This window comes from Calliphora vicina, chromosome 4, assembly GCF_958450345.1.
Source record: "Calliphora vicina chromosome 4, idCalVici1.1, whole genome shotgun sequence".
Lineage (NCBI taxonomy): Eukaryota > Metazoa > Arthropoda > Insecta > Diptera > Calliphoridae > Calliphora > Calliphora vicina.
In genome coordinates, this window is record NC_088783.1 from 1,229,201 (window position 1) to 1,469,902 (window position 240,702).

At 28.7% G+C, this 240,702-nt stretch overlaps 4 protein-coding genes across 5 annotated transcripts; 1 reads left to right on the forward strand and 3 right to left on the reverse strand.

Moving 5' to 3' along the window:
• The first annotated feature begins 17,136 nt into the window (after positions 1 to 17,136).
• LOC135958212 (uncharacterized) lies at positions 17,137 to 38,674 on the forward strand. The gene is made up of 6 exons (XM_065509095.1): positions 17,137 to 17,274; positions 17,338 to 17,616; positions 18,309 to 18,621; positions 18,706 to 18,856; positions 26,294 to 26,410; positions 38,423 to 38,674. Exons 1-6 carry the CDS (start codon positions 17,200 to 17,202, stop codon positions 38,538 to 38,540), a joined length of 1,053 nt encoding a protein of 350 aa, XP_065365167.1. The 5' UTR covers positions 17,137 to 17,199; the 3' UTR covers positions 38,541 to 38,674.
• LOC135957894 (uncharacterized) lies at positions 24,074 to 26,129 on the reverse strand. The gene is made up of 2 exons (XM_065508727.1): positions 25,946 to 26,129; positions 24,074 to 25,863 (listed from the first exon to the last, which is right to left on the reverse strand). Exons 1-2 carry the CDS (start codon positions 26,037 to 26,039, stop codon positions 24,194 to 24,196), a joined length of 1,764 nt encoding a protein of 587 aa, XP_065364799.1. The 5' UTR covers positions 26,040 to 26,129; the 3' UTR covers positions 24,074 to 24,193.
• Positions 38,675 to 38,692: 18 nt separating the features above from the next.
• LOC135958211 (uncharacterized) lies at positions 38,693 to 40,143 on the reverse strand. The gene has a single exon (XM_065509094.1). It carries the CDS (start codon positions 39,981 to 39,983, stop codon positions 38,811 to 38,813), a length of 1,173 nt encoding a protein of 390 aa, XP_065365166.1. The 5' UTR covers positions 39,984 to 40,143; the 3' UTR covers positions 38,693 to 38,810.
• A 395-nt stretch (positions 40,144 to 40,538) lies between these two features.
• On the reverse strand, positions 40,539 to 154,167 carry MICAL-like. Of its 2 annotated transcripts, XM_065508518.1 has the most exons (9): positions 154,034 to 154,167; positions 115,700 to 116,022; positions 111,097 to 111,281; positions 94,896 to 94,981; positions 47,873 to 49,914; positions 41,795 to 43,138; positions 41,471 to 41,678; positions 41,220 to 41,369; positions 40,539 to 41,143 (listed from the first exon to the last, which is right to left on the reverse strand). In XM_065508518.1, the coding sequence occupies exons 2-9, from the start codon at positions 115,849 to 115,851 to the stop codon at positions 41,072 to 41,074; spliced, it is 4,239 nt and encodes a 1,412-aa protein (XP_065364590.1). In that variant the 5' UTR covers positions 115,852 to 116,022; positions 154,034 to 154,167; the 3' UTR covers positions 40,539 to 41,071. The 2 variants fall into 2 exon arrangements, with proteins under 2 accessions (XP_065364590.1, XP_065364591.1); XM_065508519.1 differs by lacking the exons at positions 94,896 to 94,981; positions 111,097 to 111,281; positions 115,700 to 116,022; positions 154,034 to 154,167 and adding an exon at positions 51,710 to 52,328.
• Between the last annotated feature and the right edge of the window lie 86,535 nt (positions 154,168 to 240,702).

Genomic DNA, 240,702 nt, shown 5'->3' on the forward strand with positions numbered 1-240,702 from the left:
GATACACACAACTGCTAAAAAAAATACAATTCGATTCTCATAACTGAATCTATCAGTTCTGGTAACTAATATAAAAAATATTTGTATATGAAATAATTAAAGACTAATAATATAAATGTTTTCCAATTTTTTTTTTCCAAAATAGTTTTTATTTACGAAAGAAAAAATAAAATCCCTGTGTATTGTTGTTGTTTTGTCAAAACTTTAATATTTTAAACGGCAACTTGACTGATATTGATATCTCCATTTCTCCATGCTGGTGTCGTAAGAACTAGTAACGTATGATTGTTGTTATGAAACCTGAAAATGTATTTTAATATATTGATAACACATATATGTATATGTATTAGGGATGCCAATCCCGAAATCCCCTAAATCTCGGGATTTTTCAGGATCGGGATTTAACGGGATTAACAAATCCCGGAAAATTACGAGATTTTTAATATTTTAGGAAGATTTTTGAAGCTCCCAAAACACCTAGAAAGCTTAAATTCAAATGGAGCCAGCAGGTCTCCCTTGCATAGACAGACTTATACACAAGTTTATAGAGGACTGTTGGTAGAAGGATTTATTTTCATATGCAACTTGTTTATTCCCTAATGCCAAAATTTTTACAAAAATTTAAAAAATTGCATTTTTCCCCTTGTAAATAAACCTCAAAACTTCAACATCGTTACGGCACCAGTTAACGTTATCCTATCATCCTAATGTTTTACACAACGAGTTTCTACAATACATAAAACCATTCTAGAGGGGGGACGGCCTGTACCTAGAAAATTAGTTTCGTCCATACCATCTTGGAGCACTCTAATGTGCATACAATGTACATTACGGCAATAACCAAATTTGGGCCCAAGTACCACGCGATGGCAAATGTTGTGTTATTTAAGATAACATTTTTTTCGGGTCATTTTGTAATAAAAACTTCACCCAAAAAAACGATTTTTTGGGTAATACAAATCAAATTTGTATTACTTTTTGATTATTTATAGTAAAACATCGGATTTCCACTTACCACTTAAATATAGAATCGAGACCGGTTGATATATTTATAAAAAAAAAAAACTATTTGCGATTTTTGGAAAAAATTTATCTCCAAACTTTACCGTTTGGATTATGACAACCGCGAAAAAGTAATACCATTTTTTTAAATAACATTCAATGGTCTATTTGAATATGCTAGGGCCATTTTGATACATATTTGCAAAAAATGTAAAATTTAAAAAAGAAAAAAAGTATAGACTTACCCTTATATGTATATTAGGGATATAACTAATTTTGGCGAAATTTTTGGCATACCACCAATAATAATTTGTTTAGGTCATTTGGAATCAAAAACATCACGCACCAACACCAATTTCTAAAATAAACCAAATTTTTTTTTTTTCTCTGAAAAATTTTATAAATAATTTCATATTTTTTTTTTGCAAGTGTGAGGGATTCTTCCCATATTTGAAAATTATATTTGAAGTATGTCCGCAGCTATTATTAAAATAAAATATATTGTATTTCATAATTAATTGAAAATATTTAATTAATAACTTCATTGCTTTTGGTGCGTGAACTTTTTTAACAACCGCGAAAAAATAATACCGTGGTTTTTCATATTTTTTAATGCTCTATTCGACTATGCTATTCCAATTTGCATATTTGCAAAAAATGTCAATAGTTATTTCCCTAATGTATGTATATGTCCACCAGGTAATGTTAATTTTTAATTTTAAAATTTAGTCGAATTTACTTATTTTTTTCTTGGTTTTTAACTTATTTTATTGAAACATTTTGTTATACGCACTTATGCAAATATCAGATAAATTGTAGCCGGTTCAGAATTTAATTCGGTCATTGCGGACGTATTAATACTATAATTTTAAGTAAATGTATATTCGGTTAAGTATAATAACTAACTTTAGTATTGTCAGAGCCTTAATACGATTGAATTTATGTTTTTATAATACCTACATACATATATTATAAAAATAATTACACTTAAATATCGGTTGATATTATTAAATATTTTAAATGGGAACTGATTTCCAATCGATCTCTTATTTGTGTGTAGAAATATCTTATAGGAGACTTATTTTGAACTTAATGAGAATTAATCTATATATATAAAAGATTAACGTGACTGACTGACTGACTGACTGACTGATTCATTTAACTAATAAACCTAGAAATAATGTGAATAATGCGAATTGCATTATTATTGGTCCTGCCTAAACGTCGGGATAATTAAATAATGCAATAGTGTTTTAGACCAAAATAAATGAAAGCCATCATTGTTCGAATATAGATACGATTGTACCTCTTCTATTCCCGAGTAGACAATATATACAAACAAAATTGTATTACATTTAGAAATTTATGAAAATCACAGAAAACACGTTTGCCTCCGAAATTTTGTGGTTTGGTGATGGATATAAAAGATTCTGCACAGCCGATTATAACATCTTTGGATGTTAATTTTATTTTCCATTCTACAATTATAATTATATAAATAATTGTGGTTCAAATTCACTAGTATTTATTTCAATATAAAATTGTCTTTTATATTATACATCTATCTGATTTTCACTGTAAGTTCTCGTAGTTTAGATAAAAGAACAGCAATTTCTTAACATTGAACTTAAAATATTATTTATTCACACTATCGTAAGATGCGTAAGATAAAGTAACCAAACGAGATTTTTCCTTAAAACTCTAACGGAAAAACAACATTACTTAACACCAACTCAACAGCCAACTACTACAAATCACTAGACTCACCTCATCTTAAGGCAATTGTGAGCGAATAATCTGGGTAAAAAAAAATATGTTAACTGTGTAGCATTTAAAAGCATACTGGATTTTACTTACATTTTAATATTGTAATACAAACTTACTACTATAGTTATAAAAAAAAAAAACAAAATACTTCAATTAAACATTAATCTAAATATGTATGTATGTATGTACGTACGTATAATTCTTGAGTGAAAATAAAAGCCCAGTCAAAAAAGGAGTTTACCTCGGAATGAACGACTGCTTAAAATTGACATAAACAGATAGTTAAAAGTCCCCAAAATTATATGTACGCTACGCAAGATTGACTTGTGAGACAATAATATTACAACAGTATTTTGTACTGTTCTGCAAATTTAGTGATATTCAAAAACGAAAAATTAACAAATTGATGTTCTGCAAATCGCAAGTTTGTTTATTTCGATTTAAACACCAAAATTACTCGCATTCCGTTTTATCAAAGTTTCCCAAATTTAGAAATTTCTCATCTAATTGGCAATGATTAACATGAGTCATATGTTTCAAATAAATTATTCTTTTGTCAGATAAAATAATGATGTTTTTGTTTCAAACAATTGGTTGTATTACAAAAATTTAACAAAAAAATTAAATAGCGATAGGATTAATTTATACACAATGACTTATTTATTACTCGACTGATATCCACAACGGATATAATTTTTACGTTTTCACACGATTGTCAACAAATAAAAGATTGATTTAAGAATTACTTTCTCTCACCCACCCCATATTAATAATAAAATAAAAATGAAAGCAAATTCTTTTTTAACTACATCCAACACTTGCAAATTTATATAAACTAATTAAGTGCATTAATTGTCGCTGTCCTAAAACGTCGATTGCAAATCGAATGTACTGAACTGAAACTATTTGTTTCAGTATTTGTTTCTTTTTGAATTGATTTAATTTTGTGTGAACGCGTATATTAATTTGTGTTGTCTTCCAAATACGAGTTAAAACAAAAACAATGATATCGTCTTTAGAAAACAAAATTTGTATCAGTAATTCACGACTTGTTTCTTTATTTCTCACCTTGAGTATCGATTTAGTGTCATGTATTGAAAGGTAGTGATTTAAATTGAGTGTATTGAGCGCCCAAAAGTCATGTATTGAATTTATTACACTTAACGCAAACACTCGTTGTAGGGTGATTTTTATGACTAGATTTTAATGTCGATTTTGCACATCTTTAAAAAATAAATAAATTAGACAATTACTTTCATTTAAATAAAAAGACTGACTTGACTACCTACATAGACAAATTAATTCTTTGAAAGTATTTACAAAAAGTAATTGATTTTAATGTTCATTACTGTATTTAGGTAAATGTGTATTTAATTAATTGTGAATATGACAACTGCATGACAATTAAATGTACACATCATGAATTAAATCTTTGGTTATTAATATGTACATAACTATTGGAAAATTGTCCCACTTTTCTACAATAATATGTTGTCATTGGGGTTCTTACTTTTTTAATAAAAAAAAATAAATAAAAAACAAAACCAAAACCAAAAAATACAATTCATATAGATTTTTTGTAATTTCAGATTTTCGTTTATTTCAATAAATGGACCGACCGATCATATATCATAATTAGCCAAAAAAAAAATCTCGACTTAAAAAAACACGAGTTAGGGCCTTTTTATATTAAGGCATAGATATGTAAAAACATTTGTTGAATAAAGAAGTAGTACTAGCAGAACTAAGACAATTATTTAAATACTACCGTGACTCTGTCATTGATTTCGAATTTCCTTAAATCTTTACGTAAATATTACAAACATACATATATACATTAGGGTGGCCCCGTAAGATGTCAAAAAAGATTTCAATGTTCTCAACTAAAATGCATGTTTGGTTTTTTTGTGGATACCTTTTCTCAAATTTTTTGTCCTGGCGTCAGTATTTGGATAAAAATATCCTTTTTATACCCTTCACCATGAGTGGCAAGGGTATATATAAGTTTGACATTCCGTTTGTAATAGCCATGTCCGTCTGTGTGTTGAAATCAACTTTCCGAAGCTCCCAAATAACATACATACACGATTCATACATAAATCTCCGAAATTCTTCCGGTTCGGTTGCTATTTATCGAGAAAATCGGTCCACAAATGGCTGAGATATAAGGAAAAAATCAGGACAACCTCGATTTTTGACCTAGTTTTGATCTATATCTGTATTACTAAGTCATTAATATAGACAATATGGATATCTAATGATAGATATTTCAAAGACCTTTGCATCGACGTATATAAAACCATAGTAAGTTTGACCTACAATGGGTCAAAATTGGAAAAAATCTTTTTTATCCCGAATTTTTTTTTTCACCAAAAATTTTTTTTCACTAAATTTAAAAAAAAAGAATTTAAAAACTAATTTTTTTTTTCAATTTTAAAACTAAAAACAGTTTTGAAAAAAAACAACTGGAAAAAAATAAATTTTGTTTACCTAAAAATGTTTAAAACTTTATTTTGGTGAAGGGTATATAAGATTCGGCACAGCCGAATATAGCTCTCTTACTTGTTTTAAGTTTTTTTGATTTTTTCATATTTCTCGCTAAACTAAACTAATTATTTTAATAATTATATGTACAAATTTAAATAAAAAAGTTGTTGGACTTACATGAACATTTTTGGATTTGACATGTCATTGAAACCGCTTTTCAAATACCTTTCACATGATATGAAAAAAATCATAATAACCATAAAAAAAGGTCAGAACAAATAATTTTGAGAATTAGAATTTAGTTGCGAAGATTTTTGCAACTTTTGGGGCCACCCTAATATACATACATATACATATGCTCATACATACATACATATGAATATGAAATACAGATTAACATACTTCGATGTCTATTAAATTGTCTTGTTAAACCGATTTGTCATTTTATTGAATGAATGTTGGTGTTACATATTAATATCCATATGAAATAATAGAATAGATTAGATATAAAAACAAACAAACAAACAATTATTTATAGAACTCACAGTATGAAATCAGAATAACACTTTGTATTAAATACTTGTTCTCTAATAATAATATGATAATTTTATATGATTATATGAAAAATAAAATAGTAAATAATTTGTTTTTAAAATCGTCCAAGCTGTGAATGACTTAATATTTAATTATGTCGTGACTTGTGGGTTTCAATAAAAGGAATACTTATAATTTTATAGAATATTAATACATGTATGTATATTGTATGTATAATGGTGTCTTTTTTGGCGGTGACACATTAATTTTAAACGAAAAACAATGCCATATTCACAATACCACTATTCGGGATTTTAAAAATCGCTGGATTTATCAGGATTAAATTATTTTGTATAATAATGAAAATTAAGTTCCATTGAAAAACGCGCATGGAAGAGTTTTGTGTCGCTTTGTAAAAATGTTCTTGGAAATAAAAGAAGCCATGAGTGCCTATGGTGATATGCAACATGTCTATAAAAATTCATTTCCTGAATTCGCACTTTGGACCAAGAAATGGTCACAATAGAAAGACGTTTCGAGGGAAAAAACATAAGGAAACTACTTTCCGAATATTGCTGGTCACTTTTACGGCAAACTGACAAATTGCCTAGAAATGATATTTTTTCAAAAATTTTGTTTTATTTATTTAATTTTTATTTATTTAATATATTAATTTCAATCAGAAGCCAAAAAGGCCTAGCGATTGATAGATAGAAAAAAATTACAATGGCAAAGGAAAAGGAAAAAAAATATATTATATTTATAATTATATGAATAGATTAAATATATATAACTGCATAACACAAAGAAATTGGAATTTTAAAAATATATAGTTTAATAAAAATAATACAAAATATTTAAATCTTAGCGAAAACAGCGAATGTTTTAGTACAATCTTTAATAACTTTGTCAATTTCCAATGGATTTTCAAAAGCAATATTGAGTTTTACGCATAAATAAACTTATTTTTTAAATCAATGCATAAATAGTACGCTACTTTATAAAATACTATGTAAAATCTTCTTCAAAGTTGGAAAATGGTGAAAAAATAAAAACAAATATATGTTTGCTGAAGAAATGCACACAAATTTTGTCAAAATACTTAAATAATATATACTATATACCATTGGAGAGGCCACAGTTTCTTATTTTTAAATCCGTTTAAACAATTTAAATCGGTTGAGATTCAGCTTAGTTAATGGCTTATAAGTGCTTAAAGGTATGAAAAACCGATTTTTTACCCTAGCTCAAGATTTTGGAGGTGTTTTGCAAATTTTAAAAACATATTCTTATTGTACTCGATAAAGCCTATCAGAAAAATAGTATTACTTTCCATAGTATAGTATTACTTTAGTTTTTTTTGTCTCATAGTGTTATTTATAATACAGCAATGGATATATACTAGGGATGCCAAACGGGACTGGGTCTTACAAATCCTGGGATTCGGAATTTTTCGGTACTTCGGGATTTTCGTTAATATATTTAAGTAAAAATATAAAAAAATTTTACTTTGCATTGAATTTAAATAAATTTGACACAAAATATATTTCTGATATTCTGAACTTTAAAACAATGAGAAATCCATAACAAAACTGAAAATTTTATAAGTTTTGTATTGATTTTTAGGAAAGCGTACAGTACCATTATCTAAAATTATCCACAAATACTGTTGATAAGGTATTTTTGGTATTGAAAATGGTCCAAGATTTCTCTTAGCTGCATACAAAAATCTGGCTCCGTTTGGATTTGAGGCGAGATTATTATAAGTATGCAGAAATTTAGCTTTCAAGTAGAGTGGTTTTCGAATTATTCGAAAAATTGTTTTTTTTAAACCGGTTTTTACAAAAGGACGGTTTTCGAGTTATTCGACAAACCGGTTTTTTTGTCTCGAATTATTCGACAAAATCGAATACTTTTTTATATTTATTTTAAGATTCTTCGATTAATTTTAATAATTAGCGATTACTTTAAACAACACTTTTCTTCTTTCATGTTAAATTCACCACTGCCATTGTCACTACTGATTTTAATAACAAGGTTTAATTGTTCCAGCTTCCTATACGTAGATATAGGTTTAGAATATATTGAATGTGACTCGGAAAATTTAGAAGCTCAGCTCAGTTTAACAGTTTAACAGTTTAACACAAAAAAACTAGTATTGCAACAACTAGCTATTTAAAACCAGATTTTGATTACTTGGACAAATTTTCAAAAAGTTAAAATAAAGTAAATCTTTTATACAATGCAATTTCAACTATAAATGAACGTGTTATTTCTGTTACTTTTTTAATCAAAAATAAATTGAGTAATCGTGTGTTCTCAAATCATTTAAATTGTATTCTCTTTTTGAAATATTATTTTAAACAAGTAAGAGTGCTATATTCGGCTGTGCCGAATCTTATATACCCTTCACCAAATTATACTTCAAAATTTTAAATATTTTTAGGTAAACAAAATTTAATTTATTTTCCAGTTGTTTTTTTCGATTATTTTAAATTTTTTATTTTTTCTTTTTAAATTTTTTTTTTTTAAAAAAATTTAGAAATTACAAACGGAATGACAAACTTATATATACCCTTCTCACGAAGGTGAAGGGTATAAAAATACAACTAACTATTAGTATGTGTTAATATTATCTTTATATATATAATTCTTCTGTATGTGTGTTAGTAACTGAACTCCTCCTTAAAGGCTGGGTCGATTTCGATGAAATTTTTTGCGTGTGTTTGAGTGGGTCCCAGGATGGGCATGGCAGCTCCCATACAAAGTAAAAATTTATTATTGCATATCTGGAGTACTATTATAGTGGGAGTCTTCAAGCTATGGCAGAACAACGTTTGTCGGGACAGCTAGTATTAATATTTCTTTCATTTCTTTTGATTTAAAATATTAAACAAATTTAAACTTGTGTTAAATAAATTTAATTTAAATAAATTTTTAAATGACTGAATGATTTTTTAATTAGTTTTAATAAAAAAAATATTTAAGCTTAATTTATACCTCAATTCATAAATTGACAAAAAATTTAAAAACCGGTTATTCGAACCGGTTTTTGATTGAAAAAACCGAAAACCGGTTTATAAAAATTACGCTTTTTCGAATTATTCGAAATTAAATGAATCATATATTAAATGAATGTAATGAGTAACGAATAAATTATTTAGATTTAATTTCACACTTAATCAATTTAATTAATTTCGTTGTTTGGATTGCTTCTTAATCTTGTATAATAATAGAGAAGTACATAATTCGAAATCCGATGTAGGAATTATTCACACTTTCATAAGATAAAGTCTCCTGCCAACCTTACTGTATATTGAAAAAAACCTAAGTATATAATTCGAATTATTTATTAATCTCTGACAGTCATTTAAACCATTTAATTTAATATGTAATTACTTTTATAAAGATCTGAAATCAAATATAAATTGAAGCTATTTGTTTGTAGAAATTTCATAATAATAAAAATATTTGTCACTAGCTATTTTCTACTTAATTTAACTTTTTCGAAATACCGTACTTAATTTATTTTCTATTTAATAAATATACATATTAAAACATTTATAGTGATTTAGAAAGGAAAATGATAATCATCTTATCAAGATGTAATAAATTAACACCATTTAATTTATCATATTAATAACTAATTATAAAATTAATCTAAAAAACAAGGAAATTGGTTATACTGAAGAAGAATGTTGTAGAATCATCATAAATCGGGAATATTTATACGGTGGAACAAAAACAATATGTAACAATACTTTTTATACTCGGTATTTATAACAAACTTGAGTAATGTTTTGCTTTTTTTTCACGCACAGCAGATTGGCTTCTACCACCTTGAATATTTAGCTCAATATTTACGGATTAAATAATGTATCTGTATTTAAATTTATATTTATACGAGCATTTAATCACATTATTTACACGTATTTCTTTTATTGAGAGGACATTCACTTTTAACAAAGGGACACCACAAACACATAATCATGCATTCACACTTGCCAATATACAGATTCAGATACATACATACATATGAATATGTATACATATATTAATAATATTCATGTATTTTAACTACCCAACAGTTCTAGGAGACAGTCCCGAACTAGTGATTTTACCCATCATTTAGGGTGGGAACTAGTTACTTCAATAGCCACATGACTAGTTATTTTAACACGTGCAGAGGATCAATTGACCCTTTTTGATTCCAATGAGACTGTGTGATAGCTGGTCGAAAGTAGTAAATGCATTGGATTCACATACTGGTTACATAGCTTCAGTTACCTTACTAGCTACCAAACTGGTTACTTGATCAGCTATATAACTAGTTATTGCAACATGTATGGTAGCTAATTGACCTCAAATAGTAATAGTAAAGACATATCATAGACAGTCCATTAAACGATTGCTTGTAAACAAACCTTTCTCCGACAACTCTCCAATAGATTGCTTCTGGTGGCTAAAATAAAGTGCAGTACAAAAAAAAGTTTGAAGTGACTTCACCATAGGTTACTAAGCGACACTAAAGAGACTATTGACTTCATGCTATGCTACATGAGATATCAGTATACTTAAGTAAAAATAAAAATAAACTGAGAATTATATCAACAGAATTTGTATTAAACCAGTTTGTACGAATTACTCACAAAACGTTTAAAGTGACTACACTACAGATTACTTAGAGACACTTAAGTGTCAATTGTCAAATGACCAAAATATATAAATTGGAGTCAGCCAAGTGATAAGACATTTGTGGCAATTACTGTGTTTAAGGGATACATTGACTACTTGCTTAACTGCTGGGTACATACATACATACATGTGTATGTAAAAATATTAAATAAACGTTTTAATTGTCAACAAAAAAATAAACATTATTTCACATTTTTTAATCGAAAAACAATGTGATTATTCTTTATCGATTAAATATAGCAAATAAGCACTTACTAATATAATTATACATATTCTGAAGTACATTCAACTTATTTCAATTAATAAGTATAATAATTATATTTATCCATAATGTGTTATTTTTACTTTAAAACTTTTAAAAATGCAAAATGAAGAGCCCTCCCTCTCTTACTTATTCTTAAAATACGCTAATTTTCAACAAGAGGATCATAACTCAAAATTTGCGCTTTTTAAAATGAATTCTACAAAACATTCTTCCTCTTACAAAACTGATTTAGATAATTCAATTTTCGTCACGAAACGAATGAATATTTGTCAACGAATGAATGTTTGTCAAAAAATTCTTTGCACAAAAAAAAAATAAAATTACAAAATTTCAAAGAAAACTTTGATTACTAATATATGTAAATAATCAACTTCTTTATTATTTTCAACACAGTTTTTATTTTTTTTTTTATAAACATATGTTTATTAATAGAATAGATAACAAAAAAAAATCAATTTCAATAAAACCATTCATATTTATAATAAAAAAGGACAAAAAAATCAATTTTTATACTGTCAAATAAATGTTTGCACATTCGATAAAATATTAAGTTTATGATACATATCCAGGGTTTTAGCTGCTAATACATATATTGTGTGTATATTGTGTGTCCAACTTGAGCATCAATTACGGCTGCCCATTGAGTTAATTAGCTTAGGGATATCATATTCCAAGGGTATTTTGTCCTACTCTTCTTTAATTTATTCGTTTTGATTCTTTGGCGATATTTTTCCCAATTTTTTCTTTAAATATACCCACAAATTTTCGATATGATTAATATCAGGACTTCGGGCAGCGGTATCAATAACTTTTGTACAGTTATATAGTAACCACGACCAAATAAATAATATTAAAACTTGTTTGAATTTACCGGGTCAACAAAACCGAATTTCAGAATGATAGCGGTTAAATCGGTTTTTAAAACATCAAGATAAACTTATTTCGTCAATATATTATCCAAAGGTTTTCGCCAAACTTTTTGGATTCCATCATGACAGTACAACCTTATTTTTGTCTCATCAGAAAAAATTTAGTCGTCCCAGATTTAGAGCAGGGGTTTTTTCCTTACCATTCCTGAAGAATATTTGTGTTTCAGTAGCACATTTCGGAGTGTTTCATGTAATACTCTTAGCCCATAATCATTTTCCACTTGCAGATTTTCCTTTATAATAATTAAAATACAAAAAGTATAATCTTTTTCGAAATGCGATTTCCTGCCATTATTTTTATTTAAATATAAAGTCACTTGTAGAACTTAAAAAAAATATTTTTTAACTAAACGCTATGCAACCTCTTTCAAATGCGATAACATTCATTTGCACAAAATTCGAGTATATTTAACCAATTTTTTATTTTCTTCACTCAGTATGCAAAGATTTTTTTGACACCATTCATATTGAAAAAACATATATTTTTGTTGTTGGTGTTGTAACGCGTTTGTCAATTTCAAATATGTTGGTGAAGTCAGATAGTCGTAAGAGGTCCAATAAAAAAACAAAAAATATTCTAGGAATTCTTAAATGAGAATAAAATTTTAAAAATTTGTTTACTCTGCAAAGATATTTTTGACAAACTGTACATACATATGTATTTATGTAGTGGTTGAAAAATAGGTTTCAAATCAAGGCATATTAACAAGGTGAGTGCGTACCGGCAACAAATACAACAATACAAAAACAACAGGCAATTTGTTTTTGTTAAAATGTACGGTAAATGTCAAAATCAAGGCGAATTAAAATATTACTATGTTATTTACAATAACAAATGTAAACATAAACAAAGTTTGACATATAGTGTACATAAAACCACAGCGAATTATGAAACAGCTGATTTTATGCACTCACCTTGTTAATACGCCTTGTTTCAAATCAATTGAAAAACATTCAAATTCCATTTTATGTTTTTCCAAGTTTCTTATTTAAAGAATCATAAAAACTTAAATATCCAAAGCATCGAGATTACGTTTTTTGTGTTATGACGCTCTTTTTGCAAATGAACGATATGTGTAGTATATATTTTATTTTATTTCCACTTAAACGAAGATATTTAAATCTCACGCATTATTTGAGGTAGGTCAATAATACCAGTTTTAAAAGTACATAATTCCAATTAAAATGAACATTAATGAAACTGGTTTGATCAATTGATAAAAATGTTGCAAATTCGCCTGCAATGATAACAAGCTGCAAATGTGTAAAAACATGTGCATGCCCCATTAAGTATTACATTACTTAAATCGTGATTATTAGCAAGAATATTAAATGTGATTGATTGATACCTTCATTCTTCCTTAAAATGTAACCAGTCAAGTTCATTGTTTTTAAAACTAAGATACAATTATTGAAGCCACATTCAACGATTATTCAATAATTTGTTACAAAATAATTTTTTTTTTTAAATGGTGTGTCAAAACGTTGTTGCGCCTCATGTGTAGTTGTGAAATATTTTGTTTGCCACAATCTGAAATCCTTATTCCAGTTACTTCTTTAATTATTTCTTAAATCTGTGGTCATAAGCAATAACCACCTAAGTCGACTTAAGAAAGATTTGAGTTATATATGCTACATTATTATGTTAATAGAACTGTATGTATACGTGAAATCCCTACCTTCCTAACTTTCTTATTTAAAAAGTTATTATGTAATTAGAAACATATTGGCTTAAGTCCTAAGGAAGACTATTGCATTTACAATAATACTTAAGAAAACATTCAATTATATTTTATTTTGTTTAAATAACTTATAATGACTTTAGTTGTTATTGTATATTTTTCACGAAATAAATTTTCATAAATAAGTGTGCTGTTATAAAAGCCAAACTAAAGATATGCGATTATTGCAAATTGGCTTAATTACTTGACATGTAAATTTTTGAATATGTAATAACAGCTTAACTCAACATATGTCAAGCAACAATCAAAAAACTTATTTTCAACAAACGCCTAATCCGACATTAATATTTTCAATTTAGTATTTCTGAGTTGCATTAAGCGTTGATATTTGTTTTTATTAAATATTTCTCTAATAAATAAAACTTTTATCATAATTTTTCATTTTAGCATTATGGGAGTAAGAATCTTTGATTCGGCATTATGTTTTTTTCTAATGCATTCTTTTATTTTTTTCATAATAAATATAAATTGCTTTTTCTCAAAAACAAGTTTTTTGAATTAGGCGGTTACTGCTTGTGACCACAGAAATATAACCATTGGTTCCAAAGTTGTCAAAGAAATAACGCAGGCTTAAAGCTTACAGTGTTTTATAGGAAAGCAAACACATAATTTTTATTTGCCTTTCAGAAAAGTATCGTAAGTACACTGCTGCACGTTCAATATATATTGTGATATTTGGATCGCGATCCATTGTAATGGATCAATCAATACTGCATGCTACACGTTCAATAAATATCGCGAAACTGGATCGCGGTCAATATATATTGAACGTGTAGCAGCAGTGCCCTAAGGCAAATCCTTATATTTATAGAAAGTGTATATAGATATAGAAGTCTGTTACGCATTTCATTCAAAATGGTTTATATTTCATTGTTATTATTCCGATCGATTGATTCCCAAAAGTTTAGTAATTCAGTTTTTTATGATTTTAATTTAGCACAACAAAATTAAAGTATTTAAAAAACATTGATTAATAAATTGGGATGAACATAGAATTAAAAACAAATATCAATTCCATAAAGAAGCAAAATACGGAATTAATTGCACTTTCGAACGGAACAGAATTCGGTGACAGAAACATACGATTTTTAACTTTGTAGATAAGCATGCTCTTTTAACTATACCTAATAATGCAATGTTAATATAGAATTTTATAAGCTTTGATGTTATCCTTTTAAACCCTACGTGTGTTTATGAATGTCTTTAGGTACATTGTATTGCATATTTATATATAGAATGTATATAAATTGTATATGAAATTACTTGTATATAAACACAAAACCAACCAATCTGGTGACTTTGGCTCTCATCCAATTTGGCATATGCATATTTGCATGACATTAACTTAGTTAGCAAAATTTTTATTCATCAGTTAGTTTTATTTATTTATTTATTTTTTTGATTTGTCAACATACTGGCAGGAACATATTTTAAATTTAACCCATTATTGATTTGATGAACTTGTAGTTAGTCATTTTAATTATTTTGCAGTTAGAACATAAAAGTTTAGAAAATATATTTGGTCAATTCACAGGGTCTCCTATCATGTCATAATGTCCTATTATTACACAATGGTTTAAAAATGTTGTTGTTGCCTTTCTATTGTGTTATCATAACCAACCAGCATACACCTCATCCGAACGCCTCAGAGTCGGTTAAGCCGATCCGCCGATTCGTGAAATATTAGGATATTATGACAATATGACATGATAGGAGGCCTTGTGAATTGACTAATTGGTTTTTAATATGTATGTAGTATATTAAATCACATGGCAAAAAAATACGGATGACGTCTACAAATAATATCCGAATTGTATGTTTTGAATTAAAAAAAGGGAAATTTATTTTTAAAAATTCTTTTGAAATATATAATCTGTATATAAATATACTTATTTATTTGTTTTATTTTTTAATTTATAATAATAGCAAAATTTTATTTTATTTTTAATCTAAAATTATATAAGACAAAATTTAAAAAAAAAATTATGGTTTTTATTTGTTTTTTTAGTAAAAATAATAATAGATATTTGTAAAAATTTAATTACTTAGTAAAAAAATTAGTATAAAATAAAGAATCAAAGATACTAAATAGGCTCATGGTGCCGCACTCTCACGTTCGACAGTAGAAACAATAAATTACGGGTATATGCAACAATGAGTTGATGACGCGTGATCGTTGTTTACTTGATTATCGTCCTTGTGTTTGTTTTGTTGAAAATTAAAATAAGTGCAGTGCATTAAACTAAATAGTTAATTTCCATACATACAGTTGTATCAAAATACTCTATAAATATTTTTATTGTTGTTGCCACTGGTAAAACTCCATAACTTTTTGTTGACTTGAAACGAATTTAGAGATTTATGGGAATTACAGTAATTAGTTATGGACCGATCCCCACAAAATGTTACATTTTATTTTCTACTTGTCGTTGTAGCATTATTTGCTTTTTCGTTAGCCTAGTATGCCAACGTGTCAAGTTCATTTTTATAAATTTTAAAGGAGACACATACAACCCATCTACCTGAAAATAGTTAAGCTCTCATAAATATCTTAATTATACAGATATCCAAATCAGCACAAATAAGTTGTATATAAGCTGAACACGCACTATCAAATTTAGTATCGATTGGCGTTTACTTTTCCATAGCTCCCATATAAGGACCGCTCTCGAAAATTGCATTAATGAGCATCAAGCTCTGAAATATGTTAGTATCAAAATAAAATTCAACACAAATAAGTATATACGACAATCATGTCACCAAATTTTGTGACGATCGGTTCAAACATTTTAAAAGAAAACTGTTTAAATGATAGGGTATTATATGGCTATACTTTTTTTACTTATGCCAACGTTATGTATTCACTTTTCATAAAAAAGTGGATTTAGCACATTTACTCACTAAGTTAACCCTTTGACGACCACGTGAACACCGGTGTCCCAACACAAAAATATTGAATAACTAAATAACGTAAAATTTTATGGGTGGCATTTTAATTTTAATTAGTTCGTAAACGTGCCACTTATTAATGTATTTAGATTAGGGATGCCAATCCCGAAATCCCGATCCCGAAAATCCCGGGATTTGTGAAAAACAATCCCGGGATTTTTTAATATTTTAGGATGAAACCTAGAAAGCTAAATTTCAGCATACTTATAATACTAATATAAAACAAGTAAGAGTATTATATTCATCTTTTATACACACCATCAATATGTAGTTTTGGTCTTCTATGGGGACTTGAATCAGTATTTATAAATGAATTAAATTTATGTTAATATCATTATATATAAATTATTTATTGACAATAAACTATTTTCTGATATAGAGGTTATATTATTATGGACTGGTCCCCACAAGAGTTGGTAGAAAGATTAATTTTCATATACAACTTGTTTATTCAATTTTATCACTATATTAATTATTATAAGACAATTATGAATATTTAAGTCATTTTCTGAAGGGAACCATGTATGGGGACTAGGGACAAATGTAGCCCGGTTTCCTCAATACTTTATATATATTTTAATTCAATCCATTAGTTTTTGCTTTGTTATATTTCTACTTAGTGTATTAACGAAATAAATAACGAAATAAATAACAGCTGGCTCTAGGTCAATAATTTTTAGAAATGGTGTTATAATATAACTGGAGAAAACTTCAATTTTAGTTGAGAACACCGTTAAGTTTTTTATCTTCATTAGGGCTAACATAATGTATAAACAATTTACATGTCCTGTTACTTTGAAATGTATACACTTGTGTCAAAGATCATTTAATGTTTTTCAATTTTTGCAGATCTATTTTCCTTTTAAGAAAATCACCTACAATGTCGGATTTACTACTTATATTGGTATGTACAATAGGCGAATAATTTTGATCGATATTAAATAAATATTGATACTTGTTATTTCAGAGTGTGTTGTGCAGTCTTTTACTTTCACCTTTGGTATCTGGTCATGGGCGTTTAATGGATCCACCTGCTCGCAATGCAATGTGGCGTTTTGGTTATCCGAATCCTGTAAATTATAATGATAACGAATTATTTTGTGGAGGTTATGCAGTGCAATGGGAAAAGAATCAAGGAAAATGTGGTGTTTGTGGTGATGCATTTCACTTGAGAACTCCGCGACCACATGAAGCTGGTGGAGAATATGCCAAAGGAATCATATCAAGATATTATACATCTGGCCAGGTAAGACTTATTTACATTCGTACTAATCCATATTGAATATGAGTAGTAGATAAAATACAATTCTATCTCTTTTTCTCGGAATTTTAAAACTATTACTAAAGGTATTTATAGACGGCAGTACTAAGTATTAACACTTTTCAAATTTAAAATATGTATTATTGAAATCATTCGGTATTTCAAGAAATCGTTTCGAAAGAACATTTATTGTTTACACGAAGTATTACAAATATTTTATTTCTTTGTTGATTGATGTTTTTCAGCAAACTTTATTTTTATTTTGTATTTTCTTGACATTTTTGTTTCCTTATTTGTCTTTATAAATACCCGATATACATATATGAAAATAAAAAGTTTTTAAATTGTTTTAAACAAATTTTGAATCAAAAAAATTATTCGAATTTTTTGAAAATCTAATACAAATTTTGTTTAGACGATGAAATTGTATTATGATACTTGAGTTTTTGACAAATATTAATACTCAGTATTGCCGTCTATAAATACCTTAATATCTGATACACTAACATAATCATATATTTGTTGAAATTACTAGCATTAATTAACCTTATGTTTAATCTAATAGATTTTCATATGTATGATTCGAAGACAATAGTGCAAATCTGCGTTGTTCTGAAGAACAACTAGATCTGTGCTGTTTTTAATGTTTTTACAAATTTCCGCTAAATTTCGTTTAGGAAATTGATGTTGAAGTTGAGTTGACTGCAAATCATTATGGTCGTTTTGAAATGTACTTATGTCCGAATAACAATCCTCGCAAAGAAGCAAATCAGGAGTGCTTCGATCGTTATCCTCTTTATATATCGGGTAGTCGAGAACATCGCTTCCTTATACCGCGTGATACCAAAAAGAAGGACATTTTCCGTTATCGAGTACGTCTGCCATCCTACATCACATGCACGCAATGTGTTTTACAATGGACTTATTATACCGCTAATATGTGGGGCACATGTTCCAACGGTACAGAAGCTGTAGGTTGTGGTAAAGCAGGTAAGCATCTTTATTTAGATAGTTACTTTATCTATACTTATTGCAAATTACAATTGACGTGAACAATAATTACTTTACTTAAAGAAACTTTCCGTAACTGTGCGGATATAGCAATAGTTTCCAATACCGGCGGTGGTCTCCCTCCTCTATTCGTCAACAATAGAAATCCATATTTATTGTACTATAGAGATTATAGAGCCCCAGAGGACAAAAATGTCTTCCCTTTAATTGTGAGGTAAGTGCACAGAGAGTATTATTTTGGACTCCTTAAATGTACATACTACTTATATATGTACATATTTGTAAATACTTTTTTAACCTTTATCGCGGTTGGCGTGGACCCTGTTTCTTTAATCTAGTACGAAACTGTAGATGGCGTTTTACGCCGAAACTACGCCTACCGTGATAAGGGTGATTATAAATAATCAATCAAATCATTTGCTTTTTTTGCTTTTTATAGAAATTCTTCAAGGCACTAATAAATGTACATACTTATACAAATATGCACTCATCATATTATGTAGTTACTTTTAAAATAAGATACATTTCGTTGAAAAAGCTTTGTATATTATAAAAATTGGCTAATATTAAGATTTAAAATGTAACAGGTGCTGATTCACACAAAAATACACTCACCGCCACCCACATATTTCTACATATACATAACTACTAAACGCACTGCTTTTCTAAATTTAACTTACACTGCACAATTACATATATTACACACTACAATTACATATCGACCCCTCTGCGCGAAATTATCGTACATATGTTATAAAAAACAAATTTTACAGGAGAGCATTATTTTACCAAATATACCCAATTTTAAATGGATACAATAACCGATGTAGTAATATAAATTTCACATACATACTTTTAAATTAACTTAGTAATATTTCCATAAATATAGCGAATATCGGTATAATATTTTACTATGTAAAAATGTAACATACGCAAAGGGGTCGATATTAGTATGTATGTACATTACAGCAGCTCTTGAAAAAAATTAGCTTTGGATGGGTCTTTTTTGTTCTTTTGAATGTTGTAAAATTGGGTAAACAATGACACTTTTTTTATTTATTTTTTCTATTTTTTTAATTTAATTGATATATGGGCATATCCTGGGGTCACGAACGAACGTTCGTACGCTTTTGCTGTCAAAAAAATATAGAAAACAAAACATTTCCTAGCTGTTTTGGCGATTCGATAGCATTTTGGTAGCCCTATGGATTTCATCGAGTTTAAGTTTTCATAATGATAGTTATAAACATGTGGTAACGAACGTCAATTTGGGCTGACAGTAGTAAAATGTAAAAATCTGCAAAATGGAACGGAATATTTAAAAGCGATTAATTTATTTTAAAAGTGTATTAATGTAGGTCTCTATCTGGTATTTACACAATAAAATATCTCTATCGGTTTTTGTTTAATTGGCTTAAGTACTGGTCGCGAACGTACGATTTTTCCATATGTTTTTTTGTTATTACCACCATGCATTTGCCCATTATCTTCAAATTTCCTTAACAAACAAGTAAGAAAGTAAACCACTATTTTCTACACTGAAATACGGGTAAAATATTAGAAAATTATTAGTTATTTAATACAACGAGTGTAACTTTGCTTTTTTCCATTCGAAATTAATAATAATATAAGATAAGATTTATTTCAAACGTTTAAAAAGTAGTATTTAAATAGCAATATTTTTGAAGAAATCAGAAAAGGTACAATGCCATAACTTTCAATCGATATCTGGCGGCTGTTAGTTTAAGCTGCTAAGAAGACCAAAATAAGACCCATCCAAAGCAAATCACTTTTCTAAGTGCAGGTCTTATGTACAAACATGCATACAAACACAAAAAACACATTAACAAAAGATATTAGTTAAAATAACAATCAAAAATATACATACATACATATGTATGTTTAACATAAATTAAATATTAAGTGTATTTGAGTGTAATTATTTCTTTATTACAAATAAGATTTGAAACGTTAATTTAAAAATGAACTAATACACATGTAAACATTAGACTGCTCCAAAAAAACTGACAGTAACTGAAAATTTTACAACTTTTGTATGGAAATTGTTATTAAAATCATTTTTTTATAATTTTTTTATTGTCATAAAGTTTGTCAGAACCACTTAACAATTTAACAATTTTTACAAATCTTTTATTTGATTGTTGATTGATATTTTTCTGATAACTTTATTTTTATTTTATATTTTCTTCACAGTTTTGTTTTCCTTATTTTATTTATAAATGCATACCCGACAGAGCTGTAAATGAATCATTAATTTTTGAATTAATTCGCGAATCATTCACACAAAAATATGAATTGTATGAAATTTGAATTAATTCAAATGAATTTGGTAAAAATGAATTGCAATTCGTTTCCAATTAATTTGAATTGAATTGATTTTGAATTAATTCAAAAGAATTAGCAATTCATTTCCAATTCATTTGAATTGAATTGATTTTGATTTAATTCAAATGAATTAGAAACAAGTAAGAGAGCTATATTCGGCTGTGCCGAATCTTATATACCCTTCACCAAATTATACTTAAAAATATTTTTTTTTTAATATTTTTATTTAAACAAAATCAAAATTTTTTTTTAATGTTTTAAAATTTTTTTTTTTTCTAAATTTTTTTTTTAAATTTCTTAAATTAATTTTTTTGGAAAAAGAATTTATGACAAAAAAAAATGTTTGATGAAAAAAAAATTCGGGTTAAAAAATATTTTTTTCCGATTTTGACCCATTGTATGTCCAACTTACTATGGTCGTTGCAAAGGTTTTTGAAATATCTATCATTGGATATCCATATTGTCTATATTAATGACTTAGTAATCCAGATATAGGTCAAAAATAGGTCAAAAATCGAGGTTGTCCTAGTTTTTTCCTTATATCTCATCCATTTGTGGACCGATTTTCTTGATTTTAAGCCGGAAGAATTTCGGAGATATTGATGTATGAATTGTGAATGTAAGTTATTTAGGTGCTTCGGAAAGTTGATTTCAACACACAGACGGACATGGCTATATCGATTCCGCATGAATTGCAACTCATTTTAACAAATTCATTTGAATTGGAAATGAATTGAAATTCATTTCTGCCTAATTGAATTGATTCAAATTTCATTCAATTCATTTTTTCAATTCAAAATTTAGCTAATTCATAATGAATAAAAATCAAAAAAGAATGATTCATTTACAGTTCTGATACCCGATACATATGAAAATAAAAAGTTTTTGAATTGTTTTAAACAAATTATGAATATCGACCGTAAATCAAAAAAATCATCTGTATGTTTTGGAAATCTGATACAAATTTTATTTAGACGGTGAAATTATATTATGATGCTTGAGTTTTTGAAAAATATTCAGTCTTATCATGTAAGGCGTAGTCGTTTTACGACAACGACAGTTTCGTATTAGATTAAAGAAATTATTCAAACTGTTTCATTAATTTAGTACGAAACTGTCGTTGTCGTAAAACGACTACGCCTTACATGATAAGGCTGATTAATACTCAGTATTGTCATCTATAAATACCTTTAGGAGGATCGAATTTTTATTTTACCTCACATTTTTTGGAGCAATCTATTATCAACTATTACACATACTCGTACATATCGCACTCGTTCAACAATACTGTATTAACTCAAAATTTGAAAATTTTCAGTAGAGGGAACAAACTGTTTGTGGTTACATTTTAAGAGAATTTGAAAATCCGAATACATCATAGTAAGCAAATTCCATTTGAAAATATATTTACATTGTTTTTGTTTAAATATTTTTGCAATTATTGCAAAGTAAATCTATTTTTTGAGTTAATACCATTTTTCTGAAACTTCTCGATATTTTTTTTTGTATTATTTTATCAACAAAACAGTATTAACTCAAAATACAACCAAATTTAAATAAAAGATTTGATTATTTTTAACTTGGATAAAGGCTCAATTCAAAATAATATTTTTTTTTATGAAAATATACGATGTATTTCTATTTAATTTTTTGTATTAACTCAAAATAATACATTTTTGTTGATACAAAGGTAGTCACTAATTATCACGAAAATGGTCTCAAATGTGGTTTTCGAGATGAATTTTTACAGTAGTTAGAGATAGATATTGATGTTGTTAGTTGATTTTTTGCAAAAAGTGAAATTTCAAAAATTTTGAGTTAATACAGTATTGATGAACGAGTGCGATATGTATTTACACTGTAAATTTTATGGCATATTTTAATTTTTATTATTTTGGATTGGTTTAAAAACTTATATCATAGAGAAATATACATATGTAGATCGAAACTCTCCCGTCAAAGACCTAACAGTTGTCAAAAACCTATGTGTTGATAATGTATTAGTAAAAAAAAAACTGTGTGAAAACATAAACAACACTATGTATGATTATTTTGAGTATTTTTTTATTGAGCTTTTTTCTAGCTTCCGCTCTATCTGTATTTCTCTATGGCTTAAATTTGTATTGTATATTAAGTAAAATTAATATTAAAAGTTATTTTAAATAAATACGAATTATTACTTTTGTATTAAACTAGATGTGAAGTGTTTTACTCAATAGTAGATATATTTATAATCGGTGTTGTATAGTTGTAATTAATTGATTAAACATAGCTTCTTATATTGTACGACTTGTACACTTATATGATTCTAAAACAAAAACTTATATTGTATTGTAAAATGTCTAAGCATACTGTAAAATCTGTGCCCTCAAAAAAACTTTTCTGTTCAAGAAGAAAAACAAGTTTACTGGAGTCTACAAAATATGAGCCAAAACATTCTCTAAAATTAAAAAAAAGGATATTAATTTGAATGTAAAGTTAATTAAAAAAAACAAAAATCTGTAAATTAAAAGGAAATTAATAGTACATTTGAGAAGTTTAATTTTGTTTTGGATTAGGCCGAATATTAGGATCGGTTCGGTTTCGGCCTAGAAAAATCCGCTTTCGGTTGGAAAATTCTGTGTTTAATCAAGGCACACACGTCTTCGCAAATTTTTAGCTTAATAATGATTTTATTGAAGAAAGAAAATCGCATTTGTAACCACAACACTTTAAATTTTATTGTTTTTTGTCTCTCCTGTAAAATTTAAAAAAAAGTGTTGATAGGCCCTTTTGCATTTTAGATAACGATATTACATACATAAACATAACGGTAATGGTATTTTGTAAAATTAATTTTATAATTTTTATCGAATTATATAAGTAAGCAAAACTATTTTTCAGAATTGATAGATAAATATGTGTGATTATTTTTAGTAATTTTTTTGTTTTAGTATTTAAATGTTGTCGAATCAAGTCTTTGACTCATTTATTAACACTAATAATTTAAACAAAATTTATAAAATTACAGTTAAATAAATATATCTAACAATGTATTTAACACAAAGAAAGATATTACTGAAGCTAAATTATTTATTATCATGCAGTCCGAAAAATTTAACTTCTGTAATTTCTTTTTTGGTCAATATAATATTGATCCATAATGAAGTTCAATCGTAGATAAATTAAAATAGTCATATTACATATTATTGGAATGATCTGTTTTTTAACACCTGACATCGGGATACGTTAGAGCCATTATGAATATTATGAATACCGACATTTGTACAATACCCACTAAAATTGTTTTGAACAATGCAGTTTTTGGATTATAGCAGCTACTGAATGGCATGGGGGTCAAACAACGTCGTATTCGTCGGCGTTGTTTGCCTCGAATGACAGGTTCCACAATAGTCGGTGTTCCAAATATTTGAATGATACCGTCGCCACCATCACAAAGGGATTGTTTGATTGACAGCTGGTTTTCTACGCACTGATCATCATTGCTGGTAGACAAATTATAGGGAATGTTCGAAAGCTTTAGAGTCTTATGGAATACATTGTTAAAAAATATTGGATCTTGTTCTAGTACATTAAAGGCAATTTTAGAATTTCTTGGCTTTACATGACGCAGTAATTCGCTTGGGGTTTCCTTAAGTTGTTTAAAACAAGTTCTTATCAATTGATCGCCTTCAGAATTACTTGGAATATAGAATGGACGGTTCGACTCGCGCTTTAGTTCAGCGATTGTTTTTTGAGCCATGTAAAATTCGTTTACTATTCCGATATGATGACTAATGCCAATTAGCTGTACAGTCACCTCTACATTGTATTCAGCAGTTAAAACATAAACTTCATGTTTTAGTTTATACATTACAGGAAGATTTTTATTTTCACCTATTAACAACGGTTTTGTGGTTGAGCTAATCGATCTATGTGACGCAGAATCGTCACGTCTGCTCCTATGACATGTTGTACTTCGTAGTGTTGCTTCTAACTTTTCACCCAGTGCTCTAAGAATTTCAATTTCTTTATCTAAAGATGGAACATTTTTAAATATAACATCGACTTCGAATTTTTGAGTTTCTTTATTGTGACCCGAGTAACTCACAATTTTATTTATGGGTTTGGTTGATTCGATTTCAAGGCTTTGTTGTAAACTGGCCGAAGGTTCTAAACTGTCTAAAGCTTTTTTAATAGCAAATTCGTGTTTTAAAACGTTTTGCAACTGTGTCTTCAAAATATCCTTAAAGAGTTTGGGATTTTTGTCCAAATTTCTATATCTACTATCGGATTTAACAACATCTTTTACGAGTTCAATATCCTCCATGGGCATTGCATTGTCCTTGTGTCGCAAAAATTCTCGAACATGGCGTAGTATTCGCATACTGCTCATAGACTCGTGCCCAGAGTTCATTAACGGAGCCAATTTATATTCTTCATTGGATTCTTCGGAAGACTCATTAACTTGAAGGTCATTGGAACATATATATTCTGTAGATGTATTCGATAATTTACGGAAAGCCGATTTGCCGCCTGATGAAGATTTGGATTCATCACTAAAACTGCGAGCAGTTAGTATGTCGTTGACGGGCATGATATGTAAAACATCTTCCTTTTTAATATCTGAGACAACAGTTGGCTTCTGTAAAGATAATCTTTTAGGTACGTTAGAACGCTTGTTAATAGAACTGGCTGTTGGTGATAATGGCTTTCGTAACAGTTGTACTGACGGATTAAATGGCTTCACAACGTTTGATTGAAAATGTTGTGAAGTTTTAGTGGTAAGACTAGGGCGTGATCTATTTACTCCCACAACATTCTCAGTGCTGGGTGCTTTTTTCACTTTACTCAAACGATCCCATACAGTCTCTTTTTTGTTGACCAAATGTTTATCTAAAAGTTGATGAGATATATACATATATGTACATATGACGATTTAAATTTAGAACATATTTTTTCATTGCAGAGTTCAAACCTGTGGTCAAGTATTTTATCTTTTTCCGTAACTCGAAATTTTCATTTTCTTTCTCGACTTTTATTGACTGGCGCGCTTTGGATTTGTTATACATGATGCTTTATTGTTGTTTTTTTTTTAATTCGCTTTTATAAATTTGAATGCAATATTTTAAGTTATGTATGCTTCTATAATTCGCATTTTTTCTAAATTTAGCTTTTTATTTTTATTAATAAAAATTCTATCAATTTGACAAAATTTATTTTTAAAACAATAGAAGGCGCAAAAAAACTTATGGATTGTTTACTTGGCTGTTGTACACAATCTTGTAGGTAAAGGTTAAGATATTTATTTTTTTCCGATTTACAGGGATCAAAAGTGTATTGCCTCAAATGCCTTCCGTACTCTACCTGGAATGGATCAGTGGTGTGAAACGAACTGCCTGCGTTATCCACCGAATTGTCCACAAACAGCATGTCATTGTCCGTAAGTATCAAATCAAATTTATAATATACATAATTAATTTTGGAATCAATCCAGTTTATGGGGAGCATCGGAAAAAAATAATAAAATAAGTTTCTTTCAATTTGTTCGGCTGCCTATAGTTCCACCAGACATAGAGACGAGACAATCCGATTTGTTAAACAAAAATACAACAAATCATAAATCTGATACAACAACAAAATACATTGACTAGCACGTATTTTTTTTTTTTTTGCAAGAGTTAGTTAACCTATGGTTCCTGAGTTATAGGCTATTGAAAGAAAAACTTAAATTGTTATTTTTTAAATGCCTTTCCAATACTATTAGAATAAGATACAAATTATGTAACTAAATCATTAAATGTCTGACTATTTGACCTACTATTTTAATCTTATAAAATTAAATATCCCAAATTATAAGTCGTATAACTCATAAACTATGGATCGACCAAGTTTTTTATACTTAATTACTAATAAATATTGCTCCAAATAGTTTTCTTTAGCGGAATTCCTAGTATTTTTCTTGTTTTATAGTATTTTTTTTACTAATTTTATTGATAAAAAATTCAAAAAGGGGGTAATAGCTTAGTATATACGAAAACCATTGCTAGAAGTATTTGAAGCATATTGATGATAATTATATCTGTGGCAGTTGTTGAGGTAGCAACAGAAGTAGTCAACAAATAAAATCGCCAGTGTTGGAAGTTTATAAAAAAAATCGTTTTTATTCGACACAGGCGTTAGCATAATAGAAAAATAGAAGGTAGTTTCATTCTCTCTTTATTTATTAAAATTCTACGTCTGACATGCATAAGGATTTTGACATTTTCGTTAAAATAGTAATGCCATATCAATTTCAAATTTTCCCTTTGGGAATACATAATTTTCATTCATTTGAAAATTATTAAAAAAAAATAGAAAAAATATTTACCCAACAACAACAACATTTTATGGATATATGTAAAACTTGCGAAGAAGATTTGCCAAAACAGCCAATGTTGTGCTCCGACCATTTAGTTAAAAGTAATATTTCAGTTAAAACAAAGCGTGTGAGATTGGATATGAATGCTGTCCCAATGAACACAAGGTAACTTCAAAATACTATTTATTATGTAAACATATTTTGGGATATATATCACCGATTATTACCGATCATAATCCATTAAGAGCTAGTTTCTTACTTGTCAGTTAAACTCAGCTTAACACGCTGTTATATTAATCCTGAAACATATTTTGCCGGAATTTAACCAATGATTGTGTTTCTCACTAGTGGATTAATTTTGTTAGCATTGCCATACTTTTCAGTCAAATCACATGTTTATTCTTCAAATTTTTTCATATAAATATGGCAATACTATACATTTTATAAGAAAAAGCAACCGCGTTACATAACTTTTTTTGTAAATTTTAACTTTCTAAAAGAAAAAGTGACATTAAAGTATATAAAATGTATATTAAAAATTATATTGATGTTAATAAAGCAAATAAAAACAAAGAGCTGCTGTGCTGAATTGTTTATTTTATTTTCCATCTGTTTGTGCTTTGGCATTTTATACTTAGGTTTAACTCACCAATGATGCTCAGTTAAACCTAGATTATATAGCATATAAACAATAAGTGAGAAACACAATTTTTAGTTTAATTTAGGTTTAAGCGAAGAATGTAGATTATCTCTATCCCAGAAACTAGCTCTAACTATGCACACTGGAGTAGAATCGAAATTATTTGAAAATAAATCTCGTATTTCTAAACGGCGTACCCAAGGAATATTCGAGTTTAAGATTTGAAAATGAACCCCACAAATACTTCAATGGCGGCGCTATGGGACCCAAAGTAGGGCACCTTCGACATGTAAATTTGTTAAACGCGTGCGATTTTTTTTCCATCCGATTTCAAAGACTTTTTATATTTTCTGAGAGTGCTCGGCTAGATCTTGAAACTACATTCTTCCGTGTGCTACTTGTCTCTTATAATTAAACCTCCATTTAAAAGATATAAAATATTTACATAGTAATAAAAAAAATGAAGAAAATGCATATGGGGCATTTCATGTCAAGTGAACCAACTTTTGAAATCGATGTCTTCCGATCGGGATGAAATTTGCACCAAGGTTAGCTCTATTGGATAGTAACTCAGACACAATTTTTCAACAACATCGGTCGAGAACTCTCTGAGTTATAGGGGGTAAAATTTTGACAATTTGGTCAAACAGGGGTTTTTTCTTATCCATGTAACTTATTACCTATTGTTCTTAGCAAAATGTGTCCCAAATAGTATAGATAGCTATTTCTTCGATCTTTCGAAAAAAAATATTTAAAAAAAAAAATAAAAAATTTTTAATATTTTTTTTCCGAAATCAAAAACTTTTTTGACTTTTTTTTAAAATACGGACTTTTTTTTTTTTTTTTTTTTCTTAAAATAAAGTTTAGATATTTTCCTTGAACACCTACTTGGTCGCTTAGTGGGATGCGAGTGGGATATCTATCAAAATAAATATTTTGTAACTCAAAACATCAAATTTTTGACTTTTTTTGCAAAATCAAAAACTTTGTTGACTTTTTTTTTTCAAAATGGACCCTTTTTTAATCTTTTTTTTTAGGTCAAACAAAAGCTTAGATATTATCCTTGAAGACCCTTTTGGTCGCTTAGTGGGATGCGAGTGGGATATCTATCAAAATAAATATTTTTTAACTCAAGACTTACAATTTTTGACTTTTTTTTTTGCAAATACGATTTTTTTTCCAAATGGGCCCTTTTTTTAAAATTTTTTTTGTAGTCAAAAGAAAGCTTAGGTCCATTCCTTTAAGATATTTTTAGTCCCTTAGTGGGATGCGAGTGGGATATCTATCAAAATAAATATTTTGTAACGCAAGACATAAAATTTTTTAATTTTTTTTTGCAAAATCAAAATTTTTTTCCAATATGGGCCCTTTTTTAATTTTTTTTTTTTGCTCAAAAGAAAGCCTAGGTCCATTCCTTTAAGATATTTTTAGTCCCTTAGTGGGATGCGAGTGGGATATCTATCAAAATAAATGTTTTAACACAAAAATTTTATGTCTTGAGTTACAAAACATTTATTTTGATATATATCCCACTCGCATCCCACTAAGCGATCAAAACCATCTTAAAGGAATAGGCCTAAGCTTTCTTTATAGCAAAAAAAAAAATTACAAAAAGGGCCCATTTTAAAAAAAAGTCAAAAAAGTTTTTGATTTTGCCAAAAAATCAAAAATTGTATATCTTGAGTTACAAAATATTTATTTTGATAGATATCCCACTCGTATCCCACTAAGGGACCTAAAATATCTTAAAGGAATGGACCTAAGCTTTCTTTTGACTAAAAAAAAATTTTTAAAAAAGGGCCCATTTTGAAAAAAAAATTCGAATTTGCAAAAAAAAAGTCAATAATTGAATGTCTTGAGTTACAACATTTTTATTTTAATAGATATCCTACTCACATCTTCCTAAGTGACAAAATAGGTCTTAAAGGAAAAGACCTAAGCTTTCTTTTGAGCAAAAAAAAATTTTTAAAAAAAAGTCCCATTTTGGAAAAAAATTTCGATTTTGCAAAAAAAAATTAAAAAATTGTTACAAAATATTTATTTTGATAGATATCCCACTCGCATCCCACTAAGCGACCAAAAGGGTCTTCAAGGATAATATCTAAGCTTTTGTTTGACCTAAAAAAAAAGATTAAAAAAGGGTCCATTCTGAAAAAAAAAGTCAACAATGTTTTTGATTTTGCAAAAAAAGTCAAAAATTTGATGTTTTGAGTTACAAAATATTTATTTTGATAGATATCCCACTCGCATCCCACTAAGCGACCAAGTAGGTGTTCAAGGAAAATATCTAAACTTTATTTTAAGAAAAAAAAAAAAAAAAAAAAGGACGTATTTTAAAAAAAAGTCAAAAAAGTTTTTGATTTCGGAAAAAAAATATTAAAAATTTTTTATTTTTTTTTTTAAATATTTTTTTTCGAAAGATCGAAGAAATAGCTATCTATACTATTTGGGACACATTTTGCTAAGAACAATAGGTAATAAGTTACATGGATAAGAAAAAATCCCTGTTTGACCAAATTGTCAAAATTTTACCCCCTATAACTCAGAGAGTTCTCGACCGATGTTGTTGAATTGTGTCTGAGTTACTATCCAATAGAGCTAACCTTGGTGCAAATTTCATCCCGATCGGAAGACATCGATTTCAAAAGTTGGTTCACTTGACAATGCCCCATATATATAAAAATAGTCAACGTGTTTTAATAAGTAATCGAACGTTATGCTGGGTATACACGATACTATTTTTCGTACTAATCGTAGTATGAGTTGAAGTACGATTTTGTGATAGACGTTACTACAAATCGTACTATTTCCTTTGAAAAAAATGACAAGTAATAAAAATATCACAAAAATCAAAAATTTTTGATTTTCATACTTCGTTAGTACGACAACATGATACACGTTACTAATTTCATACTTATACGATTTATCGTACGACTTATCGTAACGTGTATACCTAGCATTAGGAATTGAATCAATAACTCCCAACACAACATAATACATTTTTATTTAAATAATAAATTAAATTACACATTTTTTGTAAAAAAATTCTCGAAAATCATAATCATTTTTTGGAGTGTGGCAACGCTTTTTATAATGCTCGCAAAAAAAGGAAACTTCAAAAAACCTTATTTTAAAAAAAAAATTTTGATTGAAACTACCTTCTATATTTTTATCATGCTAATGATTATGCTACTTAAAAAGTTTTTTTTATTTTTGAAGGTAGCCATTAGGGTATTCAATCGATTAACCGTTAATCGGTTAACCGATTAATTTTGGACGGTTAACTGTTCGAATAATTTAAAATTTCCAATTTTCAAATAACAAATAAACCGATTAATTTGTGTCGATTAACCGAAATCCCTTTTCTTGCACTTTAATATATTTTTTGGTGTTTATTTTTCCGTTGCAATTCAAATTCAAATTTCAAAATAAAATTAGATATTTTTTGGTGAGTATTTACATGTATAGACGAAATGAGTCTTTTATCGGAACTAAAGGAAATTATTAAAAGTATTCAAAATCTAAAACAATCCAAAAAGGAATTAGTTATACCATACTAAGGATTTCATATGCTTAGAAAAATAAAAAAAAAAAAACTGAGATATTGTATATTCTTTGTCATGCTTTGGATTTCTCCAACATATACAATCAGCAAGAGTTTTTTCAAGAAAAGTTTTATTAAATCTAAAGAAAAAAATCGTTTAAAAGGAAAACATTTAAATTATATTCTTTTTTAATAAAAAACTCGCATATCGCTCATTTGCTGCAACAACGTCATAATTCAAAAAAAGGCGTTTCGAGAAAAACGTCTTTGAATGTTTTATAACATTTTACTATTTCTTAAATAAATTTTCAACAAATCATGCGATTTCAGCAATATAAATAGTTGATGTTAATATCTTGCTAATCTGTATTTAACCCAAATTTTTACTTGTCAAATATACGAGAAAACATGAATTTTATTTATGATGTTTACTACAAAAAAAAAAACTCTCACACAAAAAATAATTGACTTTTATGAAAACTGATAAAACTACATACAGTTTGTCAAAAATATCTTTGCACAGTAAACTAATTTTTAAAATTTTTTCACACATTCCGTTATTGGACCTCTTACGACTATCTGACTCCACCAACACATTTAAAATTGACAAACGCGTTACAGCACCAACAACAAAATTATATGTTTTTTCAATATGAATGGTGTCAAAAAAATCTTGCATACTGAGTGAAGAAAACAAAAAATTGGTTAAATATACTCGAATTTTGTGCAAATAGGCCTTTTTATGAATGTTATCGCATTTGAAAGAGGTTGCATAGCGTTTAGTTAAAAAATATTTTTTTTAAGTTCTACAAGTGACTTTATATTTAAATAAAAATAATGGCAGGAATTCGCATTTCGAAAAAGATAATACTTTTTGTATTTTAATTATTATAAAGGAAAATCTGAAACACTCCGAAATGTGCTACTAAAACACAAATATTCCTCAGGAATGGCTAGGAAAAAACCCCTGCTCTAAATCAAAAATATTGAGAAACGATTAAGATTTTCTATAGAGCACATTTCACTCCCTCCAGAGTGCTGGGGCGACTAAATTTTTTCTGATGAGACAAAAATAATGTTGTACTGTCATGATGGAATCCAAAAAGTTTGGCGAAAATCTCTGACAGCTCTAGAAAACAAAAATTTAATTCCTACAGTTAAGTTTGGAAATCTTTCAGTTATGCTATCGGGTTGTATATCCAGTAAGGGAGTAGGGGTAATCAGGATTTTGGATAAAATATTGACGAAATAAGTTTATCTTGATGTTTTAAAAACCGATTTAACCGCTATCATTCTGAAATTCGGTTTTGTTGACCCGGTAAATTCAAACAAGTTTTAATACAAATATTACCAAGACAATGATCCCAAACATAACTCTTATTTATTTGGTCATGGTTACTATATAACTGCACAAAAGTTATTGATACCCCTGCCCGAAGTCCTGATATTAAACCATATTTAAAGAAGAGTGGGACAAAATACCCTTGGAATATGATATCCCTAAGCTAATTAACTCCGTAATTGATGCTCAATCCCTAAATGGGCAGCCGTAATTGATGCTCAACTTGGACACACAATATATTAGCAGCTAAAACCCTGGAAATGTATCACAAACTTAATATTTTATCGAATGTGCAAACATTTATTTGACAGTATAAAAATGGATTTGTTTGTCCCTTTTTATTATAAATATGAATGGTTTTATTGAAATTGATTTTTTTTTGTTATCTATTATATTAATAAACATATGTTTATAAAAAGTGTGTTGAAAATAATAAAGAAGTTGATTATTTACATATATTAGTAATCAATGTTTTCTTTGAAATTTTGTTATTTTTTCTCTATGTGCAAAGAATTTTTTGACAAACTGTATATCGTCACCTAAAATGCAAAACAAATTCGAAATTGATTTTATTATTGATTACGATTCACTACATCATATTACATATGTATGTGTACAAAATTTTAAACTTTTACTATCAAAAATAACCAAGTTATAACCAAAATTGAAACTAAAGTATCATCAAGTACCTATATGATTTTCTTGAAGAAAATAACGTATATGCTTTGAGTAATTAATTAATAAATAGTTTTTACCTTATTTTAGGTAGCATTATAATTTTTTTTAATAATTTTGTTGCAATTGAATATTTTTTGCAGTCTTAATGAAAATTGAATGAAGAAACTTTTTTAGTTAAAAAAAGTAGTCGTTAGTAATTAAAATAAAAAAACATAATAAAATTTAAAAAGCATATATAAATTGCTTTTATTTAAAATAAAAAAAAATATTTTTATTTAAGTTTTTATTTTTTCATAAAAATTTATATTGATACGTTTTTTTGTTTCAGAAAATAACAATTCAAAAAAACGTAAGCCACATATCTTAAAGTGTGCTTTGAAAAAATTATTTTTTTTTCAGAAAATATATTTCTAGAGTCACAGGATGTACATCATGCTACAGTCATTGTAATTCAAATTTGAAAATTTTGTTGCAATATCTCAAGTAGTTTTCAACTTATGAAAAGTGATGCTACGTTATTTTGCATTTTGGTGACGATATGAATACCACGGATTTTGAGTTTCGACGTTGTTGCAGCAAATGAGCGATTTGTATACAAAAATGATCTAAATATATAATGTGTGTGAAGATAAATTTAAATTTATTTAGCACAGACCTAAACCACATATTTTAGCTCAGCCCATTTTGCAGTTAACAGAGCACTGTTAATCACTTAACAGTGATAATACTTGAATTATAATAAACAAATTTATACCTACATAATCTGAAATAATTTCAGAATAAGAAAAAAATGGAAAAAATTAAAAAAAAACTATCCATCTGAAATAATGGATGGATATTTGAACCCATCGTAATATCAGGATTCCAATAAATTTGACTTTTTTGAAAAAATAAATCTGGAGAGGATTTTTGGCCATTATGGAAATTAGGAAAAGGGCTCGGATATGACACTATATAGAAACGGTAGTCCTAGGGTCACTGAATGGAACTGTGGTAGTGGGATATCTGAAATAATTTTGGGATTCCAATAAATTTAAGTTTTGTGAAAAAATAAATCTGGAGAGGATTTTTGGCCATTATGGAAATTAGGAAAAGGGCTCGGATATGACACTATATAGAAATGGTAGTCCTAGAGTCACTGAATGGAACTGTGGTAGTGGGATATCTGAAATAATTTTGGGATTCCAATAAATTTGACTTTTTTGAAAAAATAAATCTGGAGAGGATTTTTGGCCATTATGGAAATTAGGAAAAGGGCACGGATATGACACTATATAGAAATGGTAGTCCTAGGGTCACTGAATGGAACTGTGGTAGTGGGATATCTGAAATAATTTTGGGATTCCAATAAATTTGACTTTTTTGAAAAAATAAATCTGGAGAGGATTTTTGGCCATTATGGAAATTAGGAAAAGGGCTCGGATATGACACTATATAGAAATGGTAGTCCTAGGGTCACTGAATGGAACTGTGGTAGTGGGATATCTGAAATAATTTTGGGATTCCAATAAATTTGACTTTTTTGAAAAAATAAATCTGGAGAGGATTTTTGGCCATTATGGAAATTAGGAAAAGGGCTCGGATATGACACTATATAGAAATGGTAGTCCTAGGGTCACTGAATGGAACTGTGGTAGTGGGATATCTGAAATAATTTTGGGATTCCAATAAATTTAAGTTTTGTGAAAAAATAAATCTGGAGAGGATTTTTGGCCATTATGAAAATTAGGAAAAGGGCTCGGATATGACACTATATAGAAATGATAGTCCTAGGGTCACTGAATGGAGCTGTGGTAGTGGGATATCTGAAATAATTTTGGGATTCCAATAAATTTGACTTTTTTGAAAAAATAAATCTGGAGAGGATTTTTGGCCATTATGGAAATTAGGAAAAGGGCTCGGATATGACACTATATAGAAATGGTAGTCCTAGGGTCACTGAATGGAACTGTGGTAGTGGGATATCTGAAATAATTTTGGGATTCCAATAAATTTGACTTTTTTGAAAAAATAAATCTGGAGAGGATTTTTGGCCATTATGGAAATTAGGAAAAGGGCACGGATATGACACTATATAGAAATGGTAGTCCTAGGGTCACTGAATGGAACTGTGGTAGTGGGATATCTGAAATAATTTTGGGATTCCAATAAATTTGACTTTTTTGAAAAAATAAATCTGGAGAGGATTTTTGGCCATTATGGAAATTAGGAAAAGGGCTCGGATATGACACTATATAGAAATGGTAGTCCTAGGGTCACTGAATGGAACTGTGGTAGTGGGATATCTGAAATAATTTTGGGATTCCAATAAATTTAAGTTTTGTGAAAAAATAAATCTGGAGAGGATTTTTGGCCATTATGAAAATTAGGAAAAGGGCTCGGATATGACACTATATAGAAATGATAGTCCTAGGGTCACTGAATGGAGCTGTGGTAGTGGGATATCTGAAATAATTTTGGGATTCCAATAAATTTGACTTTTTTGAAAAAATAAATCTGGAGAGGATTTTTGGCCATTATGGAAATTAGGAAAAGGGCTCGGATATGACACTATATAGAAATGGTAGTCCTAGGGTCACTGAATGGAACTGTGGTAGTGGGATATCTGAAATAATTTTGGGATTCCAATAAATTTGACTTTTTTGAAAAAATAAATCTGGAGAGGATTTTTGGCCATTATGGAAATTAGGAAAAGGGCTCGGATATGACACTATATAGAAATGGTAGTCCTAGGGTCACTGAATGGAACTGTGGTAGTGGGATATCTGAAATAATTTTGGGATTCCAATAAATTTAAGTTTTGTGAAAAAATAAATCTGGAGAGGATTTTTGGCCATTATGAAAATTAGGAAAAGGGCTCGGATATGACACTATATAGAAATGATAGTCCTAGGGTCACTGAATGGAGCTGTGGTAGTGGGATATCTGAAATAATTTTGGGATTCCAATAAATTTGACTTTTTTGAAAAAATAAATCTGGAGAGGATTTTTGGCCATTATGGAAATTAGGAAAAGGGCTCGGATATGACACTATATAGAAATGGTAGTCCTAGGGTCACTGAATGGAACTGTGGTAGTGGGATATCTGAAATAATTTTGGGATTCCAATAAATTTGACTTTTTTGAAAAAATAAATCTGGAGAGGATTTTTGGCCATTATGGAAATTAGGAAAAGGGCTCGGATATGACACTATATAGAAATGGTAGTCCTAGGGTCACTGAATGGAACTGTGGTAGTGGGATATCTGAAATAATTTTGGGATTCCAATAAATTTAAGTTTTGTGAAAAAATAAATCTGGAGAGGATTTTTGGCCATTATGAAAATTAGGAAAAGGGCTCGGATATGACACTATATAGAAATGATAGTCCTAGGGTCACTGAATGGAGCTGTGGTAGTGGGATATCTGAAATAATTTTGGGATTCCAATAAATTTGACTTTTTTGAAAAAATAAATCTGGAGAGGATTTTTGGCCATTATGGAAATTAGGAAAAGGGCTCGGATATGACACTATATAGAAACGGTAGTCCTAGGGTCACTGAATGGAACTGTGGTAGTGGGATATCTGAAATAATTTTGGGATTCCAATAAATTTAAGTTTTGTGAAAAAATAAATCTGGAGAGGATTTTTGGCCATTATGGAAATTAGGAAAAGGGCTCGGATATGACACTATATAGAAATGGTAGTCCTAGGGTCACTGAATGGAACTGTGGTAGTGGGATATCTGAAATAATTTTGGGATTCCAATAAATTTGACTTTTTTGAAAAAATAAATCTGGAGAGGATTTTTGGCCATTATGGAAATTAGGAAAAGGGCTCGGATATGACACTATATAGAAACGGTAGTCCTAGGGTCACTGAATGGAACTGTGGTAGTGGGATATCTGAAATAATTTTGGGATTCCAATAAATTTAAGTTTTGTGAAAAAATAAATCTGGAGAGGATTTTTGGCCATTATGGAAATTAGGAAAAGGGCTCGGATATGACACTATATAGAAATGGTAGTCCTAGGGTCACTGAATGGAACTGTGGTAGTGGGATATCTGAAATAATTTTGGGATTTCTATATAGTGTCATATCCGAGCCTTTTTCCTAATTTCCATAATGGCCAAAAATCCTCTCCAGATTTATTTTTTCAAAAAAGTCAAATTTATTGGAATCCCAAAATTATTTCAGATATCCCACTACCACAGTTCCATTCAGTGACCCTAGGACTACCATTTCTATATAGTGTCATATCCGAGCCCTTTTCCTAATTTCCATAATGGCCAATAATCCTCTCCAGATTTATTTTTTCAAAAAAGTCAAATTTATTGGAATCCCAAAATTATTTCAGATATCCCACTACCACAGTTCCATTCAGTGACCCTAGGACTACCATTTCTATATAGTGTCATATCCGAGCCCTTTTCCTAATTTCCATAATGGCCAAAAATCCTCTCCAGATTTATTTTTTCAAAAAAGTCAAATTTATTGGAATCCTGATATTACGATGGGTTCAAATATCCATCCATTATTTCAGATGGATAGTTTTTTTTTAATTTTTTCCATTTTTTTCTTATTCTGAAATTATTTCAGATTATGTAGGTATAAATTTGTTTATTATAATTCAAGTATTATCACTGTTAAGTGATTAACAGTGCTCTGTTAACTGCAAAATGGGCTGAGCTAAAATATGTGGTTTGGGTCTGTGCTAAATAAATTTAAATTTATCTTCACACACATAAATATATATGACCCAAAAATTTTAAAAATATGAATATAGACATATAGTCTAGTTTTTCTTCTAATTTCCAATTTTGTAGGTTCAGGAGTGTAGCCTATAATCTAGAGTTTAGTTTTATATTGCTATATAAATTTTTAAACATTTTACATATTTTTTTTACAGAAATGAATGTGTTGCCATTGGTGAGCTAGAAGGAAAAGAAGGAGCTGATACATATTGTATGGATGCATGCCTTAATTATGGATCGGAATGCCCAATTGATAAATGTCGTTGCTTTTAAATCTACTAGAAAACATGTACTTTTTATAAAATTTTTTAAAACAAATTAACAGTATCTATAAATACATAACAAATTACAGCTGTGCTTGGAACTCTGTGCCCGCTAAAATTAAATAAATGAATTAAAGAAAATAACCCACTGTAGAATCATGTTTTCCTGATAACTTTTGCGACACCAAAGGATTATGTGTTTAATAAAATAATATAAAGAAAAGGACGAATAACAGCAAAAACCAATTTTAAAAAAAATGTGAAAATATACAAATAAATGTTATTCATTGTGATGTTCGAAAAAACGACGCAACTTTCCAACACTAAATTTTGAATCATCTTTTTTCTCTGCAAGTCCATTGTAATAATAATCTTCAGGTGATATAGTGGGCTTTAAAAACGTACTCTTTTGCGATAAAATTGGCATTGTGTAGTCATCATCCAAAGATTTGAATGGTTTCGCTTCAAATAAGTATTCATTACTTTTTAATCGTCGATTGTTTAATTCGTCTACATTTGTTGCTTTGTAGTTGGTTTGGTCACAAACTTTACTTGACCGATGCACTCCAAAATGGATCCTTATAAATGTAGCTAATTTTTGCCAATTCTTTACTGCTCTGGTTGAATTAGTATGCCTGCTTGTATTACAGGATAGCATGAGTTGGATACTCTCATTATCTATTAATATTGCTTCATGCATTTTATCACATGTTTCTAAATCTATAAGATGAACATTTTCACTTAATGTTAAAACCGAAGAAGCCTTAGCATCACTGTTTCCATCTACTTGAAAATTTATGCAGTCGTTTGTATTAACAAACTTGCCGTGTATCGGTGATACTTTTTTAATTTTCTTGCTGTTTTCAGATATGTTGGGATTGTAACAAATTTCATGCTGTAATTTCACATTTCTGTCAATACAGAACGTTTTTTCACTGTTCGTGTCGTTCTTAATATAGGAATTTAATTTATTTGAGTGTCCTATACAATGCGCTTGAAACTCTTTTTGGATATTTCGCCTGTTCCAATCAGATATTTCATTGCCGTACTTTATACGTTTTAATGCAGCTGATTCTAACTGTTTCTCTTCTAGTTTGTGCTTTTTTCGCAACAATCTTTTTGCTTCAAGTTCAGCGTCTCTCAAATTGCGTTGTGAAAAATATTGACCCAATTTTTTAGCTTTTTTCAAATTTTCTAAACGTTCAGCTTCTTTGGTTTTAGACTTTTCTGTCAGATCTAATCGATGACTTCTTTTTAAGTTACATTTTCTTATGTGTTCAATTTCCTTGAACAATCTTTTTAATCGGACTTCACGCATTTTCATGTCAATGTTAAGCTCATCGAAGACGTTCATACGTTCATACTCTTTCTTTAGCATCTGTAACTGACCATTGTGTTTGCTCTTCGTTAGCATACGTTGGAAATATGGCGTTGATTTTATTTGATAAGACATTTATTTGGTTAAACGAATCCACAATTACAATCTAATAAGTATTCAACGGTCTAAATATGTCATACACGTTAATAATTTTGATTTCTAAACTCCCACGGCTTTATTAATTTACCAAAAATTATAAATTTTTCAAATAGTTTTTTTTATATGTATGTATGTATTTGTGTTTTGAAATTATTTGAAATTAAAAGTCCTGCTTGTCAAAAGTTAATTCAAATCAGAGTTGGAAAAAAGAAATCGTTATTTATTCGTACTGTACATTTAAAGAACACATCCTTCCTAGGAATTTTTTAATAAAATTTTAAAAAAATACATATATGTAAAATATCGTGGTGTAGCAGATCCCAAAATATTTTTGATTTTGGAGAAAAGAAAGCAATTTATCTGTTATGTACTTATAATTAAAAAAATGTTTGTTTTTTCAAAGGAAAAAACGCAATAAATTACAGTGTGAACGCTCATGTTTAAAAACTTGATGTTTTTTTAAATAGCCGGCCTATAATACGTATGTGTGAACAAGTTGTAACAATAAATAATTATTTTAAACAATTGATATTATTTTTAACAAATTTTATTTATTTTTATATTATTGTAATAATATAAAAATATTTATTTGAATGCATATTTCTTAATGCAAATTGATGAATAAATAGATATTAAATACACAAAATAAGGATTATAAAATGAAAAATATACTTTAACATTAAACAATTGTTAAAGTGATAAGAACTAATAGAAATAAACATGAGATTGTTAACAAAAAGTTAATTATTAAATTATTAAAGCTAAAAAGATTATAGAAAATACTTAAGAAAAAGTAAATGCTATTTATTGATGTTTCCTTTTCTTTGCTTCGATTTTACTTTTATATCGAGAAATTTTGAGTTTCTACTAACGAAATGGAAATTAATCTTAAATAGAGCAATCCTCAACTAAAATGTAAATTAAATGAACAAATTATTTTTTATGATGGAATCAAAACTAAAACGATAGATATTATTTGTTAAATATTTAAGTTGGCCGGTTTTATCACACACGAGAACATTTATTTATTAGCAAAACTCAAAAGGACTTCATTTTCGAGAATATTAGAAGATTAATAATTTCTTTTTCTTTTTAGATTTTTGTTTGTCTTCATTTAATTCAGTTTCATCAGCATCCTATTTGATAAAAACAAAAAGAGTATGATTATTTGAATTAATTAATTCACCAGTTGCTTTTCAAATATGAACACACCTTGTCAGCATCTAATTTTTTGCTTTTACTGAGCTTTTTTGCTTCCTTCTGTTTCTTTTTCTCTTTCTTAGATAGTTTTGTTAAGGTTTTTCTAGAATTTGAGTCATCCTCTCTTTTTGCTATATGGGACTCCAAACGTTGTTTGATGCTCTGAAATTACATAAATACCGACGAATGGTGATTGTTAATAAGAAATATAATATAAAAAATAAAAAAATAAATAATTGTGTAAGCATTTTGGAATTACTCACTTGATCTTCCTCCGCTTCACGAAGGCGATCCATTTCCAGGCATTCCACCACTTCATTACGTAATTGCACAACTTCTACCAAGCGTTCTATTAGTGCTTCTTCTCTAGCTTTATCTGAATCGGTTTTATTACGTTCAGGCTGAGCCATTAAAATGCGAATTTCATATTCCAAATCAGCTTGTTCTTGCTCTAGCCGATGTTGTCGTCGTCTGTACGAATTAGAAATGAAATTTGCAATCAATACACATTCATATACATAAGTATAGTCGCGACTGTAAACATTATTTTAGGGTGAAAACTACAAGACTAGATTTTAGAAACTTACAAGTACATGAGCTCCGCTTGACGACGAAACAATTCGTTTTTCTCATTTACCAATTCGAAGAGTTGTAATATTAAATTTTCAACTTCTTTGGAATTTTCCACAGTCGATGAGCCAGACGCAGAATCTCCGCATTCACCAGGTAATCCGTTGGTATTTAATGGTTCACCATTCTCTCCCTCGCATCGATCTCGTATCATTTTCTCCAAGATAACACCCTGTTTTTCTAAACCCTGTTGTTGAACCTCTATTATTTCCAATTCATGCTTAATTTCTTGGAGTGGTAACATTTGTAGAACCTTACGCGGAGGTATTGGTAAGGCCGGTGCAGGTCCCTTGCGACGCTTCCACTTCCCATGCGCCGATTTGTTGAATAGTGGATCGTTGTCATCGGCACCTGATGAGGTAACTGATATTTGAGACTGTCGATTTCGATTGTTGGCTTCCTTATTGTCTTTTAGCTTCTCCAACTGCCTTTCTCCAAGAGAGGGAGATTCACTTAGGTGCTCTATGAGCGGGTTGTGCTCATGCGTTGGAGTTTCCAAATTCTGTGGTATTAAAAGACGACGATACACCACACTCGGTTCTTCCTCCTGCACAGCAGAGGATTTTAGTTGATTTTGTTGTTTCAAATCATCACACTGACTAATGCTCCCCTCTACGTACTGCAGCGAACCATGTTCTTCTAACAGTTCTTTGTCCAGTGGTATCATTCGCTTGGAGCTTCTCCTACTTTGCGTTGATAGTGTTAAATCTGAATCATTACATTGCAGCGAATGCAAAGTCTTACCCTCCAACAAAGCTTTCTCTTCGTCGGATAATTTCGAGTCCAATTCACTCTGCAGAGGGTAACTATTCAAGTTTTTTGACTGTGTATTTATGATATCAACGTGTATTTGGGGAACTTGTGATGGCTCAAGTCTTGCGGGTTTGGGTGGAGCCGGTGCAACTCTCTTTTTACGAGCTGATTTCGGAGTACCAACCGTACTCGAGCTGGGAGTGGATGTTTTTGAACTGCTGTTAATAGTCTCATTTGATGGGAACAATTCCTTGACGGGAGCCGGGGGCAAGGGAGCTCTACGTGATTTCCGGGATCTAATTGTACCACCGGCCGATAAGTTGAGAGAATTATTTGATGATCTAACGTCAGAATTTCGTAAAAGATTATATGGAGTTGTTGCATTATTGCTATGCAATGAATTGACACTGCCGTAGAAGTCACTGGAATTTTGTAAAATTGGTAGGGATGAGTTATTGGGTGTTGCCGAGGCAGATGAGCTGATGGTCGTATTAATTTTTGTGCTCAATCGTGGTGTTGGTTCCGGTGTAGGATTCTGTGATAGCGATCTAAGTTTATGTGGAGGAATATATTTGTATTTTAGCATTTTGAAATTTATTTGTTAATGTACGATGTAGGTAGGTAGGATTGATTGAATGTGATTTTGATGATGGATATTGTTGATTAAGACATATTTCGGTTTGATTTCTTTCCAAATAGATGAGCATATACAACTTGAAACAACACTTGAACAACTAAATCTAGTAAATTAAAATGCCTTCTAATGTTTGTTAAACTAAAGTTCGTTGACCAATGTCAGTCACTGTGTTTTATTAATATCAAAACAAATGTACGAATTAATATACATACGTACATAAATAGTATGTACGAATGTAGTAATTTTTATATACAATATATGTATTTGAAGACAAAACCCAAACGCACAGTGTACAACATAAAAGAAATTTATATGTCTATTAAGTTTTTTTGTTTTTTTTATTTAAAACGGAACTACAACCGTTATTACAAAAAATTGTGCAGACCCAGCCAGCGAACACTTTGTCAACTCTGAGTGCCAAGAAAAAATGTACGCATGCGTAAACACAATAGATTGAAATAAAATTACTGCCTTTTTTGCTTGTCCACCACTTCACGGCAATGTAGTTAGTTAGTGGCTGAATTGTATTCTAAGTAGTGCTGGTTGGTGGTTGGTGGTACATACATATGTATTTGAATTATTATTTTTATTATTAATTTTTTTATATGAAGTCATATGACACCTACTTAAAATGTCTTCAATTAATTGCAAACACTATTTTGTAATTGTGTCTTTTATCTTTTGTTCTTATAATAAATATTGTTATTTGTTTTGGTAAACACATTTAAGAATGTATTAAATTTAATATTTTTCTTTGGCGTATGCGTTTAGAGTTGTTGCTTTGTACAGAGCCAAATTAAAACTGACGAAGTTTTTTGAAAAGTTATCTGTGAAAACCTGGATTAAACATAAGCGTAGTTGTGATTAACAACTGAAGAGGTGTGTAAAGCACACGTGTGTGTTTCATTGTGATCTTTACATTGTTTACATACCGTACTTGAAACACAAATTATGATCTTGCTCAATAAATCGATAATAAATGTTCGAACGTACAATTTTTGTATCTCAATTAACGAGATTGTGAGCGAAATTAAAGAAGCGTCGTAGCTTTTCCAAATATCGCACAGTGTAATTAAATAATTTAAATCAAATAACTAAAAAAGGTTTTTAGTTTTGTTTGTTTTTGTTTTGTTTTAGTTTTGTTTTGTTAAGACACAAAAATGTTTAGTTGCATTTTATACTTATGTATTTATATATTGTTTATGGAAAATCATCCATATAGAGAACGTGTTCAAATTTTATATACATAGATTTTCAAATGCCTTATTTTACACTCGTTAGAAAACATTTCAAATATTTACCATTTTTATTTGACCAAATTTTTGTTTAAACAATTTATACAATTCTACTGAAAAATCTGTGTCACTGTCAAACAAAAAAAAAAACGACTTTTTGAAAAACGTAAGCAACATCAAATAAAACAACAATAAAACATAGAAGAGAAGAACAACCAACAACTTGTGTCTAATAAAGGTGAAAAACCGGAAGTTGTTTCTTGAATTCTAAAAGTTATTAACAGACTACTGTAATTTAGAATAAACTTATTTTTACTTCATATTTGTTGAGCATATTTTTAGTACCTTTTTTTATCATTTATTACAATAACCACCAAAATGACACCTTGGTTTGTTTAGGTTAATAAGTTTGACACGACTTTGTACTATTTTCTATTATTATGAGAAATTATTGTATAGTTTAAGAACCCGCATCATTCTGAGCTAGTTACTTAGCACACATATGTATTTGTACATCAAAAGTTCGAGTTAAAAAATTAAATAACTCAATACAATATAACATATACAAATTTATTTTATAAAATAATTACCACAGCAGTATTTAAATTGAATTGAAAATTAATTACTACACACGATCAGAAGGAATTTTTGTCAAATAGATTCATTTAAAAAATATGTCTTAACTCAAAATTCACGATTTTTGAAAAGACGACAACAGTCTGTCTTCTGCCTAAGTTGTTATAATTTATTTATTTACTAAACGGTGTGGGAATAATATCTAAAGATAAAGAAATTTTTGTCTGCTACATGGTTAACATATCAAACATATTTATGTTGTTATATTCTTCGCAAAACAACAATTCTGAGATATGACAATGTGTTTGCAAATGTTGGATCAATTATTCACACAAGCTTTTTTAGAAATGTTCCTTATTTGGCTATAACAACAATGATTTTTGTCGATTAATTACAAATCAAACTACATACATAGATATTTATACAAAAATTTAATAATAACTATAATAAAAAGAAGGTCAAAATGTGAAGGGCAGCAAACATTATCACAACTATTAAGAGAGTATTCGGAAAATATTTGTTAAAATATATGTATATTCTATGTAATCTCAATAAAACGTCAATACATTATCTATTTATTTCTATTAAATAATAACTAGGATCGCCTGGTGGTCAAAATTCGACCACTAATAACAAAATTATACAGTTACTTTGAGTATACGCAAAAATATTTTTCACGTTTGTGTACAAATACACGTGTATTTAGATATGCATAAACATGTTGTTGTTGTTGTTTTTCAAGCAAATTTAAAACGCTTTTTAACACTTTTATGGAAAGAATTTTTAAACAAAATTTATATTGTGCACATCTAGAGAAAATAATCTTTTAAACCATATAGGTTTCATCAATATTGGTGGACAATAACATACTTAAAAGTGTACCACAAAAAAAAGTGTGGCCTATTTATATATAAGATTATCCCTACATGAATGCAACAAAATTTTAAAATAAAATAATTATCTGCTGCTATATAAAGTAAATAGTGGTGAATTTTTATATTTGGTAGCGACTAAAAGTATGCAATTCATTTTTATAAAAAAATAAATTATTTACAATTCGTTGATGTAAATAAAAAATTAATTCACTAATAATTCAGTATCTATTATTTTCTATTATGTAACATAGTGGGGGTAGTGCACTAAATGTTGATTGAAATCTGCATTGCACTATCACTCACTAAAATTGCAAAAAATTTAGTTTGCACTATTTGTTATCAGCTTTAGTGATAATGCTTATTTCTTAACTAGCACTAAAAAAAAATAGTGATAGTGATAATTTTTTAACTATCACTAAACGAAGATTTAGAAGATTAGTGCAAAATTTTAAACTATCACTAAATTTTCAAAAATGAGTAGTCATGAAATTGTTGAATCCAAATTCGAAAAATAAAAATTTTAAATATTTTTTGTTATTTTTAATGAAATATTAGTCTTAAGTTTTAAATTAGTGTACAGGAATAAACTTAAACCATTTTGAACTTAAAAATTTAGTGCACAATTTGAAGTTGCACTCTAATTAGTGCATACAAAAAAGTTGAAATAAACTGATGATTGCATTTTTTTAAATCAACTAATTTAATTTTGAGTGCAAAATTTATTAACTCACTATCACTAATGTTTAGTGAGGCTGCTAATTTTCAACTCAGCACTAAATATGAACAAAATGATTGCACTAATTTTACACTATCACTAAGTATTAGTGCAAACTGCAAAATTAGTGCACTACCCCCATCTATGCTATGTAGATAGTGTTTAGCACAAAAAATACCCACCCATGGTAGGTGGTAGTAGAACTTTGTTAGGCAATTTTAAACTTATTTTACAATATACAGTGACGGACATTACAATAGAATCACTACCAATATTTCATTTAAAACCAGGAGCAATCATAAGGATTGGTGTGGGCCAGAAAATATAAAAAAGTAGCAAAATGTGTTGTGGACGGACGAAACGACCATTAATTTAATTGGTAGTGATGATAAGACATGGGTTAGACGTCCAAAAAAATGGCAAAAACATGGTTGGGGAAATATTATTATATGGGGATGCTTTTCTTGGTATTACGTTGGTCCAATTTTGAAGAATGTTATAAAGCCACATGCAGAATGGAATATGCCCTTAAAATGGCTCTTCCAGCAAGATAATGACCCAAAGCACACGTCAGGTCTTGCCAAAAAATGGTTTTATATAACAAAATTCATGTTATGGAATGGCCGTCTCAATAACCAGACTTAAATCCTATGGAAAATAGTAAAAGACAAACTCGGACCTGAAAAATTGAAAAACAAGGAAGAACTTTGGCAGAAAATTCAGGAAATATGGTATGCAATTTCCCGATCTACATGCGAAAGTTTGTTAAATTCAATCCCCAAAAGATTTGATGCTGTTATTAGAAATAATTGATATGCAACAAAATATTAAGAAAACAACGAATTCTTTTGATGATTTTTTATTTTTAATCATTTTAAGACTGATTGATTCTATTTGAATGTCGCATATTTTATTTAGTCTTTTAGATTTGACATCGTTTTTAACATAAGAATGTGTTTTTTTTTTATTTTTTTTTCTATTTATTGTTTACGTTATGACCATTAATATATAATGAACAAATTTTAAATTTTGAAATCAAATTTTGTAGTTTTACCGCTTTAATCGAATTCATATGTAGTGATTCTATTGTATTGTCCGTCACTGTATATTCATTCTTATTCAAATGTGTATTTTTTTGGACTTAGCTCATCTATTTTAAAGAAAATTCATATTTACTTCATAGTAGGAAGTGATAAGTGAGTGTTAAATGTGACGAAATGGCAAAAATCATGAATGGTACTTACATATTTGAACGTGGAGTTGGTACTGGAGTTCTTTTGCTTTGGGATCCTGTTAGACTGGAACGCCTGTTGAAATTTTGAGTTGTGTTATCGTCCTCATCTTCACTACCGAATGGGTTTTTGGATATACGTGGTGGTGGTGGCCTCGGTGGAGGAACTTTAGGTGTTGAACTACTTGATGTTTTATTATTTTGTGTTTTATCTAACTCAACTTCGTCATCTGATGAATCAAAAGGATTCAAATTATCTTTTTTCGTAGATCCAATAGATGTTCTTAGTAGGACGTTTTCTTTGTTATCATCTAATAGTACTTCGTCTTCTTCATCTGAATTAAATGGATTTAAATCTTCTGGATATTCTTCAATAGCCATTTTACTAATATTCGGTTGTGATGTTTGGATGTCATTTATATTATCCTTAGAGTTATTTTCTTTTAAATGTTCTTCTTCATCGACTATATTACATTCTAACACTTCATTGTCTTTTGTTTCCATTGTTAAAGGCACTTTATCATCAATTAATGTAGATTTAAGATTTTCTGATTCTGTTTCCGTATCGATTTGAATATTCTTAATTTGAGTTGTAGCCTGATTTTCACAAAATTCAGCATTAACAGGCTCATTGTCTTCTTTATTAGATAGAATTCCGTAATCAATTAAATTATCCTGTGGTTGAGAAGGAATTTCTTCTTCATTCTCATTATTTGTAATTACTTCAAATTGTTGCAGACGGGCACGTACCACACTAAGCCTTTCGGTTGTTTCATTATCCTCCAATTGAAGAGAAATATCTGGATTTTCATCTTCGGATTTTGTGCGTAATTCAACGACATCCTCTTCAATTGCGGTATTATCTGTTATTGGTTTAATTTCTAATGGTTGCGTCGTTAACTTAATATCTGTATCAGTATCTGTAGTTGTAGCTTTTGTGTCCATTATCTGCTGTACATTATCGGCTATTTCTTCCGTGGTAAACACGTCTGCTGATTTTTCTTTGGTAATACAATCATTATCATTAGTTTCACTAAATTCTAAATTATTTTCTAGTTTGTTTGGGTGTGATTGAACAGTTTCATCTTCTGTTTTTTGTTCTGCCATGACATCGATTTCGACAGATGGAGCTGGTATATTGTGTTCTTCATCATTTGTATTGTTATTATTAGTCTGATCAATTCTTATGCCCGACGACAGATTAATTTGTAATTCGGTTGTTTGATTTTCCTTTACAGGCTCCATTACAATGTTTTGTTGTTCATCAGTATTTTCTGTAGCAGTTTCAATTTCGTTGGTTGACGAGCCCAATACTAGTTGGGCTGAAACTGAAAAACGTTTCTTTTCTTCAGTTTTCTCCTCAACATTGAACTCGTCTAATGGTGGCAAACTTTTAGGTAGTTCTGGTGGTAACGAAACATTTGTTAAATCATCTGTATCATCTTCCGAATCAGAAGTTTCCATTTTAGAATTTTGTATAGACGACGACGGTTCGCTTAGGTCTTCTCCGTCGTCGACAGTATTATTTAGAAAGGTTGATAGTGCCACATTAGGCTTATATGTGGCTACAACAGTCGCCGAAGGACTTTCCATTCTTTGTAAACTTTTACATTTTTCCTCATCACTTAAACTTTTTTGCAAAAGTTTGGTATCTGTACCGTCCTCATCCTCTTTTTGATTCTCAAAGAATGCCAATCGGTCCTTTATGGAACTGCGTACAGATTTAGCTGAGGATGGTACAACATTTATGTCGCTTTCAGTTCTATTTCTTAGTTCTACATCAGAGCAGTCTGTTGCTGTCACCCCACTACCCGTAGGTATTTGTTCAGTATTATTTTCGATTACTTCTTCATCAGGGCATGTTTCACAGCAGTACTGTTCGTCGGTCTCAGTTTCATAAAAACTACCGGGTGTCAATTGATAACCACAACGAGCACATTTGAGGCAGGTGCGATGGTAGACTTTTTTGCCTACCAACAAGCGCTCCGCCAAAAACACAGGTAATTGACATTTTCGGCAGGGGTCGCGTTTGGGAACGCCAACCACATGGGCCATCTAAAAAAGTAAAAAGAGAATGTGATTTTTTTTAATAAAAATAATTATTATTAATTATTAAGGGAAAATGTCGGATTTTTAGTAGGGAAGTAAACTATTTAATTTCTGGTACTCTTTATCGTATGTATTTAAAACGATTTACTGAATTTTGACCAAAATAGAGTTTGTCTGATTAGGAAATACATATATACTGTATACTAGGGTGGGTCGATTTTTTTCCCCCAAAAAATCATTGTGGGGATTCTACGAAAAATTCTAAGCAACTTGGCCTTGAAACTATGGGTCTAAAATGGATTTTTGACCTTGCGGAAATTCATAAATAGGTTGTAACTAAGTGCTACATCAGTTTGAATAAGAGTTTTATTGATTTTTATTTTCAGTTACACAAAGTTTTCAATTATAAATGATTATATATTGAATAGAACATATATACATTAGGGATATAACTATTGACAATTTTTGCAAATATGCAAATGGCATAGCATAGTCGAATAGAGCATTAAAAAATATGAAAAACCAAGGTATTATTTTTTCGCGGTTGATAAAAAAGTTCACGCACCAAATGCAATAAAGTTTTTCATTAAATATTTTCAATTATTTTGAAATACAATACATTATAATCCTTCGTTAAGTAGTTTTTATGATTAATAATATCTGCGGGCATACTTCGAAAGATAATTTTAAATAAGGGAAGTATTCCTCACACTTGCAAAAAAAATTGCAATTATTTATATAATTTTTCAAAGAAGTTTATACATATTTTAAAGAAGGATTTCTAACAGTAACACGTACCCCTGTTTTGACTTTAGAAACTTTTCAATTAGAACGAATATGTAAATCACTGTTTGTTTACAAAATTTACAAAATGGATTCGGAATTAAATCATGTATAGAACATTTGCTCGGAACTCATTTAAAACTTATTTTAAAAACTTGAAAAAAAAATTTGGTTTATTTTAGAAATGTTGGTGCGTGATGTTTTTGATTCCAAATGACCTAAAAAATGATTTTCATTACTTATACAACATTGGCCATCACGTGGTGGTATGCCAAAAATTTCGCCAAAATTATTTATATCCCTAATATACATATAAACTGATTAAAATACTGCATTCAGTAAAAAAACAATGCTAGCGATGAAACTAGTACATACATATATTCATAAATCCGTTTTAACCTTTCGCAAACTTCCTTGAATTTATGGTCAAAATAGTTTTCTGCTAATAAATATCAAATTGCAAAATACGTATACGAACTTATTTATGAAAAATAAATAATTGAAACCACAGATGTAGCCGTTAATAACAATACATTTTATATGTCGATCACTTTGAGAGTGAACTTATAATTAACAGTGATTGGTTTTGTAATACATAGTACAAGTACATAGTACAAACAAGGCGAATTAAGTATAAGGTGTAGGCAATTCTACAACAAGTACAGCATTTTGGTTTAGCGTTTGTTATAGTATTCATCGCAACAAACACTAGTGAATTTGACAGCTTCAACATCCAACAACAACAATAACCAACTGATCGGTTGAACACACCTGATAAATCAATTCGCTTTGGTAGTACATATTAAAAACATTAAATAAAAAAGCATTTAAAAAGCACATACAATGAAGCAATCGAATACAATAGTTTCAATATAAGAGAACAAACAGAAAGGTAAAGATATATTTATAGAGAGAGAGCGTAATGAACGACCAAAGGTATTTGGGTTAGTCTACGATTAGTTTTTAATGTCAGAACCAACTAAAAAGTCTACAAAAAAAAAACTTAAACTTAACTTACCTGCTTCTGTTAGACAAAAAATAGATCCAAGAATTGTAGAACTACAACAAAAGTTATGACGAAGATGGCGGTGATGTATGTACGATGTATGTAAAAGCTGCGATACAAACGCAAAGGAAACGTATTCAAAGACAATATCAATATAAAATATAATAAATATCTACTAGAGATTCTCTTAAAACATATAAAACAAAAATTGTTTTTTGGTTTTTTTTTTTTTTGATTTAACAAAAATTAACAAACGAAAAACTATAAACCGTAATTGTAACTTATGTTAAATATTCTTAATTATAATATTTTTGTATCTTTAATCAAATATGAATAATAATATTTGTTGTAAAGTGATGTGTGATGAGATACTTGTTATTGCTTTTATATTTATTTTTATGATATATTTTTCTGTTGTTCTTTTTCCTAATAATGGGATGTTCAAGAGACTGTGTTGGCTTTAATTTGTTCTTTTCTTTTCTTATATTAGATTATTTTTGTTCTGCATTTGGATCATTCCATATTATTTTTGTTCTTTTTCATTTCATGTACAAAACAATACATGTTATGTTGTGTTTGTTGACTTTATAATAAACATGATTAGCATCAATGTTTTCTAGATTTATTTTTAACAAAATATTTCTGGTTTATATTGGCCGATTATGTCCAGGCTTTTTTCATCCTATTTGGAGAAGGAATATAAAAGAAAGAAGAAAAAAACATACAATACATATAAAGAGATCATAGAGCTGAATAAAGTTTGTTAGGTTAGTTAGTTCCGTTGTTGATTTGGTTAGTGATTGATTGATTGTTGTTGTTAATTAAGGAATTAAACCATAAGGGAAACATTTTATTTAGAAACATAAGTATTTATTTATTTATTTATTTATCTTTACAAAATGTTTGTTAGTAAAGTTTTAAGCGAGCAAGCAATGAAATTTAAACTATTATAAATAAAAAAAGGCTAATAAAATAATGTAAATACATAAAATCTTCAATATCATAAAAATATTTTACAAAGACTTCATTAGTAGATAAAACAAACTACTGCAATATTTATGTGCAATCGGATAAATATAACCCGTGACGGAAATCGATTGTAAAATTGGGTAAATAATGGTACTTTTTTCGATATCTTAAAAAAATTCGCTATTTAAATAACATTTGAAATAAATCTAATCTTTGAAAAAAAAATTGTAAAAAATTCATTAGAAGATTAGATTTATTAGAATTTTTAAGAATCCAAACATATGTGGTGTCCTTCACGTTTAGATTTCGAGGTACATGTCAATTATTATTTTTACTACCCTCACTTTTGGGTGAAAAGAAACAGCTGGCAAGTAAGTATGAGCTGATCTCAAAGTTATAACTATTTTTCTCGGATTACAGGGTAGATTTACTAAATACTGTTGATTTATTTGTATAAAACAATTTTGCAGTTTGCACTAATACTTAGTGATAGTGCAAAATTAGTGCAATCATTTTGTTCATATTTAGTGCTGAGTTGAAAATTAGCTGCCTCACAAAACATTAGTGATAGTGAGTTAAAAATTTTTGCACTCAAAATTAAATTCGTTGATTTAAAAAAATGCAATCAGTTTATTGCAACTTTTTTGTATGCAATAATTTGAATGCAACTTCAAATTGTGCACTAAATTTTTAAGTTCAAAATGGTTAAGTTTATTTCTGTACACTAATTTAAAACTTAAGACTAATATTTCATTAAAAATAACAAAAGATATTTAAAATTTTTATTTTTCGAATTTGGATTCAACAATTTCATGACTAATCATTTTTGAAAATTTAGTGATAGTATGTTTAATGCAGCTTTTTTTGATTGCAGGTTAAAATTTTGCACTAATTAATTGTAGTGCAGTTTTATGCACTAAATCTTCGTTTAGTGATAGTTAAAAAATTATCACTATCACTATTTTTTTTAGTGCTAGTTAAGAAATAAGCATTATCACTAAAGCTGATAACAAATAGTGCAAACTAAATTTTTTGCAATTTTAGTGAGTGATAGTCTAATGCTGATTTCAATCAACATTTAGTGCACTACCCCCAACTATGGTATGTGGGACATTCGAGCCACATAAAAGCACTATACTACAAAAGTATGGCCAGAAAGGTAAGAGCTTGTTTGCGGAAAATCGAATGTTGAAACATGTACCATTCTAAAAATTTCATTTTAACACGACTCCACATAAAACTAGGTTTGATGAAAATTTTTTTCAAGGCTATGAATAAAAAGAGAGATTTAATAGACAGTGGCCCATAATCATAGTCAAACACTAAAGTCGGTTCTTTTTAGAAACATCTTTAAAATAAAAACCTGCTTTTAATTATTTTGCAACTATAGTAAATATTAAAGTGTGTTTTTAAATTGAACCGACTTTACAAAAAAAGGTTTTCATACAATATACAAAAAAAATATAGACAAGTGGCACCGCTGAACAAGCTGACATAGAAAATTTAAAAAAAAAGTAAACAATAAAAGTAACAGCAAAATCTAAAGAAAAAAATGCAAATTGTGGTGGAAAAATGGAAAAAATAAGATTAGTAGGATATTTTGGTTCTAATTTTATTGATAACTGTTCAATAATTGCAAAATCTCTGCCATCTTGTAACTATAAATATTTTTGTTTTTTGTCGAGTTTTTGCTAATGCAACTCTGTTTTTCAATATTTTTCTAGCAACGCTGGTAACATTTGACATTTGCTCAAAAATATAAAAACAGTTTTCTTTTAAAAAATAGCCAAACTGAAAGAAAAAGTTTAAAAAATGAAAGGTATGTTTATAACAACGTCCATATTTTTATTAAATTTTTTTATATTGAAGTCAGCTGTTTTACGAATCGTCAAAAATAAACCACCACTTAACTGCCTAAAATGCAAATGTAAATGGTATAGTTTATGAAAGTTCATAAACTAGTTTGAAAATTACAAGTGTAAATGCACTATTAAGTAAAGACGACTTCATTTCTCCTAAAATATTCTTTATTTCTGACTATGATTATGGGCCAGTATTTTCAAAGTTAAGTGATGTCAAACTCAAAGAAGAAATTTTTGTGGGACCACAAATACGTCATTGATGAAAGACCCAAATTTTGATAAATAGCTTACTAAAAAGGAACTTGACGCCTCGTTACCACTGAAAGCCGTTATACAAGGTTTTTAACGAGATGTTAAAAAATTGCATTGCAGAATGTCATTGAAAATTTACATTCTTCATTCTCATTTTTCTTTCTTTCCATCTAATCTTGGTGCGGTCAGTGATGATCAGGGTGAGAGTTCCAATAGGATGTAAAGAAGATTGAAAACCCATATCAAGGCCATTGGGATACAACTATGCTAGGTGATTACTGTTGGCGTTTAAAGCGAAAATATTATTCAAAGAACAAAAGAAAAAGTTAAAGTTTCACGATATTTTGTGTTAAAATTTTATAAGATTTTTTTTTGATTTTATAACCTAAATTATAAAATTTAATTTGATTAATGTAAAATATTCTAGTTGATTTTATTAGATTTCTTAAAAATTAGTTTTGGCCTTTTAATTTTTAATATAATTTGGCACATTTTTACGGAAGAAAAATGAGACGTGATGAAAAGAAAATTTGTATGTATGTTGAATAAACGATAGATATAAATAAATAAGAAAACATGACATTTCAAAGCGGGTACTAACTTATTTAGCCAATTTTAAAACATTCAATTGATTTCCGGCACTGCACGGTGGCCAATTCCGGCCAAAAATCCATAACTTCTTTATTTCTTCATAAAAATTTTTGAAATTTGGTAGTTGTATTAAGAATAACATAACCGATCGATCGATAAATATTTCGATGTTCAAATACAGGGTTTGGCCAAAAAAGAATGGATGTTCTAAAAGTATCAACAAAATTGCATGTAAGTGACTGAAATTTATTCCAAAAATAAAGAATAAAATAAGTAACAAAAAAAAAAAATTTGTCATTCAAATTTCAGATTACATATATAGGGTTTGGCCAACCAATCATGGACGTTTTAAAAGTATCGAAAAAAATAGATTATTCATGTAAATGCCTGAAATTTAGTCCAAATATGAAGAATAGCATATGTGATTGAAAAAATGGTCGTACAAATTTCGTAATACATATACAGGGTTTGGCCAAACAATCATGGACGTTTTGAAATAATCGAAAATATTAATTCATGTAAATGCCTGAAATTTTATGTACATTTAAGAACAACATACTTGATCCATCGCAAAAAATATTATAAATTGCATACAGGAGTTGGCCAAATAAATATTGACGTTCTAAAAGTATCGAAAAAAGTATGTAATTTTTGTAAATGGCTTCAATTAGGTTTATAATTAAAAATAACATAAATGATCCATTCAACATACAAATACATGGTTTGGCCAAATCAGCATAGACGTAAATAACTCAAACTTACATAATTTTTGAAATTGACCAAAAAAATACCAAAAAAAATGTGCAAAATATGAAGGCACTGAAATCGTTCTAGTTATTGGAATGGCAGATAATTGCAGCTGAAATTTATAGTACTTACTCTTGATACTTTACAGTATTAGATGTAATTTACACTTAACCTCTAATAGCCCCATTTAATTTGTTCTGGTCTTTCAAACTTTTTTTTAAATTTAGTTTCTATAGATTTAAAACTAGTTCCTAATCACTTCACTTTTATAAAGAACACGCAAAAACTCCGTAATAACTACGTGGAATGGTTAACTGCTAACTGTGTTATAAAAACATGTGCTAATTTGCAAAAAAAAAACTTTAAAGAAAAAAGCACAGGCTACTTCGATTCAAAAGTAAAAAAAATCACATTTTTCTAATATTAAAATGACTAGAAAAAACCTTTGACTTGACAGCACTATAAATAACGATATAGTTACTTTATCGCCAAAATAATAATGATACTGTATATTCTGAAGTGTTAAGAAAAATTTACCATCAAAATTTTATAAACAAAAATAAAACATTGCACTGGTTCCGGTTATCGGATTGTACTTAAATTTTGCAGTAGTTAGTTTTAGCTACCAATGAACAAAATAATACCCATCCAACAAAGCAAATCTATTTTTTAAGGCCATGTCTTAAACTTAAAAACTTAAAAATAAAAATTTGGCTTATTTTTCCAAAATGACCTAAAAAAATAATTTTGGCCACATTTAACATAAATAATAAAGGATCGAAAGAATTAATTTTTAATTTAATTTTTGAAATTAAAATAACAGCCTGGCCCACGATGTCGAAAGAAAAATAAGTCGAAAAAATTTGTATGAAAAACACTCAGTTTTTAAAATTCATTCGAATAATTTTCATACACATTTTTTCGAATCGTTTTTCTTTCGGCATCTGGGCCAGGCTATAAATTTTATGTCTTAACCCTTTGATGACCACGGGGACACCAGCGTACCAACACAAAAATATTGAATAACTAAATAACGAAAACAAGAATGGTCGCCGTTTTAATTAGTTCGTAAACGTGTCTCTTATTGTCTTTGAACATTGACAGTGTTTTTAAGTGTTAAACTGATTTTTGAATTCATTATGAAAACACTTTATTCCTATGTACTTCAAATATATTGAATTTATTCCTTTGAGAATTCATTATTTACCGATTAACCCCCATATGCATAAACAGTTTATAAACTTATCAAAGGTTTATAAAACAGATTTTGTATGGAAATTTTGTTTTATAAACCTTTTATAAATTTAAAAATTGTTTATACATATGGGGATAATTCTTTATTGAATCATTATAAATTTCTTGAATTCATATTACAAAATAGCTTTAGAAATGTATTGAATGATTAAATTTTTCTTCACTTTAAATTTATTACAAAAAGGCTTAAGCCAAATTATTTCAATTAATTTTGTAAATGATTAAAAGCTAAATAAAAAACTAAATGAAGAAAAAAAAATGTATCTCAATTTGTAGTAGATTTGACAAAAACAATGTTGTTTTTATAAATATTTCCGGGAGTGTACGTACAAACAATGTACAAATCGAATCTTTGTTCAGAGAGAGAGAAAAATACCGGTTTAATTTAAAAACTATAAAAACATGTTAATAAATTTAAAAGTTGTATACCTATATGTGAATCCTCTTTGTCTAGTCTTAAAAAATACAACAATTTAAAATTGTACATTTATTTAAACAAGTGTTAAAACAGTTTCATCAAACAAACAAAAGAACATGTCGCACACCCAGTTCAAAAGTGACTCAACTCAAAATTCATTTTACGAGTTATATAAACCCGAAAAATCAATTTTGAGCTTAAGTTATACACAATAAACATATTTATCTATACAAAAAATATCAGAGTATTCTGTTGTTGCTAACTTTTGCTAAAAAAAACACTAATGCCTTTCATTATGTTTCAATTGGTATGTATATATTTATTTTCGATTTCTGAAAAATTAAAATTTTGAGTTGTGTCACTTTTGAACTGGGTGTGCGATGTACAGTTAATTTCTTAATCTGTTTTAACGGTGGTTACGAAGTTCAATAACTTTTCAGTTATACTATTTAAAAAGTAGATTTTAATAATAAATATTATTTAAAATCCATACACTATGTACTAGTATAATTCCATATTAAGTAATATTCACAATAATATACATACAGTATTGGCCATAACTAAAGCACACCCTCAGTGTATTTTTTTCATATGGTATTTTTTTGTATAAAAACAAATTTTTAAATATCTAGTATGTATTATTTTCATTTGTTAATAGGTTTATTATTGATAAACAAATACTTTCAAAGATAACCTTTCTATAAGAGGTAACTTAAAATCAAAAAATACTTTAAGGTAGAAAATGAAACGGACAAAACTAAAGCACCCCTACAAGGATATACTATAAAAATAATTTTAATTAATTTTTTGTTGCAAATCCTTTGTTTTGGATGGCACAATAACATCTCTTAGCATAGAATATCTTATGTTTTTCTGACGTGTTTCGATATTCCTTCCCTTATTCCAGCGGAACTTTTTAAGTTGTATTTGGATTCGTCAGGGAACAGTACTGTCTTCCATTTTAGGACACTCCAGTCGATGTGGGCTTTGGTAAAATTCAGTCTAGCTTTTTTGTTCTTAGCTGATAGAAATGGTTTTTTTGCTGGTCGTCAGCTGTATAATCGAGTTTCTTCTCATTGTGATTCCCAATAACTCACATTGCAAATATGCAGTAGCGAGTCAAATATTTAAACATCTTGTAAGAGGGTGCTTTTGTTTTGTCCGTTGCGTTTTGAGTTTTTATATGATTTATCTTTTTAAATAAATTTTTAGTAAAATTATCTTTTACTAAATGAATATTATATGAACATTAACAATATCTATATATATATTTAAAAATGAAATGGTCCATGTATGTAATGGCATCACGTGAGAACGGCTGGAGCGATTTGGCTGATTTCTTTGTATTCGATTCGAAATTTTTAGGAGATGGTTTGTAAAGAAAAAAAAAATTCGGAAATTTTAATTTACAATATGGCTTTTTTTTCACTTCTCATTTTTCTTAATAAGAGAAATTTTTGGAGAAACTTAAAGAACTAACATTAGCAAATAGCTACCGGTCGAAGCCGGGGCGTTCAGCTAGTTAGTTAATAAAATAGATACAAAATACATCCCAAAAAAGCCGTTTTTATCAATAAAATTATAACTAAAGCAGGGTGTGCTTTAGTTATGGCCAATACTGTATATTTCGATAACTTGTATGAAGTTTTGTTTTATTGCAAAATATATATCTTATGTTTTACTATCTTTCTGCATCGATATCTTTATTTAAATCAAAAGTGGACTTGTTACGTTTGCGTACTAAGCTAACGATATGTATAATTTTAATTTGATGTTTGTATTTCAATTGAAATGAAAAAATAAATACAAAAAAATATGTTGAAGTGCAAAAAAAAAGGAATTTCGGCTAATCGGCTAATCGACACAATCGGTTTATTTGTTATTTGAAAAGCGGCAATTCTAAATTATTCGAACAGTTAACTGTCCAAAATTAATAGGTTAAACGATTAATCGATTGAATACCCTAATAAGTAGTCTTGTTCAGTCAGTTATTTTGAACTATTACGAATGGTTTAAAAATTACAAATCAGTAATAACTCGTAAAGATTTTAGTTACTGAAAGGAAAGAACGACAGTAAAATATTTATCGTTCGAAAACGGTATGCAACGCGGAAGAAAAAACCCGAATTTGTATTTAAGTATGTGCTGATATTTATTTTGTTTTTCTAGTGTATGTATGTATGTATTACAATCATTATTATACGTCCGGATTTCATAGGAACAATTAATTAATTTATTATATGTATTTTGCTAATGCCAAATGAAAAGCTATTATTGAAACTAATACATAAATAACTACGCCAAGCGTAACAAAACGCAAAAAATAAATGCTCTGATTTGTTCAGTCTTGAAATTAAAGCAAATAATAATTGTGCAAAAATAGATAGATAGATAGGTAGGACACTCTAAAAGTTTTCACGAACAATTTATGCATTAAACACATTGAAGACAGCAGGCTTCCGACTTCAATCTGTCAAAAATAGAATACACACGTTTATATGAAGACGATTCTTTTGACGACAGCACAACTTCACGACGACACGACTTCGTTTGCTGCTGCTGCCCAACAGAGCTGTAAATGAATCACTCATTTTTGAATTAATTCGCGAATCATTCACACAAAAAAATGAATTGAATGAAATTTGAGTCAATTCAAATGAATTTGGTAAAAATGAATTGCAATTCGTTTCCAATTCAAATGAATTGAATTGATTTTGAATTAATTCAAATGAATTTGGTAAAAATGAATTGCAATTCGTTTCCAATTCAAATGAATTGAAATGATTTTGAATTAATTCAATTCATTTACAATTCATTTGAATTGAATTGATTTTGAATTAATTCAAACGAATTAAAAAAAACTTAGCAATTCATTTCCAACTCCGACGCGAAATTCGCAGTATATTTAGCAGATTCTTCAATGTCATTAAGTATGCAGTATAATTAATCGACGGTTAAAAAGTCTTCCTTTAAATATAATGCGCCGTTACCATCGTCAGCTGGTGTTGAAAGATTATTTTCGTACGCCTCTATTCTAAAAATCCCTAAACGTGGATTTCTTTCAGATGATAATTTTGAAAAGCTATTGTTGTTTAAGGTGAATGATGCATTCTAATTAAATCTAATTAGCCTTATTTATGAAACTCAATTGTGTTTTGAACTTATTTTTGGAAGATAGTTTTATTTTTTTGAAATAAATATAATATAAATATTAGCAAAAAGTTTGTTGTTGGGTGGTCGTGGGTCACAAAATTTCAAAAATTATTAATTGCTTCTTGAATATTAAATATGTTTTGTCGTTCAGCGTATTTCAAAATAAAAATCAGTTCTTCTTGAAGAAATAAACTCCAAACACCATGTTTTCATTGATCAGGCGCGTATACAGGACAAGGCTTTTAAATTTTTGTACTGGATATTTTCATTTTGGTAGGAGAAATCTTTCATTCCCCCTGGAGATCTGCTCTTGAATTTGATTGATTGCAACTCATTTTTGAATCATTCATTTGAATTGCTATTCTTTTTTCTAATTCATTTGAATTAATTCAAAATCAATTCAATTCAAATGAATTGTAAATGAATTGCAACTCATTTTTACAAATTCATTTGAATTGGAAATGAATTGAAATTCATTTCTGCCTAATTCGTTTGAATTGATTCAAATTTCATTCAATTCATTTTTTTAATTCAATGAATTAATTCAAAATTTAGCTAATTCATAATGAATTAAAATCAAAAAAGAATGATTCATTTACAGCTCTGCTGCCCAATTAGACTAATTTCTATTTTTGTCAACTTCAAAACAGAAATAGTGTTGCTAATATAATAAAAAATGTAAATCAAATCAGTGCTTAAAAAAATATTTTTTTTTACTTCATTAAGAGAAGTTTCTGATAACCATATTGAAATAAATTAATAACAGGTACATAAATTATTACCACATATATATATTTACTTAAAATAATTGTTTAAATCTTAATTACTTTGGAATTTTGTACGGTTATTTTTTATTAAAGTAAAAAATTAAAGTGACACCACTGAATTATAAATCAGCTGGTTACTTTGAAGCTGTCGTCTTTAAAAGAATTCAGCGGCTGCCGCACGACTTCAACTTCAGCCAGCAGCATTTGTGTTCGTGAAGTCGTGAAGCCTGCTGTCTTCAATGTGTTTAATGCATTACTTTGTAACATGAATTTATTCAGCAACAATCTCTTTTTCGTTGGGCCTTTAAGAGTAACAATGAAATCTTAATAGGCAAAATCTTGAAAACGTGTTAAACTTTCTAGAAAATATTACATTATTATCTGTATTTCAGGTATTTAACAATTCAGGAGTTTGCTGTCGTAATATTATTATTTTCTTATATTAAAACTACAAAAATATGCATATATTTTAACAAAATAGAGGAAATTTTATATTGTTTTCGTGATTTCAATAATTGCACAAAATATAAAATTAATTGCATTATAATTGTGATAGATATGCTCTATAAATTTCATAAATACAAAATGCTCTATAAAAAATTAAACCAATTATTATTAAGTCTAGAGCAAATAATAAGCACAACAACAATATAATTTATATAGCAATTTGAATTATTTTAATTTTACTTCTATTCTATTATAATATTTATGAACATGTTCTTATTCTGAATGAAATATGTTTGGGAAAAAAGTCATGTTCGATTAATAATATTTATTACAAAATTCATTCCAATTATGAATTTCTTTTTTCTGTGTAAATCTGATTTTTATGACACAATTACTGCTATATTATTTATCAGTATTATAAATTTGAACAATTCCTTTCTTTAAAAAAAAACATGAGAGAATAATTGAAACACGCCCGAAATGTTCTTTCATATTTAAGGTCATACCTCTAAAAACAAAACTGAGTGGTTATACTTACAACAAAAAAAATAATAATACTATGTGTATAAAATCGACAATTTTATACATAAAATTATAAAATAATTTTATTATTGTTTGAATTGTTAACTTTTCTAAAAACAAATTATGAATTTTTTAAATTAAAAACTAATTTCTTCATGTGTATAATTATGAATTACCAAAACTAGAAATGTTTATAGATGTAAGAACTATTGTGAATTATAAAAACTCTGTACTAATTATAACTTGAATTGTTTATAAACAATGTGTACATAAATAGTATTAAAAATGAAATGTACCTAGGTTAAGTTATGGCTTATAAAAATCAAAAACTTCACTGGCATTCTACCTTTAAATCGAATAAGATTGAACTCTCTCAAATAAAACCTAAATTATAAATTAAAACTTAAAGCTAAATAATTTATTTTCTCTTTTGTTAAAATAAATTATAAATTAACATTTATATTTAAAAACTTACAAACTAATTAAAACTTAATGCTAAAATAAATAGTTAAAATCCATTAAAATCAAAATTAAAACATTATCGAGTTCTCATTAAAAAACAAGCCACACACACATACATCACATATCCAATAAGGTGAGCACACAATCATATACACGCAATCATACACACTCAATCTTGTAACATAATACTAATCTCATATCCATATACCAAATTACATTCACTCATAATAACTATATTTTCTTCTCAAATTTACTCTACCCATGTAATTCCCCGTTCTACCGAGAAATTACACACGTATTTCGAGGAATTGGTGCCCACTCAAATCATCCACACTATTTACAGTCCACTCCATCCCATATAAGACACAATTCATCCAAACTTAAAGGCATTAAATTTCTGCATGGTCCTTTCTAGCTGAAAAAGAAAATCCCCAGTTGACATCACTGTATCATCACAAAAGAGAATGAGGTAAAGTAAAAAACAACCCTATTTATCCCATACTCATTATCCCATACTTAAGCTAAGAAATTAGTTCTCACATAATAACCATCAAATAAACACGCGATCGCGACGGGTTACAAACAAAAACAAGTGAAAAAGAAAAAAAATTGAAAATAAAAGCTAAGTGTAAAAAAAAAATCTAACAAAAAATACGTAATTTTCGAATATATAATACATATTATAAGTGAAAAATAAAGTAAAACTCAGAAATATGTTTTAATTTTGAGTAAAAAATATAAAAAAGAGCCGTTAATGTAGCAAAAAAATTTTAAGCAAAAAAAATCCGCTATTTTACAAAAAAAAAATGCTAAAAACAAAAAACATGCATAAAGTTTAGTAAAAAAAAAAAAAATCCGTTAATTTGCAAAAAGTTTTAAAATAGAATTTCTTAAAAATTTAAACAAAAACAAAAAAGTTACTTTGTGCAAAATCTGTAAAAAAAAATCCGTTAGAAAACCAACAAAAAAAAAATTTGCAAATAAGAAACAGGTGCTTGTGCAAAAAAAAAAAATCCGTTACAAAAAAGAGCCAATAGTCTTATATTGCAAAAAATTGATGTACATACATAACGAATGTAAAAAAAAGAAAATAAGAAAAGTTAAAAAAAAAAAAGGTGTGTAAGTGCAAACAAAAATCTGTTGAAAAGAAAATTTAATTAAAAGAAATCTGAATACAAGTTTAAAGGAAAACAAAATCATTGTGATGAAATATTTAGTTATCAATAAATAAGTTCAAAGTAAAACAAAAAAAAAAAAAATTTTTCATATAAATAAAAAATTCAAGTGCCTAATTTTGGTCGCCACTGTACTCAAAGAAGAAGTAAACAAAAAGAAAAACATAAAGCATTCAGTTGTACAGGGTTACCGAGAGTGTGTTTTTCGTTCACTAAAACAAAACGATTAAAGTAAATAAAAAATATATTAAAATTAAATAAATTTATTATAATTACAACTAAATTAAAATTAAATGCATCTAATTATAAATAAATTTAAATTAAAGGAAATTAAAAAAAAATATAATAAAACCAATTGAAGGCCTTAATTAAGTGTAATTAAATAAATTTAAATTAAATAATACCACAAGTTCATGCAAACAAAATACACATTTACTACTACAGAACAAAATTACTTTATTTTATAAATCTAGCAACAATGTTTTATACATAAATAAGAAAGAACAGAATACTGGTGAAAACAAACAAATGTGTATAACAGAACAAAACAAATTTAACAATTGAAACCGTAAACGTAAACGTTACACAATTAAATCGAAACGTAATCGCTCGTAATAAAACAAACAACACAAATAAACAATCAACAAAACATATTTCTCACATGCAACAACAGAACAAGGTATGAAATAATTGTTAATAAAATCTACCATAACTTTTAGTTAACTAATTGGAAAACACAAATAATATTGCGCTAATAAAATTATATTTAATTATAGAAATATAATTAATTATAAAAAATAATTCCCATTTACATTTATCAACTGGTGTATGCATTTTGGAGACAAAATTTATTTCACTAGAAATTAAATAACCATATAACATTTCTCCCTCGTCATTTTTTTAAATTTTAAAAAATTGTATGATACTTTGCAAGTTATGATTTAATTTATCTCTATTCATCGAAATTAAAACTTTTGCCACTCGTTATTATTGCTGAAGATCTCGTTTTCGTATCTCAAATTACTTTCTCAAGTCTCTAAGTGAATTTAATCTCTTCGTATAATAAATATTTAATAACTTTTATATTGCAATCGGCACACTCGTATAAATATTTATTACTCTCTACATTTAAACAGTTTATTTATACAACTGGCTCCACAATTCACTTAGAGCTGCTATCTAATAGATCTACTCATTCCAAATTCTCTGCTACGCAGCAAGTAAATTATCTTTATAGCTTAAAAGAAAAGTTTTAAAATGAAACCTACGGAAAATACATCGGTTAATGATACTACAATGAAGCATGAAAAATTCCTCTTTGATTGCGATCACCTGATTATGTTTTGTACTAATTTCGGGAAATCAGATATCGAGGACCAGACTGATTCAGTTTTGGAAACCAAATTACAGGATTTGGAGAACAGATGGAGAAAGTTACAAGACTCATATGAAATCCTTATGATAGCCCCAAATTTAGAAAACACTAAAGATTTCAAGGAAAATGCGAAAATAAATTTCAATGCGTCTTCAGAAACTTTTTATACATGTAGATCACATATTATGGATCTACTAAAACTTTCAAGGGCATGTGAACCTCGAAATTCAGTATCTCGAACTAGTATTAGTCCCCAATTCCCAAATATGGCAACTCGATCCTTCATTAAACTACCGCCTTGCGATATCGATACGTTTACCGGTAGTTACGAAGAATGGCCAGCATTTCGGGACCTTTTCACTACCGCTTGTATAGAAAATGATGAAATTCCTAAAGCTCAGAAACTATTTTACCTACGGCTAAAAACAGGAGGTAGTGCCGGCGCAATCGTTAAACGTTATACACTATGTAATGAGAATTTTGATCACGCATGGAATGCATTAAAGTCACGATTTGACAATAAGCGAGCACTAATAGACAATAAGCTCAAAATTCTTTTCAATATCCCTGTCGCTACGTCTGAAAACAGCGAATCGATCCAAAGAATTCATTCCACAGTCACCGATTGCTTAACGGCGCTTAAGGCCCTCAACGTAAAGGTAGATGGATGGGACCCTATTCTTATTTATCTAGTATCAACAAAATTACCTGATGATACTCTGGCGCTATGGGAACAGTCATTTAAAACTCAACGCGAAGTGCCAACATGGTCCCAAATGGATGTATTCTTAGTAAACCGATATGAAGTTGTTGAAAGAATTTCTTCAATAAAAACAACGAAAGAACGATTCAGTCTACCCTCTCTACCACATACTAAAATCCAATCATACTCATCTCAGGAAAAATTAAATTATACGTGTACACTTTGCAGCGAAGATCACAATTTAAGGACTTGTACTAAATTCAAGAAGTACACAGTGCAACAGCGAATAGATTATGTTTTTGAAAATAACATTTGCAATAATTGTCTCTCTTCAGGTCATACCAAAAACAAATGCTCTAGCAAAAATACTTGCTTTATTTGCAAATCCAGACATCACACTCTACTACATTTGCACAAATCCCGTGAAAATTCCACACAATTTCAAAATAATGAAACCCATAATAGCTCTGAAAATTATTCAGGTCAAAATAACAACAAATCATTCAGAACTCAGCAAATTCAAGATAATGATAATCTACCTTCAACCTCAAAAAATTGTCAAATTCAAGCCAATTTTTCATCAAACAACGATAATATTTTGCTACGTACGGCACTAGTACAAATAGAACATCTCGGTGAATTATTTACAGTTAGGGCGTTAATAGACCCCGGTTCACAAAGAACGTTTTTATCGGAAAGAATTAAAAACTTGCTCAAGTTACCATATCAAAGATCTGAAGTTGAAATTATTGGAATTGGTGGCCAAGTACAATCAGCAAATAAAGAATGCCATATTACTTTGTATGCTAAACGCTGCAAATTGAAATTCATAGTAAATGCCATAATTTTACCAAATTTAACTAAACGAATTCCGTCTATGTCCTTTAAGCCACCTAATTCCACACAGCTTTTAAATCTCGACCTCGCAGATCCGAATTTTAATAAATCTTCTCAAATAGACTTGATTCTTGGCAATGATTCAGAACATCTAATAAATATTGATGGCATTAAAAAGAATGTGTGCGGCACAGCGTCAGCATATAACACAATATTTGGATGGGTACTAAGCGGCCCAACTCATGCCAACACAGTGCACACATTTACAACTACAGTGACCAATTCTGAGAACAAAACTCTAAATGATACCCTAAGAAAGTTTTGGGAACAAGAAGAGCTTCCCTCTAAGGCAATAATTTCAGAAGAACACCAGTATTGTGAAGAATTTTATAAACAAACTACAACAAGAGAAGCAAGTGGAAGATATACTGTAAGACTTCCATTTAAAAAGGAATTTCCCAATTCCAATTTTCTCGGACCATCACGAATAATGTCTCTATTTCAATATGCTCGCATAAATCAATCTCTTGAAAAAACTCCAGAACTCAAAAAAGAATATAATGCTGTTCTCAAAGAATATCTAACCCTTGATCACTTGGAACCAGCTTCTTATCGAGAAATTGTTTCAGATGGTAAATATTTTTCGTTCTACCTACCCCATCACGCAGTAGTTCGCCCAGAACACAAGACTACTAAAGTAAGAATAGTCTTTAATGCTTCCCGTAAGACCAAATCAGGGTTCTCACTTAATGACGTTTTACACACTGGCCCAACATTACAATCTGATCTTATAACCGTAATTCTCAACTGGCGAATATATCATCATGTTTTTAGTGGCGACATACAAAAAATGTATCGCCAAATTTGGGTTCATCCAGACGACAGACAATTTCAACGAATTATTTATCAAAATGCGAATTCAAGCTCACTCAAAGACTACCAACTCAAAACTGTCACCTTTGGAATAAACTGTGCACCCTTTTTAGCCATTCGAACTCTACATCAACTAGCAGATGATTCACAAGAAATATATCCCAAAGCTTCTGAAATCTTGCGCCATGAAACTTATGTAGATGACATATTGTCTGGTGGACACACTATCGAAGAAGCTATAGAATCTCAATCTCAAATTATACAAACTCTCAAATCCGGTGGTTTTACATTAAAGAAGATTACAGCAAATAACAAATTATTACTGACACATATCCCAAGCGAAGATCTATATGATTCTGAACTATTAAAATTTCAAGAAACTAGCGCTACTAAAACTTTAGGTATCAAATGGAACGCCCTTACTGATACCTTCAGTTACACTTTTTCACCCATATCTCAGTCTGAAAATATTACTAAAAGAAAAATTTTATCTGGTATTGCGTCTATCTTTGACCCAGCAGGTTGGATTTCCCCCGTAGTAATAAGAGCCAAAATGTTAATGCAACAACTATGGCTGGAAGGCCTAAATTGGGATGATAATGTCAACCCTGAAATTTTAAATCTTTGGAATAAACTCATTGAAGATCTTTGCCACATTGATGAAATACAAATACCAAGATGGCTACAGTATCAACCAAAAGACACTATCCAAATTCATGGATTCGCAGATGCATCCAAAGCAGCATATTGCGCAGCTGTATACTTACGATGTCAAACTTCGTCCCATGTCACATTTACAAACTTAATTGTAGCCAAAACTAAAGTTGCTCCTCTACAACCTACTTGCTTACCCAGGCTGGAACTCTGTGGCGCAGTGTTATTAGCCAAGTTAGTCCAATATGTTACAGATTCAATTAAATTACCTCAATGTGAAATATTCCTATGGACAGACTCTTTAATTGTTATTGGATGGCTATCTAAACCCCCATGGTCCTGGGAAACATACGTCGCTAATCGCACAGCTCAAATACACAATTACGTACCTAATGCAAATTGGAATCATGTACGTTCACACGACAACCCAGCGGATTTTGGCACTCGTGGCTGCAAATCTCAAGAACTCGCAAACAGCATCTTATGGTGGCATGGACCATCATGGCTTAACAAACCACAATCAGAATGGCCGAAGAAAACTCCGTTGCAAACACCTGAAACTGACAGAAAAGTCCAATGTTTGCAAACATCAGTACAAAATACTGATATTTTGAATCAATTCTCATCATATCATAAAGCTCTAAGAATTTTATCTTATGTATTCCGATTTTATCATAATAGTCTCAGTAAATTCAGATCACAAATTAATCATTCCCGAACAGATCTAACTCAAAAGGAAGTAAAGTTCGTCAAACACAGATTAATAACTTTGTCTCAAAAATCACATTATCCAGCTGAATTTAAAGACATCTCAGAGTCTCTGCCAATCTCTGCTAAAAGCTCTCTAAAAACACTTAACCCCTTTTTAGACTCCGAAAATATCCTACGAGTGAACGGACGCCTGTCAAATGCATCACTCTCATACAACGAACGATACCCGATAATCTTACCAGGAAATTCCAGAATTTGTCAACTTTATTTAGAGCATTTGCATGTTTTTTTAGCTCACGCTGAGTGCAATCAAATATGCAGAATGGTACAAAGTGAGTTTTACATATCTCGGTTGAAAGTTCGTATTAAAAAGATTATTCGCCACTGTAAAACATGCATTATACATAAACAACGAACATGTTCCCAAATAATGGCTCCTTTACCTCCAGAGAGATGTAGCCTCTCAGTTCCATTTCAAACAACTGGAATAGATTTCGCTGGACCGTTTGAACTCAAAAGTTCTTTACTGAAAAAAGCTTCCATAATAAAAGGCTACGTAAGCGTCTTTGTGTGCTTTAGCACAAAGGCCATACATTTAGAAGTATGTTCCGACTTATCCACAGCGGCCTTCAGAGCAGCCTTTTCTCGTTTCGTTGGAAGGCGGGGACTCCCTTTCAGGATATACTCAGATAATGGTCGAAATTTCGTTGGAGCCAGTCGTCAACTAAAACGAGAGTTTGACACATTCATTAAAACAGTATCAACAGATATTGCTCAAAAACACATATCTCACGGACTCGAATGGATTTTTATTCCTCCTCATGCGCCCCACATGGGTGGATTATGGGAATCAGCTGTAAAAAGCTTTAAGTTTCATTTGAAACGAGTCACCGGTTCATATAAATTCACATTTGAGGAATTTTCTACTATCTTGTCTCAAATTGAAGGCATTTTGAACTCACGGCCTATTTCAGCTATGTCAGAAGATCCCACTGACTTGTCGGCCCTAACACCAGGTCACTTCTTAAGAGGAGCTCCAATCATGAGTTTCCCTGAACAACATGATCAAAAACTTGGTTTACGTAGCCGTTGGGAAAGACTTAAAGTATTACATCACCAATTAGCAATCAGATGGAAGCAAGATTACCTAAACACACTACACAAACGTTACAAATGGAAAAATGTATCCACAAATTTGAAGCCAGGTGATCTAGTTGTTGTCATGGACGACTTATTACCCCCATCTGAATGGCGTCTAGGTAGAGTAGAAACCACTTATACTGGTAGTGACGATAATGTCCGTGTGGCGGATGTAAGAACTGTTACTGGTATCATAAAACGACCAATTGTAAAGCTCTGCTATTTACCAAAAGATGACGATCAATTGTAGTAGAAACACATTTACTCATACTTATCCATATTTACTCATAACTCTCATATTCCCTGTATTTTCTCTCTCCCATAGCTCATCTCATCAAGAATCATACCATTGATTCATATAGTCAAACCTCTTACTAATACCCTATTCGATTTCTGTTTTTCTTCCTTTTCTTGCTTCTACTTACAGCGGAACAATTGCAACCAATCGCCAGCAGCGTAATCCTGATGTATACCAGTGTAAATTGTGCTATCGCTATCATTCCCTTCGATTTTGTAGAAGGTTCCTGGAAATGAATTCTACCGAGCGAAACGAGGCAGCTCGTACACATGAATATTGCATCAACTGCTTAGCACGCTCGCACACCGTATACAGTTGTGACAGTCGGGACAGTTGTATGTACTGCGGACTGCTGCACCACACTTTATTGCATCCCAGCCGAAATCGGAGAAACACCCCTTCCAGGCACGCGGTTTACGACCGCCCAAGAGAGCGCCGACAGACACGAAGCCGTATCAGCAACCACCACAACAACAGCGTTCACCACAACAATGGCAATCGCAGCATCACCCGCAGGCAAATCATCACCAGTCGTCGCAGCATCACCCACAACCATAACATCACCAGTCGTCGCAGCCGAAGCTTCAACAACACCAATCGTGAACAGTCATCATCGTCTTACCGCAGATCTAATTATCAATACTGTTCTGCTCCACGATCACGTAACCACTCTGTTGCAGCCGCAATTCCAAACCAACGTATAATGTCAGAAGCTATACGCTCTTTAGCGGAAGTACTATGTGTACAGCCCAGAAATTCTGCTCTTGGCGGGCGGAATGTATAAAATCGACAATTTTATACATAAAATTATAAAATAATTTTATTATTGTTTGAATTGTTAACTTTTCTAAAAACAAATTATGAATTTTTTAAATTAAAAACTAATTTCTTCATGTGTATAATTATGAATTACCAAAACTAGAAATGTTTATAGATGTAAGAACTATTGTGAATTATAAAAACTCTGTACTAATTATAACTTGAATTGTTTATAAACAATGTGTACATAAATAGTATTAAAAATGAAATGTACCTAGGTTAAGTTATGGCTTATAAAAATCAAAAACTTCACTGGCATTCTACCTTTAAATCGAATAAGATTGAACTCTCTCAAATAAAACCTAAATTATAAATTAAAACTTAAAGCTAAATAATTTATTTTCTCTTTTGTTAAAATAAATTATAAATTAACATTTATATTTAAAAACTTACAAACTAATTAAAACTTAATGCTAAAATAAATAGTTAAAATCCATTAAAATCAAAATTAAAACATTATCGAGTTCTCATTAAAAAACAAGCCACACACACATACATCACATATCCAATAAGGTGAGCACACAATCATATACACGCAATCATACACACTCAATCTTGTAACATAATACTAATCTCATATCCATATACCAAATTACATTCACTCATAATAACTATATTTTCTTCTCAAATTTACTCTACCCATGTAATTCCCCGTTCTACCGAGAAATTACACACGTATTTCGAGGAATTGGTGCCCACTCAAATCATCCACACTATTTACAGTCCACTCCATCCCATATAAGACACAATTCATCCAAACTTAAAGGCATTAAATTTCTGCACTATGAATCATTACTAAACATTTTATTAAAGGTCATATATTGTACGTATAAATATCGATTTTTGTTATATCTACTACTGAAATTAAAATATTTACTTAACACGTTACCTATCCCTTCTCTATCAACAACATATTTGATTTATATGTAATCATAAGTAAGCAAAGTACGTACATTTGGCACGTTTTTAGTAGTTTATTTAAATATGGATTTGTATGTACCTTTTATTTCTTGTATTTTTTATGGGTATTTTTTGATTTAATGAATTTTAACTAAAGTTATTATTGTTATTAGTAGGCCACTTAGTCTTAGTCTTAGTTCTCTACATTACACTATAGTTCAAAGTATCACTTTTTCCGTGCGAAATTCAAATTCCGAAGTTGTTATTATTCATTATTTTTTGTTGTCAACCTGTTACTAAAACTCCAATGCAATCAAATTCGCAATTCGTTTTTGTAAAATACAAAATACTGCTTGACAGCACGCCTTCAAAGTCAAAGTTTCGATACATTTTTAAAAATTTGTGAATAGTGTCAATATTATATTGTAAATTTTAACCGTTAATTGTGGAAAGTGTGTGAATAATTTAAATAATGTTTAAAATGGAGAACAACGAGACGTGTAAGTACTTAATTTTTCTTTCCTAAATATTTGGAAACTATTTCCCTTTATATTAAAAATTACAATTTTTAAACATAACCTTAAAGTAATTTCTTTTGATTACAAAACATTAACTTTATAGAAGCTTTTAAAAAAATGTTAACGTTTGTTAAACTTGAAATATAATGAAATAAATATATTGAAATGTCGTGAATTCATTTCACTTTATTTCATACTGCGCATTTTTGCGCTTTCTGAGTAATTACATTTTTTCTAGGTTACAGTGGTATAAAAAAAGAACTTTTTGGCTAAAAGAACGCCCAAAAGACACAAAATATTATGTAATTATTAAATATATTGTGAAGAAAATTAGTGCTCCTGTTATTCCTAAGGGCTGTAAAAAATTATTGGATGAAAAATCCGCCATTTTGTCTACAATTACTTAAAAGAAAAATGTCAAAAATGCAGAAGAAAGGAAGATAATTTTCGAAATGAAAACAATATATGGCTTAATAGTGATATTTGCTTTCAGATTTGTATCTTTGGTTACCAATGACATCCACAGTACACAAGGTATTAATACATTCGATCGTTTTAAAAATTGAACATACCCGAGGTGTCCTACAATGGGGATCTCTGGCCGCACCCCTGGTGGGCCCATGCGGTCAAAATTTAAACTTTTCAACCCTTCTTCTTTGCGCATGTAAAATTTTCTTCAAATATAACTAAGGACTAAGGATTTAGAAATTACAGATATATTTCGCTCTTTTTTTTCTATACCACTGTGCGAAGTTTTATCTGATACTTCAATCAATATATTGAATCAAATGTGTTTACAAAATGAATTCACTGATTCAACTAATTTGACTGAAAACTAATATGAAATAATTTTTTTCTAATCAAAAGCAATGAATTTACTTTATTTTTCTCCTGATGGGTTAATGGTCGACAAAGGTTAATTTTTTCTTAAATTTGTTGATAATGTAAGTATTTTCACCTATGGTCCAATTTTGGTATGAAACAGTAGAATACTTTAATAGTTATTAATTTCGCACGGAAAAAGTGATACTTTGAACTATAGTGCATTAGTATAATTGAGGATGAAAGGAATTTTCAAGATTCTTCGTATTTGAATTAATGATTCTTCCTTACTTAGGAACTTATTTGGCCAATTTGGGTGACAATTTCAGTGAAATATTTACAAATCCTTGAAAGACCTTTAAATGGGCTTTATGGAGGAAATGGGTATTTCACCAATCTTATTCTCCAAATATAAACTGGAAAAATTGATTCATTTAGAAGCGAGAAATCAATATTTTTTCTACTAACTTTCCAAAAATTCTGTTATGACATTTATGTACTAATTGATCGAAATGTTTTATAGAATAATAATGAAAGTATTTTTTGTCGTCAATGCTGTGTTTCAAGCATTTTAATACAATGAGAAATAAATTATTATAATTGTTCGAGTTAAACCGCATGTTATAAATAAACTGTATTAAATAAAACAAAATTAATTATATAACCACATTTCATTGCTCTTTTCCGCAAATTTCTGATGTGGGATAATTTTAATTCGTTCTCGTCATATCGTCGTCCCGAAGTTATCTTCACGTATATCACAAGATCAAAAAAATGAGTTAAGACCATTTTCTGGGTTAAAATTCTTAGATCTATCGATCTGTTCAATCTCTTATAATTTCGGAGATAGTGTGGAGCAATTTTGTTTTATAATAAAAACATGTATTTTTTGAGATAGTTGTGATTTTTATTGGATTGTAAGGACGACACGTTCTGATTAACTACGGAATAAAATATCTGTCAAATGACCACACGGATCTGATGACAATTTATACGTATATGCTTTGAATATCTTTCATTTTGTCTTGAGAAATATTTATTCATGTGCATGAATAAAATTGTCAAAGCTCTCTTTCTAGCTCGTATTTTAAAACTTGATGATGGAAATTCATCTTCACTTATAGATGTTTTATTTTATTACTTTAATTTTGGTAAATGGAACTTCTTTAAAATTATATTGGCTAACTAGTAACGAATAAACTTTCAAATCGGTCGGAAGCATTTCCATAATTTTTAAAATTAACTTTTTGGATTGATTTTGTTATCGATCCTAAAATGATAATGACTTATTTTAATTTTAGGAATCGTTCTATTGCACTACAATGTAACATGTACAATGTAAATCTCTTGAATTGGAGAATGTCCCGGTTTTGAACATTTTTGAACAATTGTTTTCAAGTTACTTCTTTTATACAAAATGTCAAGGAAAGTAGACGATACTATTTTATTTCTGTTTTATGGCACACAGGAGTCGTTCCAAAGAATCATATGCTCAATATTATAAAATCTTGCAATACATTTTCCAACATTTTAATAATAAAGGGGTTTTTTTAAGCTGTCTAAAGAACTGTCCCACTGTTATCACTTTTTGACATTTGGAATCAGTATAATCTGGCAAATCATTATAAATATGTATATTGATGCATCATCGGATCATATTGCTTCAGAAATGAAGCCGGAGCTCGCGTTGCGAGATCGTTACAGAACCATGATCAATGATCTTTTTGTTTGAAAATATGGATTACATTTAGCCGGGCGATATGTGGTTTCAACAGGAGGCGCTACGTGCCATACACAGAAAAAATTATATTTTAATTCAAACATTTATCACATATTGAACAGGTTTCAATTATTTTATAATTGAATCAATTATTCATGTGCTCAAAAACAAAATTTTCTGATATTTTCTATTGAATTTTGAGTTTTGAATTTGATAACTTTGACAATTGAATATACAATTTTCGTTATTGGTTGAACTTTAAATACTAAAATTCAAGGCGTATTAACAAGGTGAATGCATAAAATCAGCTGTTTCTTAATTCGCTGTGGTTTTATGTACACTATATGTCAAAGTTTGTTTATGTTTACATTTGTTATTGTAAATAACATAGTAATATTTTAATTCGCCTTGATTTTGACATTTACCGTACATTTTAACAAAAACAAATTGCCTGTTGTTTTTGCATTGTTGTATTTGTTGCCGGGACGCACTCACCTTGTTAATACGCCTTGACTAAAATTATTGAATAGATAATAGGTCTGTTCATTTACTTTCCCAGTAAATACTTGCAACGAGAGAATAAAATCAAAATTTACAAAATTACTCTCTTAAATTCTCAAAAATAGTAAAAAGTAAATGAACGCTTTTCCAGTAACAATTGTTTTATACACACAATTTCCTTATTTTATTCCTTTTAAAATGTATAAATACTCACATTTTCTTCAATTTTATTGAAAATTCTTTTGTTTTGACATTTTTTCACCACAAAAATAAAATTTTAAATAAATAAACAATAACACAAAACATATAAAATATAAGCTGCTAACTATTACGAGTTCAAAATAGAACTTGCAATAGTTTGCAACGAGAGAACACTCTCTAAAATTTATACGCTCTTGATTTTTGCTCTACTTGCAAGTTTTTGAGTTAATGAACGCTTTTCCAGTAACAATTGTTACTAACTAGTAACAACTTTTAGTTATATGTGTTTTCAATTACAAAATCATTTTCCAATGTTAAAAATTTATTTTTTTTGTGGAATTTTTTACAATTTCAAGTTCTATCTGGCTTAAAAAACACACTATAGAACTTGCCATAATATTTCCAGAGCGACCACAAATATGAAGATTGGTGGTTTATTTAATTTACTAAATACATACATACATTAATTTTGGATACTGAAAGTATAAAGGTAGGATCACACGATTGCCGCAATGCACCAATTATTGGTCTATTTTATACGTCAATCGTGTGATTTCACAACTTATTGGCTCATATGTCAAACCACAACAATATTGTGCTTATTTGGCCCAATCAAATGCAACCCTGGTACGGCAATCATGTGAATGCTTGATAGGCAACATGCACCAATAAAAAAGTTAAAAATACACCAATATTTATTGTGTTCTAGTGCGGCAATCAAAGAAGACAATTAGCGCCAATATTAATTTTTGTAAATGAAATATTGTTTTTGTGAGCCACTCTATGACCCACATATATCTTTTAACATTTCTTTATTAATTTTTTTATATGATAATTAAGGCCGACGCAATTTTCTTTTTTTATTTAACAAATATTTTTTTCAAAAACAGATTGGTTTTACATTTATGTAAACAAAACAAAATTTAACATCTAGCACAACAGCTGTTTCTCTGAGTTGCCGTAAACTAGAACAATCGTGTGACTGAAATGCGACAATTATTGCCACTAAATCGCTTTGCGCCAATTTACGACAATCAAATTTATATAAAATGAAGCAATCATGTGACTGCAGAGAATTTGATTGGGACAATTTCTTTATTGGGCCCCAATTCAGCACAATAAAAATTGTATTAAATTGGTTCATTGCGGCAATCGTGTGATCCTACCTTAACACATATACGTGAAGATAATTTTGGAGAAAACAATTAGCGCAGTTTTTATCAGTACATTTTCACGTATGTGCCATAAATTAATAAATATTTCGTAAAAAGTGGCGTATACAACAAAATTGTAAATTTTTTTGGAGCTAAAAATGCCAATAACTTGAAAAATTGACTTTAGAAATTTTTACACTAATCGATGTTGAATTTCAAGCGCTACATAATACAGAAATATCGAACATCTTTTTTGACTCAATTTTTTTTATATAAATCGTAAAAGCTTTAAATTAAATTTCCCACAAAAAAAATTTTTTGGACTTACGTGGCGACGATATGTGTACCAAATTTTATCAAAATATGTATCTTCAAACTTCGACTCAGAAAGTGATTCCGAGTCGATCGCTATATTTTAACCCTCCGGCGGGTGAGAAGGGGACATTTTTCATTTTCAAACTGAAATTACTCCTTGATGGCCATGGGAAGTATAACCGCCCCCCACATGTATTACAAGGAAATTTTATCTAGAATCGTTAAAAAAAATCAAAGCGATCCGACCAATAGTTTAGTTTCTAGAAGGCTACCTACCAACTGCAATCTGTCAAAATTAGAATACACACGTTTATATGAAGACGATTCTTTTGACGACAGCACAGCTACACGACCACACGATTGCTTTTGCCGCTGTAGCCGAATTAGGCTAATTTCTATTTCTGTCAACTACAAAGCAGAAATAGTGTTGCTAATATAATAAAAATGTAAATCAAATGAGTGCTTAAAAAAAATATATTTTTTTTACTTAATTAAGAGAAGTTTTTGATAACCATATTGATGTAAATTAATAACAGGTACATCCCCGTGTTAAATTCACCAGTCAATAACGTTGCGAGTGGGTTGAAAATTCACTAGTAGTAGTTCTGAGTGGCCAACGACTTCAACGTAGCGGAACTAGTGCAATGAACTGCAGGGTACTTACTACTCTTCTATGTAGTAGTATACACGGATACGATTACGCTTGTTCTTCTTTAATAATATATGACAACAAAGTTTACAAGCAAAAAACAAATGATTCATACAAAAAGCTAAATGAGAAAATATACTAAAAACAAAAATGAACTCTTTTAACTATTTTTTTATTTGCTCAGTCGCACAGTGGTTGCACCCAGGGCGAAAACGAAAACAAAGTTTAAGTTCAATTGTGGATTTATATTTTATAAAAGTGTTTAATTCAAATTTTAAAAAATGGATATAAAAACTGATGGTATTGGCTTTGTTTTAAATATATTTCATGTCGGTTATTTCTGTTCTGTATTTAAAAAAAAAAATAATTTTTCAGAAGTAGCTTTTCGTATGTGTTTTTAGAATTTGTGTTGAAATAATTTAGAGTTTTAAAATGTTTCTCAATCAAATTTCACCACTAAACCTTTATATATGTATATAGTATTACAAAAAGTATATAGGTAGTTTACGATTCTGTTTAATTTAGCTGCGCATTTTTGCGCCTTTTTCAGTAACATTAAAAAAAGCCTAGTTCAAATTAATATTCTATATATGTACATAAGTTTCAGTACTATGTTCTGTGCTGTGTAATTTGTTAAGTGGTGTACTTTTTTATTATTGAACATTTATTATTTATATTTTTATTAATTTGTTTATTTACATGCATATCTTTTTAATTTATTATAAAGGAAACGTCCAATAAATGCCGATTTTCACGCCTCTCCATTACAATAATCTAGTCTATCTAAAATTAGTTTCTAATGTAATAAAAAGTACATACATTATTTATTTCATATTTTCTAATCTTAATGTGAGTTGCAATAAAATAGAAAAGTTTAGAACAAAAAATATTTGTATTTAATGTTGAGTAGGTATATAATATTTTGTATTAGTTATTTGTTGTTCTAATGCCTTAGGAAATACAATATTTCTGGTTTTTCCATCTGGTGCATAGACCTATAAGTATTTGGGGTATCCCACTCGCGAACAAGCAACATAAAGAATTAGCTTCCCCTATATATAAATTGTAATAATTATGGGAGGTGCCACTCCCATTATTTTGCTCATTTTTGACCTAAATAAGTAATTCACACAAAGTTTTAATTCTTTACATATTACAATTATACAGATAGATCTGAATTTTAGTATTTAGTTTGTATGGGAGGTGCCACTCCCACTATTTATAGTCCGCCCATTCTTGTCCTAAATATTAATATTAATGGTAGAATAAACGTACACATTTTATGGACTGGTGCCACGCCCTCTGTGACTACTACTCCTATTTTTGCCTCAAATATTTATACTAACGGTGAAATTGCTCATGTAGAATTTGAGGACTATAGCTATTATAGTTTCCTAGATATCATATTTTTTAAATTAACTTTGTATTGGAGGTACCACACCCACTTGACATTTCAAAACAAAACATTTCCTTCCAGACATACAGGCACATACTGTAAAAATTTCAAGCAAATCGGGCAGCCGGTTAGCAGTCTATAGTCTTCAAACCAGCAAACACACATTCACTTTTATATATATAGATAAAAAGTGGGCGTTAAGTGAAAGTGACCACGCCGACTTTTTGTCAAATTAATTTTCTTATCGGCAGGAATATGCTGTAGAAGTTTCAAGACGATATTCGAACTATTACTATTTTTGCAGCTCTCTTCTATATAACTACCACCACTGTGAGTCGTCATACTTTGTTTAAAAAAGACAGACAGAAGAAGTAAAAAAACTATTTTTATACCCTCCACCGCCATTAGTGGTGAATGAGGGTATATATAAGTTTGTCATTCCGTGTGTAACATTGAAAAATATTCATCTGAGATTATTGATAATTATCGATTGAGCCATGTCCGTCTGTCTGTGTAAAACTCACGTTCAAAATAGGCACATCACCAAATTGTTTGTGGATCAGCCCATATTTGACCATAGCCCCCATATAATCTTCACATCCGAAAATCACTTAAATAAGCATAAATGTTTTATAAATATAGCTATTAAGTTGAAATTCGTCATAAATAGTCCCCACATATACCAAAATCGCTGTGCCTAATTCTATGAAGATCGGCCGATAATTGGTTATAGCTCCCATATAAGGACAACTTCCGAAAAACACAATAACCTACACAAATATCTAAAAAATATCAATATCAAAACAAAATGGGTGTGTTCGTAAATTCAGTATGATTGCATCACTGCAGCAAATTAAAAGTTTAGTGTTCGAAAAAGCATATTTGCGATTATTGCTGTACGTCAAACGTTTTTTAATGCAACTTGTTGGCAGTGATGCCGCAAATTCGTGCAACCAATGCATCATTAAGTTAAATAGTTATCAGCTTGAAATTCGAATCAAATTTGTTCAATATATGTATACACAAATCGATGTACCAAATGTTACGATGATAGGCGCATAATTGGTCAAAACCTCCATATATGACCCACTTCAGGAAGACACTTTAACCTGCACAAATATCCAAAAAAATCTGTACTGAACCAAAATTTTACAGCGATCAGTAATTTGTATCCAAGAATCGTACTACAAGATTTTTTATATATTGGTCCATAATTCGGCATAGCTCCCATATAAGGTCCACTCTTGTTAATAGCGTTGTTTATATGAAATTCTAATAGCCATCAAATACTTAGGACCATAGTAGGTCATAGCATCCATATATTGAACCAAAATAGTACACAGATCAGTAATTTGTATTCATAATACTGAATTTTTTTGAATTCTGTTTTTTCACTTGAGGTTAAAAGGGAAAACGTATTAACTAAATATTAAGTATATAAATTGTTAAATTTCATACGTTCTAATAGGAATTTCAATCATAAATTGCTGAATTAGATACAATTTTTTGTACATTTGAAACAAAAATATCTTCTGCGTTAACTAGAATTTCTAACAGTTATATTATTTCAGTTGTTTTACCATCATATTTAGGTGGAGGGTATTTAAGATTCGGCACGGCCGAATCTTACTTGTTAGTTGTTATTTTTACTTCTTCTGTCTGTTTTTTTAACAACTCTTTACATTTTAAGAGTAAAAAAATGTTCGAAGTTTCTTCTTCTTTCTTTTCTTTTCATATTTCTTTTCTTAATTTTTTCTTTTTTACTTTATTATTTTACAGAGTCGTTTTACATGAAGAAACAAATTTTCACTTTTTTGCAATAAGAGGAAAAAATTAATTAGAATGAGTCGAACGAAACACACTTTTATTAGTCATTTTAATTATTTTTTTTTACAAAATTAATTTATAAAAAAGTCCCGTTTATTTTTTTAGTTTTATTGAACGAACACAATAAAAAATACATATTTTCTTGTTTGTGTGTCGTCCGTCTTTCTTATTAATTAGACAAAAAAAAGCCAACTTACAAATTAAGTTTCACTTATTTTTTACACACGATGATTTTTGCAAAAATAAAAAAGTCACACGTTTTCATAAAACACTGTGGTAAGTAAAAGTTTTTTTGATTTCAAATAATTGTTTTTATAAAAACTTCTTTATTAAACCGAACAATTAAATACGAAAAGAAGTAATAAAAATACCGCAAATTACAACACAAACATTTCGATAAAAAGCTACATAATTTAGCGTAAATTTTTTTTATTAGAATTTATTATTATTATTCTTTACTATTTTTGTATTCATAAAACATTAATCTCACAACATTAAATTCCCACTTCTTCTTCCTTCGACGTACTTTTAATAACTAATTTTGTTGTGGAAAAATGGCGAGTAAAATGTAATTCTGTTCTCAAAAAACAAATTCTGCGACAGAAAACACCAAGGCGAATTCATACAAGGTGGTGTCAGTTCTACAAAAACAACGATTGGTCTTAACAAATGTCAAAAAACCAAAATGAAAAATTAAACAAATAAGTATTTACACTTAATATTGTGTAAATAATTGAATAGTGAGGGTTTTAATTATTTATGTAAATAATAATAAATAAAAAATAATGTTCGCTGCCGTTCCAATCGTTTCCAGTCGTGGAAATTGTCAAAAACAAATGCAAAATACAACTCTGTACGAACAGGGGAGCAAGACATAATGTAAGAAAACTACAACGACACACTGTTGCCAGACTTAGGGCATTTGTTTTTGTCGATTTTTATTTGTAGTTGGCGATTTTGTAGGTAACTAAGTGCAATTACTGTTTTATCGTGTGGGTAATTATTTTGAATTTGCAAAATGCTAAAATACAGCAATTGTAAATATTTAATTTGAAATCAGTGTTGCCGTTTTGGTCTTTATAATCAAAATTGGTCATTTTTTTCTGATGTGTAGATGTGTATTTATTTTTCATTTTGATTACTTTTGCATGAAATATATGAAAAAACGTACAATTTGTTCAAATGGGGCAAGGTTTGTGGAACTTCTGAGGAGTAACTAAATGATTTTTATATAAGTATTTGATATTGTTAAAAACGTTAGGACTTGAAGATTGATATTTTAGTAAAATTAAATAATTTTATTAATTTTTGGGACGTCATTTACGTTAAAAACTTAAAAAAATTAATATGGTGATTTTCCATAAAGAAAAATATAAAATTTGATTTAATGTAAAATTTTAACGGTTAAAGATATCATAACAAAATGTGGAACTAATATAGACTCAAATGTCCTTAATGTTTTTTAGTCTAACACCCACCGATCGACTTAGAATCACTTTCTGAGTCGATTAAACGATGTTCGTTCGTCTGGCTGGATGGCTGGCTGGTTGGCAAACCTTGTGCGCAAAGTACAATTTTGAAGATATTTCGATAAAATTTGGTATGTATTATTTTTTTCGGCTTAAGGACCAACCCTATTGAAACTGGCTGAAATCGGTCCATTATTTCACCTATCCCCCATACAAATGTCCTCCCGAAATTGGACTTTATCGGTCATAGATGTTGAATTTATCTATGTATCTACACAAATTCCGCTCCAAATAAATTTTATATATACAAAACTCATGTCACCAAATTTTGTTACGATCGGTCATAATTAGTCATAGCTCCCATATATACCAGCTTCCGAAAATCAGTTCAACATGCATAAATCTCTTAAAATATTGGTATACACACAAAATTCAACAAAAATAACTTTCATATATACATAAATCAATCTGTCTAATTTCATGGTGATCGATCCATAATTGGTCATGTAAGGCCCACTTCCGAAAAGCACTCACGAATATAAATTATTGATATTTTAAAAGAAAAATGTTGTTGCTCATTTACTTAGTATAGGGTCAAGCTCGACCATACTTTCTTACTTGTTTTATTTTCAAATACCGAAATTCCTAAACCGGGGAAAATGTGTTCCAAAAACAGAGTTTTTTTTAGAAAAGTGCCTACTGCGTCGTTATTTACCGTGTGATAGTAAAAATTTTTTGGAGATATTTAAGAAGCATATAGAGTTATACAAATGTGAAGCTTTTTTGAGGATCGGTGCTTTGCCTTTTTAGAATTTTTTACTCAAATCTAAATTTTTTTTAAAAAATTGGTCAAGTCTGAATAGGTCTGTTGTGTCCGCTTAAGTGAGCCAAAATTTACTTTTGCATTAAATTCTCTTTACGGATGGATCATATACAAATTGTATATAGTCCCGAAGAAAATTTTTTTACAAAAGAAAAAATTAAAAAATAAATAAACCTAAATATATCTTTATCTAATAGAGATAACCTTACATATAAGCGTATTTTTGTAGATCTTCTTAAGCACTATTTATATTTTAAATTTCAGCTTTTTTTCATCTATTAAGAATTTATTTAATAATATTCTAAATGTTGAAATCTTGACATAAAATTTATCTTGAAGTATAAAAACCTGTGTATTAAAAAAAGATTAAACTTCATACTTCTGTTCGTATTTTTTTTAATAAAAGTTAAAAACATGATAATTTTTGGAGTTGCCAATCAAAATAACTTAGTAAAAATCAGAACCATTGTAACGGTAAGGTAATATAGTTCTCAAATGTGGCAAGGCAGGTCAAAAACCAAGGTAAAACAGTGCCAATATTTCAAGTAACTGTTTAATAAGAAATATTCACCACATGTAGAAATTCACTCACCACACCTTTTAATTTTTATACCCTTCACCATCGTGAGAAGTTTGTCATTCCGTTTGTAATTTCCACAATATAATTTCCGAACCTATATATATACTTTATATTCTGGATCCTTATAGATAGCGGAGTCGATTAACCATGTCCGCCTGTCTGTTGAAATCAATTTTCTGAAGACCCCAGATATCTTCGGTATCCAAATCTTCAATACTTCTGTCAGACATGCTTTCGAGAAATTTCTTATTTAAAATCTGCAAAATCGGCCCACAAATGCCTGAGATTGTTGACCTTTTTGACCTATATCTGGATTACTAAGTCATTAACAGGGAAACCAAAATATGCAAATGCATGTTTTTTCTGGTGAGTCTAATGGGCACATGGATAAGATATTCACACGTTTCAGAACTATTTAAGAATTTTGGCATCGATTTGTTAGTGCATATTTTTGCATATTTTACCCTTAAATGCATATATTTGTTTTAAGAGCATATTTATGTCATATTAGAGCATTTTTTACTGTTTAATAGCATATTTTGACTTTATCAAAAACAAATTTTGTCTTACTTATTTTTCGCTGTTGTGTTACAGGTTTTTACTTGTTTAAAATTCAAAATTGAAAAATATATGGTTTTTTTTTGTAATATAAAATCATGATACAATTATATAAGGTAGTATCACTAGTTATTACGTTCTCATTTGTACATTCCCTTAAATGTCAGCCACATATAAAAAAAAGTAATTATAAAGCAAAACATCAAAAAATAAATAAAATATAAAATATTTTTTTGTAAACAAATTTAAATTAAATAAAATTAAATTTTCAATATGCGTGTTATATGTTGTGTATGTAAATGTTCATTCGAACAAAAGGACGTACAGTTCATAAAGTGTCCAGAAAATAAAATAATGGAATGGAGTGCTGCTTGTGGAGATCAACTAAAGAAACATTCAAGGATTTGTATGTACCATTTTAAGAATTCGGATTACATAGAACTCCATCAAGGATCAAAACGAGCACGTCTGATGCCAAGTGCAGTGCCTTCTATTGAACCGCTTAAAGGAATGGCTGATTTTCTTGCTTATGCAGATAGAATATGTGGTAAAACAAATCGTTTTATAGTACAAATTAGAGTTAACTACCAATGAAGAAAAAGTGATTGAAACTTTTAATTTAGTTACATGTTGTTATTAGAATATTCAGTTTTTTTAGTTAGGCGGTTTTTACATATAGATATATTATTGCAATTACTTTTTTTTATTATTTAAGATTACAACGAAAATGCAATGAGTTTTTGCAACATAAACCAATTTAATGATTTAACAACGGAAAACTTTTATGAAACTGATACTGTTCGTTCATTAAAAATACAACATCAAGTCCCAATGTCTTTTAAAGCAACAAGTAAGAAACTATTTAACGGTTTAAATTACATTCATATTAAATTATTACTGTCTATACATATAATTTATGATTAATTGATTTTAATACAATATTTAATTAAGACCCTACTCAACTCTCGACCACATATATTGATGAAAATGGGGTAACAATTGAGAATGTAATCAAAAATGTACCGAAAATTGACTCTCAAGTCAAATTATTTGTGGATGCAAGTCAGTGATGTTAACTTTTTAATTTCGATTACCGTACAGCCCTAAAAAAATTACCGTTTTTTAGGTAAAATTACCGTATCCAAAGTTTAGTACAAAAATAATAATATTTTCTTATTGAAACAGGTTTATTTTTATAATTCAATATATCGAGGGCCTATATTCAAAACTCTCTATCTTAAAAAACAACTTTTCAGGAAAGCCAAAAAACTGTTTTTTGTCGCGTATTACTTGAGTTATTAAAATTCGGTATGCTACAATTATTATTTTAAAACAACTACTGAATCTCACATATAATTGGTTTTTAAAATTTTGCATTATTGGGGACTTTATGATATATAGAGGGTTTTCTTCTCAAAATATTCAATGTGTATATAAAAATGAAAATATAGAGGATTTTGCATTTTAATAGAATTAAATTATTTTGATTTCATTTATGCCATCTGTCAGTTTTCAACGTGATTTATTTAAGATAACGGCTAATAATACAACATAAGACACTTTTTAAACAAACTCCAACTTTAACCATTTATTTTTATGCCATGGAAATTATATTTTCCAAAAACATAATGGTAAAATATTTTCATGGTAATTAATTTTTTTAAATGATTGAAAAATGTAAAATTCATGTTCAGCATTCAAAAATTAGTAGGAAAATATGAATTGCAAGAAGAAATTATTCCAAAAAAATATTTGAAAATTATTTGAAAAGATAGAGGCTTTTGCATTCGGAAAAAAATAATTGTATAACATAGAGAAATAACAAAAATGCAAATAAAACAGCAAAAGACAATAGGTTGTAAGAAATTCACACCATAGATGAGGGCTGTTTCACAGAACATTTTACTATCAAAAAGTAATTTTCGTGAATATCAAAGATAGTGGGTTTTGAATATAGGACCATGTTTGTAAAACAGCAGAATGCCATTTTTATCAACATCATTTATTTGCCTTATAATATAAATTCCGTATCTATTTATTTAAATTCATCCATTTCAAAAGCTTCTGGGAAATGCAAAACTAAAGGAATTATAGAAATATTGGTATCGAACAATTGGGGATTTATTACGATCAGTTTTTAATACTAATTTGTATGTTGAAATATTCATACTTGAAAGACTTGCGATTACTTTACCGCGTTATTTGTCTAGCGTATTTTGTTTAGTGGTAGTTGGTTATCATCATCCTCAAAGTTTTATGATTATTTTAATGTTAAATATGTACATTATATGTAGACACATTATGGAAATATAAGGTTTAGGATATAATTTTTAAAAATTTACAGCCATATGCATAAAAATTTAAAAAAGGTTTATAAACCAATTATAGGAAAATTTTCATAAAGTTGTATTCATAAACGATTGATAGCTTAAAATACCTTTGATAAACAATTTTTAAATGTACAAATTTTAAAGTAGGTAGGTTCGACCCTACTATAAACCTACTTTAAGGAATTATTTTTACTTTTTATCTTAAAAAAGAGGATATTAAAGATAAATTTGGAATAATAGACTATACTATTGCAATTGCTAAACACAATTTCCACTCCGCTGGCGAATAAGTTCCATTTTAATAGTGTATGATTTTGTTTGATATTCCTCCGGCAGTGAATAACATGAGGTTCACAAGTTAGTTTGATTGGCATTTTTGTCATTTACATTTAACCTGCAACGCCATATAGTAATAAAATGTGTAAACATTGTGGAAGAAGGTCCACACAATCTAATATACCCACTCCGGAATTAAAACTATGTGTTTCCACATAGAAATTAATTAAATTTTGTTAAAATTTAACAAAATGTCAATAAAAATAAATTAATAAAACAAATTATAAAACATTGATGTTTATTTTATCACAGAATATTCGTCATTCGAATACTTTTAATAATAATTGAAATAAAATATATAAAAAAGTTTGTACATTAAAACATTTTAGCTTAATATAAATTTAATAGAATCAGATACAAATTTTTTATCTAAAAATTAGTTGCTATCTTCAAAAATGTATTATTACTAAAAACAATTAATGAAAAAAACTAAATTAACGAATAATTTATCCTAATTGAAAGCAACACTAACAACAAAAAAGGGGAAATAAATGAGAAGCATTGCCAGCTTAGACAAAAATCAGTACATTACTTATTGTACCTTTATCAAACTTTTATGAATACAATACTTTTATAAATGATTTTTAAAGCTGAAGTGTTCGTTAACAAAATTGTGTTTTAAATCTACAATAAGGTTTTTTTTATGCATATAGCCGTTAAACTTTTTAAAATTACCGTACAAATGTAGAAATTACCTGCCTACCGTACGGAAGTCTAAATTACCGTACAATACGGTAATTACCGTACGGTTAACATCACTGATGCAAGTGCACAAACCGAGTAATAATAAGTCAAATATATTTTATATTTTTAAGTATTATTATATTATGATTTCAGCGACGACTGGATAAAGTGTAATATTCTCGAAGAAAATTTGCGTTTGAAGGCACAAATTGCCATGCTTAATAAAGAAAATCAAAAACTTAATGAAAGAAATGACAAAATCGAAAACACAATGAAGGCGATCGATGCAGTTTTTACTACTGGTCAGAAGCGCAAACTTTTAAATCCCAATAAAAAAGTTCATTGGAACTGGGAAGACGTTTCTTATGCAATTTCACTCCATTCCACTGGTCCTAGGGCTTATCGAAAGCTCTATAATGATAATTTTCCGTTGCCTTCTGTGAATACCCTACATAGATGGGACCGTAAATTACACTTTCATAACACTTTCAAACAAATTTAATAGCACTAATGAAAGAGGAAGAACTTTCCTCTATTGAAAAGATATGTGTTATATGTTTTGATGAAATGAAGGTAAAATATACGTATGAACATGATCCAATGAATGATTGTATACGTTCACCTGCAAATTATGTGCAAGTTCTGACAGTAAGAGGGCTAATAAAATCTTGGAAACAAGAAATATTTTTTGATTTTGATACAAAAATGGAGAAGAATTTGCTTTTCGAAATTGTTAGCACACTGAATAATGCAGGATTTGAAGTTGTTGCAATAGTTTCGGATATGGGGCCTACTAATCAGTCTCTTTTAAAGGAACTTGACATAACTATAGGTAATATTATTAGATTAATTAATTTTTTGATTTCATTTTTTATTCTGTTTGGTTTCTATCTTTAAGACATATAACTATTATTTATCATTCATTTGATATTAATATTTTACTTTAAAATGATTTATTTAAGATAAAAACTGGTTTGAAAATCCCACAAATCCTAAAGACCATATTTTCGTTTTCGCCGATCCACCTCATCTTCTTAAATTGATAAGAAACCACTTTCTTGAATCAGGAATAATATTTAAAAACTCATTGGTTACCTCAGAAACTATAATTCAAGTCCTAAACTGTTCAAAATCAGATTTGTCTATAACGTATGATGTGACCCATGAATATCTGAATCTTAAACAATGTAGTAAGCAAAAAGTTAAATACGCTGCAAAACTATTTTCTCACTCTATGGCCAGTGCTATTCGCCGATGTTTTTCTCTCGGCATTGAAATATACAACGCAATTAACACCGCGGAATTCTTTGATTTGGTAAACGATTGGTTCGATGTAAATAATTTGAAACTAAAAACGGCAACTACTATACCAACTAAACAATCATATGGAAAAAACATTGATGTTCAAGATGATGTATTTAACAGGATGACTGCACTAATGAGTCAAATAATTATACCTGGAAAAAAGTCGATCATCCAATTCCAAAAAGGGGTTATAATAACAAATAAATCGCTTCAAGGATTATACCAACACCTAAAACAAAAACACTCAATCGAATACGTAATAAGTAGCCGATTAAATCAAGATATAGTGGAAAACTTTTTTAGTGCCATGAGAGGTAAAGGCGGTTTTGAAGATCACCCAAGTCCTATTAAATTTATTTATAGGTTTCGAAAATATTTACTGGGTAATTGAAATACAATAATAATTATTGAAGCATAAATAACAAAATTTTTTTTAATAGCCAAAAATAACGAACTTATAAAAACTGGAAACTCAGAATGTGATGAAACTGAAAAATTTGAGTTCAAAAGGGCATGTTTACAACTAAATGATGACACTGATACCTGCGATAATATCAAAGATTCAGAAATGGAAATTGTAAAACAGGCTAATGAGTTAACATGCGTTATAGACAATGAGCTCGATTGCTTTGAGGAAGACGCCTTAGAGTATGTAGCTGGTTATATAATTCAAAAGCTTCAACTTACAAATTCTGAGTCCAAAAATAACGAGGAAGGCTTCACATGGGTTAATCAAGTTTCTAAAGGTGGACTCAAAAAACCAAACACATCGTTTTTAAACAATTTAAGAGAATTGGAAATTATATTTAATAATGTAAATGGCAATTCAATAGCTAACATCAGTGGATTCACAAAATATATGTTAGATAAAAGTATCCATAATGTTCTTCCCGAAAATGTAAAATCCTTTTTCTTTAAAATAAGAATGCATTTTCGGATAAAACATTTAAACCGAAATCTTAAAACCAAAAAAGCTAATGAAAGACTTTCAATCAGCAAGAAAATGATTAAAACATTAATTTAAATTGATTTTATTTCCTAACTTTTTTTTAAATTTACATCTTTTTTACATTTTTTACTTTATATTGTTATGTATTATGTTTGTAATTTTTTCTTTTAAAAATATTTAATAAAAGATTACTACAATCTAAAAATAAATTTATTTTCGATTTATTTTTCAGAATTATTAGATTCTTAATGGAATAATTAAGTTTTACCCATAAATAATATATATATATAGCCACGTTCTACTGTATTGTATATATATAAAGGTTCTACTGTATTTCAAATATAAACAAAATATTTTTGTAGTTTTTCACATATCAGAACAAGCAAGGTACAATTATTAGAAAGTACGTTCTCAATTATACATTCCCTATAACGTCAAACAAAAGAAAATTAGAAAAAACAAAACGAAATGTCTAAGACAAAAAAAAATTAATTAAACAAATTTTTGTGTATTTACTTTTTTTCGTGAAATATTCAATTCAAATTAAATTTTTTCCAAATAAATATGTGTTAGTTTTAATATAACGTGCAAAACATTGCGAAAACTAAATAAAAAGTGATTAGAGTAAATGCGTTATTTGACGTTGTAGGGGTAAATATTGAAAACTCTCCCTAATAATTGTACCTGGTTGGTTCTACCATGGTTTTTCATTCTATTATTTCAATTTTGTTTTTCATTTGACTTTACAAGGCATAAAATTGACAACTCTCCCTAATGATTCTACCTTCTAAAATGATTGTATCATGATATAAAATAAGCTCTATTTTAATAATAGCGCCATCTAAATATCAAATTTTAATTCTAATTCAAACTTATCCGTTCTTTAATATTAAGAGAATTTATAATAGTTTTCATGGTTTTCATCGTTCGTGTGAACGTATAAGGGACTCCTACAAAGACGTAAGCAAGGTTACTGCAAATGTGAAAAAGGTATTTTTAAAAGCCCCAAATAGGATTGATACATTAAAAGAAATGTATCCTGCTCTAGAATTGCTACCAGAGTCTGTAGTAACTCGGGAACATGGCTTTCAGCTGTTAATTATTACGCCAACAATTTTGAAAAAAATTGTGAAGTTATCAATGCTTTAAATGCTGAGGAGTCTCAGTTTATTAACATTGCTAAAGATGCTTTAAATACACCTGCAATAAAAAATAACTTAATTTTTATAACGTCAAATTTTGGATTTATTGAAACATTTATTAAAAAAAAACTTCAAACAGCTGGGCTTACAATGATCGAACAGTATAATTTAGTGGAACAAACATTTAAAAATATTGATAAAATACCAAATTGTAGTGTTAAAACTAATATTAAAATAAAATTTGAACAAATAATAGGAAAAAATTAAGGATTCAAAATTATAGAAAGCGTTTGTAAACAGTTTAAAGGACTTTCCTCAAAACAGATTTCAAAATAAAGAAATATTATCTTTTAAATTTACTCTTATAACATCAGTTGATGTCTAAAGAACATTTTCTATGTATAAAAATGTTTTCAGATCCAATAGACAATGATTTTTATTTGAAAATTTAAGTCAACATTTTGTAATTTATTGCAATTATTGCAATTGAAGAAGTGTCTTCATATTTATATAAAATATCATTAAAAAATACCTCTCGAGGCCTTTTCATAACTTAAGTTCCTATTGTTTTTGTGCTGTATTCATTTTTTGTTATACTTGTTTTAGTTCTTGTTATTTTTGTATATTTTATGTTACTTTACCATTTTAGAAATGCATTGTATTGATTTTTTTTTAAATAAAAGTATATTTTTTGGTTAAAAATTATGTAAAAGTTTGTTTTTTAAGAGCATATTTTTTAAATTTTAAGAGCATATTTTAAAGTTTTTACTGCATATTTAAAGCGCTTAAAATGTTTTTTTTAGAGCATATTTCCGGTTTCCCGGAAATGGATATCTAATGATAGATATTTCAAAGACCTTTACAACGTATATAAGACCATAGTAAGTTGGACCTACAATTGGTCAAAATCGTAAAAAATATTTTTCACAAAAAATTGATTTTATAACTTTTTTTGAAACGGCTGGTCCGAATTTTTCTCACGCCCGGTGTGTTGTAGTGTGAACGAACTTTCATTTGAAATTTGGAACGGTATTAAATAGTTAGAATGAAAGGAAAACAAAAAATATATAAAATTCGAAATTTCGAAAATGATACTCCTCACTTCCGGCAGCATAGTTATCGGGGACGGAGTAAATAAATAATGGCCCAACAATGGCGCCTTGCATGATAAAATTTTTACAAATTTACATAAGGAGTGAGATCGAAAAATTCTTAACATACATATATGTTTATAAAAAAGAAACCACTAAACTTACAGCTTTAATTTTTTTTTTATTTGATTGAAATTATTATTACAATTTACAAAAAAAATTATTTTTATAGTTTTAATCACTAGTGATGAAATTTTGAACCTTTTTCGGAAACCCTTCCATTAACGTTTTTATAGTGCTTTCTGTCACTTTGCTCGAACATGTAGTCCATCTCCGTTTAAAATCTACCACACTTTTGGACACCTTTTTTGTACTCTTCAATTCTCTTTTAACAAGAGCCCAATATCTCTCCACTGGCCTTAGCTCCGGGCAGTTTGGAGGATTTGCCTCTCTTGGTACAAATACCACATTATTGTTCTTGTACCACTCAAGGGCTTGTTTGCCATAGTGACAGGATGCCAAGTCAGGCCAAAAATAAGTGGACACATTATGAAGTCTTATGAATGGAAGCAGCCTTTTTTGTAAACATTCCTTGATGTAAATTTCGGTATTTATAGAGCCCGTTGTAACAAATGAGTGGCTTCTTTTGCCGCAACTGCATATTGCTTGCCATACCAAGAACTTTCTGGGAAATTTTGTCTGCTTTTGGGTCCTAAACTTTTCTTCAACATTCCCTCGAGCATCAGCAACATAAAATTTTTGACCTGGAAGTTGCGAAAAATCTGCCAGAACATACGTTTCGTCATCCATTATGCAGCAAGAATATTTTTTTATAAAACTTGACTTCAATTTCCGTGCTCTGTTTTTGGCCTCTAAATTTTTAGTAGCGTTCCTGTCAGGAACTTTTTGAGCCTTGTATGTTTTTAAACCTGCATTAGCTTTAACTTTTCGTACCAAATAGTCCGAGCACTGAGCTAACCGGGCTGCTTTCCTACCGGATGTGTTGGGAGCTCTTTTGAAAATGCGTTCTATTTTTTTGGCTTTAGAAACATCATGTGGACCATTCCTTCTACCTGAACCAGGTTTTCTATCAACTGACAAGTTCTCCCGGTACTGTTTAATAACATTGGAAACAGTTTGACGGCAGACCTTTGTATGCTTGGCCAACTTTTTGTAAGACCAAGTTGGGTTTTGTTGAAAATATTTAATAATTTCAGTACGCACTTTTTTCTGGTCACTCATTTTAATCAGATTAACAAAAAAATTAATATAATTGACATTACACATAATAACTGACATGTTTTTCAAAGGTAACTTGATCAAAAAAAAATTCAAATAATACTTGGGTTAAAAAATGTAATGAAAAACGTGTGTTAAGAATTTTTCGATCTCACTCCTTAGTAGAACTTTCGTCCTAATTTTAAACAAATTTCTAATAACCAAAAAAACAGCAGTATTTTTGATTTTATTTCGGTTAAAATGATGACGGTTTCGGTAATAGACTCTATTTCTTTGTTTGCTCTTTTTTAATTATAATTTTCAGATTTCGAGAAAATTATTGTTTTTCTTGATTTTTTATAATGATTTTTAATGAATTAATAATATTTTTATTTAAAATTAATAAAACAATTATTATTTATTACATATAAACTAAAAAAACAAAGAAGATTAGATTAAGAATTAAAAAAAAATAAACAAATTTACGTGAGAAAAATGAGACGAATTAATTAAAAATATAAATAAAATATTTTTTTAATACCAACCACACACCAAAAAAAATATTTTTTTAATTATAAAAATTATAAATTATTTTATTTAATTTTATACAAACAAAACAATAGACATGACGGTTTTTGTTGATAAAAAGAAAATAATAGAAAACTAATTCAGGAAACTTACCTTGGGCGGCGGTCCTGGAGATTTTGTTATTTGGGTTTTATCCGTGGCAGATGACGAGGAGGTACGTTTCAGTCTGTTGTGAGCATCTAATATTAAATAAAATAAATATAAAATTTTAAACATTTATAAAAAAAAAATCATTCACATAGAAAAATATGTTTAAAAGTTAAAAAAAATAGTTTTATTATTTTTTGTGTAATCCACAAAAAAACATTACAGACATTCTCCAGTAACGTAATAAACTGATGACGGTATTTATTAATCAAGGTCGAAATCCAGGCGTCCCCCTTTCACCTTTTAGACAGACCAAGGAAATAAGGACGGGAAGATAGATTGAACATATCAGTCGGCAGATTATATATCCCCAATATTTTTAGTGATAGTCTTTGGACCTATATCAATCAATCAACCAAAAGGTAAGAAACCTAAATAATAACTAAAATAAGTCCCTTTCGTGCTGGTGGCACCTTCTGCTGCTCCCTCATTCCTTAGATTGATTTTCTAACAATCCAGATTAATAATAACTCTCCGTATCTCGAAAAATAATAAAACAAATTTCACAACCTGTTTCAGTAGTTTTCGTTCTTCCTTGGTACAATAAAAGTATATACATACATACATACATACATACTTCACTAGGTCTTCGGTTCAAATTGGACCCATTTTGAAATTAATATTTAATTTTTTCTATAAGTGAGTGGTTGATATTTTTGATAATTTATGAATTTTATTTCATTTCCAATGTCAACAACTATGTTAGGTTTTTAGAATAACAAATTGGCAAAATAAAAATATCTATAAACTTGTTTGGACTTAAGGTCCAAACAACAAGAGCTTTGGTAGCACGACAATATATCTTTGGTAGCTCTAATATATGTATATCTGTCTCTTTTCATTATACTTGCTGAACTACTGTTTTTCTTATACATCATAAGGTCTTCGGGTAAAATGTTACCCAGTTTGAAATTAAAATTGCATTTTTTCTAAAAATTAATGGTTTTTTTTTGATATTTTATGACTTTAATTTAATTTCAAATGTCAACAACTACATTAGGTTTTTTTAAAAAAAAATCTATTTTCTATTTGGGTAAAATTTGACCCGATAATCGTTAATGTCAGTAAATTTGAAAACCTTATGAAGGTAAAATAAGTAATAATAAGTAAAACAACCGTTTAAATGCTTTGAGTATCTCGATATTTTTTTTTGTTTTTATAAAACTAGACATTGAAAATTATCTTTTACTTGGTGTTTTTGTAGGACATATAGAAAACAAAGCATTGCGTAAGTTTTCAAGCTTTCCAGATCACTTATGACATTTTCTAAATATAAAAAGTCTTCTAAAATAGTTGGAGTATTTGTTTTAATTTTTTATTTTTTGGATTTTGAATATTTTTTAAAGTACACTAAAACTCATAAAAACACACTTTTAGAAAAAACCGGCTATTCGAGGAGAAAAACCCGGTTTCTTTGATATTAGAAATGTGAGCTTTTCAAAAAAACCGAAACCGATCTTAGCAAAAAAACCGGTTATAACCGGTTATTGAAAACCGGACCGATGGGAAATTTTATTAAAATCTTGCAATCAGATTAGAAGTACTCATTTATTTTCATTAAAAAAACAAATAAAAAAAGATGCTGCAGGAAACAAACAAAAAAAGGCTTCTTTCAATCTACCTATTCCGAAAAATCTTAAATAAAAGCAGAATAATCAAAAAAACAAAGAAGATAAAGGAAAAAAAACAATCACCAAAAATAAAGTAAAACATTTTTGAAAATACTTCTTCTCCCTCGTGCCCAGACAAAACAAAACACATACATACATATTTGAGTCAACAAAAAAAAAAAACACCAACATAAAAATTATGTGCTTGTAGAGAGCTTAAATTACGCAATTAATACCGAAAGAGAAACAAAAATGTATCGAAAAGGGCCATGTCTGGAATTCATGAATTTTTGTTTTAAATTGCAGACTTTTTCTGTTAATATAAAATTAATATAAAACTGGTTGACGTAAATAAGTAATTCTTTGTTTTTTTGGCCAGTTGAGTGACCACATTGGCGTTTATAATTTACTTACAGACACCAAGCATCATTTATTGCTTAAGGACAAACCAAAAAATAAACATATTACACAATATAAAAATGCATACTTGAAGGAATAAATTATAGTTATTTGTTTAAATTTAAAAATAAAAGCTTTTTTTAACGATTAGATGAGTTCTTTTGGAACCTAGTTAGTTAGTTAGTTCGTGTATAGACTTAGTGTAGTCTAGTTAGAACCAATAATATTTAAGAATTACATATCGTTCCAACGAACTGGTTCCAGAAGAGCATGCGATTTACTAGTTCTGTGGATTATATGTAGTTATAAAATTTGGGTAAAATCAATAATACTTTTTTAAAATTGTATTTAACGTTTTAAAAAGTGCAACATTTTTCCTTATTGTACTCAGTGCCTACTTTCAGAGTTATAGAAAATATTGAGTTGTTATGTTTTGCTACTCGTATTTATTGAGTACCAGTAAAAACAGCCAGTTTCATAGACAAACATTTATTATTATATCGCTCATTTACTGCAACAACGTCATAACTCAAAATCCGGGTGTTTTGAACTGAGTAATACAAAATATGCGTCGTTATTTAGACTTTCATATAGTTTCAAAAAAGTCAATTATTATACCCTTCACCATGAGTGGCAAGGGTATACATATGTATATAAGTTAGTCATTCCGTTTGTAATTTCCACATTTTTCATTTGCGACCCCATAAAGTATATATATTCTGGATCGTTATAGATAGCGGAATCGGTATCTTTTAGCTTTTATTGTATCCAAAATATATGATATTTAAAATTAACTTTGTATGGGAGGTACCACATACATACATACATATGTACATATAAACACACATTCACTTTTATATACATATTGTTACGTTTTAACCTTTTCAAAACGCTGGTTTATTTCCTTTAAATAAACCGGATACTTTTGATTGCAAATAAATTATTTCTTTAAAATGTACAACAACAACAGAATTAAATAGCCACTCAATGTTTTTTATACACGTTTATAAATTCTCAGAATTACAGACACAATTTATAATGTACACGAATTTACTTGAAAAACACAACACACTTTAAGACACTTAAATGATGTTTATTCGAAAAGCGTCTCTGATAAACTCACTCACGACTGCAACCTCTGCTACTATTTATAACACTGCCATCTGCACTCTAGATTTCTCTTTAACTGTCTAGAGGTTTCTAATACATACGCCATCTATGGTGTACTTTCTACAATGTTCTTTAACTGAATATTCGAAATCGAATACAGCGTTGCCAACTTACGATCAAATCAACTGAAAGCTTTTATTTAATAACGCCCACAGATATGTTACAGTTTTACAGCACTGTTATTTGAAAGCTTTATGCTACTTTTAAATCAGCCGTTAAAATCGTTATATTTGAATTCAAGTACAATTTCGTAACAATATATAGATTTGACAAGTAAAAATTTAGGTTAAATACAGATTATAAATATATTAATATCTACTATTTAAATCAGGTTTTATTTCTGAAATCGCATGATTTGTTGCAAATTTATTTAAGAAAGAGTAAAATGTCACAAAACATTCAAAGCCGTTTTTCTCGAAACGACTTTTTTTGAATTATGACGTTGTTGCAGCAAATGTAGTTTTGACTATACACAGAGAAAACAGATTCGAAGTAGTAATCGAATTTGTTGCGAATCGAATGATTCGGTTGTACATAGAAACTCGGTTCTATCAATAGAAAATCAGTTAATAAGGAAGACACAACTGTAAAATTCGGTCACTAAGGCAGAATCAATTGATTGGCTACTACGAATCTGTTTTCTATGTGTAGATAAATCGGAAAAGAAAAAAATGTACATAGGTATAATATATTTTAAAAAATCATTTTTCATAGTCATTAAGTTTTTTAATTAGCATTTTCTGTTTTCACGAAACATCTGTGGGAAACTACTAGGGAGACAGACGACACTTATGTGCTGTTTTTCTATAGCGAACGAGTACATTGAGTGGAAATTTAATATTGTTACAAAAACAAAATACATGTAAAACGTCCACTCAAAGCGCTCACTCGCTATAGAAAAACAGCACATTAACAAGAAACAAACAACCTCGCATCTTTTTGTGTCTGTTGTGTTGTGTAATCGACAAAATTGAAAATTAAGAAAACAAATACTAATAAAACTCCATGACGTTGATTTCAGAAATACGCTGTTTTCAAACATTTGTTATAGAAAGGTAACTAGTTTTTTTATTTTTATTATTTAAGTTTTTGCACACTTGAATATAAGTTTTGGTTGCTTTTTTGTTAACCACAACATCATCTTCAAAAATTTCAGCTTGGTTGAATAGTTGTAGTAGTATCAGCAGCAGCTGTTGCGACATTTTAACAATATAAAATTTAAACAAATACCATTTTCAGTTATTTATTTTTATTGTTTTTCTAAATACAGTAAATAGGTACATAACAAATAAATGTACACACATACATATTTATTTTTCATTCTCTCTGCTATTAGCCGTTGATGATGACTGGCATACATAAATTTAGTTTATAATTTTTTTAATTCTTACAGGCACTTTACTACTTTTAGATGGAGATATGAACATAGATGGATGGATCTAATTTTCCAATTACGAAACACCATCTTTAAGGTAGGTATTTAACGACAAGCCCATTTATTAATTCTGTTCAAAAGAAACTTCGTTTCGAAACATCACCTGTAGGGGGTTATTTAATTTTTTTTTTTTTTATTTTTTAATTATCGATAATCGTTTGTTTTTCTTTAAGAAACGAAGCTTTTGACATATCACGTTTTGGGTTATTTTCGTCAATAGCCTAGAAAAAACAAACGAATGAACATATTCAATTCATTCATTTATTACTTACTTTAAACCTTGCTATTATGAAATGAAAATAAAAACAATGCAAAAATATGGAAAATTTACAAATGTCTAATTAAAAATATTAAGTTAGTTTAAAATTTAATTAATAAATGTTATATGAATTCACTCCGAAATTCTAAACTTGCATTTACTACAAGGCCAGTGAAATAAGACCAACATATGTATATGTATGTAATTATAGGATTACTTTCGCAACGTTCTTCAGCTTTCATGCAAACACTTCACAGAAAAAATTAGTTTCAATTAAGAATTTTACAGAATCAAACAATATGTCATTAAAAAATTTAAAAATATATGTATGTTTCATTTAAAAAATCTTATTTAACCCTCCGTTAGTCGCATTCATTTTCTATCGAGACTAGTCGCAATGTATCAAATTGATATCAATAAAAAAAGGCGCGTTTGAAAATAATCTCTTCACTTTTTAATTCGAAAACATAAAAACAATATCAACCAAAATATGTTATTGTTGATATTGTAACAAAGAAAATTATTAAATCAACAAACATTTTCATTAAAAATACTAGAATATCCAAGAACATTCTAGAATATGCTGGAACAAAATTTTAAAATAAAGGGTGTGTGACGTCATGTACATGCTAGCCGCAGCGACTACTTTAAACATTAATGCCATAAAAGTATCTAGTTAATAAAGCCAATTGGATGGATATTGAAAACGTTTTTTATACCCATCACCATGAGTGGCAAGGGTATACATTAGAGTGTCCCTTAGAATTAAATTTTTTGAAACGGTACCCCCTGAAAACTTTCGTCATGACCTAAAATACCACAGGGCAACCCGTGCCGACTTTCGATTTAGTTTTGAGGTGCATTTACAAGGGAAAAAATGAATTTTTTTCAGTATTTTTTAAAAATTTTGGTATTAAGTAATTACAAAATATTTTTTTAACGGAAGTTTCAAAACTCCAATTTCAAATTCAATTGTTAAACAAATTTCAGAAAAAAATATTTCAATACCTCCACAGTTTTTCCATACCTGCGATATAAATTTTGCGATTTTCGAGGAAAACTAATTTTTTGGCCATATTTTGGCGAATGAGCCCAATTTCCTTACTGTTATTCATTTTAAGTAAAATCTGTTCAGAATATTATAGTCCAGGTAATTTTAAATATAGTCTGAAAGTTTTCCTAAAATCGGAAAACGTTAACCCTTAAATCGTGAAGATTAAAGGCCAAATTTTTCAATATTTGGAATTTTTAATGGAAAGATAACGAAATGTTATATATTTTTTGGCCAATTTTGATGAAACTTAAGAAAAATATAACATGAAGTCTAGTATTTACAATAACAGTACAAAAATGGAAATTAACCCTTAAGAGTACTTGGGGCCAAAATGACTGTGTTTTTCGTGATTTTAAAATACAAACCTCTTTATATTAATATTTTTAAGTATTACAATGATTCTAAATAGTAGAGGACGATGAGTTTAAATAAAAATCAATTTGACTTCATTTGTGTGTTTTGTTCTTAAAATTTTATTTTAATAATCATTTCGTTAGCTTAGTATACAAAGTCCTTTTCAGAAATATTACAGGAGAGACAAAAAACGTTCTAAAATCCATGATTTGAAATATTTTTGAAATCTGATAATGAAGTTTTATTACTTGCATATTTGGTATGATATGCAAGAAGAAGTAAAGAAGTGCGTTTGCAAGGTCCTTTTTTGGGACTTGTAACATTTTCTGTTTCATATCAGAAAGTCGAGGTGATAATAAATTTCAAAATTATCAAATATTTAATTAAAAAATTGATTTACATTTTTTGGTTGACATTTAATGAATAAACCAATAATTAAAACAAGTATTATATATTTAGTAACATATTTATACTCAATTCCATTTGACTGAGATAAATATTTTGAAATTTTTACAACATAAAATGGACTTAGCACTTTTGTATATTTATAGTTATTAAATATTATTCATTTCTGACTACTAGAAACAACAAATTTTAAAGCTGTATAACTTTATTGGACATTTTATGTATTCTACACATACATATATGACGGTTAACCGGTTTTTTCGATGTCGGTTAACCGAAAAACCGGTTTTCTAAAAAAGGCCAGTTTTCGGTTAATCGACAAACCGGTTTTTTAAAAAGTCGGTTTTTTAGAAACACTATTCCCAATTCTCCCGTAAGGAACCAGACTGGGTTGTTTTTTGTGCAATTTAAAGTTCTCCGCATAGACGTTTATTCTATGGTTCTCCGCCTCTATTAAAACATATATAACCTAGTACTATCGTGGGTTTTTCATGATAAAATTGTAAATTTTAAACAAAAAAGATTATATTTTTATAGAGGTAATAGTAGGGTGATCGATTCTTCGACATTTTTTTTAGCAATTTAACATAAACCCGTTTCGGTTTTTTTATAATATCCGGTTTTTTGGAAAAATACTGAAACGACTACAAAATAAGAAGAAAAAAAAGTTTTATTACTTTCTATCCTTTTATCCCTCACAAGGTCTTCGGTTCAAATTTGACCCATTTTGAAATTAATATTTATTTTTTTCTAAAAGTGAGTGTTTGATATTTTATGAATTTTATTTCATTTCAAATGTCAACAACTACGTTAGGTTTTTAGAAAAACAAATTTGAACTTGTTTGAAATTAAGGTTTTTTGTTACGCACAATTAAGTTAAATTTTTTCAGAGCTTTGGTAGCACTACAATATATCTTTGGTAGCTCTAATATATGTATATCTATCTCTTTTCATCATACTTGCTGAACATTATACTCGAACTACTGTTTTTCTTATCCTTCATAAGGTCTTCGTGTAAAATTTTACCCATTTTGAAATTAAAATTTAATTTTTTCTAGAAATGAGTGGTTGATATTTTATGACTTTAAATTAGTTTTTTTTTTAAAAAAATCTATTTTCTATTTAAGTCAAATTTGACCCCAGACCGTTAACGTCAGTAAATTTGAAGACCTTATGAAGGTAAAATAAGTAAAACACCGTTTAAATGCTTTGAGTATCTCGATATTTTTTTTTGTTTTTATAAAACTAGACATTGAAAATTATCTTTTACTCGGTGTATTTGTAGGACATATAGAAAACAAAGCATTGAGTAAGTGTTCGGGCTTACCAGATCACTTGTGGCATTTTCTAAATATAAAAAGTCTTCTTAAATAGTTGAAGTATTTGTTTTAAATTTTTTTTTTGGATTTTGAATATTTTTTAAAGTTTTTAATACACTAAAACTCATAAAAACACACTTTTAGAAAAAACCGGCTATTCGAGGAGAAAAACCCGGTTTCTTCGATATTCGAAATGTGAGCTTTTCAAAAAAACCGAAACCGACCTTACAAAAAATAAAATGGTTATAACCGGTTATTAAAAATCGGGCCGATCACCCTAACACACATATAGATTGATCGATCACATTGAATGCTGCAGGGGACAAATTCAAAGTTTATGCGCAAGCAAACAAAAATCTATTTTCGTATGCAGGAACAAATATAAAATAATCATAAATGCATATGTCTGGTTATGCCAGTAAATCAATTAAACAAGATAAATAAAATGTTTGATCAATAATTTTTTGTATTTAATAATACAAAATATGGCAAATTTATAAAACCAAAATCTAAAACTAGCTAAAGTTGTTAAGCTGATTTCCGAAAACATTCGAGGATCTATTTTTTCTTCTATATTCCCATTTTATTAAAACAGTTTTTGTAAGAAAAATGCACTCGATTTATTTATTTTATGTGCATCGCTGTAAAGTAAAAAAAATTTCTTTGTGAACTTTCTCCTTTATGGAAATAATAATAATAGTAGGTTGGCTGTGTTGTGTTGTTACTTTACTACTATGAGTATTATTATGTAATGATATAAAAATCAATGCACGTTTCTGGTGTAAAAGATAGATGCATTGGCGACGACGACAATGAACTCAAACTTTAAAGTATTTTATCTTAACCAACAAGTTATCGTTAAAATAATATTGACAATAAACGAAACGAAAACAATTCAATAGCAATTAATTTTGTGTATCGGAAAGTATTGGTTTATGTACTTTTTTACATTGAATGTGAATGTTTATTATTCTTTTAAAAACTCTACAAAATATTTTACAAAAATACATAATATTCATTCTAAATGAACATTTACCCAGGTAATGGCAACTAGTTATCACATACATTGTTTTGTAATGAGTGGTGGTTACCCAGCACATTATTTTATTTAGTAGAGGTTGGTAATTAACTATTGAATTTAGCACAGCTATCTAGTTTTTCAGTCAAATAATAAGTAGTTATCACTTTGCGCCAATATTACTTGCTGGCTTACTAGGTAAGTAAAGTTTTTGCTGGGTTATCTTACAGAAAAAAATAAAATAAAATAAAAAGAAAAATGAATGGTCAATATACAAAATATTATTTAAAATTGGCAGACAAATACCGCAATAGTTTCTATATTCCCTGCAGTTCTAGGAGACTGCCACGACTAGTGATTTTATCTATCACTTAGGGAGACAACACGTGCATGTCCTACGTAGATAGTCTGATCTTGAAATTAAGCGATAATTGAGAAGATGAATATAAACAATTTTATTATACCCTACACCACCATAGTGGGGAGGGTATTATGCGTTTGTGCAGATGTTTGTAACGCCCAAAAATATTAGTCTAACACACACCTTAAAGTAAACCGATCGACTGAGAATCACTTTCCGTCCGTCCGGTTGGCTGGCTGGCTGTCCATGTAAACCTTGTGCGCTGAGTACAGGTCGCAATTTTGAAGATATTTCGATCAAATTTGGTACATATTATTTTTTCGGCCCAAGGACCAAGCCTATTGAAACTGGCTGAAATCGGTCCATTATTTCACCTAGCTCCCATTCAAATGTCCTTCCGAAACTGGACTTTATCGGTCATAAATGTTTAATTTATATATGTATCTCCACAAATTGCACTCCAAATAAGTTTTATATATACAAAATTCATGTCACCAAATTTTGTTACGATCGGTCCATAATTAGTCATAGCTTCCATACGGAAGGACGGACATCGCTTAATCGACTCAGAAAGTGATCCTGAGCAGATTGGTATACTATAAGGTGGTTGTAGGGACAATATTTTTGCGCGTTATAAAAATCAGCACTAACCCAATAAACCCTCCCCACTATGGAGGTGTAGGTTATAAATATCCAAATTTTTAAGTTATTCGCTATCTGGAAATAAATTTTTATGATCAGCGGCAAATTGCGGCAGACCGTTTTTACAAAAAATTACAGTACACATTATTACCTTTCCCCACATAAAAATTGTTTCACGGATACGCTCGGATAACCAAAGTTCTATTCCAAAGAATATATGGACGACAAAAAAGTTCACGAAAAAGACAAAGCATGTTGACACAAAAAATTATTTAGCACATCTAACTTTTTTGGAAATTTTTAATAACATTTTAATTTACATACATTTACAAGTGTTTTCCATTTTACAAAATTTTTATAATCTTAAAAAATGCCTTTGTTGTTTCATTATGATTGAATGTCAGAAAATGTATACTTGGCACTTTGGCAGCTCGGCATGTCGTCATGAGTTGCCACCTGACTTTAATTTTTTAATATTTGAGTGTTTCAAAGTGTTAAATATAAAATTCCGTTATTATTTTTTTTAAATGGTTGACTTCAAAAAAGGACTTTTTGCCTCAAAATTCCGTCATTGGCCCCATTGTGCTTTGCGACTAGTCTCGATTGAAAATTATTGCGACTAACGGAGGGTTACACAAATTTCCATTCGGCTCTATGGTGTCTTCAACAGACAGGCGGGCGGGCATAGTTAGATCGGATATAGCTAGATCTACGAACAAAAACTTGTTATGTGTTTAGTAACATAACAAGTTTTATGCGGCACGGGTTAAAATTATACGATTTGACTGAAATTTTCCGAGTTAAACTTTTATATTAATCCCCGAAATCCTCGCAATTCACCCAAAAAAAAAAAATAATACCAAAGTAATAACAATTATAGCTATAGCCATTCATTCAGTCGTATTATTTAGCACACCCAATTTCAAAATATACAGTAGCCCAATAAAGTCTACATACAGGAATTCAAATTAATTTTTGGTTTATTGAAAGCTGTATTTGTAAGTTAAAAGTAATGAAATATATTTGGTAAAAAAATAAATTCATGCTAAAAAAAATTAAAACAACATCACTTCAGTTGGGTTTAGCTACATTTCCTATCACGTCCAAAATTTCACCGTTATTAGAATTTTTGATTCTGAGGCAAATAACGATTTTTTTTTTTTTGTTTTTTGGGCTTTAATGTTCAAAATATTTTGAAACTTAAAAGCCAAGCCCACCAAAAAGTAGGCGTGACCGAAAATAAAATTTTCGTTATTTTTCTTAGAATAACGGTGAACTTTTGCGCGTTATTTGTATTTTTTATCCTAAAATCTACATAAATATCCTAAAATCTAAAAAAATGCTTTAAATTAAAGTAACACAATTATTTTTCCTGTATGTAGACTTTATTGGGCTACTGTATGTATTTAATAACAAAAATAAAAAAGTAAAAACAATTAAGATATGAAACAAATTACAAATTAACACAATCGTTCGTTGTATTTCACTGGAGTCAACATAAAATGCATCACTGCGTGTTCGAGCAATGGAACAACAACTAACTGGTTGTTGCTGGTTGCAGTAATAAAAACTATAACAAATGGTAGATTTAAATGCAAACAAGGTGAATGAATATACATCCATTCATTCCATGAATAACACAGTAATCTCCAAATCTGATAGATTTCCCCTCATCAGTTTTTTGTGTTATTTTTTTTTTGGTTTGGTTTTGCTGTGTTTTCATTTCAAACAATTTAATAGATACACACATGGATACACATTTACTCATACATATGAACACATGAATATATTTTTTTTTTGGTTTTTATTAATATAATGACCATAAAAGTGCAGCACTGCCAAAAGCATTAGTTCAACACAAATAATAATAATAATTTCAATTCAACGTAAAAATATATAGAAAAACAAATGGACAAGTAGTTCCGCTTTTATAAACATGATAAATAAACTAGTAAACAAACAACAGCAGCAACGCAGCAGAAACTAATAAATATATATATATATATTAGTATGTATATATCTAGTATACATATATACTAGATACATACATACATACATACATACATGCATATATCTCGTTTGTTACTGTATTTATTGTCTGCGTATATTAAGGTGGCCCATTTTTATATGAATAAGAACCAACATTTTTGGAAATGGTATCTGTTTACTGCAAAACAAAAAATACTTAGCGATTTGCCCTTTCTTTCCCTGCAAATTCTTTTTTTCTCAACATATGTGTATTAATGCAGAATGCTACGTGTTGCAGTCATTAAGTTTTAAATTAAATGTCAAGTAAATCGTAAATTGTACTTATTTCGGATAGATGCAAACACTCTACATTTCAACCGTTCACCTGCGCAACACTTCTCATACAGTTACATACATATTTGGTAAGAATCCATATTTCCAATAATTGAATAAATAATTAAATATCCCTTAATTACTCTGTTTTATTTCTTTCCTTGTTATACCCTACATGCGTTTGTGCTGATGTCTGTAACGGACAAAAATATTAGCGTAACAGCCACCTTGCAAGATTTAGCGATGTCCGTCCGTCCGTCTGTCTGTGTGGCTGGCAGTCCATGTAAATTAGATTTTATTCGGCCAAAGGACGAAGCCTAATGAAATTGGTTGAAAGCGGTCCATAATTTGACTTAGCCCCCATGCAAATGTTCCCCGAAAAATTACTTTAACGGTCATAAGTGTGTTATTTATATATTGTATGTATACATACATATATGGATCCACACAAATTGTGTCATAAATACGTTTTTATCAAAAGAAATCGCACCTAAACACTTTGTGCAGATCGGCCAATAATTGACGATAGCTCTCATATAAGACCGACTTCCGAAAATCATTTTTGCATGCATAAAATATTTGAGATTTCAGCTCATAGAGTTTGAACATCTCTTGCAATATGTCCATCCATTTCACTCTTCTCACCCACCTATCAGCAAAGCAGTATCTTAAAAGGAACAAAAATAAACTATATTTTATTTAGGCCACCCTAATGAATATATCGGAAAGTATGTACATGTATTTACTAGGGTATTCATTCGACAAATGATCGTTCGATTAATCGAATAATTTCTTACGAATAATTATTCGAACAATTTAAAAATGGCCATTTTCGAATAACGAATAATTCGAACAATTTTATGTAGAATAATCGAATAAAACGAATAAATGTTCATATACATATATTTAAATTTATAAAATTGCTTAAAATTTTTCATAATTCCAAATTTAACTAAGTAATAATGAGTCACAAAACTTGTATTGTTTTTGAAATTCGACAAATAACTAAAGACAAAGGGACTTTCGATCACTGTAGATGAGTGTTCCGATAGCTCCTTCTATAAATATATAAATATTACTGCATGAAGTTACAATTCTAAAAACTAATATTTCAAAATTTTTAACTTAGGACTTGAACCAATGAAAATAAGAGGTACAGAATAAAATATTTGTTATTTAGCTGGCGAAATATTAGAAGAATCGCAATTAATAATCAAAAATTAGATTAAAGTGGAGTTTAATGTGATGGAGAATGTGATTTTGAAACGGCCGTCGAAAGTGATATTGAGGATGACATTTATATTGATTACATTGAAATAGATGAAGGCCACGATCTTAAAATATATGTATATAAGTGATGTTATTAACCGATTTATTTTTCGATTTCAAATGAAAAACTGAAAACTAATTTTTAAATTTGTAATCACGAATCCCGCAATTCCCAAAAAAGTGTTGAAAAATCCCAACAAAAAACTAAAATTTTTAGGCTATAATATCCATACCAGGGGCGGGGTTATCGGAACCCTTTACAAAATAATTAAGAACATATTGGGCCATCTAAAATGAATTACTATATTTTGATATCGAGTATGCGATTTGAGAATTTTTGCACTAAAGTTGAATTTTACATAAAAAATATGCGTTTTTTGAATGATATTTTTTTTTCATTTAAAACATTCGATGTAAAGCTAGCTTTTCAAAAAGTACAAATTCTTTATACATCCTTTTAGAATTTTTTAGATAACTTAAAAAGAATAATAGTACTTTTATACCAAAAAAATAGCGAAAAATAGCCTTTTTAAATATTTTTAAATTCAAATGCATGTAACTTTGTACTCAGTCAGGATTTTTAAATAATTCTTGCTATATTTGATATATAAATTTATTGTTAGTCCAATAAAAGCAAAATGGAGAAAATCGGGAAATATTTGGACCCGCTGTTATCAAAAAACTGGAGTAGGGTGGGCAAAAATGATGAAAATTAAATTTTCAAATGCGAATATCTCCTAAATTATTAGAGATTAGAGATAATTGAGAGATTCTACATATGTGATCGTTTTGAAATCGGAACACAGCCGAAGAAATAGGATCGTTTTAAAAATTTAACATACCCGAGGTGTCCTACTTTGGGGAACCCTGGCCGCACCCCCGGTGGGCCCATGCGGTCAAAATTCGAAACTTAAACTCGACAACACTTCTTCTGTGTGCATGTCAAATTTCAAATCGGACTAATGGTTTAGAAGTTACAGATTTATTTCCCTCTTTTTTTCTCATAACACTGTGCATCGTTGAACATCTTTGTCTGACATGGTAATAAACCTTTTGCGTATTTGTAAATGCGTCAATCATGCACTGCCTGACTTCAAATTAGCCATGTTCACTGACAATGATATCAAGCTTTTTACATATTCCCTTTATTATGTAATTCCCCAAGACCATTTTATTAAGCAAAGATTCGGCAACAAGCTCTATCAACTTGATGTATAATTAGCGAGAAATCCCGTTCCTGAAAATCCCGGGGTTTTCGGGATTTTCCAAATCCCGTTTTTCATAAATATTGTTTAAAATCTAATAATTTTAAAACACAAACATATGTCGCGTATCTCACAAACAATTTTAGCTATATCCATCACATATATTTGAAATTTTATTAGCTCTATTGTAACTTTAATTTATAAATTGTTAAGATGTAACGATTAATTATTGTGAATTACTTAAGTAGTTACGTTGTTCGAATTTGTACTAAAAACTTAATGTAAATGACAAATAATACTTCCTAATTTTGTTAAATGAAAAGAAATGCCTTTCGTCGGAAATCTGTCATACGGTGAGCATCAAATAAATCCTCATATCTTGAATTCAAATTACTCTAATTCTTTTTATTTCTTTACAACCTCTAACTCCTTTATAATTTCTTTGGAATCTGAGAAATTATAAAACATCGATAAAGGAAGTTGGCTTATATTATAACCCATTTAGATACAAAGGAATTGAAAGTAAATAAATTGAATTGAAAGTAAATAAAAAATTTACTTTCAATTGTAAAGACATAATTATGTACGTTTCTTTCTTATAATTTTCGGGATTTTAGATTTTTCTTTACCAAATCCCGAACCCCGGGATTTTCAAAAACCAGTCCCGATTAGCATCTCTATGTATAATACAATTTGTTATAAATAATTTAGAAATAGTGAATGATTAATTTACTAAAGAATTAGTTACTCAATTTAAAACCCGAATTAATGAGTTAATCTGATCAGAATATTTCTGTTGAAAATTTAATAATGGACATTGTTTTTGAATGTTTTTTAACATTATCAGTACTTGAATTTTTAACTTTAATGTTATTTTTTGTTTTCCTTTAACAATAAAATATTTAAAAACCTACATCAAAACTTCATTCTTTACTTTTTTTAAAAAAAAATAATTATTCGAATAATTCGATTAATTTTAAACGTGTGATCGAATTATTCGAACAAGTTAAAATCTCTTATTCGAATTGTTCGTTTTATTCGAAGAAGAGAAAAATCGAATAATTCGAATACCCTAGTATTTACCAAGAGAAATTAAAACAACAATAAATCATTAACCATATAAAGAGTTATTAGGAAAATCCATACAAACAAATATTCTTATGAATGAATGATAGACATATACATACTATATCTATTGATAATAGATCTATTACAAGTGTATGTAGGTATGTAAGTAGGTGTATCGTAGTTTATGCACTAAGCTAATACACTTTCTCATTTCTACTACATACTACTATAATTACAGAAAGTAACACGAAATTAAATAATTTAAAACAAAAACTTACCTTGTGCCGCAAAAACTTGATAAAACTGTGAGAGATACGTTAAAATAGATAATCTGTCGGGTACCTCATAAGCGGCCATATCGTCGGCATCCAAAAGTGCTGGTATGCCCAAATATTTTTCAGCCGTTGTAAATGCTAATGCGTTGTTGTAGTATACATCTGACTTGCTTAATTTGTCAAAATCTCTGAAATCGAATATTAGAGTGGAATTTTTAAAAACTTTTTTTATTTATTTAAATAAATTTAAAAAAAAATCAGCCTAACAACTCAAATATCTATTGTAAAACCAAAAAGTCAACTATGTATTACTTAAACTTTCGTATTAAAATTATATTATTAATCGATGTGCGATTAATCGATTAAACTTATAATAATTTTTAAAATTTAATTCCCAATAATAATAGTAAGTTAAATAGATGATATTTACAATAAAGATTATTGATGAAACATCAAATATATGCATATGCATATGTGATATGATTGAGATGAAAATATTTATGAATATGTCATTTTTCCTTTCCAGGTTTTTTTTTCTTATTTCAGCGAAATATTTAGTATAAAAAATATAATTTTTAGTATTAAATAACATTCAGAATTAAATCTGTAGAACGAGTGTTATATAGGTATAGATTTGTCCCTCTTAGCAAACCGCAACAACCATTTAAACATTTTCGTTCGTTTGTTTGTTTGTTCCATATCTGTATAATTTGCGCCATTCGATATCGATAGTGGTTTATCAACCTCGTATAATGTGCTGAAATCGTACATGGCGGGGTAAATTCGACAAAGAAGAATTGGCAACGTATCTTTTTCGATTTGACACCATCAGTTTTAATTTGTTACACGTTCACCTATTAAAATCGAATTAAAAACTGATTAAAATAAAATATAAATAACAATTACATTATTTTGTTCCAATTAATTAATAAACACTGTTGTATTATTTCATTTAACCATTTGTTATACCCTGCACCACCATAGTGGTGAGGGTATTATGCATTTGTGCAGATGTTTGTAACGCCCAAAAATATTAATCTAACACCCACCTGGTCGGCTGGCTGGCTGGCTGTTCATGTAAATTTGCGACCTTGGTCGCAAATTTGAAGTTATTTCGATTGAAACTGGCTGAAATCGGTCCATTATTTCACCTAGCCCCCATACAAATGTCCTTCCGAAATTGGACTTTATCGGTCATAAATGTTTAATTTATATATGTATCTCCACAAATTCCGCTCCAAATAAGTTTTATATATACAAAATTCATGTCACCAAATTTTGTTACGATCGGTCCATAATTAGTCATAGCTCCCATATAGACCCGCTTCCGAAAATCACTCAAAAATACAAATTATTGAAATTTTAAAGAAAAAATGTGTTTACTCTTTTACTTAGTGTAGGGTATTATATGGTCGGGCATGACCGACCATACTTTCTTACTTGTTTTTTATTTTATATGTTTCAATATCAAATTTCTGTATGAACCGATCTTTAATGTGCTGAATTGTATTTCGAGACCAATATTTATACGTAATATTTTGAGCGTTTGTTAATTGCAGCATCATGAATTATGCCGTAAGTCCAAAGTTTTTATTTTGTTAATTAAAAAAAAAAAAAATTGTGAATCATATGTGATGCACGAGCGTGTGAAAGAAACTTGCTGTGCATCATATGCGATGTAAAGGACAGGGAAAAGTGTTAAATACATAAATGTAAACAAAAAACAATTGGAATAAGCCTAGTACTCTGTTCATATTTGCGAAAAATCATGGTTTTTTCATGCGAAACATTTTATATGCTGTTTGACAGCTAGCTGTTGCTTTTAATTTCGTGCGAAAGAAGTGCTGCGTATGTTATTTCGTGTGGAAAAATAAGGTTGCCAGATGTATTTCACATGTTTTCCACAATAAAAACAGAGTACAACTTTTGCGAAATTATTTCGCTATATTTCATTCCAAATATTTTATATGTAGTTTGATAGCATTTCGCACGAAATTTTGAACAGAGTACCTAGCTTTAGGCAATAAAATAATAATTCGCTCAAACGTCAGCAAGTTAATATGGCTGCAGAAAGAGAAAACGGTTTTACCACAGATTATTAGTTTTACCTTATTCTTTATTCTAATTCTACAACATGCAATAACAATAAATGGCAAACAATTATTTGATGCAAATCAACTCCTAAATATTAAATTAATAAATCATTGAATGATGAATTTCAAATTTTGCAAAAAATCGAAAAATTTTCAACAAAAAAAAAATTAAAAAAAATCATAATTCACCCAGAAAAAACTTACATTGAAAAGTAATGAGATAAAAAGCTAATATAACTACTCTTCTCCACTATTACATTGGTATTTTAACACATTATTTTAATACGGTGATGTCATTGGAGGCTAGTACTTACCATTGCCACGTTCGCTTACAAATAGGGAGTTAAAGAAGTCATTACCACATTCGCTTACAAATAGGGACTTAAATAAGTATGACATACAAAATATTATTTTTTCATCATCAATTAGTATCAGATTTTAATAAACAAAAAATAATTCTGAATTTGGTAAATCAGCTCATAAACAAGTACTTATGTATCAGATTATATGCCAGCCATTGCTAAACTACTTATGTACATGGGCATTTCCACCGAAAGGTCCACCGAGACCAGAAAATTAAAAGTGTTTGAAAATACTTTGTTTCATCCCATTTTCATAGGGAAACAATTAAATTTAAGTAATGTAAATAAATTTTCCATTTAATTCATAACCCATTCCGAGATATTCGAATGCAAAGTCGACCAAGAGCAACTTTTCTGATTTGAATATTTATAATGCACATTTTGTTTTGATACAAGTTCTTAAAGAGAGGCATTATGCATTGACTTTTGATATCTAAAATCTTCCTGAGGGTACAAAGTGTCAAAATAGAATGCATAAGAACCAGTGCGACATTGAAAAACAACATTTGGTATCAGTGCGTCGAAAGTACATGCAGAAAGATTATCAAATATTGAGTCCAAACAGAGATTTTTAATACAATTGAAATAAAAGAAACTTTACTGAAAAATAAGAACACTTATGATTTTGGTACTCATATAAAGTTGGTCCCGTGCGAATGTGTACGAATGTCCCGTTCGACATAATGGAATTGCCCATATGTAATACAGGTGGTATGAAGTAGTCAATGAAAAGTAATTGCAAGTCATTACCAAATTTTTGCTGGGCAACAATTTAAATTAAAAAAATCATAAATCTGCTACTTTTTCATACAATTTCAGCACTTCATTTACTTCATATTAGGGTATTCAATTAATCGGATTTCTGAATTAATCGGTTACTCGAGCAAATAATTAATCGGGGTTTAGATTTAATCGGTTAATATTAAATTATTCGATTAACTGAATAAATTCTATTTTAATTTTAAATTGAAAAGAAAAATACGAATTTTGTATACTTATATAAGCATTTGGTTAATAAAAAGAACAAAAACATACAAAACAAACAAAACATAATAATCCCAATAAGCATTTTTACTGGCATTCAAGTTGAAAGCAAGTGTAATTCAAGCCTTTAATTATAGTCAAGCATTTGAATTACAGTTGTATTACACTTTATTTCAATAGCATTCTCAAGTAAAAAGGAAACATAAATTCAAGCCATATGTTTTTTGTTTGAAAAATAAATAAATTTTCAAATATTTTTCATGTTTAAAGTATAATTACATTTGCATTCGAGTCAAATTCCAAAAAAAAAATCTTCAAGTGCTTGAATTTTTGGGGCTTTGGTGCTTACTTTTTTTCGATTTTAGGGAGATCTTCTGAAAGAAATAATCTTTTAAAAAAGAATGTAATTTAAATGCTTTAATTTTAAACGATTTTTTTTAGTTTTAATTAAACTTGACTTGGAAAAACTATCTCACTGATTGTAGATGTTGGAATAATCGAAAAATCTTTTTTTAGCTTTTTTCTAAGCATATCTTTTTAGATTTCTAATACTTTAATAGTTTCGTTAAGTTCTGATTAAAGACTAGTTTCAGTAATGTCTTTAGTTTCGTCTATTACCATGTCGTCCTTCGACTCATTAGGACAAAGTTCATCATAGAATAGTCTAGAAAAAATTTCATTTCCAAATTCCTTAGTTTCAGTTTTATTCACGAGTTAAATTAAATTTTAAAAAATAATTCTGTATAAAGTGCAAAAAAATACATTTCGGTTAATCGGCTAATCGACACAAATTAATCGGTTTATTCGTTATTTGAAAATCGTCAATTTTAAATTATTCGAACAGTTAACAGATTAACGGTTAATCGATTGAATACCCGATATTTCATATTCACGATATTTTTTTTAATTAGTTAAAAATTTATAAAAAAAAATATGTTATTTATTGTATGTAAATAATAGACAGTTGAAATTGTTTGTATCTAAATAAAGCATTAAAAAAAACCAACAAAACCTAATACATAATGGCCATAACAAACCATGTTTATAACTTTTATTTTGAGTGATTTTTTTATCATAAAATATACATAAATCACAATTTTATGATTATGTGGATGAATTATTTTCGGTATCTGATGAGAACTGATATAACTTGTGGTATTTACTTACATTAAATCTGGTCTAAAATGATGAATCATTGCACAAAATGCCAAACCATCTCTCCATGATGTAGTCATATTGTCAATTTTAACACCAGCATATCCATCTGTCATGCGACGGCACCATAATTCTAAAGCTTTTGTACCACGACGTTCAGACATTCTTTATATTGTCTCTTCTGAATTTTGTCAATATTTGTAATATTTATGTATATGTGTGTATTTTTATTAAACCAAATTATAGGTTATTCGACTAGTTAGTTTCCTTTTTTCACTTCGATTTTTTTGTTTTTATTTTTTTCTTAGCACCAATCAATGTATTTCTTCTTTTTTCTGCAAAAATAAAATAAAAAAAGTTTATCAATTAATAATATGCATAATAAATAAAATGTCGAAAATAAATTGCATTTTTAAATAAAATGGAATAAATAGTATTTTTATCTATTGTTCGAAATTAATTTTCTTTTGCTAATTAAAAACGAAATTCGAACAAACTTTCGAACCTTTGAGGTTTTAGTATGTTCACCAATGGGGTTCCTACTCGCGAAGTTTTTACCGGAAATATGTTTTTGTTAGAATATTTCGGGAATCAACATACAAAATATTGTATACTTCCTGTTAAACGTATTCAGAAGTTTATGAAGACTTAATAACTATTAGAAAAACTTTATTGGATTTTGGTTTATTTTAGTACCAAAAAATTCCCGGGAATGCAAGGATATTTTTATTTATTTCCCGGAAATGGAAAGAGAGACCGGGAAATTAGCTACTCAAATTCCGAAAATTTATCCAACATTTATTTTTGGTTTTAAAAAATTCATTCATAAAATGTTTATTTTAAAAAATTTCTCAAACTGAGAGGAAACGTGGAAGATTTACAAGAGAGTACAAACAAAACGTATCAATAGTTTAAAAATAATATAAAAAAAAAAATAATCATGTGGAGGAAGAAGACGGACAACTGACTTTCTCTTTAAAGTTTAAACAAAGACACAAATGAAGCAACAGTTTGTTTACCAAAACAAAACAAACCAACAGCAACAATAGCAATAATTTGTTGTTATGTTTAGGAGCCATTAAATATTTCAAGAAGTTTGATAGATAATACAATGTCGTCAGCGAAAACAAAGTCTAAGCACGTATTTTTTACTTATTTTTTAGTTTGTTTTTAATGCAAATTTATTTATGTACTTTGTTATTTATTATGTATGTATGTATCTATGTGTATTATGTACTTATGTACATACGTCTGCTGTGTATTGACATTTCCAAAGAAGTACTACCTTCTTTTTTAAAAGTTAAACAATAATAATGTGTTGACATGATCATTCTTGTGGAAACCATTCGAAGAATATTAAATGAACTTTTAAAAATAAAATTACGTGTATGTATTGTGATTTCTAAAATAAATAAGCAGCATATGTATGTATGTATATATGTATAATACAGTTAAAAAAGAATTTCGATTTTAATCAAGTCCCAGCTTGCATTTTTTGAAAATTTTAATCAAATTCAAGTAATTTTTGATACTTCTGAGCGATTAAAAAGCTGGAATATGCGCTCATTTTCTGATCATAAATGATACTATTGTCGGGAGAAAATAGTACCCTATCCTATCCCCTCTTCTGATAAGTTTACACTCACTTTTTTTGAGCAATTTTTGAGTCGAATTGTTGTTAATTTTGGAGTCATTTTCGAATCATATTTTAGTAATGTTTGAGTCTTTTCTGAGTACATAATTTGTATGTCTGTTACAATCAAAAACAATAATTCAGAAAACAATTTTTGGGGTTCCAACTGCGTAAAATATAATTACAAAATAAATTTGTAAACAATCATATTTTGAACATCTGAATGATCTATTTATGATAGCTGTACATTTTGTTATTGTTTTTCAAAGAAATCACTTTTTAATCATTAATGGGAATCATTTTCGAAACATTTTTTAAGCGTACAACTTATTAATCAGTTTTTGATCAGCAAAAGTACTCGAAAAAGATTCGGTTTGCTGATTTTTGAAAAAACAATCTTCCAAATGCAATCTGGAATGTATTTTATCTATGAGTCAGTCTGACGTACGTACATATATACGAACATATCGAGCCCTACCCGCGAAAATAACGTAAGCGCCAAAAATCAAATTTTATAGGAGAGAGTTTTATTTCGTTTTTTTTTAAGTTGTGCGAAGGATTTCTTTAAAAATTAAAATGTAGTCTATTAATGGTATAATACATGCGATAAGTGCATTTTTAAGTTAATTTTGTGAGCAACAAATTTATTTTGGAGCTTACGTTATTTTTACCGTCTCTATTACAGGCAGGTGAGACTAAATTGTGGTGCATACGATAAATATAGTAGGTGCTTAGGAAATTAAGGCACATCTTCTTCATATGTTTCCTTTAATGCGCCTTTAATACTTAGGGAATGTTTTAGGCCAATATATTCGTTATGAAAACCCTGAGGAATACTATTTTTATTGCAAAGAGTTTTTATATCATTGTATTTATGTGACGAACTTTTTAATTCTGTGTTGTATAGCGGAGGAGGTCCACGGACCGTAGAAGTATTTAAATCAATGTTAAAGTCTTTTCCTCGATGTTGTCTAAATAGCTGTATTTAATTGAAATCTTATTTTCTTTGGAAGAAGCAGATCAGAAAACATTTTCCAGTTTAGAAAATCAGAGTGCTTTAACGATATACACTCATAACCGTAAGGGTTTGTTCTTGCACTTCGGAGCCCATACAGTTCGGTTTCGAGTAAATGATTCTATTGTGCTGTGAATAGAATCAACAGGCATCATGGTAAGACGTGGTAGTAAGTAAGTAATTTTAATAGATTTATTGAATTTGGATGATATAATGAAATAAGCTATCATGGTTAACATAGTTTTATTATGCTTTTGCCAGGCACATCTATCGCAATACAAACTTAAATCGTTCACAGTTTTCCATTCGTCTAAAATATAGAGATATTTGTACATTGCAGTACAAATTTCATTACAATATCGTTTGCCGTTTTTTTCACCCCATAAGCACTTAAATTGTAATACTAATATTTTCTTGAATAAAACAGTGTAATATTTATACCCTACACCACCATAGTGGGGAGGGTATTATGCGTTTGTACATATGTTTTTTAACGCCCCAAAATATTAGTCTAGCACACACTTAAAGTATACCGATCGACTCAGAATCACTTTCTGAGTCGATTAAACGATGTCCGGCTGTCCATGTAAAGCTTGTGCGCAGAGTACAGGTCGAAATTTTGTACATATAATTTTTTCTGCCCAAGGACGGAGCCTATTGAAACTGGCTGAAATCGGTCCGTTATTTCACCTAGCCCCCATACAAATGTCCTATCGAAATTGGACTTTATCGGACATAAATATTTAATTTATATGGATATATCCACAAATTTCGCTCCAAATAAGTTTTATATATACGGAATTCATGTCACCAAATGTTATTGTGATCGGCCCATAATTAGTAAAATCTCACTACCTAATTTCACAACCATACTTTCTTACTTGTTTTACTATGAGACATAAGGTCTGTTCATTTACTTTCCCAGTAAATACTTGCAACGAGAGAATAAAATAAAAATTTACAAAATTACTCTCTTAAATTCTCAAAAATAGTAAAAAGTAAATGAACGCTTTTCCAGTAACAATTGTTTTATACACACAATTTTCTTATTTTATTCCTTTTAAAATGTATAAATACTCACATTTTGTTTAATTGTATTGAAAATTCTTTTTTTTACATTTTTTCACCACAAACATAAAATTTTAAATAAATAAACATTAACACAAAACATATGAAATATAAGCTGAAATATAACGAGTTCAAAATAGAACTTGTAATAGTTTGCAACGAAAGAACACTCTCTAAAATGTATACGCTCTTGATTTTTTCTCTACTTGCAAGTTTTTTGTGTTAATGAACGTTTTACCAGTAACAATTGTTACTAACTAGTAACAACTTTTAGTTATTGAACATAGCTACATATATTCAAAACTTTTTGAAGGTCGAAACTAGCACATTAAAACAAAACATTTTCCCTCCTTTGTTTTTGTTCCTTCAAAAAAATTCTTAAACTTAAATTCTTCTGTTTGGATGTGACTGCTGTCTAAATTGTTCCCTTGATCACATTTAGTACATCTATCTTTTTGTATTTCAATTTCTTTTGATTTTCTCACTAGTTCTTCGGCTATTCTTACTTTCATTTACCGCCCCTTTTTGCTTTTATGTCGCTTACGTTATTTTTGCGGTAAAGCTAAAAGGTGAGTGTCGCTTACGATATAATTGAAATAGTTATATCTATATATAAACACTTAATGTTCATTAAAGTTTTCTATCGATTTTCATTAAAAAGTCAATTTTGAAAAAATATCGCTTATGTTATTTTTGCGGTTAGGGCTGGATATGTATGTAAATTGAATTTTGGAACAAGTTAACAAAACTCCTAAATACTTGTTTGTCAGTTAACTTTTTGTGATCTCGTTCATTATAAGATAAAGATTAAAAGATAAGTACAGACAGAGAAGATTAAACTATTCATAAATCTTAACCATCTCATTGTAAACAAACCATCCATCCATCCGTCCAATCATCCATTCAACCGTGCGTCCATAGATAGACTCTAGACACTCACTATCTTAAATGGCTTTTTGTTTTATTTTTTTAAATTCTATTTTTTAAACAACAATTTACAATAAATAAATATTACTACATACTAATAAGTTGTATAGTTTTATATTTAATATTGCAAACCACAAGATTTACTGCTGCTGCTGTTTGTTGTTTCTTTCTTTTAAACAATGTTTTGTTATTGTTGTTGTCGTCGTTGTAAGCAGCATTTGTTTTTCACAACTCACTTAACACTGATTAAATACACTTTCTCTTCTTATTGATTTTGTTTGTATGTCTGGCAGATAATTATTTTATTTGTTTTTCTTCTTCCTTCTTACAACAAATAAATATGGGGGATTTCACGTCAAGTGAACCAACTTTTAAAATCGATGTCTTCCGATCGGGATGAAATTTATACCAAGGTTAGACCTATTGGATAGTAATTCAGACACAATTTTTTTTTGCTCAAAAGAAAGCTTGGGTCTAGTCCTTTAAGATATATTTAGTCGCTTAGTGGGATGCGAGTGGAATATCTATCTAGAGGTAATTTTTATTGGTACGAAATATTTATCCTCATCTAAATAATAAATATTATATTATAAAGGCAGAGAGAGCCTAACGATATGGGCGTCGAAACTGATTAGTAGGGGGCGGATTTATGTGCAAATGAATGTTTTTCCTCGAACAACTCAGTACAATGAAGACTAATTATCTATCCGAATCACAAAATTTGCTTTAAAATGGCATCGATTTGTTGTTAGGGCATACTTTTGCATATTTTATTTTATTGATATTGCATATTTTGTCATATTTTACTTCGAAATGCATATTTATATGCATATTATCCCAATTTGTTTCTAAAAATATAATTTTTTGGAACCTAACAATGGCTTAATCTGCGAAAAGAGAAACTTTTAAATTTTAATAGATGGATGAATTTTATGATTTTAATTATAATTAAAGATATCAAATAATTCACTGGTGTTTATTTACTTTTGAGGCTCATAGTAAATAGACTCATAAAGAAATTATCTAACATTATCATAACATAGGTTTTTAGAGGTTAAAATGTAAATAAATTTTAATTATCGCATTTACAAAGAGAAAAGTCAACCTCGAATAATATTTTAATATTTAAGTAGTATAAAAACATATTTTTTCAACATTCATAACAGCATAAATAAATAACGAAAGCATTGATTTGCATAAATTAAATAATAGCTAATTGTATTGTTGCAAAATACAAAGAGATACATACATACATACATATAGCTAATGTGACAATAATTCCCGCACTTGGTCTAATTTTCAAACTACCTAGTGGCTTTAGGGTCAGGTGAACATAATACGGATGAGTTTATAAATTAGTTCAATTTTTAATGAATTTCGTTGTTTTTTTAACACTTGATGCGCTGTACCAATATCCATTGAAAACTTAATTTTGATTTTTTTGGTTATTACGCCTTTTTGCATTTCTGGTTTAATTTGCAGATTTGATTATAATTAATCAAACAAGAATCACAACATCTTTTCAGAAATGGAATACAAGACAAAGTTGATGATTCATTTCAATGATGCGTGCAAATTGTGGAACATGTACATATATTCCGGTAGCCATTGTTTAACACTTTTTAGATTTTAGACCTTGGTCTAAATCATTGAATATCCAAAAATTGCATGTACTACATACGATAGGATGGCCTCCTTATTAGTATGGAGATAAAAAAATTATAAAAGGAAATACAAGTAACTAATTTTCAAAGGTTTTCTGATTTGTCATTAAATATGCCTGTTAGGTGAAGATATCTGCTAGGTACTTTGAGTTATATTTTTATCATAGATCTTATATTTGTTGAAATTTTGGACATTAGAAACGTATTTCATTGTGTGTCAATGAAGTGTGCACACAAATGTGTACAAAAATCATTTATTTAACAATGACTCTAATCAGACAGACTCTGCTGAACAACATCAATGAAAGTTGATAAAGTGTCAAATCATATTAAAACAAATTATTACCAACGTTTTTTTCTTTTTTATATTTTGTTTTTTTGTAATACTTTTTAAGCTTTTTAACAACAAACAACAGCAGCAACAACAATATACATATTAAATACTTATTACATACGCTTTCACTTGTACCGAGCGGTATTTTCATAAAAGTAAATACAAACTATGTATAATTGTTTGCTAATGAAAATACATACGTATATGTATGTACAGGCAAATCCCGGTATAACGAACAATATGTTATCAGGCCCATTCGTAAAATTGAAAAATTCGTTATATAGAGATGTTTTGTTTTTAATTTTGGACAACTTTTTCTTTTTTAGAATTTAACTAAACGTATGTCGTTTTGATCCCTAGCTTGGATGAGCGGTGTGACATTAGAAGGCATGAATATCGTCAAAATTTGTATTTCTTTAGTAGTTTTTACTAATGGTTTTTCTGGAAAATGATTCAACCTGTAGAAAATTAAACTCAGGGACAAACATTTAAAAAAAAAACGATTTTGAAAATTCCAGATTCCACTTAATTTGAGTAAATATAATTTACAGGAAAAACTTAGTTACAATAAAATGTTTGTTTTTATTTTCTTCAAAATACATGTTGAGAATTTTGTTATTCTATATTTCATTCATTCATCTAAATTTTTAGTTTTTCGTTCAATGAAATTCTTCTACGGTTTCCCATATTTATTTCACGTGAATTATAGCCTGTTCCACAATATCGAGTGAAAAATTTCGTTTGCATTCTAAGCGGAAGAAATTTGATTTTGGATTCCCTAACTTCATGTTTATGTGAACGAATCAGTTTTCTTTCGCTTTAGAATGCGAACGAAATCTTTCATTCGATATTGTGAAAAAAAGCAATTAAAACCACTATAGAAAAAATTACAGCACCTATTATTAAAGAAAGTAACCATTGAAAACGGTACTGTAACGACTTATTTTCTTATTTCTACATTCTTTACTACTCTGGTTTTTTATACTTTCTGTTTGTTATATTGAGCATACAATTTTCGAAATATTCGCTATATAAGGTTGTCAATGTTAAAAATTTGGTCGTTTGTTTGATTTTGTTTGTTTTTTCTCATCATTCCTTATATCGAGCATAAAATTTTTGAAACGTTAGTTATATTAGGTGATCAATGTTACGAATTTGACGGTGCGTTAAATTGGATTTTCGTTAAAGTGAGATTCGTTATACCGGGATTTGCCTGTATTTTAAAAATGTTTTGTTTGTCATTATTGTATGAAAAGTAATAATACTTTTCAACATTATATATATTTTATATTTTAATATATATAAAATATTTTATTTTTTACATACATATTAGGGTATTCAATTAATCGGGTTTCTGGTTTAATCGGTTAACCGAGCAAATAATTAATCGGGGTTTAGATTTATTCGGTTAATAATCGGTTTATTTAAAATTATTCGATTAACCGAATAATGTCTATTTTAAATTTAAATTGAAAATACAACCACGAATTCTGTGTACAAAAACATAAAAATATAACAATTCAAGCAAAACAATTCAAAACAAATACCATAATATGGTATTTGAGATCCTTTTTGTGTACACATTTGATTTTTTTTTAGGATTATAGTGAGATGTTCTGAAATAATATTTAAAATGATTTTTTTCTTTAGATTTAATAAAACTTGACTTGGAAAAAACTCTATCGCTGATTGTAGATGTTGGAGAAATCGAAAGCATGATAAAGAATATGCAATATCTCAGTTTTTTTTTAGTTTTTTCTAAGCATATCAAATCTTTCGTATACCATTGGTGTCCTTTTTGGATTGTTTTTGATATTGAATAATTTTGATAGTTTCGTTTAGTTTCATTAAGTTCTGTACATGTAAATGCAAACAAAGTTTCAAATACATATAAATTAAATATGTATGTCAGTTGTTATTCTCACTAAATATTTTTCTTGGATGTTCGAAAAAATATATGTATAATTTTAATTTGAAATTTGTATTTGAATTGAAATGGAAAAATAATTACAAAAAAATATGTTAAAGTGCAAAAAAAAAGAAGAAATTTCGGTTAATTTCAATTTCAAATTAATCGGTTTATTTGTTATTTGAAAATCGGCAATTTTAAATTATTCGAACAGTTAACCGTCCAAAATTAATCGGTTAACGTTTTCGCAGTATACCTGGGAATTTTCCATGAGATTGAAACAAGTTAAACTTGGATTATTCGGTTTACCGGTTATTCGGTTTACCGGTGATAGATTTTAAAAAATAACTAACAAACAAATAATCATATTAATCAAAATTATTTTTTAATCTTCATATTATGGTTGTTATCATGTTTCCACAATACGAACAGAGTACTGCTTTTGCGAAATTATTTCGCATATACAGTAATGCCTCGATTAACGTCGTAATTGGTTTCGGAATAAGGCGACGCAAATCGAAACGACGTTAATCGAATTTTAAATAAGTCATAATTTCAGATGGTTTGATTTTCATATGTACATAAGAAAAAAACAAACTAGTTACAATTTAATAGCTTTAATATTATTAAGTTAAAAATTTATATATGATAATAATGATTTAATAATTAAATACTATATTAGAAGAGGTATAGAAATTCGTACTTAAAAACTTATAAAATAATTCAATCACAGCTGTGTAATTTGACTCTGGCTTATGGATGGATGTTGTGTCCGATGAAACGGGTTTAAAAAATGAATCAATTCGCTTCTGTGGCAAGGTCAATTTTGTACAGTGATGCGAAAAATAATAAGGATACTATTGTGGTACATTATTATTTGCTGAGAATGTACAATTTGAGAATTGCTGAAAAATAACGGTTCTTATTTTTAGATAAGATATTACAAAAACAAATTATGTTAAATTTTTTTTTTTTTAATTTACATTTTTAATTGATGAGCGGTTGTTTTAAGCTGCGCGAAATAATAAGGGCAGCGCATCAATTTGAAAATAAACATATTGTAAAAGTAAAGAATAGTGTTCTAATTTACATTCCAACATACAAATAATTACTTTTGTTTAAGCCAATTAGTGAACAATAGAAAATCTAAGCATTTGTGACCCAGAAGTACGGCAAGATATCAAAAAGTTGTGTGAAGCGGGAAATTCTTATAGAAAAATATCAATGTTGCTTGGAATTTCAAAAAAAACTGTAGAATATGCTGTCAAATGGATTCCTGCTAAATAAAGGCGTGGTAGAAACCCGAAAGTTACACCAGCAGTAAAAAGAAAGATCATTTGATTTGTTAAAAAGCATCTATTTATTTCGTCTAAATAAATCAAAAATGATTTAAACATTAACATCGACTCTCCAACAATTCGGTAAACACTTATTAAAGAGAACCTAAAAGCTCGCAGTGCTAGAAAAGTACAACCAATGTTGTCTAAAAAGAACGTGCAACAAAGGTTAACATTTGCTGAATTCCACTCTGGTTGGTCTCAAGAGAAATGGCTAACATTGTTTTTTATTGTTCACAGCTTGAATGATATTTTCATTAGATTTCTTGTCTATTTCATCAATTAGATTGTTAAAACTTCGCCTTCAATAACACCGTACTACACTCAATAATAGACACGAACCGGATAATATATGTATGTCTGAAACAATAAATTAAATGGAGAAAAACTGCGTTTTCAGTTTTTCATTTCGTGATCCTGTTTCCTTTTAAAAGGACTTCAAATTTTCGGAGGAGTACTTTTTTAAAAAAATCTTTTAAAATACTTCTGATCATCCAACTATGTCAAATTTGGTGTCAAATGATCAAGAAGAGTTGTAAAATATTTCGTATTATTTTTATTTTATCCTGTAAGGATCAAAAGATGCCAAGAATGTCCTTCAAATTTTTATCCTTGAATACCTTTTAGATTTCCAATAATTTTTTTTTTAAAAAAATAGTGATCCAAATATTGAATACCACATGCCAAAATTTCATCCTTCTATCTTAACTACTTAAGTGTTAAAAAATATTTTAAAAATTAATTATTTTATTTTTTATATTTTATTTTAATATTTCATTCGAAAAAAATATAACAAAATCCGTTGTGAAAAGCAACGAAGAAGACTTTTTAATAAACAAGTAAAATGGTATAGTCGGGCAAGCCCGACCTTATGATACCCTACACCGGGTATATGATTATAAAGAGTTTTCTTTTTATATGAAACTTATTTGTGTTGAATCTTATTTGAATACACACATTTTCTGTATTGGGTCTTAATGGGAGCTATGACTAATTATGGACCAATCGTATGTATGTTGCGAATGTATGAAACATGTTTATGTTGAATTTTGTTTGGATACTGACATATTTCAGAGATTTATGTATATTAATGACATTTTCGAGAATGTTGCTTATATGGGAGCTATGGAATATTGTTGACCGATCGTCACGAAATTTGGTCGTGAGAGTTCGGCTTACATAAAACTTAATTGTGCTGAATTTGGTTTGAATTGAATATGTTTATAATTAAGATATTTATGAGAGCTTAACTATTTTCAAATAGGCCAATTGTATGGGGGCTAGGATAAATAATGGGCTGATTCTAACCAAATTCAACAGCCTTTGTCCTTTGGCAATATAAAGGTTTGTGCCAAATTTTGTCGAATTATATTTAAACCTGCGACCTGTAGTTTGATTACAAGGTTTACATTGAAGGACGGACGGACATCGCTTAGTCGACTCAGAAAGTGATCCTGAGCAGATTGGTATACTTTAAGGTGGTTGTTGGGACAATATTTTTGTATGTTGCAAACAACAGCCTTAACCCATTATACCTCCCCCACAATGGTGGTGTAGTTTATAAACATGTACTTTTCTTAATAAAACTTTTTTGTATACTAATAATTTTTTTTTTATATTTTATTTTGACCTTTATATATATAAAGGATGAAATTTTGACATTTAATATAGAATATTTGGGTCTTTAACGCACTATTTTTTTTAAAGGATATTAAAGGATAAACATTTTAAAGGACATTTTTGACATCTTTTGATCCTTACAGGATAAAATAAAGATAATACAAAATATTTTACAACTCTTCTCTCTTGTTCTTTTGACATACAATTTGTCATTGTTGGAATAGCAGGAGTATGTTTAAATTTTTTTTGAAAAATGTACTTCTTTGAAACTTTGAAGTCCTTAAAAAAGGACACAGGATCACGAAATGAAAAAAATGAAAACACAGTTTTTCTCCATTAAATTTATAGTTTCAGACGTATATCAGCCGGTTCGTGTCTAACGAATTTTTTCTCTATTTGTCGGACGGTGTTATATACAAATGGTATTATCAGGAAAAGTATACATACACAGAGAAAACAGATTCATGATAGCAACCGAATTTGTTGCCAATCGAATGATTCTACCTTAGTGATCGAATTTTACAGTTGTGGCCATAGAATTTTGGAAAGGGTAACAAAAGTTTGGTTGCTTCAACCAAAAAAGAACTGAAAAATTCGATGTGTGAAACCGAATCATTCGATTGGCAACAAATTCGGTTGCTATCACGAATCTGTTTTCTCTGTGTATGTATATAAACCACCTTGCATGGACTTCACTTCAGTTTGTTAAAAATAAATTAAAATTTTTCTTAAAACTATAAGTGCACATTTCACCTTTTAATATTTCTCTACAAAACTGCATCTTTTGATTTTTGAAATTGAGTGGTCGAAAAATAGGGGTTTTGACACCAAAATCCCTTTGTGTGTCGTAGTGGAATTTTTTTTCTCATGCCAAAAGCAATCGAAAAATCGATGGCACAATATCAAAAAATGTTGACCTTCTAATAGGCTGGGTCAAATTGTATGGACGATCAAAAAGTTATATATCGTATAGCAGAAATCTATTGTAGTGAGAGTTTGGTTAACAATGGTCTAAAATCAGATCATATCTTCCGCATTTCGCCTTTAATCCCATGAAGATTTTCTGATTTTTTATTTGATTGATAAAGTGAACTTTGAAAGGGTAATTCTCTAACTTTCTATCGCTATTGGACCAAATTTATTAATTCCAATAAAAAATGTAAATAGACGAGTATTTTGTTTGTGCACCAGAAGGTAGAAAATAAAATACATACATTTAGAGAAACTAAACAAATTAAAAATTCTGACAAATGTACTATAAGATGTTTTTTTTTCAAATATTATCAAGTTGAAGCATCAATGAGTTTATGCTCGACCATTGCAACAACACACAATGTCAATCAGCCATCACAGCGACCCAGTTTCATTCATTCATTCATTGAATTTATATTGTTAGCGCAAATCGAACTCGTACTACATACAATGTACTTTTTTCAATTAAGGAATTTGTATAAATAATATATGGGTCATTGTGGACCAAATGAAAACTAAGCGTTTAATGTTGTCGTTTTTATTTCTAGGGCAATGAACTTTAATTAACTTGAATGCAACAAAGTGTGAGTTTGTGTATTTGTGTGTCGTTGACATGTTGTGTTGTACATTGTTCTAGTTGTCAAAGTAGTTGGTTCGTTGGGCATAATCTAGTGATCAGTGATCGGAAATATACATTTAATTTGTCACTAGAAATAGAAGCTGTAAAATTTAAAAAAAATATGTGTGTTTGTATGTAGTATCTCAATTTTTGCACAAAAATCACACACCCGAATTGTGACACGCTAATATCTTATTATTTATTACATTGTTTGTTAACAACAATCGCAGAATCCTTTTAAAATTTTTGTTAAGTTGACTTTAATTTGTTTTCATATGTTGATGAACGAACGAACTACTCTATAGAGTAGTTCGTTCGTTAGTTATAACCAGGGAAACCGGAAATATGGTCTAAAAAAAGCGTTTTAAGCGCTTTAAATATGCAGTAAAAACTTAAAAATATGCTCTTAAAATTTAAAAAATATGCTCTTAAAAAACAAACTTTTACATAATTGTTAACCAAAAAGTATACTTTTATTTAAAAAAATCAATACAATTCATTTCTAAAAAGGTTCTTGTTATTTTTGTTTATTTTATGTTACTTTATAAAATAAACAAAAATAACAAGAACTAAAAAATATAACAAAAAATAAATACAACATAAAAACAATAGGAACTTAAGTTATGAAAAGTCCTCGAGAGGTATTTTTTGATGATATTTTATATAAATATAAAGTCACTTCTTCAATTAAGATTATTATTGTAATTACAAAATGTTGACTTAAATTTTCAAATAAAAATCGTATCATAGAAAATATTCTTTCGACATCAATTGATGTTATGGAGCGAATTTAAAAGATAATATTTCTTTAACACTTAGAACGGTTGAATTAGAACTAAAATTTGATATTTAGATGGCGCTATTATTAAAATAGTGCTTATTTTATATTAAAAAAATATATATTTTTCAATTTTGAATTTTAAAAAAAGGAAGTAAAAACCTGTAACACAACAGCGAAAATAAGTAAGACAAAATTTGTTTTTGATAAAGTCAAAATATGCTATTAAACTGTAGAATATGCTCTAAAACGCAAAAATATGACATAAATATGCTCATAAAACAAATATATGCAAAAATATGCATTTAAGGGCAAAATATGCAAAAATATGCACTAACAAATCGATGCCAAAATTCTTAAATAGTTCTGAAACGTGTAAATATCTTATCCATGTGCCCATTAGACTCACCAGAAAAAACATGCATTTGCATATTTTGGTTTTCCTGGTTATAACTACGTTCATACATACATACATGAGTAAATATTTTTATCAAATATGAAAGATCACTTGTTATAAAATAAGAAAATGCAAAAACTTTGCCTAATTTGTCAACAATAACAATATAACGGTACTTTAAACTTTTATTTTTGAGTGAATTGAAATCAACAAAAATACTTACATGAAATTGCTCATTTTTAAAAGCGTGTAACTTTTTATTTGTTTATGAAATTTTTTAACGATTCTTTTTTTGTTGTTTTGAAGCTCAACTTATCATCATAATTTTTTTTTAGAACATAGAAAATTCTTTTAGTACTATATCATTTAAAAAATTATTATTTTCGTTAAGTTAGGAAAAAAAAACTAAATTCTATAATCGATAAATTCTTTTCTATATAAGGCTATATCACCAAATTATTTTTAAACGATCGTCTGAAGTACCTACTTTAAGGCACATATAAAATTGTCTGCCGAAATTTGTTTATTAAAAAAAAAAACAAATAATGAGTGATAAAACCACATACCACAAAATTTTTGATATATGGCTTAAAACACCCGAAAATGAGAGGCTTGATCGTTACGTAAATCATATTTGCGGAAAAATAAGCAGTAGTAAGTAGTTCTAATTCTGATATTGATTATGAGCAAGTACAAATTTTTGTAAAAAATGTGTATATTAGATTTAAGCTAAGATGGAAAGCGGTAAACCGAACAAAACGTGATTTTGTGATTTTTTTGCCTGGTTAAGCACAAACATTGAAATTTCGCAATTTATTTATAACAAACTCGGCGCTTTTTTACTTTTTGAATATCCAACGCGAATAATACAGATTTAAATTTTTGCAGATTTTTTGGACAAAATTCCAAAATTCATAAGTCTAGCTTCATTTTTTTCCAAGATATTTAATTTTGTCTCCCTAGAATGGCTAAATCTTACACTGTGCAATGACTGCAAATGCAAAAACAAAAAAAAAAAAAAACAAACTAGATATTGTTGCATAACTCGGCAAAGGTTTTCCAGTACTGCAGATTTATTTATTATCAATTCTCTAGTTTCTACTCCGTACAGATTTTTATTATTATTGTTGTTGCTGTTGTTGCTGTTGTTGCTTTTTGCTATTTAAAGTTTATTTTTTTATTATTGTTTATTTTGTGCTACATGTTGTTGACTTGGTGGTGGCAACGACGACAACAGCGTATTTTGGCCTACATTTAATCACGAACTGGTTGTAGCTGCTTCTGATGGGTACCTCTCTACCTATCGTGGCTGCGCTGGTACTTATGAGACACACCAATCTATCTATCTATCTATCTCTCTATTTATATACATATATTGTATAAGAGAGTAACGTTACCGAGTGACTAACTGATTCAAAATTTTTTTAAAATTCAAAGGTTTAGGCCATAAAAATTCGGTAACCTTATATTTGTCAAATAATACAGATACCAAAATCATTTGAAATGCATCTTTATCTACTTCAAAAATCAGCAGATAAGTGTCTAGTACTTTTTTGAAATTCAAAACCTTTAAGGCTTCTTTTGAACTACTTTTTGAACAAATAAAAATATAAATACATATACTTATATAAATAAATTTTAAATCGTATATTTGGGGTCTACTATTTTACTCATTGGGATGATTGATATCTTAAGGTTCGTAGTGGAATGAAAAGATATTGTTGAGGCGAAGCGAACCGGGTCAGCTACTTATACATACATACACACATATGTATATGTATGAGTGAATGTGACTAAACAAAATATCAGTCAGCAACATATGGCAAACAAATCCTCTTCTTCTTCTTCTTCATCTTCATACTTCTGTATAGGAAATCGAAGAGACAATGACTCTTTGATACTTTTGTTGTTGTTAGTTTTCATAGATATTCATTTTGTTTTTATTATTTCCTTTAAATGTTAAAATGTTGTAAACCTAAAGCAATTTTATGCAAAATCTATCTATAAAAATGCAAAAAAAAAAATCAAACAGAAATTTGTTTTTAACAAAAAATGAATAAACAAACAAACAAAGGAACGGTCGGACGGACAAATGGACTAGCAAACTGTTACATGCTGAACGAATGAAATAATAAATGAAAGGGAAATCTTTATAAACCAAATTTATCCTTAAACTCATAGAGCAATGATCTGATCGCACATTCATAAAATGATTTTTACTTCCATCATTTGTTTATAAATCCATATGTACAAGTACAATAAATATTTGCAGTTTCTTATTATTACCTCACATTTCAATTGTATTTATAACTCTATAACTTCTTATCTCATCATCTTATTGTTGTATCTATACATATAGATATTATAGTTAGTTAGTTAGTAAGTATGAAGGTAGGTATGTATGTATGTATGTAATGTAAATATGTATCTACAATAATTTTTCCTTGTTTTCTGTTTGTTTTCATTTTCATGTGGTGTAATATTTTTTACAGGAAGACAGCAGCACAAACAATGCTCACTTACTATTATTATACATTTTATTGTAAATAAAATAATAATACAAAAAAATACAACAAAAGAATTTCAAATGTTCGTTTTCATTTAACCAACTGAACTTTTCTTATATCCATTTTTTTATATTTTTTTTATTTCAAATTAAGTTCATTTGCTTAAAGATCATTTTTTGAGATCTCCTTGGGCAATTGTAACTAAGTAAGTAAGTAAGTAAGTACATTTGAGTCTGTGTGAGTATGTATCTATGTAATGCTGATGTTGTGTGAGATTGTTGGTGCTGTTGTTGCCGTTGAATGTAAGTATAGTACAGTACTGTGCATATCAAAAGCAACAAATTCATTTCAAAACAAACTACATATGTACTTTGTTAATTATTGGGGAATATTCAAACAAAAGGTTTAACCATTTTTCGCTACTTGACACCCGATATGTACATACAGTGGTGGCCAGGAATTTAAGACAAAAATTGTTTGCTAAATTCCACGTGATTGTCAGTTATTTTTTCAAATATTTCCACAAATATGTATGCATGAGGACTGTTTTAACACACAAGTGTGTTTTTTTCGACTGTGTCAATTCATACATATTCACCACGAACACATAAAATTTTTCCACAACTTGACCAAAAAATTATTTTTTTAAATAAACATATTTTCCACATTTATATCATTATATTTTTATTATTATAAAATATTCGGACCAAATTTCGTATTTTTAGTTCCATTAGTTTCGGTCATATCATGTTATTAACAGCGGATGTTCGCTGAGGTGGGTCAATGTATTTCCACATATCTTTGTCCATATATGTTTTACCGATTTTTCCAAACATTTTTCAGAAACTAGAAACATTAATAATAAATTTCATACCCTTAGAGATCCTTTTATTTTGGCTCTATCGCACTTAAAATTCAGTTGATGAAAAAAATTCAAGTATTTGTCTTAAATTGGTGGCCACCACTGTATATTGAAATGCAGCATTATTATTAATAATCAGGGCAACCAAAAATATGCAATATCATATTTTTTGCTGTGCGTAGTATAAACATATGAGTTAGTTATTTATCCGTTTCAGACAATTTTAAGAATTTTGGCATCGATTTGTTTGTGCATATTTTTGCATATTTTGCTCTTTACTGCATATTTTGCGTTTTGTAGCATATTTTTGCATATTTGACTCATAACTGCATATTTTTGTTGCATATTTTCTTTTTTTTTCATAAGTTTGTTTTCTTAATACAATTTTATTGTTTGTATTGTAATTTTTTATTTATATATTTTACTATTTTGTTAAGGTCCAATGATAATTGGCCTAGGCTACTTAAAGAAAAAATGAGAGTACCCATAATCGACTTATCTTAAATGAATTTTCGTTGACTTAAATGAGTATAGTTTCACACAATTATTAAAATTGAACAAATAGTAAAAATACGTAAAAAATTAAATGTAAATTTCTAAATTGTGTTATGGGTAACTTCTTAACAAAATTTTTGGATACATTTAAAAAAAGAAACTTAAGGTTGAGACAGTTATGGTTGGGCATTAACAGTTTACCACTAACATAAAATTAAACAAAACTTCAGAATATTAAGATCCATCGAAAGTCTTGCGTTCAAAGCACGTTGATAGATTTAGACAAATTGTAAAAAAGATATTAAGAAAAAAGAAAAGAATACATGGATATCGTTAGACGAAACAATGGATGAAAAAGGAAGAAAAATAGGAAATGTCATGGTATTTTGAGTCCCAATCATAAAACTCCAACAAAAAGATTTCTTTAATTGTCGCACTAGATGAAATCATTCCACTATTGTAAGGATTTTTTATAATTCTATTTAAATTTTGGAAGCCGAATTAAAAAAATATATTGCAATATTTACCAACAACTTACACACGTTCTCACGTGAAACATAATTCAAATGATATAAAAGTGATTTTTAAAGCTTTATGTAGAATATAAATATTTCGAGAAATTTATCTGGAACATCCGGAACATGGGGCACATGGATTGAGCAAGAAAAATATTATACTACTACTTACAAAAACAAAGTTTGAAGTATAAGGCAGTTTAAAAGATGAGATAAATCAATTCTACGGAAATCTAAAACAATCATTTAGTTTAAAACTTAAGAAAACAGATAGTAATTTATTGCTAAATATAATAAAATGAATTGAATCAAACTATTTTTATGTATTGAAAAAGACAGTACAATCGAAAACGTTGAAATCAAACAGTAATAAAACTATTTTTAAGTGCATATTTTTTATATTTTAAGAGCATATTTTTCGTTTATAAGTGCATATTTTATGCGCATAAAACACTTTTTTTAGAGCATATTTTTGGTTGCCCTGTTAATAATGAATGGTTCGCTGTGACATTTATTTCTTAAAAACTTGTACAGTTAAATCTGATATATATTAAAACACACATATCATTATCTATATATTAGGCTGATCGGCCCGGTTTTTAATAACCGGTTATAACCGGTTTGTTTGGTTAAGTCGGTCGGTTTCAGTTTTTTGAAAGTTCACATTTCGAATATCGAAGAAACCGGATTTTTCTCCTCGAATAACCGGTTTTTTCTAAGTGTGTTTTTATGATTTTAGTGCATTAAAATCTTTAAAAAATATTCAAAATCCAAAAAAACTTTAAAAAAAATACTCCAACTATTTTATAAGACTTTTTATATTTAGGAAAATGTCACAAGCGATCTATATTATATTCTATATATTTTGTCCATTTTTTTTTAAACCTAACGTAGTTGTTGATTTTTGAAATTAAATAAAAGTCGTAAAATATCAACCACTCATTTTAGAAAAAACTCAATTTTAATTTCAAAGACACCATATGTCTAAAATCAAATCCTATCTTGCGCATTTCGTCTTTTATCCAATAAAAAAAACTATTAAAAAGAAAAATTTTATTCAAAAATCTCTTGGATAAAAGACGAAATGCGCAAGATAGGATTTGATTTAAGACCTATGGTTTCTTGGGGAAAATTCCTTAGAATTTTCCATAGAATGCGTTTCTGCTATACGATTTTTCGTGAAGAAAATCGACCCACCCTAATGTACATATATTCTTTATAGTAAGTATGAGATCTTTAATATAAAATAAAACTTATTTTCTTCTTATTTCTAGGCGTTTTAATATTTTGCCAAAAAACCGAAACCGAAACCGGTTTATATTAAATAGCAATTTTTCGAAGAAACCGAAACCGGTTTCTAAAGAATCGCTCACCCTACTATATATAACAACTTTTAAAGAAGACAGATTTTAAAATATCTATCAGGCAGCGATCGTAGTCTAAAGTATGCTTTACATTATTATAATGAATATAAAAATAATACATTGTTCAGGATTTTAAGGCCCAATTAAAAAATTCATAGGTTTTAATATAAAATTAATATTTCGCTTTTAAACGTTTTATTGGTTTAATTGCGCACAGTACTGTATTTAGTAAAAAGTGAATGTATTACAACAATGGTTGCATACTATCATCTATCCACTAGTGTGTGTGTGTGTGGATGTGTATCTTTGCGCTACTATTTGTAGCATACTCTATTATATTCGTACTATATTAGACTATTAAAACTGACTACGACGACGACGACGAGCTCACTGAACTCTGGCCGCTATTTTATGAAAGTAAGAGTAATTTTTCCCCTCCTTGTTTATGATATCATAGTCATTCAGTTAGTTAGACTTTATTTCTTTCCTTTTTTTAAACTGTTTGTCTGTCTGAATCTAAATAGACTCATAAGTACATATACATACATACAATTTGAGTATGTGTTTGTGTGTGAATGAATATTAAGTGTGTTGACTTGACATTAAGTCATGATCGCCAATATTTATTTATTGTTTATCTTATTGTCTTATTTATTGAATATTGAAATTTTATAAAGATGCAGTTGAAATAATTGAAGAGCGAATAACAATACATACATAACTTATATATGTATGTATAACAACACCCAAATGTTAAATATATTTTTCTCTTTTTATACCCTTCACCTTCGTGAGAAGGATCTCACTCTTCATTTTTTTTCGAAATTCCTTCAGGCACAACGACTTTCTTAATCTACTCTAAAAACCAAGAATTTTGGTGTATAACACTTAAATATGGATGAATGGGAAGTGGTCCCTCAATTCGTTTTTTCGTTTTTTTAGACAAAATGCATTTTTTCCAAAAAAATAAAAAAACTTGCTTTAGTAATTTGCCTCTAACTCAAACGGTTCTTAACGGATTTAAACCTAATTACTTGAATTAGGAAGCTAATTAAATTTCCTAAATGTTTCTTAAAGCAACATTGTCATTTTATTGGATGGTTTTTTATTCATAGCATTAAAAATTCAGATTTTCAAATACGAACTTATATTTTTTTTTTAATTTTTATTAAATATAATAAATATGGTTGCCACAATCATATATATGTTTACTGTAACCATATATATGGTTGAGATAATCATGTGAATCGTAAGTTAACCATATTATGGTTACCACAATCATGTAAATGGTTACTGTGACTATAATATAGTTAAAAAACTTGTAACACTATATAAATGGTTACAGTAACCATGCCCAATTATATTTTTTCTCTGCGTGTTGATATTAATAAGATTATTTTTTATTTAAAGACTTTTTAAACCGACAAAATCATTATGGTTCATCTATAAAATATGTTATATTGGATTCAGATAATGTCCATACAAACATTTTTAACTCGACCATCTCATCTTTGCAATGAGCATAATGAAACACTTCAGAAGAATTTGTAAATATAATATTAATTAAAAACAAGTAAGAAAGTATGTTCGGTCAAGCCCGACCATATAATACCCTACACTAAGTAAATGAGCAAAATAATTTTTCTTTTAAATTTCAATAATTTATTTTCGTGAATGATTTTCGGAAGAGTGCTATGATGGGACCTATGACTAATTATGGACCGATGGCCATGAAATTCTGTTAAGTTATTTATGTCTATATGGAAGTTATTTGTGTTGAATTTTATGTGTATACCAACATTTTTAAGAGATTTATGCTCGTTAAAATGATTTTCGGAAATGAGCCTTATATGGGAGCTATGACTAATTATGGACCGATCATCATTAAATTAGGTGGCATGATTTGCCTATATATAAAACTTATTTGGAGAGAAATTTGTGTAGATTAAACATTTATGACGGATAAAGTCCAATTTCGTTAGGATATTTGTATGGGGGCTAGGTGAAATAATGGACCGATTTCAGTCAGTTTCAACAGGCTTCGTCCTTGAGCCAAAATTATTGTATGTACCAAATTTTATCGAAATATATTCAAAATTGCAACCTGGACGGACGGGCGGACATCGTTTAATCTTTAAGGTGGGTGTTAGATTAATATTTTTCTGCGTTACAAACATTTGCACAAACGCATAATACCCTCCCACTATGGTGGTGTTGGGTATAAATTAATTGGATTTTAATTAGTTTTTTATTTTTTAAAAGTAAATAAAAATTTACTTAATTTCATTACGCAGACAAATGTTTCAACATTGATATCAATCAATTTTTAACATTTATAATTAATTTCTTAAATAGTATGATTTTTTCATATTTTTTGTTTTCAAATAAAATCTAGGACGCTTGAAAAAAAAATATTTAAATTTTCATTTGCATATATTGTATGTACATAGTTTTACGTTGTTCAAAAATGTTTGAAATTTTTCTTGGAACATTTTTTATGTTTTTATGCTTATCAGCTGCAACATGACAAAATATGAGCAAAAATTACTGCATTTTTTAAAGCAGATGAAATGATTTAATATTAAGGGATCTTAATGATGATTTTATTGATTCATCTTGAAATATTGGCTTATATAGGGCTATAATACAAAAATTGTTTATCAAAATAATTAATTAATTCTATTACTTAATTCAATTTGTTATAACATATCAAACAATTTACATACATATGTAATAAAAGCAAAAAATTGCACATCATGTACAATTTATTAATATCTATGAACATGTTCTTATTTTGATTGAAAAAAGTTTGGGAACAAAAATTTCATTCCTATTACGAATTATTTTTTGTTTTCGTATTTTTTGTATAAAAATATAAATTAATTAAATAAATGCAAAATAAACAAACGTAAAATAGCACTGTTGAAAGCAATTACTACTACACAAAACTATTACAATATTTAATTATGTATTCCGATTGTATAGTAATTTTTTTAGTTGTAGAACATTTCCAGAATCAGCCTGACAGTTTTACAAAATTGTTGTGATACGAATATTTTTTTTACAATTACAATACGCTTTAGCACATTTAACTGAAACATTTAGGACATTTTTTAGAAACAATCTTTCTGAACTATTAATTTAATTTGAGATATCATTTGTGACCTATAGAGGAAATATAAAAAGAAGTAGGAACAAGACAAATTAAATATGATGTTGCATATAATTTTGTAAATGTTAAATGACATTTGACAATATGATTAAAATGCTCTAAATTTTGAATGCAAGATGTACGCAAACTGCAAGGCCAAAAGAAGAAGAAAAAAAAATAATAAAACGAATCTGCAATAACATTCAAATTCGATGATGCACTTCACTTAACGAAATGGAAAAAAAAACATCTTTAATCCGATGTTGAATTGGTAATTACACTTTTCTTCAGTTAAATTATCATAAGACATGTGACATTTTTCAAAGTTGCGTGCAGTTCACTCACACAACACAACACAGTTTAGTTTGTTATTCTTGAGTTTGATTTTGTTTGTGTATTTTTTGTATGGTTTTATTTAAAAGATTAAAAGAGAAATGAATAAAACCAGACTATATTTTGGCAAGTAGTTCTCCTTGAAATCTGTAACGTGTATCCGTCCGTCCATACATCCATCCAACCGTCTGTCTGTCTGTTTGTCAGTACATACGTAAATTTGTACGTATACGTATGTATTTATGTATGTCTCTCAGTCGCAATTTCATGGTTTAGAATATGGCTTTGAGGTTTTCGTTGCATCCATCAAGTTTTGTAAATTTTTCAACATGATGAAGTTGAATGTTGCGAGCGAGCTTGACGCTGCGGCACATTGACTGTTCATACAGACACTCTGTGTTTAGTTAGTTGTTCTTTTACGAATGAGTACAAATATTTATTTATTTATTTTAGGGTATTCAATCGATTAATCGCTGTTCGAAGTATTATTCGAGAAATTTATGCTGATTAATAATAATTCAATATGTAATACAATATTATTATTTAAAAGCTGCAGTCTACTGCTCAAGTGATTTCGAGTTATCTGATTATTCCAATAATACAAAAAGCCAAAAAAAAAGCCTGGTATTTACGTTGAAATTTTAGTTTAAATCCCAATAAACGAGAATTTTCCATTAAAACAAACTCCGCTGGACAGTGGTGTACATATAAGTAAGTACATACAGTATTTGTTGTATTTTGAAATACAACACTGTGTGAGTGCAAATTAAAAAAACAAAAAACAAAACAAAAACGAGTAAAGAAAAATCATAACAAAATAAGTTTCATTGCATTAAATAATTTATTGTGATTTAAAAATGTTTTAAATAAATATATTGTTAAAAACAACAAACATATAAACTAATAGAGGTTATGTCACATGCAATTACATATGTACGTACGTTTGAACGTGGAAATTATGAATCGTATGTATGACGTGAATTTTGACATACACATGGAATTCCATATGAGCATTTCCAGTATTTCCAGCGAAAACTCCACCCAGACCGAAAAATTAAAAGTTAAGCAACAGTACAAGAAAGGAAATTCTTGTATTATTTAAGATAAATATTCAAAATTAACTAAATAAAAAAGAGTTCATAGCTTTCCTGAGTTGCGATGGCGAGTTACCGGTCCACAATGTTAAGTCTTCGTTTTGGTCAGTTGTGGTAATGCAACTCAAACCGCACTTCGGTGTTGGTAACGTATCGCCATCGCATATTTTTACTAATATCTTCAAATCCTTAGGGTCAATTGTTTTAATATTTTTACTGAATATAGAGTTACTTAATTACTTCGCAAATGTAAAAAAAACTTTTTACAAATTTGACTTTATCATTAATTTTTTTTAAATTTTGTCGAACAAATGCCCATATGTATCGAATACATGTCCCAATACACAAGCAATACATGCCGTCTGACCCCCCTATTAGTAGAAAATAGTTGTTGGTTGGATTTGCGCTCGTATGGAAGTAAGTATTGGTTAATGGTTGAGCTTTAAAGTTGTTGCAAGAACGAGCACTTCTTTATATATGTATGTGTCACTAAGCTCCACTTTGTCTGTGTTACTGACTGTCTGTAAGTCTGTCTGTCTGTCTGACTATCTGAATGGATGGATGTCTAGTTCTACATAACATACATATGTATGTATGTATGTATGAATATGTGTGTATGCATGTAAGTAGTGTTGATAAACTCGTGGTTCTAATGTAGTTGATAAAAGAAAAAATAAAAACGAAATACTTTTGCTTGTACTATAAAAAGCCGTTGTTTGTTCTACTAACTTAAATATCGAAGAAGTTTTATTTTTTAGGGTTAATAATAGAACAACTTTTTTGTCTTCAAAAGGAGTCAAACGATTTGCTTTTATAAACGGCCTTCTTATACACACACACACACATATCCCCATGCATATAAATAAATACATATTTCTTTGTTTTTTTTCATTTTTATTTATGTTCTGATTCTCTGGCTTTATTCTTTTAAACGTATTTTTAACTAAACAAGTTTTTTTTTCATTTAGCTCTACGGATTTTACGTATCTGAGTATGTATGTATGTATGTATCCGTTACTAGTATTTGTTAATACGCCATGCTGTTTGTTGTTGTTTTTATTTGCTGTATTTTTGTCAAAAATTGTGGTTAATGGTTGTTTGTTTCAAGTTTTTAAAGATCTTGACTGTTTTATTCTGTAGAATTTTATTTGCTTAACAGTCATTAATCCATATCCATACATACATACATACATACATACATACATACATACATACATACATACATATTATGTATGTATGTAAATACATATACAGTGGTGGTCAAAAGATATGCAACTAGTAACAGAATTTTACAAAAGTTGTTTAAACTAGTTTTTAAGGTAAACAAAAATATTCATTTGCTTATAATATTTTTTTATATATGCTTTAAAAATAAGAATATGAAATTTAATTCAGAATTTTTTGCATTGAAAAGAAAAAAAATTAAAAAAAACTACGTATTTCTGATATTTCATTGGCCAAAACATATGGAACTAATTGCTTCGAAAACATTTATGTCTATAAAACTTCATATTTGGTGGCAAATCCTATATTCGGCAAAGCAGTGATGCTGTTAAATTTGCAATAAAATTTGCATGAATAGCGTTCCAAGCATCTACCAATCTTCGAAACATAATATTTGAATTAGTGCAATTTTCGGAAATACTCATCCATTCAAAAGTTACAGATTTTTGATCCGAAAATTACCAAAAATTTCCACTGTGCAACGTAGCCAATTAATTATATTTCATTTAGAAAAAGGGTAAAATACTCCGAGAATTTTTTAAACAATATTTATGTGCAGTTTGTAACAAATAACAATTCACTATATTTGAGGAGCCGCATTTAAAATTTTTGGGAAATTGAGATTTATTTATTTCGCCCCCTTAAAAAACTGCATGAACCTGAAAAAGAACCTTTTGTTAAAAAGAAGAAGTAAAAAAGTACGTTTTGTTAAAATCAAAATTAAAGAAGTACGTTTTATATGCGTTTTTTTAAACGATAATATTTTGAATGAATGTTTTTAATAATGATCTAATATACACTATTACCCTGGTTTGTGTCGCTTCGTTCTGCATCGGTTTCGATGTTGCGTCTTTTTAAAATTTCTGTGATTTCGAAGTGGCGTAGATTTTGTTCCAGTTTCGTTGCATGGCTTCGAAGTTGCGTCGTTAGTGCTTCGATTTGCATCTTTTTTGTTTCAGTTTGCGTCGCATGGCTTCGAAGTTGCGTCGTTAGTACTTCGATTTGCGTCTTTAATATGAAAATGTTTGTATTGAAAAATCTATTTTTTCAGCAAAAATTTTGAAACCAATTAAATTCAAATGTATGGAAAATCGTGTTTCGTTTTGCGTCGCGTTTCTCCAGGCCCAATTAGCGACGCAAACCGGAGTATTAGTGTACATACTAGTGTTGTACGTTTTGGTAGTCACCAATTATTTTAGAACCCATTTACATAGTAAAAAAATTCAAAGAATTATGCTAATTTGATTATTTCTAGTAGATTTCAACCCAAATATTATAAAAATACCAAAAAAACCAATTTGTCAAAAAATGCGAAAAAGTACCTTTTGTTCTGCGGCACCTCATTTGTGCTCTAAAACAAAACCCATGGATTTTGACCTTGTGGTCAAAATTAATTGAAATTGAGAACTTTATATGATATTGAGAAAATTACAAAATAAATGAAGAATTTATATTTAAAATTGAGAAAATTCTAATTGAAAATGAGAATTTCAATATGAAATTGAGAAAAATCCAAATGAAATTAAGAATTTAAGAATCCAAAACGAATTGATAAATGATAGATAAAACTCCAGAATTATTATACTAGTTCACAACATTTACCTGTTATTGGAAATTTTATACAAATTTTGTTCAAAAGTAGGTTCTAAGTAGTGAAAAAATAGGACAAATATGCTTAAAATTCTTCGCAGAATCATTGCCTCCCAACGATATTTAAGTTTTTTGCTTCCATACAAATCGACCCACCAGTAGTTAACCTTAGTAATTCAAGAATTATAATTTTGATGCGCTTTAAAATGCACATTTTTAAAAAAAAAAACGTTTGAGCAACAAGTATTTCAGCCTATGGTACCAATAAATACTATTTGTATTTTTGGATATACATAACGAAAAGTATGTGTGTGACCTTATAAATACTATATGTATTAACATTGACCCTGAGAAAATCATTAAGGTAATTCACGTCACTTTTTCTTACCCTTGCGAAAATGCGAACTTTCGAAAAATCACAACATTGATAAACGTATAGTTGTGAATTGTGACCTGAATTAAATTCATCAGAATAGTGCAATATAACAGTAAAGTACTAAATTAATAAAAATTATCGTTCTATTAGACCACGATTTTATATAACCGCTTAAAAGAGACTGGTACGTTCTCTTCTTTAATAAAAGCGAACAAATTTTGTTTATTCATATAAATAAATAAATACATATTGTACCAGAATGTTATGAATAAAAGTTAAGACCAATACAAATACAAATACAAATGAATTAATGAATGAATGAATCTTCAATAAAACATTTTATATTTTATTTATTTTTTAAGTTTCTCTTAGAATATTAAGACAACAGGTTTCTTTATAAATTGGTTTTGAAGGTATTTCGTGGTAAATCACTGAAGCGTTTATTAATTTTTTTAAATGCATTTTAAACAAAACAACACTAAAGGTAGGGTCACACAAGGAAAATATTTGCTCAGAAAAGCTTAACCACTTTTTTTAGCATAAATTTGTTTGACGTGTTTACTTTTACAATTGTTTTGTAAGATCAAACAGCATCAAATAAAATAAAACAACATTTTTTGTTTCGAATCATCCAAAGTAAAATAACTTTTTGATATAAATAAAAAAATTCAAATATATTTTATTTAGTGGTTTACGTATTTCTCGTCAAATATTTGTCATGTGTGACCCTACCTTAAGTACTCGTTGAACGCATTTGTTGCTGGTTGAATTAAACTCAATTCAGGGCCAATACATCATTGAACAGTGTAAACATAAAAAAACCACAATAATGAGAGAAATAATGCAAAATATAAAACATAAATAATATTATTTATACTTGTATGTACATATGTACATGTATGCGAATATTCGAATATGCGAAAATATTCCTCTGAAAGTCAACATTTTTACAGCTTTTTTTGTTGTTTTTTAATTGGTGTAAAGAACCTTGATGAGTAATTTATGACAGAGGAGGTGTTGCCGCGATTATAAACTTGAACTAAACACAAAAGTTATTGTTAACCGATTGAGAAAATATTCACATTCAATTAAATAATGTTTTCTCTATTTGAAAAATTTAAAATTAAAGTAAAGATTCTCAAATAAGTAATTTTTTTAATTTACAAAAATCTATGTATTTAAGGACTGAGATCGAAAATTTTTTAACATACATACATATGTATATGTCAATAAAAATTAAACCACTATACTTACAGCTTTGAATCTTTTTTGATTTGATTGAAATTATTGTTACAATTTACAAAAAAAAAATACTTTTATAGTTCTAATATGGAATTTTGAACCTTTTTCGAAAACCCTTCCGTTATGGTTTTTATAGAGCTGTATGTCACTTTATTCGAACAGGTTGTCCATCTCCGTTTAAAATCTACCACACATTTGGACACCTTTTTTGTGCTCTTCAATTCTCTTTTAACAAGAACCAAATATCTCTCCACTGGAATCAGCTCCAGGCAGTTTGGAAGAATTGCATCTCTTGGTACAAATACCACATTATTGTTCATGTACCACTCAAGACCTTGCTTGCCATAGTGACAGATGCCAAATTAGGCCAAAAATAAGTGGAGACATTAAGAAGTCATATGAATGGAAACATACTTTTTTGTAAACATTCATTGACGTAAATTTCGGTATTGTATTTTTGTATTGTAACAAATGTTTGTCTTTTTGCCGCAACTGCATATTGCTTACTTTACCAAGAACTTTTTGGGAAATTTTGTCTGCTTTTGGGGCCTAAACTCGAGCATCTGTAACATAAAAAAATTGACCCAGAAGCTTCGAAAAATTTTCCATACGTACATATCGTCATCCATTATGCAGCAGGTATATTTTTTGTATAAAATTTTACTTAAATTTTCGTGATCTGCCTTTGGCCTCTAAATTTTTAGCAGAGTTCCTGTCAGGAACTTTTTGAGCTTTGTGTGCTTTTAAACCTGCATTGGCTTTAACTTTTCGTACCAAATAGTCCGAGTACTGACCTAACCGGGCTGCTTTCCTACAGGAAACATCATGTGGACCATTCCTTCTATCTGAACCAGGTTTTATATCAACGGACAAGTTCTCCCGGTACTGTTTAATAACATTGGAAACAGTTTGATAGCAGTTTGTAGGACCAAGTTGGGTTTTGTTGAAAATATTTAATAATTTTAGTACGCACAAATGAACGTAATTGACATTAAACATAATAACTGACATGCTTTACAAACGTAACTTGATAAAAAAACACAAATAAAATAATACTTGGCTTAAAAGTTTTAATGAAAAACGTGTGTTAAGAATTTTACGATCTCAGTCCTTAGTATCTATTAGGGTGATCGATTCTTCGATTATTTTTAGAAACTTAATAATATAAACCGGTTAACCGGTTTTTTGGGAAAATATTAAAACGCCTAGAAATAAGAAGAAAAAATGTTTTATTTATTAAAATAATTGTGATTAAAACAGTTTTGCTTACTTCTTTTATCATTCACAAGGTCTTCGGTTCAAATTTGTCCCATTTTGAAATTAATATTTAATTTTTTCTAAAAGTGAGTGGTTGATATTTTATGGATTTTATTTAATTTCAAATGTCAACAACTACATTAGGTTTTTAGGAAAATAAATTGGCAACAAAAATATCTATAAACTTGTTTGGACTTAAGGTCGTTTGTCTCAGAGCGTTAGTAGCACTACAATATATCTTTGGTAGCTCTAATATATATCTGTCTCTTTTCATCATACTTGCTGACCATTATGCTCGAACTACTGTTTTTCTTAAAACTTTTGGTAAAATGGGTAAAATTTTACCCATTTAGAAATTAAATTTAATTTTTTTTAAAAATGAGTGGTTGATATTTTTGATGTTTTATGCCTTTAATTTAATTTCAATGTTAACAACTACGTTAGGTTTTTTTTAAAAAAAAATCTATTTTCTATTTTGGTTAAATTTGACACGAAGATCGTTACGTCAGTAAATTTGAAGACCTTATGAAGGTAAAATAATCTCTTAGGAATAAGTAAAACACTGTTTAAATGCTTTGGAGTATATCGATTATTTTTATATAAAACTTGCCATTGAAAATTATCTTTTACTCGGTGTATTTGTAGGACATATAGAAAACAAAGCATTGAGTAAGTTTTCAGGCCTTCCAGATCACTTGTGTCATTTCCTAAATATAAAAAGTCTTCTAAAATAGTTGAAGCATTTGTTTTAATTTTTTTTTTTTTGGATTTTGAATATTTTTTAAAGTTTTTAATACACTAAAACTCATAAAACACACTTTTAGAAAAAACCGGATATTCGAGGAGAAAAACCCGGTTTCTTCGATATTCGAAATGTGAGCTTTTCAAAAAAACCGAAACCGACCTTACAAAAAAAACCGGTTATAACCGGTTATTAAAAACCGGGCCGATCACCCTATTATCTATTTATTTATTAAAAATAAACACGTCATTAATACGAGTTATCAGATTTTTTATTTTGCACTATCTTGAAAATGGAAACACAGATTAAATTGTCTTAATATTATTTAAAGAAACCAAAAAGATAATAAATGCATGCTACATATAAAAATAAAATTAAATTATTCACAATATTTGTTCAGCGATAAGCGAGCTAAATGAAAAAAACAGAGCAGTTTGTGTCTAAAAACAAATAAAATATTTAAAATTGTACTGCAATTGTTTTTTATCGTTCCCATTTTTTTTTTTGCTCATTCAAAATATGTACGTATGTACATACACACAGCCTCAGAAGTGAGTATACACCAGTGAATTTTTTGATTTTTTTAAGATCATAAAAACCATTATATTCCAACTTAAATCTTCTCTTTTCAGAACCGAATCTATTATTCAACTCGATCTCCATCAAATCGAAACTTTTAAATTTTAATCGATTTAAGGATTTTCATTATCTTAAAAAAAATCAAATAATTTTTGGTGTTTACTCACTTTTGAGGCTCACTGTATATACATAGATATATAAAATTAACTGGCATTTCACGTTCGTGTTTCTTATCATTAAAAAGTTTTTATTAAATTAGATTATAACACATTATTATATTAGAAAAAGAAAGAAATTTACATATATTCATTGAGCCATTTTTTAAAATTAGTTTTCCAGTCAGATTTTCGGGATTTGTTCCCATAACTCTAAGCAAACCTTTGTATTTTTTTTATTAGTCGGCATTCAATATTTAAACCGTAAATTTGTAAATTTTTAAGAATGTATCAAAAAAGTTTATAAAACTATCTACTTGTACGTTTTTTTTCAGTAATTGATTTAATAATATTTCTCATATACATATATAGGTACCAATAAAATTTTAGGAAACAAATAATGATTTTATTTACTACATACACCATCTTAAGAAGTAATAGATCTCAATGTAATCACAATACATAATGAATTACTAACTATGCTAAATATTGATTGAATCATGATGATTGAATGTATTTAACCTTGTGGTACTAAATGTACCACAAAATTAAGAATAAACCTGCGATAAAATCAAAAACCAAAGCAAGAACAAGAATAACTGAATGAATGAATGAATGAATGAGTGAAAAAGTGCCATAAACTACTCATAGTTAGTTAGTCAGTGCGTCCGTCAGTCATTTTGATATTAAACAAACGAACGAGTATGTTGTCTTTTATGTTGCTGGATGTTTATTAAACAAAATATTTTATACATTATGTCTATCAGCACCCAGCGGTTCTTTTCAACGAACTAGTGATTTTACCTATCACTTAGGGTGACAACACGTGCATATAATAAGCCGGGGGTCAAACTTAAATGGACATCTCATATACAGCCCAATAACCGATTGCATGTAAACAAAACATCCTCCGACCACTCTCCAATAGATTATTTCTAGTGTGTTAATGAACTACTTTCTAAAGTGCAGTGACTACAGGTTACTTATAGGTTACTTAGAGACACTAAAGTGACATTTGACTTCACGCTAGGTTACTTGTGATGTCAGTATACTTAAGCAAAAAGAAAATAAACTTCATGAGAATTATATGAACACAATTTGTATAATACCAGTTTGTACGAATTTCTCGACAAAAGACCCCAAATATGTATATAAATTGTAGTCAGCCAAGTGATCAGATATTAGTGACAATTACTGTCTATAAGAGATACATTGTTTCTAAAATGTGTTAAAGAATGTGGAATTAATTCAATCACAGAAATACATGACAATTCGGTAGGTATTAAATTTTTGTTCATACTTGTTTCGCATCTTTGGAAGTTCTTTTCATATTTGCTAGATTTGTCAATAATGTTTTAGTGGGGAGAAAATATTAAAACAAAAACTTCTTAACATTTTTTGACGTTCACAGTATGTATGTATGTATTCATGATGAGTACAACGGGTAAAAGCGTGGTTTAAAAGTTGTAATTAACTTGAGCTTTTTTTTCTCTTTTTATTTTGTTTTTTTTTATAGCGCAGAAAAACAGTTTTTAACGTTCTTCTCCAGAGGATTAGCGTGAAAATTGTGTTGGTAACTACAATAACAACAACAGCAAACTTCAGCAACAACAACAAAAACAACAGCAGCAACAGTGAAAAAATGCAAATAAAAAAATAATTCATAAAAACTGACAACCTAAGCAAAAAATTCAAAATAACAAAAACTACAGCAAGAACGAAAAACAACCACAATGAAATAAAGTCAAATAGAATATGAAGAGTATATCTGTGGAGTTTGGACAAAACATCTTAAGTCGAGATAGGAAAATATCTTAGTTTTTTTTTATAATAAAAATAACTTTTCAAAACGCTCCGTTTACACTAATCTGCTTCTTCTTACGAATGTTAGTTTCCGAGATATCATAAAAAACAAATCAACTTTTTTGGAGTTGTTGATGATTTGTTGAATTTATCGATAATTATTTTATTATTTATCCTTTGTATAATTCTTTGTCTCAAATAATAACGTTCTTCAAGGACAAATAATAAAATAATGATCGATAAATTCAAGAGTTTTACGCTCTCCTGAAAAATTTTAAAATTCTACTTAAGTTGTTTTGTCAAAAGTTCACAGATTTGTATGTACATACAGTGGGGAGCACAAATGAGCACATGTTGGTACTTTGTGCACTTCTTATGGAATAAAAATAAAACTAATAAAGCAAATTCAACAATTTTTTCTGTCATTTATTTTATGTACAAAAAGCATCGAGTTCTAAGTAAAATACAGACAAAACGAATATAACTCGCGTGTACTCATTTTTGCACTCCACAAAAGTTTTAGGTCATAATTACGTTTTTAATAATTTGTCCGTCTCAATGTCCCGATCTCAATACTGGAACAATACCGATTAACTCCTACCAATTTGTGTAAGCTTTAGTAGCGGATTGTGATCGAGAGGGCGAGTATTCCAAATGAAGTAAATTAAAAATTTGTGGACAAAGTTATTTACTTAAAACGAATTTTTAAAAAAACAAAAAAAAAAAACATTAAAAAATGCAATTTTTACCTAAAGTTTTTGTGGGGTGCAAAAATGAGTATTTTAGTTTTCTCTGTCTTTTACTTAGAACTCGATGATTTTTGCTTTGAATTGTAATTCATTTTGGTACATATTAAAAATAAAATAAATTACAGAATTTTTTTTTGGATTTGCTTTATTAGTTTTATTTTTATTCCATAAGATTTGTATGTGTGCTCCCCACTGTACATACAGTAACTATGTATACATATGGATACAATGGAAACTTTTCCAAATACTCAATTAATAGGCCAAAAATCAAAGAAATTTGCAAGTATTTCATTAATGGGTATTTCTCAAACTCTCTTGTTATTAATTATCTTATCTTGGAGTAGTTTTACGTGGTATTCCTCATATGTGTTGAGTTTTTATAGTAACTGTCTCATGGAATGTTTTTTTATAATTTTTGAATATGGTGAACAAATCGATTGACTATTTAAAATCGCGATTTCAAAAATACATATACTTTATAGGATCGAAAATGAAAAATGTAGAATTTAAAAACGGTATTAACCGGTATACCCTTGCCCAGGAGCGGATTCCAAAAGGAAATTTTCCACCACAAAACCGAAAAGTTTTAATATAAAAAAAGTAAAAAATGTCAAATCAATTTTACTTTATTTAAAAACCCCACCCAGTCCATATGATTGAACAGGATCCGTGCCTTCCCTTGCCACTCGTGGTAAAGAGTATAATAAATGTTGTAAGAAATAACAGTAAAACATGATGCTTTTCACATCGTTTTCTTAAATATTATTTTTTCTAACAGAAGTTTTAAAGTTTCCATTGTTTAGCCAATATAATATAATTGAATAGAATACCTAGCAAATTTGATTTGATGTTAGAAATATACATATTGCACTTCATCAACAAGAGGGTATTATTAATAAAACGAATAATTCAAATAAGAGATTTTAACTTGTTCGAATAATTCGATCACATGTTTAAAATTAATCGAATTATTCGAATAATTTAATTTTTTTTAAAAAAGTAAAGAATAAAGTTTTGATGACGGTTTTTTAATATTTTATTGTTAAAGAAAAAGAAAAAATAACGTTATAGTTAAAAAAATAATGTTAAAAAACATTCGAAAATAAAGTCTATTATTAAATATTCAAATATACAAAACAATTGAATAGCAAGCAAACCCTTCAGTTTCCGTTTTGGAGCTATGCTTTCAAAATTTGAGCTATGGACATGACCCTGAATTCAAATATACAATATAAACGTATTAAGAACTTTTTTATGTCTATGCTATTTCTAAATTATTTATAACAAATTGTATTATACATCAAGCTCTATCAACGTTGCCAAATCTTTGCTTAATAAAGTGGTCTTGAGGAATTACACAATAAAGGGAATCGGTCCAAAGTTTGATATCATTGTCAGTGAACGTGGATAATTTGAAGTCAGACAGTGCATGATTATTGACGCATTTACAAATACGCAAAAAGTTTATTACCATGTTAGACAAAGATGTTAAACGATGTTGAAGGTCATGTATAAGACGAACTCCATGCTTTTCTTGCAACAAAACGTTTAGTGTTTATCATTCGATTTATGAAATATTTTGCAACACTTACGTACGCGGTTAATAACATCACTTATATACATATATTTTAATATAAATCCAATATACATCCTCAATATCACTTTCGACGGCCGTTCCAAAATCACATTCTCCATCACATTCAACTCCACTTTAATATAAGTTAAAATTTTTATTATTAATTGCGATTCTTCTAATATTTCGCCAGCTAAATAACAAATATTTCATTCCGTACCTCTTATTTTCATTGGTTCAAGTCCTAAGTTACAAATTTTTAAAATTTGTTTTTAGAATTGTAACTTCTTGCAGTAATATTTATATATTTATAGAAGGAGCTATCGGAACACTCATCTACAGTGATCGAAAGTTCCTTCGTCTTTAGTTATTTATCGAATTTCAGAAACAATACAATTTTTGTGAGTCATTATTACTTGTTTCTATATGAAGTTATGAGAAATTTAAAGCAATTTAATAAATTTAAATATATGTGAACATTTATTCATTTTATTCGATTATTCTATATAGAAAATGGCCATTTTTAAATTGTTCGAATAATTATTCGTAAGAAATTATCGAAAAATATTCGATTAATCGAACGATCATTAATCGAATGAATACCCTAGTATTAACTCAACATTTTTAAAACTTCACTTTTTGCAAGAAATCAACTAACAACATCAACATATATCTACTGTATCGGAATACAGTATACTCTTTCATCTCGAAAACCGCATTTGAGACCATTTTCGTGATAATAATTATTTTGAGTTTAATAAAAAATTAATTATTTTGACTTAAGCTTTATTGAAGTTAAAAATAGTCCAATTGATTTATTTCAATTTGGTTGTATTTTGACTTGATACTGTTTTTTTTTGATAAAATTTGTTTTACTTTATGATTTTAATTCGAATATAATAAAATTTTTTAAATTTTTCGGAAAAATGGTACATATTAGCTTAAAAAATAGTTTTTTTTGCAATAATTGCATAAATTTTATAGAAAAACAACGTATGTAAATATATTTTCAAATGGAATTAGCTTACTATGATATATTGATCAATATATACATACATACATGTGTGTATGAGGACGTTAGCGTTGTATTAAAATTTAATACAAAACCAGTCTATCTCATGTTTCACCAATCGTCAGATAGCTTTGCAACTAAAATCAACTATAAAATCATTTCATGTACATTGGTGTAAAATTCATAGAATTCAAGCTTAGACCACATTTTGGTAAAGGGTCATGTTTTTGAAAACTTAGATTAAGGAATTTAAAGCATAAAAAGTTTCCATTGTATTGTCACACACTGTACAGTAGGGTGGCTCTTAATAAACGAAAGTTGGATTTTGGCCATCCTCACCCCCCAGTTTGGTGAACATTGGTAAAAAAAATCATCCTGAAAAAATTTTAGGTAAATCGGTTGGGGTTAAGACATAACATTTCGCCATCATTCCATTAGAAATTCCAAATTCTGAATAAGTTTTATTTTAAATTCAGAACAGTAAGAAAATAGAGCTCATTCTCCAAAAAATGGCCAAATAATTTGTTTTTCTCGAAAATTTCAAAATTTAAATCGCAGGCACGGACAAACTATAAGAGATATTTCGATAATTTTTTTCATATTTTTATTCCCTATTATATTGTCAATAAATCACAATGAGATGATCAAAAAATTCTGAAATTTGTTTAAAAAAAAATTTGAAAAATTTGAAAATGGATTTTTGAAACAGCCGTTAAAAAATATTATTTTTTTGGTCATACCTGCGAATAGGTTAAGGGTATCCTACGAAGACAAAAACTCATAAACAAGTAAATATGGATATATTTTAAGTAAAAATGAGCTTTTATTTTAATATTTCTCAAAATATGTTAATTTTGTTCCTACATTTCATGTTCTAGTTGCCCGAGACACGTTAATGGCCTGTCGAATTTTTAATAACTTTAAAATTTTTTAACCAATTTATGTTTTTTTATGTCTCATTAGAACGACAATTACATACACATTTCTATTCTTTTAAATTAAATTGCAAAAGTAATTTCTTAATGGCAAAATTTTTACAAAAACTGAAAAAAAATGCATTTTTCCCCTTGTAAATGCATCTCCAAACATCAGAGGGCTTCCGGCACGCCACGTCTTAACCCCAACCGATTTACCTAAAATTTTATCTGGATGATTTTTTTTACCAATGTTCACCAAACTGGGGGGTGAGGATGGCCAAAATCCAACTTTCGTTTATTAAGGGACACCCTACTGTATATGCATAAATACATTTACAAAAAATAGCGTTTATTCATGGATGAATGAGGGTATGTGTATATGTATGTGTCTTAAAAAGAATGTATATAAAACTACCGTTAACTTAGCTAACAATTAAAAGAAAAAATATTAAATATTAAGTAATTAAGTATGTAATTAAGCAATATGTTGCAAAAACAGTATTTTGCCATCCACAACTCATCGTCGTACTTACATTTGAGTTTCAAATTATTTGAATTTTTTAAATTTCAGTTGCAAATTGCAATGATGATGTTATTTTATTAAATCTTTTTTCCCACAATTTGAATTACGTATTTCTTTATATTCAGTACATATGTATATGCAATAATAATTCTGGTAGTTTTGTTTGTTATCATTTGTAACTCACAACAAACACAGCATAAAAATTATTTTTGAAATTTTAAATAAAATGTGAAATATTTTTGAGATAATCACGTTTTTACAACACTTTATTTATTATGTACATAGATATTTTTATTTTAATTATTTTCTCATGGATTTTATTTTGGTTCTACCACGTACCTACTACTACTTTATCTTCTTTCTCTCTTTACTTGTTTGTATTTTTATTTCGTTTAATTAATTATAATAAAAACAAAACTCGTTAATTCAATAAGTAACTTTTTTACACTTTTTCTACTACGATGATGTCACACGTTGATCTCACGACCGGCGTAAAGCAACTGAAACAAATTTAACCAAAACACGAATGTGAAATAACAAAATTTTCTTCATTTTAACAATTTGTGCGTCTCTCTTTCTGTTGGTGGCGCACAGCGCTGCCGGACCTCCGAAGCGCGAAACACCAACGTAAACGATTTTCGATTGAACCTTTTTTGAAATATTTACAACACATTTCCACAATATTAACTTTGAGATCCAATAATGCAAAAGTAAAGTTAAGCTAAGAGAAATTTGACGATTTGACGATTTCTTTCTCGAAAATTACGATTTTCTGCATTATGAAAATATGGTATGTACTATTTTATGAAATAGTTAAAGAATTTTCTCATTTTGTTGGTGAATATTTATATTTTGAATTTTGTCAATTAAGATTTTTAAATTTTAAATCAATTTTTGTAAATAAATTACTGAAATAAAACGGAAATATTCTAAAGCAACTTTTTCTATATTGACAATATTTATTCGGAATATAATGACATTACCCCATTCAATTGAAGCCGCCAAGCTCGAATTTATGCTTTAATCTCAGGCATTATTACCTTCCGAATGGACTACCTACAGCGTGGTGATATATTTTAATGAAATTATCTTTAAAAAGTATTATCAGAGATTGTTCTTTCGGGTCATAATAAAGATTTAGACATTAAATTCTATTTTATGTGTTTTATTTAAAATTAAAAAAAAAAACTTCTAAATGAAACCTTATATTATAATTAAATTGAGATATATTTTTTTATTTTAGTGATCCCTTATTTATAAACTTCAATTTTAAGAAATGTTTTTTGATAAATGTGATGTTTTCGTTCACTTTTTAAATAGCAATTTAAAATTCCTGTTAGAAATCTTGACCTTTTTAATTTTTCCATTTTTTTGACGATTTTTAAAATTCGAAATGACGATTTTTTTTCTTTTTTATCGGATATTGACGATTTTTTCCCAAATTCATCTGGCAGCTATGATTATCACTCGTTTCTATAGTTGAGAGGAGAGTTTAAGCGAAACTGAATTATAATCAGTATTGCCGTGTTTATTGAATGTAAAATAAACTTTTCAGTTCTTTAATTGATTTCTTTTTGTTCAATGGATTTTTGGTCAGCTGTTTGTACTTAATGGAGGAAGTTACATGTACAGAAACAACACAGGAGACTTTCCCGAACTAGTAATTTTACTTATCAACATATCTAGCTACATGACTCGCAAGTAGTCAACGCATTGAATTCACATACCGGGTACATAGAGTCAGTTACCTGACTAGCTACCTAACTGGTGACTTGATCAGCTACAGAACTGGTTATTTTAACATGTAATTGACCTCAAATAGTCAGTAAAAAGACATCTCATATACAGTCCAATAAGTGATTGCTTGTAAACAAAACTTTCTCCGACAACTCTCCAATAGATTACTTCAGATGTGTAAAATAGCTACAGTAAAATCTGAAAAAGTTAACCGAAATGTCCCAAGGGTAATTAACTTTTTCGAACTTTTGACTTTTCTAAGCGGTTTTCAAACTTGCAAAAATATAAGTATAAACATAGATTTTTCGAAAATTAAAACAATAAATTTATTTTAATGACTTACCCCCAGTAACACGAAGTCTGGTTATGTTTTAACTAATAGTTTAACTAATAGTTATACTGACAGTTTTCATATAAAAATAATTTTAACCGGCAGTATAACTATTAGTTAAGGCATAACCAGACTTCGTGTTAATGGGGGTTAGTTTTCATCATTACAAAACTTAGATTTAACTGGTACCGGTACTGGTTTGAAGTTAATTCAGTCTTGACCATTTTCGTGCACAGAAACTAAATATATATTAATAGATTAACTCTTATATACTAGAGAGTTAACTTTTTCGAGATTCCACTGAACTTTCTAAAGTGCAGTAAAAAATAAACAAAAAAAGTGACAATTGATTTCACGTTAGGTTACTGGAATGTCAGTATACTTAAGGAAAAAGAAAATAAACTGTATGAGAATTATATCAACACAATTTATATAAAAACAGTTTCCAGAATTACGCATCCTAAATGCAGTACACAATTTACGTTTAAAGTGACTTTACTCTAGATTACTTAGAGACACTTAAGTGACTGTTGTCTTATCGCTAAATTACATGAGATAAATAAAATAACCAATTGAATTCTCTCGGCACTACAAAAGAGCACATATGTGTCAAAGAACCAAAAATAGATAAATTGGAGTCAGCCAAGTGATCAGACGTTAGTGACAATTACTGTATATAAGGGATACATTGACTACTTGCTAACTTCTGTGAATTGTTAACTTTAGATATAACATACTACATACGATACATTCGAGTATTTATGAGATTTAGTGAATGCAGTGAAACTGTAACCTAATATGAATATAAATATAAAAAAAATGCACGGCAACACTGGATCCATAAAATACTATGTAAGTAAGTAAGGCGCAATTTACATTAAGACTTTTCAGACGTGTGTTTTTTCGAATTCCCTTTTGAGAATCTTCCAAAAAATCATGAACATTTACACGGTGATTTTTTACATTAAATTATGTTTGTCTTATTTTTGACATTTAATTGTTGATTCTCTTTAGTTGTTTATTCGTAATATTTTTTTTAAACGAAAAAAAATATTTGATTGTGGAAAATAAATTGGACAATTTTTTAAATTGTTTTTAAAGGTAAATTCAAAATGTGTGATGGAATAAATGAAGAAATGTTTGATTTAACTTAAAAAAAAAATCTCTTTTAATATAAATGATGTTTTCACTTCAACAAACGAAAAATTATAAAACATAATAAGAAGAATACGAATGAGTGTAAAGAGGAATGTCAAAAAGAAACATGAAAAACCGAAATCATGTTTGTTTTCTTACCCCCCACTCTTCTCTACCCCTCGCACAATCAATCATCGACAAACATGAAAACAGACGTCTGGGCAAACATGGAAAAAAATCATCGTGTAAATTGCGTGTTAGTAAGTGAGTTGTTTTTCTTTTTGCTGTTGTTGTTGTTGTTATTTACTTGTTCAACAAGTGAGAAATTCCAGCGGGAAAAAATGATAGGACTTCAGTATGTAGGCCTTCTAAAAGGCATACTTACACATTCTAAAAGATCCGATACTAATTCCACACGGCTTGCTCTTAGAAGGTGTTCAAGAAGACCTATGAATCCCCTTCTAATAACAAATGGTTAAATAAAAATAGTCTACATCAAAAAATAAAATACTCTGCATCTCTTTGGTTAACTCTCTTTACAAAATGTACAACAATAAATGGCTTGATGTGGCTTCATGAATGATTACGACATCGACAATTCCGTTATTTTAGTGTACTCTTTACTCTTTTTTCGTGACGTCAGCAATGATTGTTTTCTTATTTTTTGAATGTAAAATACTTACTTTTTATATGAAATTTCAAAACAAATAGTGTAAAATAAATAAAAAATTAATTCAAAATTAAAATGTGGTGTGCAGTCAAAAATTGCAATAATAATAATAACTAGGATCGCCCGGTGGCCGAAATTCGACCACTTTTAAATGAAAGAATTTAAAAAATATGATGTTCTGCAAATCTAGAGAAAATAACCTTTTAAATCATCAATATTGGTGGACAATAACATACTTAAAAGTGTACCACAAAAAAACGTGTGGCCTATTTATATATAAGACAATAATAAAAAATCAAAATCGTGAACTAAAATATAGCAAAAATATTGAAAATTAATAAAGTAAAATATGTCTAATAACATAAAACCTTAAATACATTTTATTTTATTAAACATAAATAACTTTTAAATATAATTATTGACTTTTGCATTATAAATCACATACAATTTTCATATAATACAATCAGTTTTAGTCAATGTTGACGTCACTGAGCTTAAGAGAATTTTTTTAAGAGAGCAAAGGCGTAATCTTGTTTATTTCATTCATGATGTGGCTTCTTATTTATTTTTGATATCATGTTTCAAAAAATTAAACAAACAACTTCATTTTAATTGTTATTTTTATTTTAGATCTTCTAATAAGACTTTAAATAGGGGTTCCATGGTAGACGTTCTATAAAACTTGAAAATGCACGATTTTCATAGGCCGTCCTTTGATGCTATTTTCTACAATTTTAGATTAATCTAATGCTTTTTTTCTCTTTTAGGCACTTTATTAGGCCTTCTCATGTAGCCCTATCATAAGACTTTGCAGGCTTTGCAGTAGTCCTACCTTTCTAGGCATTCCATATGACAGTCCTCTACAGGCCTTTCATTAGATCAGTAATACATATATGGTTTTGTTCACGCATAAGTAGCCCTTCCAAAGTAGACCTTCTAATAGCTCTTCCCAATTAGGGCTTCTAGAAGCCCTTGCAAAGTAGGCCTTCTAGTAGCCCTTCCTAAGTAGGCCTTCTCTCGGCCCTCTGACAGCAGCGAGTGTGCAAGGCCTTGGCTCGCAATGACACGCCGTGTAAAATTGAAATGATTTTGCAATACGGCTAGAAGTCCTTGTGGAAGGCCTTTAGGAAGGCCTCTTTACTGCATCTTTTCCCGCTGAGATGTAAACAAATCGTTGATTACACTTTTTGAACAAAACTCATAGGAGTCGTTTGTTTATTCCATAATAAATACATGAGAGAGAATAGTTAATATGGGGTCTCATTTAATATTTTTGAGTTGTTAAAATGGATGAATGTGGTCTAGTCTAGTAAAGTCTAGTTTGTGTGTGTACCAGTGATGGGATTTGAGGCACAATTTGTAACTTTTCAAAATATGTACATATGTATGTATTAAGATTAATTCGGAAATGAATATTAAAAATTATAAATTTTCTTTCTTTGATAAGCTGTATTTTAAAAATAAAAACACATTTTGCAGATACCAGGAATTTACTTTTTTCAGTATGGATTTCAAAAGTATGTACGGCAGTATTACAATGATTGATTAAGTTATATTTCAAATTATGTCATATAATTCAAAAAATACTTACCCGATTCGAATAAAGTAAATGGTTTTTAAAAGACCAACAAGTGATTGTAAAAATTGCCAATTATTAGTAAAATAAAAAAAGGTTCACATTTATTTTTAACAAAAAATTAAAAATAGTTCAAAATATTAACTCAAAAAATTGTCCGTACCCTATAAATAAATTTACATACATATCTATTTATGAAATGCATATTATGATGATGTATGATGTCCTTAATATTGAATATGGTGTCGTTTAGTAGCAATTACGTGTCTTAAGTGGTGTTTCATCGATAAAGCCAGTTTTTCTGTAGTTTTTGAACAAATATTCCACCATTCTTGAACGATGGCATCTTTCAGCATTTTCTCCAAAATAACTCATAGATGTTCTATGCGATTTAAATCTGGGCTCTGGGGAGGGTGAGGCATCACTTCCTTAACGTTGTAGAGGAACCATTCTCACACATCCATGGAAGTGGGCTTTGGGTCGTTGCCGTGCAAGAACTCGAATCGGGTAAGTATTTATTGAATTATAATCAAATATATTTCAGCTGTATGGGGTACGGACATTGTTTGAGTCAGTGTATGTACATATTAAACAGGCATATTTTTTTTATAAATTTCAATGAACATTAACGATCGCTTTTGAAAAGATTATAATTTGAAAATTTATTCCGAAAGTTTCATTTATTCTGAGTAAAATTAGTAAAGCTTACTTAAATCAACGAATGAACGATTATAAATGCAATAACTAGGATTTAATTGAAACAAATGGAATTTCTCATTCAATACAATAAAATATGGAAGAAGACATTTTTCATCCCTGCCTGACACAGTTCGAACATAATCATTACATTCATTTTGATGAGTTCTTTAACAATTATTATTTCTACATTTGGAGTTTAGAAAATCTTAGAGATATTTTTGGAATTATGTTGAAATGAAACCTCCAGCCGAATATAAGATGACGCGCTACATTTCAATTGAAATACCGCTACTTTTTAAATAAAATAATGTCAAAAAACCGATAAAATTCCTATTTATTTTCTGTAAAGTTGTCTTGGCACTTTTTATATATAAATTTGGGACTGAATATATGTACTACATAAATGTTAAAATCCCATCACTGGTGTGTACGAGTACAACAAGTACCAAGGCGAATTTATACAAGGTGGAGTCAGTCAAACAGCTGATAATTTTTTTTTCGCTTTTTGGTACTAACAGTTGTCAAAGCTTGTTTTCAAATTTAAATATCTACATATTCTAATCGTATTAACAAAATATTTATTTTTACATAAATAAGTAAAGCCCTCACTATACAATTATCTACACTACATTAAGTTTTAATACATATTTGTTTAATTTTTCATTTTTGTTTTTTGACATTTGTTAAGACCAATTGTTGTATTTGTAGAACTGATAGCACCTTGTATGAATTCGTCTTGACAAGTACAAAACAACAAGTGTTTAATAATTTTGAGTACAATTCGCAAAAGTATGAGTGATAAATAAAATTGGTTGTGTTTTAAGACAAAGAAAACAAAACACAAATAATTTTTAAATTTTCACAGAAAACAATGTTTAAAATGACTTTAATTAATGTACAAACATACATACATACTTCGTTGAACAGTGAGATACATAGTGCATACACTAAAAGAAAAAGTTTCGTAAATGTAATCTTTTTTTACATTACAGTAACGATTTTGTCATCGATTTTGAAACAACGTAACGCGTCATTCCAGCTATGAAAATTGTTTCATTAGGTTCAAAATTTTCATAAATATGATGAAATTATGTCATAAATATTAATACACTCAAATATTGATATAATGAAACCTTACGTTACAGAAATGTATGTTGTCATAATTGCAATGAAAAGATTTAGTATTTACAATGAAATTGTGTCCTTATTGGAATATAACTTTGTCGTGGATAAAATGAAAAACTGCATTCATTTAATGATATTGTTTCATTAATCTAAAAATATTTTACATTAATACAATAATCACTATGTCACTGATGCAACTACATTGTTTTCTTAATGTAATGATTTTTTTACATTAATAGTATTACACATACCATTAACATAATGATATTTTCGTCGTAATATTAATGATATCCTTCGTTATTCTAATGAAAACAAGTCATTATATAATTGATATTATTCATTGCAAATATGAATATTTATTAAAAAAAGTATTACATTTTTTATATGCATATATTTAATATATTATAAATTTGTACAAAGTTTAGGTTTTGTAATTATGGTTAGATAAACTATTAAATTAAAGTACATATTAGGAATTCAGTTTTTAAATAAACAAAACTTAAATGGCGTTTTTAACACAAGATATTTTTTAACAATTTCAGTCTTTTTTAATTTTTTATAATTCACATTTTACATCATAACTCGTCTAAAAGTAGACAAACTTTAGAATTATTTTTTTCAATTTTTGACATACATATGTATTGTATAAATATTTTTCTATAAATATTCAAAAGGGATTAGAAGCCAAGATCGTTGAAAACTATTAAATAACATGAGTTGGCCATCGAAATATACAAAAAAGTTATTAATTTTAAAAGTCAACCTAAAGCCATCGGAAAGGGTTGGATTGCATCTCCTTTTGCAGATAAAAAATCTAAATGGTCCTCCAAAGACTGCATAGTTTCGTTTATATAAATAATAGATCCTTTACAAGTTATAGTGCAGACACCACAATAGTTTAAGATAGAACAATTATTTTTCTGAAAGAAGAAGTAATTATTAATTAGTATTTATGTAATAAGCAAAAACTACATATTACCTTTTTCAATTTCATCTTTATTTATAGATGAATGAGTATGATTTTTTAAATAATTGTTTAAGTTTAAAAACTTATCTTCCCAACTAAAAGTGGTATCTGCGTTTTTTTGAATTGTGTTAAAATCGGCATCAATCTGTAAAAATGTTGTAAAGATTTTGTAGAATAACCAGATAACTTACTTTTGTAATATTTCATATAAATCTTTCCACGACGTTCCGTCCTATAATATTCCAATTTTTCCGTTGGAAATATTTTTAAAATTTGATTCTCTTGTTTGATGTGACATATCTTTGGACTCGAAATATTGAACAGTAACTCGCTACAAGAAGATTGTGATGGTTGGCAAGAAAGTTGAAACAATGTTTAAAAAGTCATATTTACTATTTGAAAACTATTTCTCTCACTTGTAGTTCATTAATGAACAATTTACGTTACATTAATGATAAAAATCATTTTATTTACAACAATGTTCTTTTGCCATATTTTACTTCTCTTTTGCTTATGATTTTCTGTCTGCTGGTTTGTTGTCCGAATGAAATATTACATTATATTAATGTAATATTGTTATATTAACGATAAATTTTCATGCAAGTATCTTGTTTTGGAAATTTTATTTAAAATAATGACAAGTTACGTTACATAGATGACGTATTCATTATATTTATGACTTTTACATCATATTCCATTTATTGGATCCTCATTCTCATTAAGTTTTATGAAACTTATGAAGATGTAATGAAAACTCACGTTGCTGTTACAATTATTACATTACATTTACGAATGTGTAGATGTGAGATAACTTTTTTAAAGTATTAGTGTAGTGTTTTTCTTTGTATTTATAATATCTGTATGAAAAATTACATAATTATAATGCAATTTTGTCATTAAAGTTTTGTCATAGTTACAAAATTTCAAGAATATTTGCATAAAAAGTTAACGTAAAATGACAAAAATAATGACATTTGTCATATTATTAATGTAAGTTGTACAAAAAACTCGAATATTAAACAATAAAATCAATAAAAAGTTTATAATTCGATTCCTTTAATACAAAATTTGAATTTATATATGTATATCATGGCAGAATAAGCAAGGTACAATTATTGGAAAGTATATTCTCAATTATTCATTCCCTATAACGTCAAACAAAAGAAAATTAGAAAAAACAAAATGAAATGTCTAAAACAAAAATAAATTAATTTTTGGTTCTTTTAAAAAAAAATTCTGTATTTACTTTTTTCGTGAAATATTTAATTCAAATTAAAATTGTTCCAAATAAATATGTGTTGGTTTCGATATAATGTGCAAAACATCGCGAAAACAAAATAAAAAGTGATGAGAGTAAATGCTTTATTTGACGTTGTAGGGGTAAATATTGACAACTCTCCCTAATAATTGTACCTGGTTGATTCTGCCATGATGTATATTACTTTTCTAAAAAAACGGAAAAAACTTTTGTCATTCAGATAAAGCTTCATTAATGCTACGTAAATATTGAAATTAAAATTCAATACTTATTTAACAAAAGGTAATTTAAATAAATATATTTAAATAATTGTTGACCAAAAAGGTAATTATAATCACTTTTTTCAATAACTATATGCCTTAAATCGTGCTTAATGTAATACATTTCGTAGCCCCAATGAAACTACGAATTGTCGAAAAATACCTGTTTTACACGATTCAATGCATTAATTTAACTTTCATTACTGTTATATAAAGTTTCATTAAATGAATGAAACATTTCATTACATTAATGTAATGATTTTTTGTTGTAAACAATATTTTAAGTGAAGCCTTAACTAATTTAATAAACAAATTTGTAGCCCCCTAAATATGTTCTTGTTTAATTTTTACAATTTTTTTTTAAAAAAAAGTAGTTTGCGTTTATAGTAATATGCACCAGTATATGTATAAATGTAAACATTATTATATACCAGTATTTTGTATGTAAACAAATTCATTGTAGACAAACTAAACAGATAAAATGTGTATCGTTCTCTCATTAATTCAATGTCACTTTAGCCACATACAAAGAAATTCATGAATTCCACCAAAGAGCACAGAAAAAACACAAGTTTTTGAGCCTGGGTCTTCCGATTTTTACCATATTCGATAAACACATACCCTTTGAAATCTTTTTCTTCGAAAAACTTGTAAAATGTTTGTAAAATTCTAGAAAATTGTCGCATTTGAAAGATAATTATGTCCTGTTTAGACTACATATAATAATTAAACAAATATGTATTTGTTTACAAAAAATGCATTATGATGCAAATGCAATTTTCAGATGAACTGTCGATAATGCTTTCCCTTGAAAATTTAAAATTTTCTCAAATAATCTTAAAGAGTTTTACATTGACTGAACATCCAAAAGTGGTTTATACCACTTTTGCGCTGATGGCCTCATATAACGTATAATGCGATTCCATTTGTCGTTTTTTAAATGCAATTTTGATAAATATGTCGAATTTTAATAAATACTTATAAAAAAAAAAATATTAAAAATACAAATTTAACTTGGTTGTTCACTTTTTAGATTATTTGAAAAAATTTTACGTGAGAACGTTTCCAAAAGTGTAGGCTATAGAAAAGTTTATAGAGGGAGTAGAGTTTGTTGACATTTGGTTTGAATTTTCCTACATTGAAAGGGACAGGAAATACTTCGACAGGAAGCTTATAGCCCCCGCTGATAAACGCGTATTTCGAAAGAAACTACGGGTATCGGGAACAACTTTCCTAATTTCATCAGAACACATTTCATTGTGTTCTGATGAAGAACAGTGAAACACAACCCACATTGTGACGATGCGCCAAAGAATAAAAAGAGCGGTCCATACATGAGACTTCTATTCCATTTTGGGTCGGATAAAAGTGATGTAAATTATAAGTAGAAACAGAGGCACTTGAATGATTCTATCGATACTAAACTAATTTATTTATTATACTCGTATAATTCAAAATGAATAAATTTCCTCAAATTGACTAAAAGGTATGTAGTTAAAATGAATATGAAATAAATGAAATATGGAGAATGAAAAAATAAAAATTACACATATGCCTTTTTGTTGGCATAACGACGATATGCGTTGATCAACAATATAGGCGTAGACCGGTTTTTTAATTTCTGGATTTTTTGATTTTTGAAAATGCTCTTCATTGGTTTAGTAAGTTAACTGCTACCTTCTTAAATGCTTATCAAATTTGGAAAATAGTTTTAAAATGTACTTTAAAATTATTTAAATACAAATCTTCGGTTCTATTCCGTAAATTGATGTATCAGAAATTAAATTATCTTTAAATAATTCTTAGGAGATAATCAATCGAAGACATAAACAAAATAAATAGAAATTGGCGAAAATCAGTGTGGATCAGAGAATGTAAACATCCACATTCTTAGAAGACATCTACAGTACCCAGAAGTTTTAACAGTGACGATGTATACCTTTTATATACAATTGTATTTTTCATTAATGTTTAGCTTAGTCATCCAAATGACTCCAATTTATATATTTATAGGCGTATGACATGCTGCGGGTACTCACATACATACATACATACATATATTGTTCAAACTTTTTAACAATAGGTGTCTTCGCGTACTTTCCAGTGAAAAAATATCCAGTAACTTTATTTTAGAGAGTAAAAATAAATTACTCTCAATCTGAAAAATTACAAAAAAAAAGTACGCAACAACAATTTGTAAAAATAAGTTGTATTTTATAATAAATCAATTCAAAACGTTTGTTTTGTGTTATTTTACATCTTTTCTTTGCAAACTTGTAAATTGTATTAAGTTTCAAGTTTTTAGTTTTGTTTATATTTGCAACCATATGTTTTAAACATATTTTAATGTTGATATTTAAAAAAAAAAAAATATCATGTTCTCTATCTATGAACTGTCACTTTTAACACTCTCTTGCGCTCTCGTTACAAGTTTTTAAAAGTAAACGAACGCAATCCCGTAACTTCCAGTGATAATTTGTACAAATTATTACAAATTATCAAGTACGCGAACACTACTAATGTAACTCCACATCCCTGTGGCGTCGTCATGTGCAAGACGATCAGAATAAACAAAAGAAAATAAATAAAAGCGATCAATTTTGAGTGTTAAATGAAAGAAAAGAACTATAGTCAGGTTGATTGGTAGCATAGATAATCTCACGCTGCAGGTGATAATCATTCACAATATTTAAATAAAACTCTTAGATAGTTTTATTTGAAAGCAATATATTATTTCCCAGTAAAAAAAAACCTTTGATATGAAACAATACAATGAATTTAAGGAACAAACGAAATGCTTCTGTAATTAAAATTTTAAAGCTAATTTTTATCATTTCTGAAAAACCCTAATTAATTACTTAAATTATTGAAATGATGGCTATCAAAGTGCGTAATTTGTTTAAACATGTTTGAGTATTCTTAAAGCTTACCAAAATAAAATGTAGAGATATGACAAATAATGATAAACCTCCAATTAACATTTTTTTGTAGAGAACCGTCAGTTTATCGTCACAATAAAAAATAACTAGAGATTGAGAAAATGGGGTAAATATATTGTAAATCTTTACGGTACGGGTAGCGAAGCACACCGGGTTTTAGCTAGTTTATTTAATAAATATTAATAAAAAATCCTAACCATATAGATAATTATTTGGTCTTCTATTTTTCTTAATCCTAAAATTATTTAAAAGTGAAAAACAACAGTATTTAAACTTAAAATTAGTTTTCAAACAAAATGGTTTTTCTACTCATTTTAATATTAACATCGAAAATTTTCTAAGACAAAATAAATGGTTTATCTACCGTTAAAATGCGATAACGGGTTTTATTTTATAATTTATATTTTAGGGAATTAGTAGAAGCCTATCAATCATATTGTGTAAGATCGATTTGTTAAATACTCACTAGTTAGGGAATTAAACAGTTTTTTGGTTCTCCTGAACCATTTTGGATAAATACCGTCGATATGTATACTGAAATATCATTGGATAAAAGACGAAATGTGCAAGATAGGATTTGATTTTAGACCTATGGTTTCTTGGGGAAACTTTCTTAGAATTTTCCGTAGAATGCGTTTCAGCTATACGATTTTCTAGTTTTTGATCGTCCATACAACCCAGCAAAAAACAGAAAAGAATATTGCATTACTGTGTGAAAACCATTATTTGACGCACAATGAAATAACTAAGCAGTGGTGTAGTGAGTACAACAACAGACTAGCAAACGGATGGTTGGTGGTTCGACTCGTGGCTGCGACTTATTTTTTTTTTTTATTTCTTGTTTGCAAATACAAAATTCTATAAATAACAAAAGGATTACTTTTGGAACATCGCGAACAAAAATAATGACTTCTTACAGTAGAAAAATAATTAGTCGAAAGGCTAATTTTTTTGCTGGGAATTTGACCCAGCCTAGTATATACATATACTCGTATATTTGTCATATTAGATGATGGCCTAGGCAGCCAGTGCTACTATTTGTATATATTAATCTTGTATTTATATAAGTTTAGTATCATGTAAATAAGACCCCTTTCACACTATGCAATTTAGTTGCACAAGTCTCTTGCCCAACAACAAAACAGCATATAAAATTGTCTTCTCCTTAACCCGACATTACCTCTGGTATCAACAAACACAAGAGACTTGCGCAACTAAATTGCCTAGTGTGAAAGGGGTCTAAATAAATAAATAATTTGTCATATCTCTACATTTTATTTTGGTAAACTTTAAGAATACTCAAATATGTATGTTTATACAAATTACACACTTTGATAGCCACCATTTCAATAATTTAAGTACATAATTAATTAGGGTTTATTCAGAAATTATCACAGGAGACGTATGTATGTAACTGTATGTAAATATTTTTATTGAATGCAAACTTATTTGGCATATTAACAAATTTGTTCTTGTTTATAAATAGCATTCAAAACCATTATTTTGTTTTATATAATTGTATGTATGTATGTAAACCGCTTTTAGAAGAGTCTCAAGAAGATTTTCTGAATTTCGTAAATCAGTAGGTAGTGAGTGAATAACATCATCACAATCATCAATGATGTTATTCATGTTTTTCTTGTTCTAAAGAGGAATTATTCATCATTTTCGTATTTTAATCCCACGCATCTTCGTTTTCTTCGTTGTATTTCATACTAAATCGTATTTGATGTTATTTTTATGGAGTTTAATTCTATTCAGGTTGTGAACGCATGTAGTAATTACTTTTCATTCCCTCTCTTCACAAATTCACACGAAATGTCAAAAAAGACTACTTCTCTTTTAAGTCGGGTTCTTTGTTAAAATCATTAAGATGGGTAGGGTTTTATGCCCTTTCACAAATCTAAGGCGTATGACGCATTAAATTTAAAAATCAAGATAAAAACTTACTGTGAGTACGGGTGAGTGAGTACACCATAAGTTTATTTGAAAATTCATTCTATCTGGAAGCGACATTCATAAATTTAATACTTAAAACTAAGAACTAATTCCTAATACTAAAATAGAGATTAACGTGTATTTGAAAGCAAGCAAGCAAGAAAGACAGAAAGAAGTGTTATTTTTAATAGCTGTCTTTATTGATTTTTAATGACCTTTCTAAGATTTCGGTAACTCAAACTCTAAACAAACTTTCTTTTTTTTTCCTGCATGTACTCTAATTGTATTTATTTTAAATGATTTACTACAGCCTCAAGTTATGTTTTGAGTGAAAATAAGAAAAGAGGAAAAAGTTATTGTATTTTTTTTTTTTTTTAATTCATGTATACATATGTATACATATAATTATATTGTTTTAACAATGTTGTTTCGAATGTGTATGTATTGTTCATCTTAATTACCAAATTACTTAATTTTTATTTCCAAAAATCTTAAACTCATGTTCACTTTAGCTGGTTGTTAGATTTAGCGTGTTTTTATATTTTATATTTTCAAAATAAAATAGTATGTATGTAGTAAATTAAAGATCTACACATCTCCAGCAACTCGTAGCCCAAGTGATACGATTCTCATTTTGATACCCAGCACCAAACAGATTGGAGGTACATATATTCTGTAGCACATCGAAATATTCATCGTCTGGCAGGATCCAGGTTATTTGGGGGGGAAAATAAAGTGATGTATATTTTACATTTTGCTTTTTTCATTTTTTTATATGAAAACATTTCGGTTTTGGTGGGAGAAATTTTTTATCCCTCTCCTTCCTGTATCCGCATCTGATAGCTACCAGATGAATTTGTTTGTCTGTCTGTTAAAGGCGCGAAAGACTTATGGCCATGAAATATATTGAAATATGTATTATTTGTTGATCAAAAATGTTTGGTATTGAAATTGCGTAAAATCGGACAAGTAGAACCAGAGTTATGGAACAAAATGTGGAACGACCTCCAAAAAATGTATATTTTTCCAAACTTTTTTGCATTTTTTTAAATACCTATTTGGCAGAAAATACATTGAAATTTCTTCCTACACGTTATTTGTACTATAAAAGAACAATTTATGTCGAAATGGATTTCACCTAGCACCAGCACAAATATCTTCGTAGAATGTGGCTTTATGATACATAAATAGTTGTAGCCATAGAGAATTACATATTGAAAAAAGTCAAAATCTGATATAAATATATGTTTTTATACAAAATGTACAAAAATTGGTGGTGGGTCTATAAGATAGATTGATCACTGTTACTTGTTTTCTTTCAATATAGTGAACTCGTTAATTTGTTATTTTCTTTAGCTCTTTTGAATGTTTCTATTATTTCTCATACATATTTAATATTAATTGAAAACATCAACAATAAGAAATAATATTAATGATATGGAAAAATCCTTAAGGCTGGACCTAACCTCAGGGTGAAAACAGAAATAAGAAAAAAATAATTACAAAACTTGATTTTCTTAAACTCATACGCTACATACATACGTTATCTGATTTACAAATGTTTTAAGTAATACATCGATAGTTATGTAAAAAAGCAAACCTTAGCAAATGCACTCACTAATTATATCCAAAATTTAGACAAATTCATCATGGCAGATTTCTAAAAATCATAATCAATCGTTCGTTAATTGAATTTTTGATTTATTAGGTCAAACATTGCACAGAACGACAAAAAGTTGTTTTTTTCTGCAATTAGTTCGATTTGATAACAAAATTATTGAAAAATTATAATAAAAATTCTAATTAATAGATCTTCACTTTCCATCGGTAGTGCGGTAAGACTATTAAACCAAACTTCTGACTACATAACACCCCTCTCGAAATTTGATAAGATGTTCAAAATTATAATTTCGTGCAGGCGGGAATGGAGGGCGGTGTAATGGATATGAAAAAATTATATACTGATGGTTCAAACATAGAATGTGGTGTTTGAGGACGTCTTCTATGATGAATTTGGATTTGTAACGGAATGTTTGTAAACCAAGCTTTACAAACATTAATTTTAAACCTGCTTTATAATTTCGGATTTAAAATAAATATTCATGCAAACCGACAAAAAAAAATACGATTGATTCTATTGTTACGGTACACCGTTTCATTCATAAATATTCACATGAATTGAATTTAACAGCTTCATTTCTAAATACCAAGTTTGGTAAAAACACTCGGATTCAAAGATTTTTTTAAAAAAAGCGCTTGTGCCCATGCATACACGTACAAGTTTCAGAGAAAACGGAAAGCAGCAATTAATATACATATATTTCAACTCCATTCTATTTTAATACAAAACCAAATTACAGTTTTATTTTATGATGTTTACTAGGGCAAAAGATTAGTAGCAATTGCAAATAATATTGTTTCAAATTGGTTCAATTGGTTCAATTTTGTGGACGCTAATACTACATTAAGTTGTGTACTAAATTCTCGCAAATTTGATATTTATGGAGTGAGTTTATATATAAATGCTACAATTTCTGTAAAAGAATAAATCAATATTTTTAAAAATGTTATCACAGTTTTTCAAACATATGTTCTAATAACTATCTTAAGCTTAAGAATATATATTTTGTTACAACCGCTTAGCCATCTTTAAAAAACCGATTTGTCAAAAATCCAGTTTACAGAAATAAAAAAAAATCGGTTAACCGATTTACGGTTTTGGATACCCTAAATATAAAGCACTATTTTGAATAATTGAAATTATCTTCATTGCAACTCATAGAATATGTTTCGAAGATGACGAATACAATTTTTCGTGGGTGAAAAGTGGATTATGATATGAAAAGGATAGGGAAGATCAGGGATCTATAGCAGATGCCAGATCACAAAACTATACATTAAATAGCTAGCTTATATTTTTGAATTTTTTTTGGATTCGAAAATATTGATTCATGAATCAAGTATTGATCGCTTTAATATGAAATAGAACTTTTGTTTAATATGAAGTTTAGTTCAAACATGATTTTCGAAAAAACCTAAATAAAAAATATACAATGTTTAATTATAAATTACAAACTTTTAACAAGCTCAAACACAAACACTTTGTTGGGTCTTAATTAGTCTTGTGGTCATACGATAAGTGATACTTACTTAATTGTTAAAAGCATTTACGTAACATTATATGAAGCTATTATCTATTTCATGAATTCATTCATAGATTTGTGCTCTCTCCAACTTTACAGAGGATTCATTCATTCATTCATTCATGCACAAACATACAAATAAAGTGCAAGGTATCGTATCGTATTGAAAAGATTTACGACGCAAACTTGTTAATTAAACAAAAGACCTAAGAAACAAAAGTACTTGTGTACTTACCAGATACTAGAGATGAGCGATCCCATGATTTATAAATCACTGTCATTGTAAACAGTCACCGTGGTCACGTTTTGTCTATGTTAAACAAAATAACAAAATTTTTACGAAGAATACATTACGTATTATATTCATTTTTAAATCTGCTCATATATTAACCAAATACTAATATTTGCTGATTTAAAATCGTTTGAATAATGAAAAAAAAATTTAATAGAATGAATGATATGTTATTTAACATTCTATACACTATTTGGGAGAGACACTCATATAACTGTGTATTAACAGTATGTTAAAAAATATACCTGTTACTTTCTATATTCAGTAACAGTTGTTACCAGGTGATTAAATCTTAGGTATGTACATATGTATGTATGTATGTATATATCGCTCATCTCTACCAGATACTTGTAGTTTTGTTACGCGTACTTATTAAATTAAAATTAAACAAGGGAATTGATAACAACAATACGATAAATGTTCTCACGTTGAAGTGTCACATTTCCTGAAATTCTTAAAACATCAACTACATTGTTAGAATTACTCACTCATACACATACTCAATAGCGAAATGGATTAACTCGACATTACGTCTAAATTAAGCCTGTTGCTGTTTATTGTGTTATACCAAAGAATATAAATCATAGTTTTCTATATTTTATGATTTTCAACTACAAAATGTAAAAATTTTAACGAAATTTACTGCATTTTTTGAAGCAGATGAAATGCTTTAATGTTAATGCATGTTTAATGATAGTTTTACGTTTCAGATTTTGTTGATTAATCTTGAATATAGGGCTAATAAAATGGTTCAAAAATATTTGAACTAAATCATTACCTAATGCAATTTATTATAAAATATCAACAAATTTATGTAAAAAAGCAAAAAATTCGGTCATGAACAATTTTATAATAAATATGAACATGTTCTTATTCCGAATGAAAAAAGTTTGGGAAACAAAGTCATGCTCGATTCATAATATTTATTAAAAAATTCATTCCAACTATGTTTTTTTTGTGTACCTACCTACTGTGTGTCGAGAAATACAGAATGGTTTGCAAAAGACCTCAAATGCATTGGCGTTGTGTGGCTTTAATAAACATAAAATATGTTTTATGAACAAGAAAGTTTATGTTGTTATTTTTATACATATTCCTATAATTCTTAAATTTTAGATAAAACCAGCATCTGAGTTTCGGTGCGAATCGATATCGTTTTATCTTTACAACGGTAAAACACATACTCTTGCCCTACAATTACACAATCGGTCACATTTGCTTTTAAGAAGGTTATTTGCACAAAAATAGTAAATAAGAAATAAGTAGCAGCTGCTTTTCTGTTTTTGTTAAAATCGTTTAAAAGTTCTAGAGTGTATGAAAGGAACTCCAAATATACAGTGGTGGCCACCAATTTAAGACAAATACTTGAATTTTTTTCATCAACTGAATTTTAAGTGCGATAGAGCCAAAATAAAAGGACCTCTAAGGGTATGAAATTTATTATTAATGTTTCTAGTTTCTGAAAAATGTTTGGAAAAATCGGTAGAACATATATGGACAAAGATATGTGGAAATACGTTGACCCACCTCAGCGAACATCCGCTGTTAATAACATGATATGACCGAAACTAATGGAACTAAAAATACGAAATTTGGTCCGAATATTTTATAATAATAAAAATATAATGATATAAATGTGAGAAAATATGTTTATTTAAAAAAAAATTTTTTGGTCAAGTTGTAGAAAAATTGTATGTGTTCGTGGTGAATATGTATGAATTGACACAGTCGAATAAAACACACTGTACATATTTTTGTCATGCCGATGTTTAAACAATCAATTTTCCGAGACAGTAGGGGTTTTCAGCGAAAATATTCCTTTAAATCTGTGTCTTGCTCTAGAGTTCTAAACTTGTTTTAAATGAAAATTTTATGGTTATCTAATTAAAAGAAATGTTGGTATTTTGAAATTTATATAACATTTTGGAGTTTCAACAAAAATATGCCGCGATATTCTTGTATCTGGCAAAATCTTCCAAATGCTCAAAATTAGATGCCTGTTTCACGATGTGGAAAGAAAAATGATTCGAACAAATTTGTACGAAAACTATTCGAAAAACTGAGTGTTTTTCATACTAAATTTCTCGACTCACTTTTTCCTTCGACGTCGTGTAACAAGCAGTAGATATTAGCCAGCTCAAGAGTACATTACTATGATCTTTCGTATTTCCAGAGTCTGTCCCAATATGATATAAACCAGTGTTGCCATTTTAGAAATTAAGAAAAGCGTCAAGTATAGTAAAAACGGGTAAAAAGGGTAGAAAAATTACGAAAAAAAGAGTAACAAGTAAGAGAGCTATATTCGGCTGTGCCGAATCTTATATACCCTTCACCAAATTATACTTTAAAATAAATTTTTTTAAATATTTTTAGGTAAACAAAATTTAATTTTTTTTTTAATTGTTTTTCGAAATTATTTTTTAAAAAAAGTTTTTTCCAAATTTTTTAAAATTTTTTTTTTAGATGGAAAAAAAATTCGGGTTAAACATTTTTTTTCCCGATTTTGACCCATTGTAGGTCCAACTTACTATAGCCTTATCTACATCGTTGCTATGGACTTTGAAATATTTATCATTAGATATCCATATTGTCTATATTAATGACTTAGTAATCCAGATATAGATAAAAAATAGGTCAAAAATCAAGGTTGTCCCGGTTTTTTGCTCATATCTCCGTTATTTATGGACCGATTTTGCTGTTTTTAAATAGCAAACTTCTCGAAAGCATGTCTGACAGAATTATTGAAGATTTGGATCCCGAAGATATCTGGGGTCTTCAGAAAATTGATTTCAACAGACAGACAAACTGACATGGCTTAATCGACTCCGATATCTATAAGGATCCAGAATATATATACTTTATAGGGTCGGAAATGAAAAATGTAGAAATTACAAACGGAATGACAAACTTATATATACCCTTCTCACGAAGGTGAAGGGTATAAAAAGTGCCAAGAGAAAAAAGTAAAAGTTTAACAAAAAAATTTAAAAATTTATTTTTTCACTTGCAAATAACTCATTCAAAATGGGTACCCAATAACCACAAAAGCCCCAAAAAATCAAGCACTTGAAGATTTTATTGGAATTTGACTTGACTTGAATGCAAATGTAATTATGTTTTAAACTGGAAAAATATTTGAAAATTTAAATATTTTTCAAACAAAAAACATATGGCTTGAATTTATGTTTCCTTTTTACTGGAGAATGCTATTGAAATAAAGTGTAATACAACTGTAATTCAATTGCTTGACTGTAATTCAAGGCTTGAAATACACTTGATTTCAACTTGAATTCCAGTAAAAATGATTATTGGGTATAATATAAATTTTTAAGGTTTAAATTTTTAATTAAATTATTTATTTTACTTAGGGGTAAACAAAACCTTAAAATAAAATAACAATTCAATAAAAAACGAAATAATACATTTCAAATACATCTTTTCAATAATCATCATCATCACCAGGCCACAAAACGATTTTAATGAAATACTCAGGGGGCAAATTGTCCCACTCGTAATCGAAATAAATTTCTAACGCAATCATAATTTTCTATACATTTTATTCGATATCAAATAAGAGAATGCCAAAAATTAAAAAAACGCATCTTTGAATAAGTATCCGATCGTGTTCGACTGCGGAAATTAGTCCCCAGATCTTTTATAAGTTTGATTTGTTACAAAATCACATGGTTTTAACAAAAAGCGCCATAAAATATGTAAAAACCGTAAAAAATACCCTTTTTTAAAAAAGGGTATTTGGAAAAAATAAAAGGGTAACGAGACCAAAAAAGCGTCATAAAATACCCGAAAAGCGTCAAAATGGCAACACTGATATAAACATAGTTGGTAATAAATTACAAATATAAACATCCGTGGCATGATATGAATTTAAAGTATTAAAAACGTTGACTACTTTTTCATATTGTACTTTATTTAGACGCAGGGCATAAAAGTTACGAAAATAAGGTCCAAAACAAGAAAATTATACATGTTACGGAGAGGGTAGAAAAGTTATTTACATACAATAACATATTATTAGTAATTTTTGACAAATTATGGAAATAATATGATAAGTATGAAGTATTGAAGTCTGAGTAACAGAAATAAGATTATTTTTTTAATTTGCTATAAATCTTTTGATAAATTTTATATATTTAAGCGTTGATTTGCATCAAATGATTTTTTGCGATTTATTTTTCATATTCGCAAATAAAAGTCACTAGCTAGTCATTTTTAATTGCTATATGAAAACACTGAGAATTATTTAACTTAAGATAATCATTTGAAAACAATATTGCTTGTAATGTTGAAGAATCCAAAGCATTTCTGATTTTTTTTTTTTTTTAAATTTACAATATTAAAAATTCTTTCAACGTTGGCCGACGAATGTGGTAGTGCCATTAAACTCGAAACAAATTGTGTTAAAATTGGGAAGGCCTTTGCATTATTGACTCTCTTTATATTAGAAACATGTTTCCAATATTTCGAGTTCGGTGAATTTCATATTACGTAATTCTCGATCTTCATTATCAAGATCTTGATATTCTTTTCCATTTAATAAATTTGGAAAAAGTTTGGCCAATTGTAAAATTGAATCATTTTATTTTGTTCAATGGAGTTTAAGTTAACGTTTTAAAATTTGTGAAACCAATTCAATATAAAATTGGACGCTGTCTGCCAAAGAATAATAACAAGAAGTGAAACGCTGTCAAAAAAACCTAACTATATGAATGTATTAGTAGCGGAGTTCAGTATTAAGTGCGAATGGTATTGCATCATTGCAAATGCAAAATTGTAAATGTTTTTGTGTGTATTTTGTTATTGGATTACGGTAAAATTTTGCATTTGCAATGATGCTAGACCATTCGCACTTAATACTGAACTCCGCTACTAATACATTCATATAGTTAGGTTTTTTTGACAGCGGTTCACTTCTTGTTATTATTCTTTGGCAGACAGCGTCCAATTTTATATTGAATTGGTTTCACAAATTTTAAAACGTTAACTTAAACTCCATTGAACAAAATAAAATGATTCAATTTTACAATTGGCCAAACTTTTTCCAAATTTATTAAATGGAAAAGAATATCAAGATCTTGATAATGAAGATCGAGAATTACGTAATATGAAATTCACCGAACTCGAAATATTGGAAACATGTTTCTAATATAAAGAGAGTTAATAATGCAAAGGCCTTCCCAATTTTAACACAATTTGTTTCGAGTTTAATGGCACTACCACATTCGTCGGCCAACGTTGAAAGAATTTTTAATATGGTAAATTTAAAAAAAAAAAATCAGAAATGCTTTGGATTCTTCAATATTACAAGGAATATTGTTTTAACAGTGAATACCGCTAGTAATTGGTGAAAAAAACACTTTCACCACACTCCTCAAACACACATAGTTGTTAAAAAGCGACCTTAAATATTATAACAAAATTTTATTACAATTAAATCTAAAAATTCGAACAATTTTCAAATTATTTATTTTATTTTTAACCTGGAAAGGTTTTATAAACAGATTTTTCATATTTTCATTCAATAATTTCTGCAAAAATTAAATTTTTTGGAATTTTGTATTAATTTTCAATACGAAATTTTACAAATGTAAAAAGTTTTAATTTCAACACCCAAAAATTGAATGTCAAAACAAAATAAAAAAAATATATTTTTCGTTTGTGCAAAATATGCATGTTTTGGTTAATTTAATGGTTTAAATGTGTAGAAAAAAATTAAAAACTTATATGTGTTTGTGAAAGTGTGTGTTAGAATTGCAATTTTATCGAAATTTTCAATAAAAAGTTTTGTAGATATATCACATACTACTTGTATGTGAGAAGAGAGAGAGGTTGTTGTTGTAGAAAAGAGAGAGCCTTCCCTTCTTGTTATTCTTTGCTGTCTGCCTTTCAATTTGTACATTGCAAAAGGGGACTTACAAAATTTGAATTTTAGGAAAAAAGTTTACCATATGTTTAATCGTCAATTTTGTTCGCGGGAAAAATGAAAAATCGTCATTTTAATACATTTGACTTAAAAAATCGTCAAAATGACGCGTCATGACGATAAATCAAGTTGGCAGCGCTGTTCTTTGGTTATACTTATTGTAATTTATACAATTATTTTTAAGACAATATGACTATTCCCAACAGTTGCTTGTATCGATTATAGAATAACTAAGTAACTCAGATTGCTAGGTTATCCAACTAACAAAACTCCTATTTTTTTTGGATTCTAGATTTATGTCTGTTTTTGTGTAAAAATAAGTGCTAATGTGTAGTAAAATTACATCGACATGTATACAAATTATGAATTCATTATGAATTAATTCAATTCATAGGCTAAATTCCTTTACACTTCTCATTCCCTTGATAATTCATTCTTTATAGCATTAATGCCTTTTTGAAACATTCAAATTGTTTTGAATTGATATCCATTACAAGATTACTTTGGAAATGTGTTGAATGATTAAATTTTTCTTCAATTCAAATCTATTACAAAGAGGCTTTATAAGTAAAACAAAAGCATAACTGAATGAAGACAAATTTAATTAAATTTATGTTAGATTTGAATTAATTCAAAGGTTGAAGGAATTCTGTTATGGATTAATTCAACGATGAATGTAGCCTTTTAATTAAGCTAAATAATCAGATGTTGGAAATGGATTTAAGGAATAAATGGCTGACATTTTTTAATTCAATTAATGATGTTAATAAAACGGCAGACATTGCTTTTATTTGGTAGCTACAGATTGTTGACATAAAGAATTTATTTATAATACCAATCAGACAGTCAAAAGATTTGACATTAAAATTAAAAACTAAAACAGAAAGTGTAGTTAATCTATTTGGCCAATTAGGCACCCAATTAATTTGCAACCAACATTTCGAATTTTAGAAGACAAATTTTTTGTTTAAAAAGTATGTACTTGTAGAAACCCACATAAATACATACAAACATACATACGTTGTTATTCAGTAAGACCATTTACGTTAATAGCTTGTGGTATTGTTTACACTCTTTAAAGTATTTGCGGCATTTCAAACAGTCAACTCGCACTACAGATGTACAAACATATTTTGCAATTGCAGGTACGCGTGCTAAAATGCCAACAAACAAACAAATTAACTGGTATTGGTCAGAAAAGTTACCAACTTCAAGTCAATAAATTTTATAAAAATTAAAAAAAATAATAATAATAATAATAATGTTAATGTTTTTGTTACTTGAACAGAGTTCAGTTTTGCCATCTTTAAAGTTAATTTTATTATTGTGTTGAGTTTTTCCACAAAATCACAAAATTAAAAAAAATTCCATCGTAACACTTTATGCGAGTGTTAAAAAAACGCAATTTTGTGTATAACTGGTACTGCTAAAGCTAACATTAGTATTTACTGAAATATCTGAAATCAGCATTGCACTATCACTCACTTAAATTGCCAAAAATTTAGTTTGCACTATTTTTTATCAGCTTTAGTGATAATGCTTATTTCATAACTAGCTCTAAAAAAAAAATAGTGATAGTGATAATTTTTTAACTTTCATTAAACGAAGATTTAGTGCAAAAAACTGCACTACAATTAATTAGTGCAAAATTTTAACCTGCAATCAAAAAAAGCTGCATTAAACGTACTATCGCTAAATTTTCATGAGTAGTCATGAAATTGATGAATCCAAATTCGACAATTAAAAATTTTAAATATTTTTTGTTATTTTTAATGAAATATTAGTCTTAAGTTTTAAATTAGTGTACAGAAATAAACTTAAACCATTTTGAACTTAAAAATTTAGTGCACAATTTGAAGTTGCACTCAAATTAGTGCAGAAAAAAAACTGATGATTGCATTATTTAAATCAACGAATTTAATTTTGAGTGCAAAATTTTTTAACTCACTTAGTGAGGCTGCTAATTTTCAACTCAGCACTAAATATGAACAAAATGATTGCACTAATTTTGCACTTTCAAACTGTAAAATTAGTACACTACCCCCATCTATGGTATTTACGTTCCGTAACGTTTCTGTATCGTAGCGTTTAGTTTGATACTTTCCATTCACGGGAAATAATAAAAAAATATGTTCATCCGCGGAATATTAAATTTATAACCCCCAGTAAAGTTATTCGAATAACAGTTTTCATAGACTTTTGTCTGCGTTTTAAATGAACTACATACACTTGACCGCATAAGTTTGCGTACAAGAACGAAAATTAAAAGTATACTCTAATTTTGGATATAAAAATAAACGCTACTGATTTGAAATTTTTTATATAAAACTCTTAAATATTTAAAAACACAACTGCATTGTAAAATGCATATTTAAGTATCAACAAAACTTATAAGAATTTAATTAATAAAAATATTCAGTTCCGCATGTAGGCAAAAGTTTGCGTACATAAAAGAAAATTAAAATATTACTGATTTTTATAAATTAAACTGTATTTTAATAATTATTTGGATAACCCCGACGACCAAGAACATTATGAAGGCAATTTGTCATTGATGAAAAAAGTTTTTCGGTATATTTGGAACTAATATTTCTCCATTCCTCAGTTCATACTGTTTGAAGCATTTCCTTATAATAACATTTATTACATGGTTTCGTATTTTTCACTCCAGCAAATCCCATAAATGGTCTATGGGATTTTGGTCTGGTGACTGCGGAGGAGTTTTCAATTGTTTTTTTTTTTATTAAACATATACCAAAGCCTTGTGTTGTGTGTAGTATGCTTTGGGGCGTTGTCTTGCAGGAATATATAATCATCTTCAATCCCCAATTTGCTAATACTTTAGGTAAGATTTTTCATTAGAATGTCTAAATAGACCTTATGATCCATTGTCGATGGAATAAATTCTAAATTTCCCACGCCTTCACTTGTCATGTACCCCCGTACCATCACTGCACCACCACCATGCTTAACTGTTGGTTTTAAATTTTTGGGACTAAGCACTGTACAAGGCTTTCTCCAAACAAACTGACGGTTTTTTATGCCAAAGATGCAGTACTTGCATTCATCCGTGAACAGAACATTTTTCCAGAACTCTGGAGGCATATTTATGTGTTCTTTAGTGAAAGCAATTCGTTTTTGTCTATTAACTATAAAAACTGGCGGCTATTTCCTTGTTACATTACATGGCTTCTATAGTTGGCCTTTTTCAAAATTCTGAGCACAGTGTCTTTGGACACATGTTTATTAAATTGTGAATTTAAGTTTTCAGCCATTTTCGATACAGTAAATCTGGGGTTTTCCTTCACAGATTGCATTATAACCCTCTTATTCGCATTCAGTTAATCTTGGTGGACGACCAGAACGAGGCTTTGAGACAAAAATTCCAGTATTTTTAAAATAGTTTATCACTCTCTGGATGGAGGAGTGAGTATGTTCAACTACTTGATCATTTTCGCGCAAAGTTTTCCCTTGTTTTCGTAAATATATAACAAGTTTACGTTCAGCTACAGTAATTAATTTTCTGTTTGCCATTTCTTGAAATTATTCCAATTTGAAACAAAAAATTTTCAAAAATCACTTTTATGATGAGTTTGAAACAAAAACTGCAGTATTGTAGTATCACACAATAACAAAAACAGTTACAAACAGTGGTGTCCAAAAAAATATTTGTATCCAAGTTTGATTAAAAAAATAACTAAAATGGTAAAAAAGTAACCAAAACTAATTTGTTGCAAACGTCTTGTTTTTAACATTTTGCTAAAAAAAAATATGAACAGAGTATGAAATTTATTTTTTTTTTAATGCATTTTACACATGTTAAATTTTATGTCAAGATTTTAACATTTAGAATATTATGAAAATAAATTCTTAATAGCAAAATATTCTGAAAAATCGACAGTAATAATTTTTAATTATTTTTTTTAAATATTTAAAAACAACAAAAATTCCAGTTTCATGCTTTTTTATATTTTTTTATTTTACACAATTATTTTTACTAAATGTAAATCTTTTAATTTTTTTAAAATGTACTTCATTTTGTGTAACCTTTACATGAAATACCTGATATATATTTTCAAATAGTGGCATAGATTTTCAAATATTACACTTTTGCTGTGGTTTTGCTGAATATTTTTCATATTTGCTGAATTCACAAAACCCCTTGTATCATTGTATCGAGTGTATTATTGAATTCAAATACAATAGTGTAAGCTTGTTATTGGAAATTTTCATACAAAAATTAAATACACTTATACACTTTTATTTTGTATGTTTTTAAAAAGTTGTATTGGTTTACAGCTATAAATTTCTCTGAGCACACATAGTACCCGTATATGTGAGAGAGTAATTTGAAAAAATGAGAGTCGGTCTACTTGTTATACATACTACGCTATCAAAAACATTCATACAATGGGTGTTCACAAACTAAAAAAAACAAAAATTGTATTTAATACAAGATACACGATACAAATTGTTGTGAGTTCAGCAATTAATTAATGGATCTTTATTTAACATGAAATGGTATTTTACAATATGTTATTTACAAATATTATTAAAGAGTTCAGGCAAAATAATAACCTTTTCTACTTAGTTATGATATCGACCCCTTTGCGCGAAATTATCGTATGTTAAATTTTTACATAGTAAAATATTATACCTATTTTCGCTATATTTATGGAAATATTACTACTTAGGTTAATTGTAACGTATGTAAAATTTAATTTACTAAATCGGTTTTTGTATAGCATTTTTAATTTGGTATTAATGATACCAGCCAAAGCAAAAAAATGTAATAATAAAGCTCTCCTGTAAAATTTTGTATTTGTGACATACGATAATTTCGCGTAAAGGGGTCGATATAACTTTACAATAAATATTATTTAATAATATAATAATAATATTTTTAAAAATTAAGGAAAAAGTGGTAAGAAAAAAACCTTTGAAAATAAAAAATAAAAAGGGTTTTATGTTAAGATAAAGCTTAAAAACTATGAGCTAACATTTAATATGTTAATATGGTTGTATTCAGACATTTCACATCTAATATTATAATTGTAAGTTTCAAAACTCTCTCTTTAACTCTGTCGATATTATTAATGGAATGCAAACGCTGTGTAGAAAAATGCCATGGTAAATTGTATATCATTTTTAATAATTTATTTTGACTAATTTGGAGTTTCTTTATGTGGCATTCCGCAATATCACTCCATACTGGAGCTGCATAATATAATATAGACATAAAAATTGATTTAGAAATAATAATTTTGTTATCTTGACTTAGCAATGAATTTCTATTTACAAACGGGTATAAAAGTCTTGTGATATTATTTAATTTATTTATAATATATGAAACGTGTTCTCCAAAATTAATTTTTGGGTCAAGGATGACTCCTAGATATTTAACTCTTGATTCCCACTTAATATATGTATTGTTGAAATATAATTCTCTTTGTGGGTGGGGTAAACATATTTTTCCTTCTTCTAGTGAAATAAATTGCTTGAGTTTTTTGGGTGTTAATAAGAATTTTCCATTTGTTGAAATATTCTACTATAACTGATAGATCATCTTGAATTCTATAATTTTTATAAAATAAATTATTAATGAAATTTTTAATATTTGAATTTAAATATCATTTGTCTATATGCATACGACATTGGTAGTTTTTATTAGAGTATTTTTATTAAAATCTAAACCAATAGCAAAGGTTGAACCTTGCTAAATATTAAAAATAAACATTCTTGTTTAGAATTTTCGGATTACAACATTTTATTTATGGTCAATAAAGCTAAAAGAAACATCCACCAGAATTATTATATCATCATTTTCTATGCTGTATTACCCAAAATTTAGAAGAAAAACTCCAAAATATAGGGTATGTAATGTGAATATAAAAACAGCGATATTTCTAAAATGCGAGCTGACTGAAAAAAAAATTAAACTGGTGTAATTAAACCAATATTGGTTTAATCACACAAATCGTAAATATCTTTTAAAACAATTACTATTTCTCAAATGTTTTGGCTTCAATTGCCAATCACGAAAGATACCCAGCAAAAACTTACATTGAAAAGTAATGAGTTAAAAAGCTAATATACCTACTATTCACTACTTACACAATAGCTTTTTAACTCATTATTTTAACACGGTGATGTCATTGGAGGCAAGTACTTACCACCCTCGATTACAAATAGGCAGTTAAATAAGTTGTTTTGTTGTAGAGTTATTTATAGATTTTTGTATTTGCAAACAAAAAATAATCCGTTTGCTAGTCTGCTGTTCTACTCACTACACCACTGCTTAGTTATTTTATTGTGCATCAAATAATGGTTTTCACTCAGTAGTACTATATTATTTTCTGTTTTTCTAAAAATAAACATGCAATAAAATAAATGGGCAAATTGAGAAAAAGTAACTGATTATTTGTTTGTTTATTTTGTTTGCTCATAAACAAGTACTTATGTATCAGATTATATTCCAGCCATTACTAAACTACTTATATGTAATGCAGTTGGTATGTAGTAGTCATTCCAAGTTTTTGCTGCGTATAACTTGTTTATGAAAACTCTCATGTAAAATTATACACCTACAGCAAGGATTAACACAAACCGATATCGAAACATTTTTTTGGGAGTACACCACCATTAAATAATGAAAAATATGTCTATAACAAAATGTTTTGTAACCAAAATAAAGTAAAGTAAGTAACCAAAATAAAAAATAAATACACATCTACACATCAGGAAAAAAAATAACCAATTTTGGTTATAAATAACCAAAACGGCAACACTGGTTACAAATTACATTTAATTTTTATGTACGCATACTTTTGCATATACGAAAAGTAAGCATACCATTGTTTTTAAGCTGTCAATTATTACCAAACTTTGCAAATGCAAAAAGAAAATACTTATCGTAATTTTCAAATGTTTATCTGTACATAAAAACCAATTTCAAATGATTACCGTTGTTACTTACGACTAAAATAGCCTGTTAAAATATATAAAGTAGTTTGTACGCAAATGTATACTATATAATATGTTTGGTTGTATAATTATTGTCCAACGTTTTTTAAAGGTTTATGATATAATAGCGATATTTGTCCGAACTTGCCGCAGTCGTAGTTGTAATCGGTCGAAATTCAATAGAGATCAGCAAATATTTCCGACACTTGTAAATCCCTAAAACTTTCGGGATTGAAACTTTATGTAATTCTTTATCGATAAGTGCAGTCCGCATTATCATTATATACAAATTGTTTAAAATAAAAACAAGTTGGTTCGTCTACTAAATAAAAAATGTTTATCATTCAATTTTTCAACATTCGCGATTAAGTGAAATCGCAAATATCATGCTTAAATATAACTTTATATATTCACACAAGAGTTACTGCAAATTACTCACAAGTTAGCAATAACGAAAACCCTTTGAACTTCCAATAATTATAAATCGTAGAATAACTTGATATTAGTAAAACCAACACAACCTAATAAGTAAGTATTAGAAACATGTGTATAAATTATTTTATGTTGGGTAGACGTACAGATTTATTTATTCAATACAAAAAATTAAAAAAATTGCTGACACATGCCAAATGTGTCAAATGCAGTACATACCAGGTGGACGGCCGAACAATTTTTTTTTTTCAAAATTACTTACAAATATGGGAGAGTACTTACATGAACATGCATAAACGTGCTAAATTATCATTATGATAATTAATTTTTTATAAATATTTTCATACCTACATCTTTTCAACTAAATACATACATACATATGTATGTACATGTGCACCTCTCAGACCTGCCCTTAAAATCGATGTCCATTTATTATTACTTGGATGATTTACCAATTTGTTTAGTGCTATCTAAAAATATGTATGTATGTAATTAATTGCAAACATGAAGGCAATCAAAGAAAAGTAACACGTGCCGGAAATCGGTGAAAAAAAAATTATTTTTTCAAACATAAAATTATCTTTTAAAAATTATATTTTTCATATTTTCAGTAGAACTAATATTAATATATTAATTTTGTGGTTTTCATCTACAACACATCGAATATTGGTTGTAGATCTCATAACTAAGGTGGAACAATTTGTTCGGGTAAGAAATCTACAGAAAATTACCAAAAAAAAGGTCTAAAATTAAAACCTAGCTCCCGCCGAGATACATTAAATGTGAATTTTGATGTCTCTCTCGACGGGAGCTAGGTTTTGATTTTAGACCCATAATTTAGTTGGGAAAATTTTCTTAGAATTTTTCGAAGATTACGTTCTTTTTATATTATATCTGAATTACTATCCAATAACACTAACCTTGGTGCAAATTTCAACACGATCGGAAGACATTGATTTCAAAAGTTCATGAAATCTCCCATATGTATTTATGTAAGTACGAGTAACGTACGTATGTAATGAACAATATTCATGGGGTATGTTTTTAACGCATTAAAGATTTTATGATTTTGTTTGTATCTAATATTTGTATACCCTACACCACCAGAGAGGGGAGGGTTTAATGCGTTTGTGCAGATGTTTGTAACGTCCAAAAATATTAGTCTAACACCCACCTTAAAGTATTCCGATCGACTTAGAATCACTTTCTGATTCGGCCCAAGGACCAAGCCTATTGAAACTGGCTGAAATCGGTCCATTATTTCACCTAGCCCCCATACAAATGTCCTTCCGAAATTGGACTTTATCGGTTTAATTTATATTTGTATGTATCTCCACAAATTCCGCTCCAAATAAGTTTTATATATACAAAATTCATATAAGGCCCACTTCCGAAAATCACTCAAAAATATAAATTATTGAAATTTTAAAAGAAAAATGTTTTTGCTCTTTTACTTAGTGTAGGGTATTATATGGTCGGGCTTGATACTTTCTTACTTGTTTTTTATATGCATCAGTTTATTAAGAGCTATTTATAATAAAAAATATTGTAGCATTTGGATTTTTGTTGCGTGCTGCTTATGCAAGGTATTAAGAAAATCGAACACAATAGACAAATAATAAAATAATTGGTAGGTGGTAGATGGTAGATGGTGGTAAAGTGCTGAAAAATAAATTGGATTGTTGCAATTAATTGACCGTAAAATATTTAATTAACAAATAAAAATGAAAATGAAAGTATGTAATACAAATTCAATAATAAAATATCTCTTATGCTTCTTTTTTACAAAGTCGGCATATAAGATTCATATATTTATTGTTAATGCATTTAAATGCGAGGTACAGATTCAGTCCAGTTAGATACGTAAAATTTCATTAACTTTTTTGCACAAAAATACTATACGTACATAGTTATTTAAAGTTGAAAATATCCCAGTCTGTTTATTCTTAGCTAGTAAATATTAAGTAACAATTAATTAATTAATTTTTGGTTAATTAACAATTTGGTTCAACATAACATAATAATGCCAATGAAGAAATCGTTTGACAAAACTATCTCATGTTTGAAAGAAATCGTCGATATTTACTTTATTTCTATACAAAATTAATAAAATAATTTGAAAATTATACTTATTTGTTTATTTTTATACCCTTCACCTTCGTGAGAAGGGTATACATATATAAGTTTGTCATTCCGTTTGTAATCTATATAGTATATATATTCTGGATCCTTATAGATAGCGGAGTCGATTAAGCCATGTCCGCCTGTCTGTCTGTCTGTCTGTCCGTCTATCTGTTGAAATCAATTTTCTGAAGAGCCCAGATATCTTCGGGATCCAAATCTTCAATAATTCTGTCAGACATGCTTTCGAGAAGTTTGCTATTTAAAATCAGCAAAATCGGTCCACAAATAACGGAGATATGAGCAAAAAACCGGGACAACCTCGATTTTTGACCTATTTTTGATCTATATATGGATTACTAAGTCATTAATATAGTCAATATGGATATCTAATGATAGATATTTCAAAGTCCATTGCAACGATGTAGATAAGGCTATAGTAAGTTGGACCCACAATGGGTCAAAATCGGGAAAAATATTTTTTAACCGAAAAAAAAATCTTTTTTTAAAAAAAATTAAAAAACAATTTCAAAAAAAAAAATTGAAAAACAATTAAAAAAAAAATTTAAAAACAATTAAAAAAAATAATAAAATTTTGTTTACCTAAAAATATTTAAAAAAATTTATTTTACATACATACATATGTATCTATACCACTCAATTAAATTCATTCTCTTCACTGTTTTCAAAATTACAAAATTTCATAATAATTGAATTTTTCTTATGACGTTAAATAAATTTAAATCAACCACTTTTTAGGAATGATCGTACGAGCTCAATTGAATTCAGCTCAACTCAATTAATTGTATCTGTCATTATTGTCAAGAGTAGCTTTATTTTTTATTTTTTAAATGACTAATTTATTTTCAACAGACCATATGTCGTCTGGTCTCAAGTTTTATTCGAGTAAGTACAATTATATTTAATGATGACAATTTATGTTGAAATATTTACTATACTATACGTATTTACCATGCATTTAATGTGACAGAATGAAGAGAGGGTCAAGGACAAGGTTACAATATAGATTTGAATTTAAACATGGACTCAGGATATTCAATTATACCGAATACATAACAATATTTATTTTTTATCACGAGACTGTAGTTTTATATTGAAATATGTTAGAACTTCAGTAAAATAATAAAGCGAAACAGTTTATCGATCACCATACAAAATAAAATGGCACTTGTAGTAGAGTGAAGAAAAAGAAGAATAAAATTTTGGTTTAAGTTTTTTTATGGGCACGGTGACAAAAATGTGCCAAATTATAAATATTTTCATGTCACTAGTTTGGTTGCAATCGGAAATAATTTTCTGCCTCCGGTTTCATGTTGAATTTTTCAAAAATTTAATTAAAAATGACAATATAGAGCACGATAAGCAAGTTTATTCTAGGTAACTGTATTTATTTGTAAAATTTAATTAGAAATTCCAAATATTGAAAAATTTTACCTTTGACCTTCACGATTTAAAAGTTAACGTTTTCCGATTTAAATAAAACTTTCAGACCATATTTAAAATTACCAGGATTACAATATTATGAATAAGTTTTACTTAAAATTTATAACAGTAAGGAAATTGGGTTCATTCGCCTAAATATGGACAAAAAATTAGTTTTTCTTGAAAATCGCAAAATTTAAATCGCAGGTACGGAAAAACTGTAAGAAGTATTGACATAATTTTTTGATATTTTTATTCCCTATTTTGATCTCAATAAATCCCAATGTGATGATCGAAAAATTCTGAAATTTGTTAAACAAAATTTATAAAAATTTTAAAATGGAGTTTTAAAACTGCCGTTTAAAAATGTTTATCTTTCTGGTCATATTTGCGAATAGGCTACCGGTATCCTACGAAGACAAAAACTCATATACAAGTAAATATGGACATATTTTAAGTAAAATTGAGCTTTTATTTAATTTTTCTCGAAATATCTACATTTTTTTTCCTAAATTTTTTATTCAAGTGTTTCAGGCCACGTTAATGGTCTGGCGAATTTGTAATAACTTTAACATTTTTTAACCAAATTTTGTCATTTATATCTCATTACAACGATAATTACGTACATATTTCGATTCTTTTGCATTCAATTGCAAAAGTATTTCTTTAGTAGCAAATTTTTTTCAAAAACTGAAAAATTTGCATTTTTCTCTAATTTTGGCGATAATACAGTTTTTGGGTCATTTTGAACCAAAGGAGATACAGGGTTAATTTCCAATTTTTTTTTTGAATGTAATATTCATTAATATAAATAAATCTACATATTTCTAGAAAACAATGCAGATAGTTAACGAGTTTCACCTATTTATTCCATATAAATAGTAAAATTTTATATATATCTGAACTTTGACCTCGATGCGCGTCCAGAAATCGTTGTCCGATTTGGCTCAAATTTTCAGAATTTAACTATTAGGCCTATTGTCACAATATTCCACCCGGCACTCTTAAAAATTTTAACAAAAAAATTTGTCCATACAACTGATTGTCACTCTAATATATATACATATAAAGGTATTTATAGACCACAATACTGAGTATTAACACTTTTCGAATTTAAAATATTATTGCAATCATACGGTATTTCAAGAAATCGTTTCGAAAAACACATTTATTGTTTACACGATAGTATTACAAATATATTATTTCTTTGTTGTTTGATATTTTTCAGCAAACTTTATTTTTATTTTATATTTTGTTGACATTTTTGTTTGATTTATTTGTATTTATAAAAACACACCCGATACACATGATATAAAAAATTACAAGGTAGTTTCATTTATATTTTTTTGACAAGAAAGTGGATTTTTGAAGTTTATTTTATTTGTAAATATTCAGTGAATCGTTGCCACATTTAGAAAAATGTTACAATACTCCGAGAAATTTTCAATGAAATATGCATGTGTAGTATGTAACAGTTCACAATACTGCAATTTATATTTAAAATAGATAAAAACGGATTAATCTAAGACGTGTGCCTTTATATAACATAGGCCATGACAATTAAGATTAGTAACGGTTGTACATTCGTAAAATTGTTCTCTTATTCGTAGAGGTGCAAGAGGTTTGTGCCGGCAAACAGCTTTGTGATTTAGTTGCAGATATAACCACAATCAAGCATAAACTAAATCCTTATATTAACGATACTCAGGAATTGAAAACCTTGGCCAGAATTGTGTTGCTGCTCAATGCCTTGGAAAAACGCACAATAATATTTTGAATCAAATATTATTTAATATACTTCAATAAAGTCAAAAATCGGATTAAGTTTAATGTATATGGTAGCTTTGTTTTAGACATAAACTTCAAATCCCCTTTATTGTCAAATGCTTAATTAGGTTGACATAAAGAGAAAATGAAACTACCTTGTATTTTTTATATCATGCCCGATACATATGAAAATAAAAAGTTTTTGAATTGTTTTAAACAAAAATAAACCGACAGTATATCAAAAAAATCATTCGTATTTTTTGAAAATCTTATACACATTTTGTTTACCCCCTGTCTATTCTTGACAAATATTTATCATAACAATTAATGACGTTTGTTGTCAAGAAAAAGTTGTCTGAGCAAAAGCTCTAACAATTTGGTCATAACGAAGCAATAATACTAATAAATGGAGACTATACCTGATAATTTGTTATCCTTAGTTATAACCATTTTGACGTTTATCAGGGGATTAAACGATGAAATTGTATTATGATACTTTTATTAATACTCAGTATTGCCGTCAATAAATACCTTAACATATTAAATATTTAGAGAAAAAAAGTATGTATTACAAAACTGTTTACAGAAGTGAATGAAAGGATAATCAAAATAATAATGAACTGTTCATTTAGCGACAAAATTCTTATTGCTATCAAATTTTGGTATTTACTTTCCCGATTATATCTGAGCTTTGATGAATCTTTCTCTTCTTGTTTTGTTGCACAAGGTTGATGTTGCTTTACTCACAGCTTTGACTGATCTCTTTACCGCTTGAGTATGACAGGGGGTGAAATAGCTCAATTTTTCCGTTTTTTCCATCTTCAATAAACAACAGATTTTATTCTGGAGATGATCTATGTGGATCTATGTTTGGATCTATGTACAATTAATAAGTTTTCAGAATGTGCTGTTTCTTTGAATCACTGGGCCGACAAACTTTCAAAGTTGTTCTTAATATCTGCTAAGTTTTATTTAAAACGTGTCGAGGTTCTTCTTTACAGCTGGGAAGAGTTTTTATAGAAAACCACACTGGAGCGTAAACATTTACAATATACATATATTGCAAGAGTTGTTGTTAGATTTGTTCTCAACTGAAATATATAGATGAAGATATGCACTTATACATATATTCAACGCAAAGCTCTGGTAAGTTCGTGGAAATTGCTTTAAACTTCACTATTGGTATTTTTCAAAGTTTTCAAGTTCTTTGCAATTTTTCCTAAAAATGTCTGTGGTATTGATTTACCACCATCAATATGTTGAAACAGGTGTCTGAATGGCAGTTCATTCATATGCAACATACAAGTGATACACAATTAAGATTTACCCAATATTTTTTCTAGTAAACGAATATGCAATTAAAAAATTTTGTGATATACCCGTAACCAAGCTAAGTTTTTAATGTTCGTAGTTGTAATTGTGTTGTTTCTTCACAATCCGACTGATCATATTCAAGTTCAGATGCTCTGCTCAATATATCTGGCTACTTATAGCCATTTGTGTAACCGTTCTCTGGTATGTTATCAAAATTCGTTCTTCAGCAGGTATTTTTTGGCTTCTATTTCTTTATATGTTGGCTCTTTTTTAGTTTCCCTCTCTTATTTAAGGCTATGACTGGTCCACTCATAAAATTTCATCAGATCTGCATATGTTTGCAATCTATTATATTTCAAATCACACAAAACGCTTCGCAGTTTGTGTTTGTTTTTAAAAAAAAAAAAAAATAAAAAAAAATAAGGGACACTTCCAATTATTCCTGTTACTCTCCATTTCCCCTAATTTATCGAAATATGTATGTAGAAAACTCAATTAAACAATTTTTATGGTATTTGTATAAAAAAATTAATATGTAAATACATGTTCTGCTGAAATGTAAGAATCCGGATTTGAATGCTAATATTTTATATTGGTATCTGTAGTTAATATTATTTCGCATAAAAAAGTATTATTGATGTGAGTAAAAAATTGTCTCTTCCTAAAAATTCAATCGCGATCCGGAGACAGTAAAACTTAAAATAATGCAATAAAATTTTAGTTACATATTAGCTACACCATTTGGCACATTTTTACTGCTGAGCCTTTCAAAAATTTTAGAAAAAAATGTTGACCCGCCCTAACTTGTAGTCACCCTACCTTATACATTTGAGGAGACAAAAATAAAATTTTACCGTTAATGAGTTAAACTTGACTATTTAACTTGATTATGATCTTAATTTTATTAATATAAAAAGTGGGATATTGTCATTCCGTTTTGTCCAGATATTGTCATTCCGTTTATAACACATCAAAATACTAGTATATCAAGAGTTTATATTCAAATAGTGCTATACGACATTTTATCGAAAATGAATTTTTTATAGCAACGTATTCCCTGACTAATTTGTCATCTGTCATTTAAATTTAAAAAAAATATTAAAAAAAATATTTCCAATGGTTGTTTGCATAAAATTTGTATTGTGCTATCTATCTAACACACAGTTTATTTTGTTAGTAAAAGAGTGCTATATGCATATGAAATAATCGTGTATATAATAAAATATTAAATGTGTTTTATAAATTTTTGAAAACATGTTTTAAAATACTTCTGATCATCGTACTATGCCAAATTTGATGTCAAATGATCAAGAAGGGTTGTAACATCAAAGGATCAAAATATGTTAAAAATGTCCTTTAAAATTTTTATACTTTCATATCCTTTTAGATTTCCAATATTTTTTTATTTTTTTAAAAAAATAGTGAGTTAAAGATCCATGCCATGCCAAAATTTCATTTTTCTATCTTCACTACTTATGTGTTAAATAATATTTTAAATTTGCATTATTAGATTTTTTATATTTTAGTTTAATATTTCATTCGAAAAAATATAACAAAACCCGTTGTGAAAGAAACGAAGAATACTTTTTAATATACAAGTAAAATTGTATAGTCGGGCAAGCCTGATCAACCAACAAAATGAATTCCCTACAGCCTACATTTGAAATGTTTTGGAGTATTTCCTGAGAAAGTAAGCAAATTTTTTTAAAGAACCACCTAGCACGGCTTCCTACAAAAAGAAATTCTGTGGAAAATTCTAGAAAGCTGATTAGCTTTATGTATAAACTTTCTTACAACTACGAAGTTCTTCACATATGTAAAACTATGTCCTATTCAACAAAGCAAATATTAAAAACTCGTGTTATAGGGCCCATACACTACACCATCATGAATGTGCAATCAAGTGATTGTGCCAGCTGATTGGCCGTGTATGAGCTTGTAGTGTGATTGTCTCAGCTGCTGGTGCTTTATGAAAAATAGTTTGATATTTTTTTTATTGTAAAAGTATGATTGAATCGAGTGTTGTAAAATTAGCTCATAAAAGTTAAATAAAATCTAGTTTTTCTTAGTAATTTCTTCATCCAAACGATTTTTTTTTACTCCTTTTTCGTTTTAGGATAATATCAATAATAAATGCATTACAAATTTTATCGTTATTCATTAAAAACTTTTCCACACAATTTTTGGTAAAAAATTTATTTTGTACCAGCATGCTGGTGTAGTGTGTGTGTCCAGCTTTATTGCACAATCACTTGATGGCACATCATTGATGGTGTTGTGTATGAGTCCTATTACTTACTAGGGTATTCAATCGATTAACCGTTAATCGGTTAACCGATTAATTTTGGACGGTTAACTGTTCGAATAATTTGAAATTGCCGATTTTCAAATAACAAATAAACCGCTTAATTTGTGTCGATTAACCGATTAACCGAAATTCCTTTTTTTTTGCACTTTAAAAAATTGTTTGTATTTATTTTTCCGTTTCAATTCAAATACAAATTTCAAATTAAAATTAAATATTTTTTGAACATCCAATAAACATGATTAGTGAGTATGTATAACAACTGGCATATTTAACTCACATGTATTTGAAACTTTGTTTGTATTTACATGTATAGACGAAACTTTTTTTTGAAATTAGTTTTATCATAACTAAACGAAACTATTAAATTAACCAAAATCTAAAACAATCCAAAAAGGAATATTCTTTATCATGCTTTTGATTTCTCCAACATATTCCAAGAAAACTTTTATTAAATCTAAAGAAAAAATCGTTTAAATTATTTTCTTTTTATAAAAGATTATTTCAGAAGATCTCACTAAAACCATAAAAAACTCAAACATCGCTCATTTTCTGCAACAACTTCATAATTCAAAAAAGTCGTTTCGAGAAAAACGTCTTTAAATATTTTATAACATTTTACTATTTCTTAAATAAATTTTCAACAAATCATGCGATTTCAGAAATATAAATAGTAGATGTTAATATCTTTCTAATCTGTATTTAACCCAAATTTTTACTTATCAAATATGCGAGAAAACATGAATTTTAATTTTGATGTTTACAACAAAAAACACTCTCACACAAAAAATAATTGACTTTTTGAAAACTGATGAAACTATATGAAAGCGCATATTTTGTATTACTCAGTGCATAAAACACGGATTTTGAGTTATGACGTTATTGCAGCAAATATGCGATATGTTTACAAAAATGATCTCAAATACATTATTTGCTGTTTTTTATGTTTTTGTACACAAAATTCGTTGTTGTATTTTCAATTTAAAATGAAAAAAAAAAATGTTTCGGTTAATCGAATAATTTTAAATTAACCGATTATTTACCGAATAAATCTAAACCTCGATTAATTATTTGCTCGATTAACCGATTAAACCAGAAACCCGATTAATTGAATACCCTATTACTTACATAAAAACCTCAAAGTTTACATTAATGCTCATTTTTATTTTTGTTCAAATAGTGCTATCTGCTTATTTCACTGTTAGAATCCAAAAAAACTTCGACTTGTAAAAAGTGCTATCTAACATATAAGCGCGAATATAAGGTATTAATAAAAACTTAACATACATATGTAGGATTTAGACGTCGCTTTTAAATAAGATTGTAAAATAAATTTCAGTTATTACTCTTTTAGTTAACGAAGAAAACAATTTTTTGGCTCTCCTGTAAAATGTTGATTTTCCTTATAGCGCTATTTGAATATAAACCCGCGATATATATTCTGGGAACTCATAAGATTCTAAGGCGATCTAGCCATGTTGTTGTGTCTGTCAGTCTGTCTGTCACTTGAACATTCATAATTGTCTTATAATTATTGATATCGTAATGAAATTGGACATAAACAAGTTTTATATGAACCTAAATCTTTCCAACCAACTTTTGTGAGGATCGGCCTATAATTGATCCCTCATATATTAACATAAATTTCGACATAAGTCATTTAAAGTTTTAAGAAATTATTCACTCTATCACATTCTGTACAGTTCGGTATAGATGGTGGGTATACAAGATACGGTACAGCCGAATATAACACTTTTACTGGTTCAGAATAAATATTGTCTGCATGTGTGCTCACTTCAAAATGATGAACTTTCTAATGAATGATTTGAAATACTCAGGTATTTCCATATACATACATATGTATATATACTTTTGAAATATCAAAATGTAATATGGAATATGAATATTTTATTAAAAATAAACTAAAATTTATTTCGCAGTTTTAGTGTTAACATCAAACTACAAACAACTCATTACTAACTTCCATATTTGGTTAATAATGCAAAAAGTATTAAACAAAGGAAGACATTAGTAACGAGTAATGAGTAATCACTTCTGTCAGGCAACTTATGAGGAAATTAAGTGCACACAATACGTAAACTCCTTGAATTTAGCAATTAATTGTTTATTTGGTGGAATTATTTATTCACAATTTCAATTAATATGCGAATATTGTAAACTCTACTAAACAATACAAATATTAAATTGGTCAAAAATCTTATTACTACAGCAACATACTTACATACATATGTACATTAGAGTGCTCCAAGATTGTATGGACGAAAAAATGTTTCTAGGTACAGGCCGTCCCCCCCTCAAGAATGGTTCTATGCATTGTAGAAACTCGTTGTGTAAAATATTAGGATGATAGAATAACGCTAACTGGTGCCGCAACGACGCTGAAGTTTTGAGGTGCATTTACAAGGGGAAAAATGCAATTTTTTCAGTTTTTGTTAAAAATTTGGCATTAAATAATTACTTTTGCAATTTAATTTAAAATAATCGAAATGTACACGTAATTGTCGTTCTAATAAGATATAAAAGACAAAAATTGGTTGAAAAATGTTAAAGTTATTAAAAAATCGCAAGACCATTAACGCGTCTCAGGCCACTAGAACAAGAAATGTAGAAACAAAATTAACATATTTTGAGAAATATTAAAATAAAACTACATTTTTACTTGTTGCTTATTAATGAAACTTTTTATGCCTTGAAATGAAATTATATTAAAATATCAACAATTCGAGCTGTAGTATTGAAATAAAAATAGTTTTGAAACATTAAGCACCAGTTTCATACACTGCTAAGCTCAATTATTTATAACTGTTTTCCAGCCATTTCAGTCATAAACATGCATGTCGAATTATTTACTCACTCGTAATCTTCTATTCATATTCATATTCATGTTAATATGTTAATTTCCGTCCGTTAAAGGCCGCTCTGCGCCATAATAATGGCGTATTGCAATCTACATCTAAATATGTACTTCAAAGAGAAACAAAAACATTTAGATTTTGGTTTGGTTTGGTTTAACATGAAAATCTAAAACTCAAATGAGGTAGCAAATCGTTTTTGTTTACGGTACTTGTAAACAGATGTATTAGCCAGGTGGCAGCGTAACTACAACATAGAAGAACAATAGTCATTATACCCAACACCACCATAGTGGGGAGGGTATTATGCGTTTGTGCAGATGTTTGTAACGCCCAAAAATATTAGTCTAACCCACCTTAAAGTATACCGATCGACTTAGAATCACTTTCTGAGTCGATTAAACGATGTCCGTCCGTCCGTCCGTCTGGCTGGTTGGCTGTCCATGTAAACCTTGTGCACAGAGTACAGGTCGCAATTTTGAAGATATTTCTATAAAATTTGGTACATATAATTTTTTTGGCCCAAGGACGAAGCCTATTGAAACTGGCTGAAATCGGTCCATTATTTCACCTAGCCCCCATACAAATGTCCTCCCGAAATTGGATTTTATCGGTCATAAATGTTTAATTTATACATGTATCTACACCAAATTCGCTCCAAATAAGTTTTATATATACAAAATTCATGCCACCAAATTTTATTACGATCGGTCCATAATTAGTCATAGCTCCCATATAGACCCGCTTCCGAAAATCACTTTAACGTGCATAAATCTCTTAAAAATGTTGGAATACTCACAAAATTCAACATAGTAAACTTTCATATAGACATAAATCACACGACCTAATTTCATGGTGATCGGTCCATAATTGGTCATAGCCCCCATATAAGACCCACTTCCGAAAATCACTCAAAAATGTTTGCTATTTTACTTAGTGTAGGGTATTATATGGTCGGACTTGACCGACCATACTTTCTTACTTGTTTTTACCTTCTAAACTGTCAAAAACAAAAACACACTTTTTAAAATGAAATCGTTTTTTTTTTGGCACTTTAAAATATGTTGCGCACATAAAGCGGTCACAAAAACATAATTTTTTAAATAGAATATAATCTTTTTACTCTTATAACAAATTTAAAAAATTTTGTAAACAACTTTTTGACATTTCAGAAGGTAAACATGAGTAGAGCAAAAAACAGTCAGCTGACGTTACGCTGCCACCTGCACGCAGAGAAAAAATATAGTTGGGCATGGTTACTGTAACCATTTCAATATTGTTACAAGTTTTTTAACTATATTATAGTCACAGTAACCATTTACATGATTGTGGTAACCATAATATGGTTAATTTACGATTCACATGATTGTCTCAACCATATATATGGTTACAGTAAACATATATATGTTTGTGACAACCATTTATATGATGAAGGACATAATCTGAGAACAACATATTATGATAAAATTATTCATCATAAATATGGTTGCCACAAACATATATATGTTTACTGTAACCATATATATGGTTGAGACAATCATGTGAATCATAAGTTAACCATATTATGGTTACCACAATCATGTAAATGGTTACTGTGACTATAATATAGTTAAAAAACTTGTAACACTATATAAATGGTTACAGTAACCATGCCCAATTTCTCTGCGTGTGGTTAAATACGCCTTGCTCACTACTCTATGTCCCCTTTTACAATGCAGAAATTGAAAGGCAGACAGACGAAGTTTGTAGGCGAGGGGTTGAAGAGGCAGAGTGTGTAGTACACGACCATCTGTACTAGACATTTTTTGTATCTCTTTTCCACTTTTTCAATTTTCATGTCGTTGCTTCATATCATTTTTCTCACATCAATGTTTAAATTCATTTGACAATGGAAATATTCATACGCACCAACAACGAAAAAGAACGAAAAAAGGAAACGACAAATTTCTGTCTGTCTATTAATTTCGCGGTTGTAAAAGGTTTAGGCAAGTTCAAAAGAGAATGAGAAAAATGTCTGCCTTTTAATTTCTGCATTGTAAAAGGGGACTATTGGTACTCTACGAGTATCAGTGATGTAAACTTTGTGCTTTTCACACCATATTTCATGTGGTTTTATACCTACCTCCAATTCCAAAATGTTTTTGGCTAGTTCTAAAACGCACTATTGTTGTCCCTATTGATATATTTCGTTATCCTATTCACAGTTTTTAGAATACATGTTATGAGTCAAGGTGAAATATTGGACAGCTATTGGACCCATTTTCAATACGAAACAAACCTTATCAACAGAAATTATTCGTGGAAAATTTCAGGCAGCTAGCTCTGAGTATAAAAATGATAGACTGATATATGTGTGCCATTTTCCATAGATTCTCAATGATTCAGTGTCCCAAGCATAATTTGAAAGCTTATAGGGTAGAGTATTTTTGAGATTTTTTTACAGATTATTCGGAAGTGGTTTAGAGGTCGCTCAAATCGAGTTTTTGCCAAAAATCGGGTTTGTCGGCCTTTTTTTGAGTTTTATTCATAACTTTGTCAAGATCGAAGATTTTCATCACTTTTGAGGACACAGTTTAAAAGAAAAATGTTCGAGCTTTATTTTTGTGTGCAAAAATTTTTAGTTTTTGTAATGAATTCTCTCATTAAGGTGCCCTACATACAATTTTTTCAGTGGGTACGATAGATCCTTAATTTAGCTCCCATTACAAATGTCCTCTCGGAAATTTGGTTTAACACTTATAAATAAATAATGATCATGAGTAAGTTTCATCTTTCTATAATTTTATTTAAATAGCAAAAACTCAAACATTTAATCTTGTTAAATGCTTAATCAGTAGTGTAAATAAACACTTTTATAATTTGAAAATAATCAGTTTTGACTTTTTGTTTTATAAATAACAAACATACATATTTAATGTTAAAGAGTTCTAAGCGGTTTTACTTATTTTGTATATTGTTTCATTACAAAGCAACACCTCTGAAATTACCAATCAATAGATATGTATGTTTGTATTTTTCATGTCGTGTGCAAATACATACAAAAATAAAGTTTTGTAAGCATAAGAGTTTTTTTTAATCTCAAAATGCCATAAATCATTGTGTAAATTGCAATAAATTTCAAAATTGACATTTCGATTTATTTGCTGAAAATTGTATTTTTGTTAAAGTTGGTAAAAAGAGTTGATATCATTTCAACAGTGGCAAATACAAATATTGTTACAACAAATTCTATTTTCACACTTACTTGGGAAATAATAAACAAAAAAACATGGTAGAATCAGCCAGGTAGATTTATTATCCCTATAACGTTAATTATGAATATGTATACATTTAACATTTATTTTCTATTTACGTATATTCATTCACAATATTTATATGTATTGCAATTAACAAATGTTTAGTGTAGAAAATATACTTATATGTATTCTTGAATTATTTTAATAAAAGCATTTTGAAATATTTTTTTTTAACAAATTAAAAATTTATTTTTTTATGCATTTCGTTTGGATTTTCTTAATTTTATTGTATTTTTACCTTACTAATTCTACCATAAAAAACGCTTTTCGAAATTACTTTAAATAATCTTTAAGAACCTGTTGGGATCCATCGACATTTCACTGAAATAATATCGAATAAAGGATTTTGTTCTGGATTTCTTTCATTCTCATAGCAGTCAGGCCAGTCCACTTAAGTATTTATACTAGGATGACCCAATTGGCATTAGCCGTTGCAAATGGATTTTTTATTAATACTTATTTAAAAGTAATAATTTATAATTTTTAAATCGCATAAAATGTTTTTAAAGGCCGCATGCTAATGTCGTTGAACACATTTTTTATGTTAATTGTGACTTTCGAATAAACTTTTTTGGGTTTTTGAAATTCGTATTGAGGTATTTAAAGATTTCTTGTGATAGCAATTATTAAACATTCAACTCTGAAAATATTGAGAAATTGCTCTTGTGATAAACAGTAATTTGTCTGTAGAATATATTGAACATAAATTGAAACGGTTATTTTGGAAACTTATATTTCTCAGTGTTCACGAATATTGAAATTTTAGTTTACAGATTATTTCTAGCACATAACAACTGATCTGATAACATTTTCCTTTTGTTAATTGTTAAGCACTCTATTTACTATTATCTGGTAACTCAATCTGAAACTAACCGAACTTTTATACTTTTTTGAATCACATCTGAACGAAGTCACATGTGAACAGTATTGTACCCTAATAGATTTTACAAAATAAAGCACTTCAATAAATTTTTAGTTAATTTACAATGTATAACGCTATAAATTCAGTTTTGAAGAAAAACATCCTAGAATATATACAAAATTGCGTTTCGTACCGATTAATTGCTAAAGAAAAGTACAAAGTTTTTATCGGACTTTACAATAAAATAATTTATCAATCCCACGACATTGTGGTGGTCGTCCACCGAAGCTATCTTCTGCTGATGCTCGAATTTCAAGGCGCTTAATCGTTTTAGGAGCCACAAATACTGCAGTTTCCAATTAGATTAGAGGCTCATGGTATCAACATCAGTGACATTACAATTCGAAGATGTCTTAAAAATAACGGACTTAAAGCAAGAGCGATTATAAAAAAACATTGTTAAGTCAAAGCATCGTAAGGCTCGATTAAAGTTCGCTAAATCGTACGAAAACTTTACCATTAACGATTGGGAACAAGTTACTTGGTCTGATCAAACTAAAATTAATCGGGTGGGTCAGATAGACACACATTGACATGGATTGTTAAACGCGTTGAGATACAAGATCGCAACATATGTCAAACTAAGAAATTTTAGGGGTGGATTAATCATGGTTTGGGGATGTTTTCGTCACAATGAGCCCGGTATAATTCGGCCTATCAATGGTATTATGAGTGCCACAGACTGTATTACCACATTGGAGGTCTTTTATCTTAGTCTGGATATATTCGGTGTTGAACGTGGTCGACAAGAAATATTTATGCAGGACAATGAAAATAACCTCGAAAATAACAAAAAAAATGGTTTATCGATAACGAAATCAAACTGCTCGAATGGTCTTCCCAGTCCACAGGTTTAAACTATATAGAGCATCTTTGGACAATTTTGAAACGGAATATTTTCGCCGAAAAAGACTTTCCAAGACCCATAGTTGAATTATGGGAGCGAACCCTTCTAGCATGGCAAAATATAAGCTCAAACATTTCAGAAAATCTTTTAAATAGTATGTCAGAAAGAATCAAAGCTGTAAAAAAATCACGTGGTGTTCATACAATATATTATTTTTTAAAAGAAGGGACAAAACTGTTCACACCGACTTTTGTATTAATCCAAATTTTAAATTTATATTTTGTGTATTCTATAAGTTAGTAAATTGATACTCTTTTAAAATTAATTACCATTTTTCATATACATACATACATAGTGAATAATAAAATACTTCTGTAATACAAAAATTTCGGGACTTTTTGTGAACACTTTTGTCTTCTATTGTATATTCCGGTTATTGTATAATTGTTAAGTATTTTCATGCATATTATTTGGTTATTTCTTTTTTTACAATTCTGAACGTTTAAAATGACAGATATTCTATTAATTTTAAATATTACACTATGCGACAAAAAATAATACCTGGGAAGTGATACAATTTTTCTGGAAGGTGCTGTGGAGTATAACAAGAATCTGTCTTTGAAATTTGCAAAACACCACCAATCTTGAGTTACGGCTAAAAAAAAAACAGTTTTTCATACCTTTAAGCACTTATAAGCCATTAACTAAGCTGATTCTCAATAGATTTTAATTTTTTGAACGGATTTAAAAATCTATTGGAAATTGACAAAGTTATTAAAGATTCTACTAAAACAAAATATTTGAAAAAATATCATTTCTAGGCATTTCACTTAGAAATGTTTGCTTAACCACTTTCTTTTTAACTCGTTATCATCAGTTTGCCGTAAAAGTGACCAGCAATATTCGGAAAATAGTTTCCTTATGTTTTTTCCTTCGAAGCGTTTTTCTATTGTGACCATTTCTTGGTGAAAACGTTCGCCATGTTCGTCGCTGAACTGCCCCAGATTATCTGGAAAGAAGTCCAAATGCGAATGCAGGAAATAAATTTTTATAGACATGTGGCAGCCCATTTCACCATAGGCACTCAAAAATTCATTAACCACTGCGACATAGTCATGTCTTCTTTTATTTCCAAGAACATTTTTACAAAACGACACAAAACTCTTCCAAGCGCGTTTTTCAATAGAACTTAGCTTATTAAAAAACTCCCCATCTTTCATAATTTTTCGAATTTGAGGTCCAATGAAAATACCTAAAATTTATCAAAACCGGTAAAAACGCAAAAAAGGCTTGGGATGATATTGATAAAAACCTTCTTTTATTTTGCCTTCGCTTAATTTTGGGAATATCGTTTTAAGATAGCAGAAAGCTTCGCCGTTTACTTAACTTAAGGTGCAGCGGAAGCTAAATTATATCATGATAACGAGTTAAAAAGAAAGCGGTTAAGCAAACATTTCTAAGTAAAATGCCTAGAAATGATATTTTTTCAAAAACTTTGTTTTAGTAGAATCTTTAATAACTTTGTCAATTTCGAATGGATTTTTACGCATAACTTTTAACTTATTAACTTATTTTTTAAATCAATGCATAAATAGTACGGTTCATTTATAAAATACTATGTAAAATCTTCTTCAATGTTAGAAAATGGTGAAAAAATAAAATCCAAAATATGTTTGCTGAAGAAATGCACACAAATTTTGTCAAAATAATTAAATAATATACTATATACCATTGGAAAGGCCACAGTATCTTCTTTTTAAATCTGTTTAAAAAATTAAAATCGATTGAGAATCAGCTTAGTTAATGGCTTATAAGTGCTTAAAGGTATGAAAACCCTATTTTTTACCCGTAACTCAAGACTTTGGAGGTGTTTTGCAAATTTCAAAAACATATTCTTATTGTACTTGATAAAGCCTATCAGAAAAATAGTATTACATTCCGGGTATTTCTACTTTAGTTTTTTTTTTTTTGGTCTCATAGTGTTATGTTACACAAAAAATATATTTTAGAAAATAGTTGTACATATAAAGTATTTTTGTAATTAACCAAAACCTAGCGTCGACAGATATTATTTGTATTTAACAAAAATCATTGTGAATCATTGAAATTATTTTAAGAATGCAATAAACACAATTAATAGAAGTCAACTACAAAAAATCATAACAAAGTGTGCGTGTATTTATAATAATGAACTGAATTATAATGATAATAGAAATAAAACTCGTAAAAACAACCGACATCAACCATAAACGTGCATAAAAAGCAGTTATTTCTAAAATAAATTTGAAAAACAAAAAACTACATAGAGTTCCGCTTTTATAAGGCTGTCCCAAAAAGAGTCTGTTTAAAATAAATTATAATTTTAATTCAATTGCTTATATTTTTTTCATATAACCCAGCGGGAAAATATGAGGCCGATAATCATTCCACTCTGCCAGCTCTTAGAAGGTGTTCAAGAAGGCCTATGAATTCCCTTCTAATAACAAGTGGTTAAATACAAATAGTGTACATCTCTTTGATTAGCTTTCTTTACAAAATTTACAACAATAAATTGCTTGATGTGGCTTCTTATTTATTTTAGTTGTTTTTTTAAGTATGTAATCAGAAATTATCATGTTTCAAAAAATTATACAAACAACTTCATTTTAATTCTTATTTTTATTTTATATCATAGATCATAAGACTTTAAATCAGAGATCGAAAATAACTCGTCCATATACCAAAAAACCCAAATTGTGATTTATATTTTTGTGATAAAAATAAATCACTGAAAATAACAGTTATAAAATGATTTTTATTTAAATGGTTTGGTATGACCTTTATTCGTTTTGGTTGTTTTTTAATAGTTTGGTGTGAGATAAACAATTCATTTGTTCTTGTTCTTAATAACTGTTACTTTCTCTTTTATTTAGAGAAAGTATACTAACATACTTGCATACTCTAACAGCAGCGAGTATGCAAGGCCTTGGCTCGTAATGACACGCAGTGTAAAATTGAAATGATTTTGCAATGCGGCAGAAGTCCTTGTGTCTGCAAAAGAAGGCCTTTAGGAAGGTCTCTTTACTGCAGCGTAATGCAAACTCACACCACTACAGTTTTTAGATATTGTAGTTGTATGAGTTGAGAATTATTCTCTGGCAAAAACAAAAACAACTAGCTGAAATAATGAAATAAACAAGCATAAAAGCGTAACACAACCAGCTTCTATCAATGCTCATGCGAGACTGACTGTTTTTATACAATGTGTGTGCTTGCGTACATGTGAAAATAAAAACAAGAGAGCTCATTTGAGAGCTCATTGCATTTCGCTGCTTTACTGCATCTTTTTCCCGCTGGGAAAAATCAAAGATGGCTACCGATTCGAAACGTTTAAAATGTAAATCAGCAAAATCCGTCCATAAATAACGGAGATATGAGCAAAAATCCGAGACAATCTCTGAAAATTTCATCAAAAAAAGACAATTTATTGCATGCTTTGGCAATAAATTGGTGTGTTGGTTTCATTGCTTTGCGTATTTTTTTTGTTGTTTTTTTTTACAAAAAAAGCAAAATAACGTATGTTTGGATGTGTGTTGGTGGTGTGTTGTTTTTTTCTTTTTTTGTCATTTCGTTTGTAACTTCTACAATATAATCTGTTCGTCAGCAATTAAATGTACAATTTTTAAAAGTGTTCTTGATTTATTTAGGATGCTGTACGCTGAAAGTGGGCAATATATGTACATATACTAATTATTATAAAAAATAATAATGCATCCACAACAAAGGTGAAGGGTATGGAAGATTCGGCATATTCGTGCATATCTAAACATAATCCTGTTATTTATTATTATATCGGTAACGGTAATTGAAGAAACACAATACTTTCAGATTGTTGTAAGTATCTGTAATAAATATAATTTACAACATTGTAGTTCATGCTGTAAATTTGCCTAAGTGTTGCCAAATGTCCCAATTTTTGCAGCATTGTCCCGCTTTTAGGCATTAAATCCCGCCTATTCTTGGTAAACAAAATTTGGTAAAAATAATCGAGGTATACTACTGGTAGCAATATGCATATATATATTTCTTTCATTTTACTCCTGTAAGGAGCATAGGGCAGTAACTAGATTCTTTTTTAATTGACCTCAAAAGTAAGCTAAAACGACATCTGATAGACAGTCCAATAACTGATTGATTGTAATCAAACCTTCATGCGACAACTCCCCAATAGATTAATTCTTCCTTCTAAAATTCAGTACAAAATACTAGTTTAAAGTGACCAAACTCTAGATTGCTTAGAGACACTAAAGTGACAACTAACTTCACGATAGGCTGACAAACAACATAAATAGTGTCAAATGACTCAAAATATATAAATTGGTGTCAGCCAAGTGGTCAGACATTAGTAACCATTCAGGAGCCGCAGAACAAAAGGTACTTTTTCGCACATTTAAAATTTTTGGGAAAATGAAATTTATTTATTTCGCCCCCTTAAAAAACAGCATGAACCTGGAAATGGTAACAAGTTTTTTACTTATCAATAGATACATCTAACTGCCATAAGTCTCCACATTAAATGTTATGGATGTTTAATATATGTAAAACCATTTTAATATAGGAAAAAGAACCTTTTGTCAAAATAAAGAAAAAAAGTACGTTTTGTTAAAAACAAAATTAAAAATTACGTTTTATATGCGGTTTTTTAACGATAATATTTTAAATGAACAAATTACACATTGAAATTAAATATTTTTTTGTCGTTTTATACTAGTGTTGTACGTTTTGTTAAGCACAAATTTTTTTAGAACCAATTTACTTAGTAAAAAAAATTAACAAAATTTTACTGACTTGATTGTTTGTAGAAGATTTTGTTAAGCACAAATTTTTTCAGAACAAATTTACTTAGTAAAAAAAATTAAAAAAATTTTACTGACTTGATTGTTTGTTGAAGATTTCAACCCAAATATTATAAAAATACCAAAAAAACCAATTTTTGAAAAGATGCGAAAAAGTACATTTTGTTCTGCGGCTCCTCAATTACTTTCTATAAGGAATACATTGCCTACTTGCGTAACTGCTGGGTAATATCTAAGTTCTATACATTACATACATTACGCAACCAATTTATGACATGTTGTAATGGTTGTTTATAAAATTGGCTAACAGCTCCTAATATTATGTAAAGTTAAATGCAATAGTTTTTTTTTTCATTTATTTTGTAAACATTTAAATTAATTTTTGTAGCTGATAAATCGAATTTATATACAATACTTTTTAATGGCATACTCAAGAGTTCAACACATGTTCATTAATAGAATGGTCCCACTTGTTGAAGCCAAAAGAAGTTCCCAACTAAAATGAAAGCTTTGTTTATTTTGAAATACAATTTCTAATAACATCAATTAATCGCTAAATAAATTTAAAATATATAAAATATATGTATATATTACATAGATTTCGTTTGTGACCAGGTCACTTCATTTGTTTTTCGGTTATCATAATTTTTCTGAAGGTTTTTGCGTAAATAAAAATAATGGCGTCCTTTTTTTTGGAAAATGTTCACTTCTTTTACTTAAAGACGCGGATTTTGAGCAAATTTTTCTGTAGATCAAAAACGGTTGAATATATTGCAAATCTTTTTTTTTAACATCTATTATATAAAACTACAGGCCTGTATTTAGATGTTTACAAAAAAGCCCAATAAGTCGATCGTATGAATACTTTTGTCACGGTGTAAGTGAACCAACTTTTAAAATCGATGTCTTCCGATCGGGATAAAATTTGCACCAAGGTTAGACCTATTTTTTTTTTAAAGAGAAGTAACACTCAGGCAATTAATATGCCTATATTAAATGTGTTACTTTCTTTGGAAAGGGGATAGAGTGAAGAGGAAAAGGTGGTGAAAGGAGGAGAAAACGCTTTTAATTGACAATTCAGATACAATTTTTCAAAAAATCGGTAAGGAACTCTCTGAGTTAGAAGGGGTCAAATTTTAACATTTTGGCCAAACAAGTATTTTTTCTCATCCATGTAACTTATTACCTATTGTTCTTAGCAAAATGTGTCCCAAAAGTTTAGATAGCTTTTTCTTCAATCTTTTGAAAAAAAAAATAAAAAATTTAATATTTTTTTCCGAAATCAAAAACTTATCGAAATCAAAAACTTATCCCTAACTTATCTACAGCCGATTTTAGGTTTTTCATATAAAAATCGATGTTTGGTGGAAAATATAGGTGATCACAGATTATTATTATTTAGACGATTATTTAGACTACTATTGACGAATCTACAGCTGAATTGAGGTATTTCATATAAAAATCGATTTTTGGTGGAAAATACAGGTGATCACAGATTATTATTATTTAGACGATTTGACCACTATTTACGGATCTACAACTAATTTTAGGTTTTTCATATAAAAATCGATATTTGGTGGAAAATAGAGGTGATCACAGATTATTATTATTTTGTCGATTGGGCCACTATTTAAGGATCTACAGCCGATTTTAGTTTTTTCATATAAAAATCGATGGTGGAAAATAGAGGTGATCACAGATTATTATTATCTTGTCGATTGGGCCATTATTTAAGGATCTACAGCCGATTTTCGGTTTTTCATATAAAAATCGACATTTGGTGGAAAATAGAGGTGATCACAGATTATTATTATTTTGTCGATTGGGCCACTATTTAAGGATCTACAGCCGATTTTAGGTTTTTCATATAAAAATCGATATTTGGTGGAAAATAGAGGTGATCACAGATTATCATTATCTTGTCGATTGGGCCATTATTTAAGGATCTACAGCCGATTTTAGGTTTTTCATATAAAAATCGATATTTGGTGGAAAATAGAGGTGATCACAGATTATTATTATTTAGACGATTGGACCACTATTTACGGAAATACAGCCGATTTTAGGTTTTTCATATAAAAATCGATATTTGGTGCAAAATAGAGGTGATCACAGATTATTATTATTTAGACGATTGGACCACTATTTACGGATCTACAGTCGATTTTAGGTTTTTCATATAAAAATCGATATTTGGTGGAAAATAGAGGTGATCACAGATTATTATTATCTTGTCGATTGGACCATTATTTAAGGATCTACAGCCGATTTTAGGTTTTTCATATAAAAATCGATATTTGGTGGAAAATAGAGGTGATCACAGATTATTATTATTTAGACGATTGGACCACTATTTACGGATCTACAGCCGATTTTAGGTTTTTCATATAAAAATCGATATTTGGTGGAAAATAGAGGTGATCACAGATTATCATTATCTTGTCGATTGGGCCATTATTTAAGGATCTACAGCCGATTTTAGGTTTTTCATATAAAAATCGATATTTGGTGGAAAATAGAGGTGATCACAGATTATTATTATTTAGACGATTGGACCACTATTTACGGATCTACAGCCGATTTTAGGTTTTTCATATAAAAATCGATATTTGGTGGAAAATAGAGGTGATCACAGATTATTATTATCTTGTCGATTGGACCATTATTTAAGGATCTACAGCCGATTTTAGGTTTTTCATATAAAAATCGATATTTGGTGGAAAATAGAGGTGATCACAGATTATTATTATTTAGACGATTGGACCACTATTTACGGATCTACAGCCGATTTTAGGTTTTTCATATAAAAATCGATATTTGGTGGAAAATAGAGGTGATCACAGATTATCATTATCTTGTCGATTGGGCCATTATTTAAGGATCTACAGCCGATTTTAGGTTTTTCATATAAAAATCGATATTTGGTGGAAAATAGAGGTGATCACAGATTATTATTATCTTGTCGATTGGGCCATTATTTAAGGATCTACAGCCGATTTTAGGTTTTTCATATAAAAATCGATATTTGGTGGAAAATAGAGGTGATCACAGATTATTATTATTTAGACGATTGGACCACTATTTACGGATCTACAGTCGATTTTAGGTTTTTCATATAAAAATCGATATTTGGTGGGAAATAGAGGTGATCACAGATTATTATTATCTTGTCGATTGGGCCATTATTTAAGGATAAACAGCCGATTTTAGGTTTTTCATATAAAAATCGATATTTGGTGGAAAATAGAGGTGATCACAGATTATTATTATTTAGACGATTGGGCCACTATTTACGGATCTACAGCCGATTTTAGGTTTTTCATATAAAAATCGATATTTGGTGGAAAATAGAGGTGATCACAGATTATTATTATCTTGTCGATTGGGCCATTATTTAAGGATCTACAGCCGATTTTAGGTTTTTCATATAAAAATCGATTTTTGGTGGAAAATACAGGTGATCACAGATTATTATTATTTAGACGATTGGACCACTATTTACGGATCTACAACTGATTTTAGGTTTTTCATATAAAAATCGATATTTGGTGGAAAATAGAGGTGATCACAGATTATTATTATCTTGTCGATTGGGCCATTATTTAAGGCTCTACAGCCGATTTTAGGTTTTTCATATAAAAATCGATGGTGGAAAATAGAGGTGATCACAGATTATTATTATTTAGACGATTGGTTTTTCATATAAAAATCGCTATTTTGTGGAAAATAGAGGTGATCACAGATTATTATTATTTTGTCGATTGGGCCATTATTTAAGGATCTACAGCCGATTTTAGGTTTTTCATATAAAAATCGATATTTGGTGGAAAATAGAGGTGATCACAGATTATTATTATTTAGACGATTGGGCCACTATTTACGGATCTACAGCCGATTTTAGGTTTTTCATATAAAAATCGATATTTGGTGGAAAATAGAGGTGATCACAGATTATTATTATTTTGTCGATTGGGCCACTATTTAAGGATCTACAGCCGATTTTAGGTTTTTCATATAAAAATCGATGTTTGGTGGAAAATAGAGGTGATCACAGATTATTATTATTTAGACGATTGGACCACTATTTACGGATCTACAGCCGATTTTAGGTTTTTCATATAAAAATCGATATTTGGTGGAAAATAGAGGTGATCACAGATTATTATTATTTAGACGATTGGACCACTATTTACGGATCTACAGCCGATTTTAGGTTTTTCATATAAAAATCGATATTTGGTGGAAAATAGAGGTGATCACAGATTATTATTATTTAGACGATTGGACCACTATTTACGGATCTACAGCCGATTTTAGGTTTTTCATATAAAAATCGATATTTGGTGGAAAATAGAGGTGATCACAGATTATTATTATTTTGTCGATTGGGCCACTATTTAAGGATCTACAGCCGATTTTAGGTTTTTCATATAAAAATTGATATTTGGTGGAAAATAGAGGTGATCACAGATTATTATTATTTAGACGATTGGACCACTATTTACGGATCTACAGCCGATTTTAGGTTTTTCATATAAAAATCGATATTTGGTGCAAAATAGAGGTGATCACAGATTATTATTATCTTGTCGATTGGACCATTATTTAAGGATCTACAGCCGATTTTAGGTTTTTCATATAAAAATTGATATTTGGTGGAAAATAGAGGTGATCACAGATTATTATTATTTTGTCGATTGGGCCACTATTTAAGGATCTACAGCCGATTTTAGGTTTTTCATATAAAAATTGATATTTGGTGGAAAATAGAGGTGATCACAGATTATTATTATTTAGACGATTGGACCACTATTTACGGATCTACAGCCGATTTTAGGTTTTTCATATAAAAATCGATATTTGGTGCAAAATAGAGGTGATCACAGATTATTATTATTTAGACGATTGGACCACTATTTACGGATCTACAGTCGATTTTAGGTTTTTCATATAAAAATCGATATTTGGTGGAAAATAGAGGTGATCACAGATTATTATTATCTTGTCGATTGGACCATTATTTAAGGATCTACAGCCGATTTTAGGTTTTTCATATAAAAATCGATATTTGGTGGAAAATAGAGGTGATCACAGATTATTATTATTTAGACGATTGGACCACTATTTACGGATCTACAGCCGATTTTAGGTTTTTCATATAAAAATCGATATTTGGTGGAAAATAGAGGTGATCACAGATTATTATTATCTTGTCGATTGGACCATTATTTAAGGATCTACAGCCGATTTTAGGTTTTTCATATAAAAATCGATATTTGGTGGAAAATAGAGGTGATCACAGATTATCATTATTTTGTCGATTGGGCCATTATTTAAGGATATACAGCCGATTTTAGGTTTTTCATATAAAAATCGATATTTGGTGGAAAATAGAGGTGATCACAGATTATCATTATTTTGTCGATTGGGCCATTATTTAAGGATCTACAGCCGATTTTAGGTTTTTCATATAAAAATCGATATTTGGTGGAAAATAGAGGTGATCACAGATTATTATTATCTTGTCGATTGGGCCATTATTTAAGGATCTACAGCCAAATTTAGGTTTTTCATATAAAAATCGATATTTGGTGGAAAATAGATTATCATTATTTTGTCGATTGGACCACTATTTACGGATCTACAGCCGATTTTAGGTTTTTCATATAAAAATCGATATTTGGTGGAAAATAGAGGTGATCACAGATTATTATTATTTAGACGATTGGACCACTATTTACGGATCTACAGTCGATTTTAGGTTTTTCATATAAAAATCGATATTTGGTGGAAAATAGAGGTGATCACAGATTATCATTATTTTGTCGATTGGGCCATTATTTAAGGATATACAGCCGATTTTAGGTTTTTCATATAAAAATCGATATTTGGTGGAAAATAGAGGTGAGCACAGATTATTATTATCTTGTCGATTGGGCCATTATTTAAGGATCTACAGCCAAATTTAGGTTTTTCATATAAAAATCGATATTTGGTCGAAAATAGAGGTGATCACAGATTATTATTTTGTCTTTTCCTTGAAGGCCTTTTGGTCGCTATTTGATCCCTATCAAAATGTTTTGTAACTCAAGATAGACAATTTCTGATTTTGTTTTCCTTTCCGCTTTTTTTATTTTTTTTTTGCTCTAAAGAATGCTTAGGTTAAAAATCGATATTTGGTGGAAAATAGAGGTGATCACAGATTATTATTATCTTGTCGATTGGGCCATTATTTAAGGATCTACAGCCGATTTTAGGTTTTTCATATAAAAATCGATATTTGGTGGAAAATAGAGGTGATCACAGATTATTATTATTTAGACGATTGGACCACTATTTACGGATCTACAGTCGATTTTAGGTTTTTCATATAAAAATCGATATTTGGTGGAAAATAGAGGTGATCACAGATTATTATTATCTTGTCGATTGGGCCACTTCATATAAAAATCGATATTTGGTGGAAAATAGAGGTGATCACAGATTATTATTATTTAGACGATTGGACCACTATTTACGGATCTACAGTCGATTTTAGGTTTTTCATATAAAAATCGATATTTGGTGGAAAATAGAGGTGATCACAGATTATCATTATTTTGTTTGGGCCATTATTTAAGGATATACAGCCGATTTTAGGTTTTTCATAAAAAAATCGATATTTGGTGGAAAATAGAGGTGATCACAGATTATTATTATCTTGTCGATTGGGCCACTTCATATAAAAATCGATATTTGGTGGAAAATAGAGGTGATCACAGATTATCATTATTTTGTCGATTGGGCCATTATTTAAGGATCTACAGCCAAATTTAGGTTTTTCATATAAAAATCGATATTTGGTGGAAAATAGAGGTGATCACAGATTATTATTATTTAGACGATTGGGCCACTATTTACGGATCTACAGCCGATTTTAGGTTTTTCATATAAAAATCGAGGTGATCACAGATTATTATTATTTAGACGATTGGACCACTATTTACGGATCTACAGCCAAATTTAGGTTTTTCATATAAAAATCGATATTTGGTGGAAAATAGAGGTGATCACAGATTATTATTATCTTGTCGATTGGGCCATTATTTAAGGATCTAAGCCGATTTTAGGTTTTTCATATAAAAATCGATGTTTGGTGGAAAATAGAGGTGATCACAGATTATTATTATCTTGTCGATTGGGCCATTATTTAAGGATCTACAGCCGATTTTAGGTTTTTCATATAAAAATCGATATTTGGTGGAAAATAGAGGTGATCACAGATTATTATTATTTAGACGATTGGACCACTATTTACGGATCTACAGTCGATTTTAGGTTTTTCATATAAAAATCGATATTTGGTGGAAAATAGAGGTGATCACAGATTATTATTATCTTGTCGATTGGGCCACTTCATATAAAAATCGATATTTGGTGGAAAATAGAGGTGATCACAGATTATTATTATCTTGTCGATTGGGCCATTATTTAAGGATCTACAGCCGATTTTAGGTTTTTCATATAAAAATCGATATTTGGTGGAAAATAGAGGTGATCACAGATTATTATTATCTTGTCGATTGGGCCATTATTTAAGGATCTACAGCCGATTTTAGGTTTTTCATATAAAAATCGATATTTGGTGGAAAATAGAGGTGATCACAGATTATTATTATTTAGACGATTGGACCACTATTTACGGATCTACAGTCGATTTTAGGTTTTTCATATAAAAATCGATATTTGGTGGAAAATAGAGGTGATCACAGATTATTATTATCTTGTCGATTGGGCCACTTCATATAAAAATCGATATTTGGTGGAAAATAGAGGTGATCACAGATTATTATTATTTAGACGATTGGACCACTATTTACGGATCTACAGTCGATTTTAGGTTTTTCATATAAAAATCGATATTTGGTGGAAAATAGAGGTGATCACAGATTATCATTATTTTGTTTGGGCCATTATTTAAGGATATACAGCCGATTTTAGGTTTTTCATAAAAAAATCGATATTTGGTGGAAAATAGAGGTGATCACAGATTATTATTATCTTGTCGATTGGGCCACTTCATATAAAAATCGATATTTGGTGGAAAATAGAGGTGATCACAGATTATCATTATTTTGTCGATTGGGCCATTATTTAAGGATCTACAGCCAAATTTAGGTTTTTCATATAAAAATCGATATTTGGTGGAAAATAGAGGTGATCACAGATTATTATTATTTAGACGATTGGGCCACTATTTACGGATCTACAGCCGATTTTAGGTTTTTCATATAAAAATCGAGGTGATCACAGATTATTATTATTTAGACGATTGGACCACTATTTACGGATCTACAGCCAAATTTAGGTTTTTCATATAAAAATCGATATTTGGTGGAAAATAGAGGTGATCACAGATTATTATTATCTTGTCGATTGGGCCATTATTTAAGGATCTAAGCCGATTTTAGGTTTTTCATATAAAAATCGATGTTTGGTGGAAAATAGAGGTGATCACAGATTATTATTATTTAGACGATTGGACCACTATTTACGGATCTACAGCCGATTTTAGGTTTTTCATATAAAAATCGATATTTGGTGGAAAATAGAGGTGATCACAGATTATCATTATTTTGTCGATTGGTCCACTATTTAAGGATCTACAGCCGATTTTAGGTTTTTCATATAAAAATCGATGTTTGGTGGAAAATATAGGTGATCACAGATTATTATTATTTTGTCGATTGGGCCAATATTTAAGGATCTAAGCCGATTTTAGGTTTTTCATATAAAAATCGATGTTTGGTGGAAAATAGAGGTGATCACAGATTATTATTATTTAGACGATTGGACCACTATTTACGGATCTACAGCCGATTTTAGGTTCTTCATATAAAAATCGATATTTGGTGGAAAATAGAGGTGATCACAGATTATTATTATCTTGTCGATTGGGCCACTATTTAAGGATCTACAGCCGATTTTAGGTTTTTCATTATTTAGACGATTGGACCACTATTTACGGATCTACAGCCGATTTTAGGTTTTTCATATAAAAATCGATATTTGGTGGAAAATAGAGGTGATCACAGATTATTATTATTATATTATTATTATATTAGATTATTATTATTATATTATCTTGTCGATTGGGCCATTATTTAAGGATCTACAGCCGATTTTAGGTTTTTCATATAAAAATCGATATTTGGTGGAAAATAGAGGTGATCACAGATTATTATTATTTTGTCTTTTCCTTGAAGGCCTTTTTGGTCGCTTAGTGGGATAGATATCCCTATCAAAATAAATGTTTTGTAACTCAAGATAGACAATTTCTGATTTTGTTTTCCTTTCCGCTTTTTTTATTTATTTTTTTTTTGCTCTAAAGAATGCTTAGGTTTATTCCTTTAAGAGCTTTTTGGTCTCGTAATGAGATGCGAGTGGAATATATATCAAAATAAATGTTTTAACTCAAAAATTGTATGTCTTGAATTACTATCCATTTGGTGCAATTTTCATCCCAATCAGAAGACATCGATTTTAAAAGTTGGTTCACTTGACATGAAATCCCACATATACATATATATTGAATAACTGTTTGTTTCAAAGCAACTTTTTGTTTCAGAAATGGTATCTAAAAAAATAAACTTTCAATTCAGTTTGGATTAGCTATTGTTTTCTTTGGACCTTCCTAATACACACACACATGTGTATGTATGTACCAACATATTGTATATACATTAATATGTATGTATGTTGAATATTAGAAGTAGATTTTTGCCAACATAATTACCTTGACAAGGCCGTTTTTTACTTATATATATTTAATTGCTGCAAGCAGCTGCAAAATGTGTCTATATAAATTACAAACAATTCGTTTATTTCAAAAGTTTTCTCATATGCCGCACCTCTAAATGAAAATGTAGGACTTTGAAAAATTATAAATGTTCTTTAGGAATTGAGTTTTACTGTGGCCTTGGTCAATAAAAATTTTTTATTTTTATTTAATACACTTAATTCAAATCATGTTTAGATTTGTCAAAATAAAGTTATATGTAGGAAAACCAGAAAAACTATCGTCACCTAAAAAGCAAAATAACGTAACAGCACTTTTCATAAGTTTACAGCAGAAGCAAAAAACCATAGCAAATGGAAACTACTAGAGATTTTGAAAAAAAATCTTCAAATCAGGATTACAATAAAATTAAAAATATATTTTATAAAAAAGAATAATTTATGCTAGGTTTCTTACGTTATTTTGAATTGTTGTTTTCTGAAACATATACATATGTATAATAGCGCATTACCAATATATGTACATATGTATATTTGTATGAAAAAATAAAATCTTAAATAAAATTTATTTATTTTAATTACTAATAACCTGGGCAAGTTTCTCAAGCTTTAAAACATTTAGATTTAAATTTTTTAAATTTAAAATTTGTTTATATGTAAGTAGTAATACGATGTAGTGAATCGTAATCAATAAACAAATCAATTTCGAATTTTGTGATGATATGGACTTTGTTTTGCATTTTTGGTGACGACGATGTGCTCCAAAAAAATTATGTTATTCTTTTAAAATTTTAAAAATATGTTCTAAAAATTCAAAATTTATATAAAAATGTTTACTTAAAAAAATGCAAACCTAAAAAGGTCAATTATGCCTAAAACCTAAAAACATATTTGTATGATTTACTCAATCAGGTCCAATTTTAGAATATATTTTCACAGTCACAGTGAGTGTAATTATTTTGAACGTGCTACACTTTGTTTCTTGTTTTAATTATACAATACATAGTAAGTAAGCATGTATTTATTTATTTATATTTATTCGAGTTTTTGTTTATATTTTGGATTTTTTTTTATGTAATAGTGTAATTATATTGTTACATAGTGCGTTGTTTAAAACTGATGGATTGAGTAACAATAATGCAACATCACAGCAACAAATAACCAACCGACTACATTTGTACTAGTACAGTATGACTGACGTTTGAATAGTAGACAACTTTGAAAAAAGCGCCATAAAATGTTTCCTGCTTTACGTAAAACATTTTAAAGCAAGAAAAATATCGAAAAATAAAAACGAAATAATAATTGAATGAACCAACCAACCAACCGATCATGCAGAACTTGAATTAAAAATGTAAAAGAAATAAAAGGAAAAACTAAATTTACAATATTTACAAAATACATAAAGTCTGTTTGAATATTTGATTATGTATCATGAATAAAAAATATATGTATGTTTGTACTTACATTAGACATGCCCTCAAAAATGAGATTTACTTTGGATGTGTCTTATTTTGTTCGTTAGTAGCTAAAACTAACTAGAACACGTGCCGGAAATCGATTGAAAGTTGTAAAATTGGGTAATTAATAGTACATTGTCCGATATCTTAAACAAATTCCCTATTTTAATACTGTTTTCTAAACGTTTGCAATAAACCTAAGCTTCTAGAGAAAATTATCTTTCTAACAAGGTAACAATAATTTCGAATGAAAAATAACAAAGTTATACGAGTTTTATCTGACCAAATATTGAGCAAAAAGTGCTAGTTTACTCATATTTTACTCGCATTTTACTCTATTGTTGACATATACTACGTTTATACGTAGCCTGTTCGCAAATAAAAAAAACTAAAAACGTTAAAAAATATGGCAATGTTTAAAATCTTATTTGCAAATAGTGTCTGTCGTTAATCAGGAATTGTTTTCGTGAGTTAGCTATTTGCAAATAAAACATTAATTCACTGTTTATACGGCTAATTTTTCTACTTTTAATATACATACATTTGTATTTATTTGCGAATAAGTCGTGCGTATAAACGTAGTAATAATAGTTGTTTACATAACTTTTGCATGCAAATCAGTGAGTAAATAATACTAAAATGTCGTTCTTCTTGAATATATGACGTAGGGATAACTTGGTTATTTTTAACTCGATGTTCATGTTTTACGTTGTTAGAAAGATAATTTTCTCTAGAAAATGTTTAGAAAACCGTATTTAAATAAGGAATTTTATTAAGGTATCGAAAAAGTACCATTAAAAAAGTACCCAATTTTAAAACTTTCAATCGATTTCCGGCACGTGTTCTAGTTATCCGATTGCACTTAAAGTTTTAGTTTTAGTTAGTTTTAGCTACTATTGAACAAAATAAGACCCCTCCAACGCAAATCTATTTGTTAAGGGCATGTCTAATGTACATAGATACCTACATATAAACAGAACTAATATGTTTCTTCAAATTGATTCAAAGCTTACTTGAGCGCTTTTTTATTTTAGATCTATGAACATGAAAAGGGAGTTAATTTATAAGTTATTCAATTAAAATTGTCGGCTTTAAACAAATATATTCTTCAAAGGTAAATGAACCTTCAAAATAATTAATAAAGAACATTTTGTGTTTATTTTAGTACCCGTACATGCACACGCACTTTTAATTATAGTTTACATGGATTTTCCTACTACCCAGCAGTTAAGCAAGTAGTCAAAGGCTGAGTCCAATTTATATATTTTGGTCATTTGACATGTATGTGCACTTTGTAGTGCATAGAGAAGACAATTGGTTACTTTATACATCACAAGTAATCTAGCGTGAAGACAATTGCAACTTAAGTGTCTCTAAGTAATCTGGAGTGTAGTAAACGTTTTGTGAGTAATTCGTACAAACTGGTTTTTATACAAATTGTGTTGATTTAATTATCATACAGTTTAATTCTCATACAGCTTAAATATACATACTTGATATCCCATGTAACATAGCATGACGTCAATAGTCACTTTAGTGTCTCTTAGTAACCTATGGTGAAGTCACTTCAACTTTTTTTTGTACTGTACTTTATTTTACCCACCAGAAGCGTTGACTACTTTCGATCAGCTATCAGATATTCACATTGTAATTAAAACGGTCAATATCTAGTCAAGGAGCTGATCAAGTAACCAGTTACAAAGCTAGCAAGGTAATGACGCTGTGTAACCAGTATGTGAATCCAATGCGTTGCCTACTTTGGACCAGCTATTAGACAGTCCCATTGTAATCAAAAAGAGACAATTGACCCCCTGCCTGGGACATGTCCGTGTTAAAATGACTAGTCACGTGGCTATTGAAGTAACTAGCTCCTACCCTAAATGGTGGGTAAAATCACTAGTTCGGTACTGTCTCCTAGAACTACTGGGTTTATTCTACTTATATACCTACATATCGCTCATTTGCAACAAGACGGTCACAACTGAGTTATGCAAAACATACCTCTGACTAAACTCATTCAGATAGTTCAATCTATTCATTGTACTGTTTAAGGGAATAATACAATAGTTTTTTCCGGTACAATTTGTTATTGAAAACAGAAGAATGCCCCAGACACTGACTGATATAATAATTTATATCTTGAATTTAGTATCAAACAAAGTGTAATTTATTACGACAATCAAAATCTATCTTCTATGTATATACATATAAATTAAATGGTCCATGAATGTAATAGCATCACGTGGGAACAGCAGGAGCGATTTGGCTGATTTTTTTCTATTAGATTCTAAATTTTCAGGACATGGTTTGTAAAGAACAAAAAATCCTTGTAAAACTCGGAAATTTAATATATTGCTTCCTTTTCACTTCTCATGTTTCTTAATAAGAGAATTTTTTTGGAGAAACTTGAAAAACTAACAACACCGCCTCCTTTTCACCTCTCATTTTTGTAAGTATGAGATAATTTTAGGAAAACTCAAAGAACTAAATTCGACTGCCTCCTTTTCACATTTCTTAATAAGACATGGTTTGTAAAGAACAAAAAATACTGGTAAAACTCGGAATTTTCACTCATTTTTCTTAATAAGAGATATTTTTTAAGAGCTAACAACACTGCCTCCTTTCACTACTCTAGAAATTTATTTTTTATAAAATCCTTTCACCGGGTCAAAGTAGTAATGAATATATGTAAATCAATTTAATTAAAACGCATCGGAATATTTTTATAGGTCAAAATTACTGTTTGCTGCATCAGAAGTCCATTGATTTCATAACGGAAAACAATGACCATGAATATGAATATGATATTTTCGCATTTGTAAGTGATGTTATATACCCTTCACCAAAGTATACTTCAAGATAAAAATTGAAAATATATATTCCTAAGCGGATATTCAGTTATCTTCAGAATATGCTTATTAGTGTACGGAATGTTTAAATTGAGACACAGGGGTCACAATCTGGAAAGAATAGTTAATCAATTGAGATTTATTTTTTGTCGCTAGAAATGATTGTTATGCACAAAAAGCTTTGTGTTGATCGAAGTGCTTTCGAAAATTTCATGGCCCCAAGGTTTTCGAAAACAGACTTAGGTTTTTGACAATCACATCTCGTCTCTATGTTACCCTATGGTACAAATTACATCTATTTAAATTCAGTACATTATTAAAAATCTTTGTTATCATTCCTATGTATGTATAAAAATATTTAGAAATTATAATAAAACTTTATTGTTTTCCGTACAGATAGTAGGGTATTCAATTAATCGGGTTACTGGTTTAGATTTAATCGGTTAATAATCGGTTAATATTAAATTTTTCGATTAACCGAATGAAATGTCATTTCCAAATTCCTTAGTTTCAGTTTTCGTACTATACTTCAAAAAGCTATTGCTAGAAGGGAATGTTCACGTGTTAAGAGATAAAATTTAAAAAATATTTCTGTATAAAATGCAAAAAAAGACATTTCGGATAATCGGTTTATTCGTTATTTGAAAATCATCAATTTCAAATTATTCGTTAACCGATTAACGGTTAATCGATTGAATACCCTAACAGATAGGTAGTGTTATAAAAACTGCTTCATTTATGAATCACGATACCATGTTGTAGTATAAAATAGTCATAATACGAGAAAAGGGGATTTGTTCTTTATTTAATGTCTGATTATGAGTATTTCTTTCTTTGTCTATTGGCCGCTATAAATATTTGTCTCATTAAATGTATGTAACTGTTGTGATTACTGTATCTATTCATTATGTTTATTACTTAAATACATATTTGAATGTACATACAAATATTATTCTATGATACCCACTCATTGTCAAACTATCACTAGGGTATCCAAATTATTCGATATTTCTCTTGTTCGAATAAAACGAATAATTCGAATAAGCGATTTTAACTTATTCGAATAATTCGATCACAAGTTTAAAACTAATCGCATTGTTCGATTAATTTAATTGTTTATAAAAAAGTAAAGAACGAAGGTTTTTTAATATTTCATTGTTAAAGAAAAACAAAAAATAACGTTAAAGTTAGCAATTTAAGTATTTATTGTTTAAAAAGCATTCGAAAGAAAGTCCATCAATTAATTTTCATCAGAAATATTCTGATCAGATTGCCTCCCGAACAAACAATTCGAATGAATACCCTAGTATCTACAAATGTATGTATGTTTGTATGTATATTGTGGTTTTCATATTCAATGTACATATATTTTCGTCACTCAATGCGACACATCAATGATATGATGTAATGTTCTATATGAGCAAGAACACTTAATCGCTTTTTTTGTCTATGAAATCGTAATGACAGAAGGGTCCGTGAAATTCTCAAGGACCGCTTGAAAATTTTAAACTTTTTTATTATCCAAAACTTCTTGAAGTGATAGAGTTCAACAATTATTTAAATAAATTTGTGTAAGCGGAAAACGGGATTATTTTATACCAACACAAGATTACAAATAGTAGGCTCATTACAAACTCTATCTTTAAAACGTGGGGGCCCTTCAAAAAATTCGCTTATACTCATTAAGTTAAATTCAAAAATTCATATCTTCCAAAAAATTCGTGGATATCGCGATTAAAATGTTTAAAATTGATTTTAATTCTTTATACTAGACTTGAAATTTTTTTACGCTTAAGCTACTAATTTATCACGTAAATTCACTTAAAACTCAAAATTACAAAGTAATTTTTTTAATTATTTTTTAAACCGCGAAACTTTTGAGCCTCCTAACCAAAGTAATTACGCCAACGAATTTTTCACGCTGAAGTATTACTTTTTGTTCATACAAAAAAAACCCATTTGATGAGCTACTAATACATATGTACTTATAAATCTGTGGTCACAAGCAATAACCGCCTAATTCAAAAAACATGTACAATTTATATATTTATAAAAGCGTTTCTGAAAAAATAAAAGAGTGCATTAGAAAAAATATAATGCAGAATCAAAGATTTTTACCTCCACAATGCTAAAATGAAAAATTATAACAAAAGTTTTATTTATTAGAGACTAGCTGACCCGACAGACGTTGTCCTGTCCAAGTTAAAAAATGCTTTTGTTCGATTTGTGAATTTGTGAGAAGCGGTTTGAAAACACACGATCATGACTATATAGCTACAACTTTGCAAAATATTGTTATTGAAAAATTAGAAGTCCCTGGAAGTTATTCTAAAAAAAGTAAAAAAAATTTTCTTCCTATATTTTTTCAACAAAAGTGCACGAAAAAGCTATTTTTTTGGAAAAAAAATTTTAACAAAATTTATTTTGCGGACTCTTAGTTATATTATTGCCATATAAAGTTAAGCCGTTTCACAAAGTCTGAATTAGCCGTTAACCAAAAACTGATGACACCTTTTTTAGAGGCCCCACTGATTTTCAGAAACTTTGGGGGCTCATAAACAAAAATCGGTCACCAAAATGGACAAACTGAGTATAGGGTTTTACTACCCTTTGGTAGTAGAGTCGAACCTATACTGACATGATCTTGTGTTTTTCCAAAAGCCTTCATTTGTTGCATAGTGTAATTTTTATTCATATAGGACCTAAGTCTTGCAACAACAGAATACATGTAAATCAATGTACATATTTTGAGTTATTATGTAAGTAATCGAATTTTGGTCTGAAAAATGAGTGATCACAGATCAAGCTCCTTTTCTTGATTAAACGCTTATTGGCCAAGTTATTATCGATTTAAGCTATTGTGAGTTTTTATATAAGTAATCGAATTTTGGTCTGAAATATGATTGATCGATGTATTTTGCAGATGTATTTAATAATTGGGCGTATTAGTGGACGTGGATAGTTTTTTTATGTAAAAACTTTTGCGGACTATGTATTGCGAACATTAAAAAAAAATAAGTTAAATCTGTCCAGGCGTCCCACAGTGGAAAATTTTGGTAATTTTCGGATCAAAAATCTGTAACTTTTGAATGGATGAGTATTTCTGTAATATCTTTTCTCAGTTGAATAGGTAGGACTTGGAGCTTTAATTTGTATTTTCGAACATAAAAAGCGAATCATTATAAAAAAAGTTATATACATTTTTTTTTTTTTTAATTTTTGTATAAAATTTAAATGTTAAGACAAGTAAAAGAGGTGTTTTTATGTATTTTCTCATTAGATTTATATGTCTCGCTGAGTACATTAGAAATTGTGTCAAAAAATTTCAGAAGCTCCCTCAAATTCAGAAGTTATTCTAAAAAACCGTTTTCAGTGATGTTCATCAACTCAGTCAGTTTTTGCTTATTTTGATGTAAAATTTAGTTCTTAACAAAACAATGTTTTAATTTTTCAAATCGAATGAAAATTGTAAAAGTTATTCAACTTTTCATTAACACCTCTTTTAGTATTTTCTCCTCTAGCGCATATGAATAAAAAAAAACATATAAAAAAAATATTTGTACAGTTTTTATTTTTCAAGGTAAATTTTTTCAAACTTTTTTCGAAAAAGTTTAATAGCCTTTGCAAATATAAACCGATATCTGCAAGTGATGTCTCGTTTATTTCCACATAAAATTATCTTTAAGACACTGTGCAAAAAAAAATAAAGGTCATTAAATTTACAATTTTTTGTTTTAATTTCTGAGTTGCTCAACATTTTTGCATGTCATCCTAAAAAAGACAAAGTTGCGTAGGTAAGCCTAAAAGCATTATATATTTCAAATGAATAAATTTCAAATCTGCTTCCAACATATACAAAACTCATAACCAAAATAGAATATAGACAAGATGACCATTCCAACAAGGTATAACAATCTTAAAAAAAATAATTATAAATATTAAAAATACGCTCTTGAATATTGTATAATTTTAACTCCCCAAATCTATAAAGTCGAAAGTAGTGTGTTCTGTCGCCATTTTCGAACACTTCTGTTGACATAATAACTATTATTATGATATGCATTCATGTATACACCTTATATTATCCACTGTGCGTCCTGCTACTTTCTTTCAGCAAAAACTTAAATAGGATTACAATGATTATTTAAACAAAAAATTAGACAACGCGATGTTGCCGTTTTCCGATTTTAGATTAATCGAAAAAGTGGGCGTGTTCAATTTTTCATTCCATAAAAACCTAAGTTGTGCTGTGAACAACATTTAAAAAAAAAAATTTTCTTAATCGGTTCGGCCGTTCTCTACTGATGCAATTACCAATGAACGACATTTGATTTTTATTTATATAGTAGATATGTATATTTAATAAAAACAAATATCAACGCATAATGCAGCACAGAAATACTAAATTGGAAATGCTAATGTCGGTTTAGGCGTTTGTTGAAAATAAGTGTTTTGATTGTTGCTTGGCATATGTTGAGTTAATCTGTTATTACATATTTAAAAATTGACATGACAAGTAATTAAGCCAATTTGCAATAATCGCTTATCTTTAGTTTTGCTCTTATAACAGCACTCTTATTTATGGAAATTTATTTCGTGAAAAATATACAATATACAATACAATATACAATATACAACTGAATGTTTTCTTAAGTATATTTTGGCGCTTATTGTAAATGCAATAAATAGTCTTCCTTAGGACTTAAGCCAATATGTTTCTTATGTTTCTAATTACTAACTTTTTAAATAAGAAAGTTAGGAAGGTAGAGATTTCACGTATACATACAGTTCTATGAGCAGAATAATGTAGCATATGTATATGTGTAACTCAAATCTTTCTTAAGTCGACTTAGGAGGTTATTGCTTATGACCACAGAAATATTAATTCAACATTGAAATTTAAGATATATTTATCATAATTGTGCATAGACTTACAGGCTGGCATTGGTGTTTGTTAATATTTAATCACATTTTTTGTGAAAAAAAACTTAACACAACAATTATTAGAAAGTCATAAAAAATGAATCGCTTAGCTAAGAAATTGAATTACCTCCCTAATGTTCATATGTACATACAAAAATCACTTATTCGTTCCAAAACGAATGATCTAAAATTAGATCAAAAAAAGCGCAAATACTATTTTATTTTTTATGATATTCAATTTACATTTAATTCATGTGTAGGATGAATCAGTAAAAAAAATACATACATATTAGGGTGATCGGCCCTTTTTTTAATAACCGGGTTTTTTGCTAAGGTCGGTTTCAGTTTTTTTGAAAAGATCAAATTTCGAATATCGAAGAATAGCCGTTTTTTTCTAATAGAGTGTTTTTATGAGTTTAAGTGTATTAAAAACTTTAAAAATATTCATAATCCAAAAAAAAAAAATAAAACAAATACTTCAACTATTTTAGAAGACTGTTTATATTTAGAAAATGTCACAAGTGATCTGGAAAGCCTGAAAGTTTACTCAATGCTTTGTTTTATAAAAACAAAAAAAATCGATATACTCCAAAGCAGAGTTTAAAATTACTACTATATTAGTCAAAAAATTGCAAAAAAATTCATAATTTTACATGAAAACTGCAACAAATATTTAAAAAGATAATATTTCATTGTATACATACTAAAAATATAAATACTATTTACGAATTCCATATATGCACAAGCTTCATGGTAGAAATATTTGTCGCAGTTTTTCCAAAAATATTTTGCCTTACACAATATTTTTCGTTGCAGCTAGAAGACAAAATGAAAATTTTTCATTTTTAAAACATTTGCTGCCTAAATATATGTATATTTTTGGTTAGCAAAAACAAATGAAATTGCTTGTGTATAATATACAAAAAAATTACTACAAAAACATCATACATGCAAACAAATTGCAGAGTGAAAACCATATACTGCAAACGATATGCGCAGTGAAAAATTCAAACAATGAAAATATGGAAGATGCTAAAAGTAGACTGCCAAACCATACGAAGTTGAAAAATGTAAAATACGAAATTGTGCAAAGTTAAAAATGTTTAAAGCGAAAATGTTTATTTTTAAAATATTTCCGCCGCATTTTTTATTTTGTACACCCAAATCAACTTCATAGTTTTTTTCACATTTTTCTACTCAATGACTATATGCGGCAAAACAAAACCATATATGCGGCGGAAATATTTTAAAAATAAACATTTTCGCTTTAAACATTTTTAACTTTGCACAATTTCGTATTTTACATTTTTCAACTTCGTATGGTTTGGCAGTCTACTTTTAGCATCTTCCATATTTTCATTTGAATTTTTCACTGCGCATATCGTTTGCAGTTTATGGTTTTCACGCTGCAATTTGTTTGCATGTATGATGTTTTTGTAGTAATTTGTTTGTATATTACACACAAGCAATTTCGTTTGTTTTTGCTAACCAAAAATATACATATATTTAGGCAGCAAATGTTTTAAAAATGAAAAATTTTCATTTTGTCTTCTAGCTGCAACGTAAAATATTTTGTAAGGCAAAATATTTTTGGAAAAACTGCGACAAATATTTCTACCATGAAGCTTGTGCATATATGGCATTGGTTTATAGTTTGTATATTTTCAGTATTTGTGCACATTAATATGAAAACGATTCATATTAATTGCGCAGTCGGTAGTCAAATGTAAAAAACGTTTAACTAATTTTAAACCCTGCATTTAACTGTGTTTTACTTATTCCTAAGAGATTATTTTACCTTCATAAGGTCTTTAAATTTACTGACGTTAACGATCATCGGGACAAATTTGACCCAAATACAATTTTTTTTTTAAAAAAAACCTAATGTAGTTATTGCATAGATGGGGGTAGTGCACTAATTTTGCAGTTTGCACTAATACTTAGTGATAGTGCAAAATTAGTGCAATCATTTTGTTCATATTTAGTGCTGAGTTGAAAATTAGCAGCCTCACTAAACATTAGTGATAGTGAGTTAAAAAATGTTGCACTCAAAATAAAATTAGTTGATTTAAAAAAATTGCAATCATCAGTTTATTGCAACTTTTTTGTAAATTTTTAAGTTCAAAATGGTTTACGTTTATGTCTGTATACTAATTTAAAACTTAAGACTATTTCATTAAAAATAACAAAAAATATTTAAAATTTTTATTTTTCGAATTTGGATTCAACAATTTCATGACTACTCATTTTTGAAAATTTAGTGATAGTATGTTTAATGCAACATTTTTTTTATTGCAGGTTAAAATTTTGCACTAATTAAATGTAGTGCAGATTTTTGCACTAAATCTTCGTTTAGTGATAGTTAAAAAATTATCACTATCACTATTTTTTTTAGTGATAGTTAAGAAATAAGCATTATCACTAAAGCTGATAAAAAATAGTGCAAACTATTTTTTTTGCAATTTTTTTGAGTGATAGTGCAATGCTGATTTCAATCAACATTTAGTGCACTACCCCCAACTATGAGTTATTGACATTTGAAATTAAATTAAAGTCATAAAATATCAAAAATATCAACCACTAATTTTTAGAAAAAATTCAATTTTAATTTCAAAATGGGTAACATTTTACCCGAAGACCTTATGAAGGATAAGAAAAAACAGTAGTTCAGCAAGTATGATGAAAAGATACAGATATATATTAGAGCTAACAAAGATACATATATTGTAGTGCTACCAAAGTTCTGAAAGAATTTAACTTAATTGTACGTAACAAAATACCTAAAGTCCATACATACACATTGCCAAGATATTTTTTTGGACAATTTGTTTTTATAAAAACCTAACATAGTTGTTGACATTTGAAATGAAATAAAATTCATAAAATATAAAAAAATATCAACCACTTACTTTTAGAATAAATTAAATATTAATTTCCAAATGGGTCAAATTTGAACCGACCGAAGACCTTGTGAAGGATAAAAGAAGTAATCAAAATTGTTTTAATCACTATTATTTTAACAAATAAAACTTTTTTTCTCCTTATTTCTAGGCGTTTTAATATTTTTCCAAAAACCGGTTAACCGGTTATTATAAAAAAACGAAACCGAAACCGGTTTATATTAAATTGTAACTTTTCGAAGAAACCGAAAATCGGTTTATAAAAAATGTCGAAGAATCGATCACCCTAATACATATATAAAAACTATATGTACATATATGGAATATTTAATAATTAGAATTCCTTAATTTAAAAAAAAAACATATAAAAGTACTCGTACGAAAAAAGTACACGTGCTGGAGACAATTACATATAAACGAATTGAAATAATCGCAACTTCAACTACAAGTACACTCAGAAAAAAGATTGTTTAGAAATCTATACCCGTTAGCAATATTCAATAGCATGAAGCAACAAATTATCGTTCTTATTGAAATACTGTAAACTAATCAGATTTTATACATTAGTATGCAGCGGAATACATAATTCCATTATGATATAATAATGAAAAATTCAGTAAACTCATAAATTTTAATGTTTTTTTTGTATTTATAGGTTTGTTTTTTTAAATAAAAGCTTTGTTTGTTAAAAGCTAAAACAAGAAATTTCACAATCATTTTCATTATATTGATTTGGCATAATAAAAAAAAAAACACTTACTGAAAGTTCTTTTCACCGAATTGTTTTGTAAGACGGTTCTGTTTAATAACATAATTGTAATTAATCGGTAATGGCTAACGAATCAGTTTTCTCTGTGTAGTAACCAGACATTTTAACCGACAATTTACGTGTTTTGTAGAAAACCGGGTTTTTGGTTATTAGTGTTGCGCAGTTAACTAATATTTTGAATCGCTAAGTAAAAGAATGTCCAAACAAATGTTCAAGTTAATAAATTAAAAAGGTTTTAACAAATCTAAAGATTTACAGTAAAACAAAAATGTTTGGGACAATATAAAGAACTTTTTTATTATTTATTTTCATCCATTCATTCGCACAATACATACGATTATTAACATGTTTGTTTCTTTACTAACAAATTGAATCTTCTGACCTAAAAATTTGGGTTATTGTTATAATATCTCCCATTTATTTTACTGTGATGGTGGAGTCTTATTTTATTTTATTCTTTTTTTTTCATCAAAATTTTGTTGTGAAGAATATTGTTATTATAGTTAATACATACAAATATTTTTTTAAAATTTACGGATTTTATGTGCCAATATGTTGAGGTTTTTGTTTTTTTTTTGTCTTTTGGTTTGCTTCTTTTTTTGGCCTTTCTTATGTTTATTGCTGTACCAATTTTGGCTTAAAAAGAGTATAAATGATTGTATTGTATTGAGTTTTTAATCTGTTTGTAAACCATCATAACAGTGATCAATTAATAAGGAAAAACACAACTTGGCACAATTTTCAATAAAAAAAAATGAGGACTTTTAAAACATTGTTCTACTGAAATAAGCACATACAGATGCACATTAGGGTGGCTCCGTTGTATGGAGGAAAAAATAAGTTGTCGCAAAGGAAACATAAAAAATATTAGTATGAATTCTTTGTGATTAACATTTTGAATGAATCTGTTTAAGCGATAAAAAAATTGATTATTACACCATTAAAAGTTTATTATTTTACGAGTGTATCGATATTTTATGTAAACAATTTGTGTCTTGAAAATACAGCTGATCGGGAAGAAAATAAGTTTTGGTGAAACTATGTATTGTATATCGTATTATTTTTAATTAATTATTTTAAATAATTATATGTGAAAATTTAAAGAACATAAAATGTTTGCAAAATATTATAAAAGTTCGAATATTTCGTCCTTTCACATGATACTAATATTTCATATGTTTACTTTGCGATAAATATGAAAAAAACCTTAAAAAAATACTGAACCCAGGAAAACAATTTTGTGAAACGATATCTTAGAATGAATTAAATTTTTTTTTAGTTGGGATCATCCATAAATTATAGATTATATGTATATGGGGCATTTCATGTCAAGTGAACCAACTTTTGAAATCGATGTCTTCCGATCGGGATGAAATTTGCACCAAGGTTAGCTCTATTGGATAGTAACTCAGACACAATTTTTCAACAACATCGGTCGAGAACTCTCTGAGTTATAGGGGGTAAAATTTTGACAATTTGGTCAAACAGGGGTTTTTTCTTATCCATGTAACTTATTACCTATTGTTCTTAGCAAAATGTGTCCCAAATAGTATAGATAGCTATTTCTTCGATCTTTCGAAAAAAAATATTTAAAAAAAAAAATAAAAAATTTTTAATATTTTTTTCCGAAATCAAAAACTTTTTTGACTTTTTTTTAAAATGGGTCCTTTTTTTTTTTTTTTTTTTTTTCTTAAAATAAAGTTTAGATATTTTCCTTGAACACCTACTTGGTCGCTTAGTGGGATGCGAGTGGGATATCTATCAAAATAAATATTTTTTAACTCAAGACTTACAATTTTTGTAAGTCTTGAGACATAAATTAAAAAATTGTATGTCTTTTGATAGATATCCCACTCGCATCCCACTAAGGGACTAAAAATATCTTAAAGGAATGGACCTAAGCTTTCTTTTGACTACAAAAAAAATTTTAAAAAAAGGGCCCATTTGGAAAAAAAATCGTATTTGCAAAAAAAAAAGTCAAAAATTGTAAGTCTTGAGTTAAAAAATATTTATTTTGATAGATATCCCACTCGCATCCCACTAAGCGACCAAAAGGGTCTTCAAGGATAATATCTAAGCTTTTGTTTGACCTAAAAAAAAAGATTAAAAAAGGGTCCATTTTGAAAAAAAAAAGTCAACAAAGTTTTTGATTTTGCAAAAAAAGTCAAAAATTTTATGTTTTGAGTTACAAAATATTTATTTTGATAGATATCCCACTCGCATCCCACTAAGCGACCAAGTAGGTGTTCAAGGAAAATATCTAAACTTTATTTTAAGAAAAAAAAAAAAAAAAAAAAAAAGGACCCATTTTAAAAAAAAGTCAAAAAAGTTTTTGATTTCGGAAAAAAAATATTAAAAATTTTTTATTTTTTTTTTTAAATATTTTTTTTCGAAAGATCGAAGAAATAGCTATCTATACTATTTGGGACACATTTTGCTAAGAACAATAGGTAATAATTTACATGGATAAGAAAAAACCCCTGTTTGACCAAATTGTCAAAATTTTACCCCCTATAACTCAGAGAGTTCTCGACCGATGTTGTTGAAAAATTGTGTCTGAGTTACTATCCAATAGAGCTAACCTTGGTGCAAATTTCATCCCGATCGGAAGACATCGATTTCAAAAGTTGGTTCACTTGACATGAAATGCCCCATATGTTTATACACATTATACAGTGAATGTCACTTAAAATCGTACACCACGTAGTTCATTCGTTTTAGAAAGTTGATGTTTTGGAAATATTTTAAAATGATATTTTTATATTGTGTGTGCTATTACCTATCAGAAAATATGGTATAATTTTAATTGCCCTTATCTACAAATAAAACAATTAAGAAAGTATGGTCGGTCAAGCCCGAAAGAAAAACATTTTTCTTTTGAAATATCAATAATTTATATTCGTGAGTGATTTTCGGAAGTGGGAGCTATGACAAATTATGGACCGATCACCATAAAATTAGGTCGTGTGATTTATGCCTATATGAAAGTTATTTATGGTGAATTTTGTGTGTATACCAACATTTTTAACAGATTTATGTACATTAAAGTGATTTTTGGTAGCGGGTCTATATGAGAGCTATGACTAATTATGGACGGATCGTAACAAAATTTGGTGACATGAATTGGAGAGAAATTTGTGGAGATACATATATAAATTAAACATTTATGACCGACATTTATGATAAAGTCCAATTTCAGGAGGACATTTGTATGGGGGCTAGGTGAAATAATGGACCGATTTCAGCCAGTTTCAATAGGCTTGGTCCTTGGGCCGCAGAGTACAGGTCGCAATTTTGAAGATATTTCGATCAAATTTGGTACATATTATTTTTTCGGCTCAAGGACTAAGCCTATTGAAACTGGCTGAAATCGGTCCACTATTTCACCTAGCCCCCATATTGGTAAACACACAAAATTCAACATAGTTAACTGTAATATAGACATAAATCACACGACCTAATTTCATGGTTATCGGTCCATAATTGGTCATAGCCCCCATATAACCCCACTTCCGAAAATCACTCAAAAATATAAATCATTGAAATTTTAAAAGAAAAAATTTTTTGCTCTTTTACTTAGTGTAGGGTATTATATGGTCGGGCTTGACCGATTATATTAAATTTTTTTATATAATCACCTATTATTGCCTGTATAATTTCATAATATTTAAAAAAAAATATGTTGTACGATTTTGAGTGACACTCACTGTATGTATACATATGTATGTTCCGCACCCAACCAACTGCTTGAAAATTATTAAAATTTACATAAATATCAAGAAAAGTTTACAGCTCTTCATCGCCTAAACGGGAAACAAGAAATGCGTAAATATTTATTTTTGCTCACTTTTCTTATTTTTTTAAATTGTTTATCTTATTGCACGAAATTGCCAGAGCCACATCATAAATCATTTTCCAATGTGCGTTTGAATTTTGCAACAACTTGCAATGGTTTCCAAACTGCTGCAGTGAAACTGGTAACGAACGCAGCACTGTGTTTGACCAGACTCGTCCGTCCGTCCATCCATCCGTCTCTAAAAAAAAAAAACATTTGTTTGTTGTGGTGGTATGTTTTTTTTTTTTTGTAACTTTTGGTCTACAGCTTTAGGCTTTCTTCATTGAAATGGAAAGTGCTATAACTCGTATTTATTAGCCAACCAAACTTTACCAGTACACAAAATCCAACAACTAACTTCAAATGCTGTTGTAAAGTACTTACAACCAACAAAAACTTCATGCTGTGTTTTATTACTATTTTAATTTTTTATTTTTGCTAAAATATATGTTGTTCAGTTAAAATATAAAAAATATTCAAATTTAAATATTTACACAACTTGTTTGGCTGGTTCTGGGCTACTTTTACATGTCACAACCAAAAAAAAAAAAATCTCAAATTTAATTGGTTCACAATTTCCTTTTTCCTGATTGTTAAATTTTTCGCTTACATTTTTAAGTATTTATTGTACATATTTGACAAATCTACTTACGAACATATTTCAAAATACTAATATTGTTTAATAAGGATGTTATAGACATACATATGTATATAAGGTAAATTCAAAAGCAAATAATATATGTATTGTTACGAAATTGTACTTGAATTCAAATATAAATTGCTGATTTAAAATTGCATAATGCTTTCAAATAGCAGTGCCCAAACTTTAACATATCTGTGGGAATTATTAACATTGAATAATATAATAATAAAGTTGACCATTGATCGTAAGTTGGCAACGCTGTTTGCTGCGACCGAATATTCGAATTCGAATATTCAGTTAAAGAACATTGTAGAAAGTACACCACAGATGGCGTATGTATTAGAAAACTCTAGACAGTTAAAGAGCAATCTAAAGAAAAATGTGCTTAAAATTCCCTTCTTTAGGTGCGTTAAACCACCACAAGGAGTGAAAATTTTCCAAAAAAAAATGACGCCATTATTTTTATTTACGCAAAAACCTTCAGAAAAATTATGATACCTGCAAATCGAATTTTTGAAATTAACTCTAATATACATATCGTGAGCTTAGAACTCAAATGCTTTATGTCAACTTTTTATGAAAATTGAGATTTGAAGGGACTTAGCTCCTTTTGTTTCTAAGCTAGCTAAATAGTTTGGATAAAACACGTCTTATTACAAGAAGTTCAAGAAAAAATTAATTTTGCGGTAACTGGAATTGTGAAGAACTGAGATAATAAGAATATGGGGAATTTCATGTCAAGTGAACCAACTTTTGAAATCGATGTCTTCCGATCGGGATGAAATTTGCACCAAGGTTAGCTCTATTGGATAGTAACTCAGACACAATTTTTCAACAACATCGGTCGAGAACTCTCTGAGTTATAGGGGGTAAAATTTTGACAATTTGGTCAAACAGGGGTTTTTTCTTATCCATGTAACTTATTACCTATTGTTCTTAGCAAAATGTGTCCCAAATAGTATAGATAGCTATTTCTTCGATCTTTCGAAAAAAAATATTTAAAAAAAAAATAAAAAATTTTTAATATTTTTTTTCCGAAATCAAAAACTTTTTTGACTTTTTTTTAAAATTTTTTCTCTTTTTTTTTTTTTTTTTTTTTTTTCTTAAAATAAAGTTTAGATATTTTCCTTGAACACCTACTTGGTCGCTTAGTGGGATGCGGGTGGGATATCTATCAAAATAAATATTTTGTAACTCAAAACATAAAATTTTTGACTTTTTTTGCAAAATCAAAAACTTTGTTGACTTTTTTTTTTCAAAATGGACCCTTTTTTAATCTTTTTTTTTAGGTCAAACAAAAGCTTAGATATTATCCTTGAAGACCCTTTTGGTCGCTTAGTGGGATGCGAGTGGGATATCTATCAAAATAAATATTTTTTAACTCAAGACTTACAATTTTTGACTTTTTTTTTGCAAATACGATTTTTTTTCCAAATGGGCCCTTTTTTTAAAATTTTTTTTGTAGTCAAAAGAAAGCTTAGGTCCATTCCTTTAAGATATTTTTAGTCCCTTAGTGGGATGCGAGTGGGATATCTATCAAAATAAATATTTTGTAACGCAAGACATACAATTTTTTAATTTTTTTTTGCAAAATCAAAATTTTTTTCCAATATGGGCCCTTTTTTAATTTTTTTTTTTGCTCAAAAGAAAGCCTAGGTCCATTCCTTTAAGATATTTTTAGTCCCTTAGTGGGATGCGAGTGGGATATCTATCAAAATAAATGTTTTAACACAAAAATTGTATGTCTTGAGTTACAAAACATTTATTTTGATATATATCCCACTCGCATCCCACTAAGCGACCAAGTAGGTGTTCAAGGAAAATATCTAAACTTTATTTTAAGAAAAAAAAAAAAAAAAAAAAAGAGAAAAAATTTAAAAAAAAAAAAAAAAGTTTTTGATTTCGGAAAAAAAATATTAAAAATTTTTTATTTTTTTTTTTAAATATTTTTTTTCGAAAGATCGAAGAAATAGCTATCTATACTATTTGGGACACATTTTGCTAAGAACAATAGGTAATAAGTTACATGGATAAGAAAAAACCCCTGTTTGACCAAATTGTCAAAATTTTACCCCCTATAACTCAGAGAGTTCTCGACCGATGTTGTTGAAAAATTGTGTCTGAGTTACTATCCAATAGAGCTAACCTTGGTGCAAATTTCATCCCGATCGGAAGACATCGATTTCAACAGTTGGTTCACTTGACATGAAATGCCCCATATACATACATACATATGTATATGACATTTAATAACAGAAATGTAAATGTATATGAGTATGAGTATTACAACAACTACAATAATGTTGTGGTTAATTTAAATCAATAAGTATGTAAGTAAATAAATAAATATATTCTTACTTTCAACCACGATAAGGTTTCTTTAAAATATTTCTGTTCTATTTTCATCCACTAATAAATATTCCTAATGAAACCTCAGACTTCATCTTACATCTATGGACAATAAAAGTATTTCTTCAAGCCACAAACGAATTGAAACATGTATTTACGAAATGGGAATCGTACTACAATTAATATACATATGTACATGTGATATTAGTTAGAGTAATTCATCACAATATGAAAAAACAAAAAAGCAATCAAAAAACATGTTGTGTGTAAATTCAAATACATATTTTTTTTGATAACAAATTATTTTTTTTTTTTGGAAATAAAATGTTTACAATTTGTATATTAAACGTTTAAATTAGTTTACACACTTTAGGTGTAAAACTTAAATTTATGCACAATATATGTATGTAATTTTAAACATTAAATGCATATTATATTATAAAAATTGAAAATACAACATTTTGTTTGTAATTGTTTGCTGGAAAAAGTATGTAATTGATTTTGATAAACATATTGTGCTTAAATTTACGCATATTGTGTAATTTTACATGAAAACTTACTTACTTTATAGTAGTAGATTTACATGCATATTTTAGAGTGTACAATATTGATTTTTTTGATAAGAAATAATAGAATTTGGATGATCCAGTTGTTCAGGTATGCGTAAGGAAACACACATTCTTTTCTATAAGAAACTTTAACGGTGCATTGGCGATGGCAGCCTTATGAATTGGGGTGTTTTTGCTCCGAATGGCAAATTATATCGGCAAATAACATTTCAGCTCTGTAAACGGTCACGTTATTTTCAACAATTCTTGGTAAATTTGTACAACTTGTAATCATAATGTTGTCCTTATTTATAATTGAACAATGCTCTCCGTTAAATCTGTTTTTTTATATATCCCATGCATTTCTGGAATTTTCAAAAAAATTGAGTCATTTCATTATATTTCTAAATTTGGAATATCGAATTCAAATCTATTAAAATCGTTTTCTAATTAATTTTAAATTTCCTAAACGCTACTAATTTTATATATTTTGTGAATGGAAATCCGCTATTTTTCCTTATTCCTTTTTACTCAAAATTGATCAGCGAGGCATTTTAAACATATTTTAAGGCAAATGTGACTTTTTAATAACGTTTCCCGTATGATTTTTTTTATCACCGATCATCAATGTAGCGAAAAAGTGCTACAGTTATTTGACAATACAGTAATTTTGACTTACATGCACAACCAACTTTGCACGATATTTTGTGCAGGTAAGTTAAAAGTGCAGTTAACATCAGTTAACTTACCTGCTCATTGATGCTGATAAGTGCATTTAAGTTTACTGCCCAAAAAAGCAGCTAATTTAAAAATAATTTACATGAAGTTTTGTGATGTTTCCCTTTAAAAATAACGACAAATTTGGTATTTTAGATACTTTTAAAATTATTAAGAAGTTTACAACACAATTTTTTATTCAAAATCGTATTTTTCTTATTTTGTTTTGATTTAATTTTATATTAAGCAGCTAAATGAAATTTTTTGTCATGAAAACCAGTTGTAGCTTCAAAAAGTATTATGCACTTATCTTAAATGTTGAGGTATGAACAATGCACTTAAATTAACGAATTTGTATGGAGTTTGATAAATAAATATACAAAATACAAGTTTTGTGCACTTATATGCAAAATGCTCTTAAGTGAAAGGCAGGTACGTCAAAACTACTGTACAAACTAATAGAAAAATTTACTTCAACAGTTTTTGAAGAGAGTAAATCAAATTTATTGATATTTGTTGTATTTTACATACATACACACAGTTACTAAAGTATACGTACGATTTACTTTTTGGGACTTTTTTTTAAAAATCTATATATTTAAAAATACAAGGCCTGTCTCATTCATTCACTCATTTTAAAAATATAGAAAGGCCAAAAAAGTCGATTGTACGTATACTTTTTAACTGTGTGTATGTATGTAAAATACAAAAATCAGTTCAAAAATATTCAAATGATTGATTTCAAATTTAATTTATTGTAATTGTCCACAATCAATCACACAAATAATATACTATAAGGGTCCTCATGTAAACGCTTAAATGTCTCGTAAACTGTGCAATCTGTGCATTTTTACAGTCTCGCAAACGAACTGTCAAAAATTATATGAAAATTCTTTTGCACAACTCTGATAAGTTTGCGCGACAATTTAGATTCGCAAACTTAAGCAGATTTGTTGTGCATTTGATGAATCAGCTGTTTTTTGTTTACTATTATTTATACGCAATATAGTGATATAGAAAATAATGGTTACAATAATTTTTATTATTATTATTAATATAATGATATATGTATGTACATAGAATAAAGACTGTCAGCTATTTTATGTTAAAAAATTTAAGCATTTTAATTTATTTTCTATTGTCAATGTTTACAAAGAACACAAACGTTTTTTTAATTAATTTACATATATATTTCTGATACAAATACTCGTAGTTATAACGATTATTATATCAAGTATTCAATTCGTTACATCACTAAATGAAATGGCGGAGATAAGACTACATTTTGAAAAATAAATTAAAATTTAATAAAATATTTTTATAAAGAAAAACACAGATAAAATCTTAAAGCGAAAAAGAACTAATGGGACTCATCGCTGGTCTGATGCCGAAACACTACATTTGGTACAAAAAGTTGCAGAAGAAGTGAAAGATAAGCCGGAATCCTTTGAAGTAAGATTTTTTATGTGCCATTTGCATATTAGTATGTTCATAATTTACTAAATTCTTTCAGAAACCCACAGCCCAATATTTTTATAAAAAATTTGCAGGAACATAAAATGCGACATCTGAAATCCAATTATTTGTCTGCGCTCAATTGGAAGAATCAAACCGGGCAGGTCTTCTTGCAGAGAAAAGTGTTGAATAATATATTGACAAGATTTGTCCTAGGTTTAATTACCTTGAACAAAAAAATTATAAGTGCTTTTATTTCATTACTTATTAAAACTTAAAATAAATATGTACATAATTTTTTTTAATAAACAAATTTTATGTATTTTGTTCTTTAATTAATTCTAATAGTGCCCGTCTTTTTTCTTCTCCCTCGACTGTACAGTGATTTCCAGGTTCTTCATTATCATATCCTACTTCAAAATCATACCCATTTTCAGTTGGTAAAGTGAAATCCACTACTTCTTTTTGGTCCAATAAAATGTTGTGCAATATGGCGCAAACCAAAATCCAATCACAAGCATGTTTGACAGATGATTTGTTTTTTATTTAAATTTTCAGCTCCTTCAGGCTACTAAATCGTTCTAACAGTCGAGCTTATGGTTGGGTGTTAAAAGAGACAGTTCGGTGTTTTTGTGCACCGGCTCTAGGTCAGAAAGTGTGGGAACTTGTCTATACCTTGAAATTTGCCGAGTTACAAAAAAAAATAATAAATAACACCGAAAATAATAAATAACAACAAACAAAAATAATCGAAAAAATAAATAATTTCCTGGTTGAGAGCACCAGCGAGTAGATCGAATAATCTCACTGTTGAGGCCTATCTTACACTCCCTCCTGTGAATACCCAAAGGCCATATAGAAATCGGATATTCCCAAAATACAACAAACGTTCCTATAATTTATTTACCCCATTATTAATAAATATTTTATTCCATCACGAAATAATTAAACAATTTAAATTACAATTAATATTAACACTTTTAATCGGTTCATTTTTTTAGATGCAAATTTTTAACAAAAAAAAATAATTACTAAATATATATTTTTTAATAGAAATATTAATTAAAATTGAAAAATAGTCAAAAAAATTACCATAAAAAAAATTGTTTGTATATTGATATTAAGAAAAAAAAAATAGTTTTTTATTACTCACCCTTTATCCGGACGATGAAAAAAAAATTCGGGTTAAAAAGTATTTTTTCCGATTTTGACCCATTGTAGGTCCAACTTACTATAGCCTTATCTACATCGTTGCAATGGACTTTGAAATATCTATCATTAGATTTCCATATTGTCTATATTAATGACTTAGTAATTCAGATA

Bases quoted from the DNA above. Each gene is read 5' to 3' on its own strand.
- LOC135957894 (XM_065508727.1), bottom strand. From the start codon at position 26,039: ATGTATAACAAATCCAAAGCGCGCCAGTCAATAAAAGTCGAGAAAGAA. The intron at 25,864-25,945 runs GTTTGAACTCTG...ATCAACTTTTAG, and splicing joins GATAAAATACTTGACCACAG to ATAAACATTTGGTCAACAAA.
- LOC135958212 (XM_065509095.1), top strand. From the start codon at position 17,200: ATGTTTTTCAATTTTTGCAGATCTATTTTCCTTTTAAGAAAATCACCT. The intron at 17,617-18,308 runs GTAAGACTTATT...AATTTCGTTTAG, and splicing joins GATATTATACATCTGGCCAG to GAAATTGATGTTGAAGTTGA. The intron at 18,622-18,705 runs GTAAGCATCTTT...CTTTACTTAAAG, and splicing joins TGTAGGTTGTGGTAAAGCAG to AAACTTTCCGTAACTGTGCG.
- LOC135958211 (XM_065509094.1), bottom strand. From the start codon at position 39,983: ATGTCTTATCAAATAAAATCAACGCCATATTTCCAACGTATGCTAACG.
- MICAL-like (XM_065508518.1), bottom strand. From the start codon at position 115,851: ATGTCTGAACGTCGTGGTACAAAAGCTTTAGAATTATGGTGCCGTCGC. The intron at 41,679-41,794 runs GTAAGTTTCTAA...TAATTCGTACAG, and splicing joins CAAGCGGAGCTCATGTACTT to ACGACGACAACATCGGCTAG. The intron at 41,144-41,219 runs GTGTGTTCATAT...TTTATCAAATAG, and splicing joins AAAAATTAGATGCTGACAAG to GATGCTGATGAAACTGAATT.